The following is a 286,450-nucleotide window of genomic DNA, read 5'->3' as shown; positions in this document are numbered from 1 at the left end:
GTGAGGAGACTCCACAGCCTCTCTGGACAATCTGTTCAGTGCTTGGTCACTGCACAGAAAAATTCTCCCTCATTTCCAGGTGGAACTTGCTGGGATCAGTCCCTGCCCGTTCCTCTGGTGCCATTGCTGGGCCCTGGAGCAGAGCCTGGGCCCTGCTCTGAGCCTCCCTGCACACAGGGACACCCAGGGCTGAGGGCCCCTCTCAGCTGTGCCTCCTCTCCAGGCTGAACAGCCCCAGCTCCCTCAGCCTTTCCTCATCAGGGAGATGCTCCCGTCATCATATTTCCATCACACCGGTGTCACTGTCATATTTTCTGAAAAATCCCTTTGCCACGATCTCTTCTCCTGGGAAGCTGAGAAGCTTCAGAGAAAAAGGAAAAAAAAATATTATCTCATTTTTCTCTCCTGTGTTTTGCTGCTGTGGAATGTGGTCTGGAGATTGTTTATCCAACAGGTGGCTGTTTGATCTGTTTCATGTGAATTGTTTTTATTTAATGACCAATCACCATCCAGCTGTGTCAGGACTCTGAGGAGTCAATCGTGAGTTTTTCATTAGTATCTTGTTAAGCCTTTTGTAAGTATCATTCTCTATTCTTTAGTAGAGTTTTAGTATAGCTATAATATATAATATAATATAATATAATATAATATAATATAATATAATATAATATAATATAATATAAGCCTTCTAAGAACATAGAGTCAGATTCTCAATTCCTCCTTCATCCCGGGGACCCAGCAAATACCACACACCAGTGCAATTGTCTCTCCTAGGCTGTACCACCAGCTCCTTGACTGCCCAGACATCAGAGAGGGAAGTAGTACCCAAATGATCTTTTTGTTACTAAAAATAACCTCTACATTTCAAATTTCCATCCAAAGATGCTGCCTTCACATCCTTCCGGTGGCTGTTCTACATGAACAGCTGCTAAAACTCACTCTCCCTTGCTTAGACTCTGCTTTTTAGTGCTCCTGCTCTTACTGAGGTCACAGTGGCTGGGCAGGACCTGTTAGGTTTTACACTGCTTCCTAAAAGTTCAATAAAAGGAGGTATTTCCCCCTTTGCCATCAAGGTCAGTGCCTCATGTGGATGGCCAAGCCCTAAACACCTTCAGCCCAGCAGAATGAGCCACCTGGTTGATCTTAGGGCTGAAACCACCACTTGCTCAGCCAAGAGGTTTTTTTGTTGTGACAGGGACTGTGAGAATCATCGTGTTTGTGCTCTCTGCACAGCTGAGTTGTGGCACCGTGCCCCAAAACTGGAGATCCACCCTCCTATCAGCACCCACACTCACAGCTGCTCATCGAACTCCTGGGCAGCATTTATCGTATCACAGGACAGAGCCTGCTGGCTGATTGTGTGCAGGACATGGGCGGAGCTGTTCTCAGAAGAAAACTCATCCTACCAATGCTTTTTTTAAAGTAGGAGGCCATGAAGAGAATAAAGTTGGTGTAGCTGCATGTCCACAGCAAGGAGCCCCCTGGGGTGAGGCTGACACCCAGATTCTTCTGGACTCCACAAGGGAAAACATAAATAGCCTTAGAAAGGGAAAATTCTCTTGATATCAGGTATATTGAACTGGAGTAGGATAGTATTTCCCTCCATTGGATACATCTCTTTTTATGCTGCTTGACAACTCTCTAGAGGACAAGAGTGCTGGAAAGAGCACATTCTTCTTGAATGAAGAGAAGCTGAATGTCTGCTGGGTTATGAACCCACATTCAGCATTTTTTGGATCTCAAACACAGCAATGTGCCCTGTGAGGTGACAAATGCAGTCCTACATTTTACCATGTCCTTCAGAGCTATTTCTGCTCAGGTTTTGGAGCTGCACTTCTTGCTTGCAAATTCTACCTTTTCATTTTTCCTTTCTGGGGAATTATTCTTCATTTGAAATCCCTGCAGCTCCAACTGGCAGCCTGATAGGAAAGCTGTGACTTCCCCATCCCTGGAAGTGTCCAAGGCTGGGCTGGATGGGGCTTGGAGCAACCTAGGGTAGTGGAAGGTGTCCCTGCCCATGGCAGGGGGTTGGAACTGGATGGGCTTTAATGTCCCTTCCATCCCAAGACTGTATGGAGGCAGGAAGGACAAAGTTGCAAATTTCCCAGCAAAGAATCCTTTTAAAGAGGGGCCTTACTTGGTCCAAACTGCAGAAATCCAGAAACATGTTCTGGTTTGGTGGAGTCCAGGCACTGCCCAATTTCTTAAATATCCAGTAAAGCTGCATGGAGCAGGAAGTTCTTAAGGGAGTTCTTAATGAGCAGCCAGGAGGGATTAGAGGGCCTGGAGCAGTTTGTGCAAAGTATTTGGAGTTAAATCTGACCCCACGTCACACTTTCTAAATCTCCAAGCAACATCCTGGTGTGATGGGGTTTTGCAGCCTTGGAAGCAGGGCTGGATATGGGAATCCCACTCCTAAATCAAGGATAGGACCATAGAATTTTGGGATTATTAGAGTTGGAAGGGACCTTGAGGGCCATGCAGATTCTCCTGCTGTTTCTGGCTGAGGGAGTGGGTGACTTCTGACAGCACAGGGGAGGCTTGGGCGTCTCTGCCCTTCTCAGGAGAGCCCTGGAGGCTGTGGGGCAGTGGGATGTCCTCTGAAGGACAAAGTGACAAACTGCTGGCAAGCAGAATTCCATGTTTGATGGATCAGTGATTCGATCTCTCCGTTTGACCCAGCATCTCTTCAGACAGAAGCTGATCAAATCCTCCTTTCCCTGAGCTGATCCTGACAAGTCTTCTCATTCCCAGCAGCACTTGTACAAAGATCTTCCAGATCCTTCTCCTCTGGATTCCTTCTGCTGAGCTGTACCTCCAGCAAACAACATTATTACTTTTTACCCCCCCTTATTCCAAACGCATCTATATTTCATAACCACAAACATTAACTCCCTGAGCAATCTTGAAGAACAAAGGCTTTGAGATAAGATTATCTTGCCACAGAGGTGTTTATAAGCCTTTTTCCCTCCCCTCATTCCCTCCTGCTTATGAATTCCACCCCTTGGCAGGCTGGTTGGGATTGTTATGTAACAGCTTAGCTACATGTAATTAGAGGGCACAAAATTATAGATGGAGCGGGATATTATCCAGTGTGGATGGCACAAGCTTACCTGAGTTTCTAAAGAACATGGGTGAGTTTGTGGAGGAGAAAAACATTAATGATGAGTGACTGTAAATCCCTTGGATGTGCAGCAACAGTGCCTGGTTCAGAAAGTCCTTCAGCTGTAGATCCCAGAGTCTGTGAGAGCACTGTGGGGAAAAAGCTGCTGCTGGAAACAAAGGAGCAGGATTAGGAGGATCTTGCCTTGATTTGCTGGGGTTGCTTTTATGTTCTGAGTTGGGTTCCCTGAGTGATGAGCAATTCCTGCCTCAGCACAGCAAGGAGCAGAGGAGCTCAGCAAACCAACCACTCTATAAAAATGCTGTTTTTCAAGGCCATTTATTATGAGCAGGGCATTGAGCCATGAGGGAGCCAAGTGCAGTAATTATATTTGTGAAGCACAGGTCATTTCTGTTTGCTGGACCCACTTGATATTCACACAAAGGAGTAATTTTTATGTGGTGTTCAGCTTATCAGCCTCTATTTTAAAGACTACTTGTGCTAGAATCATGTTTACCCTCCCTCTGAGCAGTACTTTGTATTTGAAGGTGCTGCTGAAAGTAAACCAACCTCCTCCTTTGACGTGGAGCTCTCATTTAAACATATTTTTTTGAAACACTGCCTATCTTTTCTGAAGTCTGTTGAATTTCACAGTGTTCTGGAGATAATGATATTTCCATCTTGCCTAATTTCTGCCCATAAACAGGTCTTTAACTCTTCACATTGGGGAAGACAGGAGCTAAACACCTTTCAGCTTTTGCTTTTTCCTCTGTGTAAAAAGGCAAATATCCAATACTTTATTTATTCCTGAAGGGATATCTTCCCTGTCTCTGTCTGCAGGGAGGGCTCAGAGCAGGGATCAGGCTCTGCTCTGGGTGGGGCAGCAATAGGATAAAAGGAATGGGCAGGAACTGATGCCTAGGAAGTTCCACCTGGACATGAGGAAGAACTTTTTCCCTGTGCAGTGGCCAAGCCCTGAACAGATGGTCCAGAAAGGGAGTGGAATCTCCTCACTGGAGATATTCCAGAATGATCTGGACACAACCCTTTGCTCTGGGATGGCCCTGCTGGAGCAGGGATGTAGCACCAGATGACCTCCAGATGTCTTTTCCAACCTGACCCAACTTGGGATTCTGGGATGAGCTGCAGTCCTGACCAGAAACAAGGATGCTGCACAACAGCTCTTGAGCACATGGACTGAACCAGACACGGGAAGCAGAGTGAACAGCTGGAGGTTTCCTGCAGGAACTGCTTCCAGATCACACAGAAAAAGTGGAAGCAGGTAATTCCTGGACCAGATCCCCCACTTGGGTGAACCTAGAGAGCCCCACTGAGCTGGGGCCACTTGAGAAGGGCAGGGATCCACCACAGTTCTTAGAATCATGGAATGGTTTAGGTGGGAAGGGACAGTAAAGCTCATCTTGTTCCACCCCTTCCACAGGCTGGGACACCTTCCACTATCCCAGGTTGCTCCAAGCCCTGCCAACCTGGCCTTGGACACTGCCAGGGATCCAGGGGCAGCCACAGCTTCTCTGGGCACCCTGTGCCAGGGCCTCACCACCCTCACAGGGAACAATTCTGTCCATGTATCTCACCTAAATTTCTCCCCCATTACTCCTTGTCTTATCACTACAGTTCCTGAAGGAGAACCCCTTCTCCAGCTTCCCCATTGCAAGGGTGGCCTATAAATCTATACCAGGTCTTTTTTCCTATGGTTTTTCCACAAGCTTTTGCTGCTGCCCAGAGATAGATTAGTAATGAAATGGTATTTTGCCTGGATTTTGTGTGGCTCTCTGTCCCTCAGACCCAAGCAAAGTTTCAGTTCCTGAAAGGATCTCCTGCCGTGTCCCACACGTGCCACAGCAGCCACAAAGAGACACCAGGGAGGGACACTGAGCTGGGCCATGGTGACAGCTCAGCCACACAGGATGTGAAAAGAAGGAACATCTTCTCCCTGTGGTGCTGAACTGCTTTGACCCTGACACTTGTCATGCCCAGCAGATGTGACACGGGCTGTGCCCAGGCACAGGGAGGTGTCACATCGTGTTGGCAGCCCAGGACAACCTCACACTGATCACAGTCAGGGCTCATCTTCCCTCTGTGAGTGAAAGCATCGCTTTTGCACCCAAACATGTGTCACACTGCATTGCTGCCTGCTTGGAGAAGGAAAAAAGGGAAGATTTTATTTAGAAGTCATTCTCTTTAATTAAAAGAACACACTTGATGATCTTTGTTTCAATTAGATTTGCCTTGTCTTTTTTTTTTTTTTTTTTAATGAGGGGTGAAAGCACTGTGTGAGCCACAGATGCCTTGTTTTTCAACACATTCTCCTGGCCTCATTCCCCTCCCTGGGAGCTCCTGCAAAGGGAAAACACAGGTGTTCCCCCTCCAGGTAGGCTGGGAAGGAGGGAAATCTTTGCTTGTGGCATCTTCCACCTGGGCTGTTCCGCACTGGGTGTGAGATCCCTGCCTGAAAGGAGCCTCTCAGCAGGGTTAACTCCTACTGGGTGCTCACAGCCTGGGGACAGCAGTGGCTGCAGCCACATTTCCCTGTGCAAAGGGACCTCATGGCATCTTGCACCATAATGGACCAGGATCAAACCCTCAGTGCCCCCCAGATACTTCTGTGCTGCCGCTTTCTTAAAATTAACATTTTTTTCTGTGACCATGGGGCAGCAATCCTGCAAGGTTCTTCCCTCAGAGACCCCAGTAGTGCTCATGGACTGATGGCAGATAAAGGATCTGGTTTCCTTTATGTCCACAGTTTTAATTTCCACCCTCATGGTGATTGGTTTTACACTCACAGAATGATTAAGTTTGGAAAAGACCTTCAAGATCACTGAGTCCAACCTGTGACCAATCCTCACCTTGTCAATGAAACCAGGGCACATCCAGGTGTTAAAGACAGATGAAGCACAATTAAGGATAGCCCACAGCAACAAGAGTTATTAAAAAAAAAAAAAAAAAAAAAGGGAAAAGGGGAAGAAAACAGACCTGTGAAGAGTAGAAGCAGCTGAGAGGGACCAGGGGCCAATCTTACAGCACAAAGCACCATCACCACAACAAGAAAAACCTCCAAATAAATCAATCCTGAAGGCAGGTGCTCCAACAGTAGCCAGATTAGTCCATAGGAAAACCTTTAGCTCTAGGAAGGCCTGGAAAAAAACCCTTGGGGAGGGAGAAGTTTGTGTTGCTGAGAGATTTAAGAGCAGGTTAGGCAGGAACCATCAGCAGAGATGTGTGTTCAGTGGATCCTGTCTGAGGACAGAGAGAGGGGCTCACAAACCCCCCCCTCTTCAGAGTCAGCACCTGAATCTCTTCCCCTTTGCTTGCTGCCTCTCCAGTAAGGACATAAAATAATGAGTGGTGTATCCTAGGAATGAACTAAAAAGTCAGGGGTACAAGTTCTGAGGTTACAAAATTCTCAAGAAGCCCCAGCCTGCAGTGCCACCAGCCAGGAGGAGTTCCTAGAGCCCACACAGAGACATTGTTATTTTGGGGAAGGAAAGAGCTCCCTTTGTTCCCTGTAGGCTTTCCTGTGTTACCTGTTCATCCACTGCCTTGCAGCCTCCCATGTCAGCAAACAGAAAGGATGAAGGGTGCATCACAAATATAACAGTGATTTGAGATCAGTGACTGAAAGGAGGGATTTTTGAGGAATAAAATCAGGCCTTGGGTCTTACCCCTCATGAACACCTGCCTGCAGAGAGGCCCTGATGCTGCTAAAGAGAGCACAGCAGTTGTCACTTGCCCTTAAGTAGGAATTTCATAGCTCAGAGTGGATACAGGGAGCTCACAAGGGGCAGTTCTAGAATTTAAAATGACTTTCAGTTCTCTTTTGCTGGCAAGGCCAGCTTGGATAGGGCTCTGTCCAACCTGGAAGGTGCCCCTGCCATGGAACTGGATGAGCTTTAAGGTCTTTCCAACCCAAACCAGTCTGTGATTTCCCAGTTTTCCAGCATTGCTCCTGTAGCACATTGGCAAAACCACATGGAAGTCTCTGAGCAGAAACAACCCAAGGAATCTTTCTACCCTTCACAGCTTGGTCATAAAAAGCCAAAACCTTTCACCCTGAAACAAACATGAGTAACCACAGGCAGAAACAAAGCAGAAGGAAATGTTCTAAACCCTCAGCAGCTGCTGCTGTAGAGCTGGATTCACTAATGGAGTATGGACTGTAATCAGAATCCATTTTTCCTCCTTCCTTACTGGCCCCAACAGCACAAGTTTCCACACAGGGATTCATTTCAAGAAGGCTGTGGAAAGAAGATGCATAATTAGTGCAGCTAATGACGAGGATGAATTACCAGACTAAGTAGGAGCAGCACATCAAACACTCTCAGGCCAGGAGGAGAGAGTTTGCTCACTGTAAGCCTTCCCTGCCCTGTAAATCATGGCCTGCTTTCCCAAAGGTCTGTGTGCTTCTGAACAACACAAACCCCTGTGGAAACAAGCTCATTCAGGGCTCTGAGGTGAGCAGATGTTGCAAAATAAGGGTTAAGGAATGTACTCTGTGAAAACCAAGCTGTTTAAAAATCCAGACAAAGCCTCACACCAAATTTATCTCACACCACAAAGAACAGTGGAAGATCACCGCCCTCCTTTGGAATTGGGCTTCAGGGATCCTTGTGGGATATTCTGTGATTCACCCCCATCTGTCCAAGAGGTGGAAACCCATAGAACACCAGGAATCAGCCTTGAAACACTGAATACTCATAAAAGAGTTCACTGGGAAATGGAGCTGATTATCATCAGGGTCATTTTGTGCCCAGAACAAGACGGAGAAGAAAAGCCCTGTAACCAGTGAAAAACCCCTTTCCAAATTCTCTTTACTGAGCACATTTGTTAATGAGACTTTGGAGAATAAATAGTTTATGAAGAGGACTCAGGTTTCATCTGATAATGTTGCATAAAGCATCCCTGTCAGGGGCTCAGTCCCTATGAAATGTAGGAATAGAGACACAACTCCTCAGTGGGAAATCACAGAATTATTGGGGTTTGGAAAGACCTTAAAACTCATCCAGTTCCACCCCCTTCCACTATCCCAGGTTGCTCCAAGCCTCATTAAACCTGGCCTTGAATATTTCCAGGGATGGGGCAGCCACAGCCTCTCTGAGAAACCTGTGCCAGGGCCTCACAGCCAAGATAGTTTCTCTCAATATCTCATCTAAGTCTCCCTTCTTTCATTTTAAGGCCATTCCCCCTCGTCCTATCACTCCATGCCCTTGTGAAAATCCCTCTCCAGCCTCTTGGAACCCCCTTCAGGTACTGGAAATCTGTAATTCCTAATGATCCAGAGAAACACCGGATTTCATTGGGCTTGAAGAATGTAATGACACAACCTGAGAAAAGCTTGCTAAAAACATATCCATGAAATCTGCAAGGTCTCACAGACCTAAACCTCTCATCCCTGAAGTACTTTTTTCAATTAACCTCAAAAAACCACTCTAAAATAAAGCAGAAGCCCTCAGGGGGAGACTTTGGGGCAGAGAAGTTGAGATGCATTTAAAATTAAATCTAAACTGTCCACCTCTGCAAAACAGAGCCGCTACCACAGCTGTGAAGTCATTTATCAAGTGCTGGGAGCATTCTGGATGCCTCCAGGAGCAGGCAGCACCTTTCCCACAGCCTCCCCAGCCTCTCACAGCTGTGCAGGAGCACAGCAGCCACAGCAGGACTGAAAAATCAGCTTCAGAATTCCTTGCCTTTGCTGGAGGGAATATGGCATCGTGTTACGAGCCAGGGAGAGAAAAAGGCTTTGGAGAATTCCATTTCCCACCTGGTGTTATTAGATAATCACTGTAATTTAGTGTGGTGAGGCTACAGACTTTGTTCTTGAAGTTTAAGAGTTGCCTGTTTGAAATAAAGGCAGGTTGTTTCTCCTTCTCACACGACATTTCTCAGGCAGTGGGTGCTGCAGGTCAACTTTTCTGGATCTTTCTTCGTTTCATAGAATCATTAAGGTTGGAAAAGGCCTCTGAGACCACTGAGCTCAACCTGTGACCAATAATCCCACTTTGTCACCAGCCCAGAGCACTGAGGGCCACCTCCAGTCATTCCTTGGGCACCTGCAGGGACGGGGACTCCAAACTTCCCTGGGCAGCCCCTTCCAATGCCTGACCACCTTTTCCATGAAAAAATTCTTCCCGAATTTACAGGGAAGTGCCCTGTAGGACAGGTGAGAGAGCTGGAATTGTATTTTATTAAATTTTGCTGTCACATTCCTGCAGACTGAACTGTAATTGACAATTTTTCACCCACTCACCCGCCACTGGCAACATGAGGACTGTTGGAATGGGGAAGGGAAATGCCTCCTGCCTTCAGCTCCCAGTTTATTCACAGTTTTGGTTGGAGCAGGATATAAACATACATCAGCATCTGCTTTAGCTGAAAACCAGAGCTTGCCAACACACACGGGCTGGGAATTTTCCATCTGCAAAAAGAGCAAGCTCAGCAGAGAAAAAATTGTCCTTGGGGACAAAAAGGGGGTTTTGCTTAAATAATTCTGTCTTAAATCAAAATCATAAATCACTGGAGTCTGGGAAACCCCTGGAATCCTGGAATGGTTTGGCTTGGGAAGGACCATAAAGTTCATCTCATTCCACCCCATGGGCTGGGACGCCTCTCACCAGACCAGGCTGCTCTGGTCCCATTCCAGACATTTTCTTCTTTAACATCCACGGATTATGGGTGGTGGAGACCAAGCATGCAGGTGTTGGTGCCTTTGCCTGGTCCTCCTTACACGCCTGCATGGAGCCAGCTCAGCTCAGTGTCCCCAGGAAGCTCTTGAGAAGGAGCCCAGAGCATGAAAATGTGACATGTAAAGTATCCCAGGCCCCTGTGAGCACACAGCTCAGTGAGCTGGAACCTTTAGCTCAGCAACCCAAAAAAGGAAGCCTGAAATATTAAAATGCTTTTGTTAAAGGCGCAGGAAACACTCAGAGGAGCTTAACTAAATCAAGGGGATAAAAAAAAAAGTCATATAAAAAAATAGATGTATTTAGGTCATCATTTTCATTCAGGACAAAGATGAACATTAAAGCAATTTCCTGAGTGGGGAAAACCTTTCCCAGAGCTCTGCTAAGCAAAATCCAACTCTGCTGTGCACACACAGAGACATCCCCAGCCCCGAGATCAGAGGCAGAGCCAACCACATCTGACAGGGATTAATCCCATCCCTCCTGCCTGGCTGGGCACGAGCAGACCCTACAAAAACCCCTGTGCCCTGAGATGCACCTCCACAAAGGGGAAACACACTCAGGTTTCACAGTTTCAAATGCAGGAATGGTTTCATTGTCAAGTCTAAAAAAAACCCCACCAAAAAAACCAAAAAAAAAACCAAAACCCAAACACCACCAAAACAAACAAACAAACAAAAAAACCACCAAAAAACCCCAAAAAACCAAAACAAAAAACCCAAAAAACCCCTCAAAAAACAAAAAAAAACCAACCAACCAACCAACCAACCAAAAAACACCAAAAAGAGCCCCCAAAAGAGAGAAATCCCTGGTATTTGTTATGGATCTAAGATTCCAGTCAGTTCAGGGTTGGGGCAGACAGAGACTGATTATTTCTTTTTTTTAGTTTTATTTTTCTCCCTCTTAAAAACTGCTGAATGAAATTGTTCAGGGAGCAAACAGAGCAGGAAAGGCTCCTATTTCCAAACATTCCAGACACTAAAAAATGGCCAGTTATTAAAAAAATCTTGGAAAAGCATGGTCTTACAGGAGCTGCAGAGGGGAAAACCCTTTGCTGGCTGGGGAAGCTGAGCACTCCCAGCTCCCAGCTCTCGAGTGCCTAATTGAGTTTGAAAGGCCTGTAAGTACCATTGACCAGAGCAGATGTCTCTCTTGAAAACAGGGAAAGCTTCAGGAGGAAAAGAAACACAAAGAACCCTCTTGTTCCACTGCAGAGCCTGGAAAAAAAAAAAAAAAAGGCATTTAAAGTCCCTGGGGAGGCCAAGATGTGGGAGCGTCAGCAGAATTTATCCACCTGCTACAGACTGAGTAGGAGCTGCCAAAAAAAGGTCAAATTAAAGGGTCAATGAATCCTATGGGGTGTCTCAAAGCCACCAGCAGCCAGGTTGGACTGCATGGAATCATGGAATGGTTTGGGTTGGAAGGGAGCTTGAAGATCTCATTCCACCTCCTGCCATGGGCAGGGACACCTTCCACCATCCCAGGCTGCTCCAAGCCCTGTCCAACCTGGCCTTGGACACTTCCAGGGATCCAGGAGCAGCCACAGCTTCCCTGGGCACCCTGTGCCAGGGCCTCCCCACCCTCACAGGGAAGAATTTCTCACACTGAAATGATTTCTGTGATCCTTTCACACCTTACCCATCCTGTGATTCCATGCCAGGGTACCTTAGACCTGAATCATAGCGTGGCCTCAGCAATCCCTGCTCCAGTCTGAGGATTCTGCACCAAATGGAAGGAAATTCTGAGCCTCCAGCAGGGCTCCATGGCTGTTGTCACAAGGGCACTGTGGATCCAGCCTTGCAGGGAGGGCAGAGAGAGCTCACCTGGAATTCTGCAGAGGGAATGAGAGAGCTCTGCTGTTCCCAGAGTCCTGACATGGATGAGCTGTTGAGCAAAAGGGATTTTTCTGCTCAGGAAGGGGACTGCATGGAGCACTGGTGGTTTCACTGTATCTGATCACTTGACTCAATGTAAATCACAGATTTATTAAGGCTGGAAAAGACATCCAGGATCACCAAGTCCAACCTCCGGCCCATGCCCACCTTTCACCAGCCCAGAGCACTGAGTGCCACATCCAGTCATTCCTTGGACACCCCCAGGGATGGGGACTCCAAACCTCTCTGAGCAGCCCTTCCAATGCCTGACCACCCTTTCCATGAAGAAATTCCTCCTGGTGTCCAACCTGACCCTCCCCTGGCACAGCTTGAGGCTGTTCCCTCTCCTCCTGTCCCTGTTCCCTGGGAGCAGAGCCCAACCCCCCTGGCTGTCCCCTCCTGTCAGGGAGTTGTGCAGAGCCACAAGGGCCCCCCTGAGCCTCCTTTTCTGCAGGCTGAGCCCCTTTCCCAGCTCCCTCAGCCCCTCCTGGTGCTCCAGCCCCTTCCCCAGCTCTGTTCCCTTCCCTGGACACAAAGTAAAGCTTCTCTCAGATCACTCCAGGATGGCAGAGCCCCCAGACTGACAGGGAATCAGGAGTGATTCCATAAACCAGTTCCCTCCTCCAGCACTGAGCCAAGCACTAAACTGACACAAAATCAGCAAAATTATGGATTATTTTAAAAAATCAGCAAAAAAATGGAGTGTCCAGCAAAGTTAGCCCTGAACTGCCTGATCCTCCAGGTTCAGCTGCAGCCCAAGGCCTCCCAGATAGAGCCCAGCTGGAAAACCCTCCTCCCTGAGCCTGGGAGGCTGCCAGCTTGTGAGAAAGAGCACAGAGCCCTTGAGATAAGGGAGGTAAAACCGAGGTCAGAGGCTGGATTGCCAGGATGTGATAGGCAGCAGCTCAAGGGGACAAGAGGAAAAACATCAGCATGGGAAGGCAGAAAATCCAAAAGGGGAGAAAACGCCACCCCAGTGGGACGATGGCATCTCAGCAGTGTGGAGGGTCCTTTCCAGCAACAGCTGAGGCCAATACTCCCACCTGATGAAATCCCCCTGTGGGCAGCAAAGACCCCTTGGGTGTCTTTGTCTGTGGGCAGCACAGACTTGCAGCTCACTAGGCCAGGTTGGACAGGGCTTGGAGTAACCTGGGGTAGAGGGAGGTGTTCCTGTCCATGGCAGGGGGTGGAATCAGATGAGCTTCATTGTCCCTTCCTGCCCAAGCCATTCTGTGGTTCTGTGACAGTCCTCACCTGTGTGTGTTCTCAGATTATTCAAATTGGAAAAGCTCTTTAAGATCATCAAGTCCAACCGTTCCCCAGCACTGCCAAATCCACCACTAAACCATGTCCCCAAGTGTCACATCCACACACCTCTGGGATGCTTCCAAGGGGAATAATTCCACTGCTTCCTTGGGCAGCCTGTCCCAGTCCTGCTGACGGAATCTCCATGTGTGTCAACAGATGCCCCCAAAAGTGCTCCAGGGAGAGAGGGAGGGTCACAGGCTACTGAGAAGTTTCTATCTTCTATATTTTTCATGTTATCTGGATTTTAAGGTTTTGTGGGATGGTTTATTGCCTGATTTTGGGTATTTTGCCTGATCTGGGGTATTTTTTAAAATATAAATCCACGTCCAAATGACTGCAAACACAAAAAGCCAGCCTGAGGTTCAGAAACAGGCTAATGGGGGAACATTGGAAACACAAATCAAGGGGAAGAAGGCAGGAGACATTCCAACATCCTTTCTCTCAGGGGCAGCATGGAGCCATCACTCCAGGGCCTCCATGAGTGTTCTTGTCATCCTCCCCACTCTCCACCATGGCCTTCTTTCTCTCCCTGGCCATGGATCCACATCCAGACGTGGTGCTCCTTCAAAGCTTTCTGCAGCAGCCTCTCCCAGAGCCTGGGGCTTGATCTCCCTGCCACCCCCTCCCACACAGGGGTTTTGTGGTCTGTGCTCTGCCCTCTGCCCTGCTGAACCTGCAAACCCTCCCCACCCACGGTGCTTGGAGAGCTCAGGGCAAGGAGCTGAGGACACGTGGGGACACATCAGGGATGTGCTGTCCCTTTGGTTCCCCGCTCTGCAGGGGACAAGGCTCTGCCCACAGCTGCCTTGAGTCCCTCTGACAATCCCAGAGGTGCTCAGTGCAGGGTTCCTGGAAAGTGGTGCTGGAAAAAGGATCAAGGTGTGTCTGCTCTCCTCTTCTGCTTTTAGCTCACAGCTTCTCTTGGCACCCTGTGCCAGGGCATCCCCACCCTCACAGCCAACAATTCCTTCCCAGATTCCCAAAAGGATCCCCAAATATTTGTGTTCACCCCATCCCCATCCCTCTGGAGTGGGAATCTCACCAGTGCTGCTGCACCCAGAGCTCAAACTGAGTGAACTGGTGGAGCTCCAAAGCTCCATTGAGGTTGTTATTCAGATTCTCCCCCTGAATTGAAATATCTCCCCTGCAAGTGTTCCTTGAGGGAGTTTCACAGAGCTATGGAATGGTTTGGGTTGAAAATGACCTTAAATCTCCTCCAGTGCCACCCCTGCCACGGGCAGGGACAACTTCCACCATCCCAGGGTGCTCCAAGCCCCATCCAGCCTGGCCTTGGACACTTCCAGGGATCCAGGGGCAGCCACAGCTTCTCTGGACAACCTGTGTAAGGGAGAATTCCTTCCCAATATCCCATCCATCCCTGCCCTCTGGCAGTGGGAAGCCATTCCCTGTGTCCTGTCCCTCCATCCCTTGTCCCCAGTCCCTCTCCAGCTCTCCTGGAGCCCCATTAGGCCCTGGATGGGGCTCTGAGCTCTCCCTGGATCCTTCCCTTCTCCAGGTGAGCATCCCCAGCTCTCCCAGTCTGGCTCCAGCCCTTGGAGCATCTCCATGGCCTCCTCTGGACTCATTCCAGCCTCTCCATGTGGATTTTCACTTTACAAACCCTCCCTGTGACTTCATTTACTCCAAGCATCGATGCCACGTTTAACACCCCAGCTGCTGACTCAGCCTGCAGGGCTCTTCCCTCCTGGCTGTGCCACTTTTCCATGCATTTCTCCAATCCCATGTGCCACGTGGAATCACAAACAGCTGGACCAGCACAAGTGAGGGGGAGGGCAGAAGAGAATTTTAATTCAGAATTGCCACAGCCTTCCCCATTGTGAAACAACAGCATTGCCAACTGCTGGCAGCACAGCCGGGACACTCCGTGTGCTTCATGTTGCACAAGTGTCCTGTAGGGATCTCTGGAAGGAAATCTTTTTCTCAGAAAGGCAAAGGTTTGTGGGTTTTTTGTTTTTATTCCCTGAGGGAAGTGTAGAATCCAGAGCCCTGTATTTACCCCAGTGAAGTAAAAATTCCTGCTTTGTCCCCAAAACAACTGATGGATGTGTCTGCCCCATCCCTGGAAATGCTCAAGTTGGACCCCAAAAAATGGAGCATAGTACTAAGAAATGAAGTAGTTCTCTGTTTAAAAAACACAACAAAACAAAAAACGAACCAACCTGAACTCTGGAACAACTTTTATTCCTGCCATAAAGGTTTTATTTTGTTCCACCAAGTACCTACAAGCCAAACCCAGAAAATTCCCTGTAGAAATGCTGCACTTACCTTGCTGGGACATCCCAGCAAATGTTTTCCATGTCAGGAAAGAACAGGAGGAAGCAGATTTCCTTTATCTCTTGTACCTTTGAATGAGCTCCTTGTCAAAAGAGCCTTTTTCCTTCACACAGTGACCTCAGGCTCCACCTTTCAAACCTGAAATCACCCCCCAGACAGAACCAGTACCAGCTGGGATGTGCAAACTGGTCATGTAAATGGTTACAACCACTGCCCAAGCTATAAAAAACATTCTTTTAGTGACTACACTGTGGTTTTTAGTGGTGTAACTACATCTGTGCAGTGCCCAGGCTATCTGCCAGTATTTTAATATCCTGAGGGAGCAGATGTGGAGCTTTAAGAGCAAACCCTCCATGAGCTGACCTGCAGCATCAGAAAAAGCATCCAAAACCATCAGCAACACCCTCCCAAGAGAACATCAGAGGATCATCAGCTCAGCTCTGAAAGATAAATGCCAGGGGCTTGTGGTGACATTTCCAGAGCAGGAGGAGCTGTGAGCAGCCCAGCCCAGCCCAGCATCCCAAACTCCATCCAGTGCAATGGGAATTCCTCTTTGTTGTTTCCCCTCTCACTGCTTGGGGGAAAATGGGCAGCATGGAAGAGACTCCTACAATGGCACTGGGCAAAAACACTTGGGATTTCCAAGAGAAAAATCCACCAGACTCAAGAAAAAATTCAACCCTTGTTCAGATGGATTCTCCATCCCTGGAAGTATCCAAGGTCAGACTGGATAGGATTGGAGCAGCCTGGGATATTGGAAGGGGTCCTGCCCATGGCAGGGGGTGGAACTGGATGAGCTTTAAGGTCCCTTCCAACCTAAACCATTCTGGGATTCTTTAGTTATTTTCTTCCCCCACCCACCAAAAATCAAGTTTAACCCAAATCAGACTGCCTGATCACTACTGAAAGTATTTTAGAACAGACCTACTCTGTTTCAGCTTTTGGCATAAATAGCGGCTGAATGTCAATCTTTTCACATCAAAACCTTCAGCACCCATCCCTGTGTTATCTTGTGGGCTGCACAGGCTGCAGGGCAGCACAAAGACCCCCAGCCTCCATCTGCTGCAAGCCCAAAACCCACAGAAGCTCATCATCTTGCCCAGGAGCTGCAGAGACCACAGTGATGTCACAGGGAAACAGAGAGCCCAGCAGTTCCCAGCCTCCTGACTCACCAGCAGCAGAGAGCCAGGAGTTCCCACAGTTCCCAGCCTCCACTGCCCAGGAGCTGTTTGTCCTTTTTGTGTTCCCCTGCCTTCAAACCAGCAGGAAAACTGTGACCCCAGTCTCTGATGGACTCCAGAGTCACAGGATGGGTTGGAAGGGATCTTGAAGATCATCCCATTCCACCTCCTGCCAAGGGCAGGGACACCTTCCACTATCCCAGGCTGCTCCAAGCCATGTCCAGCCTGGCCTTGGACATTTCCAGGGATCCAGGGGCAACCACAGCTTCTCTGGGAAACCTGTAGCAGGGCCTCCCCACCCTCACAGGAAAGAATTTATTCTTAATATCTCATCTACATCAGTCCTGGTTTTGTTTAAACCACTCCCCCTTGTCCATCCACCTTCTTGCAAGGTTTTGCTTTACTCCAAACTCCTCTCCCTGTGAGCACCCCTGCCCTTCTTCCCTTGGAGAGATCAATCCCAGGATAAAAGGATCAATACCAGTATAAAACCTTGGCTAATCAAACTGTTTATCCATCCCATGCAGAGCTGCTGTCCAAGGCCCAAAGCCATTGGAGCAGAGCTCTGCAAGCCCCTCACAGCCTCAGGGTCTCACTCTTCTCCTCTCATCCCCCTTCTACCACCACAGGGCCTGTTCAGCTGTAAAGTAAAACATAACCCACCTGAAAAGAGCTAAAATTTCAAGCAAAAGCTTGATCCAAGTCACACCCACCCACATCCCTCCTGTGGGAAGCAAAGGACACAGTAATAAAGAAGATTCAGAAGTGTAATTAAAGAACTTTTTTAGTCTTCAGGGATTTAATTTAAACAGACACATCTACTATGCTCTCAACATATCTACAGCAAAGTTTACAGCCACTTTGTATCTGTTTGGTTCTCCCCAAATGGCTGAACCTCGAGCCATCATCTTCTTTTTCCTCAGATTTGTTACTTTGTCGTTGTTGCAGTAAATTCCACGCTGCAGCAGCTGGGATTCTGTACACAGACAGCAAATACCTAACACCAGCACAAAACTCCCAGCCCTGGCATTTCAAATTGTACAGGAAAAAAAAAAATCAAGACTGATGCAGCAGCTATGTCCAAATAGCAGTTCCAGATGCTGGGCCAGCAGTGCACTCATCACTTGAACAGGCAGTAGTGAACAGACACAGCTCACACAGTCACACAGTGCAGCTGTGACAAAACACAGGCAGTGCTGGGAGAAAACCTCACCCCCTCCCACAACCACAGCATTGCCCAAGGCTTCAGCAAAGCACACATGAGACACCAAAAATGCTGTACAGTGCAATTTTAAATGAGATCCTATGCAACAGGGACAATAGTGCACATCAAAACCAGCGCCACATTCAAGACTTAATCGATACAATCAAAATATTGAAGGTACATATTTCATATTTCCCTTATGAAAACTGTGCAAGTTAGTTCCTTTTCCCTTCTTTTTTTTTTTTTTTTTTGGTGAATGGCAGAGTGTCCTCCCCAAATTTTGTGGACTGACCCCCAAAATTTGGAGATGGGGCTTTCCGTGTCCAGCTTGTTACACAAAGTGTGTGTGCAAAAGAGCAGGAGCGCGGTGGCAGCGAGGGCGTAAGGCAGTGGCACAGGGAGGAGCCAGAGCTGGGCACTGCCCCCAGCTCAGGAATTCACAGGGAATCTGCAAACTGGGGCAGGAATCCCCCTCTGAGGGAGCAAACCCATCCCTGGTATTAAATATGTGATTTGATAGGGGAGGCAAGCAGCAAAGCAGAGAATGGGAGAGAGCTGCTGTGAATCTGGAGCCTGGGAGGCACTGGAATGGAAAAGTTCCAAGGGAATGTGGCAGCAGCGTGGCAGGACAGCTCTGGGAAGTGTCCTGTCCCTGGAGAACCCACACCACCACACATCTTGGCCCCACTGCATCTCCTGCCAGCCCTCCCAGGCCTGTGCCACAGAGCTTGGGCAGGGACACGGTGCTGCAGGGCCCAGAAATGTGGAACAACCTGCAGGGGCTGCTCAGAAGGACACCAGCACTGCCCCAAGGATTCATTTCCAGGATCCACGCTCCCAAGGCACACACACAGTGCTTGGGTGTGCATTCAACACAAGTGGAGGCTGAAATTGATGCCAGCTCAGAGGGAATGTGCTGCCTTTTGTTGGCTGTCACAGCTGGTTTCCCAATTTCCTCAGAAGCCTGCAGTTTGCAGGAGAGGCTGGAGCAGCCAGGCAATTAGATCCAAAAAAAACCTCTCTGCTTCTCTATTATTTAGCTCAATCTATAATTACTGTGTTAGGGAATTGCATAACCTTTAGGAGTGTTTTATGTATAGTCTATTACAGGGAAAATAGTGCCTTCTGAATCCTTCCCATCTGGCTGGGGATAATGGATTTCAGATGGAGAAATTCTGAATGGGGTCGGGAAACACCACCCAGGCAGGTGCAGATCCCAAAGACATCATTTCAAGGGGTGTACAATCATTTTAAGGGACTGTATGAGCAACATACCCAGAGGAATCACCAGGTTTGGAGGAGGGAACAGCCCAATTCTGCCTCCCCTGTGATGCAGAACAGATCCCCAGCCACCCTGAGCAGCATTCCCTGTGTCAGACTGGATCCAGGGAACAAAGCTCCAAACCTAAAAAGAAATTGGCATTGCAAGCAGGGAGAATCACTCTTCTGCCTTAAGTGAGGAGTGTTTTAAAAGGGATCTTATTTTTTAAGCCAGAGGACTTCAGGGCTAAGTTGAGCTCAAGCAAGAAGGAAATAATTAAGGAAATAAGGACTGAACAAAAGGCATTAAGGTAGCACTTGATCATTATCACATAATTTTATATCATTTCCTTGGTTATAGAATTTTCTTAGACTGTATTTAGTGGCTACATGATTTTTGCAGGTTCCTGCCCAGCTACTTCTACAACTAAAGATCCTGCATTTTCACACATATCTATGTGAAGTGGCTTTTAGATAAAGGCAGCTTCATTCCATAAACTTGGAAGCTCAGCAGTTTCCAGAGGCATCCCACCACTGACCTACTGCAGCTCTGTTCATTCCAGCAGAACCAGGCTAACAGGAAGCTCTTTTCTGGATAATCCCAGCCACATGTACTGCTGTTAATTCAACTTTTCTCAGTCCTGTGGAGCTACCCAGGAAATCAAGCTGAAAAAATGCCTCAGGGAGTATTTCAGACCTACCCCTACCTGTCTTTTTAAAGGAGGAAAAAAAAATCACAAGAGAGAATTCTGATTTTATAAAAAAGCAGATTGAAGCCGCAGAAATGGAAAGAGCAGCTACAAAATACAAAGTTAAATGGTAAAAAGCTTATCCCTAAAGTCTTTAAGCAGTTTTAGCAGCTACAAATCATCTAAACTCTTAGTATTTTTTTTGTAGTGTGATGGCCCCTTCATCTGCAGCAGATCTGTGAGGTCACCTGAACTTCCAGCTTCTGCTTTTGAGGTTTCACAAGATGGGCATAAGAGCACAAGAAGGAAAAGCACATCAGGTGCAACAGAAGTGTTTTGTTGAGTTGTAAATAAAGTGTTGCTCTTGCACCCTGGCAATGCTGTGAACCTGGCCAGGTGTCCAAACCCAGCCAGGGCGGTTGGAATTTCCAAGAAGGCAGCTTGGCTCTGGTTTAAAGGACAGCTCTGAGCCCTGTTCTGCAAGTGGACACCCCCACCAACTACTAAACCTTTTTGTTCTCCAGGTAGAATAAAAAAAAAGTTTGTTCCTCCTTAGGAGATCATTGTCCATAAGGGACAATTCCACCTGAAGGTCATGGCTTAAACATTAGCAGCAGAATCCCTCCTTCAATTCTGTATTGCACTGAAATGTCTTGCTCTGGTTTGGTATTCAACTCCCTGCTCCCGAGCCAATGCTGAACACAAAAACCCAAGTGTGAGATGTGAAGGCTACTGAGAGTATTGTGTAGACTGGCAGAACCTGTAATTTGATTTTAACCATTTCTAGATTTCCTAGGAAATTAAAGAACTAAGCTGCCTTACTTACTCTTGGAGAGAAAAGGTGCTTCCAGACAAAATGCCTTTACCTATCTATATAGAAGTCTGTATTTCAATCCTGTGAGTGTTCAACAAAACCAGAAAAAGTCTAAAATAAAGTGGAGACATCCTGTCTCTTGGCCCATCCTGGTCATCCACACAGTTGGAGGTAAAGAGTTCCAGCTTCTGCTGACACTGTACCCAATTCTGAGACAGAACAGCTGCCAAGAGGGGACATTGTGCCCAGCTGTGTCTTCTGTAAACAAAACAAAAACCCCTCCCCAAAAAGCAGGGAGGTTCATGGAGTGAGGGGTTCAGCAGTGGGAGGGTCAGCTGTACCCAAGGGCTCAGCAGAACATGCACTTTCCATGGTTCTTGAAAGCAAAGGGCTGAGGCAAAGCCCAGCTCAGGGCTCCTCCTCCTCCTCCTGCACCTCCCCATCCGTCTCCATCTCTGCCAGCTGCCGCCTCAGCACGTTCACCTTGGCCTGCAGCTCCTTGTTGTACTTGATAATGTTGATCCTTTCTTCCTCAGCTTCCTCCAGGAATCTGGAAGGTCTGTTCCAGCGTAGGAAGATACCTGGAAGCCCAGAGACACCCAGGTCACAAGGGATCCTTGAAACAAGGGGGAGTTCAGGAAGGTTGTTCACATTCCAGCAGCTCTCAAGTCACATTTTCTTCCCTTTCTCTCCCCCTCTAAATGGCTTCCCCCCCTCCTCTCCAAGCTCACCATCCTGTTACACAAGGTTAATAAAAGCAAAATGAAAAATGGGGGGGTTCATTCCTTATTTTCCTCAGACCACTCCATTTTCAGTCTCCACCCTGCCATGACAGCCTGCTTGTATCATGAACTCTTCAGCACCCATGGCATGGGGAAAGTTTCTGCATCAGGGAACCCGCTGCACGTGGATCCTCCAGAATGGTCAGCAATAAAGTCTGACCAAAAAAAAAAAAAGTCACAAAAGAGATATTGCCTGTAACAGGGAAAGCAAACTTGGCTCACCTTCCCAGAGCTGCAGGCTCTGTGGGGCCACAGAGGGCCAGATGACAAGGCTGTTGGCCTCATAAATAGGGTTCTGGAACCTGCTCAGCTCTTCAGGCCTGTTCACCCAGGACCAGAGGGACATGGTCTTCTGAGGCAGCTTCAGTTTAGCCCTAAGAAACCCACAGGAACAAATCAGTTTTATACACTTGGATCTGTAAGGCTCTTGTTGGAGCCACATAGACAAGGCCACAAGTTTTTCCATGTGCTACTCCCCCAGATAATTCAAGTTAATCCCTTCATCATCATGGCACAGGGTGTAAACATAAAGCAATTTACTCAGCCTGGCTGATTACAAATAGTTCAGAATAAAAGATGGGGAAATAACACTTGTAAGATGGCTGCCTGCTGCCCAGGTGAAGAATCAGTCACCTCCCCACTGTGGTTTGAGTGCCAGGTTTGGAAAGGATTCAGGCTCCTGTGTTAAGGTGGAGCTGAAAGGCGGGGCAGGGCTGCATCAGGGAAGGATGGAAATGGAAATCTTGAGCACATAAAAGCAGTTTCACTGCTGGAATGGGCACGTCTGACAGGTCCCTCTGGTGGCAGGAAGGAACTGAGCACACAGAGCAAGCAGTGCTGTCTTCCTGGGCAATCCCACCTCCAGCAGTTACAGGGATCCCTGTGCCTCAGATTCCAGCAAATCTCATTCTGCCTGCACTGGCAAATTGCACTGCCAGCCAGGCAGGACATTCAGCACTCCTGTGAATGCTTCAGACAGCACAAGCTTAACATCAGACTTAACCCCTGTCTGTGCTCCCAGGCTGATGTGCTCAGATGTGACAGGCAGGTTATTACACATAACATCCAATATTCCTCCAAATTTCAGCTCATTGGCTTCAAGTCTAACTTGGTTTTGCAGATGACTGGTTCAGCAGCCCTGCAGAAGGCAGCAGAGTCTCTTCTAAGCCCAGATTACTTTGAGGACAGAGAGGTTTACAGGAAGCTTAAAATTGCCTTCCTTCTCTGGAGGATCATTTCTTTTTCCCTTCCTGTCTAATCCAGCAGGAGACCCTCAGCCATGGCCTTACTGAAGCCAGGAGTCCTGAGGGCAGAATTGCCAAGCTCCAAAAAGGAATCTAAACCTCCTTGGCAGCTGTGGCCAGCTCCAGTCCTTCATCCTGTTTCTACTCCCAGGGGTGTTTCAGGACCACCAGGCTACAGAGTGACATTCCTCCCTCACAGTTCACATTTTCTTCCTGGTGAGGGACAGAATTGTCAGCTGTGGCCTTTGCCTGCCTCAGCCTCCTCCTCCAGGCCTGCATGGACAAGTCTGCTTCCCACAGCTGTGACTCACACCAAACTGCAGCTGGTTATTCTCTCATGGAAGAGTTTCTGGGTGAGAAATTAAATAAACTGGTGATGGGTGGAGATTTTTGGCCAGGTTGGACAGGGTTTGGAGCAGCCTGGCATAGTGGAAGTTATGGCAAGTGGAAGCCTATGGCGAGGGGCTGGAACAAGACGATCTTTAAGGTTTCTTCCAACCCAAACCATTCCATGATTCTTGGACCTTCTTTTAGTCAAATTCAGCCCAAGATTTAAAGGATTCAAGTCAAGCATCCTTACCAACCTTTCACTTTCATTGTTGCCCAGGAAGGTCCCAAACTGGGAAGCGTAGGCGTGCTCGAAGAGCAGGATGAGGAAATGCTCATTGAACTCAAAGGAGCAGGGGAACTGCCGGTGGATCTGCCACACACATTCCAGAAAGAGCAGGAACACAGGGGCCTCCCACTTCTGTTTGCTGTTGGAATAGGCTGACTGGGCACAGCGCTGCTGGAAAGGGTGGCCAGCCTGCAGGGAATCAGGGACAGCATCACACACCAAGCAATGGGATGGGAGGACACGTGGAAAAAACACTTTGGAGTGAGTTCTGTCCATGCAACTGCTCAGGACCAAGCTGTTAGAAAGCATTATCCCTCTGCTGCTGGGGCACTTCCAATCTTAGACTCAGTTTTGGGCTCCTCCTGACAAGAAAGACATCAAGGGGCTGGAGAGTGTCCAGAGAAGGGAACAGAGCTGGGGAAGGGGCTGGAGCACCAGGAGGGGCTGAGGGAGCTGGGAAAGGGGCTCAGCCTGCAGAAAAGGAGGCTCAGGGGGGACCTTGTGGCTCTGCACAACTCCCTGACAGGAGGGGACAGCCAGGGGGGTTGGGCTCTGCTCCCAGGGAACAGGGACGGGATAAGAGGGAATTGCCTCAAGCTGTGCCAGGGAAAGTTTAGATGGATATTAGGGAAAATTTCTTCATGGAAAGGGTTGTTCAGCCATGGCACAGCTGCCCAGGGCAATCCTGGAGTCCCCATCCCTGGAGGGATTAAAAAGCCATGTGGATGTGGCACTTGGGGACCTGGATGAGTGGTGGCCTTGGCAGTGCTGGGGGACAGTTGGACTTGACAGTCTTAAAGGTATTTTCCAGCCTAAATAGTTCTGTGATTCTATGACTGATTTCCCTGCCTTTCTCAGGCTGTGTTTGATCAGAGAACGTGAGCAGGAACAAGCTGAGGTGGGTGCACTGGAGGACCAGACTGCCAAGGTACAAAGAGCACAGGTCAGGTTTTGTGGTTTGGTCTGAACAATTTTCTCTAATGAGATGGAAGAGGTGCAGCCTGGTCCAGTGGAAGGTGTCCCTGCCCATGGCAGGAGGTTGGAATGAGAGGAGCTTTAAGGTCCCTTCCAACCCAAAACATTCTTGATAAGAGATGTTCACCCTGAGCACAGAGAACAGGCAGTTCCCAAAATCAAAAACCTGCCATGAGAGGCAGAGGCCCCAGCAGTGCCAGAGGACAAATGACTCAGGTAATGATGCTGCTCTTTAGGACAAAGGACACTCACACTCAGCAGGGCTGCAACAAGGCCCAACCTGCTGGCTGCCTCCCAGGCTATTTCCCAACTCCAGTGTGTCTGGAAGTGGTTGCTGCTCTGTCCAGGCCACTGTTGTTCTGTTGTTCCTTACCTGCAGCCACTCCCTCACTACAAGAGCCTCGAAGCCACGGATGGTCCTGCACCTTGGATCCAGGATGATCTGTGCCAGGGAAGTGACCTGGAGTGTAGAATCAGTTCCTTCACTGCCATGGACTAACACTGAAGCACCTTCCCTGGGAAAGGAAAAGGTGGGAAGGGATAAGAGTATGAATGAGCAGAACCTATCCCAATGGGTTCCATTACATCCCATGGGCACCAGTGCTGAGGATTTTCTGGCTCTTTACCACCACTGGATCCCACAGCCCCATCCCACCTGGATCTCACCTGGATCCCACATGGATCCTCATCCACAGTGACCTGAGCTCTGCATCACTAAAGGCTCCATGTCTTGCTGAGCAGTCTGGAACTCCAGATCCTTTCCCACATTGACAGAAGTGCACAGTGAGAGCTCCCTTGTGGTTCTCACTCTTTGGGATTAGCATCCCTTTGAGTTACAGCTTGAAAGTGCAACTCATCCCATTCTACCCCTGCCATGGGCAGGGACAACTTCCACTATCCCAGGTTGCTCCAAGCCTTGGACACTTCCATGGGTCCAGGGGCAGCCACAGCTCCTCTGAGCACCCTCTGCCAGGGCCTCACCACTGCTACAATACAGACTTTCTCCCTAATATTTAATCTAAACCTTCCTTCCCTACCTCATCTTCATCTATCTCTACACAAATTTTCTAACACTATTTTCCCCTTTTATCTTTCAGGCCTTTAAGATGTTGGAAGGTCTGTCCCAGCCATTCCCCCCCCGCCGGAAACTAAAACAGAACTCTCCTTGTCAGCCCAGCTCTGACCTCCAGGCTCTGAGTGAGACAGGTCAGGCACCTGGAACTGACTTACCATGGCTCCACATGGTAAACAGAAAAAGCAAAGCTGAGGTTAAAAATTATGAAATCAGCCACTGTCCCAACAAGCCCGAAGGGTTTCACCACTGATCTTTGCCATTACATGCTTGCAGGAAAGAAGTTCAGATAAAACTATTGATCCAGAGCAATCCTTTCCTGGCACAGCCAGTAATGAAACCAGCACTGTCAGAGCTTTTAAAAAGCACAGAGCTCCCACTTGAATGCAGCAGTGCTGTTTCACCACTGAGCCTGCATTTCAGCTGCTTGTGTGCCTGCAGAACACACTCCCAAGCTCCTATGAAAAGCCAGGTTTCCCCTAAATTTTGGGATGGGCTTTTCCCACCCAGAGTCACAGATAAAACCAATTTAGATTCCTGAATCTGGCCTTACAAACTTGGCAGCTGACAGCAAGCATTGGCTCTACAGCCAGAGGTGTGAGCATGAGTCAGCTGAGTCAGCAGCATTTGTGAAAGAAATATCAGGTTAAAAGAGGTCACAAGCACTTAGAAGGGATGAGCAGGATTGCCTGGATAGGGCTGTGGGGATAAAAATAAAGAGGGGAAAAGCACTGGACCAATTCCTGGGGAAAACAAGGAGATGACATTGTTTTAACCTCTGGAAATGAGGTGTGGGATTGGAAATTTGCAGCTGAAAAGAAAAAAAGATTTGCTAAAAAAAGAAAAAGACATCTCTGTGTCCCCTTTTCCATGGACCCATTTTAACCCAAAACTTCAATAAAACTCTCTAAATTAGCTTGGCTGCAACAGACACAGGAATATACCTTAAAACATGATCCAAAACCTTTTCTTAGCCCAGATTTCCTCCCTCCTCCTGATTTACTGGAGGAACATTCCTCCACCATGAGGAGACAGAATCCTCCATGGGTACAAGTGAGCCAAACCACGGTGGGCAGTTATTGATACTGCCAGAGGTATTTAGTGAGCAATCTGTAACCAGTGAATGAGCAACCCAAGATCTTCTGCAGGAGATGTACCTGTCAATGCACTGAGCAGCCAGACAAGCTGCAGTCAGCAGCTCCTTGATGTGAGTGAGCCAGTTGGAAGCTTCCAGTTTACTGAGCCAGCGGTCCATGTTGTGTGACTGGTCATTGCAAGCCTCCACCAGCTTGATGAAGCTCTCCTGCAGGATATGAAACCTTTGGGAAAAGGAGAACATTGTTGAAAGCACAAGCAGTAACACAGGAATGAGGACATGGATTATTTAGTGTTTGTATATTGTGTTTATTCATCCCCCTCTCTCTCTGATGCTGTAAATAATCAGCAACAAATGTAAGTTCACAAAAAATCTTTAGAAGCAAAACCAAACACTTCAGGTATTTGCCAGGAAATTCCTTATTTAACTGCTCAAGAGCTGGCCTACAGCTCCAGCAACATTACTTCATGTCTGTGTAAAAGGATTCCCATAAATTCAGGCTTTAAGAGAAGTTGAACACCACCAGACTAAAAGTTTGTTTATTTAGCAACTTGTCTCCAAATGACTGAACAATATTAGATGTCCAGAGAAAAGCACTGGATCACAGACTCATGGAATGGTTTGGGTTGGAAGGGAGCTTAAAGCTCATCACATTCCAACTCCCCACCATGGGCAGGAACACCTTCCACTATCCCAGGTTGCTCCAAGCCCCGTCCAACCTGGCCTTGGACACTTCCAGGGATCCAGGGGCAGCTACAGCTTCTCTGGACAAATCCTCTGGATAAGAGGAATGTGACAGTCACAGAACAAATCCTTCCCTGCAGAAGATTTCTGGCAAGGTACCTGCTCCTTCCTGTGCCAAGGGGAACACAGGAAGGCTGGAGTGTGGCTGAAGAGGGCCAGGAAAAGAAACAGCACAGGGAGATGCCTGATGGCTGAAACCTGCTGCAGGTTGCTCAGAACAAGGAACCAAACCAAAAATCCCCTTATCATGCACATATCCTGGTTTTGCCAGAGGGGGAACATGGCCCTGTTGCCAGGAACCACGATACACAACTCTTCCTACAGGAGCAAATCCTTTGTGGAGGTATCACTGCTCTGATGACCTCATGCAGCCAAGCTCAGGGGAAAGCCTGATTTCACCCACTGTTTTCGTGATACTTTTTGAAAAATCCCTTCACCAGGATTTCTTCTCCTGGCAAGATGAGAAGCCTCAGCTTCTCCCTGTTTTGTTGCTTTGGAATGTGATTTAGAGAATTGTTTACCTAGCATGTAAATTGTTTTTAATTAATGGCCAATCACAGCCAGTTGTGTCAGACTCTCTGAGTCTATCACAGGTTATCATGATTCTTTTCTAGCCTCCTGATGTATCTTTTCTCTATTCTTTTAAGTATAATTTTAGTATAACATTTTTAATATAATATAAAACATACAATATAACATAATGTAACATAACATAATGTAACATAACATATCATGTCATGTCATATAATATCATGTCAAATCATATCAAATATCATGTCATGCCATGTCAAATATCATGTCATGTCATATAATATCATGTCATATCATATCATGTCATGTCATATCATGTCATATCAAATATAATCTCATGTCATGTCATATATAATGTCAAATATGTCATGTCATGTCATATAATACCATGTCAAGTCATGTCAAATATCATGTCATGCCATGTCAAATATCATGTCATGCCATGTCATATATCATGTCATGCCATGTCATATAATATAATGTCATGTCATGTAAGTATCATGTCATGTCATATAATATAATGCCATATAAAATATCTCATGTAATATGTCATATATCATGTCAAATATGTCAAGTCATATCAAATATCATGTCATGCCATGTCAAATGTCATGTCATATAATATCATGTCATATCAAATATCATCTCATGTCATATGTCATCTATCATGTCAAATATGTCAAGTCATATCAAATATCATGTCATGCCATGTCAAATATCATGTAATGCCATGTCAAATATCATGCAATGCCATATAAAATACCATGTCATGTCAAATATCATGTAATGCCATGTCAAATATCATGTAATGCCATATAAAATATCATGTCATGTCAAATATCATGTCATGCCATGTCAAATATCATGTCATGTCATGTCATATATCATCATGTCAAATCAAATATGTCATGTCAAATATCAAATATCATATCATGTCAAATGTCATGTCATGTCATATAATATCATGTCATATAATATGTAATATCAAATATGTCATGTCATATCAAATATCATGTCATGTAATGTCATATAACATCATGTCATGTCAAGTCAAATATCCTGCCATGTCATATAATATCATATAATATAATGTCATATAAAATATGTAATGTCATATAATATCATGTCATATAAAATATCATGTCATGTCATATATCAAATGTCACATATTAAATGTCATATATCAAAAGTCATATATCATATCATAAAATAATAAATCAGCCTTCTGAGAACTTGGGGTCAATTCTCATCTCTCACCTCATCCTAAAACCCCTCAGCACCACAACAACCCACCTCTCGATGTATTTGTGGATCCTCCTCCACTGGGGGTAGTGCACTTCCTGCTCAAAGCCCCCTCCCTTGGCCCTGGCCTGCTGGGCCACGTTCAGAGGCCGGGTGTCGATGACGAAGCCGCGGCGGCCGGAGCGCAGCGTGGCGTTGATCAGCTTCTCGTCCTCCTTGCAGCGCCGCCCGTTGGTGCCTGTCAGGGGCTGGCTGCTCCTCAGCATCGCCTGGGGAGACACAAACCCATGCGTGAGGCACTGTGGAGAGAGTTCTGACTGAAAGGCACCAATGAGCTCCAAGCCTTGGCCTGAATCCTTCAGTTGTTTCAAGTTCTGTCACAGACACATTTCATGAAAAATCCTTTCGTTAGGATTTTTTATCCTGAGAAACTGAGAGGCCTCAGGAACAAAATGTAAACAATGGTTATCTGCTGCTGTGGAATGCAACAGGTGCATCTTTGATTGGTCTCACGTGGTTGTTTCTAATTAATGGCCAATCACAGTCCAGCTGGCTCAGACTCTCTGGTCAGTCACAAGATTTTATTATCATTCCTTTTCTTTTTCCTTTCCTTGCTAGCCTTCTGATGAAATCCTTTCTTCTAATCTTTTAGTATAGTTTTAATATATCATTTTTTTTCAATATAATATATATATATATCATAAAATAATAAATCAAGCCTTCTGAAACATGGGAGTCAACATTCTCATCTCTTCCCTCATCCTGGGACCCCTGTGAATCCACTACAAAGTTCTATCGCTCTCAAGGATTTAAAACTGAATTAGAAATTCTTGAATCCAACACCCATTTGGCTAGACAAGTTTTAAATGCCAGGCATCATCTTAGAGGCTGTATTCCTTCAGTTATGCCTCAAGTACAATCTTTGTGAACTACTGAGCTGCCTTCCTGCTGATGGCTCCTTCACAAACCCTGGCAGTGTTATAAATCCCTGGAATCGTTCACAGCCAGGCTGGATGAGGCCCTGAGCAGCCTGACCTGCTGAGAGGCATCCCTGCCCATGGCAGGGGGTTGGAACTAGATGGCCCCTAAGGATCCTTCTGACCAAAACCATTCTGTGATTCTATGAAAGCAACTTTTCCAGGATTTTCACTTTCAAGGCCAGTTCCCAACTCTGTTCTTAAAACACTCAAATTTCTCAAGTGTTAAAGGTGACATTCTTACCCCATGGATGGACTGATAAACCTCAAGTCCACAGACTGCTGAGCTGAGATTTCTCTTTAGCAAATGCCTTTCAATTCAGAAGCACCACAGCAGCTCAAATCATAATGAAAATGTCAGGGCAGCCTGTCAGCAACCCCAGCAACAGCTGAGAACTCAGAGCCAGGAGGGCAAAGAGAGTGACAGCATTACTGTCACAACTGCAACACTCTGAGCCAAATACTGTTGTACTCCTCACATGAAACATGCACAATGTTGAGAGATAACTGAGCAAAAATCTTCCTTCAATGGTTTTCAGCTGAGCTGAGAAAAAGCAAAAAGCACAACTCATGTGGAGTAGGTGGCTGGCTGCTTTTAAAGCAAAGAAAATCCCAAGGTACTCCTGAGTCAGACTAGACAGCTTCGAATTGAAGGTTTACAAATCTTGGCCTCAGGAGGTGAGAAGACATTAGAGCATTTGAGGAGACTGTATCAAGTTTAAAAACTGCAAGTTGGACATCCCAGCACCCTCAGAACTGGTTACATCAGCAAGAGACACAATTACCCAACACTTTCATAGAGTGCATTTCTTAATTACAATGTGTCAGTCACTGCATTAGATTCTGGCTTGTTAAAGTCTGCCGAGTTACCCTGCCAGGCTCAGAGAACAGATTGTTCTGATCCTCCTTGCAGTCACACAGCAGAAGCAGCCTTGGCTCTGCTGTCACCACGGCTGTGATGAGGGCCCAGCACTCACAGACAGGACAATGTGGCTCCTGCCATCCTTTCCATGAAAACTCTTGGCAGACACAGCCAGCCAGGGTGCCAGCAGTGGCTTTACAAGGCTCATCTTGTTCTTACTGCTGTAAGCAAACTGCTGCCATGCACATTCCCAACCAAGCAGATTAATGGCTATTTCCAGCATGGAGATCACTCATTCCATCATCCAGAACCAGGATCCAGGGGCAGCCACAGCTTCTCTGGGCACCCTGTGCCAAGGCCTCCTCACCCTCACAGGGAACAATTCCTTCCCAATATTCCATCTATCCCTGCCCTCTGGCAGTGGGAAGCCATTCCCTGTGTCCTGTCCCTCCACCCCTTGTCTCCAGTCCCTCTCCATCTCTTCTGGAGTTCCTTTAGGCCCTGGAAGGGGCTCTGAGGTCTTCCTGGAGCCCTCTCCAGGTGAGCAACCCCAGCTCTCCCAGCCTGGCTCCAGAGCAGAGGGGCTCCAGCCCTTGGAGCATCTCTGTGGTCTCCTCTGGACTCTCTCCAGGAGCTCCATGTCCTTATGTTGGGGACCCCAGGCAGGACATCACAAGGGCAAATTGCCGTCCCTTGACCTGTTGGTCCCTCTTTCATTCTCATGGATTTGTCACATCTGTGTTCTGCTTGTCCCACAGAAAATATTTATGTTTGAATTATTAATTCCAGGGAAGCACCCACCTCCACACAGCCTTTCTGATTCCAGGTGGCCAAAGGAAACAATTTCCACAAAAATATTTTGGTCAAATATGTGCCCTCAGAAGATCTGGACTACAGAAACTGGGGCAGCACTGGTTTAACCTGAACCCTGAAGGCACCTGTGAGCCCAGATGTTGTATTTTCATTGTCATACCAGCAAGAAACCAGGGAAAAAAAACCCCAACATTGCTGTAGCTTCCCCAAGGAAGCCAGAAAATAATCCAGCAGCTCTGTTACTTCCAGAGCATGAAATCAACAGATTCCCACACTTCCTTCAGGCAGAAGCACCCCTCAAAGCCAGCTCACCATCCCATTTTTCTTGTGGTAGTAGCTCAGCACTGGGAAGCGGCCGCCGTAGCGGAACAGGGCGACTTTGCGGAGCGCTTCATCGTCGATGGATTTGGGGACAATGACAACTGGAGGGTAGGAGGGACACACAGAGAAGTCCTTGTTCACGCAGCTCAGACGCCATTCATTGGTCTGAAAAACACCAGAACACAGCTTTGGGTCAGAAAAGACATTATATGGGAGGGGTAACAGGGAAGAAAGATTTCCATGCACAGGATGAAGCACACAGACAGAGTCGTGTTTGTGATCTGTTCCATTTGCACCACAAATTGTCCTTTAAGTAACCATTTACAGGGCTGTTGATTTTTCCAGCACATCCCTTGGTGCTCCTGCAATCATCTCCTTGCAGCAGCTCCCAGAAGCTCATTGCCCAGAGTGCAGATAAAGCTTGGAAGCAATGGAAGAATGAGCAGATGCCTCTGGATCTTGAGTAACAGTTCCCCCTTTGATTTATCACATCCTCAAACAGCACAAAATAAGCCCACGTGGGCAGATATGGGTGATACATGGGCAGATATGGGTGATACATGGGCAGATATGGGTGATTATGGCTTTAAATTGTTTCACAGGCACAGAAGACAGCAAGGGGAGACCCCCACAGTGAAATCTATTCCCACAACAAGAGGGGAAATAAGTTCATTTAGATACAGGCAATATGGGCCCAACCCTCCATCTGCGCTGAAAGAAAAGCTCACAAGACAAAGGTGGCCAAGAAAGGCAAAGAACTTCTACCCACTCCAGATGCTGAAGGTTAAAAATTCAATTTAAACATCTCCAGCTTTTCTGTGGTTTCAGCTACAGTTTTTTCTCTAAAGCACCTTCTGGAAGGGGCCCAGCAGCCAAGCACTGAGTGCACATTGCACATCAGGAGTTCTGTGATGTAACTGCTCCAGCTCCCAGCAGCCAAACCCTGGGAAAGAAGTGCTGAGTGTGGCACCTCACAGGCACTTGGCATGAGAATTCCAGCTACCTGATACCCAGGGTCACCCAGAGGCCTTGGCTCCAGCTCAGGGGAAAAAAGGTCAATGAGGAGCTTCTGCAGCAGGGAGAGACCTCAGAGATCCATCAAACCTCTGCTCATCTGAGTTCAAGGAAAGTTTGAGGCAGACAAAAAGGCAGAGGGATAAGGCAGCAGGACAAAGTGGGAGAAGAGCAAAACAGCTAAATTAGGCTGTGACAAAATACACAAAATCCACATCAATTCAGGTCTGCTGACTTAACGTGAATTAACTGGACATCTCTGATCAGAATTCCTCTCTTCCAGATCCTTACTACCCCTTGCCACACAGCTCCTGATTGCTACCTGCTTATAAAAATGCACCTGACTGGCTCACTGGTCCAGTGGAAAACTGGGATCAATTCAGGAATATCTTCTGGCAATGAGGCCTTTCCATCAGATGATCTGTCTCACTATTTCAGCAGAAGCAGCTCCAAGGCATGGGATGTGTGGCTTAGGAGACAGGGAAAATTGTCCTTTTTGGTGGCAGCCTAAAAAATATGCTGAAAAAAAATAAATATCAGCATCAAGAGGAGTAATTGCTGCCTGTTTGCAGCAGCCCAGCTGGACAGTTTTGCATCATCCATGCTATAACCTTATTTCATTATTCATTAGCCTCAAAACAGCTCCTCTGAACAGCTCCATTTTATAAAAAGCAGAGCTTCTCCCAGATGCAAAGTCAAATTGTCTTTGGCCATCGTGTTATGAGCAGAGATGAAAACTTCTGGGACACAAAAGGATGTGGCTGGTCACAGCTCCAGCTTTTAATGCACCAGCAATGGGATTTTTAACAGGGTTTTTAGGGTATCTGTTGGGTGTGCAGTTTGATTATAATGAAAAAGATATGGATGGATCTGGAATATCAATTTGATATTCCAGACATAGGATGTGGAAAAGGCAAAATCAGAACTCTGGGGAACTTGTGGGAGACTGGCTGTCCCTGGCATCACCAGTATGGAAGGGAATGGAGGAGCAGCACCTGGTTTATTCCCCACTCTGGTAATTTAACCCTGCTCTCCTCCCCATTTACAGCAGGCACAGAGATCCTGTTATGTCATCCCGGTGTAATTTCCACGACAAGGAGGAGGAGCCTGGCAGCACTTGGCACCATTTGTCTTCCCTCCAACAGCTCCTGCTGCAGAGATCCCATTAACCTCTGCACTGCCAGCTCCAGACTGCCCAAATCAACTCCTTCAGCTTTGGCCTGGCTGCAATTTGGAAGAAAAAAGGGTTATCAGTAACTGGAAGAGAGAGGCAGCAGCAGAGGACGCAGAAGGACTGCAGGGAAAGGGATGAAGGGAGACCTCACTTCCAACCAGGTAATTGTGCTGTGTGAAACTCAGGGAGTGCAAAGTGAACCCTTAATTTTCCCAGAAAGACATCTGAGCTTTTAGGAATCAAGAAAAGTTAAGGATAAAAGCAGCAAAGGGATGAGGGCTGAACAGAAAGGAGGGAGAATTCCAGAGGAAAAAAAAAAAAGAAAACAGCAATTTTTAAACCCAATGCAGGATCAACTCTTGGATTTCTACTTTTCTTGTCCTAATACTTGTTTATAGAGACATTGATTCCCAAAAGTCACATTGATTCCCAAAAGTCCAAGCTACTATTCCTCCTAAAACTGGAAATTGCCAGGAGAGGTCGTTTTCCACAAAATATTGGGAAACAAGTCAAGCTCTACCAAAAGGCCTTAAAAAAAAAGTCAAGAACCCAGCATGGATCTTGGGAGATGCTGCAAACCAGCAAAGCCAGAGGCCATTCCCAAGGAACAAGCCCTGCTGGGATCAGATTGTGCATGGACAAGGAGCAGAACAGATGTAAGGATTGATGCTTGTCTGAAAAGAGAAAAATATGGTTCACAATTACCATTTGACCTGAGCCCAAACTCAGAAAATTCTGATTTCTAAAAGGAGCTCTGACACGAAGATGAAGCACAACTGAGTTGTTCAGAACTGTGAGATCTTTCCTGCTAAAAAGGGAAAGAAAATAGAGAAAAAAAGGGAAGTGAAAGAAAAGAAAAGAAAAGAAAAGAAAAGAAAAGAAAAGAAAAGAAAAGAAAAGAAAAGAAAAGAAAAGAAAAGAAAGAGAAAAATTGGGGAAAAAAAAAAGAGAAAAAGGGGGGAAAGTAAAAAAAGTAAAAAAAAAGAGAAAAAGGGGGGAAAGTAAAAAAAGTAAAAAAAAGTAAAAAAAAGAGAAAAAGGGGAAAGAAAATAGAAAAAAGGGGGAAAAGAAAAAAGAGAGTAGAGGTAATGAAAAAGAACAAAGGAGGAAAAGAAAAGAGGAAAAAATAAAAGGAGAAAAAGGGGTAAAGAAAAGGAGAATTAAGTAAGTTATTTTCTTGGCAATAAAATATCTTTATGTTAATTATACTGGCAGTGTACAGACTTCTCAGGCCTCTTCACTTCATTTCAGGAAACTAAATTTGGAAGAAAAATTTTTGAATTTCCAGAGTTAGTTTCGGCATCCTGCAGTTCTGGAATTTGGCAGAAGAGAAACCTTTTGGCTCTCCTCTGACTGCTCAGAAAGAATATGACCCCCTGCACATACTCTGAATTCCACTCACCCCTCACTGTGCAGTGAAGAACACAAATTACAAACTATATTATCTAAATATTTAATATTTACCTAACTTTAAAAAAAAGTATTAACTTTTACACTGCACTTCGCTATTAGAGTGTTGGAAACAATTCTCCTGTAGCAGATAAATGTGGAATTAATAAATTACTAGAGCTGTAGGGTGGGTGAAATAGTTTTTGACTTGTTATCCTACTGGGGAAGGTACAGATCCAGATGGATGATTGAGCAGAGGCAGGAGGAACCTTTGGAATTCTGCTCATTTGACTTCTGGGAGAAAGATTTAAATCAGCCACGTCCTTGTTCCAGCCTGTCACATAGAGCAGTGTCTTTCCAGAACAAGAATTATTTGGTCAGTGAGACATTTATCTGTTTTTCAGGAGATATAAATCATTGGAAGGTGGCTTTTGACACCATTCTGTTCAAAATGTGAAGTTTTGGGTTAAAAGCCAAGAATTAATTAATCAACAGCTGTCAGACATGGAGATTTTAAAGGAACGAATGATTGCCCTGGAAATGTGGTGCTAAAAAGTAATGAGGTTTTTAAATGTAATTCTTACACAGAGAATATGTTCAGAAAGGCAAGAGTTTGACAAATGAAGATTTAAATCCCTAAAAAAACAAGGGAAAAAAAGCACATCAATGGATCCATGTGCTGGATATGATAACAGTTGGTCTGTCTTTGGATGGCAGAGGAAGATAAGACACATGAGAGTGCTTTAATTATGAGACAAAAATAGCAAGGCCTCTGAACCCCTGTAATGTTCTTCAATTTTCTGGTGATTTCATCAACTGAATTTGGTCAAGCTGATCACATTATTCAGTTGTTACTCATAGCCAGGAAATGATACAGGCTGCAGACAAGCTGGGCTGCAGAGAGGAAAAAAAAATAAATAAAATAAAATCAATGTTCTGGGATGCTGCACTAATGGATGTGGGCTCAGAAACCTGAGCTGTTGGAGCAAGAGCACAGACTGGATGTGAACAAAGACCTGGAACACAGAGATGCAAACCCAAGGAATCATTAAAACAGGTTTCTGCACCCAAGATAGTTCCCACTCTAGCAAATACAGCATCCTAAAAGGAAATTTGAGTAAGAGAAACAACAGGCAATGCCACAAGAACAATTCCTACCCAAAATAAAATCAGTGTGCTCAGCAGCACCTGGAAAAAGAGAACTGGAAAGTTTCCTGCTTTTTGAACCTCAAGAATATTTCCCCAGCATCAATTAAAGGAAAAAATGTTTCAAACTGGGCATCTTCATTGTCATCCTCCTAAAGAGTAATTTTTTTAAACCAGTGTGATTTCAATTAAGGGTTTGACAAAGATTCATCTCATTCTACTCCAGATCAAAGTTAAGAACAACAAAGCCAGGACAAAGGACTTCAATTTGTTCTTCCAATTAGAGAACCATCCCCAAAGGCCAAAAACATTTCCTACCTTTGTGATTTCCTGGAAAGGGCCTCAAACCTTCACTTGTACAAGGAGAAGGAGCAAACAAATGTCTGATGTCACAGAGGGAATATTTCAACAACACTCACTTCTCACCCAGGCACCAAATGGATTTTTAACCATCTGGGATTTCCAGTCCAGCCACTACTGGGTGAAACAGTTCACAGAACATCCAAGTGCCTGGGAAATCCCTCAAATCCCACTCACCACTGAGCTGAGGTGCTCAAACTCCTGTTCCAGCAGAAAGGAGGACCATCCATCCTCTAGGACCTCGAACATGGGCCGGTAGAAGAAGGGATACATGAGGGTGACTGAATCCAGGGTGGAAAGTGCCTGTGTGGACAAGAGAAATCATGGAATCACAGGTGGGGGCTGGAAGGAACCTTAAAGCTCATCCCATTCCACTCCTGTCATGGGCAGGGACACCTTCCTCTACCCTAGGCTGCTCCAAGCCCCGTCCAGCCTGGCTTTGAACACTTCCAGGGATGGGGAGTCCAAAACCTCTGGGAAATACCCACAACCCCATGTGAAATATTCCAGATTCTACTTTGCCTTTCAAAACATGAAAACATAACTGGAAAAAAAATAAGGCTGAGGGGAGCTCAAGACCTGCAGGTTTTCTGGCTGATGGCAACTACTCACCTCAATGGAGCTGGCAATGTTCAGACACTCCTCCATCCCTGGGATGTCCAGCTGGATAATCCTCAGGTCTTTGCATTTTATGACAATGGTGCCCAAGGAGCCCACGAACCTACAGCAAGACAGGAAAAAAGAGTCCCATAAAACACAGGATCCTCTAAGGCAGGAGAAGTGGCACAGCTCTTCCCATGAGGCAAATCTCCATGAGTGGCAATTTGTCTGCAGGGGAACCTTTCAAAAAAATAAAGAAACAAACACAACCCATTATTTTCTATTTGCAAGGTTGGTTTTATTTGCACCAAATATTTATTTGTGGCAGCGAGTGGAGGTGTTACATGACAAATATTACACTGCTGGGAGGGTGGGGAGGCCCTGGCACAGGGTGCCCAGAGAAGCTGGGGCTGCCCCAGGACCCCTGCAAGTGGCCAAGACCAGGTTGAAGATTGAGCATGGGAAGAAATTCCCTGAGTTTTCCACCCCTCTGCTCCTTTCCTCTCTCAGAAACACACAGGGAAATCAGGAGTAAATTTAATCAGCAACAAACTTCATCAGCACCCAGCAACTCCCCCATCATCCCAGGCTCTGTGCTTTTTTTAATCACTGCTGCCTGATTTCTCTAGTCTTGCTGGCAGAAAGGAACTCTGTTCTACCAGATTTCCTTAAAAGCCTTTACAAACAGGGAAAGGGTTTTGTAATTAATATAAAAATGAAGTATTATCATTTTTAGGACCAAGGTGAGGGAGCAGAAGACAATGACCAGGTGAGATGGGGCAAACACTCAGTGAGGGGCAATGGTGCAGGTAAAGCAGAAATGAGGGGGAAAGAGAAATTTCTAAACTGTCTGTACTAAAAGAGGAAGGGCACGAAAAAATATGGAGCTCTGCAGCTACAGCTGAGCTGTAGCACAAAAAGCACATTGCTAAAGGGTTATTGATTCCCATAATCAGCTGGGAAAGTGAGGGATAATGCTACTGAGCAGCAGGAGAAGATTTGGGGCTGAGCAAGTCCAGAGCCCAATTCTGCCACCAGTTTTGGAGGGTGACACAAAGGAAAGCCCTCCAGCAGTGCTCTGACATCCCTCTCTGTGCACAGTGCAGCATTTATAAAGTGCTTCAAGGGTGGATGAATCCACTGAGCAATGAACACAGAGCAAAAAGGGTTAAACACAAAAATTCTGACTCTCTACAGGACCAAAAAAACTTTCCTTGAGATGCAACATCAAACATGAATGTCCAAACAGAACACAGGAACCCTGCCCTGGGCCCTGAGAGGATCACTGAGGCTGGAAAAGGATCACTGAGTCTATGGGGATTTTTGGAAGGGATCTTGAATGAGTTAGAGATGGGACCTCTGGTTTGTTTTTGGTGATGTGATTTATTGTTATCTTCTACAAAGGGTGAGCTCAGCTCACATCTTTACTGCATGGTTCAGAACAAGAACCTTAGTTACAAGACCTTTTAAAGATTTATTGACCAATAAAACACTGCCAAAAAGGATATTTATGGTTTTGACCCAATCCTTAAATATTTCATCTTATGGACTCATGCTACAGTGGAAGCTTTCTTAGCCAATCATGTTCTGACACACAAACCTATAGTGCTGCATTTTAAACTCCTTGTTTAGCTCAGTAACTACTTTTATTTTCCTATATTTTAAACTCTAAACTTTCTTCTCCTTAGCTTGTCTCTGCTTTAAACTGTAAATCCACATTCTTTCTTCCAGCACCTCAGTTTGGGAGCCTTTCCCAAGGTCTCAGATCAAATCTTGGGTTTAATTCTAAGCTTTGGCTTACAGGCCCAAAGTTCTGAGAATTCCCAGCATTTTGGATTCCAGCAGAGTCCAACCTTGTCACCAGCCCAGAGCACCGAGAGCCACATTCAGCCCTTCCTGGGAGACCTTCAGGGATGGAGACTCCAAACCTCCCTGGGTATTTCAAGGGTTTAAATCTTCCTTTCTGTGGAGAAATTCCTTGTGATGCCCAACCTGAACCTCCCCTGGCACAGCTTAAGGCAAAGTCTGTGCCCAGAGCATCCTCCCTGCTCTCCACACCAGGATTTGGGACAGCTGAGGTGTCAGCCAGCCCTTCCCAACCACGAGGGGTGGGAGAAGGGACATCCCCAGCCAGAGGCTGTGTACAAATCACAAATGGGATGGGACTGATGTGGAACGTGCCTTGAGCTGTTTTGTTTTCCAGCATCAGTCTCATTCCATGGTTATGACAATGGGAAGATGATGTCAGCAGCTCACATCCCAGGCAGCATTTTATGCTGAAGAAGAACTTAATGTTACAACTCATTTATAAGTTTTTTGACCAATCACACAAAGCCAAAGCACACTGACAGTAGTTCTATCCATTGTTTTACCTTTGGTTAAAAAATGCTTGCTTATTTCAAACACAACACCTGCTTGTAAGCCTTAAAACACAATGCACAGAGCTCCATTATTAAGCTTCAAACTTCCTAATATCTTGCTAGATAAACTTTCCTGCAGCTTAGGGAGTTATTCTAGCCAAGCATTAATACAGAGACCATTGTTCTATTTGTTTTAGTTTTCTACATTTTAAATAATTTTTCTGCTGACCAATCTCATAGCTACTGCTCAGCTCTGATCACAGTTCTGGTGTCTCAGAGCTGCCTTTTGCAGCTTTCCCAAAACTCTCTGATTTTATGGATTCCCACACTTGGAGCTGTTTTATTTTCCAGCATCAGTCTCATTCCATGGTTATGACAATGGGAAGATGATGCCAGCAGCTCACATCCCAGGCAGCAGACCAAGAACTTAATGTTACAACTCACTTTATAAGTTTTTTACAATCACACAAAGCAAAAACATATTGACAGTAGTTCTATCCAACCACTATTAGTGCAGGTATCTTTGTTAAAACAATGAATTATTTTGCTTATTTTGAGTACAATACCTGCTTGTAAGCCTTAAAACACAATGAACAGAGCTCCATCATTAAGCTTAGAACTTCCTAGATAAACTTTTCTGTAGGTAAAGGAGTTACTCTAGACAATTGTTAATACACAGACGATTGTTCTATTTGTTTTAGTTTTCTACATTTTAAATAATTTTTCTGCTGACCAATCTCATGGCTACTGCTTAGCTCTGATCACAGTTCTGCTGTCTCTGAGCTGCCTTCTGCAGCTTTTCCCAAACTGATTTCATGGATTCCCCCAAGGCATTCCCTGACCTTTTCTCGATGGAGTCGATGTTGGAGTGCAGCAGCCACAGCTCCTCGGCGTTGTCGCGCCGCCGCGACGAGAAGATGAGGTGGTGGCCGGTCAGGCACAGCGTGCCCTCCACGGCCGGGTGGAACGGGCGGTGCAGCACCACGTTATCCGCCCGGGGCGTCTTGATCAGCTCGGCGAACTCCATGCTGGGCGGGGACGGCGGGGGAAACTCAACTCACCGGGAAAATTCACCGGGGAAACGGGGGGAGGGGGGGGGAGCCTCGGCAACACCGGCAGGAGGCCGGGAAAGCCGGGGAGGGCGTGCGCGGTGCCACCCGGGCAGGCGGGGGCATCACCCGCGGTGGCGGCGGCGGCTCCCCGGGCACCGGGAGGGAACCGCACAAGGCCCGCCGTTCTCCCGCAGGGCCGGACCGGGGCTGTCGGGAGGGCGGTACGGAGGGGAGCGGCGCGGGCAGAGGCTCGGTGCCGGTTCGGGGAAGGCCAGGGAGCCGCGGGAGGCGCGGGCCCCCCGAGATCCCCGGGATTCCCGGGAGCCGCCGGCGGAGCGGGATGGGCCGGAAGCGCCGGCCGGGAGCCTCCCGCGTCACGTGACGCGCACCGGGACCAATCCGCGCTCGGGATCCTCACGGAGACGGCGTGCGCGGAAAGGGTCCGGGCGCGCGGCGCAGCCCCGGCACAAGGGTTCCGCGGGAATTACGGGGATGGGCGGGGAGAGGGCGGGGCCGGGGGAGGGGCCAATGGGAGGGGGCGGGAATGGGAAAGGGAACGGGAACGGGCAGGGATTGGGAATGGAGCGGGAACGGGAATGGAGCAGGAATGGGAACGGGCGCAGGCAGGGATTGGGAATGGAGTGGGAATGGGAACGGAAGCAGGCAGGGATTGGGAATGGAGTCGGAATGGAGTGGGAATGGGAGCGGCTGGGATTGGGAATGGAGTCAGAATGGGAACAGGCAGGGATTGGGAATGGAGTGGGAATGGGAACGGGAGCAGGCAGGGATTGGGAATAGAGTGGGAATGGGAACGGGAGCAGGCAGAGATTGGGAATGGAGCAGAAATGGGAACAGGCAGGGATTGGGAATGGAGAAGGAATAGAAAAGGAACAGGCAGGGATTGGGAATGGAGTGGGAATGGGAACAGGAATGGGAGCGGCCGGGATTGGGAATGGAGGAGGCAGAGAGAAGGAATGAGAATAGGGAGGGAATGGATCGGTTAGGGAATGGCAATAGAGAGAGAATAGAGCCGGCAGAGAGAGGTAATGGAGCAGGAAGGGTTGGGAATGGGAATAGAGAGGGAATGGAGCAGGCAGGGAGAGAGTGGAGCGGGCCAGGATTGGGAAGGGAACGAGCAGGGATTGGGAATGGAGGGGCAATGAAGCTGGCAGGGATTGGGAATACAGCGAGAAGGGAACAGGCAGGAATCGGGAATGGAGGGGGATTGGGAATGGAGCAGGAAGGGAACAGACAGGGATAGGGAATGGAGCAGGAGCAGGAGGATGCCAGAGCCGGGGGCAGGGCTCGATCGGTCCCTTCCGAGGCCATGGCAGCCGCGGTTTGGGTACAAACCCGCGGGAATTGGGCACACACGGCCAGGTCCCCGCTGACCCCGGCCCAGAGCCATCCCACTCCTGCAAAAAATGGGGAAAAGGCCAAAAACTCAGCCTGGCCACACCACACGTGGTGTTTTCTGAAACGCCCTTCAGGCTCTTCTCCAAAGCCACCCAGCTGTGGCTGCAGAGCCCCTCCTGCACTGGGTTTGTGTTTCCACCATGGAATCATGGAATGGTTTGGGTGGGAAGGGATCTCAAGGATCATCCGGTGCCACCCCCTGGCATGGCAGAGACACCTTCCACTATCCCGGGTTGCTCCAAGCCCCATCCAGCCTGGCCTTGGGCACTGCCAGGGATCCAGGGGCAGCCACAGTTCCTCTGGACACCCTGTGCCAGGGCCTGCCCACCCTCACAGGGAAGAATTCCTTCCCAATATCCCATCCATCCTTGCCCTCTGGCAGTGGGAAGCCATTCCCTGTGTGTAGCCATGATATTTTCTGGAAAATCCCTTTGCTAGGATTTTTCTCCTGAGAAACTGAGAGGCCTCAGGAACAAAATGTAAACAATGATTCTCTGCTGCTGTGGAATGCAACAGGTGCATCTTTGGTCCATGTTGGTTGTTTCTAATTAATGGCCAATCACAGTCAGATGGCTCAGACTCTCTGAGAGTCAGGAGCTTTGGTTATCATTCCATTCTCTCTGCTTTCCTTGCCAGCCTTCTGATGAAATCCTTTCTTCTATTCTTTTAGTATAGTTTTAATATAATATATATAATAAAATAATAAATTAGCCTTCTAAACATGGAGTCAACATTCTCGTCTCTTCCCTCTGCCTGAGACCCCTGTGAACACCACCACACCTGTGTCCTGTCCTTGCATTCCTTGTCCCAAGTCCTTCTCCAGCTCTGCTGGAGCCCCTTTAGGCCCTGGAAGCTCTGGTGAGGCTGCAGGGTCAGGGGTGCATAAGCTCGAGTGCTTTTCCATGGTTTATCCCTGTAAAGTTCAGCCCTGTCAGGAAAGCTGGGGCAAAGCTAAAACCCAGACCTTAGCACTAAATTTATTAGCAGAGGTGTGAGCAGGAATGTGGATCCCTGGAAGTGTCCAAGGGCAGGTTGGATGGGGCTTGGAGAAGCCTGGGATAGTGGGAGGTGTCCCTGCCCATGGCAAGGGGTGGAATGGGATGAGCTTTAAGGTCCCTTCCAACCCAAATTATCCTGTGATTCCAAACCAAATTCAAGGCTGGTGATGCTGAAATCCATCATTTACCCCAAAAATATCTGTGAGAGTGAGAAGGGCTGGCCACAAAACAGGAAAAGTGAAGTTCTACGAGTGGGAAAAAGATGAAAGACCCTCCAGATCTTCAGGACAAAAAAAAAATCCAGATTTTTTTTGAAGATGGGCTCTGCGTCTGTATTGGCCATTGGGGTTGCTGGAAGGTAGGGAGGATCTAGGATGTGATCCAGAGCTGCAGATCCCACAAATTTCACTCACCCAGACAGGGCCCATCTCCTCAGCCTCCACCTGCTTTATCTCTGTCAAAGAGCAAAGCCAAAGCGAGGAAATCGAGCATTCAGCCGCTGCTGGGGCTCCCTCTGGAGGGGACGGGCGGCTCCTGGATCCTCAGCTCCGAGGCTGCTCAGCCCCTGCCCGGTGGGATCAGCCTGGCTGGATGGATGCCAGTGGGTGACAGCCTGTTCTGGGCAGCTGTCCCTGGGAAGGATTGCAGAGGTGTTTGGATTTGGTGACCTGGATTTTTGTCCTGGTGCTGAGCTCAGCCCGAGTTTGTCCATGTGTCCCATTAATGCTGGCAGTTCTGGTGATTCCAGCGACTGGGAATGATCTGAAAGTCTAATTAATGGCATTTTAATATCGTAAATTAATTTTAATAAAATAAATTTTAATCTCGATAGATGCAAAGATTCATAACAAGGGCGATTAATTCTCCTCTTGTAGGGGTTTGCATTGATCCACATCATCAGAGAGAAGAGGGGTCTCTGGGTGTATCTTGATAATTTGAATTGGAAGAGGCCTTAAAATTCATCCCATTCCAGCCCTGCCATGGCAGGGACACCTTCCACTATCCCAGGCTGCTCCAAGCCCTGTCCAACCTGGCCTTGGACACCAGGGATGGGGAAGCCACAGCTGGAATGGCTGCAAAGGAAAACTGAGGATTTCAGTGCTGTTTCAATGGGGAAACAGCTCTGCTGCCTCTGTGAAGGAGGGAAAAGGCGAATTTGGGCAGTGGAGGGGCTGATTGTTACCCCAGTGTTGGTCCTGACAGCTCTGCCATCCCCAGGGGATGTGTGGGAAGGGATCATCACCAAGCTCAGAGAAAAACCCATCACAAACAGCCCTCAAGTCAGGTATATATCAGATATTACACAGAGAAAAAGGAGTTAGAGGTGCACTAGGAACGTGCCTGAGAAGAGGAGTGGCTGGCACTGAGATGGTATTCACTGCCTGCCTTTTTCTGTCCTGCTTTGTGCTGTAAGGAAAATGAGGTTTGTACTCATTTGTACATGTACATGTGCTGCAGTAAGGTAGAAAAATCATAAAGAAAGGCCTCATAAAATCAGACCTGCTCTGTTATTTCTTTTAAGGGAAGCTAGCACTTTGCAAATTCATCTTGGTGTGGGCAGTTTGTTAACATAACCATCTATTCCTGGGTGAAAAACAACCAGCACCTGTATAAACTGGTTTTATACCATTGTATCTATTTAACTGTTTCTATCTGTTAGATAGAAAAATGAAAATTATCTCTCACAAACAACTTTTCCTGCACATACACACCAGGGGTTTGAGTGAGCAATCAATACAGAATAGCAACTTGTTAATAACCAATAAAGTAATTGGCAAGAAAGTTACTGACCAACTGGAGTCAGACACAGGTCTGTAAAACTGTATAAAAGGGAGTTATGTGAATAAAGAATGGGCTTTTTCCACCATGAAGAAAAGGGAGGTTTGTGTGATTTATTCCAGTATCTGGGTGTGGGTGCTGGGTTCAGAGAAGATTTCTTAATAATATAAAAACCAGGGAATTGTGGAGACCCTGGGGGACATTCCCTGGTTTAGGGAGACACAAGAAGCTTCCCTCAAAAAGCTGTTAGACCCCATTGGCTCCTTCCCCTGTTCCTGTGCCTGTTCCTATGTCCCTGAGCCTCTCTTCCCTATTCCCTGACTAGATCTCACCTTTGTACAGCCCAGAGACCAGGATCACCCCCTGGCCCTTGGCAGACCCAAACTCAGCCCCTCTGTGTGAGGGTGCTGGCACCTGAACATCTGAATAAGACATCTGTGGATATTATGCAAAGATTCTTTTTGCTTCCTTATCCTGGACTATACCAGCAGCAATTCAGCTGCTACACCAATATGCATGTACTCATCATGTACTCAAGAATTCGAGTTTGGACCTCACCTTTCCCAGAGGAACCCCTGAGCACTGCAGGGAGACCCATCCTGCCTTGGTTTCAGTCCTGTAAAATCAACATTTGGGGTTGTGGCACTGCCTGGCAGAGCTCTGCACTGATATCAGTCAGCAAACATAGTCCCAATCTCAGGAGCAATGGGGATGTAGGGGACACCAGGAGGGAACAGCACAGCCCAGCCCAGCACATCTCTTGTGCAATAAACCACTGGCCAGCCTTATCTCTGGGTGCTGCCTTATCTCTGGGTGCTGCCTTATCTCTGAGTGCTGAACGTGTCATCCTGTCCTGCATTGCCCCTAGATGGGAGAGGTCCCAGCCCATGGAAGGGCTTGACAGCTGGCCTGCAAGCAAAGCTGAGAGAATAGAAGAAATAATTGATGATTTGATGAAGAAATAATTGATGAAAATAGAAGAAATAATTGATGATTTTCAAGTGTATCCATAGCAAGGAAGAAGACAAGGCCATCAGCAGGGAAACATATAAGAAAACATACATGAAAATTTTTGTCAGCTAGGCTATGTGCATATATACATATGTGCCTTATCAAATTTCTGTAAAACTTTTGCCAATTATATTGATGCTAATTGCTCTGCACCAATTATTATAATAAGCTATTATTATAGTTATTATATATATTATTATATTATTTAGTGATGTAGTTAATGACTTAAGATCACACTTTGTTAAGAGTATATAAGCTGGAGAAGGTGCAGAATAAAAAACCTTTTTTCTTGGATTCTGATCACGTGTGTGTATGTCACATCTGACCTAATGGTGACACCAACCCACGGGCTGGGCTGTGAATGCCAACAATTTTAGGATAATCTCAAGGCTGGGGTACACAGGCTCACCCTGAATGAGGCAAGGGACTCTGGAGCACGACTGGGATGATGAGGAGGGGCTGAGGGAGCTGGGGAAGGGGCTCAGCCTGCAGAAAAGGAGGCTCAGGGGGGCCCTTGTGGCTCTGCACAACTCCCTGACAGGAGGGGGTGGCTGGGTGGGGCTTGGTCTCGTCTCCCAAGTGAAAATGATGAGGGGAAACAGCCTCAAGTTGTTCCAGGGGAGGTTTGAGTTGGATATCAGGGACAATTTCTCTATGGAAAGGGTTGTCCAGCCCTGGGACAGGGCAGTGGTGGAGTCCCCAGCCCTGGAGGGGTTTAAAGGCCATGTGGGTGTGGCACCTGGGGACATGGGGACATTGGCAGTGCTGGGGGAACCATTGGACTCATTCCTCAGAATCTCTGCTGGTCACAGTGACCCCGGGATGCGTTAGAAAGTCTCTTTTCCCAGCCCAGCAGTCAAAGAAGGAGTCAGAGCTCTTCAGTTCTCAGTCTCAAGGTTGTTTATTGTATCTTATTTATAACATTCTTTCTGTGGCCTGCTGAGGTCTGTTCAGCAGGCCAGATAGAGGCACTCTGCCTGCCCCTGGGGCAGTGTTATCTTTTTATACTAAAAACTACCTGTACAATATTTACCATAACTTCCCAATACCTATCACCTATGTTAGACAGTGAGCTTCTACCTTAAACCAGTCCAAAAGTGCCAGCATCACCCAGAACATGGAGGCCAGGAAAAAGACAGAAGAAGGACAGGGTACACCCAAATTCTTCCATCTTGGGACCCCAAACCCCCATTCTAAAGCCCCAAAAATCTATTTTTCACCCCGTGACAAACTATTATTCTACTTAAACTCTCTTGGCTTGTAATTCTTCATATAAAGTTGGTAATTTGCTCCATGGGTCAAAATCAAAGTCACAGGTGCCTTGGGCTCTGTGCCAAGGTCTCTGAGCCCCCTGGCAGGGTCTCAAATCCTCCAGGGCAGCCAAAGGAATTTCCTGGGTTCCAACACTCATTGATCTCAGAGGCCTTTCCCAACCTAAATATTCTGTGGTCTGTGGGCTGTACAGGTATTTCTAAGGATGGTTTAGGGTCATAATAACTGATAATGGGTCAAGGAGGCCCCTCCAGCTGCTGGGAGCAGGTGGCTCCAGGCACCAGCTGCTTTTCCTTGCTCTCAGAAAGCCTCCTAAGAAACCCCACGAGCGGGAGAAGCACAAACAGAAACTGTCCAAGCAGAAGGAAATGCAGCTAAATCAGTGCCCTCTGCCAAAGGCCCAGAGATTCCTCCTGCCAGAGCCCTAAATGCCCAGCCATCTGCTTCCCTCTGCCCCGGAATGTGGGCTGGAGAGCTCTGCCAAAAGCTTGTCTGGCCTCAGCAGGAGCCAGGGCTCTTCCCATGTCCTCCTCTCCTGCCTGGAGAGCAGGATCATGAACTGTCTGGGCCTGTTCCTGAAAAGCCCCAGGGTGTGGGGCAGACCCTGGGGAGCAGATGTTCCTCTGGAGTCACCCTTGAGGCCACGTGTCCCAAATCTGGAGTGATTCCCATGGTTTTGGGCTTTCCAGAGGGTGAGTTCTCCTCCACCACGTGTGCACTGACACCAGCAGGGGTTTGCCTGTGGAATCCAAGGAGTAAATGGCTGCAGGATGGCAGAGGATCACTCTCCATATGCTGCAGACCATTTGCCTCTTGGACGAGCACTGGTGTTTTTTAGGGCTCTAAAAAAAGTGCTTTCTTGTGCTTGTTTCCATTCCTGAAACAGACTGTGATCCCATTATCCCAGCTCCCAGCCACTTCAGCCTCTGATGTTTTCCCAGGAGGAGCAGCAAGCACAGGGCAGGGGAGGTTTGTGGCTGCTGAGAATCATCTGTGAGTGCAGTGCCCACATCCACAGGGATAAATCCAAGGCCAGCTGGAAGGGCCAAGCCACAGACAGGACACTGAGATCTCCTGCCTGCCCCAAAAAGGGATCCACAGTGAGTAGCTGGCTGGGGATTGGTGTCTGTGCTGACTCCTGAGCCAAAATCTGCCAGGGGCTGGGGGAAATTTTATGTCTGAGCCTGGTCCTGGCATTGCTTCACTCACTGGTGTGGATCCAGCCAAGGGGCTGCAGGAGAAAGAGGCAGAGAGAAAAACTCTTCCATGGAGAAGCAGAGAAATCATCCTGTTTGTAGGAAATTTGCTAAAATAGCAGGAAACCCAGCTGGAGCTGGTTTAGGTGTTGTTTTCCACATTACATCCACCGGGATGTCTGAGCTCACAGCGTGTCCTGGGAGCTGCCATCCACAATTCCTCACCCAACCCCACCAGCAGGGCCCACCCTCCTGGCAGCTGGGAGGAGGGAGCTGCAGCTGTGGGAGAGCTTCCCAGCCAGAATCCCCAACTCCACAGCAAAGCCACACTGAGGATTTGGCAAGCAGAGAGTGAGTGGGCAGCTCTGAAGTGAGGCTGCAGGGGGAAGGAGGCTGGCAGGATGAGGCAGACAGACAGATGGACCCCACACCTCGTGCACGAGTGTTCCTTGGGGCTGAGATTCCATCATTAATTATTTTTAGCTGATTTTCTTTTTTTTAGTTTTTTTCTTTTTTTTTTTTTTTCCCCTCTGGGGAATAACGAATTTCTGGAGAGACTTTTCCATTTTGTCATCAGAAATCAGGGGACACCATGTAATTCTCCTGAGGAAAAGGGATTGGGGTGCTGGTGGGTGAGAGCTGGACACCTGGAGAGGAGAAGGATCCAGAGAGAGCTCAGAGCCCCTTCCAGGGGTTAAAGGGACTCCAGGAGAGCTGGAGAGGGACTGGGGACAAAGCATGGAGGGACAGGACACAGGGAATGGCTTCCCACTGCCAGAGGGCAGGGATGGATGGGATATTGGGAAGGAATTCTTGGCTGTGAGGGTGGGGAGGCCCTGGCACAGGGTACCCAGAGAAGCTGTGGCTGCTCCTGAATCCCTGGGAGTGCCCAAGGCCAGGCTGGATGGGGCTTGGAACACTCTGGAATAGTGGAAGGTGTCCCTGCCCATGGCAGGGGGTGGGAACGGGATGAGCTTTAATGTCCCTTTCCACCCAAACCATTCTGGGATTCTAAATTTAACATTTTCCATTAAACTTTTTGTCTTTTTTCTTCTTTTTTTTTTTTTTTTTTTTCCCTCCTCACTTTATGAAAATCTTCTCTTGCCATGGAAATCTCCAGGCACTCCCCAGGGACAAAGCTCCAGGTCTCTGTGCTCCTGGAGCACACAGAGTACACAGCCTGGTGCCAGAGCTGCTTGGAATTACTCTGAGTGAGTGAGAACAATTGCCCAGGTACAAACAGTCCCCAAAACCTTCCCTTTATCAGGACCTGGCTATGAAGGGTGGCATATCTGATATATCAGATCTATATTATCAGATCTATGTATCTACCTCTGTACTTGGCTTGTTCAAATTTTCAAGGGGAAAATTCCAACCTTTTCATGAATTCAAAACCCATTGAATTCTGAGGAAACCACTCAGGCCACTGCACAGGGGTCTGATACATATTTAATGTGTTGTTGTGCCATGATCTGATTTTTTAGGTGAGTGGCTTTGAGAGTTTTGCTTTGGATATGATTTGACTTTGGGGGCTCAGAGACCCCTGGAGGGAGAAAAATAGAAAAAAAGATAATTTAGTGACAGAGGAGGGAAACCTCTGTGTTACAAGAGCTTTCCATTGGACAGGAGTGTGAAATAAGGGGCATTAATGAAATCATCTTCACCTGCACTTGGGTTTAAGTTGAAAGATAATGAAACAGATATTTATACAGCGACTGCTTGCAATAGAGACAACTGTGATTTCTTTGTTGATATCATTGTCACTGCTAGAAATGAAGGGATGGGACTATTTTCAAGCTAAGAATGATTTATTGTTCAGATAAACATCATTTTCAGAGGCCATGAGATTTTAAAGGAGCAAGCAGTCGGCCAAAACTCAAGAGTGGTCACAAGTTTCTTTGTTGCAAGGCAATATATAATGTTCTAAACTAATAGAGAGCTGCCACAGAATTTATTCTGCTTTTTTAACTTATCACCTTTACTTACTTCTACTGTACTGGGGATACTTTTATCTAATGGGTTTCTAACTCATGTACACACAGATGCTTCTATTATAACTTCTAAACTCTCAGCTTATTCCATACAACCTCAACCCTACATTTTAAACCCTTCCCATCTTATCAGTGCAGTTTCTCACTTACTTAAGTGAGAAACTGTACTGATAGAACAGTAAAAATATAAGTTTATGATTTTTTGAAGTTTTCTATTTAACTATAGAAATATAAGTTTAGGATTTTTCTGCTTAATATCTGTGTATTGTATTTTTACATCCATCTAAGCTTCTTCTTAAGCTGCAGATGAAACTCTTCAGTGTCTGTGGAAGTTTCTGTTTTTCCAATTCTCACAGTTAAAAAGGCTTTCCATTGGACAGGGGTGGGAAATAAGGGGCATTAATGAAATTATCTTCACCTGCACTTGGTTTTAAGTTGAAAGATAATGAAAAAGATATTTATACAGTGACTACAGGTTGCAATAGAAACAACTGTGATTTCTTTGGAGGCCACAAAGAAGCATTATTACAATTTCCCCATGGCAAGGGGGTTGGAACTGGATGATCTTTCCAACCCAAGCCATTCCATGTTTCTCTGATTCTGTCATTCAAGAACAGGATTGTTCTACAACCTGTTTCTGAAAGGGAAATGGGAATATTGTGAGGTGACAAATTGTTTATGAACTGATGTTTTTTTACTGCTGTTTAGAAGCTGTAGTGCTTTGAAAATATCATTTGGGCTGCTATAATTCCATGAGATTTGGCTCAGGTTCTCTCTGTCCTGGGAGCTGCAGATGTTGGGGTAACTCCTCACAATTCCAAAACTGGGTTCTTGGGGTCTGACCCAATTCAGGAAATTGCCAGATCATTCCTGAGAAAGCTGAATGCTGAATTGCCTCTTCAAGAGCATAAATCAATACATCTTCAAAACCAAACCCTCCCCAGCCTGATGGAGCTTAGAAAATTTTGTTTTAGGAGGGCAGGGAGACTTGAACTTCACAGAATCACAGAATGGCTTGGGTTGGAAAGAACCTTAAGCTCATCTTGTTTCACCCCTCTGCCATGGGCAGGGACACCTTCCACTATTCCAGGTTGCTCCCAGCCCTGTCCAGCCTGGGCTCACAACCTGGAAAAATGGTTTTAAATGGATCTGGAGTCACCCTCTGGTGTTTTCAGTTCAGCAGTGACTGCTGAGGTTGTGCTGAGTATTTAAGATCAAATATGAGCAGGCTGAGTTAGGATTTGTTAGGCTGAGTCTCCTGAGTAGCTTGAAGTATGAACCATTGTTATTGAGGGGAAAAAAGGATTCTCAGTGTGGGAGTAAATGTCCTCTCTGTTGGATGCAGAGAACTGAAAATCTTCTCTTCCAGAATCCAATTAATCATCCCAGTTAATAAAGAACAATTGGCCAAAGTACCAGTGACAAAGAGATGAGAGCCAGGGCAGCCCAGCAGAGTCAGAGATGCTCCCACCAGCTGAAATGCCTTTTGTTCCACTCCCTGTTTCAGGCAGTGGGATAAATTTAGAGCTGTGACTTGTCATTCCAGAAATCAAACAGGACACGGAGACAGCGAGCGCTGGAAAATCCTCCAGCTGTGCTGGAGCTCAGCAGCAGGGCTGGGAAGTCTCTTTACCTGTAAGATCAGACACAAAGCAGAGCTGCTGCTGCAGTCCTGTGGCTTTTTTTTTTTTTTAATGGAATCACAGAATTATTAAGGTTAAAAAAGCCCTTTAAGATCATTGAGTCCAAGCATTGACCCAGCCCCACGTGTCCACCACCAAACCCAGCACCTGGGTGCCCTCCCAGGGTCTGAAGGGAGCCTACAGGGAACATGGAAAGGGGCAATTTACAGGAGCCTGGAGTGACAGGACAAGATGGTTTAAATTGAAAGAAAGCAGCTTTGGATTGGAAATTAGGAAAAATTGCTCCCTGTGAGCCTGGAGAGGCCCTGGCTCAGTTTTCCCAGAGCAGCTGTTGCTGCCCCTGGATCTCTGGAAGTGTCCAAGGCCAGGCTGGATGGGGCTTGGAACAACCTGGGATAATGGAAGTTGTCCCTGCCCTAGCTGTCTATAAGGTCCCTTCTAACCCAAACCATTCTATGAGTCTATTCTATAATTCTATAGAGAAACTTTAATTATTAAAAATGAGATTCAAAATTAATAGAAGTGGTGATGACTTCAGTGCCTGGAGATTTTCAGCTCATGACTGGATATTCCTCACCAGGGAAAATTTTCACCACAAATGCAGCTCCACAACTTCTGAACTCCAGGAGCTCTGATTCCTTTTCTTCCTCTTTTTTCCTGTAACCCTGGGAGCTGCTGTGATCTGGAGCCGCCCTAGGGAGTGCCCACACTCCAGTTTAAGCCGTGCCGTGTTCCCAAAGGGTCAGCACAGCCCCAGGAGCTGCTGTGCCCCAGGACAACCAGCAGGTTCACCAGATCCAAGTGCAAGTTCTGGACTGGCCACAGACCAAAGACCACATGCAGTATTTGGGTAAAAAGCCACTGTTTTTGGAAGCTGGGAGCGGTTTAATCCCATGGGGATGGCCAAAGCAGGCCGTGCTTGAGCCATCTTCCTGCTGCACAGCACAGAGCTCACCTGAGAGACATGCCAAGGACTTGACTTCAAATTTTTAACTGGGAAGAGCCAGAGGAGAGTGAAGAGATCCCAGTTCCTTTGCTGTTTCCCTGCCTGAGACATTCACCCCTTCGTCTTTCCCTTTTCTGCATTGAACGAACCAAGAGCAGTGGGAAAGGGAGGTCCCCAGGGCGCCACAATTGCAAGGTGACAAATGAGGGAAAATATTCCCAGATTTACATCAGCAGGATGTAAATCTTGACATTTTTTGCTGCCACATTTGAGAATATTTCATTTACTGGTGCAGGGTTCAGCTCCTGTCAATGACACAAGGACCACAGAGGTCACTGAGTGTGCCAGGGAAAGAAATGAGCCCGATGAAAACATCTGTGCAAAGCCACAGATCTGCCTGGGGGAAAATGCTTCTGGAATTTCTGGGATTAAAAAAAACCCCAAATTACATCAAGGCTAAATCATATCCCATTCAAAAATACAGTAATTTTTTTTTTTTTTTTTTTTTTATTTTTTTTTTTTTTTTGTGAAGGAACACAGAATATCCTTCCTCTCCTGTCCTGTGCTGGATTTTCTCCAGCTCTGCTCTTCCTCCTGTGGTGCAAAGGGCTTCAGCATCTCCCAGCAGTGGTGATTTTTTGGGGTGTTTCTCAGCTGATTCAGACTCATCCTTCCTGCTCCTTGGGCCTTAACTCAGAGGAGATTTTAGCTATTGGTTTTGCATCCAGAAAGGATGAATCTAAAAAAGAATAAACGACACAAGCAACAATTGTTGCTGTTTGTTTGAATTTGGACATGAAGAACTAGACTGAGGGATTCTCTGCTGAACATTTGTACAACACATTCAATATCTACAAAATAAACTCTGCATCTTAAAAAAAACCCACCCAGCTTCTTGTCAAGAAGAAAAAAAAAACACTGCTCAATAGCAGTGTAATGATCAGTGCAATGATTTATTTTCCTTCAGAATCCCAGTAAATGGAATTATTCCTTCTAAAAGGTTATAAATGGTCAACAGCAGAAATTAGCAGGGTTATTTCCATGCAGTGGTCATGGAAAACAAAAAAATATGAAGTGGAAAGAAAAAGGAAAAAGGAAAGAATGAAGAAGGAAGACGAGAGGGTATGGACATGTAGTTACAATAATTGGATATGGATAATAGCTGGATGGAGGCATAAAAAAGAGAGAAGGAATAGAGAAATCCAGAAAAGGGGTAAAGGAGTGACAGGGGTGAGGTGGGAAGAGACTTTCTCCAGGTTCCTGGAGAGTTTCTGGCCAGTGGAGTTTGTTTTCAAGGATGTGTCACTGCAGGGTGTCCCAGTAAGGTGACTCTGGAGGTGACAATTCCTAATTTTGTCCTTCCAAGTCTCTCCATCCTCTCCAGCTGCTGTGTTACCTGGGTAGGCATGGAGAAAAATGAGAGAGAAGCAGAACAGTGTAGAAAACAGAACCACGGAATCACTGAGGATGGAAAATCCCTCTGAGGCCATCGAGCCCAACCATTCCCCAGCACTGCTGAGGCCACCACTGACCCATGCACCACATTTAGATGGTTTTATTGAAGCCTTCCAGGGATGGTGATTCCCCCACTGCCTTGGGCAGCCCATTCCAGTGCCATTCACCCTTCCAGTGAAGGAATTTTCCCCAATATCCAACCTAATGGCTGCAAGGCCAGGGGAGCTCTTGCTGTGCCAGCAGCACGGAACGACGCTGATGAAACAACAAAAACCAGAAACTTTTGTGCCTGGAGACGACTCCATCCATCTGCAGAGGGCTGTTGTTTGCTCTGCAGGCTGTGCAGTGTCACCCTGCCCCACTGGGCCCTCTCACAAAGGCTCCTGGCAGCCAGGCTGTGCTCCATGGGCACGTGGGGCTGGTCCTGCTCTCCAGATCCGGCTCTCGGGCTCCAGCGGTGCCAGCCGGGGCTGCCCACGGCACAGCTGCTCCCAGGGCAGCTGGGATTCAGCCTGGGATGGCTCCTGATAAGCTCTGGGCTCTGTCTGCAAGGCACAGACACAATGGACACAATGGGGTGTCAGATCCATGATGGGGAATGGTTTTGTGGAGCATCCAACCCTGACCAGTGCTCTGGCACTGAGGACCCTCAAGGGCCTCTCCCAAACGTGATTCTCTTCATCACATTCATTTTTTTGGGTGTTTTGTCTCAATTTTGAGTTTGGTTGTTTTTTTGTTGTTTTTTTTTTTGTTTGTTTGTTTTGTTTTGGTTTGGTTTTTTTCCCAGTATTGATCACAGCCCAAAGGAAATGAAGGAAAAAATGGTTTATGAGCAGGAGTTAATAAATTTGCAGTTGCTATGGTGATGGTAGGACATCTCACAAGGCTGTTCTAAGTCCTGAACTATCCAAGGTCTCCATTAAAAAACTCCATAATGGGATAAAGCTCCTTTCTGAATTTGCAAATAAGCTGAAAGGAGCTGCTCTGTTCTGGAGGGTGCTGGGGATTTGCTTTTCTTTTTTGGAAAATACAGAAACAGTTGGTGAAGAACGTGGAATAAGCAATATCTGGCAATTCAGGGATTCTGCAGGAAAGATGTGGGGCTGCAGTGGGCACCAAGGTGCACACACTGGGAGAACATCATCCTGTTCCCTTCTGGAAAAGGCAGGAATTGATTATTCTTTCTATAAAAATAACCACCAGGTTTATCACATGTCAGGCACGTCAGTTAATTCATTTATTATTCTGAATTAGAATTCCAGGTGGTGCTGTTTGCTGCCAAGAGGACCAGGCTTCAAGGGGAGGTGGAATAGCTGGAGAGAGCTGAGGGCTGAGATGGTCACAGGACCAAGAAAATGATCAATTACAAAAATCTGTAAGAATTGAGATTGTGATCACTGAATCACAGAATGCTTTGGGTTGGAAGGACCTTAAAGCTCATCCTGTTCCTACCCCCTGCCATGGGACACCTTCCACCATCCCAGGCTGCTCCAAGCTCTGTCCAGCCTGTCCTTGGACACTTCCAGGGATCCAGGGGCAGCCACAGCTTCTCTGGGCACCCTGTGCCAGGGCCTCACCACCCTCACAGCCAGGAATTCCTTCCTAATCTCTAATCTAAACCTACTCTCTTTCAGTTTAAGTCATTCCCTGTGTCCTGTCTCTCCATCCCTTGTCCCCAGTCCCTCTCCAGCTCTCCTGGAGCCCCTTTAGGCCCTGGCAGGGGCTCTGAGCCCTCTTTGGATCCTTCTCATCTCCAGATGAACACCCCCAGCTCTCCCAGCCTGGCTCCAGAGCAGAGGGGCTCCAGCCCTTGGAGCACCTTTGTGGCATTGCTTGGACACTGTGGTTCCATGCATTTTTGGTAACACACACTATTTCCATGGTTGCAGCAGTTCCATGCCCCACTCCCTGGCCCTGATGTCAGCGGTCACACCCTGCTGACATCCACAATATAAAATCTCTTCCCCTCCAAGCAGGATGGCCAGGTCCCAGTCCCATTGGAAATCAGGTCTGTCTCATGGAGACACAGGAGGTGCAGTGGGAATTGTGTTTGCAAATGTGTAAAGCAGCCTTGGGAAAAAAACCTGGCCAGGGTTGTGATAAAAATTTATCAACAGGGAGAGGCAGCTCCTGTGCCAGGACAGTTGATTTGTTAAGAAACTGTAACAGAAGGGTACAAACCATGCCATGGATTCACAGAATCATAGAATCATCTAGGTTTGGAAAAGATCTCTAACTAAGATCAAGTCCAAGCATCTCCCAGCACTGCCAAGGCCACCATGGATCCATGTCCCCAAGTGCCACATCCACATGGATTTTAACTTCCTCTGGGTATGGGGACTCCTCCACTGCCCTGGGCAGCTGTGCCAGGGCTGAACAACCCTTTCCATGAAGGAATTGGTCCCAATGTCCAACAGAAACCTCTCCTGAAGCAGCTTGAGACCATTTCCCCTTGTCCTGTCCCTGTTCCCTGGGAGCAGAGCCCGACCCCCCCTGGCTGTCCCCTCCTGTCAGGGAGTTGTGCAGAGCCACAAGGGCCCCCCTGAGCCTCCTTTTCTGCAGGCTGAGCCCCTTTCCCAGCTCCCTCAGCCCCTCCTGGTGCTCCAGCCCCTTCCCCAGCTCTGTTGCTGTCTGTGTAGCAGGTCCCCGTCCAGCCAGGTGTCCTCAGTGTGACAGTGACAAAGAACTGAAGGTGCACAGCCACAGAGAGCAGCATTACACTGGAAACCCCACCCAGTTCCAGCAGTCTGATCTCTGGGTTGGATGAATATTATTGTGCTGAATGCCCCTCAGGGAATTTCATGGATTTCATGGAAGCACAGAGGAGCACAGAGTGGGAGGGAGCTCTGGAGATCACCTGGTCCAGCCTGCCCAGCTGCTCAGAGTCAGATTGGCTGCCCAGTCACCTTCTGAAGACATTTACAGCTCCCTGTTCCACAATATCCATGGCAGCCATGGAATCATTGAGGTTGGAAAAGCCCTCTGAGGTCTTTGAGTCCAACCATTCCCCAGCACTGCCAAGGCCACCACTGACCCATGTCCCCAAGTGACACATGCACACAACTTTTCAATCCCTGCAGGGATAGGGACTCCATCACTGCCCTGGGCACCATTTTAGTGAACAAATCTTTCTCAATACCCAATCTAAAACCTCCCCTGGTGCAGCTTGAGGCTGTTTCCTCTCATGCTGTCAGTTGCACACTGAGTTGCACCACTGTGGGCAGTGGGAAAGAACAATTCCTTTGTTCAGTGCATCAAATTCCTGTGTGTCACCTGCTTCCCTGGCTATGGGAAGGGAAAAACAGAGTTCTCTCTTTTTCAGGACACTTTTTTGACAGTGCTGTCACACATTCCCACATACTCCTCTCCCTCTACAGTGGAAGTTCCCACTCTAATTACTGTCTTGGGAATAAGTCTCCAGCTCTCACCATCCTCCCTGCCATCCTTTGTACCTCTTTGTACCTCTTTTTTTGTACCTCTTTTTTTGTACCTCTTTTTTTGTTCTACATGTGCAGAGAGAGGGACACCAGCACAGTTTGCAGCATGAAGCACCCTCAAAACTATCACAAAACCACCCCAATTTCTATCAGCACCCATTCCAGCAAACCCAAGCACTCTTGGCACTGTTTCTTGTTGTTTTTTTGGGTTTTTTTTCTGAGTGCTCTTTGGGAATGTCTCATTCCTGGAAGGTGAAAATCAGTTTGCCATCACTGAGCCAGTCTCGTTTGCCATCTGCTGAAGCTGCCACTCAGTGCTGAGACCCTTCTGCCTCCAGACTCCTTGCAGTCAGTTCTCATTTCCCTGCTCTGAATAATCTTCTGTTGGCATCAGAGCACCCCTGACAGCCTGGATCAGGCCATGTCCACCCCAAAACTGAACACACTTCAGCCCCCAGAGCTGTCTGGAGGGTTTGTGAGGGAGAGGGGCTGATCCAAGTGCCTGTAAGTGGTCAAATCTTCCTGGGAAAAGGCTCTCAGCTCCAGGACCCCTGCCCTTCAGAGGGGTGAGAGGGGCTAACAGGTCAGGCTGTAGGGAATGAGGTGTTTGCTGAATTTACCAGAGGGCTGTGCAAGAGGGTGACACACGGACACCGGCTCCTCTCAGCGTGTGGGGACAGCTCCAGACAGCAGAGGCAGAGCTCTCAGTGCATCCTGGCCACATCCCAGCCCTGCTGCATCCCTGCCAAAGGTTGGGAAAGGCCTGTGATACTGATCTTGTTCCCTGAGAGGTCCCTCTGCCCCAGGACATCTGTTCCATCTGCTCCCTGGCCGCTCCTGTCACACTCCGCGGTTTTCCCTTTGAATCGGGGGCTGATCCCAGCTCTGGGGACAGCAGGGCTTTGCCAGCAGGGTGGAGGGGCTGCTGGCCATGCCATGAGCAGCAGGACCTCCCCCAGACCCTCCTCTCTGCCCTATAAAGGAGAGGATGCTCAGCAGTGGCACTCACAGCGCCCAGCTCCTGCTCCAGCCTCGCTGAGATCCAGCTCCTCTCCAGCCATGAGGTTCCTCTGCCTCGTCCTTGCCGCCTTCCTCCTGCTCTCCCTGGCTGCCCCAGGTAAGAGGGGGAATTGTGAGCTGGATAAAGGGGAAAAGTGGGATGAGGAGGGTCAGCCTGGGCTGCAGCAGCTGGAGAAAACTCGGGCCCATGTTGGCTTTACAGCTGAGGCTTTGACGCTCCCATAAATGTCCCAAATCCTTTGGGTGCGCATCTGTGTCTCCAACCAACCCAAGGATGGCCCCACCAACCCCATCTGATGGCTCTGTGATTTCATGATTCTGTGATTTCATCATTCTGTGATTTCATCATTCTATTATTTCATGATTTCATGATTCTGTGATTTCATGACTATGATTTTGTGATTCTATGATTTCAGGGTTCTGTGGTTCTGTGACATGATTTGGCTACCCCAGCTTGTCTTATGTGGGGATCTATTTTTATACAAATAGATTTGTATAAAAATCTTAAAAAATTTCAGATTTTATTATTAAAAATTATTATCATTAAAATTATTATTAAAACTATTACTAAATTAATTATTAAAAGTGAATTATTAAAACTATTATTAATAATTAATTATTAAAATTAATTAATAATTAATTATTAAAATTATTAAAACTATTATTAAAATCTAATTAAAAATTAGATTTGTATAAAAATCTAAAGTTTTACCAAAAAAAGAAAAAAAAATCTCTTTAAAGTACTCTAAGAGGCACATTTGGGATGTTTTGGATGTTTTTGACACCTTAGTTAAGGTGAGCTGGGCCCTGGTGTAATTGTTTTAACCATGAAGCACCAAGTGAGTGCTGGATGTCCTTTTCAGAGACTCCAGCCTTCTGGAACTTTCCTCTGCTTGATGCCACCTTTTGTGCCAGGCCACTTCTGGCAATACCTTCAGGGTCAAGCTCCTGACATTTCTGCTGTGCAGTGCTCACACATCCCTTCTGCTCTGGTCCTCACCTCCCCCTTCACTGACTGAAAGGCAGATTTGGGGCTCAGGAAGGTTCCCATTCCAATATTCCTTCACTTTGGACATCATTTCCCAGCTATTTCAGGCCAGCAGCTTCTCACCCTGGTGCCTGGCACTTGGTGAAGCCTTGCCCTGAGGAACATCTTCATGAGTTTTGGTTTTGGGGTGTTTTGGGATGCTCTCCCCTCTGTCACAAAGTGCACCAGGGTCATCCAGTGGCCACCAGAAGGGAGGGAGGTGCACAAGGAGCTGCTCTGGGCCCTGCAAGGTCCCTTCCAGCTTTGGGGTTGGGCTTGGAATGTTGGACATGTGGGGGATGGAGCAGGACTTCCCTATGGACAGGGTCTGATCCTGCTGCCCACTGTGACTGGGAGGGGGTGGGAGGGCATGGAAACGGGGAACAGGGATGGGAAAATGAGGAACAGAGATGGGAAAATGGGGAAATGGGAAAACAGGAACATGGGGAATACAGATGTGGAAATGGGGAACAGAAATGAGGAAATTGGGAAATGGGGAAATGGTGAACAGAGATGGGAAAATGGGGAAATTGGGAGCAGAGATGGGAAAAGGGGGAACAGAGATGGGGAAATGGGAAAATGTGGAAATGGGGAACAAAGATGGGGAGATGGAGAAATGGGGAAATAGGAAAATGGGGAACAGAGATGGGGAAATGACGAAATGAGAAAACAGGAAAATGGGGAATACTGATGGGGAAATGGGGAACAGAAATGAGGAAATTGGGAAATGGGGAAATGGGGAACAGAGATGGGAAAATGGGGAAATTGGGGGCAGAGATGGGAAAAGGGGGAAGAGAGGTGGGGAAATGGGAAAATGCAGAAATGGGGAATACAGGTAGGGAAATGGGGAAATGGGGAGATGGGGAAATGGGGAACAGAAATGAGGATACTCTCCCTCTCCCCTTCCAGGCTATGGGAAGTTCAGGAAGACCTGTGCTCCTGCGGGGTACTGCTCCCCAAAGTGTCGTGCCGTGGATTTGAAATACACCTCTGCTGACTGCAAGTACTCCTGCTGCATCCCAACCAGCTGGAAGGGGAAATAGGAGCTGAAGAGGGAGCACCTGGGGAAGAGGAGGAACCACAATGGCTCTGGGAGCAGATTGCCAGCTGTCTGACCCCATTGCCATCCCCTCCTCTTAATAAATAAAACAAAGAAAAAAATGAGGTATAATCTGTTGTGTGCTCATGATCCCATTTAAAGCATTAGGACAAATTCCCCAAGCCACAAAGACTTGTTGGCATCATGTCCTGCTGTTCTTTTCCCCAAATTTCACAGTGGAAGTATTAAAGAGTTGGAGTCTCCCCCTCTGTTTCCCACAGGGAATTCAGGCAGTGCTGGGTGACAAAGGCGTGGTTGGAGCAGCACCCCCCTGGCTGTCCCTGTCCCCACTGAGCCTCACAGCAAATCCCCTGGGCCACTCAAAAAATCAGTGTTCATTGGAGATCCTGGCAGGAGTGTTGTGGCCATGGCTGGGGAATGAGAGGGAAGGATGGGGACAAAGTCTCAAACTCTCTCCAGCATCTTCCTCATTTAGAAGGGGGAAAAAGGGCCACAGGTTGGAGAAACCCAAGAATTGTGAGGAAACATGATGAAATAAAGTGGGGATTGGTGAAAGGGGAAAATGGAATTGAGGGACCTTAAAAGGAGCATGGAGAGACTACCCAGGGATGACCAGAAGGTGCTCAGGAAGCTCCTGAAAAGGGGATTAACCCTCACTGGCCACAGGGCAGATCCCATCTCCCTGTCCTCCAGCAAATACATGGAGCAAAGCCAATTTCCAGAGTAAAGCCAATTTCCAGGCACCTCTGCTGGTCTTGGATGGGGAATGGATACTGGGAAAGCTGAAGAGAAACACAGAGCCAAGATCTCTACAGCAAGTGAGGAAAGGGGCCAAAAACTCACAGTTTGGGTTTCCCACTTGGTTGTTCCTAAAAAAACCCACAATTTGTGGAATGCAGCACATCTCTGGCAGTAGCTCTGACCTTCCAGTGGTTCTGGTGTTGCCAGAATTCCTTCTCACCAACTCTGGAGGAATTTCAGAATTGTAGAATTAGGACATTGTTAACAATCCCTTTCAGGATGTTCTGTGCCACTGGTCCAGGGCTGGGTTTGGTGTGTTTGAGCCCATGTATTTGAATGATTTTTTGTGTCTTTGCAATGTGAAGTCCCTGCAGAAATTTCAGCAGAGGGATCCTCCTCAGTCATCACTTGGATTTCCCTCCTAGTACATTTTCTTTGACCACTGAATTCAGCAAGTTTAAAAAAAAGTGGTAAAACATAAAATTAAAATAAAAAAATCTTAAGACTTGGGATTCACAAGGGTCCAAATAAATCTGGAAAAGAAACCATAATTTCCAATGAGAAAGCAGAGATACCCTCATGTTTATTGACATCAATAGAATCACAGAATTGTTTAGGTTGGAAAAGCTCTCTGAGATCATCCAGTCCAACCATCCCCAGCACTGCCAAGGCCACCACTGACCCATGTCCCCAAATGCCATATCCACAGGGCTTTTAAATCCCTGCAGGGATGGGGACTCCACCACTGCCCTGGGCAGCTGTGCCAGGGCTGGACAACCCTTTAAGTGAAGAAATTGTCCCAATATCCAACCTAAACCTCCCCTGGAGCAGCCTGAGGCTGTTCCCTCTCCTCCTGTCCCTGTTCCCTGGGAGCAGAGCCCGACCCCCCCTGGTTGTCCCCTCCTGTCAGGGAGTTGAGCAGAGCAGGGGAACAAGTGCAGAAGTAAAATAATGAAGTGATCCTGAATTGCTGTGGAGTTTCAGATAAAACTGCACCACTTTAAAGCAGTCATTTACTCACTCCTCTCACTGCTCTCATGGTGTTCTACATCTGGAAAGAACAGGTATTTGGAAAAAAAACAAAACAAAACAAAACCAAAACTTCTTTGTCTTTCCTATTTGATATAAACAGAGTAACTTGAGAAATGTGCATAAAATCACAGGTTATCCTGAGCTGGAAGGGACCCACAAGTATCACCCAGTCCAACCCTGCACAGACATCCCCAAAAATCCCATCAGGTGCCTGAGATGTGATGAATATCAATTAAAGCAGCCCCAGAAATTGCAGCTCCATAAGAAAGGGTGTTTTGCTGAGTCCTGCTTCTGGAAGCTGCAGGCCCTGGCACAGGGTGGCCAGAGGAGCTGTGGCTGCCCCTGGATCCCTGGAAGTGTCCAAGGCCAGGCTGGACAGAGCTTGGAGCAACCTGGGATTGTGGAAGGTGTCCCTGCCCATGGCAGGAATGGGAATGGGATGAATTTTAAGATCCTTCCAACCAAAACCATTCCAGGAGTTCATGACAATTGATTGGATCCTGGTTGTAAGATTCTTTTCCCCCCTCTGTTTTCCTCTAGATCTTATTATCAGTGAAATAAGACTTCAACAGAAACATTTTTAAAGGAAAAGCCACACGAAGTAGCAAAAACAAAACAAAACCAAACAAAAAAACCCCCTGCTTTCCCTACAAATCTGGAGTTCCCATATTGCCTGGTGCTATACATTTTAAAGATGTGTCTTTCCTTGTGGTGACAGTCAGTGCATCTGCCCTGGGAGAGAGAGAGGAACGGGAATGTCTGGCCCAGTGATTCCTGCTAACGTGCCCATCTGCTTCCCTGTCACTGCCACCCCACACAGGCACAGACAGGGAGCAGGGCAGAGCCTGCACTGCCTCTTTTTAAACATTGGGACCTTCCTGATCTGTGCACTTTGTGTAAACAGAAAAAAAAAACCCAAAAAAAAAAATATCCAGCAGGGTTTTTTTAGGTGGTCCTTCCTTGGTGAGACGGAGGCTGAAGGCTCAGCACACCCAGGTTTCACTCCCTGAGTGGTCACAAGGTGCCTCCAGCTCTTCCTTCTCCTTTCACAGGGATAGTCCCTGTCTTGGGAGCAGCAAATGTATGGGAAAATAAAAAAAAAAATAAAATAAAAGGGAGAGCAAGTAAAGAGTCCCAAAATGTCTGGCTGGGATTCCCAAGGTTTAGCAAAGAGCTCAGTGTGATGCTGCTGGTGCTCCCTGTTCTCTCCTGCTCCTGCATTCCCAGTCTCTACAATCAAATAACCCACACGGAGCCATGAACTCCACATGGAAAAGGACTTGGATTTTTCCTCACAACTTGGATTTTTCTGTCACAGACAGATTTTATGAAAAATCCTTTCCTTAGGATTTTTCCTCCTGAGAAGCTGAGAGGCCTCAGAAATGAAATGTAAACATTGATTATCTGCTGCTGTGGAATGCAACAGGTGCATCTGGGATTGGTCTCATGTGGTTGTTTTTAATTAATGGCCAATCAGAGTCCATCAAATTTCTCCTCCTCCATAAAAGAATGCAAAACAATGAGTTATTTACAGAAAGTGTGTGAGAAAGTGTGTGAGAAAGAATGTAAACATCAGAAGGCTCAGAAAATCTTAAAAAATCAGGGTGACATTTTTCCTCACAAGATCCACCTGGATTTCACCAGCCAGGAGAGGAATCACACACCCAAGCCATGTCCTTTTTCAGCCATCACTTTTATTACCCTCAACAAGGCATCTCTCCATTCCCTCCCATCCCTTTTCCAGATTTTTTTATGATCAAATTTCCTGCTGATTCCCCCCACAAATCTCCTCTTAACCCCCTCTCCTGCAGCTCAGCCCCAAAGTGCTGGGCCCTGTCCTTTGGTTTTAGGACAGGATTTTCCTGATTTCCTGTGCTGGGCCCTGTCCTTGGGTTTTAGGACAGGATTTTCCTGATTTCCCGTTTCCCCCCCTTGTTATTGAATTTAAACTGGTGAAATCCTGGTTTGCAATCCCATAGGACACTTAAGGATTTTGTTTCCTTATCAAACTACCATGTCCCATCTTTGCACAGCAAAAGCTTCTTGAGGAACATTTCACTGAATCATGGAATGGTTTGGGTGGGAAGGGACATTAAAGATCACCCAGTGCCACTCCCTGCCATGGGCAGGGACAACTTCCACTGTCCCAGGTTGATCCAAGCCCTGTCCAACCTGGCCTTGGACAATTCCAGGGATCCAGGGGCAGCCACAGCTTCTCTGGACACCCTGTGCCAGGGCCTCCCCACCCTCAAAGGGAACAATTCCTTCCCAATATCCCATCTATCCCTGCCCTCTGGCAGTTTAAAGCCATTCCCTGTGTCCTGTCCCTCCATCCCTTGTCCCCAGTCCCTCTCCAGCTCTCCTGGAGCCCCTTTAGGCCCTGGCAGGGGCTCTGAGCTCTCCCTGGATCCTTCTCTTCTCCAGGCTGCAGAGATCACACACTGCAGTCAGAAGTGGCTGTTTCATTCTTGAATTCCCTTCAGACTTTCTTTTTTTCTTTTCTTTTTCTTTTTTCTTTTTGTTTTGAGGGGAAAGATCAGGGTGCTGGTGATTTGTTGCTGCTTTTTCTTCTCTTCCACTGCTTTCACATTTAAGACAAGCCCTTTGATGAGTCCCCACCAAGGAGGGTTCAGCATCAAGGCCTCTCTTCTTTCTGGCCAGGTGAGAACCACTGTAAACATTTCATTCAGCTCCTGTGGAGTGGCCTGAGCTTTAATTAACTTTATTTCCCTGACCACGCTCTTTGTCAGGCCGCACATTCACTATGTGTTTGGAAAAAGAAAAAAAAAAGTCTGATTTGAAGAGGTTTCTTCACGTTTTTCAACTCTTCCTGCAATTCTCTGCTGAGCTGCCTTGTTGTGTTTTATACTTTGTCAGGCCCAGTTTATTATCTTTTCTATTTTCCGTGTTTGGCCACAATTTCAGCTTTTCCTTTCTTACCACCTCCCTCATCCCACTGTTCTGCTGTGACCTTTTCCTTTTTGCTCTTTCTCAGGCCTTTTTTTTTTTTAATACCTGTCATAGATTTTCCTTGAGTCTCCTTTTTAGTGGCCTTAAACACCTCCCCAGGTGCTTGCAAAGAATCTATTTGCAAGCATTTAACTCTTTTAGCTGCACCTTTTACCTTCTTTTTGACAATTCCTCCATTTTTATATCACCTCTTTATTGAAATTGAGTGCAGAAGCAGTGGCCTTTCCATCCCCTGCTGCCCTGAAAAGAAAAAAAAGTGGTAAAACATAAAATGGAGTTTGAGTTCTGTGGGATCTGAGTTAGAGGGGCTCTCCCAGGGGATAACTTTGAACCAAGCCCAGTAACTGATGTTTTCTCCTTGTAAATATGAGTAACCCTTGTAATTCATGGGTATAATAAATAGACATTCAACTAATTTCTCCTATAAAAGTTTATTTCCAGGATATGAATCTGTTTCTTGGCATAGTTAGAATTTATAATATCATGGAATCACAGAATAGTTTGGGTTGTAAGCGGCATTTTTAGGTTGTTTCATCCCACCCCTGCCATGGGCAGGGACAGCTCCCATTATCCCAGGGTGCTCCAAACCCCATTTTGGAGTTCATTCACTTTCTTTTCACTCTCCTCTCACAATTCCCAGGAAAAAAAAAAAAAAAAAGAAAGAAAAAGAAAAGGAGTTTTAAATTTTTTTAATGTTTCCTTCTGGAATTTTTATCCTTTAATCAAACTTTCAGCCTTGTGTGTCTGTGAAGTGTCACCAGCTCAGGGGTGGTTTAGGTGAATTTTCCATCTTTTGTGTCTTCTTTTCTGGGCTCGGGTGAATCTTGTCAAAATCTGTGACTCTTGCAGGGCCATTCTGTATCAAATGGGATTTTTACCAAACCATTTTTTATCAAATGGGGTTTTTACCTGCTGCCAGCCCTCAGACTCTGTAATCTGGACCTTACCCCCCTCACACCCAGCATCTCACCCAGTCACTCAGTCCTCTTGTCCATACCCTAAGAAATCCCCCAGTTTTACCAGGTTTCCTGTATCCCTGGTCAGTCTTTCAGCTGATAAAGTGTTTCAGGTTATCAGTTTACCCTAAGGATGAAAATTTTATCCTAAAGATAAATAAAGAAGCATAAGCTTGGTCCCCTTTTTTCCTGTTACTCTTTTTTTTTTTCCTACCTGTCTGCCCCAAAATTTCCAGGGACACTCATTCAGACCAGGGTGGTCACTAAACACTTGGAGCACCTCATGTTGCATGTTCACACACACCAGCAGGCCCCATGTGTCCTGCAAAATGGGAATTTTGGGCAAACATATAAATTATTCTGAGGAAGAAATCACTTTTACCTCCAGCTCCATGTGCCAAGATCTCTGCTGGTCACAAAGGATGCTGCTGAGAAGAGGAGACACAGCCCTTCCTCCTGCAGGAATTGGGAGTCATCCCACAAGAGGGAGAGGTCTGAATCCCTCTCTTCTCTTGCAACACTTTTCAGTCCCACAAATACCCATGCAAAGCCTTTTTCTGTGTTTGCAAGGCCCCAGAGGCTGGAAAGTTCCTTTATTTCCTGCAGGGTTTCAGAGAAACAGAGCTGATCTCTGCCCTGGGGCTCTTTAGGACACAAACATCCCAGCCTCCAGGGTTGCTGGAGTGTTTGTGGGGTGTTCTGAGCCACCCCACAGTGGATCAGTCCATGTCCCCTTGCAGAATACCTGGAGTGATTGGGTTATCCCACAGGGGATGGGGCAGGCAAGGGGACACTGAGGAAACCCTCAGCTGTTCTCCTGTTCTTGGTGACCCCCATGGAATAATCTGGAATGATCCCCATGGAATTATCTGGTGACAGACTCTGCTGAGAAGGCACTTGGTGAGGGTGTCCAGAACAACCCCAAAGCCTCAGTGGCTGCATTGGTTGCTCTGTGGGCACCCCAGGAATGGGATTTTGGGGGGCAAGGGGAAGGTGGTGCTGTTTGTGTCTCCCATTCCCATCTCTCCAAGGGACTGAGAACCCCAGAGCAGAGGGTTCTGATGGGGAATGGGAATGGTGGAGCTGTTGTTCCCCCTCCAAATAAACTGGGATTCAGCTCGTGGAGGAGGGAGCCACTGGATTAAACACTGGATTAAGCAATGAGCCCTCTCCCAGCCTTTGTCACCAAATCTTCTTTGAAAACCCCAACACCTTTGCTTTTCCTGGCTGGCATTTTGGTGTAAGGGGTTTGGGGCTGCCAGGGTTGTGTCTGTGACCACTTTCCAGGGATCTCTGGCTGCCAACCTCTCCCGGCCATCCCCTCCCTCACAGCACACAGAAATCATCACAGAAATCAGTTTATCGCAGCACACAGAAACCATCTTATCTGCCCATCTTTACTTCAAAGCACTGAGCACCGCCTCGGCCACGGCCTGGGCACATCCCCGGGAGCTGCGGGGCTGGATTCCTGCAGGGTCATTTGCCCTTTTTGGGAGAGGGGATGCAGCAGTGCAGCTCCTCGCAGTAGGGGCTGAAGGACCATTCCTCGGTCTCGCCGCAGGCGTGGGCGCAGTACCCGTCACAAAAGCCCTTGGGCTGCCCCTGCCCTGCCGTGGGAAGAGACAGAGAAGGGGGGGTTACGGAGGAAATCGTGGATACTGTGAAAAATGCGCGTATTTTATGATTGGCGTTTCGCAAATATTCAAATGAATATTATACGTGTTGTGTTAGAAAGTAATGCTGGATTAATTCTCTTAAGTAGTGTGGTAAATAGAGTTTTAGGTTATAAAAGATGTTAAAATAGAAACTATGCCATGGAGGATCCTTTTTTTTTAAGAAAGGACTCGCAGTGAGATAGCAGCCACAGGACACCTGAATCTTTCAGAGAAAGAGAATTTATTGCTCTCTTATCAGAAGAAACGAACTTCTTCCCACCTCGAAGGCACTGTTAGGATTCAGAGGAAGAAGTTGAGGATGGCCAGACAGAATCCTGTATTTGAATGGAATTTATGCATCATGTATGAGGTGTATGAATATGCAACAGGCTGTTGTTTTTAAGGGTTAATCCTCTGTTAATTTTCGGGCTTGTGCTGCCCAGAAAAAGGTACCTGGACCATCCATAACTCTTAGTTTCTATTGTCTCACATTGTCCTAATTCAAATTGTCCAAATTATTATTACTCTAATCGTATTACTATTTTTATAACCATTTTATTACTATTGAACTTTTAAAATTTTAAAAACAAGTGATTGGCGTTTTTCACAGGTATGTAGGAGGGCAGAGCACCTGGAGTTGTCTTCTTGCTGCTTCCAGAGTGGTACTGATGCTCTGGGTACCCCGCCCAGGACTGGATGAATTTCATGTCCCCACTGAGCTGGAGGATAACTGGGCACTTACAAACCATCCCTCTACTCATGCTGGATCCCTCTGCATGAGGGTGGGAGATGGGATTTGCAATGTGGCATCACCCCATCCCAGCTCCAGGCTGAATAAATCACCAGGGCCCTGATCCCCACCACCCCAGCAATGAACCCCCTCCCTCCCCCTGAGGCACAGAGGCTGCAGAGGACACAGCCCACCCCAATTTCTCCACCTCCACACCTCCCTGTCTTACCTGGGGTGGCCAGGGAGAAAAGCATGAGCACAGCAAAGACCAGGCAGAGCACCCTCATGGCTGGAGGCCAGGGGGGACCTTGGCACACAAGATCTGAGGTGCCTGAGGTGTCTGAGGGCAGAGGTTTTATAGAGGGACTCTGGCCACCAGCAGCACGGCCAGAGGAGAACCTTCGGCAAAGCCATCTGCAGAGGGCTGTTGTTTGCTCTGCAGGCTGTGCAGTGTCACCCTGCCCCACTGGGCCCTCTCACAAAGGCTCCTGGCAGCCAGGCTGTGCTCCATGGGCACGTGGGGCTGGTCCTGCTCTCCAGATCCGGCTCTCGGGCTCCAGCGGTGCCAGCCGGGGCTGCCCACGGCACAGCTGCTCCCAGGGCAGCTGGGATTCAGCCTGGGATGGCTCCTGATAAGCTCTGGGCTCTGCCTGCAAGGCACAGACACAATGGACACAATGGGGTGTCAGATCCATGATGGGGAATAGTTTTGTGGAGCATCCAACCCTGACCAGTGCTCTGGCACTGAGGATTGAAGAGTCACAGAACAGAATCCCAGAACAGTTTGGGTGGGAAGGGATCTTAAAGCTCATCCAGTCCCACCCCCTGCCATGGGCAGGGACACCTTCCACTATCCCAGGTTGCTCCAAGCCCTGTCCAACCTGGCCTTGGACACTTCCTGGGATCCAGGGGCAGACACAGCTTCTCTGGGCACCCTGTGCCAGGGCCTCACCACCCTCACAGCCAACAATTCCTTCCCAGTATCCCATATAAATCTTCCCTCCTTCAGCTTTAGGACATTGCCCCTTGTCCTGTCCCTCCATCCCTTGCCCCCAGTCCCTCTCCAGCTCTCCTGGAGCCCCTTTAGGCTCTGGAAGGGGCTCTGAGCTCTCCCTGGGTCCTTCTCCAGGTGAGCACCCCCAGCTCTCCCAGCCTGGCTCCAGAGCAGAGGGGCTCCAGTTCTGTGATCAATTCCGTGGCTCTCCTCTAGATTCAGTCCAAGAGCTCCACATCCTTCTTACTGAATCAAAGAGTCCTGAAGGTGGGGAAATCCCTCTGAGATCCCTGCGTGCAGTGAAGCTGGCACCACTATGTTCACCTCTAAACCAAGTCCCCACATGCCATATCCACCTCCCTTTGGGACACTTCCAGGGATGGGGACACCACCACAGCCCTGGGCAGTCTGTGCCAGTGCCTGATCACCTTTTCAGTGAAGAAACTTCCCCTAATATCCCATCTAAACCTTCCCTAGCGCAACTTGAGGCTGTTCCCTCTCCTGTCCCTGTTCCCTGGGAGCAGAGCCCGACCCCCCTGGCTGTCCCCTCCTGTCAGGGAGTTGTGCAGAGCCACAAGGGCCCCCCTGAGCCTCCTTTTCTGCAGGCTGAGCCCCTTTCCCAGCTCCCTCAGCCCCTCCTGGTGCTCCAGGCCCTTCCCCAGCTCCGTTCCCTTCCCTGGGGGATCAGCCCAGGGCATGGGGAGTTCAGGGCTGGGTCAGGGCTGGTCCAGCTCTCACCCCCAGCACCCCCAAGTCCTTCTCCCAGGGCTGCTCCACCCCTTCATCCCCAGCCTGCGTTGGTCCTGGGGGCTGCCCCAGGCCGTGGGCAGGACCCTGCACTTGGCCTGAATTTCATCACTTTGATTTGGCCCAAGCCTTTTTATTTGTTTTTGTTTTTGTTTTTTTTTCTGAAGTCTTTCCAAAAGGACCATGATGCTGATTAAAAGGGATGTAGGCAAATATATAAATGAAACTAAGGCAATGAATTGCCACACCACATCTGATCAGAAATCTCGTGTGATTCCAGTGCTATTCTGCCTAATAATTTCTGTGATTTTCTGGAAAAATGCTTCAAAAATTCACAAATAAGAGGTTGGAAAGGACTGCAAAGCATTCGAGGACAGCATTAGAAACCCAGTGGATCTTCTCTTGCCAAAACCATAATGTTAAAAAACCATTAAGTAATAGTGGAAGTTCCCTTGCCTATACAGACAAAGATAATGAGCTGGAGAACACAGAACAAGGAGTTTCTGGCTCCTTGTTCTGCAGGGATCATTTGTGTGGCAGTAGATCACAGGCAGGCACCAAAGAGCCGAGTCAGGGTGTTGGGAAAGCAGCACCAATTGTCCTGCAAGTGCAAACAAGAGCTGGGTCTGGAAAACACAGGCTGTACCCATGGCATGGCCCTTGGGAAGGGCATCCATCCCATTGTGTGCTCCAGGGAAACAGAGAAGGGGCTCAGGAGGGCTCAGAAAATGGCTCAGGGTCACCAAGAAGAACCAGGGTAGTGCCCGTCCCCTGTGCTGGCGCTGCTGGGGCACCTTCAGTGTTGGGACAGCTCTGGGACCCTCACAAGAGGGACATTGAGGGGCTGGAGCATGTCCAGGGATGGGAACAGAGCTGGGGAAGGGGCTGGAGCACCAGGAGGGGCTGAGGGAGCTGGGAAAGGGGCTCAGCCTGCAGAAAAGGAGGCTCAGGGGGGCCCTTGTGGCTCTGCACAACTCCCTGACAGGAGGGGACAGCCAGGGGGGTCGGGCTCTGCTCCCAGGGAACAGGGACACGAGGAGAGGGAATGGCCTCAAGGTGCCCCAGGGAGATTTATATTGGATATTGGGGAAAATTTATTCACCCAAAGTGTGGTCAGGCATTGAATTTGGCTGTCCAGGGTGGTGGTGGAGTCCCCATCCCGTTAGGAGCACTGGATGTGGCACTTGGGGACATGGATGAGTGGTGGCCTTGGCAGTGCGGGGGGATGGCTGGACTGGATCTCAGAGGGGCTTTTCCGACCTAAATGATTCTGGGATTCTGTGGTTAAGATGTGTCCTGCCAGAAAAAAAACAAAAGCATCAAGTGGAATGGTCATGATCAGGAAAGAGAAGACATGGAAAACATGGCAGCACTCAGGTCCAGCAAAGGGGATCTGTTGGTGGCCAGGAGGATAAGTCAGTGACATGAACTTGGGCAAATGCCCCAAGGAGATTTTGCACCTTATTTTTAAATTTGCACCTGCTACATTAATTTATAAATTGCTTTTCCAACACATTTGTCCTCTCGGTGCATTTTAACTTGTTGCATTTCTTGTTCAAGTTCCTCATTTCAGCTATCCTCAGTGTGAAAGAGGATTTCTTTTTTTTACTTTTAGAATAAATACATAATTTACCTTCATATCCCACCTATTTCTTGGGCTAGGAAAATTGCAGAACTGTAGTTCTGTCCTGCTTAGGCCTCTAAAATGTTTGCAGCTTGTGATTCACCTTCACTAAGTTTCTACCCTGAGCCGATAAGTTCCAGCACATTTAATTTTGTGAAAACAAGTCCCCAGCTCTGCCACCTTTCTTTAACCTCTCCTTTCCCCATCAGGGATGGGGAGATGACCAGTGACATCCCACAGGGGGATGCAGGATGCCCAAACCTCCTTCTCAATTGGCTTTAGGTAATTCAGACCCCCCATCTGTACAGAGATTATAGATTTTCCCAAATGCTCACTGATTCAACATTTGCATTTCACTGCCCTGTTGTGTTGTAAGATTCACCTGCTGCACTCTGAGGGTTCAGGTTTGATGATATTGAGTAATTCTGAAGCAGCTTCTTGTCCCTTCAGCCTCTTTCTCTCCCTGGCTGTTTATCAAATTATTAAACAGCCCAGTGAGCTGGGGCTGGAAAAGTTCCCTCGCAGAGTTCGGCTCTTGTTTGAAAGCCCAGGACTGTCTGAGGGGTCTCTGGGGTCGAGGTGATGATCAAAGTGTCTCCTCCAGGCTCCCTGGAGCTGCCAGCCCCAGAGCTGCCACCCACCCATCCCTCAGAAGGGACAGCCAAGGGCACCTCCCTGAGCATTGGCTGAATTTATCAGGGAGATTTTGCAGACACGGGGAGAGCAGGGATCCTTTCCAGGTCATCAGTCCCACATGGTGCTCAGCCTGGACAATGCAGGCAGAGTTATCAGTGCATGGTGGCCCTGTTGCATCCCTCTGCATCCCTGCCAGAGGTTGGGAAAGGCCTGGAGTTGTGTGATACTGATCCTGATACTGATCTTGTTCTCCCCTCCCCGCTGCACCCACAGATCTCCATCAGGTCCCTCTGACCCACAGCCCCATCCCAAGGACCCAGATATCAACATCCCCTATTCCTTTGTGTTCCCATCAGGGCTGGGATCCTATCTGATGTTGGGCAACCCCATCTGGGGCAGACAGGAGGTGCCTGCCAGCACAATTGGGGAATTCTTGTGCCATCCCTGCACGATTTGGATGAATTCCCGTGTGTCCCCAGCATCCTCTGCTCCTCAGGGAGATTCCCTATAAAACCCAGCAGCTCCAGCCTGCCTGTACATCACCTCCTCCCTCTGAGGTCTCTGGCTCTCCTCTCTCCAGCCTTGCTGAGATCCCAGCTCAACTCCAGCCATGAAGTTCCTCTACCTTGTCTTCACTCTTTTCCTCCTCTTCTCCCTGGCCACTCCAGGTAAGATGGGAAATGGGGTGGGATGAGCTTTATGCTGGTTGGGATTCTTTTGAAATAACTTTAGCTCAGTTCTTACCCTCCAAGGTGGCTGCTATAACCTGGGCAGGTACTTAAATGACTTCTTTCAAGGGACAATAAAATGAGAACTACCTTGGAGAGATTTGTATGGGAATAATTGAGGTTAAAACATCAGTGTCCAGTTTAGGAGTGAGCCAAGGACAGACAATTCCAAACAAGAGTCTGGATGTGGCCACTTCTCCCAGGGATTTGGAAAATTTCATAGTGCTGTGGGTGTTTTTCAAGCAGCTCAGTGCCTGTCAATGCTCAGTCCTGTGTGTGTTTAATGGTTTAAGCTGAGAAAGATTTAGTTCGGATATGAGGAAGAAATTCTTCCCTGTTAGGGTGGGGAGGTCCTGGCACAGGGTGCCCAGAGAAGCTGTGGCTGCCCCTGGATCCCTGGAAATGCCCAAAGTCAGGTTGGATGGAGCTTGGAGCAACCTGGGATGGTGGAAGGTGTCCCTGCCCATGGCAGGGGGCTGGAACAATGAGATCTTTAAGGTCTTTTCTAATCCAAACCATTCCATGATTCCATGTTTGGTTTATTGCTGTGACACAACTGTTACTGCTATTCCCCTTGCTCTCTGGTCCCTCTCCAGAAATCAAGAGGGGATTTGGGGCTGAGATCTCCCAAAAGGGTGTTAGAACCCCCCCTCAGGTGTCGATTATCAACCACCTGGGGCAAGCCTTTCCCTTGGCCCACTTTTAACCTTTTAATAGTGAATATTTGGTGCCAGGCTGCTGTGGGACCAATTTTCAGACCTTTGCAGCATCCTTGATGCGGTTTTTGCTGCTTTGCCCTGAGAACACTGATCCTCTCTGGAGAGGCACAAGGGAAGGAAACATCTCTGGGCACAGGGGAACATCTTTAGGAACTTGGCTTTTGGGGCATCTCTCAGGAGGGAAATGGATGTGCTTCCCTTGGGAGCATCTTTTCTAAAAATGAGGGGAGGGAGGTGCACAAGGAGCTGTTCAGACTTGTGACCTTCCAGTCCTGAGCTGGGTTTGGACAGGAATGTTGGACATGTGAGGGGATGGAGCAGGACATCCCTATGGACAGGGTCTGATCCTGCTGCCCACTGTGACTGGGAGGGGGTGGAAGGTCATGGAAATGGGGAACAGGGATGGGAAAATGGGGAAATGGGGAACAGAGATGGGAAAATGGGGAACATGAGATGGGGAAATGGGGGAGTGGGGAACAGGGATGGGAAAATGGGGAACAGGGATGGGGAAATGGGGAAATGGGGAACAGGGATGGGAAAATGGGGAAATGGGGAACAGAGGTGGGAAAATGGGGAACAGAGATGGGGGAATGGGGAAATGGGGAACAGAGGTGGGAAAATGGGGAACAGGGATGGGGAAATGGGGAAATAATGGGGAAATGGGGAACAGGGATGGGGAAATGGGGAAATGGGGAACACAGATGGGGAAATGGGGAAATAATGGGGAAATGGGAAACAGGAATTGGGAACAGGGATGGGGAAATGGGGAAATGGGGAACAGAAATGAGGAACAACTCTCCCTCTCCCCTTCCAGGCTATGGGAAGTTCAGGAAGACCTGTGCTCCTGCGGGGTACTGCTCCCCAAAGTGTCGTGCGGTGGATTTGAAATACACCTCTGCTGACTGCAAGTACTCCTGCTGCATCCCAACCAGCTGGAAGGGGAAATAGGAGCTGAAGAGGGAGCACCTGGGGAAGAGGAGGAACCACAATGGCTCTGGGAGCAGATTGCCAGCTGTCTGACCCCATTGCTATCCCCTCCTCTTAATAAATAAAACAAAGGAAAAAAAGGAGATGGAACTGTGGCGTGTGTGGTGCGGTTACTGGTGTCCCCATGGTCCCTGCATTAAAACAGGCTCCCCAAGTCCAGCCCAAAGGCTCAGCAGCACCAAAAAGAGCCTGAACATCCACTGTCAAAGAGCTGCAGGTCTGCCAGGGGTCTGAGAGGTGGGGATTTGGGAATGAGGTGCTATTTTTCCTCTTGACTTCTCCACGGCCCTTAACACAGCCCTCTGGAGACAGGAGAGATTCTTTCAGCTCCTTGCTGCTTTTCAGGTTATCTGCAGATGTTAAAATTGCTTGTGGCTCAGCAATGTCACTTCCCAAGCAGAAGACAGCCCTCTTTCCATGAAAATTTCAGCAAGTGGGAAACAGAGAAACAACAAGGTCCTCACAGGTCCCATGCGATGGGTTGGGCAGGGGGAGATCCCTCAGCAACCATGGGCAAAACAGACTCCACTTGGGAAATTGGACATAATTTATTGAAAATGAAAGTCAGGGGAGGGAAATGAGGAAGGAAAAAAAAAACCAAACTTAAAATTCTGCCCTCCTTGCCTGCTATTTCTTCCCATTCTGGGTGTCCTGAATCCTCTCCCTCCCCCTCTCAGCAGGGAATGGGGGTTGTGGTCAGTTGTCTCTGCTGCTCCTTTTTCCTCAGGGTCTGGGCTCCTCACACACTTCCCCTGCTCCAGTGTGGGTCCTTTCCATGGCTCAGTCCTTCAGGAACAGGCTGCTCCACGTGGGTCCCCCATGGAGTCACAAGTCCTGTCAGGACCCTGCTCCAGCCTGGATTTCCCCCGGGTTCCTTCAGGCATCCCCTGCTCCAGTGTGGGGTCTCCAGGTGGATTTCTGCTCTCCCCTGGGCTCCCAAGGGCTGCAGGGGCACAGCTGCCTCTCCCTGGGCTGGGTATCTCAGCTCTGGTGCCTGGAGCAGCTCCTGCTCCTCCTGCTGCTCTGCCCTTGGAGCAGGGGCTGTTCTCACATGGTCTCACTCCTCTCTCCAGGTGCTTTTTCACCTTTTCCCCCTCTTTTCTTACCTCTGTTATCCCAGAGGTGCTGCCACTGTCTCTGATGGGCTCAGCCTTACCCAGTGACACATCCATCCTGAAGCAAACTGGAATTTGTGAAGGAGTCAGGGACCAAAAGAGGGGCTGAGGGATCATTTCCCATCTGGAGAAAGGACATCTAGAGGGGTGCATTAGGAACATTTGGGACAGTTTAACTCTCTCTTTATCTTCTCTACTTCTCTCCTGCTTTTACCTTGCAATGCAATGGATGCATTCAGAGCAGAGAGAGAGCAGCAGCAAATCCACAGGGCTTGGGGATCCATTCAGCACCTTAGAGCTGTGACATCCAGCTGGATGTGGAAGGGAGCCCCTTGTTCCCAGTCCCTTCATGTGGCCACACTGGGAGCAAGAGCTTTTCCAGCTTTTGTTCCCCAGGGCAGGCAGCCCCAGGCTGCTGTCAGGCCATTCCAGAGGGAGCAGCATTGTGCAGTGCCAACGTTGTTCAGGCTCAAACATCCATTCTTTGCCAGGAACACAAGCTGCAGAGTCTCTGTTTGGGTTCAGCCTCTCCTTGGACTGGAGGTGCTGAAGGAATTTGTTTTGTTTCTCCACAAGGGAGAGGGAAATGTGGAAAGGAACACATCAATCACAATCTGATAGAAGTGTAAATGCCAGGACTTCTGGTTCTTCTGCAGTAACCTGCTCTAGTGAAAAGTGTCCCTGTCCCTGTCTTGGGGTTTGGAAATAGATGACCTTTAAGGTCCCATCCAACCCAAACCATTCTGTGATTCTCTGACTCTTCCCAGTTTGTGGTGAAGGACACTTTGGGAGGGCAGCAGAGGCCTGAGCCACTGTGGCCATCTCTGCCATTGGCATTTTGCTACGTTCTGTTAATTTATGTGTACAATTTACCTTCAGGCAGCCAGAGGGTTCTTCTGATAGGAAAGACATTTCAACTTGATAACAACTTGCTTGTCCATTTCCACAGGATTTGGGGCTCTGGTAGAGGTCTGGATCTTGACAGGCAGCTGGGAATGCCCAGGGTGGGATTGGCCAGGGTAGTACCAATCCTCTCAGGCCTCTGCTTTAGAAAGGGAGAAAAAAGGCTCTCAAACTCATTGCTTTAGCACTGATCACCCCAGCCATTCCTACAAGCCAGCACCAAGTCCCCTCAACAGGGGGACAGTCACAATTGTCTGTGCTAAAAGTCTTGGCAGCCAGACCAAGAAAAAAAGGCTGCTGTGGGACCAATTTTTGTGAGGGACATTGGCACAGGGCACACAGGAGCCCTTCAAAGAGCCAGATGGGCACAGAGTAGAGGTCTCATTGTCAGATGGCCACTGGGTTGGAGTGACATAAGTTCCCATTAAGCAGCAAACAATGTGTCCTTGGACACCAGCAAAGTCACACTACTCTTAACTCTGTCCTGTCTGTCAGAAAGTGTCTATAAATATCAGGGTCTCCAGGCTTTTTCTGAGCCAGATCTCCCTGCAAGGCTGCATTCCAGAGCTGCTGTGGTCCTGGTGGTTATCCAGCCATGAGGGTCATCTATGTTGTCTTTGCTGTTTTCCTAATGGCCCTGATGGCCACCCCAGGTAAGGTGGAAAATTGTGTGGAGCAGAATTAGAGACAAGAACCATAAAGGAATTAAGGTGAAAGTGTTCCAGGAAATGTCCAAGGCCAGGCTGGACGGGGCTTGGAGCAACCTGGGATGGTGGGAGGTGTCCCTGACCATGGCAGGGGGTTGGAACTGGACCAAGGTCCCTTCCAACCCAAACCACTCTGGGATTTTGTGTAAAAAAAGTTTTCCAGGAAAGTAGGTGTGGGTGGGACTTGCGAGGAGAATTATGTTGGCTTTGGTTCCAAAGACTTTTGGAGTGGAGTTCAGCTCCAGAATCACCCCATCCTAAATTTAGCCATCCAACATCTGTGGGTCTCCATGGGAACTGGGCCTGGCCGTGGTCACTGGACCATGCTGGTGACCATGAGGAGTCAGTCAGTGTGGATGCAGATCTTTCCTTCTTTCCACAGCCAAGAGCCAGCCAAAAAGGAGCTGCAGAGGACATTGCTCCAGGACCTGTGGCAAAGGAGAGAGGGAGGAGCGCACTGAGGACTGCGGGAGGATGCACTGCTGCCTGACACACAGGAAAAGGAAATAGAGAGGAGGATGGAAAGTGATGCTTGCTGTGGTTTCTTCTTGTTTGGAAAAAAACTTTGTTTTTTCTTTCTTTTCTTCTTTCTTCATTTTTTTTTTCCTTGATGGAAAAATATTTTGCTCCTTTCAATTTAAAATACCCTGAAATTTGCTGTGTGGTTTCTTGTGTTCTAAAAAGTTGGGTGCAGAGGTGTTGCAGACATCTTTTTTGAAAAATCCTTTACTTAGGATTTTTCCTCCTGAGAAGCTGAGAGGCCTCAAGAAAAAAATGTAAACATTGATTATCTGCTGCTGTGGGAATGCAACAGGTGGATCTGTGATTGACCCATGTTGGTTGCTTCTAATTAATGGCCAATCACAGCCCAGCTGGCTCGGACAGAGGGTCCAAGACAGAAGCCTTTGTTATCATTCCTTCTTATTCTATTCTATTCTTAGCTAGCCTTCTAAAGAAATCCTTTCTTCTATTCTTTTAGTATAGTTTTAATGTAATATATATCATAAAATAATAAATTGAGCCTTCTGAAACATGGAGTCAAATCCTCGTCTCTTTCCTCAACCTGAGACCCCTGTGAACACGGTCACACAGAGGACCAGGAAAAATCCAGTCAGTCTTACCAGAGAGGTCCTTGTTCATGGACATGATGTGGCCAAAAGCAAATACTGCCAGTTTAACCCATTCCCTGTGTCCTGTTCCCTTCATCCCTTGTCCTCAGTCCCTCTCCAGCTCTCCTGGAGCCCCTTTAGGCACTGGAAGGGGCTCTGAGGTCTCCCTGGGTCCTTCTCTTTTCCAGGTGAACACTCCCAGCTCTCCCAGCCTGGCCCCAGAGCAGAGGGGCTCCAACCCTTACCCCTGCACTGCCAATAATTTGGAAATGACCATGGCTGTGTAAGCAGCTCTGTTGGTAGCACAGGAACATTGGAAGGTGCAGGATCCTTGGGATTGAGCTGCTGGAGAGTGAAGCAGGAGGCCAGAGGCACAATCCCTGCTGTGGATTAACAACAGACTGGATCCAGCCAGGGCTAGTGCAGCCTAAAAACTGCACTGTGCCTTCTGGATCTGAAAATTGCCACCAATAATTAAGTTTTGTCCCCAGAAAGACTTTAGTTTTGTCCTTTTATGTGTCATTGAGCCCTGTTTTGGAGTTGGCCTGATGGGGTAAGCAGCCCATAGCATTCCTGGAGACTCTTCCCAAAGACACAGCATGGGGAATGTGCCCTCCAGTTGCTCCTTCTTAGCTGAGGCTGCATCTCTGGGCATCTCTGGGGACACCTGAAGGAGAAAAATCTGATGAACGTGGAAGTGATCCCTGACCCAGCAGAGCTGCAGCTGGCACAGGGTGCCCAGAGCAGCTGTGGCTGCCCCTGGATCCCTGGAAGTGTCCAGGGCCAGGCTGGATGGGGCTTGGAGCAACCTGGGATAGTGGAAAGTGTCCTTGCCCATGGCAGGGGATTGGATCAAGATGATCCTTAAGGTCCCTTCCAACCTCAAAAATTCTTTGATTCCATGATCTAGGGCTCTTCTTTGCTCACCATTTCCTTGGGAAACAAGGCACAGACAAACTCAAATCAGCTTCATGCCTTGCTGATCCTAGTTCCCATTTGTCACTGTGATTTTCCTCCTGATGTCTCCAGGAGGAGCAGCTGAAAGCCCCTGCTGCAGGGGCTGTGCTGCCACCACACCTTGCTCCTGGGGGAGACTGGGTGGGTTTCCTGGAGAAGAGCTCACCATGGCTCAGGGAATTGTCTTCTGCAGATTTTTAAGGCTGGTTTTTCTTTCAATTCCCATCAATTTTCCTTCCATTCCCGTCAATGTCCTCAGCTGTGGACTCCAGTGTCACCCCCAATGGCACCTCCAAGTTATCCTAAGCCCAGAGGAAAGGGCACCCCTGTCTCTCTTTGAGAGGAAGGAAATCATATTTTGCTCAGTTTTAATGCACAGCAAAGGGAAAGGATTTAAAAACTCAAATTAAAAAAAATGGATCACTGCAGTTTTATCTGAGAAAAACAGAGAATGCACCGTGGATAGTGACAATTTCATATTTTAGGGAGGTTGGGATCAACAGGGATGAACAGAGCCTATTGAAGGTCTAACTTGTGTCAGTCCAAGTGCCAGGTGGGGACAACGGCAAAGGTGTTCACCAGTAAGGATCAGGGATGGGGGCTGCTCACACACCAGTGATAGTCTGGACATGGCCAGGTAATGCCAGCTGGCCTCAGGCCCAGCAAACAGGCCCTGGCACTGTTTAATGGACTGGAATAGACACCTCCAGAGTGTCCAAGGCCACGGGAACAGAGCCAGGAATAGGCTGTGTTGCTTCTTTCTCTAGGACTGTCTGGCTCAGGGAAACATTGGTGGGGGGACAGAGCTGAGGGCGTTGGTTTGTATTTGTACTTTGGTTTCTGTAGTTTTCCACAGGCTGCAAATATAATGTGGAGAGAAGGGCAAACTGATAAAAGGGATGCTTGGAAAAGAATGGGGTTTGTATTTGTGTTTTCATCTTCTACTTTCAAGATCTGGAGAACAGAGATGCACGAGATGGGAGCATAAAAAAATCATTTTCTATCCCAATGAGCTCCTGCAATGAACACTGAGGCAGAGTAAAATCTCTGGGGAGGAAGATGGGAATATTGTGAGGATAGGGAGGCCCCTGGCACAGGGTGCCCAGAGAAGCTGTGGCTGTCCCTGGATCCCTGGAATGTTCAAAGACAGGCTGGACAGGGCTTGGAGCAGCCTGGGACAGTGGAAGGTGTCCCTGCCCATGGCAGGGGGTGACTGAGAAGGTTTTTAAAGCCTTTTCCAACCCAACCTCTCTGTGAGTCTGTGATTTCTTGAGGGGAAACGTTGGAATTTTGTGGGTGGGTGACCACAAAGCCGCACAGGAAAGGCACCAGCAGGTAGAGCTCATCCCACCATCTCATTGTGTCCTTCTGCAGGGAAGAAGAGTTTGGGAATAGAGATCACAGGGAGCTGAGAGCCCAGGCCAGTGTGTTCCTGGCTCTTACACCTCCCCCTGGAGTTCCCAACCCAAACCCCCCCTTCAACAGAAGCTGCTCCAGGCACCATGGATGGTGAGGAACAACCACAGGAACAGCCCGGGATGCTAAAAAGGCAACTTTGGGTGATGTACAACCAAGAGAAAACCCAGATCCCTTCTCCACCATCACTGCTGCAGGCAGGAACCAGGAAAATCCCGGCAGCACGGCTGGAAAGGCGGCTTTTAGCAGCTTGAGACCTCAGGGGCTGCGCCAGCCGCCGTGTCGGGCTCAAGGTGAAAGCCGTGCCCGTGGTCAGAGCCCGGAGAAGATTTAGGGAAGGCTGCCATCTCTTGGATAGCTGCAAAACGACGGCAGCTGCCTGGGAAACGCTGCTCGGGCAGCCCAGGGATGGCAGCTCCAGCCTTGCTCTCGGAGAAGGGCATCCCCTGAAGTTATTCCTGCCGATCCAGGGCTTTATTTAGGGCAAACCGGGATCAGATGTGGGAATGAGCTGATTTTCTGTCTGGCTTTCCGTGCTTTTCGGCCGTGGCTGCCTCTGTGGGGCTGCAAATCTGGAGAGTTTTATTTGAACCACCTCCCACCTGGCTGCCTCAGGTAACACACAGGTGGGAGAGACCTGGGACAGCCTTTTTGGGGCCTCTTTGCCCATCCCTGCTGCACTCAGGTGATTTCAAGGCCTCCTTTCACCTTTCCATAGGAAGTATTTTGGCATTTGCAGTGGTCACACCTGTCCTGAGGTGCAAACCCTGCCCTCCTCTGGTTCCCTGTCCCCAGGGTCCCCTGCACTGCCCTCTCTTCCCAGACCCAGCTGCTCCATGGCTCAAAAAGCATCCCAGCACCTGCCTGCCTGGTGGCCCACTTTCCTGCAGATTAAACATTTGTCTAATGGCCATAAGCTGCTTAAACATGTCTTGGGCAAAGCCCCTTTGTGAGTATCCCGAGAATAAATGGCTTCCTGCTGGGACCACTGCTATGCCCCCACTCCAAAGCATTCCTTATGGCTGCCTCCATTATGTTTTCCTTCCTTTTTGTGCCTCCAGTCTGTAGTGGTGTTTGCAAGGGTTTCAGGATGAGGGAAGAGATGAGAATTTTGATTCTATGTTTCAGAAGGTTGATTTATTATTTTATGATGTATATTATATTTAAAGAAAACAATATATTAAAGCTTTACTAAAAGAATAGAAGAAAGGATTTCATCAGAAGGTGAGCAAAGAATGGAATGGAACGGAATGGAATGGAATGGAATGGAATGGAATGGAATGGAATGGAATGGAATGATAATAAAATCTTGTGACTGACTCACAGCTTCGACACAGGTGGCTGTCATTGGCTATCAAGTAAAAACGATTTCACATGCTAAGTAAACAATTCTATAAATCACATTCTAAAACAACAAAACATAGAGAGGCTGAAACTTCCCAGCTTCTCAAGAGAAAATTTCTTAATGAAAAGATTTTTCATAACATATGTCCATGACACCAGTCTGCTCATGCCTTTCCAAGAATGAGGAATTTACCCCATAATGGACAAAGGGAAATGGTTTGTGCTGCACAGCCAAAGAAAATCCCCAATCCCGCCTCATTGTTCCACCCTGCTCCATCTCTCCAGGATATCCCAAAGAGCTCCTCTCCCTCCAATCCCATACGTGTTTACCCAGCCAGCCAACACCACAATGTTTAGGATCTGCCAATGCATGAGTGTGCAGCACTTTCTAATTAGCCTGACAAAACCCAAATAAAATCAGAGCCAACATATCCAGCGCTTCCAGGATTTTCCAGCCCCACATGCCTGTCAGCTCTACATCTCCATTGTTTGTCCTCCCTGCCACCTCTGATCAAGCTGTGACCTTTAACCTAGACCCAAAAAAAGCATCAAATTGAAATAAAGTGACTGTCCTAAAGCTGTTTTCATTTTTGGCAGGCATAGGAGGAGGATCAAGCTGACCAATACTGGGAATATTTGGTCCAGACTGTAAGAATTGTGATTGTCTTTTTTTAAGGGAGCTTTTTACCATGATGACTTTAACTTGTCACTCAGTTTTTGCCTCCTGAGGATGTATGATATAGACCCCTCTGCTGCACCCATTTTCTTTTCTAAAAACAAATACTGACTCTAAAATCCCAATAACAACACATCTTCCTATGCTCTGAATATCCAACACAGAAATAACAGAAAAGACCCCAGCATGTGGAACAAGGCAAGGAATTCCAGTAACACCCTGTGCCCTAATTCATCCAGGGCTTATGCTATTAGAGGAGGTGATGCTAAGCTGGGGCTCCTAAGCTGTGGCTCCTTGGATATTAGAGAAGGAAAGAGTGTGGGGGAGGTGGCTGGGATGCAGAAATAGGCAATGGCTGAGCAATGCCAGGTTTTAGAGGATCATGGAGGCTGATGGCTGTGATTCCCCTCAGGAAAGAGTGCTCTGGTAGGAGGGAAGGACTTGTGGGCTGCATGGAGAGCTGAAAAACAGGCAAAGTGATGCTATTGCCCCAAAAACTGTTCTGCTTTTCAGCTGGAATGTGGGGTATCCCCCTGGTGTTGGGAATCCCAAGGTTTTGGAGGCCAGATATTCAGCTCTCATGGTGCTGTGAGGGCTGGGAGAGAGCAGGAAAGGTCCTTGGGAAGCAGCATGAGGCATTAAGGGAGGTGTGGAAGAGGGAAGGGAAGCGGGATGGCCACAAGGGCAGGAGGGTTGTGGGTAGGGGGAGTTCCAGGAGCAGAACATGAGCAGAGACCAGGAAGGGAATTGTCACATTGAGCAAGGTCATGTGGTGGCTTCATCAGCATCCCAGGATCTGACACAGGAAAGGGATGGTGAGGTGCTGGAAATGTGGCTTGAAGAGGGGGAAAAATGGATGGAGGAATGATGTCAGGGCATAAAGGCAATGGGTGCAGTGCCTGGATGACCAAGAGGATTTAGGGATAATCCAGGGACAGTCTGGCCTGGGAAGGGAAGAGTCACACCCCACAGGTCTTGGGACAACAGCCAGCCCAACCTGTGGCCAAACAGCCCTTCCAGAATCCTTGGGAAGGCTCTTTCAGCATTTTTGCCTTGCCAGCTTGACTTGGATCACCCAGCAGTCAACACCCAGCTCCTGCTATTCCTCTGGACAGGGGATTCAGGCCTTCAGCCCCTAAATGTAACTAATGACCCTAGTCATAATTACTGTGTAGCACCAGAGCACCTCAGAGCACCTAGATTCTCTCCAGAAATTTATAAATCTCTTAAGAGATTCACAATTTAAACATGGTCTCGTGCATGCCCCAAAGCCAAGACAGAGTGGCCAGTTGGGCTGGATCTGCTATTAAACTTTCTCAGTCTTCAAAACAGGATGATCCTTCCAGATGGTCCATTGGGAATGGTCCCTTATCCATGTTGACTCCTGAGCTTCCTGGGTCATTCCAGCCAATGTCCCACCTGAGCTGAAACAAGCAGTTCAGCAACAGGGGTGACTCTCTGTGCCCCAAATAGTTTCATTCCAGTTGTAGCCACAGCCTCAGGGATTTTAATTCAATTAGGGTGGAGTAGGACAGGGGCCATGTGGCCACAAGGACCAGGAGTGGAGCAAACCAGAAACAAAGACCTTCAACTGTCACCATGATATTTTCTGAAAAATCCCTTCACCAGGATTTTTCTCCTGAGAAGCTGAGAAGCCTCGGAAAAGAAATGTAAACAATAATTACAAATAAATAAATAATTACACATTCCAAGCAAAGTGGTCTGGAGATTGCTTACCAACAGGCGCATCTTTGATTGGTTCCATGTGAATTGTTTTAACTTAATGACGGAGCCCAGTTGGGACTTTGGTCAGTCATGAGTCTTTATTATCATTGCTTTTCTAGCCCTCTGATGTCTCCTCTCTCTTTCTTTAGTATGGTTTTAGTATATAATTTTAATATAGTATAACATAACATAACACATAACATAACATAATAATAAATCAGCCTTCTGAGAACTTGGAGTCAATTCTCATCTCTCACCTCATCCTGGAGACCCTCACAACACCACAACATTCACCAGCAGTGTCAGCTCATAAAACACGAGGCAAAATTGTAACTCATGCAAAGATAAGAAGCCTCTTTTTCTCTTTAAAAGTGAAAATGCTGGAACTGAGTAATTACTCCAAGCCTGGCTATCCAGTCAGAAAGCATCAGGCATTTCTGAGCAGCGCTGGGTGAGGGACCGACGGGGCTGGCTGGCATTTCATCCCAGCTTCCTTTCACTTGAGCAATCCGTGCTGGAGACTCTTGCTTTAGTCACTTTTACGGCTCCTTGCACTCAAGGCTGCAGCAGCATGTGCTGGAAGAGATGCTAAATGTTATTTTGTGCCATTGTTTCCCCTAAAAGTAATATTTTTTCCTTCTCCCTGAATAGCTGTTTCCCCTGTTTCTTGTGATACCCGATGCGTTTTCACTGAGAAATGCGAGCTCTGGCCAAATTGTACTTGGGATCCCTGAGTTGCTTCTTGTCTTTCAATTTGCCCTGAAATGCAAAGGGGTGAGCTCATCATCTGCCCTCTCCTGCTGGGTCTCAGAAGGTGTCAGCCCTTGAAATGGCCTTCCTTGCATTTTCCCATCTGGAGGGACCAGGACAGGCTGGAGAGGTGGGAACCTCATCAAGATCATCCATGTGAACCTCATCAAGATCAATAAGGTCAACTGCGAGGTCCTGCACTTTGGTCTGGGCAATCCCAGACACAAGAAGAGGCTGGGAGGAGAATGGGACTTGTCCTAGGGAGAAAGATTTGGAGATGCTGGTGGATGAGAGCTGGATGTGACACAGCCATGGTCATGTCCTGGGCTGATCCTCCAGCATGGGCAGCAGGGAAGGGGGGGATTCTGCCCCTCTCAGGTGAGACCCCACCTGCAGAGCAGCCCCAGCCCTGGGCTCCAGCAGCAGATGTGGAGCTGCTGGAGAGAGTCCAGAGGAGGCCACAGAGATGCTCCAAGGGCTGGGGCCCCTCTGCTCTGGAGCCAGGCTGGGAGAGCTGGGGGTGCTCACCTGGAGATGAGAAGGATTCAGGGAGAGCTCAGAGCCCCTTCCAGAACCTAAAGGAGAGGGATTTGGGACAGGGGATGGAGGGACAGGCCACAGGGAATGGCTTCCCACTGCCAAAGGGCAGGGATGGATGGGATATTGGGAAGGAATTTTTGGCTGTGAGGGTGGGGAGGCCCTGGCACAGGTTGCCCAGAGAAGCTGTGGCTGTCCCTGGATCCCTGGCAGTGTCCAAGGCCAGGCTGGATGGGGCTTGGAGCAGCCTGGGATAGTGGAAGGTGTCCTTGCCCATGGCAGGGGGTGGAACTGGATGAGCTTTAATGTCCCTTCCAGCCAAACCATTGTGGTATTCCACAATTATTTGTGTATTTTCCTAAACATACATGAGAATTTTTCCCTGAGAAGCCAAAGGATGTGTTGGACGTTTCATGGGTGATCTTCACCTGTGCTCCAGGGTGCCAGAACACCCTGAAGAGCTGCACAAGTTTATCTTGATTCAGGAAAGAAAACAGTCAAAAATCCAAAAGTGTTTTGTAAAGACAACAGAAGAGTTTGAGGATTTTCAAATAAAAAAAGAGAAGGAAACCACAGGCACGAAACCCTGTTTCCCTTTTTCCCTGCCCTGTATAATACAAGTCACTGGATGTCACTTGGTGAAGATGAAGTTCAATGGAGGAGGAGGAGAAATTCAGAGGTCCCTCCATTGTGTAAAGCCAATTTATGGACTTCACTGCTAAAGAAGGTCACTGAGTCAACTGCTGTGACTGGATAATTGCATGACCATGAACATTTGCAGCTCTGCATGCGAAGATCCTGTAATAAAGGTAATCAAATCTCATGCTCCAGCGCATAAGTGGATCTTGGGCAGCAGCCGGGGGAGAGCTTTTCCACCCAACACCCAGAACTGTGCAGACACTTTGGAGTGTGATGGAGGCAACCTCAGGAGCCTCCAGTTTTGGTCATTGCCAGAGGCAAGAAAAGGGGTTTGATGAGCTGGTGGTCTAAGTGGGAATGGCAATTCCTGTGCAGGAGCTGGGGAGATCACGGAAGGGGCTGGGTGTGATTAGTGTGCTACAGTGAGTCACCGTGCACGGGGAAATCCGTGGCTCCAGAGATCGCTCCAGCAGCAAACCCTGGCCTGGAATGTCGGCAGAGCACCACAGGGCATTTATGAAATGGAGTCTGAAATATCCTGGGAGACTGCAGGTGACACTTTGCCCAGTTCAGGAGTGAAGAGTGATGAAGGAGCCCTCATAGATGCCCAGAGATGGTGTGGACTCCCCACTCCTGGAGGTGTTCCAGGTCAGGTTGGACAGGGCTTGGAGAAATTTGGTCTGTGGAAAGTGTCCCTGCTTATGGCAGGAGGGGTGGAATGAGATGGTTTCTCAGGTCCTTCCAACCCAAACCATTCTGCGATTTTGTAATTCCACCCTCAGCAAATACTGGAACGCTGACCTTCCTCCCATGACAAGCCATTGGTTTCCATGTCAATGAAAAGCTCAGCCATGGTGCTATCACTGCATGGGGTGTCCTGTACAGGGACAGGAGTTGGATTTAATGGTCCTAGTGGGTCCCTTCCAGCTCAGGATATTCTATGGTTCTACTGCAAATCAGAGAGGAAACATAACACCCTGATGGGTGCATTGATGGGGGTTGAGGATTGGGATCTACATGTATTTATATGGATAAATCAGAGAAATCAGAACCTGTGTAGACCCACCCTAACTATTTTCTCCAATATATGCAAGAGAAAAAAAAACCCAAACAGGCACTGCAGAGCTCTTAAAATCCCATCTAGAGTAGGTTGGGTTGGAAGGGACCTAAAAATCCACCCCATTGCAACCCCCTGCCATGGGCAAGGACACCTTCCACTATCCCAGGTTGCTCCAAGCCCCATCCAGCCTGGCCTTGGACACATCCAGGGATGAGGAAGCCACAGCTCCACTGGCACCCTGTGCCAGGGCCTCACCACCCTCTCAGAGAACAATTTATTTTTTTGGAATATTTGGAGGAAAGAAGAGGGCACAGACAAGCAGCATCTTGGAGAAAAGTGCATCCAGCTATAATGTGAAAACTGCTCAGACAAAAATGCCCACTGTGGGGGGTACAGGGGACCCCAAATCAGTGCCCTTCAAATCTAAACACCCAAGGGGCTGCACCTTTGATTACAGGGCCCAAGCTCTGCATCAGGAGGCTGTGAAAGCTGTGATTTGTGCAGGTCAGCACAGACTGGAGCAGAAATGGATGCTCCCCAGCAAGCAGAGAGCTGTGAAATATCCTATTGAAAGCCAGCGCCAGGGATCCGCTCCCATCTGATCCACAGTAATTTCACACAGTGGTGGAGGTTTTCACACGTAGCAATAAAGAGTGATTTTGGGGAGGCAAATAGCTGAAAGAGCAGAAGCACCTGGAAATGCAGGTATCACCTCTGGCCATGATTGCAGCTCCCTGACATCAGGGGCCAGCACCAGGCAGGCACAGGATTTCCCAGCAGAGCCCAGCTGCCAGACTGTTACTCTGCCTTCACACTGTCAAATGCACCCGGATCCACAATTCCCCCAGCTCTGGGGGAAAGTACAGAGGGAACCATGGAAAACAGGCTTTGTTGCAGTGCTGGGAGGGCCATCTATCATCTCTGTCCACAAAACCCACACAGCCCACTCGGGGAGAGTGTTTTGGGGCCATTTCCAGGCTCTTCTGAAGAAAAAAGGAGAGGTCCTGGGAAGGCGGTGCAGAGGAGGCCACAAAGATGATCTGAGGGCTGGAGCACCTCTCCCAGGAAAAATGCTGAAAAAGCAAGAGTTGTTCAGTCTGGAAAGGGAGAACCCATTGTGACCCCTTCCAGTAATTAAAAGCAGCTTATAAAAAAGAGGGAGAGAGACTTTGGAGTGATAGGACAAGTGGAGAGGCTTCAAACTGACAGAGGGAAGAGTTAGGAAGAAACTGCTCAGAGGGTGGTGAGGCCCTGGAACAGGGTGCCCTGAGAAGCTGTGGCTGCCCCTGGATCCCTGGAAGTGTCCAAGCCCAGCTGGATGGGGCTTGGGGCACCCTGGGATAGTGGAAAGTGGAAGGTGTCCCTGCCCATGGCAGGGTGTTGTAATGAGATGATGTCTAAGGTCCCTTCTGTCCCAAACCATTCCATGATTCCATGGTTCTGTTTCCCAGCAGTGATGACTCCAAAAGGGGATTTGTGGCACAACTCACCTGTTGAGACATGAGCTGTGGTTCAAGTGTTTTAGATGGGAAACTCAGAAGTAAATAAATACATCCCCATCTGGCAGGAAAAATCCAAAAACTGGATTGACTGAGGCCCATGCACAGCCTGGATAGATGGATGAATGAACAACAGGGATAGAAAATACTTGAAAACACTGAGATCCCTCCTAAAGCTGGATGGTTGTCATGGCTTCAACTCTCAGGTGGCTCCAGCTCCCAAGTCACCCTCTATCAACACCCCCATTAAGTAATTCAAGGTAGACTTGCAGGCTCAGGAGGAAGCTGTGAGGTCCTTCCATGCACATTTTCTCCTGCAAAAACAATGTTAGCTTGTGTCTCCTGCAGTGACAGGGATGTCTCCTTGCACTGCCCTCTCTTTACCCAGGAAGCTGTCCTTTGCAGGGGAAGATCCTGATGCAGCAAAATATTACACCTAAAATTAACCTGAAGCCCATCTGTGCTCCTTGAAACAAGTGGCACTGGGAGCTGGTTTAAATATTCTGCCACACAGACACGTTTCAGGATCGAGACATGATAAGGGATCAGGATTTAAATGTTTTGTTTAATCAAGAAGTGATAAAAGAGCTGCTGACAAGGAGATGGAAGCTGTGCTGTACATGATATCCTGAAAGCACACATGAGCAATCCAAGGTTGTTGGACTCCCTGTGAGAAACTTGGAGCAAAGGAACAGGGTGTGTGCTTGCCCCTGAAGTGTCCCCGGTCCTGAAAACAGGAGTTTGCTGCCTCTCACCCTGCTGGCCTGACCACCTTGCACCAAATCCTCCTGGCAGCTGGGAGCTGCAGCCACACCGAGGAGGGGAACTTGCTCACGGGAGTGGAACCGGCAGTGGCGGCTCCTCCCTGGAATGTTAACGAATGAACAGCCAGCTCCAGGAGTGCTGCAGCCTCACAGCACCTTGAGCAGCGGTGATTTGAAAGAGTAATGAGTGCCATTCTCATCTGGAAATTTCTTGGGGGCATTTCTGACCAGTCCTAAGCAGAATCAGCAGGATCATAGAATCACAGAATGGCACGGCTTGGAATGGAATCCAAAGCTTATCTAGTCTGAGCCCTGACATGGGCAGAAACACCTTCCATTATCCCAGGTTGCTCCAAGCCCTGTCCAGCCTGGCCTTGGACACTTCCAGGGATCCAGAGGCAGCCACAGCTTCTCTGGGAAACCTATGCCAGGGCCTCCCCACCCTCTCCAGGAACAATTCCTTCCTGATCTTTAAACTGAACCTCTCCTAGTTTAAAACCATTCCCTCTGCCATTCCCAGGACTATTCTTCTTGTTCAGGTCTATGAATGAAGTCTCTCTTTACTGAATCACAGAATCATGGAATGTTTTCTGTTGGGAGGAACCTTAAAGAACATCCAGCTCCAGCCCTTTGCCATGGGCAGAGACACCTTCCACTAAATCAGAGCACTGAGATCCTTACCCAGCCTGGTATGGAACTTCTCCAGGATAGGGAGTCCACAGCAACAAGATGGGAATGTTTCAGAGGAAACATTCCCATAGGATGGGAATGTTTCAGAGGAATGGGAATTCTTTCCTCTCTTAATATGAAATATTACAGGTGCTGCAGAGTGATTAGTCAAGCCTGCACAATCTCTGCTGGCGGTGGAAGGACAATTAAGAACTTTTTGGGTCAAGGTGGGTCTCATTCAACAGGCCCAGTTTTGCAGTCTTAATCTGGACAGTTGCCCCACTGCGAGTACAGTGATCTGTAAGATTTAGATCAAGAGTTATTGTTTGCTGCTGTTTCAGCTTCTTTTTTTTCTTTTTTTTTTTTTTTTAAGATCTTCTTTCCCTTCTGCCCTAAAAATGCCAGAGCTTGTTATCCTCTCTGAGACTCAACCTGAGCATTTGTGCCGCAGACTCCCTCGTGCCCCTTCTGATCAGCCTAACCAGCAGAGAACTGAGCTCCTCACACTTCTCTTTGAGGAGTCCTTGCTGTCCTCCAGCTTTGCTTCACCTCCATGGGATTCCCTCTGTCCTGCACTGCCCATCTCCTGAGCAGAGCAGGAGGTGGGTTTCTCTGGTTCTGGCTGGGTTCCCCGTGGGAGATGCCACAAGGAACAGTTTGTGACACTTCCCAAAGACCAAACTCACCATTCCTGGCTCTCTGGCAACCTGAGAAGCAAGACTCAAAGTGTCACCTAATCAAAGGATCTATCTCTCAACAAGGTTCTTCTCATTCTGTCTGGTCTGGGTTGCCCTTGCCTAATTTCACCCCTCTAAAAGTTAAATTTCTGTGCAGTCAGCAAGAAAAAAAAAAAAAAAATGGGCACTTCCAGAGCATGGTTCCTCCTATCCCAAAATATGTGCCTAAAACAGGGAGGGGAATTGCTTCCAGTTGTGCTGGCATCCTCTCCAAATCCTCCAGAGAAACTCTGAAGGATCAGCTTGGACAAGGAAGATGTCCAACTTCTAGATGGCTAAAACAAGACGAGATGAATTCCCACGCCTGGCTTCGTGTCTAGGAACCTCACAGGGAAGAACAATTCTTCCACTGCTTTATTAAGCAATCTTCAAGCTTATTTATCTCTTCCTTCCAGTCTCTTTAAATGCCACTGAAGTTGCTGTCATCACAAATCAGAGTCACCAGAACTGCCTTTCAAAGCAAAACTCCAAACTGAGAAGAAAAGACGTCGCTGGGCCACAAACCCTGACGGGCTGTGTATTGCAGGGACAGGAGCACAGGGGCTGCTCCAGCCTCTCCTCACCCTGGGCCATCCTGGTCCTGTGCATCCTCAAGGGCACCAGGGTGCCCCAGGAGTGTCCCAGAAGCTGGATTGCTTCAAATTTTTGTACTTTCCTTACAAAATAGGTTGTTTAAAATTGGGACAGGCTGCCCAGCGAATGGCAGAATCACCATCCCTGGAGGTGTTCAAGGAACAGCTGGAAGTGACACTGAATGCTCTGGTTTAGTTGACAAAGTGGTCCAAGTTTGGACTTGATGCCCTTTGAACACTTTTCCAACCTGTATGGTCCTGTGAAATCGAGGATTCACCTCTCATTTTCTCCTCACTGTTTGCTGTTAGCAAGGTCCTATAAGAAAACTGAGATCAAGGAAAACACTTATTTGTCTTTAATAATTCTACTTTCCACACATTTCCACCCCAGAGGACTCCTTGAACTTGTTGCTGTTTGCCTCAAATGGGCTTTTCTTTTTAGTTCACATTCTGGAACAGCGCAGCAGTTGTTTCCTATTCCCAGTCCTCGAGTCCTGCAGGGTTTTTCAGGCTGTTCAGATGTCCTGAGTCCCTCTGGAGAGGTTTGTCACTGTCCAGCCTCGGCAGCCGCGTGTCCCAGAGGTCCTCACGCCCCAGCAGTTCTCATGCAGTGACTTCTTCCCAAGCTCTGGCATGAGTGGGGATCAGCTGGTGCTCCCCAGTGGTGGCTGATCAGCTGGTAAATGGAGATTTGCTCCAGGAGAAATATGCACCTACCCCAAGGTGATGCTGCAGAATGTGTTTGAGTCCCAAGTGAGTCCAGGCTGGACAGTGAGATGTGAGAATGGTGATTTTATAAAAGAGCTGGAAGAAGTGAAGCAGAAAAGAGCTGAGGGAATAAAGGGTTTTTTTATGTTTTTCTAGTTTCTTGAGGAAACAGGGCTGGGGAGATCACATCCTCAGAGTGCCCATCTCTAATTTTCTGTGTCTTTTTTCACTCCTATCTGCTCCAACAACTCTTTCATCCATCCAAGAGTTTCTACTAGACCCCAAGGAGACAGAAGACATCCTATCAATGTCTTCTCCCAGGTGAAGCTGCAGATGACAGGCACAGCTCCCAAAGAAGGGAAATCTTAAAGCCACTCCTTGTTCAAAGACTGTTGGTTTCACTTCATTTGGGGATGGGCTTGGAGGATGGGGCTCTGAGAAAACTCATCTAGAAGAAGTGTCCCTGCTGATGGAGTGAGATGATCTTTAAGGTCCCTTCCAACCCAAATTCTGTGATTCTATAATTTGTTTGGATTCTTTTTTTTTTTTCCCCAATGAGTGATCTTGTTTCATTAGAAACAAACTGCATCCCCAATATGCATCTATACCTTTTAGTTATCACCATACAACATCGTTCTACTCATGAGTTATGTGCAATGAACTTCATGACATTCCCAAAGTACTTGCCATGTGCTGGTTAACTGCCACTCTTAACCAGGGAAAGAGGACTTGGGAAAGGGTTAGAGGATTCAAAGGACACGCTCATACCTGAAAAAGCTATTTGAAAACGTTTCTCAGGTTTTTGAGCAGAAAACCTGCTCTATAAATGCCACAGTTGAACACAATGACATTGAAATTCATTTTCAGCATCAAAGAAACATTACTATAAATCCTACTGTGAACTCAAAGGTAACAATGCCAGGTGTCTGGGTAGCAGGGATGCTCAGTTGGTTTTTCAGATGTCACCTATCAAGAACAATCCTGGGAGAAGGACTTGGGGGTGCTAGCAAGAGGCTGGACATGCCCTGGCCCTAAAACCCCCATGTCCTGGGCTGATCCCACAGCATGGACAGCAGGGGAGGGGGGGGATTCTGCCCATCTGCCCAGTCAAGTGAGACCCCACCCGGTGTCCCCAACACAGGAAGGACAGTGAGTCCAAAGATGACCAGAGGATGGGGCAGCTCTTCAGAGAGGAAAGGTTGAGGGAGTAGGGACTGTTCAGCCTGGAAGAGAAAAAGCTTTGGGGTGACATCATTGTGGCCTTCCAGTTGCTAAAAAGAGCCAACAGGAAAGTTGGAGAAACAGCATTTACAAGGGCCTGGAGAGACAGGACAAGGTTTCACACTGACAAAGGGCAGGGTTAGGTGGGATATTGGGAAGGAATTCTTCCCTGTGAGGGTTCTGAAGTGCTAGCACAGGGTGCCCAGAGAAGCTGTGGCTGCCCCTGGATCCCTGGCAGTGTCCAAGGCCAGGCTGGACAGGGCTTGGAGCACCCTGGGATAGTGGAAGGTGTCCCTGCCCATGGTAGGGGGCTGCAATGAGGTGGTTTTTTAAGTCTCTTCCAACCCAACCCATTCCATTACTCTATGACTCCACGAACTCATGTGGAATCATGAACAACCCATGAAATAACTTTTTTGTCCTTGGTAGGATGGTCCAGGCTTGGTCTTTTCTGCTTTAGCCTGGATTTGGAGTAGGGTTTTTTCTCTTAAGGTCAACAACAGGTGATTCTCTCCAGAGCATGAAACTAAGTCCAGTTTCTTTCCTGAAGCAGAATTTTCCTCTCCACAGGCACTCCAGGAGCAGCTCTATCGATACAGCAACCAGCTCTGCTTGGCAAAGGTAAATCTCCCTCACCAGTGCATTGCTGGTGTCTGAGGGTGGCCTGACAAATCCATTGACATGACATAAGGAAAGATTTAGGAGAGGTTTGGGAGCATAATAAATGAATCCCCCATCGAGTCGACTCTGCGTTCCTTGGATCTAGCAAGCAATCACAATAAGCCCTTTGGATTACTTGAGACAAATGCCTGTCTGCACAACAAATCACTGCAGATTGCTTATGACAGCCAAATGAGACGTCCTTTCAGAACATCACCAGCAACTCTCACAGCTCTGGAGCACATTATACAGCAGGAGTTAAGAAATCTTAAAAAAACACATTACCTCTTTTGGGTCTTCTTTCATGGGATAAAGACAAGTGACTTCTAACCTGCTCTTTCAGGGCTGTTTGGCCAAATTGTTTGCTGGAAGGCATTAGAGCTTTTGTGTTGTCTTTGACATTCCAGGTTACTAAAGGATTATATCCATAGACTGTGGTAATCCCTGAATATTTAGAAAATACACACACGGCTCTCCAAACACCAGACATCTGCCCCATGGTGCTGCACATCTGCCATTCCCATGGATTTCTGAACAATTTCCTTTGATGAGCAGGTTTATTCCAATGGAAATCGACAAATGAGAACAGCTCCCCTTCCTTCTCCATGGCTCTGCCGAGTCTGCAGTTTTGTAGCTTAACATTTTTATCCAAGACAAAACATGCACTCAGGCTCTTTGGACATCACACAAACACACAGAAATGTTGAAAGATAAATAGGTTGGATGCACACATGCACACACACACACACACACTCGCCGAAATCTCCTTTGCTGAAAAATCTGCTTCTGCAACAAATACATATTTTTTAAATTAACATTTTTTGGAGACACTAACTGCATCTTGAGAGCAGAGAACACATTATTTTGTAGGCGTTTTCAGCAGCACAATACCAACCCCTATTTTTAACTATTGACTAATTACCAGTAGATCTTAATTACATGGTGTGTGGAGGCACTAATAAGTTTACAAATCTGCCAACAACACTAAACACATATGTCTTTGCAAGCATTAGCCTCTCTCTCTTATTTTTTAAAACCTTTTCTCTCTTTTCCCCCTCCAATTTGGCAGCAGAAGATCCTGGGAAAGGCTATAATTGTGGCTGATTAGAAGGCGAGAATCTAAACACCCATCCTTGTGGAGAAAAGAATGGCTCAAAGCACAAGGAGGAATGAAAAGAGAAGCCAGCAGAGCCTGGGAAATTTGGATTTTCAGCAGGGTGAGAGAAGGGTTGCCTTTGGAGGTGTTAACTTTTGTCTTTCCTGCAAGACTCATGGATCCATGTGCGGGTTTATTGATTGACTTTGTTTAGGAAACAGTGGCTTGGAGCAACCTGGTCTGTGGAAGGTGTCCCTGCCCAAAGCAGGGGGTTGGAATGAGATGATCTTCAAGGTCCTTTCCAACCAAACCATTTTTGATTCTATGATACAGTCTCTGAGAAGAAAGATGGTACTATTTTATGCATTTAGGTTTAATATTCTCATGCAAAAAGTAACTCAGCAGGAACTGCCCCTGTGTGTTCTGCTGTGCTGGGTTGTGGCACAGTGAAGTCAAACCCACCCCAGGGAGATTTTCTGACAGGGTTTTCTCCTCTTGTTCAATAATTTTGACAAAGTTTTTGCATCCTCAGCTCCTCAGAGATGTTTTACACCACAGCTGGACCCTCACACCTCTACCAAAATACCTTTCAGACCCAGATCCCACAAAGCTGCCCACACTTGTGGGTTCTTCCAACAGCCCCAAGTGGGGCTGAGAAAAGTTTGAGTCCTGGGGATGTTCCTCTTGTGCAGGGTCTGTCACAGGGGTCAGGGAGCTGTAGGTCTGCAATGCTCCTGTTGAACACACATTTGGGTGAAGTTTGCTCAGTGCCACTGAGAGGATTCATGGAGATTCAGGAGGCAAAGAGGCCATTGCAGTCAACAGATCCTCTGGAAGTCACAAACTTTCATAATCTTCTTCAAATGTTGGTCAAGAGGGAATGGCTTCAAACTGCCAGAGGGCAGGGTTAGATGGGATATTGGGGAAAAATTCCCCCCTGTGAGGGTGAGGAGGCTCTGTCACAGGTTGCCCAGAGAAGCTGTGGCTGCCTCTGCATACCTGGAAGTGTCCAAGACCAGGCTGGACAGGGCTTGGAGAACCCTGGGATAGTGGAAGCTGTCCCTGCCCATGGCAGGGGGTAGAAGGGGATGATCTTTATGTTCCGCTCCAATCCAAACCATTCTGGGATTTTATGGTTGAACTCAAGTACTGTCAGCTACAGGACTGAACATCTGGAAGTCTGATGGCAAAGACTTCCATGTGCTCTTCCATCAGTTAAGTTTCTGACAAAAAGGAGCATCACCCTGAGATCATCCTCACCAGAAGCCTCTGCACACCCAACAGCACTTAGTCCAGGAGGTGATCACTTGTGGAAGGTTTGATGTTGCTTTAGAAGCTCTGTAGAGGCTATTAATAATATCAAAGAGCTATTAGAAAAAATAAATTATAGTGGAATTGTATGGGCTGGTTTTTAAAAGAAATAATTCCAATAATTTGACAACAAGGAAAATTTATCTTCTCTTTCCAAGTGCAAGTGTAACCAAAGGGTGAAGAATGTCCATATTCTTGGAATAAACACTGGGGACACTTTTAGTCTGTGTCCACACTGCTGCTAATCTCCTGAATGATTTGCCATGGAATCACTGGATAAACTTGAGTTTTATGACTCCATAAATGAGAGCAGGTGCCTCCTTTGCACATTCATATTTCTAAATGCAGGAGGGTATTTCTGTCTGGGATGATTCAGTGTTTATATTTACACGGTGGAGGAGAGGAGATTATTGTCATTTGCATTGATGAAGGAGGTAGTTGTCACCTTCCAGTTTTTCCATATTGAATCTTTGTTAGCAAATAACATGTCTTGAGTAAAATGAGAGCAAGAGATAATTTAAATGGGCGCCACACTTAGCCCCAGCAATGAAATTACAAAAGTGAATCAACATGAAAGCAGAATCATTTTTTTTTCTCTACAATTTAGGTAATTATGGACAAGGCAGGCATCAGTTTTCCCAGCAAAGAAACTGAACCAGTTACTCTGGTGTCTCAGGGCAAAACTTCAGTTCCTTAATTAACAGATTCAGAAATATTGTGTGCGCTGACAGATGGAAGAAATGATAAGAGCACTTGGCAAAGCTGGAAATGCTGGTGATTGCACATATCAGAAAGCACAGAGTGTGCCTGAACCAGGACTTCAGAATAGCCAGACTTAATTCTTAGATGTTGTTTGAAACAGCCACGTGATAATTTTTTGCCATAGAGATGAGAGACTCCCAGTGTCCATTTCAAGCTGGGCAAATCTCATCCATCCCCTGAGTTATTAAATGACTGAATTATTAATGAAATTAATGAAATTAATTATTGAAATTAATGAAAAGCATTTAAAAACACAGAAGAGGGATTCGTGATGCTTTTAATATGGTGGGAGAAAGAAAGAAAAAAGGAAGGAAGGAAGGAAGGAAGGAAGGAAGGAAGGAAGGAAGGAAGGAAGGAAGGAAGGAAGGAAGGAAGGAAGGAAGGAAGGAAGGAAGGAAGGAAGGAAGGAAGGAAGGAAGGAAGGAAGGAAGGAAGGAAGGAAGGAAGGAAGGAAGGAAGGAAGGAAGGAAGGAAGGAAGGAAGGAAGGAAGGAAGGAAGGAAGGAAGGAAGGAAGGAAGGAAGGAAGGAAGGAAGAAAGAAAGAAAGAAAAAGAAAGTGTTTGTTATCCTACAAAAGAGTTTTGCACCATTATGGAATAATAGTCTTTATGCCCCATTGCTTACACTTAATGCCAAGTGACAAAGGCAGGTGAATGGGTTTCCCCAAAACAGGTAAAAATTCTATGCTGTTGCCTAAAACTGGAGCCTGTTCCTGCCAAGAGAAGCAGATCTAGGAGAGGACAAAGTCATGGGATGGGAAAATCCCTGGCAAGGGACTGGAATTAGATGATTTTTAAGGTCTCTTCCAACCCAAACCATTCTTAGACTCTACATTCCTACTCAGGACCAAAGTGGGACAAATGGTGCTTGAAGTGGAGCCAAGGCATGGGGAAAAGATTTACTGAGTGCAAAATGACACAAAAATCACAATCCTGTGGTTGATAGGGAGAAGAGGACGGCTGCAAATGTGTCACCAACACAGAACTAAAGAACATCCAGAAATGGAAGGGACCCACAAGGTTCATCAAAATCCAACACCTGGCCCTGCACAGCACAACTCCAAGGTTCACACCATAAACAACTGGAATTAAATGGAAATGGAAATTCTGCCCTCAGGATGAAAAAGGAGAGAAAAGCAAGAAGACCTGGTGTGGACAGAACTTTAGGAAAATGGGCCATAGAGGATCTCAGAAGATCAGCAGGGAATCGGGGGAAGGTGATTTCTCTGCAGTACTTTGTCTAGAGGAGGGCCAAGAAGAGAAGAAGTAAAGACACCAAGGGGTAGCAGCCCACATTGGAAAGAAGCAATGGCTGGGCTGATGTTTCAGCCAGAGGGAGATGGAAGAAGCTGCAGTCACCAGTCACCTTTTCCTTGACTTTTTTCCAGGAGGAAACCCAGGTACATTCAGATTTGTGCACCATCCTGTCTAAATTTGGTTTGATATAAAAGGTCATGCATTTAATTAACAATTCTGTAGTGACAGTGTTAAACACCAGAAAAATATTCTGTTACATTCAGAGGTTCAGGGGAGGTTTACAGCCTCATGAGACCCCACTTGAGGTGCTGCTTCCAGCTCTGGGGCCTCCAACATAAGAAGGACATGGACCTGTTGGACTGAGCCCAGAGGATGCTATGGAGATGCTCTGAAGGTCCTTCCTGCTCTGGAGCCAGGCTGGGAGAGCTGGGGGTGTTCACCTGGAGATGAGAAGGATCCAGGGAGAGCTCAGAGCCCCTGCCAGGGCCCAAAGGGGCTCCAGGAGAGCTGGAGAGGGACTGGGGGCAAGGGATGGAGGGACAGGACACAGGGAATGGCTTCCCACTGCCAGAGGGCATGGTTGGGTGGGATATTGGGAAGGAATTCTTGGCTGTGAGGGTGGGGAGGCCCTGGCACAGGGTGCCCAGAGAAGCTGTGGCTGCCCCTGGATCCCTGGAAATGTCCAAGGCCAGGCTGGATGGGGCTTAGAGCAACTTGGAAAAGTGGAAAGTGTCCCTGCCCATGGCAGGGGGTGGAAGGGGATGAACTTTTAGGTTCCTTCCAACCCACACCATTCTGTGATTCAGTGATTATCAGTTATAAAAAAAACAAGCATCAGGGACTGTGGGAAGGAGAATCATTCTACAAGGAACATACCTTACCTTAGTTAAGGTGTGAAATCCAGCTCCACTTCCTCCCACAGTCCATGGCTCCACATTGGCTTTTCTAGTGACCCAGCAGAAAAGAAAAACTGTGCCTTGGATGTTACCCACATTTCCCATTGGCACAGGGGGCAAACTTCATCCAGCTTGGAAGGGGAAGCATTGCCTGATAATTTTATTTTTCACTGAGCTCTGAAGAGCAGTGTGGCACAGTGACAACAGCAGCCAGCTACTCTATGAGATACATCCCTGCCCTTCAGAGACAATTAAATCACTGGAATCCCATGGGGGGAAGTAGGAAATGCTGTGTAGTCACTTTTCCTAAATCCCAGCTTGGAAAAGCACCGAGCAAGTCCATCAAACTGGAGGCCTGAGCTGTTCATGCTTTTCCAAGGGGAGAAACACAGTTCCCTGCACTGCTCACCACCTTCCTTGGCTGATGAAGTCACGTTGCTCCTTCCTACTGGGTAACGAGTTCCTCGAGGAGCAGGACACTCCTCAAGGGCATTATCCCATGCTTGGTTTAATGGGAAAGATGCAAGAACTTCCAGAAAAAGGATGGAAATCCTGGAGTCACCCTCTCCTGGCCATCCACGCTCCCCAGGTGGCCCCAGGACCAGGCATCCAATGTCACTGGTACAGCTGATGGCATTGAAATGGCATCCCACAAAGGTATTTTGGGGGAAGCAGAGAGAGCAGACAGGTTCCTTTTGATGCACAGTAATAAATGAAAACAGCTGCAGCTCTCAGGAGATTAAAGGGAGCCTGAGGAGAGCTGAATAAACCCTGTCACTGCAGGTAAGATCTAGATAACAGGAACGATGAAGTTTGCTAACGCACACGTCTCAAGACCACACTATTTCTTAAATTTGTCAGGAGTTGTAAAGTGATTTAAATGTAACATTTTTGCCCAATAGAGAGAAGTTTGAGATTCATATAACTTCATATTTAGTGGGGAATTGGTATCCAGGTTTTATCATGTAACACCTGAGGACCTGAACACATTTCAGGGACTTGTAAGGAACTGGAAGTGAAGCACTTGGTCCAGATATGAGAACAAACCAGGTTCATTTGTTTAAAGTCCAGGCTGGATGAAGCTCTGAACAACCTGGTTTGGAGGGAGATTCCCAACCCATGGCAGGAAATAGATCAAGAAGGTCTTTAAGGTCCCTTCCTACCCAAAACATTCAGTGATTCCATGATTTTATGATCATGTAGGACTAACACTATTGGCAGTCACTGATATCACTTCCCAGTCAATTGCATTGCTAAAATGAAAACTCAGAGATGGCTCTCCTATAAAAGAGAAGGGCTGGAATTGGAAAGGTTCACCAAACACTCCTCACACTGTTTTAGAGGCAGTTCTTATGATGGCTGTGAACTGGCTTTTCCATAGAGAACATTTGTGACTTTCTGCACTTTTTGCTAGAGAGCCCAGTGTGACAAAGTGGTGGGTGAGAGCTGGACATGCCCTGGCCATGTGCTCTCACACCCCAGAAACTTCCCATGCCCAGGGCTGATCCCCCAGCATGGGCAGCAGGGGAGGGGGGGATTCTGCCCCTCTGTCCCACTCAGGTCAGACCCCACCTGCAGAGCTGCCTCCAGCCCTGGGGCCAACAGCAGAAGGACGTGGAGCTGCTGGAGAGAGACCAGAGGAATCCACAGAGATGCTCCAAGGGCTGGAGCCCCTCTGCTCTGGAGCCAGGCTGGGAGAGCTGGGGGTGCTCACCTGGAGAAGAGAAGGATCCAGGGAGAACTTATTGCAGCCTTTTAGTACTTGAAGAGGACCTGTAAGACAGATGGGGACAAAAGGATGTCAGATGGGGACAAAAGGATTGATGGTTTTAAACTGAAGGAGGGTTAGTTGAGATTAGATACAAGAAATGGGTTTTTTACAATGAGGGTGCTGAGGCCCTGGCACAGGTTACCCAGAGAAAATGTGGCTGCCCCATCCCTGGAAGTGTCCAAGGCAAGGTTGGGCAGGTCTTGGAGCCACCTGGGATAGTGGAAGGTGTCCTTGCCCATGGCAGGGGCTGGAACAGAATAAACTTTAAGAAATCACTTCCAACCCAAACCATTCCATGATTCTAGACAGCGCTGCCAGAGGGAGACAAGTGGCAGCAAAAGCAGCATCCTGTTGATCCTCCCCTGGTATATACATGTAGCATTCAAAGAGATTAATGGCAATTAACAAAGTTAATCAACAGAAGAACTGGCCTAAGTGAGTCTTCTAAGTCAAGCTCACACAATAACTACTAAGTTTACCAACACATCCAACTTTTGATCCTGTGGACACATGAACGCTGTGGCAACGGAAGCTGGAGGTTTTTCTGCCTCATGCATGAATAACAAAGCCACCTGCTATATTCCAGCAGTGAATGCTTTATTGTTAGTGATGATGCATGAGGCAGAAATAATGCAGTTTGATTTTTAGAGACAATACCAAGTTGAGCTTGCGAGGCTGTCAGCCCACACTCGTTTGACTTGGGAACTGAGCAAACAACATGGAAGTAATTGATGGAAACTAATGACACAATAAGATGTCATTTTTTTCTGACCTACTTTGCTTAAAGTAAACCCCCATTAATTGTAATTATCTGTACTCCATGTACACCAAACACTCAGCTGGATCCATCCCCCAGTTATTTAAATGAGGTAGCTCCAGATTTACACAACTCTGATTCTGGCTTACATACCTCTCTATATTTAGTGTTTGTTCCCCTGATCTGAATAAATGCCTGGAAGATGGAAGACCACACAGCTCAATTAGGGTATTGATCAGGATGAAAAAAGCCTTTAACCAAGCAGCACAAGGAGGTTGTGATCCCATGCTGGGGCGCTGCTGGAGCACCGAGCACGCCTCCCCTTCCCAGTGCCTTCCTGGTGCTCCTGGAGAACAGCAGGAACACAAAATGCAAGGCACAGACAGATCAACTCCCAGGGCTGTGAAGGAAAACCCCGGCTAAACATGTTTTATAAATACTTGCAGATCTTGGGGTCACCCAGAGTTTACCCAGAGCTCCGGACACAAGCGCATCCAGCGTGATGGAAGCGTGGGATGCTGCTGAGTGCCGAGAAAAGATTTCTCCTCTCAAAAATATGAGTTGAGAGATCTCATCATGGGTGTGATTGACACTCACAACTTCCAAAAAATCCCTAAAAATACAGAGTGTTGGCTAATAAAAGAAACAGGCTCTGAGCAATGACTTCTGGCTCTCTGGGAGGGCCAGGACTACAAAGGAACTGGAGATCTTGTGAACTAAAGGGGCAAAGCATCACCCCCATGTCCTCGGCCAAAGCAACCCCACAGCAGCAGCTGTGGGCAACAGGGAAATCAGGGGGTTCTGGGGAGACTGGGACATGGGTACATCTCTGCTGTGTGCTAAGTGAGGGAGCAGGAGCTGGAGAACATCATGGGATAATCAGGAATTAAGATGTAAGTGGTGGAGATATCACTTCTGGCCACCCACGGAGTCATGTAGCCATGACTCATCCCCTGGTGCAGGAAGGAACGTAGCGTACCGTGCATCAAAATGGACAGGATCTTTCCAAGGAGAGATGATCCGGCTTGGAAGACCTTTAAAGGGCTTCCATCCCAGCTGTTTGTCCCTCCACACTGGCATGCCTTTTTCTTGATAAAATCAGGAAGTGATGTGTTAAATGAGTTACTTTTTTATTTCAGTCTCTGATACTCCTACTGGAAAGATCTTCCGATTTCCAGGCTAAAAATATTCATGGCCAGTTCCTACTCATTTACTTTTCCACCGTTGCCCTTCAGTGTCCCAACGCCTTTCCCTCTGCTCGCATTTATTTTCCAGGATGTATTTATAGGCAGGAAAAAACATATTCCTTCTCCAGCCTCATTTTTTAGCTCAGCTAAACAAGCCAAATTCTTTCAGTCCACAGGAGAAAAGACAGATTGTCCTGAGCTCTGATCAACACCGAATTCACCCTTCCTGGGCTGGGCACAGGTGGCCACAGCTGCACCGAGGAGTTTGGGGGCAGTGCCAGCAGGGTATTGTCATTGTGTCATCCCTTGTCCAAGCAGCTGCTTCTCTTACTCCACGTGCCAACGCTGAAATCCTCAACTGCTGCCTTCTCCCACCAGAATGTCTCATCAAACAAGTTTGGGTTGGTTTTGTATCAAAACAGATGACTCGTCTGCCCCCTTACTGGTTCACCTACACTTCTATATAAGTAATAAGATGAAATAGTTTGTTTACTTCTCTGTTGTTTTGGGAGATTTTTTTAAAATCTTTTTAATCATATGTAGCAAATCTGCCACACAGAAAAGTTTGAAGGAATGAGGGATGCTTCCATTTATATCTCCTTATACAGCAAATCAGAAGTCGAAGCTTAATCTGGGTGCTTCTCACCCAAAAATATGGGTCCCAGAGTCCTTATTTCTTACTGCTGTGAGAATTAACAGCCATATTTAGGTTTGAAAGTATCTATCAGGAGAGGGAGTTGAAGTTATATATATATATTTATATTTATACTTGTCTTATGCACATGAAGTAATTTGGTCGAGGGCTGGTTTTGCTCTTATTTATTTCCATATTCTTGTAATAACTGAAGTTGCAGAAAATAAGAGAATATCTTCAACATTTGAATGCATTATGATGGGGATCTGTGGGATCCTGTTTTGTCTGATCCCACTAAATAATATTGTACATAATAGCAGTTTTCTCCCTTTGGGGAACTTTGTGCCAGAGTTTCACTCCAAGTGAAATTTGTCCACATCCAGGTGTGCATCAGGTGCATCCCTGTGGATCATGCCCAAAGCTTTGCTTTCTGCTCCCTTTCTTCTGTTTCTCTGCTACAGGAGGATCCGACCATTTCAAAACCAGCAGCATTTTTTTCAGATTTCACAAAACTTTTCAGCTCTTTTGACATCACCCAGAAACACCAAAAACACCCTTCCCAGATAGCCTGTTTAATCCATGAAAGTCCTCCCACTTTTTCTTTAAGATTAAATTAATTTTTCCTCCCTGAAAAAGCATTTTATCTGCACTTTATCACATTTTTTCTCCCTTCTTGGAGCTGTTTCTTTTTTTCTCCATGTTGCAATTTAGACTCTGCAAAGCAGCAACTTTTTCAGCCAGTTCTGGAGTCCTGACATTCTCAGCCCTGATATTTTGACACAATTTAAATGAAAAAAAAAAAGGGAGAAAGGGTAGAATTCAAACTCCCACAGAAAGAGGCAGAAGCAGCCACTGGAGAAGGAGCATCTGGAAGGAGTCTTCTTATTGAATGATGAGGGGAAAAAAAAAACACATGGAAAAGAGGAGAGATTGTAACCTACAGAGGACAGCACAAGACAGCTCAGAAAAGATGGATATGATGAAAGAACAGATGTGTGACATGGAACTGGGGGAAAGGAGCTGGAGTTTGGCTTTCCCAGAGTGACAGTGGGTCCTTTGGTAAAACAGCTGCCTGGGGTGCAGCTCAGCTCCAGGCAGATCCCAAAAACAGAGCCAGGAGCTGCTTCCTCAGCCTGCCAGAGGTTTCTCCAGCACAGAGCTGAGCCCCTGGAGAGTCTGTCTGACTCTACAGGGTGAGAAAAGCAGTGTCCCCCCAAAGTGGGTAAGGGAATGACAAAGAGCAGACAAGGGGATGGAGAATCCCTGTGTTAGAAGGACAGGAAGACACCAAGGTGGGGGATTTGAGAAGGCAACAAGGTGGTGTCAGGTCAGGGTGCCAAGGTGTGCTTGGAGAGAGCTGTTATCAACACAGAATGAATCCCAGAAAGGTTTGGATTGGGAGACACCTTAAAACTCATCCAGTGCCAGTACTGCCATGGGCAGGGGCACCTTGCACTATCCCAGGTTGTTCCAAGTCCCATCAAACCTGGCTTTGAACATTTCCAGGGATGGGGAAGCCACAGCTCCACCATCCTCTGGGTACAGGAGAGGGACCTGTGGGATGGGGTAGGACAGGAGCCCCCCTTCCCCAGCACAACCATGGGAAGGGAAAAGGCAAAAAGGAAACCCAGAGGAGGTCCCAGATCTGCCAGGGACCTGGGAGCTGCTGGAGGTGTGAAGGTGGAAAGCAGCCTGGCTGAGGATGAATTGAGTGGTGATCCTGGGATTTGAGGTTGAGCAGGGACAGGGCAGTTGACCCCGGACTGGGGAGATGATTTGGGAGCAGGATGGGGTCAGCACAAGGGGGTCCAGCCAAGGCTGGTCTGGGGAGTGGTGGTGTCAGCACTTGGGCCTTGGGGGAAGAAGCACAATGGAATTTTTAAGTGTCCAGAGGAGAGCCAGGAAGAGGGTGAAGGGTCTCAGGGACCATCTGAGGAGCAAATGATGTCACTGGGTTTGTTCAGCTGGAGGAGATGGAGGTCAGACCTCGCTGGGGGCTGCAGCTCCTCCAGGCAGCTCCAATCTCTGCTCCCAGTGACAGAGGCAGGACCCAGGGAACGGCTGGAGCTGTGTCAGGAAGATTTAGGTTGGATATCAGGGAGAAGTTCTTCCCCAGAGGGTGACAGGGCACTGAACAGCTCCCCAGGGAATGGGCATGGACCTCAGAGCTCCAGGAGTGTTTGGACAATGCTCTCAGGCACAGGATGGGATAGCTGGGGTGTCCTGTGCAAGGTCAGGGGTTGGACTTGTGTGTCCCTTCCAAATCAGAATATTCTATGATTCAGTGCAGATGTTGTGATTTCAAGATGACTAAAGAGATGGAACACCTATGAGAAAAGCCTGTGAGGACTGAGGTTGTTCAGCCTGGAGAAGACAGCCCTGGGGAGATCTTAGAGCCTAGGTCTTACATGGCTGGAGAGGAGGTTCAGGATGGACATTAGGAGGAATTTCTTCACAAAAAGGGTGATTAGACATTGGAACAGGCTGCCCATTGAGGTTGTAGAGTCACCATCCTGGAGCTGTTCAAGGAATGACTGGACATGGCACTCAGTTCTCTGCTGTGGTTGATAAGGTGGTGTTTGGTCATAGGTTGGACTTGATTTCAGATATGTTTTCCAAACTAAATGATTTTGTGATTCTGTGATTCTATGAAATGATCTCAAGTTGTATCAGGGGAGGTTTAGATTGGATATTTGGAAAAAAAATTCTTCATGGACAGAGTGGTCAGGCAACAGAATGCCCATCTGTGGAGGTTTCCAAAATGTGTAGATGTAGAACTTGGGGATACAATTTATGTGTGATCATGTCCATGGGTTAACAGCTTGACTTGGTTATTCCATAGGTCTTTTCCAACCTAACTCTGTAAGGGAGCTCTGAGAAAGCTGGAGAGGGACATTGGACAAGGGCATGGAGTGACAGGACAAGAGGGGATGGTTTTAAGCTGAAAAAGGGCAAGGTTAGAAAGGATTTTAGGAAGAAATTCTTCCCCGTGAGGGCGTTGAGACCTGTGAGGGCAGAGGTTGTCCAGAGAATCACAGAATAAACTGAGCTGGAAGGAACCCACAAGGATCATCCAGTCCAACTCCTGGCCGCACACAGGAGCATCCCCAACAATCCCACCCTGTGCCTGAGAGCGCTGTCCAGGGGTTCCTCGAGCTCTATCAGGTTTGGTGGTGTCACCATCCCCTGAGGAGCTGTTCCAGCGCCCAGTCACCCTCTGGGATCAGAACCTTTCCCCAGTATCCAGCCGAACCCTCCCCTGACACAACCCCAGCCTATTCCCTCGGCTCCTGTCCGGGTCAGCACCGAGCAGAGCGCAGCGCCTGCTCCTCCTCTCCCGCTCACGAGCAAGTTGAGCTCCCCGCTCATCCTCCCTTTCTCCAGGCCTCATCCCCCTGGGTTCCCGGGGCCAGGTGGGACGGGGCACGGAGCATCCCGCTGCGGCGGGCGCTGTCCGTACCCGGGCACGGCGTGTGGAGGTCGCCGCTCCCTCCCGTCCGCGCCGGCCCCGCCGCCGGTCGCTGTCGCCGCCAGGCGGCCCCGGCCCGTCCCGCGCGCCGCGGAAGCGCCGCCCCCGGAAGCGGCGGGCGGGGGGAGCGGGCACGGGGGGGGCAGAGCGAGCGAGCGCCCGGCGAACGGGCCGGGGACGCGGCGGCGGCGGCAGCAAGATGGCGGCCAAGTCGGATGGCGGCGGCGGCGGCGGCGGCGGCGGCGGCAGCGGCTTCGCCCAGCTGCACAACCTGGACGAGGCGGCGGCGGCCACGGGCGGCGGCGTCGGGGCAGCGGCGGCCGAGGTGGCGGAGGAGCCGGGCGCAAGCAGCTCCTTGCACATCTGCCACTGCTGCAACACGTCGTCTTGCTACTGGGGCTGCCGGAGCGCCTGCCTGCGGAACCTCTTCGGGCGGGCCGCCGCCACCGCCGCCGCCGAGCCGCTGGCCCCGCGCCCCCCCGCCGCCGCCGCCGAAGGGCCGCCGGAGGGCGGCGAGGCGGCCGAGCGGCCGTGGCTGGACTGCCTGTGGATCGTGCTGGCGCTGCTGGTGCTGCTGGGGGATGTGGGCACGGACCTGTGGCTGGCGCTGCACCACTACGGCCGGCGGGACTACTTGTGGTGCGGCCTCACCCTGGCCTTCGTGCTGCTGCCCTCGGTGCTGGTGCAGATCCTGAGCTTCCGCTGGTTCGTGCAGGACTACACGGGCGGCGGGCTGGGCGCCGTGCAGGGGCTCAGCAGCCGCGGGCCGCCCATGATGGGGGGGACCGCGGGCCGGCGTGGGGGACCCGCCGGCGGGGTAGGAGGAGCCGGCGGCACCGCCACCCCCGGGGCGCAGCGCCTCTGCAGGATCTCCGTCTGGGTCTGGCAGTCCGTCATCCACCTGCTGCAGATGGGGCAGGTCTGGAGGTAAGGGGCGGCCGGGGACTCCGCCGTGCCCCCGGCGGGGCGGGCGGCGCGCTGGGTCGGGGACGGCGGCGGCGGAGGGGCGGGAGCGAGGACTGCGAGCGCCCGGTGCGAGGGGGACGTGGGGCAGCGTCAGCCTCTGCTCCGGGGGGATGTGGGGCACTGTCACCTCCTGGTTTGAGACGGACGGGGACAGTGTCACCTCCTGGTTTGAGATGGACGGGGACAGTGTCACCTCGTGGTCCAAGGTGGACGTGGGTCAGTGTGCGCTGGCCGAGGAGGGGCTGCTGTAGGTGGTTGTCGGCACCTGGTTTGATGTGGATGTGGGTGACTGTCAGCTCGTGGTCCAAGATGGGCATGGGTCAGTGTCACCCTCTGGTTTAAAATGGGTCACTGTCCCCTGGATGAGGTGGGGAACTCTCAGCTCATGATCCAAGGTGGACGTGGGTCAGTGTCACCTCCTGGTTTGGGGTGGATCAGTGTCATCTCATGGTTTGGTGTGGGTTAGTGTCATCTCATGGTTTGATGTGGGTCAGTGTCCCCTAGACAAGGTGGGGCAGATGGGTGTCAGTGTCACCTCGATAGGCTGAGGTGGCTGTCCCCTAGCTGAGGTGGACCAGATGGCCATTGCTGTTACCTCATGGTTGGAGGCAGACGTGGGGCAGTGTCATCTCATGGCTTGAGGTGGATCGCTGTCCCCTGGCTGAGGTGGGACCGATGGGAGTCAGTGTCACATCATGATTTGAGGTGGACATGGGTCACTGTCCCCAGCTGAGGTAGGGCAGATGGGGGTTGTTGTCGAATTGTGGTGTGAGATGGACATGGCTCAGTGTCACCTCGTGGTCTGAGGTGGTGGTGGTCAGTGCAGTGCTCCCCACGTGGAGAAGGAGGGGAGATTTGGGGGTTACTCCAACTTTGAGTGAGGAGAGACCCAAAGACTCCAAAGGGAGGAGTGATTTCCACAAAATGAGCCTGGGGGACATGGGGGTCATTGTCACCTCATTGTCTGAGGTGGACCCTTGCCAGTGCTCCCCATGGTGGAGAAGGTGTCAAGGGCCCCCTTGTGCTGAGGGGACATTTGAGGGGAAGAGAAGTTCCCCCAAAATATGTCTGTGGGGCTGAGGTGGGAAGAGTGGCGTTGGTTGGTGCAAGCAGGACATGAGATGGTGCTCCCCACGTGGAGATTTGGGGTGACCCCTTCTTCACTGAGAAGACCCCCAAAGGGAGCACAGATGCAGCATGTGGGGCTGAGGAGAGGGAAATAGGGCTGCTGTCACCTCACAGCTTGGAGGGGACACAGTTCTGTGCCCCCCATGGTGTGGGATGGAAGGGATTCTGGCTCCGTGGGAATGAGATGGTGCTCCACAGGCATGGGGCAGGACTGGGAGGGGGTTCATGGAGCTGCTCTTCCCTCCAGGACAGGCCCAGGGCTGGGGTGACCCTGGCAGTGGCAGCACTGCAGAGGGAGGTCCTGTGTCCCTGGAGGGGACTCACCCCATCACCCCCCTCCTGGAGCCAGGGGGCAGCCAGGAAAAGCCCCCATGGAACACAGGGGCTGCTCCAGAGAGGGTCTGCGGGGGCATGGACCCGTGGCTGCCAAGCGCTGGGAACTGCTGGTTCCAGAGGGTTGACGTCCTCCTGGCACAGATCCCGTGGGGATGAGAGGGGTGAGGGTCTCATCCATGCCTGAGAGCCTCTCCCCAGCCCGTGGAGCGGGAGCTGCTGGCTCGCTGACTCCCCTTGAACCGAAGGAGCGGGTGGTGGGAGTGGAAAAACGCAGCGTGATGCCTCGGCTGTGGCTGTGGAGAAAGGAGAAGCCTCCTCGGTGGGGACGGCGGCGGTGGGGCTGCCGGTGCCAGCCTGAAGGTCAGGGATGAGGGACTCTACCCTGCCGGAGGGAGAGGTCCTGGGGTGGAGGAGACACTGGCCAGAGGACGAGTCTGGAAAGTGACCTCGGGCTCGGCAGGAATAAAAAAACATCCTCCAGTGCGAGCTGGAAATTACGTTATCCTCCCCAAAAAGAGAGGTGGGAGGAGGCAGGGAGGGATTCTCCAGGATGAAAGCCTGTGGATGCAAACACTGCCACAGAGATGTCGGGCTTACCGAAAGAGGTGGTGTAAGGACAGCTGTAAAAACCCGGCGTGGCCCAGCATCCTCTGAGCTGGGGCGCGGGTTGGTAACGTGGAAGGGGTGTGAGATTTGGGGTGGGGGTAGAGGGACAACTCTGCGTTGTGTCACAGGGTGGTGGCTGCACCCCCTCCACACCATGGATGGGTCAGGTTGTAGGGAAAAGGCTCTAGATGGGGGTCCCTCAGCGTTTGTAGCTTTTCAAATAATCCTTAGGGATCAAAGATTTTTATTTTCCCAATTTTTTTTGAAGAAGCCGCGGGGGTGGAGGGGAGGGGATCTGCGTGGGAAGGGTACGTGAGATGTGTACGTAGGAAATAAGCCCATGCAATCATGCAGTGCAACAGCAAATACATATTTCTTCTGCATCTTCAATGTCATTTGTGCAGCATTCAAAGCACATTTGTTCTCAACTTCTGCTTGGGGGTTTATTCTATTTTTATGGGTTTTTTACGGCCGGGATTTGGGCTGGGGGTGGCGGGAGGGGGATGTCTGCGGGTGGTGCGTGCGAGGATGATGAATTGGTCCACGACCCTTTCTGCTGCTTCCCCTGGTACTCCCAAGTGCTGATCCCATCAGCAAAAGCAGTTCTCAATGCAGATGCTCCTCTGGCAAGTTGGATTTTTCCTTTCTTGGAGTCAGGCAGAAGAAATGATTGTGTTTTAGCTGTGCACAAACACCCCATGCCGTGGCATGCTCGAGTGAGCATGTGGGGAGGGGGATGCCGAAGGGATGCCAGCAGGGACAGAGGGGATTCATATAGGGGGCTGATTTTTGGGTAATAGGAAGAAACAAAGCTCAAGTTGCCCAGACTTTTCCCTGCTATGCTAATGCAGAGGAAAAACATTTGCTTCTGAGATTGTGCAGGGCTGGGAATGCCAAAGGGAACTGATAAGGAATGCTGCAGCCCGGATCATGTTAGGTGAAATCAGGGATCTTTCTCTCCTGTTGATTTCTAATCCCACCAGCACCCAGCTCCCGCTCTTTAAGGCACGCTGGACAGCGTGGAGCCGACTCCCAATATCTGACCAGAGCCAGAATTAACTTCCTGGGATCTGTGGAGCAGCCTCCACGAGGGTGTCTTTTTGCATTCCCACTACAGCTATTGCCAACGCCATTAAAATTAATCTTGGATGCGGTGATGGGACTAATACTGGATCGCACTGGTTTGGCCGCCTTTGCCTGCAGCACAATCGCTGCCTGCTGGGGATGAAGTTTAGGCGTGGGGATGGAGGAGGAAAAGCTGGGACAGCGTAAGTTCAGTGCGTAATGCTCCGAGCCTGCTCTCCCGTGGGATCACGGATCCGTGCTGCCGCTGCACGGAGCGTAATTGGGATCGTACCTTACGTAGGGGATGTCGTGGGTGTTGCTCAGCAGCTGGGAGCCAAACCGTGGAGAATTGGAGGGGGGCAGGTTGGAGTAGTGCAGGAATTCTCATCCTGAATACGTTAGGTAAATGTGCGTTTGGATTTTGAGGGATGACACAATTCCTGTGGCGGCTTCTTCTCGTAAATACTGGGAAGACTCGCCAATAAGATGGTGAATAAATAGCATTTTATGGCAGAAATATAAATATACATCGGGATCTTATTTTAGCAAGGCTGTCTCTTCGTTTTGTCAGGGTTGTGGGAGAAGGAGCTTGTTTTGGAGCAGTCTGGATGAGGGCTTTGTCTGTTTGTGTTGTATTCAGAGGGTGGATCGTGACCAGGCAGGAGGGTTGAGGGGGCAGTGTGAGTGCTGAGGGGGCACTTAGTGATATTCCTGGAGTTTTTGTGGTTTTTTTTTAGTTCAGCTGGGATCTGAAGGATGTGTTAATACTGTCTGTCTGTAGTGGTTGTTGGAAAAATAGTAAAAACATATGTGTGTGTATATAGATACATTTATTTTGAATTCTTGCTGGAAGTAGTCTGATCTCAAATGGATGCCAGTAGTCTGATCTCCAATGCCATTCCCACCAATAAAGCTTAGCTCCTGGGCTTTTTACCTTCATAAACCTACAATATTCACCTTTCCTCTCAAATCTTAGATTGTCTTGAGGACTTGAACAATTCATCCAGACTATCCAAAAAGTAAAGGATGCCAGTTGAGGCACATTATGCTCATTATAGAGGTGCTGCAGTGCAAGCTGCCAAGGGCTGTTCCTTGAGGAGGGATGCTGTGGTTTTGCTGGAAACAGGGTGAAGACAAGGCTGTTGCTTTTGCTGGAGCTGTTCAGCCATATAAATTCAGGAGAAGTCTTGAGTAGTTGCACAGGTTGTATGAATGACAGGAGTGAACTTCCCTGTCTGATGTACCTTTCCTTAACCTCTGCTGGAAGTGGGTTACTGGGTCATGGATGCTGCCCTGGAATAGGGGGTTTAGAGTGGAAAGTCAGATCCCTTGCGTTGTGCCATGCTGTTAAAGCAAACATTATTGGATTCCATTGGATTAACGGGATGTGGAGCTGAGCTAAAATGAATGCTGACCAGCTGGAAATCTCTGTGTATGTGTTAAACTATCAGTGATGGTGAGTTTTGGGACATGAATGTGCTCTGTTTATGGGGTTTGTAATTAAAACAGATTTGAATACAGATCTAGGAGAAAAACATTCTGTACAAGAAACCCCAGAAAACCATAACAAACCTTGTCATTGTTGTGACATTAAAAATTGTCTTGTGTACGTACATGGTGAGAAATTCATAACATTTAGGCAGAGAGTTGGCATCTTTTTTATTAGTGGAAAGACCAAATCTGTGAGCTGTTCATCTTTGGAGGTGGAAGGATGAATCAATGGGTTTAAATGGAATATATGGCATTTAATGACTTTGTGTTTGAGTGGATTCAGGCTCTCCTAAAATACTTTGTCTGGGATGAGCTTTGTGAGTTGGAGACACATTATTTTGGATAGTTTAGAAATACAGGCAGCTACAACTCTGAAGTTCTCCGCCTGAATCCCTCAAAGTGGAAGCCATCTGCTTGTCAAACAGCAGATGAACCAGAAGCTGCTGACCTAATGCTGCCTTCTTGTCTTGGTTTGGGATGTTCAGCTCTGTAGAGACTTTCTGTAAATTTGCTGCCTTCCTTGGCATGTTGGAATATTTCTTTCAGCTTTTTCTGGTTAGCTCGTCTGGCAGCTGAGTTTTTCCTTTTAGCCAAGTTTTAACAGCTTGCTTTTATAGTATGGAGTTTTGTCAGTTTTTGACAAGTTGGCAGAGGGAAGACATTCTGGGATAGATGATAAATATGTTCTCCCTACAAAATCAGGTCTGGGGTATAACTTTTTATATTTTTTTCCAGTGAGGTTGTTCTCCCTTTCAAAAAACTTACCCATTCCACCCCCAATTTCTGCAGGATCTCCATAAGGAATTGCTGGGCTGTGGGTGTAGAGGTCCAACAACATCTACAGAGCATATAGGTTGTGAGAGAGTGGAAATAATAATAATAATCATAATAACGATGGAAAAAGGGCTTTATCCCTTGAGAGGGGTCTCCATGGGTGGCTGGTGGTGGTGATGCACCGTGTCTTGTTGAGTGGTTCCCACTAGAGGGGGTCCAACCACAGATGTTGGAGCGGATCTGCTGGGCCAGCCTTGGGAGGGCAGAGATTTCTCCAAACCTTTCCTTGGGAGAAATAATATCCTGCCCTGAGCTGCTGGCAACTCCCCTTCCCATGCAACCCGGTGTTTCTGCAGAGACAGCATGGCTTGGGCAGGTGGGGAGTGGGATTTGGAGGAGAAGCTGGAGTTTGGTTTGCTCTTGGATGCTGTTGAGGAAGAGCTACATGGTACCCTGTGGCTGGGCAGTGACAGCAGCTCATCACCCCTGGGTTCTGGGGAGGAGAAAAGGGGAGCAGAACTGCTTGGGTGACCTGACTTAGTTCTTACTGGAACCAGCATAAAATTTCCGTGGCTTTCAAGATGTAGACACCGCTGCAAGGTATTTTGGGGACAGCATCTCCAGGAGTCCAAAAACTGGAAGGGAACCCAACTGCTTTGAAGTTGTGTTGCAGGCTGCTTTCCTAAATGCTCCCACCCATGTGGTCCTTGACCACAACATCCCTTTTCAGCTGTTCAAGCTGAACTCCAGGAAAAACAGCTGTTTGTTTTTTTCCCACTCTCCCTATGGCTTTATCTCTAATGCCAGTGGCAGCCTGACAGTGTCTTTCCTGGTGGAGGGGAGGCAGGGTGCCAAGGGAAGGAGGGAAAGATGGCTCACCATTTTTTATGTGTTAAAATTCCAGGCTCTGTATTTTCCACCTTTCCAGACACTTCCATTTTGCTTTCAGCTGCACTGAGCCAGCTTTATTCCTTGCAGTGGTTCTTCTCTCTGAACAAATGTAGGTTATTCAGGGAGCATTTCTTTTAATGAAAAGGATGGAGGAAGAACTGATGGTGATAAAGCATCTCTTTGGAGGAGAGCTGCTTGCTCTGCCTTGAGACTGCAAGGAGCAGAAATGGGACATCAAATTTGTGATTTTCCTTGGGGAATGAAGGTGAGCCTGTGGAAAAGTCTGGATCCCTCACTCAACTCCACTCTCTACTCATTTTATTTCCCTTGAATCCTGACTTGATTTTTAGCACCTGACTGTAGTGAAAATCAGCAGTAGTACAAGGCAGTGTTTTAACACCTGGAAGCTTTTAAGCAGGAGGAATTGTGAGTCAGAGCAAAGCTTTGCTAGAGAGAAAATTAAATTGTAATTAAAGGCATAAGCAAAGAACATGTGCCAAATATTGTCACTTCATTGACCCACCTTCTTCTGATGTGCTGGGATTCAGAATGATGGCCAAGCCTATCATAATACTTTAGGGCACCAAGATGCTTTTCCAAACAGGATCCCAAGAAAATGGGCAAAGAGCTTTCCAGGGGAGGAGGATCTTTTAGAAAATCCTCCAACCTAGCAGCAGTCTGATGGAGGGAGGAATACCTGTATTTTTAACCCTGTGAAGTGCTTGATCTTTGCAGGCACATCCCATATCCTTTAGGCTTCAGCATCAAAGATGCTCCCAAAACCTTCTGGATTGTGGGACTGAGCATTTAGCTGTGTCCCAGGGGCAGCCCACTGCATCTCTCTATGGATGGATTTTTATGTTTGTATTTTTTATCACTCTCTCCATTTGGGATTTACATTTCCAACCACCCTGTATTCCAGTTTCATCCTGTGTTTGGTTATATGGAAATGCTGTAGCAGAGGAACCACATTCACAGTGCTGAGGAGGAGTCTCAGGAGTTGCTGTTTGTCCATCCCTGAACAAATTTCACTGATGGACTTTCATTATTTCAGTATAAATGGGTGGTTTATTCCTTACTTCCATATCTTGAACCAGGAAGAAATTCAAATCTTGGCCAAGAGACAAAGAAGTAGAGCAAAAGGCCATCTCAAATGTGTCCCCAAAACTATAATGGGACCTGAAGACTGTGCTGCTCCTCACGTCTCCTTTTTTTGGAAATCTGTGAGAGCTCAGGTTCACCTCTGAAATATTCACAGTCTGTCCTTAGGTGACTTCAGCTGCACAGAAGATTTTTGCAGAATTGGCAGCTTTGTTGAAACCTTCTGTGTTCAAGCCCAGAGCTTTTATCATGACCTCTTCTTCCTCTGCTCCACTCTGATTTGGTTTACCCGCAGCAGGATTTTGGCATCCCAAAGAAATATCCCTGTATTATCACGGAATAGAATCATGTCACAGAATGGTTTGGGTTGGAAGGGACCTTAAAGACCCATCCTGTTCCACCTCCTGCCATGGACAGGGACACCTTCCACCATCCCAGGTTGCTCAAAGCCCTGTCCAACCTAACCTTAAACACTTCCAGGGATCCAGGGGCAGCCACAGCTTCTCTGGGCAGTCTGGGCCAGGGTCTCCCCATCCTCACAGGAAAGCATTCCTTCCACATATCTGACCTAAATCTCTCCTCTTTTGGTTTAAAACCATTCCCAGTTGTCCAATCACTATCTGTCTATGTAAAAGCCACTCTTCTTTTTTATACACCCTGTTTAAGTACCCCCCTTTGTACAGGATGGGCTGAGGGAATAGGCATCTTCTCCCTGTCCCAAAACCCCGTGGGAAATAGGACTGAGACAGGAATCTCTCAGTGCCCTGTAGATGGTCACTGAATGGGCACTAGGAAAACCAAGCCTGTTGTGAACAGACACAAAAATGGACACTGCAGAGGTCTCAGCTCTTGCTGGAAAACTCCTGTCAGCTGCTGAGCTACATCAGCTTTTCTACTTCACAAGTCTGCTAGATGTGGGAGAAGTTTCCCATAAAACCCTCACCATTTTGGCAGAACTCTTATTAAAAACTCCTCAGGAGCTGAGATGCAAAAGCCTCTGGCAGCTGGAGCTGCCTTTATCACTTTGCTAATTAAACCTGTGGGAAAAACCCAACCCTGAGTGAGGGAGGATCATGTCCAGCTGCCAGAACCTCCCTCAGCTCATGGGGTTCTGTGGGGTTTTCTGTAGGGGCAGGGAGCAGGGTCATATTTTGCTTCTGTGATGGACACTAGACATCACAACTCTCCAAAAAAAAGTCCAGGAGAGATGAGGTCCCCCATCCTATCAGTGTGGTGGCTCAGGATCATCCCTTAAAGCAGGGACATGTCACATATCCCTATGAGTTTAAAAAGTTCCAGTCTCTGGGAAAATCACCATTCTCCCATTTTCTCCTGTAAAAAAAAGATCAGTTTAACTCCTCATGCTTGGATCCTCCACACAGGCAGCCCTGGATGACAGGATGGCAGAAATACATTGCCTGATCTACCAAACACAGAAGACAGCAGTGAAGCACCAGGAGTGCTTTTGAGTTTGGGATTGGAATTCATCCCAGTTATGTCTAAGCGAGGGAAAAAAGAGCAACGGAGGCCGATGTTGTTGAAGTAAAAATTGTAAAGAGTGGTATAAGCAGAAGGCATTTAAATAATGTAAACAGTCTGGCATGGGAGGAAGGATGGGAGGCATTCCAGAAACAAAGGGAAAATAGTTTTAAAACATGGCTAAAAATACAGCAACTCTTGAATTCCAGAGATTATCTCAATTAGCGCTTTTCAATATATCTTTACAACAGAATTGTAGGAGTTCACAAAAGATAATGGAGGCTATGAGATACGGAGAAGTGATATACATTTGTTTAATTAAAAGGATGAAGGGCTCCCTAAAATAAGATTCACTTATCTTCTGTAGCAGGGAAGAGCGAGGTTATATCCGGAAAACTGCAGCTCGTGGCACCGTAGTGTGGAGAAAGCATGGAGAGAGCCAAGGCTGGGAGGAAGAGCCCCTTCTTCAGCCTCAGCAATTCCTTGCTCAGTGACTTTCAACAGCAAATCCCTTCCCATGGGATTTATGTGCTATTAGAGCAAAATGGGATGATTTTACATTTCCAAGAGGATTTTGTTTGATCTTCAGAGAGCAGGAATTGGACATTTTCGTCCAACAGAAAATCAAATACTCAGACATCAGAGCTTTGAGGGGCAGGCAAACATGGTTTAAGCTGGGAATCTGTGTGTGTGGAGCTATGCATGGATGTGCTTGATGTCCTCTGGCTCCAGAGGTGTGTGGCACATGTCAGAATTTATGTCCAGCCTCAGCATTGCGTGTCCATCCCTTGGAATGGGGGGAGAAGCATGCATGGATATCCAGCTGGAAGTGTAGGGGGAGACCATAGGGGCCAGGGAGGAGAGAAGACCCTCATGCAGATCTAAATTAAATAAACCCCCCTGGATGTATATTAATATGTTAAGTAGCACTAAGCTCTGTATCCCAGCTTAGCAATATTTCGAGGCACTTTATTGCTTTAATGGAGGGATAAAATAGAACCTGCAATTATAGTAATTTTTTCTAATTGAATATTTTGCTTTATTCTTTCCCTTTCAAAGCATGACTGTAAGTACCAGCCTTCATAAAGCTTTGGAAATATTTATACTTTCCCTCTCTGGCAATGGGTGTAAATATGCTTTTTCTTGGGCAGACTGTTTGGGTCCCTCCTGGACGAGAAGCAGAACAGCTCTGGAGAGCAGTGGGCAATGGACCTTCCTCTGCTCTTTTTAATCATGGAATTCTGGGATGGTTTGGGTTCAAAGGGGCTCTAAGAATCTTCCAGTTCCAACCCCTTTCCATGGGCACGAACACCTTCCTCTATCCCAGGTTGCTCCAAACCCTGTCCAGCCTGGCCTTGGACACTTCCAGGGATGCAGGGGCAGCCACAGCTTCTCTGGGAAACCTGTGCCAGGACCTCCCCACCCTTACAGGGAAGAGTTTTTCCCAATATTCCATCTAACCCTACTGTCTTTCAGTTTAAACCTGGGAAACACTTGTTTCCCATCAGTGGAGAGGGGGGAATGTGATGTTACAGTCTCAGTGTTTTCTGTCACCCTGCATGGGCTTGATATGAATGTCAAGTGTATTTCTGATTTATTTCTTGTCCGTGCAGGGGAAGTGGACAATAACAGCTGTTATTCCCAGGCCATGTTCTATGCAAGCAGGTGAGATCCTTGTTTTCTGCCACCTAAACTGAGTTTGGGGAGGAGGACAGGTAAAGCTCCTTCAGGATCCTGCTGGAGCAAGATGTAGATGGTTGGTAAAGGCAAAAGCTGAAGGGCAGAGTCCTTGCCCAAAACCAGCCAGGTGAGGCAGCAGTGCTGACAACAGGGACAAAAGGGGATTAAACTTGACAGCTGATGGTATAATTGGGTGTCAGTTGAGTTTTTTGAAGTAGCCATTTTCAGTGGCAGCTCTTCAAACCAGAAGTTCCTCCCTCCAGCTCAAGCCTCAAGCAGGCAGCGAAATGCAGCTAAATTAACATAATAATTGCGTTGTGCATTCCGTGTGCTGAATCTTGGGTTTAAAGAGGGAGATTTGCTGATACTCCCTCCATGTGATGGGATGCTATCAGTTGGAGGCTGTTGCAGTAGCTGTCTCCTCGTCTAAAGGGGACTTTTGATCCAATAAACTGCTTATCTTGTGTAGTTGTCCTTTCATCTAGCGTGGGTGGCGTGTGACGGCTGATGGAAGGCGCAGTATTGTGACTCGTTTATGAATATTAATTAGAAATGGAAATAATTTGGAACAGTGTGCACCAACAGCTCTCCAAGCCCCACTGGCTGCAGAAATCCATCAGTTCCTCCCTCGTGGAACACTCACAAATGCAGGGAAGAGGCTCACGTTGGGGTGTGAAGTCACCACACGGAGTCTGTCGCGCCGACACGTCGGCGATGCAGCAGGAGCTTGTCTCAGGGCTTTATTTCCCAGTGTTTGTCGCGGCTGGGCTGGGCAAGGAATGATTTCCTTGGGAGAAAGAAGCTGCAGCAGTGCCTTGCCAAGTCATGTGCATCTGAGCCAGGGCTGGAGGTTGAGGCTGTGCCTGGGCACGTGGCTGTGCCGAAAGGCAGCGCGATAAGGCTCCGGCGCCCTTGTTTTAGTGAAGGACACGCTTGGCTCCTGAATGCTTAATCTTACCTTAGTCCTTGTCACTCCGGGCCCCTTGTCACACGCTGACGTAAATGCATTGTGCCACTGACGCCAGGAAAGGCTCCAGCCCCAAGTGTGATGATACCAGAGCCCTTCAGTGAATCTCACAGTGATTTGGGCTGGAAGGGACCTTAAAGATCATCTCATTCCAACCCCTTGCCATGGGCAGGGACACCTTTCCCCTTTTGTGGTTCCATTTCAAAGTCCAACCATGTGCACTGATCAAGGATAGAGCCCTTTTCATCTCTCTTGCCAGGAACTCATCCTCAGTGGCCACATCTCCTCTTGGCAGCTCGGTAGTGGCAGGATTTCCTCTCTGGCCCTGAGATGGGCTGGCACAGTGTGGCTGTTTCTGTCATGTTAAGCTTTCTTGGCTTTTGGGAGAGGGTGGCTGCCTCCAGGATGCCAGCTGGGAATGGTCCTGGTGGTGCTCCTTGAGGTGAGGGCTTGTAGGGATGATTATCATCCCAGGGATGATCCTGTGCTGGTTGAGCCTTGAAGGCAGCACTATCCCTGCATAGTAGACAAGGAGGAACCCAGAAGCATGCAACACATCCTTGCAACACAAGGAAAATGTTCCCGTTACTTAGGGTTAATTTTTATTTTCTTATGAGACCATGGGCTTGTTTTTCCAAGCTGATGAGGGTGTATCCAGCCTGTCAGAGTCTTCAGCAAAATCTGCTTCTAGCTTTTGGACACGGCCATCAGATTTACCTGTTTGGGACTAAATTTATTTTATTACTCCTGTGTGTGCACCAGTAGTGGAGGCCAGATCCCTTCATTGGAATAGGTTGTCACTGTCATCTTTGGGAGAGTTATATTCAGTGAGCCACTTTGGAATTGATGCTTAGGGGTGAATCCCAGATGAGGAGAGCGGAGAAATGCCTGGACATGTCATAAATCATGGAATGACAGAGTGGTTTGGGTTGGCAGGGACCTTAAAGCTCACCCAGTTCCAGTCTCCTCCAATGGGCAGGGACACCTTCTACTGTCCCAGGTTTCTCCAAGCCCCATCCAGCCTGGTCTTGAACACTTCCAGGGAATTTAGCTGAGACCCAAACACTCATGTCCCTGTGGACTCATCCCACTTGGATGCTGGTGGAGGAGGATGTGGTTTGTTGCTTCCGCAGTTTTCTGGAGTGCTTTGCTCCTCAGGGAAGACCCTCTGGGGTTAAACTGGGATCATCCCTGGGAGCTCAGGACATGCAGCGAGCCAAAAATGCACACTTCTGGGGTCACCCATCATCACCCAGGCTCTAATTTGTGGGTTAATTTATTTTTAAAGCGAGCCAAGTAATTAACTGCTTTCCTTTAAAACTCCTCGGAGCCCTTCAAACCAGTGCTTTAAAAATGGGTTGATTATTCCGCTTTCTTCAAAGCGCGGGGTATTAGGAAAAGTCGGCTCCTGCAGGCACGATCCTCTGGCAGCCCAAGGCACTCCAGGGGTGCTGTGCCGTGTCACACCCGCTCAGTGTCACAAATCACTCGCCTGTGAGTGCCACTTGCTCTAAGTGGGGCATGACGGCTGTCACAGGGCGGCTCTGCCATCCGCACCTTCCCTTTGGAATTTGTTCCCTTCCCCCGGCGTGGCCGGGGTTGGGTTCTTTGAACCAGCTCAAGCTTTGCTTTTCAATCCTGAGCCTTAGATCTGGGATAATAAAACATCAAAGTAAACCAGATTGTTGTGGATACAGAAAAAAAAAAAAAAAAAGGAAAAAAAAATCAGGACACTCAGTAGGACTTCGGGGAGTAATAAATTTGTTCTATATTTAATCTCGTATTTATCGCAGTGTCAGTATGAGACCACTTCATTTTACTACTTTAACTGTAGCTAAGAATAACTGAATCCTTGAAATATTGAGAAAGTGGCTAATACCTGGTGGTAGCTGATGGGATCCAGCTTTAATAGTTATTGATTGGCTTCAAAAAGCTCCCAGTAATATCACATTTGAGCTACTGTATGTTGGGAGTTCAAATCCTATCAGTTATTTAAGATTAGAAGTAATTGTAGATTTGCAGCTTAATCATCCCTCAGTAGGTGAAGCCAGCCAGGACTTCAGGTGTCATTTATAATTTTGCAAAAAATTATGGTTGATCTCCCCCGGTTTTATTGTGGGAAAATCTTGGCATCCCTAAATTCAAACATTCTCCAGCATTTCCTCAGCTTGCTCTAAGATTGGTGTGGCTCCTCCGATGGGGATGCAAAGCCCAGTTTGAAATCTGTTTGTCAGGCAGTGAACAAAGGGGACAAATGACCCCTGTAGGGCTGGTCCTTTCTCATAGTACCCCATGTCTCAGAAGGGGCTGAAAAAATCCACATATCCTCATAGGAAAATCAAAATTATCCCTCAGTAAGAGGAATATCTTCCATTCAGAAATTCAGGAGAGCAAAAAATCAGATTAAACATTGCTTTTGAGTAAAAACTCTGCCTGGGCAACCTGACATTTACCTGTGCTTCAGCAGAGCTTCAAAACAGCACCTATAATGATGCTTTATTACCATTTGTGGTTTTAGTCTTTGTTTTACTGCTCTGGAGTTTCATAATCCCATTTATCAAAACATTTGGGGTTTTGTTGTTTCTTTTCTCCCTGGTATGGCTTATTGCACAATTAGAGCTTCGTTAAAGGCTCTCATTATTTTTTTTGGTTGTGATCAAGCTCTGCTTGCAACGAACCACTGAATTTTCTGTTTGAACACACAGATCTCCCTGTAATTCCATGCTGCTCCTTTCACTGGGAATCAGATCTTTGACATTCCTGGGAAATGACCAATTTTTTTATCAGTGAGGGCAAATCATTTCTACCTGTTTTATTTTTTTTTTTGTTGATATTTAAGTGTATTCTGAGAGCAAAAAAAGACAATTTTTCCGATTTCCTGCAATTGTCGGGAGCCGCGTAACTTCAGAGGGGAGTTTGAATTCAGGGGTTTAAGTTGCATTTCTGGTGGCTTTGCCAACTTCTTTGCCTGGGAATGGATTATTTCCCCCTTTTTTCAGGGGATTAGGGGATTTATTTGTGAAGCAGCACTCCTAACAAAGGTGTCTGAGGCACTGGGTTTACACCTCCTCCATTTACTTTGAATGAGTTGCTTTTGGCATCCTGAAACTGATTTTTGGGGGGAAGAGTGAGGAATTCATGCTTTTAATTTTGAATATTTATTTTGGAATAATTCTGCTGAGGAATTTTAAGTAGGAATTGATCAGTGAGGATATACTAATTGAAAAATTATTGTTTAGAGCCAATTCCCACATGGAATAAGGGTCTCACTGGAGCAGAAAGCTGTTTAAGGATCCTGACTGCTGGAGGAACCAGGCTGGGAATTGTACCTGGTTGGGATCTGGTGCTGAGTCCTTGTGTGCTGCTGTGAGGCTCATAAAAGACCACAGCCCTAATTAAGAATGAAAATGCACATATTTATGATCTTTAAGTTCCCTTCCAACCCAAACCATTCCATAATTCCATAATATTCAGGATGGATATTCTGCCTAGCACTGCTCCTTATGGTCGGCAAAAGGGTCCTTGCCTTGCTGCCACTTTCCACTGGATATAGGATTAATTGGTTGTGTGAATTAACTGAGGACTAAACTTCATTAGGCTGCCATTATCAGTGCATTTGTATTTTTTCTGTCCTAAATCCTCCATGAAAACATCTGTTAGGCACTCAGAATAGGAGTCTGCATTCTTAGGAACAATTTCACCATCATAAAACTGGACATTTTTACTGATCAGACTCCTTTAAATATACTCACTTCTCTTCCAGTTCTTTTTCCAAGAGGAAGCCTTTCAGTAGGACACTAAATCTGTGTTAACTCTGAGGGCAAGTTTGTGTTCTTGCCTGTGAGGCAGGTGGGACTCTGTGACACTGTAAAGAGCTCTGAGATGAGGTGTGTTCCATCCTCCTCCCTTGGCATTGCCCCTCATCTGTTTTCTGCTCTTTACCCTTTTCCTTCTGTGGGAGTGTGTTCAACTTTTCACAGAATTATTGAAGTATAGAATCATTAAAGTTGGAAAAGACCTCCAAGACCATCGACTCCAACCTGTGACTGATCCCCACCTTGTCACTGAGTGCCACATCCAGTCATTCCTTGGACACCTCCAGGGATGGGGACTCCAGACCTCCCTGGGCAGCCCCTTCCAATGCCTGGTTAACCCTTCAGGGAAGAAATTCTTCCTGATGTCCAGCCTGAACCTTCCCTGGTGTAACTTGAGGCTGTTCCCTCTCCTCCTGTCCCTGTTCCCTGGGAGCAGAGCCCGACCCCCCTGGCTGTCCCCTCCTGTCAGGAGTTGTGCAGAGCCACAAGGGCCCCCCTGAGCCTCCTTTTCTCCAGGCTGAGTCCCTTTCCCAGCTCCTTCAGCCCCTCCTGGTGCTCCAGCCCCTTCCCCAGCTCCCTCAGCCATTCCTCATCTGACTAGAGCTCCAGCCCCTTCCCCACCTTGGAAGGTGTTGTTTTCCTCAGTATTGTTGAAGTTGGTTGAAGTGTTTTATTTGGACTCTTTTTTTTTCCCCCCAAACCCAGGGTTTCTGTGCAATCAGTGCCTGGAGTTGCTGTGGTCATTGTTGCTTTTAAACTGAGTGTCTCCAGGGCTGGGCTGCTCACTGCTTTTATGGAACTGAGTGGCAGAAACCCAGGAACTGCAACATTTTATTAACCACAGGATCAGAGAATTGCTAAGCTTGGAAAAGCTCTTTAAGATCATAGAGTCCAACAGTTCCTGCAGCACTGCCAGGGCCACCCCTGACCCATGTCCCCAAATGCCACATCCACACAACTTTTAAGTAGCACCAGGGACAGTAACTCCTACTGTCCTGGGCAGCCCCTTCCAAAGCTTGAGCACCCTTTTGGTGAAGAAATAGTTCCTCATTTCTAGTCTAAACCTCCCCTGGCACAACTTGAGGCCATTTCCTCTCACCCTCTCACTTGTTATTTGGGAGAAGAGACAAACGCCCACCTGTGCACAACCTCCTGTCAGATAGTTCAGGCTTCAGTTTCCTTTGATCCACATTAATTTTCTTGGATCACCTAAGAAATGGGATACCTGTCCAAGGCTGGCTCTCCCTGCCCTTCAAGCATCATCTGCTGGGGTTACCTCAGAAAATTTTAGGTTTTTGGAGCTTGGGTACCTTTGGTTTTTTAATAAAAGACAAGATTCCTAACAGAAATGCAACTTAAAGGCCTAACAAACCAAAGTTTGTTTTACTGAAAGTGGTGTTATTGGATTTCAGAGAAACCTCTTCACAGGAGCAGGGAATGACCATGAAAATTCACCATCCCAGACATAAAATTTGCTGCCACATCCTTTTGCCCATGATTCTCATGATAACACTGAAATTATTTGCCTATTAAAGGGTATCTATTACTTGTCCTAATCATAGGAATAGAATTAGAAAAAGGAATTCCTGCTTTAAATGAGGCTGTTTACCCAGTTCTATAACCATTGGCATAACCATTATTTTCCTTTATGCACTTTCCCATTCAGCCACAGCAGTGAAGTGTCAGACACATCTGAAACCTCTGGATTCAGTCAGCAGAGTCAGCTTTTGTCAGTTTATGATCTCACACTCTTTTTTTCCCCCCACAGGAGTTCTGTTACCTGATAAAGTTGTATCTCTTTGGGTCAAACCAGTGGGATTATCTAAATGAGGCTGTCTGCTCCACTGTCCTTCCCGACCTGGCTCTGCTCTGCCTTTGATGGGGGCCCTTCCTGGGGTGTCCTGCACTTGTTCCACCGTGCCTTTGGTGAATTAAAGAAGTAACTGCATGTCCTGAATGGTTCAGAGCTCAGGGTGACAGGGATAACCAGCTTTTGTGCACAGCTCCCTGTGATGTGTAATAACTGCTGGAATTAAAGGAAGGAACCACAGAGCAGCAGCAATGTTTGGTGTTTTTAAAGTAGTTCTGATTTAAGTGTAAAATACCGGCTTTTTTTGGTTTTTTTTTTGAACTTTATCAGTTACTGAAAACAGTTCACAATGCTTGAAAGAGCCTTTCTGGCAGTATAGGAAAGTACCTTCAGAGATCTCAGGCCAAAGCACCGTGCAGCTCATTATCTGCTTTCTGATGGTGAGCAGAAAAGAGCACAGCTGGCCCAGGAAAAGGGGTTGGATCTGGGCAGGTACATCCTGATTTTCCTCCGGGTTCGTGTGCCATCATCTGGCATTTGTGGTTTTAAAAGTTTCTGAGCAGGAGGTGGTGTGTGTTTAATAGCCCACAGTGAATGCTTTAGTCCTTTGAGGGGTTTTGGAGCTTGGCAAAATTTTCTTTGTTTTATTTTTATTTTTTTTTTAATTTTGCTTTGCTTGGTGTCTTCTTGCTCTTTTCATCAGGAAGATTCCCAAATAGGGATCTTCTAGTGGGAGGTTCCCTGCTTATGGCAGGGTGTTGGATCTGAAGGATTTTCAAGGTCCCTTTCAACCCAAACCATTCTGATTGATGATTTTGTGAATTCTGAGGGCTTGAAACTGCTTTCCTGCAAATATTGAGAGTGGGACAATGACAGTTGTTTTATTTGGGGCTTTTTGGGGGGAGTTTGGTTTGTTTTCATACAGATTCCTCTGTGGAATAGGGATTATTTGAGCTTTACAAATAGTAAGTTATCCTGAGGAACTGAAAAAACAGTGGGGTGAGTTTCTGCCCCATGCAGAGAGAGAAAATACTCGTGCAACAAAAACCTTTCCATAGATTAATTGTGGACACTCTTTATTTTTTAGTGAAGCAAGGTACTGAATATTCCAAAGTCAGTTTTCCAGCTTCAGTGTGGTGTCAGTGTTGATGGTTGGATTCAATATTTTTATTGGGTAATTATGTTTTGTGTGTATTGGACTTTGGGAATATGTATAGAGAAAATACTCTTGTGCTGTCAGAATTTTTAGTGTGAATGTGTTATTTACTCTGCAGTCAAAGGGTGTTTTAGTGAGAAGGATTTTATTGAATCATAGAATCCTGGGATGGTTTGGGTTGGAAGGAGCCTTAAAGCTCCTCTAGTTCCAGCCCCCTGCCATGGGCAGGGACACCTTTCTAGAAGGTAAAATTGCTTTTTAAAAATGCCTGTGCTCTCTACACAGAGAGCTGAGCTGTGAAGAGGAGGGAGACCCAAGGAAAACAGGACCCCCTTCAGATCAAATCCTGCCTCCCACATGGGATGCTCATGCTGATGAACAGAGGTGATTTCACACCAGGAACAGCTTCAGCAGCAAAGCTGCTCTCTGAGATGAGTCATTAGTTGTAGTTTCTCTCCTTTTTCTCATCTTTTACCACTTGGAGTAACTCCCTGCAGGCTCTGGGGAGAATTGGTCCCTGCAGATTTCTCTGCAGCAGATTGTGATCCTGGTTCTGAGATGTACAGCAGGATTTGAGGAAAAATCCTGGAAGGGGGCAAGCACTGAGAAGGGAGAGTGGGAATTGCAAGGAGATAGCTTGGCTAAATATTTCCTGGGAGGGTACCATGGTGTGCAATAATGACTGATCTCAGAGGGGATGGTTTGAAAAGAACAGCTCATGTCTGATTTCAGCCTCTGGATAATGTGGTTTGGCTCATGCCTTGGAGCAGCTTGGTGGATGAATGGAGGAATATCACTGCTTCAACAAGAGGCAGTGTGAGGTCTTGTGTGAAGTTCTGAGTTTGTAAGGGCAGGAGATGAAAAGAAAAAGCAGTTGAACTCAGGATCATGAGAGTTTTCTGTGATTCTGCTTTGTAGGAAGGAAAATTCCAAGCAGCTGCAGCCTTTTAATTATTAGTTATTAGTATTTTATTACCAGTTATTAGTATTTTCCCATAAAATTAGTTTATTTTTCCAAATCACAAATGGATCACAGAGGTTACTCAGTGCATAAAACTTGGATGTCTCTTCATAAAACTATGGAATGGTTTGGGTTGGAAGGGACCTCAAAGATCGTCTCATTCCAGCCCCTGCCATGGGCAGGGACACCTTCCACTGTCCCAGGTTGCTCCAATGTGGCCTTGGACATTCCCAGGGATTCAGGGGCAGCCACAGCTTCTCTGGGCACCCTGTGCCAGGGTCTCCCCACCCTCATAGGGAAGACTTTTTTCCTATCATCTAACTTAAATCTCCTCTCTTTTAGTTTAAACCCATTCTTGTATCTCAGCTGAAACGTGAGACCACGAGCTGCAGGTGCCTTCCCAGCCCTTTGGAGCACACAAACCCCAGCCCTGTGCTGCTAATCCACCTGCTCTGAGCAGATCCCAGGGAGACTTTTCATCTCCAGCAGGATTGCAGGCCACAGACCTTGTGTTCTCCAGGATATGAGCAGAGTGTAATATTGATTGGAATGCTTACTGTAGTTATTTATTGCCTTCATTAGCAGGGAAGAGATGAGAGACTATCACAGTGTATTAAGTTGTCCCAGAGACACCTGGATAGTAAATTATAAATAAACAGTCAACAGTGGAGTAGAACTGGTGGAAAGCTGGGATGGTCAATGTAAGGATCTACCAGCCAGGCTTTTTAAATCACTAATGTGCAGATTCAGTGGGGTTATTGCTTCCTGTGGCTGGTAATGCTGTTTTAAGGGACTTAAGTGACTGGAGAAGTGGTTTGACTAAGCTAATTGAGGTCCATCTTCTCTTTTGCACAGCACTGAGAATTTGGATAGGTGTTTTCATAGGATTTCATCAGAGATAAACCCCCCAAAACTGCTATTTTGCTGTAAACATACCCTTCCAAGGAAGGGAAAGATTGAGCTAAAATGATTGATGATTGGCTGGAAAAGGGAAGTAAAAATCTGGGTAGAATTAAGAGTAATTCCTTGTCCATTTCTTTCCAGTTTACCACCAAATAAACCTTTGTTATCCTGAGGGAGATGACTGTGTGTGTGCTGGTATGGGATTGTAGCATTTTGAACTTTACTGGTTATCATGGCTATCATGGTTAACTGTTGGAATCAATGATCTTACAGATCTTTTCCAACCTAATGGTTCTATGATTCACCCAGCACTCGACTTTTACTGGAGCCTTTTGAACCCAGAAGCTGCCCAGAGCCCAGTACTACAGCTGTGGGCCTTATTTTATAAGAAAAATAAAACTTACATGGCCAAAGGGACCTCAGAAAAAGCTCAGTGACAGAAGGACCAGTTGAAGACAGCGGAATTGAAAATGGCCAAACTTTTTTAGTTGTTTTTATTTGTATTAACTGTAAAAAAACCCAACAAACCTACAGTTCTGCTTTACTTGAAGCTGCTGTGACTCGTAAATAAACCACTGAGCACTGTGCTCACAGCCTAAACCACTGGAGATGTATTTAAAGCCATAAACCCTGTTGCTGCACTTGTATTTTTGTTTTAAATCCTGTTTGTGCAAGGCTGTTAATTTACACAGGGCTTTACAAACACAGATAAGACACTTTCCCTGCCCACATAACTCATTCTTAGAGGTCTGGGCTTCCTAAATTAATGCTTTCTCCAGGTATTAGGGCATCCCTTCCTTTCCTTGTGTATCCCTGTGAGCAATCCTTGAGCCAGAGCCTTTTTGTGGACAGACATGCTTTCACTCTTGGGAGTTCTCATTCCCAGCTGGGCACTGGGCTCTTTCTTGGGAGTAATTTTGGGGTGGAAAGTTCAACAGCCAAGGTTGTAAGAGCAAACCCAGGCTTTTATTAATCCCCAACTCATTTATATTCATGCGTAAATAATACCTGAGTGTGACAAACACTGGTTAAGACATTGTGCCTTTAATAATGACATTTCTTGGCATTTCCTCCTCGATTTGGGAAGGATCCTCTTTATGTTGGAGGCACAGGGAATTCAGAGCATGGTGGATTTCATCTCCATCCCACTGCATGAGGGATGGAGCTGAGGATTTCCCCTTGCTGGAGATTGCTGGTGGTGTGAAGCACTTCAGGCAGCTTGAAAAGCCTGAGTGTTTCCTGCAGGAGAGTGTTGTGTTCTCCTGGTGCCAAATGGGTCAAAATCTCTGCCGTGGTGGTGGCAAACTGTGGAGCTGGCAAGGGAAGGAATAAATCAGGGAACGTTCTGGGGAGATGATCGTTAACCAGCATTCATGTGTAAAACGGCGTCTAGACATTCAAACACTGCTAATAGCATTTGATTAACCATTTTTGTTTTGTTCTTGCTCAGTGTGTTAATCACTGTGATTAAAATGCTTAGCCACCATGGAGCTAGGCGTTGGATAAATTAGGAAGTAAGCAAATCCAAACAGATGGGGCAGGGAAAATTAGTGTCTCTGGCAGGGCCAGCATTAGACAAGGCAGGGCCAAGGAAGATTTAGGGGGAGACCCTAAATAATCTAAGAAAAGCAAATTTACATTTGCAGTGGGCCTGCCAGATCTCCCCACCCTGCTGCTCCTGTAAAGCTTTGCCTCCTCAAGCCTTTTTTTCTCTGCCTCTGGAACTCACCTGGCCTGTCAGGACCCAGGATGCTACAGCCAGGTTTGGAATCTGCTCTCTCCTTTGCACAAGGACATCCCAGCATCCTTGTGGGGTGGGTCCTGTGTCCCCTGCTGCAAATCCTTGCAGGCAGTACTTGGGAGAAGGATCAGCCACTCAATTCTGGCTCAAGACAGGCCCAATTTCTACTTATTTTTTCCTTTTTTTTATGGCAGTAGCAAAAGACTGTTGGTCATGTTTAACCCCTCCACCACCAAATCTGTGGGCACCATCCTTCAGTGACACAGTGACTACTTTAAACTGCTGGGATTAGGGCTAAATCCTTGTCTGCTGCTGATTTTCAAGGAAGAATGAGGGCTGGAAAGGGTGGGAAGGGCACCTTGCGCTACTTGTAAGATCAGGAGCATTGTTAGATATAGAGATGCATCAAAATTAGCCCCCAGTCATGTCATCTCTAAAGAGAAATCACAGATAAAATAGGTGAGCACAGGGGGTTTCTCTGTAGTAGTTTGGACAAAGCTGGAATTACCTGAAGGAGGGATCATCCGTGGAGGTGATGGGGAGACCACACTCACAGCCCTCTCTGTTCTTCCTTCCCCTTAATCTTGTTTTCTGTGTAACTCATTTTCTGGTAGAGCTGTGGGGGAAAAAAAAATTAAATGGGTAGTTTTGGTGACAGCAGGTTTTGGCCTATTATGTGCTAGGATCTGTAGCTAGGATTTCCAATTTCCCCTCTAATCAAAAGGCTTCCTAAACCTTTCAGAAGTGCTCTCCTGGGATGACTGCACTCACAGAAAGGCAAGTGCTTTGTTTCTGCTGGTGTCAGTCTCTTCAAAGGTACCTGAAGCACAGCAAAGCCACCAGCCCAGTCCTGCTCCTCTCAGAGCATCACAGAGCTGGGGATATCCAGTGCACAGGGCTGGGGATATCCAGTGCACAGCCCCTCCTTTTCCAGATGCTCCTGAAATGAACACTCCAGCCCTGAGTAAGTGATGATCCTGGAATATTACAGTGTGAAAAGCTGGGAAGTCTTGGAGTTTCAAGAAATGCTGAATTTAATCTGAACTGGTGTTCAGTCATTGCCTCTGTGGGACTTTTCAAGTTAAGTTGAATTTTGTTCTTGTATTTTTGTTGTGCCAGATGGATTTTTACTCATAATCACAAAATCATGAAATGGACAGAGTCCCCAGCAGAGATCACGTGTTTAATGATCTCTGAGGGTAAATTCCTTGCTCCTGGTAGTCTTAAAAGACCCCCAGGCAATACTAAAACTCCTTAAAAGTTAGTTCCCTGTTTGTTTGGATTTTTTGCTTACTTCTTTCTTTTTTTTTTTTTAATTTTCCCATCCCCTCAATTTAGTGCTTTTTCTCTTGTTCTGACATGATCATCCAGGGGAGGTTTAGGTTGGATATTAGGAAGAGCTTCTTCCCCCAGAAGGTGGTTGGGCATGGAACACCATGGCACGGAACCATGGGCTCCCCAGGGAATGGTCACAGCTCAAGAAGTGTTTGGACAGTGCTCTCAAGCTCAGGATGGGATTTTTGGGGTGTCTGTGCAGGGCCAGGAGTTGGACTCCATGATCCTAATGGGTCCCTTCCAACTCAGCATATTTTATTATTCTACCTCTTATTTCATATTTCTGATTTCCTTCATGACTAAGCACAGCGGTTTTCAAGCCTCATAAAAAACTTCTCTTCCTGCACCTCCTTCCTTACTCTGGCCTTACTTTCTTGCTTTCATCTCCTTTTTTTTCCCCCTCAGGTCATATTCCTATATGCAGGAAATTATAGATAGGGCTAAGTAAAAATGCCTTTTATACCTGAAATATATAAGAAGCCCTTAGACACAACACTGTGTCTAAATATACCTGAAAAAGTTGGGCTTATTCAGCTCTCCTCTAAGGCGATTGAGACATGTGAGTCTCCAGCTGAGTGTGTTAAGCTCTGCAGTGACCACACTTCCAAATATTTTATTTGCAGTGTGTTAAGGGTTTTTTTTTTTTTTTCAGCAAGTGCTCTATTGTTATTGCCAGGAAAATGCTGACATATATTTTATGTAGCACATCAGATGTGATCCAGACTCGCTTTGCAGAGCTGAGTAGCATTGCTACGGCCAATTGTTCGACACAGCATTTTGCTGCGTTTCCTGACATGCTTAATAAAGATATTTTCATGATTCTGGAGGCAGCCTGAATGCCATTAACTGCTGGCTTTCTGAGGAAGCACAAAACACAGCTCCTAATGCCAGGCTCTGCAGGTTTGGCTCAGCAGCCATCAGGTACCACTCCAGAGCATGGGAAAATTGAAATAAAAAACACCTTGGCTGGTTGGCATCACCTGAGCTGCTGCTTTCTGTCCTGCAGATTGATCTGGTCCATGGATTAGGGTAAGGCAGAGCTGGGGGTGTTTTCTCAGGGATGGGGATGGAGGTGCTTGAATATTCTGGCACACAGGAGGCCTGGCAGAGGATCTAAGGAAAAGGTCTCTGTCAGCCTGTGTCAGGGTCCCTGTGATATCCATGTGTTGTCTTGGCAGAGTCCAGAGCCTGTGGATGTGCTGACCTTGCAGCCAGAGCAGGAATTTGTTATTCCAGTAGATCTGGGCCTTGTCATCACTGGTTTATCTTGGACTTAGTATTTTTTCACTTATAATCCACAGTGGATCCGTGGGGTGAGAGGAAAGCAGGAAAACTGCAGAGGAGTTGTACCTGGAGGTAAATCCTAGAGGAAAGGCTGAAAGAATTGGGATTGTTCATCCTGGAGAAGAGAAGGCTCTGGGGTGACTTTATTGACCCCTCAAGAGGGGACCCCTTGATAAAGATGGAGAGAGACTATTTAGCATGACCTGGAGGGACAGGACAAGGGGGAATGGTTTCAAAATAAAAGAGAGTAGGTTTAAAATGGATATTAGGAAAAACATCTTCCCTGTGAGGGTGGGGAGGCCCTGGCACAGGTTACTCAGAGAAGCTGTGGCTGCCCCTGGATTCCTGGAAGTGTCCAAGGCCAGGTTGGATGGAGCTTGGAACAACCTGGGGTAATGGAAGGTGTCCTTGCCCATGGCAGGAGGTGGGATGAGAGGATCTGTAAAGGTCCTTTCCAATCCAAACCCTTCTGTAATTCCATGATTGATTCTCTGGTACCTGGTTTTGATGTGCTGGGAGAAAATAGCCTGGTGGTTGTATTTTAAGGGATGGTGTTGATTGACACAGGTGACTCAGGATGTCTCTGATCAGTTAGGAAAGTGCTGAACATCCCTGTGGGAAGAGAACAGGCTCACAGCACATCCCTTCCCACAGAGGCAGTATCTGTTCCTCAGGAACAACCAGTTTTTTCCAACTTTGGTGTTTTTCTGCTCTGAATGTAAAGCCAGGGAATTCTCACTAGAAGAGAAACAAAAATGTTCGTGTTTCGCTTTTGCCACCCTGAAGACTGCAGGAGAGGAAAGAAAACTCTTCTCTCAAGAGAGAGGTGTCCTTTTTGGCAGTGTGAGCTTTAAAGAAAGCCAGAAGTTCAGGAGGAGGATGGAGGCCAAGAGGAGGAGGTGGGATCTTCCATGCTCCCTTCACAGATCCCTTCACAGGATGCCCCAGTTTGGTGGAGAAACTGAAGCAGGGGCTGGCAGAGAGTTGATTTGCTGCTCTCCATGGATCTGAACAGCTTCTGAGCAGCTTAAAATAAGCACTTGGAAGGTATCATGTTCCTGAGGAGGTAAATGGTGAAGGACTCACAAGTTGGAGCATGGGGAAGGATACGTGACAGAGCTGAGCCCAAGATTTGGGGCAGAGAGGGAGCTGGAATGGGGAAGTCCTGAAAGTGTCTGTACTGTGGTGGAGAAGTCACTAGAAGAGGGTGTTGTGGTCAAAGTGAAATAAAAAGGTGTCTAAAGTGTGCCACTTCTACTGAGTTTTCCTCAAAAGGGTGGTTAAGAAGAAATAGGGGTTGTATTTATGTTGCTTTCTAAAAAAAAAAAAAATGTTTTCTCTTTGGAGAAAACATGGTGAGTGTTTTCCATAGTGATCTTTAGCTTCTTTTCCTGACGTCCTGAATTATGAAATCAGAGCTTCTGAATCATGAAAAAGCACAGCATAAAGCACTGCATAATTAGGCTCTTTTGAATCTTTTAGATTTAGATTGAATATTAGGAAGGAATTCTTGCCTTTGAGGTGGGGAAACACTGGCAAAGGTTGCCCAGAGAAGCTGTGGCTGTCCCTGGATCCCTGGAAGTGTCCAAGGCCAGGTTGGACAGGGCTTGGAGCAGCCTGGGATAGTGGAACCCATGGCAGGGACTGGAATGGGCTTTAAGGTCCCTTCCAACCCGAACCCTTCTGTGGTTTGTGAAGTTCTTTGATCCTTATTGTGGTGTTTTCCAGCTGTGCAGGAGACACAGAGCCTGTATAGTAGTGATAGCTTCTGAATTTGACCCATTTCAACCAGAAGTTTTCAGTGCAGATTTTTCAGATCATAAATGGTTGCTGGGTCCCTGAAAACAGAGGGGAGAGAAAAACCTATCACAGGTCCAATGGAGTAAAAGCTGCCACGTTTGTGAGTTTACAGGACACACCAATTATTCCAGTTAACAACGTGGGGATCAGTCACAGGTTGGACTCAATGATCTCAGAGTTCTTTTCCAACCTAAATGATTCTGTGATTATTTTTCTCCGAGTTCATCACTCCTCTGCTCTTATCTCTGTCAATCTCCAAGGTCTTTCCTCTTTTGCAGGTAAATCTTTGGGAGAAGTGATGCCATAATCTGATCCCAGGGCTCTGTTTTTCCTCCTGCAGCTGCCGATCCCAGCTCAGGCTCCCGGCACTTCGGGGTGTGCCAGATCTCCACGTGTTCCCCGCATCCATGGGAGCTCCGTGTGTTGGCCTGGTTACAGAGATTTTGTTCGATTGTGTTGGTTTAACTCAGTGGGAGGTTATTTGAGAAGGAAATGAAAGGCTCAGTGAACAGTGAATGCTTGAAGAGGTGTTAAGAGGAAATTCCAGGCGTCTAAGCTTTAGGTTCTTTTGTTTTAGGGATTTTTTTTTTTTGGCTTTTCAGCCAGCCGGGTTTTGAGCAGTGCAGGAGCAGGTCTGCAAGCACAGAGGAAGGAGTAGGAATGAGAAAATCCCAGAGTGTGCAGAGAGGACCTGGCAGTCCCAACAGTTATGGATAGGAGAGCAGATAAAGGAGACATTTTTTATGAGGGTGGTGAAACACCAACACCATGGGTGCCCCATCCCTGCAAAAATTCAAGGTCAGATCAGCTGGATCCCTGAGCAAGTTTATATCCCTGCCCATGGCAGGAGGGTTTGACACAGAGATCTTTAAAATTCCCTTCCAACCCAACCCATTCCATGATTCTGTGGAGGTTTTTTACCTGCCTCGGATGCTGCAGAGGATGATTTATGTCAGAACTGTTTGGTAGCAGGACAGGACTTTACAACAAGCAGCCTTGTTCTTTGCACTGGCAGAAGTTATTCTATAAATCAGTTTTGTCACCAAGAAGGGTTTCTGGGGGCAGAATTCAGCAGGACAGGTCACAGCCTGGGCTGTCACATCCCTGACCTGTGCTGGAGAGGGGAGAGCTGGAGGCAGGTAGGGACAGCCAGGTGAGAATGAGAGCCTTCAGAGGGGCACATCGTGCTCTGTGTCACCATGCTGGGGACAAGCTCTTACCTGGACAGAAATAATTAGGAAGCCTGGTCATCTTAAATGAAAAAGGAAGAGGTTTCATCCCTTTAGAAACTCTTTTTGTTTTTCACTCAGCTTGTATTCTTAATTAGGTGGACATTGGAACTATTTTGAATGTATTTTTCTAGAAGGGAGTATGGAAAAAAATCTGATTGTATAAATGAATGAGTGTAAATACTACAGAACAAAAGGACAAGTTTGGCTGTTCTGAAATCCAGGCTTTCCTGTTGAAAGTGATCATGTCAATTATATCAAAATCCTGATAGCAGTGAAGTAATGAGAGGGAGATTTGCTGAAACAAATGTAATTTTTACAGCATTGAGATGTGGCCAAAACTTCCATTCTGAGTCAGTGAATTACATTCTTATTAGGCAACTGTGTTCTTCCCCATTTTGCTACAGACACACAGACTTGTTACTATGTAGGCCAAGTAGGGGCAACAATATCTCACCTACTTCTCACTGATGTGTAATTTCTGTCCAAATTACAGCAATGCAGCTGCTTCCAAAACACATAATAATTATGGCTGCTGATTTTTGCATGCTTGGGATCAATATACTGGAAGTAGTGTAAGACTGGAGAGCTGCACTCTGCTTTAAAAGATTTGAGAACTGATGTACACAGCGTGGCAGAGGCTGAAAGTGGAAGGCTTTGTTGGAGGCGGTGTTAAAACAAAGTGTTGACATCCTTCTCCACATTTCATGCAGTTCACCTCTCAAAAACAGTCCCTTCTTAATTATCCCTTGGATTTATTCATCTTTCCCAAAGTTTTTTTCACATGATTAGTGAAAGGTGGTTGCATGTGCCTATCTTCTGTTCTCAGCAGGATGCTGGATTGCCCTTGTACTGAGCATCCTTCTGTATCCCTCATATAATTCTCCAGTTCTTGAGCATTCCCTGTTTAACATTTCTGCCTGGTTATGTGGGGGTTTTACAATTAATATCACAGCTGAAGTATACTGGGAGATCAGATGATTTATAAAAAGGAGTATAAAAGTCTCATTTCATAAAAATAAATCTTGTGAAACCACGTCTGTAACCTTTAAAGTGAGCAGGAGTACCTCTGGAGAGATGGATTCTGTGAAATTACACTGTTAAGAGACAGAGGGGAGTCTCTCTGTTGGCTCCAGGGCACCAAAACTCAGCCCCTGGTCTTGCTATCATCTAACAGAGAACCTGATGGGTCAAGAGCCAGCACATAATTCCAAGCCCCTGGTATGACAGAGTTGAGCTGGATTTAGTACAGGATTGTTTTGCCAGGGACTGATTTGATGCACACAGATGGACCCTGAGGGTGGACATTGCTCCAGCATCTCATGAGAGCCCTGAAGTGGTGATTTAGAACCCAAATGAAGCAGCCAGACCATCTTCAGAGTGGTTTTGGCAGTGGAGCAGCATCACCTGAGACCAGCCTTCCTTTATTCAGTGTTGGTGTGTCCCCTCTGTGCCAGCTGCTGCCTCAGGTCCTGCCCCCAAAGTTCCCAATCCGGGGCAAGCAGCAGTGAAGGAGGCCGGGGTACAACGGTGCTGCTTTGTCAGCAGAGCAGATTTGGGTGAGCTTCAGCCACAGCAGCTGTTCCAAGGCAGAGCAGGTGGGAAATACCCAACCTTGCATTGCTTGAGGAGAGATGTTCTCACTCTGCTCACCCAGGAGCTTCTCAGGAGGAATCACAGAATGTCCTGAGATGAAAGGGACTCACCAGTGTCGCTGTAGGACACAAAATAACACATCGTGGACACACAGCTTTCCCAAGGTAAAAAAGAGAACTTTTAATTTCTGACTCTAACATTTATAGATTTCTAAAAGTGACAGTGGATTGGAGGGTGACAGTGACACCTCTCCAATGACACTGGACAAACTAACAGTCTATCAAATTTCTCCTCCTCCATAAAAGAATGCAAAACAATAAGTTATTTACATAAAGTGTGTGAAAAAGTTCATTACCAAAATGTAAACATCAAAAGGCTTAGAAAAACTTAAGAAAAACAAAGTGACACACCAGGAGTCCAACCCCTGGCCCTGCACAGACACCCTAACAATCCCACCCAGTGCTTGAGAGCATTGTCCAAACACTCCTTGAGCTCTGGCAGCCTTGAGGCTCTTTGAAGTTGCAGAGGAGAAGTCTTGGAGTGATTTTATGATTCCAAATGGGTTAAAAAGGCTTTGTGCTTTAGCAAGGGAGCAAGTCAGGAACAAATTCCTCCAGCTCCTCTTCCAGGCTGCAGGGCAGTTTCTGGTAGTTGTCCTCCACAGAGGGAAGTGGAAGCAGTGGGTTGGTCCTTTTGCCATGTCCTGAAGGGTTTTTGTCCCTTAGAAAGGCAGCACATCATCTAAGGTGGGTGACTGGTCTGATGTTGTAGGATCACAGGCTGGGACACATCCCACTATCCCAGATTGCTCCAAGCCCCACCCAGCCTGGCCTTGGACACTTCCAGGGATCCAGGAGCAGCCACAGCTTCTCTGGGCAACCTGTGCCAGGCCCTCACCATCCTCACAGGAGGAATATTTTCCTAAAATACCTAATCTAAACCTCCCCCCTTTGTTTATCTGATGGATTAATGCCCCAAGGTAATGCATCAAATATATGGAAGAATGTTCCAATGTCACCTTGTCCCTGATGTTATTTAGGTGAAGAGTTGATGGTAGCAATAATGGGAGGAGCTTTTAGGCCAAAGTGTTGAAAAGCATTGTTGGTACTGAGATCAGGGAAAAAAATTGCAGGAATTTAAGTAAATAGTTCCATGAAGAAAAAGAACAACCAGTAGAGCTTTCTAGTCTTGTGTGTTGGTATATTTTCCATTATTCCAGTAAAGTTCCCAGCTCAACCTGACTCACCAGCTGGTGTCCAGGTTCTCCTGTTACTCTTGGATAGGAGAATTCACAGCTGCATTTCTCCTCAGGAGACAAAAAGCAAAGCAAGGCAGCTCTGTGCTGGTGACAGCATGAACATGCTCATTGAAAGCTTCATTTAATGTTTATAAACATCAGGGATGACAGAAATGTTGTAACTTCAGCATTTAGCGATTTTTTATTTTTAACCAAAAAAAAAAAAAATGCAGTTAAGGCACTTTGAGGCTGCTGAAACAGCGAAGCAAACATTTGTAAGTTTGTAGGAAATCTGTGTCACGCTTCTCAAGTCTATAGCTATGGGTAGGAGGAGAAGTGTCAACTTATCTCCAGGAACTAAAACATCCTGATTGTATCACATAGAATCAACCTCTCAAATTCATTCCTGCGCCGAGAAACCCAGTCACATAAAATCGGCCAGTTTTGAAGAAGGACTTTGAAGCTTTGTGACCACTGGCATTTGTGTCAAGCCAGGGTTATTTACAGGCTGCTGTGAAGGGGTTTAACTAATCACTGGCAGCATTATCCAGTTTTTCATGCTTGGAGAGAAGAGCTATCAAAGCCCTGAGTTTTGAGTGGGGCTGAAGAGGTTTTTCACTTTGAGGCATCGTGCTGTGACCTGTGCTAGAGGCACAAGGCAGTGGGTTCATTTGGCATTCAACATGCAAAAAAAGCAATATTCAGGAGGTAGAAGCAGAGTCTGGCTACAAGAGTGGAGGTTTAAACATTGTCCAGGAGTGTTAGGTTTGTGTCAGGAAGGGCAGAACTCACCTACAGTTGATGCTTGCAAAGGGATGTCAGGAAGAGCAAGATGTTTTTAAAGGTTGTGTGCATGTGGCACTTGGGGACATGATTTAGTGGTGGGCTTGGCAGTGCTGGGGGAATGGTTGGACTTGATAATCTTGGAAGGCTTTTCCAGCCTAAATGATTCCATGATCCCCTACTTGTGTTCCTTGGCCTCTGCCATGAGCAAAGAGCAGAGGGGTTTGAGCCAAAGAGGAGCATCAGCAGTGGCTAACAGTGGGGTGAGGGATCACCTGCAGATCCATGAGACCTGCTGGGTTCCACTGGGTGCTGAGAGGTGGCTGTGTCAAAGTGGCTGTGCCACTCTGAAAATCCATGGAGATGATGGGAAAATGGTAAATATTGCCCCTGTCTTCCTAAGGCTACAAATCTAAGGAGCTACAGGGCAGTCAGCTCCATTTTGACCCCTGAAGAAATTGTAGGATGAACAATTTGAACAAATTTCTAAGTGTGTGCAGGCAAAGAAGGAGTTCCCAGGAGCAGAGCCTGACCCCCCCGGCTGCTCCCTCCTGTCAGGGAGTTGTGCAGAGCCACAAGGGCCCCCCTGAGCCTCCTTTTCTCCAGGCTGAGCCCCTTTCCCAGCTCCCTCAGCCCCTCCCGGTGCTCCAGCCTCTTCCCCAGCTCTGTTCCCTTCCTAGAAAAGGGAACACACCAGCAGCATCTCAGGCTGTTTAAACAGGAGCCCAACCACAAGAGAGAAGTGGCTTGTCCGCCTTTGCTGGTCATACACAAAATCCCACATCCAGTTTTGTGCCTCATAAGAAGAACTCTGAACCAGAGGGGATTCACCATCAGACCAACAGCATGGGGTGTTTGGACAGAAAAAAGCATTTATATCTGCTGTAATATATTTCTATTTTCAATAAGGTCTTCATTGCTGTGATGAAAAATGAGGTAGATAAGGTGTCTCAGTGTATCATGATGTTGTTATGATTAGTGCACTTGAGGGGTGCAAAGCCAGAGTGAACCTATAGATGACTCTCCCTTCCCAGTTGATCCAAGGGGATTTTTCACTGCAAAGTTCAGGCTGAGAGCAAGAAGCATGTGTTCTCCTCCAGCAGAGCTGGCTCTGTTGGCAAAACTGCTACCAAACATCTCACAAAACTATGGAGTGGGTTGAACTTCCCAGGTTTTACATTTATAAGGAAAAGCAGTCAAGTATCTTTCTTTTTTTTCCTCACCAGCAACAGATTGCACCGAATCCGAATTAGGTGGCTGCCATCTGCTTTCACACAGGCTTGGAAAACAGGCCTGCCCTCCTCAGCATGGGTGAGGAGGGTGCTGGGGAGTGTTTACAACTCTGTGTTTACAGGATTTGGGATTAATGTGCTGTTTTCTTTTTCTGAGACAGAGTAAAATTGAATTAGGCTTTGAGCAAAACACTGAGTCCCGCTCGCTTTCAGCACCGCAGTGTAATTTAGAAAAATGACCTGCTCAAATCATTCCCTACCAAAATACTCTGACCTCACCCAATTCAGTTTGGTAGTATCAGCCTGGGATGTGTATTTTGACAATTTTGCTGCTTTCAGTGCACTATAACAGACTCAGGTGATAGATTCTGAAGTCTTAAGTGGTGAAGCAGAACCCTCAGAATTTTGGGAGAAAAAGGAGAATAAGGTTTTATTAGGACTGTAGGTCCCAGTAAGGTTAATAAGGACTGTAAGGTTGGATAACTCTGTGGTTTTCAGAGTAGGATGTCCATGTCATCATCCCTAGAAGCTTTCTAAAAGTGTGTGGATGTGTCAGTTGAGGACATGGTTTAGTGGTTAATATGGTGGTGGTGCTGTGTTGGTGGCTGGACATGGTGATCTCAGAGGTCTTTTCCAGCCAGGCTCTGTGATTCTGTGATTTTATAATTCTGTAACTCAGACATCCCAGAGTCAATAAATCAAAGGGTTACTTGACCTTGTCCCCCTGTCAGGGCAGGTTGTGTCTGAGCCACTAAGGTACATCGTCCAATTTTAGTCATATTTGTTTAAAAAAGTGACAGCATGGAAAAATGATATTAACACTGAAGTCAGGGTCAGCCAGGTCCTGGAACAAACACCTTTGGGAACACACCAGGGCTTGTGCCAGGCTTCTCCCCTGCCCTGGTGTCCTACATCCCTGGCAGCCCCTCATTGCTGGGCTTCTGGGGGTGATGACACTGAGCTAGAGGGGTGGATTTTTGGGTGGTGACCCCCATCAGCTGAAGGTATCACTCTGTGTGCAGAGAGCTTTGGGAAGCCAAGGGAAAAACAGGCCTGAATTCCAGCAGTGTGACCCACAATGGATAAGGATACTCCAGTAAGAAGCAGTTCCCTGCCTGGTTATTCCACTTGACTTGGCTGATTTAACTGATTTCCCCTGATTTCACACACAGGGGCTTGGCTTAAACTTTTCTCAGCTGTGGGGATGAATCAATGAGCTCCATGGCAGCAGGTGGGCTGGAGAGAGATTTTGATACCAGCGAAGGTGCAGAAACAGTAAAAGAAATTTTTGGATGGTTCATTTACTGGGCATTTCTGTGCCTGGTTTTAGTGTCTGACACGACACTACAGTTCCCAGGTGCTGTTCAGAGGAGAGCTGAGCAGCTCCAGCACACACTGAAAGCAGCATTTGCACAAGGCACGAGAACACAAAACATCTGTACTTGGATTTGCTTTAGTTTTTAACTTGAAATCTTCAGCTGGATCAGCCTTTCCACTACAGCTCATTTACGCTGCTGCTGGAGGAGTATAATTTATTCTCATGTTTGCACTGCCAGGGTGGTTTTAAGTGGGAAGTGAGATTCAGACCTTCAATTTTCTGGTGGTTTCTTTGTGTTTTGATGACAGATGAACAGCTGGGTGCAGTAGCCTTTAACCAAGCCCCAGAGCATCCCTTCATTGCTGTTAATTCTCAGCAGAGCCTGCGAGACCTGTTGCAAATAAGTCATGGGAGGATAAAGCAAAGCAAAGCTCGTTGTGTCTCAGAGCTGCTTTGTTCCTTATTTTGATAATTATCAGTTTGGTTTTAATTATTTAAGCTGTTGTATTCTGCATTGTGTCACCCTGCGTCTGTGCACTGCTGTGGATGGGACAGCTCAGGAGCAGAGGGATTCCTGCTTAGAGCACAGTCAGATTTACTCCTGTGACCTTTGGACACGGAGCAGGCTTGATAAATCTCTGCTGACAAGCAGAGAGGCATCACCACTTGGAATTTGCAAATGTAGAACAGCAGCAATTAGGGAGGAGTGAGTTTGTATTGCCAGAGCTGTGAATTTATTTAAGGCAAGATGGATTCGGTGTGAGGTGTTGATGAAGAACGTTTTGTTTTTGCCCAGTTCCTGAAAAGCGCTTTTTAATAAATTGCTGATCTTTGGAGACCTGTAAGAAATACCACGGATTGCCTTTATCAGCCTATAATGTGCTTTCATCACTCCAGAGAAGGATGTGAGAGTGATACTAAGTTGGTCCCTGGAGAAAGGCAGGAGACACCACTGACTGCTCTGGAGTCTGCCTTGAAATGGAGCTTAAATTTCCTCGTTAGCACAAATATCTCTCTAACCTTATCACCAAAGTGCTGCTGCTCGCTTCTCACACACAGAATTACTCTTCTGTAATGCTACAAGTAATTTACCTCAGTAATACTGAGTCAAAAACAACTCCTGTCTGAGCTGTTATGATTTATTGCTTCTTGAGGCTCTTTAGATTGAAATGGCTTTTCCAGCCTTGAAACTCTGAAATGCCTAAATATTATACTCTTCATTTACTACGAGGCAAAATCTGTGTGGATTTGATAGCATTGAGATAATCAAGATGAGATGCTGGATGGCCATTTTGCAAACATTTTCTGAGAATAACATCAAAAAGTAACCAGTGTTAAAAGTATTGTAACCCTGCTGTATTTCTTGGAATCGCAGAATGGTTTGGGTTGGAAGGGACCTTAAAACTTATTTTGTTCCAACCTCCTTCCATTGGCAGTGACACCTTCCACTATCCCAGGTTGTTCCACCCTCTGCTTTGCCCACCCTGTGACCTGCCAGCTCAGAGGTTCACCACTATGCACACATATTTTATTTTAACATTTTAGTTGCTATGGCTGAATGGAGCTGAATTGGAGTTTGCCTTTGGGGCCAGTTTGTTCCCCTCCTCCTTCCAGTGCACAGCTTAGTGGGGTTTAAAAACTGCTGAGGTTGTTTTAAGGGCTGATTTATAAGCACAGCAGGGGGTGGAAATTGTTGGAAAGCAGGGGAACAGAAGAGTTGCTGTGGTTCCAGGCTGGAGGGAAGGGTGCTCCACTGCTGGAGAATAATCATCTCACTTTGAGGTGCTTCTCCTTCCCCTCCTGCAAAGGCACTCCAGCCCACTCCAGCAGTGCTCCAGCTGTCAGGATGAGGGATATTTTGGGAGAAAAACTGGAGGAGCTTTGTAACAGGGCTGGGGGCAAAAGTTATAGAATCAGAGAATGGTTTGGGTTGGAAGGGACCTTAGAGAGCATCACATTCCAACCCCCTGTGATCAGCAGGGTCACCTTCCACTATCCCAGCTTGCTCTAAGCTCTGTCCAGTCTGGCCTTGGGCACTTCCACTTCCAGGATTTTCACACACCCTGTGTGTGAAAAATGCGTATTTTATGATTGGCTTTTCGCAAATATTAAAATGAATATTATATGTGTTATGTTGGAAAGCTATGCTGTATTAATTTTTTAAGTAGTGCGTTAAATATAGTTTAGGTTATAACATAATGTTAAAATAGAAACTATGTATGTGAGATATTTTTTTAAGAAAGGGTTGAGGTACTCGCACCAGATAGCAGCCACAGGACACCTAAATCTTTCAGAGAAAGAGAATTTATTGCTCCTTTATCAGAAGAAACGAACTTCTTCCTGCCTCACTCAGCTATGAAGATGCTATGAGGATTAAGAGGAAGAAGCTGACACTGACCAGACAGAATCCTGTGTTTGAATGGAATTTATGCATCATGTATGAGGTGTATGAATATGCAACAGGCTGTTGTTTTTAAGGGTTAACCCTTTGTTAACGTGTGTCCTTGTTCGGGCTCATGCTGCCCAGAAGAAGGTACCTGGACTGTCTGTAACTCTTTGTTTTTATTGTGTCATATTGTCCTAATTCAAATTGTCCAAATTATTATTACTCTAATTCTATTACTATTTTTATAACCATTTTATTACTATTAAACTTTTAAAATTTTAAAACCAAGTGCTTGGCATTTTTCACACTGTGCCAGGGCCTCCCCATCCTCGCAGCCAATAATTCCTTCCCAATATCTAACTCTGCCCTCTTTCAGCTTAAAACAATTCCCCCCTTGTTCTGTCCCTCCATCCCTTGTCCCCAGTCCCTCTCCAGCTCTCCTGGAGCCCCTTTAGGCTCTGGAAGGGGCTCTGAGCTCTCCCTGGATCCTTCCCTTCTCCAGGTGAGCACCCCCAGCTCTCCCAGCCTGGCTCTGGCACAGAGGAGCTCCAGCCCTCTGAAGTGACTTGCTTAAATGGTCACTGAAACACCCAGGATGCTGGGGGAGAAGACGAATGGCAGGACATTTTGGGAAATTGCAGGGAGACCACAGAGGACCTTATTCCCATGTGGACTCACCGCAGCAGGGATTTGTTTTTTCCACCTTGGTGTAAAAGCAGGAGGTGTGTGAGCACTGATCACTTAGGTGAGTGCATTACAAACACTCCCCTAATGCAGCACATGCTAAACTAGCCCCAGGTTAAATACATGGTATTGCTGAGAGTCTTTAAGTTTGAGCACACTGCAAAAGCAGTGGGTTCTCTTGTTGAAGAGCCTGAACAAAGGAGGGCAGTTCAAAAAGAGTCGCTCCAAGCAGCGAACAAATATACCTTGGAGTAGCAGTGAATGGCGTGCCTGGGAAAAGGAGGGCAAGTGCTCTGCCTTTGTGGTCTGGAGCTCTGTCCTCACCAGGTCGAGGTCGTGTCAGGCAAGAGCTGCTGGCGCAGGAAGGCACCTGAGGTAGAGCTTTTAGAAGGGCACAAAGTGAAAAACCAGCGAGGAGAATGATTCACCCAGCTCTGCCTGGCACGCAGGACCAGGGCCCTCAGTGTGAGGACAGAGGCAGCTTTGGGTTTGATTTTGGCAACCACAAAAAGGTAAAACAACATCTGGTTTGTGGCTCTGGAGGTCAAAGCCAGCGTGCCTGAGTGTGAGCTCACTCCTCATCCCACAGCACACAGGCTCTGCTTGTGTTCTCATGAGGGATTTCCCTGCATCCCACACAGAACTTGAATATTCCGAGACCCTGGACTGCTTCCATCCCTTGGCATCGTAACGTTGCAACAAGCACCAATTTTCTTGTTTTTCTCCCATGCAATTGAAGAGTCGAAATCTGTGATGAATATATTAACATTCATTGAATTATAGAACAGATATTTAGCATTTTTCCTGAAGGATCCTAAAATGCTTTGCAGACACTTTCATGTATCACTACACAAATGCAGCTGCTTTTGCTTCATGCTTAGATTTAATTTGAGATGAAGGGAGAGAATTTGCTCTGTTATATCACAGAATCACAAAATGGTTTGGGTTGGAAGGGACCTTAAAGCTCATCTCATTCCAACCCCTGCCATGGCCAGGGAACTTTCTACAATCCCAGGTTGCTCCAAGCCTTGTGCAGCCTGGCCTTGGACACTTCCAGGGATCCTGGCTCAGCCACAGCTTTTCTGGGAAACCTATACCAAGGCCTCACCACCCTCACAAGGCAGTATTTTTTCCTAATATCCCATCTAAACCTACACTCTGCACAGTGTTTTTTATAGGAGGACACGTAATGAGTTAGAGCAGAGAATTTTGTTGCATAAACCCAGGTTGCAAGCGCCCCAGAGCCCCTCTTACACTTCTGGTGGCCTCAGGCTGAGAGGTGACATCTCGTGAGCTTTGCAGTGTCCTCAGTCTGGCTGCACCGTAGGAATTTGGAGGTGCAAGACTGGGTCCAGGTATCTTTTTGAGCCAGCTGGGTGCCCCACCATGCATTGCTGTGGGTTTGCAGCCTCCTTTTCTCCTGAAATGAACAACCCTCCAAATATTCAGGGTGAAAGGTTATAAAATACTGATCTATTCTGAGTTAAGGCAGGAAAATTGGGTGTGAGTGCTGCCTCCTCTCTCACAGCTCTGTCTCACTCCTGAGCCAAGATTCATTTCCATGGGAAGAGCCCTGAGCTCTTCCCTCATGGGTAATGGGGGTGTGAAGAGTCCCTGTAGCTCAGTTCTCCTGGAAAGCAGCTCCTGCCTTCCTTCACCTGTTCCCAGGGGTGGCTTTGCCCACTGCTGCTCCTGTTGCCCCAGCCCTGAGCAGGGATTGTTAATCAAGGCCATAATCAGCCTCTTTGCAGGTCTTTTGTTTTCCAGACTGGTGCTCCCTCATTTCCTGTGATTTTTTTCCTGTCTCTAGCAAAGCTGCATCCATTTGAAAGCGTCCTGTTCCATCTTCCCCTTTCTTTAAGATGTATTTGTGCATTTTTTTTTTCTCTTTTGTAATCAAAACAATCTCCAAGCCCTGCCAGGATCAGGATTTCTCTGGGTGATTTCAAAAGCACTGTGAGAAAGATCTGAACCTGAAGAGACCTAACTTTAAAATACACTCAGTGGAAACCCTTCAAATTCAAAAGCTGCTTACAGTGTCCATATTGGATGTTAAAGAGGCTGGATTCCAGGCTGGAAAGGGTCAAACACCACTTTTAGAGGGTTGGAGTGGTTGAAATTGCTCTCAGTTCACAGACGTCTGGAGGGTGGAAGCATCTGGAGAGCCTGGCATGGATTGCCCAGAGAAGCTGTGGCTGCCCCTGGATCCCTGGAAGTGTCCAAGGCCAGGTTGGACAGGGCTTGGGACAACCTGGGACAGTGGAAGGTGTCCCTGCCCATGGCTGGAGGTGGCACTGGATGATCTTTAAGGTCCCTTCCAACCCAAGCTATTCTGTATTCCATGACTGGTGGCAGAGTGAGCTCCTGGCTGCAGTTAAAGGTGGCTGAGACTTCAAAATAACCTGAGGCAGAAGGGGAAAATTGAAGTTTGTGATACCCTAGGAGTTTTGGGAAAACCCTTTATTTTCCTGATTGATGCCATGTCTCCTGCAGCTCCTAGGGAATGGTAACAGAGGTGTCCAGGGAGAAGAAGGAGCTGCTCCACCTCTAGGCAAATAATTCACTAATTTTTAGCTTCAAATGCCACTTACTTTGCAGCCTGCAGCACTTCATGAAAGCTGCCATTGAGCAATCCCAGTTTTCTTCACAGCTCCCAAATTTTGTAAACACTGTCACTACAAGAGGCAAAGCTACTGGGAAGGTTTCTTCCCAAAGCCACTGGGGGAGGAAGGATTTGAGTTCACTTCATCTGGGCTGATTTTGTCCATGTGTGAAATGGGGGACAGATCCTGATGGGGTGATCCTGATGTGTCCCTTGAGAGCAGAAATGCTGCTTCAGTGTCCTGTGCCTGGGTTATGGTGACTTTCAAGAGGGGTTTAAGCGTTCACAGCCCTCACTGAGATTTTTTGGGAACAGTTTGGACACTTTCATGTCACCATTTCATTGAAGAGCATTGTAATTGTTAAGGTCCAGTTCAGACACCTAAAGGAAGCATTGCTTTGAAGCTGGAATTTGTGTATTGGAGACAGATGGGTGAACTGCTGAAGATAATCAGAGGTCAGCTGGTTAAGCCTTATTTTTTGAATAGCCTTGTTGGGGTTAGGGAGTGCTTTCTTAAAGAGTATTTACTGCATAATCTGTGCAGATGAGTGTAAGAGAGCCTTTGAAGGAATTAGTGAAATTCAGCTGAGGCTGCTTTGCATTCAGGCAGTAGAGAGCTGCTGAAAAACCCAAATGGCTGAGGGATCCTCCTCTGGTGACCCTAAAAACACATTTAAACCTTCTTTTCCACCTGCCAGCCTGATCTGTGACCTCACCATGGCCTGACAAAGTGGAGTTCTCGTGAAATGTGCTCCAGCTTTTAAGAGGGTGTAGTTAAGATCACTTTTGCTCCAGAAGAATGATAGGAAAATGCTGACACTCCTCATTTTTGAAGGAAAAATCCATATGCCACAGCCTTTATGAACAAATGTGGTGTCTGGGCCGGATGGACAGAGTTAGCTGGGCAGTGATGAGTCTGCTCACAGGAAGAATCTGCATCAAAATGTGAAGTGATGGAAGCTGGAACAATCAGGCTGGAAAAATAGCTATTTATTGGGAGTGTTCCCACAGCTAATGCTGGGATCATGATCCTCTTAATGTGCCAGTGCCGTGGCATGCAGAGTCCCAGCAGGGGCAGCACTTACAGTCTGTCTGTCTGTCTGTCTGTCTGTCTGGAAAATCCTGTGGCATCTGTGACAGAGCCACAGAGGTGCTGATTTACTCCTTTCCTCTGCTGGGTAGGAGCAAATGGCAAATTAACTGGGGCTTGATGCAGTGTAGCTGATGCTGCACTGAGAAAAATCTTCCTTCAGGAAAAGGTTTCAGGTTTTTAGGTGTCAGGACAGGCTTGGAAGGAGCAATTTCAGCAGCTGCTGGTGCTCTCTGAGGTGATGGGGGAGAAGGTTTTGTTTGGATTTTTTTCCATTCTTCTCCCTTGGAATAATCATAAAACTTAGAAAATAATTTAATCCATCCTGATGCACTTTGGGACAGCTGTGTGGATCTGTGCAAGGGGTTGAATCATGTCCTGAAGAAAGCAAATGGACAGGAAGGATTTCACTTGGCTTTCCTCTAAGAGTGGTGCTGCCAGAGGTGCCCAGGAGTGGCAGATGCAGCAGGATGTGGTGGAAGCAGGCAGACCTGCACAGCAGCTGTCCCATGGCTCAGGGTGAGGCTGCACACTCGTCCCCATTGCTGATTTCACAGCAAATCTGACAGTCCTGCTGCTGTAATAGAAAAACATAAAATATCCCATGTAGACAGGCTGGGAGCACTTGGGGGTGTTCAGCCTGGAAAGAGAAGGATCCAAGGAGACCTCAGAGCCCCTTCCAGTGCTCAAAGGAGCTTCAACAGAGCTGGAGAGGGACTTGGGACAAAGGATGGAGGGACAGGACAAGGGGAAATGGCTTAAACTGAAAGAAAATAGGTTTGGATTAGAGATTTTTGGAGGAAATTCTTCCTGTGAGGGTGGGGAGGCCCTGGCACAGGGTGCCCAGAGAAGCTGTGGCTGCCCCTGGATCCCTGGCAGTGCCCAAGGCCAGGTTGGACAGGGCTTGGAGCAACCTGGGATAGTGGAAGGCGTCTCTGTCCATGTCAGAGGTTTGGAACTGGGTGGTCTTTAAGGCCCCTTCCTATCCAAACCATTCTGTGACTCCAGATGTGATAGGAGTGCTGTGGGCACCACTTCATTAACGTTCACATCTGGTTTGACTTCCAAGAGTGCTGAGCACTCCCAGAAAGCTTCTGGGAGCAGAAGCAGAGACTTTGTGCTCAGCCAGAGGAGGATGGAGCACTCTGCACCCATCACCTCTGTACTTGCCTCAGGGTTTCTGGGCTGTTTGTGGCCCTGGTTGTTTTTCCCTGCTGCCAGATTTAAACCCCCAGCCTATGGAGCAGTGATAATCCAGCCTGTGCATGGAGATACAAGGTCAGGAAGAAACCAGAGCTGACAGCAGGACTTGAGCAGATTTTAGCCATGGATCCGCCAGCCTCAGAGCATTGTCCTGTTGCTGGAGGTGTGTTCCTCTTTTCCCTGACATCCTCCACTGCTGGCTCCAGGGACACTTTTGCAGGGCATTCCTGTTCTGTTTGGGCATCCTGAGGAGCTGTGTGTCCCTCAATGTTCTCAGGACAAATTTCCTTATTTTGAATCATCATAAGATGAGTGACCAAAAAAACAACACAAACCCTAAGTGCTGGTTTGTATTTACTGTTTATTATCCTGAAATTCCTGGCTGGGATACTGCTGCTGGATCCTGCTCTGAAAAATGCTCTAATACCAACAGTGAGCAGCTGATTTTGTCCTTTGTAAATTTAATTTAGACTTTCAAAGGGCTCTCCCTTGACCTCACAAGTTTAGGGGAAGCTCTGTAGTTGAGTGTTAGCCTATTTTCACTGTCATTGTTCCCAACTCAGGTTTATCAGCAATCTTTCCCAGATTTTCATTAAAAGCACCAATGCCCTAGTGTATAATACTCAGGTTAAATCCAGCTGTATGAATGTCTTATCCGATTTCTCATGCACAAGTTTGGTACCTAGAAGAGAACAGGAGGATGACCTCCCTCTAAAAGGAGTGTTCCTGCCATGGGAAGAAGCAGGAGTACAGATTACACTTAAAATTTTACTTCTGAATTACCAATCTGTGTTCATGGAACTGGTCTGTTACTGCTCCCCAAGGCACACTGTGAACTTGTAATGGAGCCACTGGACATAAATAAATGCTTTAAGCAGTTTAGCTGGAAGTGTGAATCCTCACCTTTCCCCTTTTCCCTCCTCTGTCTCCATTCCTGCCTCCTGCCTGGCACTGCAGTGATTTGAAGGGGTTTGTATCTTATTTCCACGTGGCTGCCTTGGAGATCTTTTCAACCAACTTCCCTCTGGACTCTCTACAAACATTAAAAGATGTTTGAAATTACTCAACCTCAACGGTGCTTGAAATTGAGCCATGTTCTGTTGTGTCAACAAAGTGCTGCAAGTGCTGATTGTAGAGGCCAGAATAAAGGTTTCCAGCTCTGGTGCTGCTGCCCACAAAATTCCCTTATTAAGTGATGTTTCCCCACTTGGGAGCTCAGATGTGCTTCTCTGCTTGCTTATTTGTCCATCTTCCTTTATTTTATTTAGATTCTATAATCAATGAACAGGTTGGAACAGTTCTGCTGCAAGGCTTCCACCCCCTGCCATGGGCAGGGACACCTTCCACTGTCCCAGGTTGCTCCAAGCCCTGTCCAGCCTGGCCTTGGTCACTTCCAGGGATCCAGGGGCAGCCACAGCTGCTCTGGGCACCCTGTGCCAGGGCCTGCCCACCCTCACAGGGCAGAATTTCCTTTTGATGTCCCATCTAAATCTCTCCTCCTTTTCCCCTTTGTCCCATCCCTTATCAGCCCATGTAAAAAGTCACTCTCTCATTCCTTCCCTGCTTGTTTTCCTTTGTGTGCTTGGATCTACTCAGAAATTATTTGGGGAAGAATTAAGGGCTTTGTGGGTTATTGCAAATTTGTGATATTACTTGGAATCTGAATAATTACACAATGCTCTAATTGGCAGTGCTGTGGTTTTTATTAGAGCCGCATGTTTCAGAGGTGGAAGAGGATTTCCTCTTCTTCACACTTGTGTTCCCCATGAAGTACATGGAAAAGGAGCAGTGAAGTGTAATTTGTGCAGTTTTGGTCTCAGATGTTGTCTTCCCTGAGCAGCCTCTGCTCTGGAGCCAGGCTGGGAGAGCTGGGAATGTCCAGCTTGGAGAAGAGAAGGATCCAGGAGACCTCAGAGCCCCTTCCAGAGCCTAAAGGGGCTCCAGGAGAGCTGGAGAGGGACTTGGGACAGGGGGTGGAGGGAACAGGACACAGGGAATGGCTTCCCAGTGCCAGAGGGCAGGGATAGGGGGGATATTGGGAAGGAAATCTTCCCTGTGAGAGTGGGGAGGCCCTGGCACAGGGTGCCCAGAGAAGCTGTGGCTGCCCCTGGATCCCTGGAATTGTCCAAGGCCAGGCTGGATGAGGCTTGGAGCTGCAGTGTCTGTTGAGGGGTTTCCCTTCCCTTGGCAGGGGTTTGGAGATGATATCCAAGTTCCCTTCCATCCCAGACCATTCTGTGTTCCTGGTGTCAAGTGGAAACCCTTTATTTTGGGAACACTACTTTTCAGTAGGTACAGCACAGCATCTGTATCTTTTCTAGCTCTGGGTTTCCTCATTCCTGCAGCAGCTTTTATATCTTGCAGTAAATTCCTGGTCACAGTCCACTGTCAGCTGGTGTCTGAGGGCATCCTTTAAGCAGAGGTGAGGATTGAGTTTATTTTTCAGTTCAGGGAGTGTCTCTGCACTTGGTGAGCAATGAGCTCTGCTGGTGCTGGATCAGACATTGGAAAAATTCTTTCTCTGATGGTCCCACCTGACAGTGAAAGCAGCAGATTTCCCTCAGTGTCTGAGGACAAAATAAGCAAAATATTTTGAGGGCCTCTGATTCCACAGTCAAGTCCTGTGATAGCATTGGAGCTGCAGATTCCATAGGGGGAGGGATTTTGTTGTCTTCCAGTTGGGATATCCCAGGAGCAGTGCTGTGAGTGCCAGACCTAACAAAGCCTGATGTCCTGGGGTTTCTGTCTCACAGTCAGCTGCTCTGTGGTCCAGGGGGAATCTCAGAGAATTGGTGGAAGGTTTTGTGCCATTTAAAGGGCTCTCTCTTCTCTGCAGATCCTTTGGTGCCTGAGGAGTGACAGGTTCACACTTTCTTTTTTCCCCAAGGATGAGCATAGAGGAGGATCCACCACCCCCATTCATCATCAGGGTGATCTTTTGGGGGATTTGGGGCCCTTTTGTTCCACAGGAATTTGGGGTCTAAAGAGGAAATCCTATGAGGAGCAGCTGAAGGAACTTGGGGGCTCAGCCTGGAGAAGAGGAGGCTTAGGGGCATCTTCTTGCAGATGGAGGAAGCCCCCCAAAGGTTTCTGTTTCTCCTAACACTTTGTTGAGAGAGGAGATAGACTGGAAATCCCAGAGGATGTGTGGGAATGGGAAGCTGAATGAAAGGGATGCCTGAGGAGGACTGAAAAAATGTGGGTTTCAAGTGAGAACGTGGGAAGGAATGCTGGCTTGGCTTTGTGAGGAGGTTGTAAGACTTAAATATTTGAGTTCCCTGAAGATGTTTGAGGCTAAAATAAGAAGGGAAAAGAACAGCATGGCAAGTACCTGATACCTCTGGCTTCTGAGCACATGGCCAGTGTCCCAGGGGAGATGATTCCTGCTGAAAGGGGGGGAAGTTTGCAAAAACTTGGGAAACGGTAAAAAAAATCCATTGAAATGTTTGTCAAAGGACAGCAAGACTCACTCCTCCAACAGTTTCAGGGGTTCAGGAGGAACTTCAGATTTCAGGAACTTCAAATGCAGATTTGAAGAGTCACCAGAAGTATTTAGAAAAGCAGGTCACAGACCCATGGAGGTTTGGATCTATAAAGTGTTGTCTGTGCTCCAGCCTCAGAGATCCCTACAGGGGTGTGTGTGCATCCCTGCCTATCTTGAAAATTATCTGCATTTTTGATGTGACTGTCACTGTCTAAAAACAGGATGTAAGGAGCTTGAGGAGCTTAGGAACCTTCTGCCATGTGACAGTGAGTTTGTGAGGATCATGGAATCACAGAATATCCTGAGTTCAGAGGGATCCATCAGGATCATTGATCCAGCCCCTGGCCCTGTACAGACACCCCAGCAATCCCACCCTCTGCATCCCTGAGAGCGTTGTCCAAACTCTCCTGGAGCTCTGGCAGCCTTGGGGCTCTGCCCATTCCCTGGGAGCTGCTCCAGTGTCCAGCCTCCCTCTGGGGGGAGAAGGGAAGCTCAGTTTTACCCACAGCTGTAAGTTTGTGGCTTCCAAATAGCTTTGAACACTCCCAGCAGCTGAGTTCCCTCCCCTCCCTGTGCCATCCCCGCTTGGAACGTGGCATTCATCTGAAGTATTCATTAAGATGGGGAATTATTTGCATATTATTAGCATTATTACATGGAAATAAAGCTGCTGCTGGTTCTTCCCTCCCTCTATGTATCTTTCATCACCCGCCTTTATAAGGCTCTGAATCCTGTTTGTTGTGTGACAAACTGGGCTGATAAATCTCGTTACTCACTTCAATGGCTGGGAGACTCACTGCACATTACTGAATTTGGTGAATTATGTAATAAATGCATAATTAAAATTAAACCCAGAGCCTCTCGTGGAACCTCAGAAAATGCCGTTCATCATGAATTATAGAGAAACCTACATGGGTATTAAAATTTAAGCCTAATTATTTGGATTTATTTTCAATCAATATTTAATATGTTACCTATAAGTTCTTGCAGACCCACAGCAAATCTGTTGTTGTGGCTTAGCTGGAAAGCACAGAAAGTGTCTGTGTGTGTGTCTAGAGTGAGGTGTTTGTTTTCATGGGGCTTCAGAGCTTAATATTTGATTACAGAAAGGAAAACTCCCCTGAGCATGATGTGCTCAAAATTTTTTTCAGCCACAGGAAGCGTCTGTGAGGAATTGGGTTTTGCCCAATTCTTTCCCCACTTGATCACCTTTGAATATTGCCCAGAGAAGCTGTGGCTGCTCTGCATCCCTGGAAGTGTCCAAGGCCACATTGGATGGGATTTGGAGCAACCTGGGATTATGGAATGTGTCCCTGCCCATGGCAGGGAGTTGGAACAAAATGACCTTTAAGATCCCTTCCAACCCAAACCATTCTGTGATTGTGGTTTACCGGAGGAGAATCACAATAAGAGGAAATAATTCACTCAAATAAAGCACTGCTTGGTTGCTCACTCATCAAATTGGTATTAAAATAAACTGAAAATATTTCCCCCGATGAATTTCTGCCCTCCTGGTTCTTACTTCAAGGCGGCTGCTGTCAGGTTTAAACTTGAGATTTGCTAAAAACTTCTTCCCTCTGTGCTTAAAACGGGTTTTAGAGATACTTTCCTTGGAAAGAGAAGAAATGTTTTTCAGGCAAACAGCCTGCAAGTTTAATTTTGAAAGGTTTGTCTCTTAAGTAGCAAATTGAATAGAAGGGATTTGATTCCCTTAAATCCCTGATTCTAGAGAAAGCAGCTTGAGATCTCAGTAAGAGAATTAACACATGGGTTAAACTTACAATAAGAAGCAGGACTTGGAAAATGCCTATTCAGATGCCGTTAAGGAAATAATAGGATTAGTTCTTGTCGTGTCAGTGTGGATTCCTCAAACTGGGGGCTGTGCTGACACACAGCCGGGATGTGTCGCTGGTCTGGCCGTGAAATTGGGGACAATGACAATAAAGATGACTTTTCTTGGAGGCAAATTCCTTTGAATGTTTAAGCCTCTGCTTGTGTACACACGGAGGGCAGGTAATTCGGGATGACAAAGGAGCCCCTAATAATCCCCCTCCCTCCCCAGATGTGCTGTTTGTGGCTGAGGTGATGGTAATTGCAGCTGGGTAAGTGGTGAAAAAAGTCAGGATTACACCGTGGCAGCGTGTTTTCAGTCTCTGTAAACAGATTTCTGTTCATTTCTATCATCTGTTGCAAGCACAATGTGGTTTCTTACCTGTTATTTTCATCCTTTTGTTCCAATGTATATATATTTAATATATATATATATTATACCCATTGTTTAAGATAAAGCATTTTTGCTCTTTGTTTATATTTATTTATTTGTTTTCACCATTCATGACAATTCAGAATCCTGCAAAAAAACCATTATTTTCATTTTCTTTCATTCATTCCATAATCATCCATGTGTGTCTTTGTTTTTAGCTTAAACCAAAGAGAACGAAGCACTAAGGCAGAATTGGGGTTATTTTGACATCACCTGATTCCATCATAGAAGGAGCTGTAGGAGACCAGCGCTCTGGAAAACTTCCAACAAAATGGTAATGAGACCAAGAAAGGCTTCTGTTGTGCTGTCACTCTTCTGTTCTTGTCTTCAGCCACAACTGCTGCTTTGCAAAGCTTCTCTTTCCTTGTCCATGAGGTTTCCTCTTGCAAATAGTCCTGGGTGTCCCATAATTGCCTCCAAAAGTGCTTTGGGAGCTAGAGGGGGGTTTAGGCAGCATTGTTCGATGCCAAAAATTGCATGAGAAGTTGTGGCTGCCCCTGGAAGTGTCCAAAGCCAGGTTGGACAGAGCTTGGAGCAGCCAGGGATAGTGGAAGGTGTTCCTGCCCATGGCAGGGGTGGAACTGGATGGTCTTTAAGATCCCTTCCCATCCAAACCATTCCCTGATTCTGTGATTTTGTGATTCTATAATTCTGTAACTAAGAATGAAATAAACTTTTGTGTTGACAGGTAATTGGCCAATGTACCAAATTTCTCAGTAAATTGCCACCAGAAAATTTATATATAATAATATCATAATATCATAATCCCACCAGTGGAGGAAACAAGATGGACACATACTCAGGCTATTTCCTTTCCCTTGTCAGAGCATTCCCAAGCACTCCTCAAGCTGGAACTTAAGGAAGCAAAAAACCCAAGCCAAGCAGCTTTACAGCTTGGTCTCTGACAGAGAGTATTTGCTGTGTTTTGGCACAGGATTTATTTAGGGGGTGTGTATGAAGCTTGGAGAGAGCTCTCTGCACATTTTGCAGTGGCAGCTGCTGACGTTGCCTCGAGTTGCAGCCAAAGCTGGGCTGGTTTCAGCTCTGTGTGTGTTTTAGCTCAGTGTTACTCCATTCTGGAAAGCTGAATGATCTCACAGATCTGGAGATCAGCAATATATTATCTTATTTAGCTTGCAATTCAAGAGTTTAAGGAATTATGCAGAAAAGCTGCACTGAATGCACATGTTTACATGCATATAATTGTATCAGGTTACTGTACCTATATTTTTCTTATCCTTGGACTGTTCTTGCTTGAAATCCTTCTGCTCTCCTCTGAGCTGTTCCTTTCTTACTCACTAACAGGAGTTGCTCTCCTTTAACAAAAAGTGCTTATCCCTATTATATGTCTTTTAAAATGTGTCCATTTAAATTAATATTTAACAGAGCAGAGACATGTCTGTGGTATAATGTATCCACTTATGGCTAATCGTTATTTGAGGTGATTGAGCCTCTTTGTACTTAATTTTTTGTGCTTTTTATCCAGCAGAATCATTTGTAGATTGCAGTGTAAGAGCTGATTTACACCTCAAAGTAGACTATTTCTCCTGGAGCTCTGGGTTCATCAGTTACCAACATCCTTTTAGCAGCATAAAGGGAGCACTGAGTGTGGAAGGATCTCATCCCAAACCAGAAATCCCAATTCCTGTCCCAGTTGAAGGTGTAGTTACCAATCAATTGGCACTCACCTGTAAAATTATTTTCTTAAAGGCTTTGGAATGGTTAATTTACACTGCTGGGATTTTTTATTCCAGTGGACTTCATTTATCTGTTTCTTCACTGAAGGGGTGCTCAGGCACTGGAAGAGGCTGCCCATGGTGGAATCACCATCCCTGCAGGGATTTCAAAGCCATGTGGATGTGGCACTTGGGGACATGGGCCAGTGGTGGGCCTGGCAGTGCTGGGGGAACTCGATGACCTTAAAGACTTTTCCAACCTTAAAGATTCAGTGATTCCAAGTGAGGTGCCCAGGCAGAGCTGCTGGTCTTGGCTCTCTCAGTCACTGGCACTGCCATGTGTCCTCTCCTAGAAATCCTGACCTTTTGGCTCCAGTTTTAGCTGGGTCTGCACCTCAGACACTGAACCTTTGGTGGGATGAGCTCTGCCACCCCATCAGGAATTCCTGAACATCTTCTTTTTATTTCACCATTTAAGCTTTAATTTATCCATAATGATTTAGTTAAGATATGAGCATTATTATTTATTTAATTTTATTCTTTTCTTTTTTTTTTTTTTGTTTTTTAGGTATGAAAGGTTTTTATGGGTGGTGAGATGTTCCAGTGCTTGGATCAGTCTGTTCATTTAATGTCGGAAGGAGTGGATTTTTAATTTTTTTTTTTTCCCTGTTGTTTGGTTGTGTTACTTTAAGTTTCTGGAATTTTACATCAGCAGAGTTGAGCTAGGTATAGAGACAGAGAATCATGAAATCAGAATGGTTTAGGTTGGAGAGGACCTTAAAACTCATCTTGTTCCACCCCTCTGCCATGGGCAGGGACACCTTCCACTATCCCAGGTTGCTTCAAGCCCTGTCTAACCTGGCCTTGGACATTTCCAGGGAGGAATTTTAAGAGATGAGATGATTTTTAAGGTCCCTTCCAACCTAGTCCATCCTGTGATTCCCTGATTTTCTAAAAGCTCATCAGAAACAACCCCACTCCCCAGGATTTTTAACGTGCTCTGTTCTCCCTCAGCCCCTGCTGAACCCTCTGACAGAGCAGGGCTTTAACTCCCTGCCTGCTGTGTCTCCCCAGTTCAGACATCACCACAGAAGATTAAGCAAGATAGGGAAATTAGCTTTGATCCCTTTCTGCCAGCATAGGATTATTCCACATCACACTGGGTTTGAAGTTCACACCTAATCCCGTTTTACACGGCCTGGGGGGACCGGGCTCCTCCCGGCTCTGTCTGCTGATTTAGTGGCACTTCCTTGATATTGAGATTCAATTTGCATTCCCATTACTGCATCCCATTCCATCCTGTGCCATCCCATAACGCTGCTGCTGCTTTTGGGATCAGCCTTCCCAAGGCAGATGGGATTGTTACCCTCCCTGTTACCCTCCCCGAGCTGTTTTGGGTGCTCACTGCATTAATATACATTGATGTATATATAAACTACAAACAGCTCTGGTGTCCTGTGTGGAGGTTTTCAAGTTGTAGGAACAGATTTACATACAAAAAGGGTTTGGAATGTCCAGCCTGGATCTTTGTGCCCTGAAACAACCGGTGTGAAATGAGATTCCAAGAGCCACCTGTGCAGAACTGATGGTGATCGTGGCAAAGTGGAGGGTCCTGTCCCCATTTTCCCGAGATTTACTGCTCAGTCCTGAGGGTATTTTTATTACACTACATTTTATTTATGATATTTGTAACCTCATAAGTTTTCTTCCTAATAAATGTGTATTTTCAGGCCAAAAAAAAATCCTTGTCTGTGATCCTTTGAAATGCTTTTTTACAGGCATTCAGCATCCTGAACATTTTCTCCTCACACACACACCGGTATGGGGGTAGCAGAGCATTCCAGCCAGGAGCTGTTTGAAGTCCCCAAAAGGTGCATTTAAAAGTGACAGCATGTTTTGCTGGACTGACAAAAGCTTGGTTTAGCATTTGCATTACTCCCAGGGATCTTTCAGGAAGTGCCTCCTGGAGCAGAAAGCACTGGATAGGTCAGAAACCTGGTTTATACACCAAAAATGGGGTTTAGAGGTAACAATTTCGTAACAATTTCAAGTTTCTAAGGGTGGCTGTATTTTAGTGGGAAGCCCAGGAGATCCCAGAATAGAGTTCTGCTCTCTGTTTCTGCCCTGTGCCTTCCTTTCATACTCACCTTGTAACAATATTTCATTTTTCTTCAAGAATGCAGCATTCATAGAAGGAGAGAGTTTATAACACTCTTGTAGCATGGTTGGCAGAGACTATCCCTGTTTTTCCATGCTGAGTTGCTTGGATAGCCCCTGCTCCTGTTTTTCCTTCACTGGCAACAGCTCCTTCAGAACCTAAATCCATCCCAGTGATATTTAATCACGGAGTCACAGAATGGTTTGGGTTGGAAGGGACCTTAAAAATCATCTCATTCCAACCCTCTGCCATGGACAGGGAACCATCCTCCTCCCCCAAAGCTGTCCTTGGCAGAAAAACACCATTAATCCTGGTGGGAAGCAGCAATTCCAGGCATTTCACAGCACCCCTGCAGCAAAGGTGTTTTGGAATTGTCCTCCCCCATCCTAACAAGGCTTTGACCATACCAGGAGCACCCTCTACAAAAAAAAAGATTTTTTTTTTAAACACATCAGCTCTGGAAGGTCACAAAGCTGTCAGAGTGACTTATCTGCTCTCCTCTGGAAATGGCATTTCTGGGAGGCTGTGGCAGATGCAGCTCCGCAGTCTGGGCTGGATCCTGTGGAAAGGCTTCAGGAGATCCATCAGATGCCCTACTTTATTTCAAATGTTTGGAGTTTCTTTATTTTTTTTTTAAATTTTTGTTTTGTTCTCTTCACTGTAGTAAAATTATTTTTACGACCCTTTGGGTATTACCTGCTTTTATAAATCTTTCTATAATTAAATTTACAAATCCGCCTGTGAGCTGGTGATGTGTAAAAACTTACAAACGGGACCCTTTGTGTGTTAACCTATATTTATGTTACTTTTATTCCTTCTGGCAGTAATTATCCTGGCTCTAGGCCTAGGATTAATCTATAAGATGCTGAACATGCTTGAATTTTTTTCCCCCCTTCTCTGTGGCAAGCTCATCTTATGCAGAGATAGGTCATTTTTAAAACTGCTTCCTATGAAGTGGTTTCACTGTTCCCCCTCTTAAGTGATTCACAGGAGGAGCCATGGCAGAGGTTCATTGATCCTGGGCCGTGGGTATGGAAGGAGAAATGATTCAGCCTCTGTCACTTTGGTGCTGGGCTGTTTCTGAGCCTGATGACACAGCTCAGGCTGCCTGGCCAAGGGACTGTCACCATCACTGCTCTGCAGGACTGGGGGCACAGGCTGGAACAGCACTGGGGGTGTTTTAAAAGCTGGACAAAGGCTCCAACTCTGGTTTGGTGGGGCTGGAACTTCCATGCCATGGATAACGGGCAGCTGAACAAGAGCCAGGTGTGCCTGGGTGGCCAAAAAGGCCAATGGTCCATGGGCTGTTCCAGGAAATGTGTGTCCACCAGAACCAGGGCAGTGCCTGTCCCCTGTGCTGGAGCTGCTGGGGCACCTCCAGTGCTGGAGACAGCTCTGAGACCCTCCTGACAAGGGAGACCCTGAGGGGCTGGAGCGTGTCCAGGGCAGGGAATGGAGCTGGGGAAGGGGCTGGAGCACCAGGAGGGGCTGAGGGAGCTGGGACAGGGGCTCAGCCTGCAGAAAAGGAGGCTCAGGGGGGACCTTGTGGCTCTGCACAACTCCCTGACAGGAGGGGACAGCCAGGGGGGATGTTTTGCTCCCAGGGAACAGGGACAGGAGGAGAGGAAATGGCCTCAAGATCCCCAGGAGAGATTAAGGTTAGATATCAGGAGTAATTTCTTCACCAAAAGGGCTGCTGAGCCCCGACACAGCTGCCCAAGGCAGTGGTGGAATCCCCATCTCTGGAGGGATTTAAAAGCCACATGGATGTGGCACTTGGGGACATGGATCAGTGGTGGCCTTGGGAGTGCTGGGAAATGGTTGATCTTCCATGATTGTGTTATTTTGCCATGGTCTTGAGGCCAAGGTGCTGCAAGATCCTTAAAGAAGTCATGGAGGGTTTGCATCCATCTTACAATACCTCTGTGGAACATTTATTCATCCTCTTACTGAGTAAGAGTTCAGGGACATCAAAGAGAGGCACCAACACTTTCTGGAGACAAGAAAATGGTGTTTTATGTGTGTCATGTGAAACAGCCCTGAGTATGGGCAATCCACAGATTTCCCACAGCTGGGGAAGGAAGTTCTGGTTCCTCCATCCCTAAAAACATTCAGGATCAAGTTGGGTGGATCTCTGAGCAGCCTCATCTGGTTGAAGTTGTCACCACTCACTGCAGGGTGTTGGAAGGCCTTTAAAAGCCTTTTCCAACCCAAAATATTCCCTGTCACATGTCCTCTCCTCCTCCTCCTCCTCCTCCTGAGCTGGCAGGTGCTGACCAGACCTGCTCCATCCCTTTCTCCGTCCCATCCTCATCCTCAGTGTGTGGATGAGGGAGGAGCTTGTAGAGACTCGTGCATCATCCTCTGGGGGTGTCCTCATGGCTGAGCTGTCCTTGGGGACTGTCCCCTTGGACACAGGAGCCATGTCCCAACAGTGGTGACCTCAACAAGTTCACAACTGGAAGTTTCAGCCTTCCTGGATTCCCAGATCGATGCAGCCCCGGGCTCTTTGCTGCTGTGTCAGGAGAGCTGCCATGGGCTGGAGCAAACTTTGCCCACTGGGAATTTTTTCCTTAGAAAACCTTTCTGGAGTCATTGATTTGCAGTGTGTCTGAGCCAAATTTAAGCATGGAGCCACAGAGATCTGAATTTAGCTGTGCTGGCTGTTTTCCCTGGGAGGAGGGATCACAGGGATGGATTTGATTGCCTGGGAAAATTAGTGTTGATTTCAGTGAAGAATATTTTATTACAGTGTTTGCATTGGCATTGTCTTCATAGGATAATGGCTGAGAGTTTCCTGTGTTTCCTGTGCTTGTGTGTATTTAATAATTTAAGCTATTCCTTCTAAATACTGGCTTGGACTAGAAAAGAAAAAAAGAAAGCTGCCTACTCTTAATATCCCATCATAAAATAAAATCACTAATCCCAAAGGTGGAGTTGCAATTAAAAAGGTAGAAAACCAGCGTTGAGAAGTATTGAAACTGAATAATATGGTCTAAAATAGACACTGCCTGTGGTGTTTGCTTCAGATACTGAAGATGCTGAGGTTGTAGTGCCTTGAAAAACTGGGATGCTGTTCCAGGATCCCAGAATGATTTGGATGGGTGGGGAGAGACCTTAAAACTCCTCTCATTCCAACCCCTGCCATGAGCAGGGACACCTTCCAGTGTCCCAGGTTGCCCCAAGCTCCTTGGGGAGCCTGCTCAGTGCCCAAACACCCTCTGGGGAAGACCCTTTTCCCAATATCCAGCCTAACCTTCCCCTGACACAACTTCAGCCATTCCTGGGTCCTGTCCCTGCTCACAGAGAGCAGAAATCAGAAGTGGAGGATCCAGTGTGTAGAATCCTTTCCCTCTTCTGTTTTGCAAATATCAAATCACAAGTTGACCAAGATATTGGCCTTTAAACCTTGTTTTTCCCTGCATGGTCTGTTAAAACTCCCCCTCAAACTCCTTCCAATCCCCCCAGGCACCGTCTCCACACCAGGAAGGTTCCCCTGCCCTGAGGATCCAAACATTTGCTGCTCGTGTGGGGCACAGGAGAGCCAGGGAGGCTCTTCAACACCATCAGGCAGCTCAGTCCACCTCAGTTTGGGATCTGGTTTGCAAAGATCAGGGCAGGTGAGAGTTGTTGCTGAAGGTTGTTTGTCTGGGAGTCTCCCAAATTCCCTCTGGCTGCTTCTGGTGGAGGTGGGGAGCTCCAGGACAGGGCAGGAGTGCTCCGAGCTCCCCAGCTGGGTGCTTTGACCTGCCTGGCAGTTTTCCCTTCTCTCCCTTCCAGGGTATCACTCCAGGCCACAGGAAGTTTTGGATCAAGAGGAATTACCTTCAGACAGTAATGAAAGAGGCTGTGCTCAGGCTTGCTCATAAATGCAGCACTGGACCTGTTAAATCAGGCTGTGTCTGGCACTGGGGGATGAGTGCAATCTAATAAAGGTATTACAAGCACTCAGGTTTGGGCAATTAAAATGATAATGATATGCTGGAGCTAACGAGGCTGAGGTGAGGCTTTATGGGGACCAGCGAGTGCATCCAGGTCTGCCCTGGCACAGAGAAGCTGTGGCTGCCCCTGGATCCCTGGAAGTGTCCAAGGGCAGCTTGGACAGGGCTTGGAGCAGCCTGGGATAGTGGGAGGTGTCCCTGCTCATGGCAGGGGGTGGAATGAGATGAGCTTTAAGGTCCTTTTCAACCCAAACCATTCTGGGATTCTGTTTGCAGGGCTTCTGGTCTGCAGGAGAGAAATGAAGGGGCTGAGAGGAGGGGAGGATTAACCATCACTTAAAGGTTATTGCACATTTTATGTGCAGACCTGAGCCTCAATTCATAGAACCACAGGGTGCTCTGAGTGGGAAGGAGCCCTAAAGACCATCCAGTCCAACCCCCTGCATGGGCAGGGACACCTTCCAGTCTCCCAGGTTGCTCCAGGGGGGAATCCTTCCTTTACAGCAGCATTTTCCTGGATCAGGAGTGGCAGCCAGGCTGTGCTCCCTCTGAGCAGCTTCCCTTTATGAGAGGAGAGAGCAGGAGCAGAGTGACCCACCACTGTCATTTGCTGCCTTCAGAGCTCTCCGTGGCAGCACAAGGGCTCCTTTATGGCATTGTGTTTACCAAAGCTGCCTGGAGGAGGTTATTTAAACTGCAATGGTTTTGAACCATGCTCTTGACATAATTTTTCTCCATCTGTAGCTTAAATATCAGCCATTTCTCTGAACTGAATGACTCTCATGGTTACTCAGATGCTTTCAAGGTGCAGTGGTTCCCTTTGTGAGCACCTGTGACATTTTGGAGCTGCCCAGTCTGATTGCTACAGAAATCCAGGCTCTGTGTGGGAATCACAGCAGTTACAGGAGCACATGGAGACACTGAGGTCAAGCTGGATCTTCTGTATTAAACAATTTAAATTAGATATTAAGAACAATTTCTTCCCTGTGAGGGTGGTGAGGCCCTGGCACAAGTTGTCCACAAAAGCTCTGGCTGCCTCTGGATCCCTGGGTGTTTCCAAGGACAGGTTGGATGGGGCTTGGAGCAGCCTGGGATAGTGGAAGGTGTCCCTGCCCATGGCAGGGGGTGGAATGCAATACTCCTTAATGTCCCTTCCAACCAATACTTCCAAGAAGTTGCTTTGCAAACTCCAAATGTGATTATTAAATGGATCTTCATTTGATGCAGGAACACTCCCATTGTGTGGTTCTGTGGCCACAAAAAAAAAAAAGTGCTTTTTATGTTCAAAATGAAAAACCCAAACCTGGGGAGAAATCCCCAGGAGCAGCAGCTTTCAGCCTGCAGCTCTATTTCTTTGTGTGTGGGCAGGAAGATTTCTGTCCACTCAAAAATGCCAGTTTTTTTCAAATAAATAAATAAAACCCACCAATTCCTGGGGTAAAATTCTCAAAGACTTCTAAGAGAACCAGCACTACTGGCCAGGGTGGCAGGAGGGAGAATTTCTTGGTTTCACCTTGTGCAGCCACTTTGAGAGAATTGTGAATCCACCACTTCCCAGGCAATTTGTTCCAATGTTTCACAACCCTTTTGGTGATTAAATTTTTCCCAATATCCAATCTAAACCTCTCCTGGCCTAACTTGAGGCCATGCCCTCTTGTCCTATCTTGCCCTGAGTGTTTTTGTTTATCTCTTCTCAAGATAAACAAATAATTTTCAAGTTCTTTAACACAGATGCTCACGTTACAAAATATTATGGTTTCATTTCATCAAATATGAACCAACTGTAGAGAAAATTTTTCCTTGTATTTGCAGTTCCACACAATGAGCTTGTAAGCCTTCCCAGGTTTTGTGTCTTTGTGTACTGTCTTTGCAGAAAGCAGCAACCAGCATTTGCCATTTAATCTGTAGGTGCCACAAAGCTTACTCTTTGTTCATGAAGAAAAAAAAGAGACTATTAAAGTGAGAGACCAGAATTTCCTGGTGTCACCTTGTGCAGCCACTGTGAATCCCAGCTGCAGAGCTCCAGCCAAGCAGATAAAGACATGAGGCTGTGTGGGAGCTGGGATTGGTGAGGAGAACCAGAGTGGGCTCTCATGCTGAGAGCAGAGTTGGGATGCTCAACCTCTTGGAGGAGAGCTCCAAAGTGCTCCTGACAGCTTGGAAACACCTCAGGTTCCTTCATTAGAGCACAGAGGCGGAGAATTGCTAAGGTTGGGAAAGTCCTGCAAGATCATCCAGTCCAACCATTCCTCCAGCAGAGAATTGCTAAGGTTGGAAAAGTCCTACGAGATCATCCAGTCCAACCATTCCTCCAGCAGAGAATTGCTATGGTTGGGAAAGTCCTATGAGATCATCCAGTCCAACCATTCCTCCAGCAGAGAATTGCTAAAGTTGGGAAAGTCCTACGAGATCATCCAGTCCAACCATTCCTCCAGCACTGCCAAGGCCACCACTGGCCCATGTCCCCAAGGGACGCATCCACAGGGCTCTTTAATCCCAGCAGGGATGGGGACTCCATCACTGCCCTGGGCAGCCTGTTCCAGTCCCTAACTACCCTTTTCCATGAAGAATTTTTTCCCTAATATTCTAATATCCAACCAAAACTTCCCCTGGCACAAACTTGAGGCTGTTTCCCCTTTTCCTGTCCCTGTTCCCTGGGAGCAGAGCCTGACATCCCCTGGCTGTCCCCTCCTCTCAGGGAGTTGTGCAGAGCCACAAGGTCCCTCCTGAGCCTCCTTTTCTCCCTCCTGAGCCCCTTTCCCAGCAGTGCTGGCTGAGGTGTTGGATAATGTTTGGGTTCAGCAGCCTCCAGCTGAGTTTGCAGGAGTTCCCAGGCTGTGCCCCAGAGCTAGTGCAGCTGTCAGCGAGCTGCCAGGTGGATTTTGGTCCCTGTGGTGCCTTCACTTCCAGCATTTCCTCACTCTGAGGCCTCTGGGGACAATCTCACTCGCTAATGCAATTTGAGAGCCATCACTCAGAGAAGCTCTGTGGGAGCCCTGCTCCCACCTTTGCTGATCTCACTGCTTTTGCTGCAAGAAGAGCTGCTGTGCTCAGGTGTTTGTCCCCACCTCTGCCCTGCACAAAAATGTTTGTTTTCCGTGAGGAAATCCCATCGCGCACGAAGAGCCCCCAGCTGCCCTCAGCACCAGCACGCCATCCATGGCTCTGTCCTCCTGTGATCCCAGCAAGTGCTACAGTCCCAAAAGAGGCATCTCCACAGCACAGACAGGACAGGCAGGCCAGGGAGCAGCTGAGGAGAGCTCCCAGAGCAGGAGCTGTGTGTGAATTGAGGGGTCGAGTAAGGATAGGGAAGAGGCTCCGCAGGGCTGGGATTGTGTTCAGCTCCTCCTACAGCCACACGTGGGAGGCAGCTCCTGGGGAAAACCACTGCAGCCTCCTCTGGCTGCTGGAGATTTCACCAGGAGCTGCAGTGGGAGCCTGGAGAGGAGGCTTGGATGTGGATACCTGCCTTTTGGTGGGCTGGGAATTACATCTGGGATGCAGCCACATCCACAAAGCATCATCCATGCCCTGAGGAGCTGTGGCTGCCCCATTCCATGGAAGTGTCCCAGGCCAGGTTGGACAGGCCTTGGAGCAACCTGGGATAGTGCAGTGTCCCTGCCCATGGCAGGGGGTTGAAACTAAATGATTTATAAAGTCCTTTCCAACTCCAACAATTCCATGGTTCCGTGATGGGTATAAATGGCAGAGCAATGAAGTTTCCAGTGCAAAGGCAGGAACATCCCATGGAAACCATGCACATCCCATTACCTGTGCAGGCTCTCCAGGGTTTTGGGAGCCTCCCAGAGAGGGAGAGACGTGGGGGAGGTGAGTCCCAGGTGGGAGTGTGTTTTTGTACCAACACTGAATTCAAAAGGAGCTGTGAGTGCAGAGACAGCTGAGCGACGGCGCAGCCTCCACTTTCTTTTCACACCAGGAATTGTTTCCACTCCAAGGGCTGCTTTGCATTTGTATTTAATATGAATTTCCCTTTTAACAGTGTCACTCGTGACTCTTGGGTACAGCCTGTGATTCTTCACATCTGAGTACAAAAAGCCAGGCTGGGCATTGTGCTTTCCTGAGTTGGAAATTCCTGCCCTCTTGTTTTGTGGGCAGGAATAGCTTTTCCCGCAATGCTGGGAGAATCAGCGTTGAAGAGAGGATAAAATACTTCCCTGGGTCCTGGGACATATGGATCTAGAATTGAGCTACCCACTAACCTCCTGCTAAGCTTTTTGGGGACAAGATCTGTTGCCTGCCAGATGTTTGTGCTCTGTCTGGCACAGCAGGGCAGTCTGGGTGCTATTTTTGTAGCTGTGTTAAATAACTCTGTCTACAGGGTTTTGGAGGTAGCAGGGGAAGGTCTATCAGGGCCCTTTAAAGTGTGACTCTCTGGTTTATTCATGTTCAGGCTCATGTAACACAGGAGATGTTGGGATTCCAGGGCCTCATGTGTGGCTGCATCCACCCCCAGAGCTGCCTCTCTCCTGTGTCTGGTATTGGGCAGGGCTCAGCCAGGCTGGGAGAGCTGGGGGTGCTCACCTGGAGAAGAGAAGGATCCAGGGAGAGCTCAGAGCCCCTTCCAGAGCCTAAAGGGGCTCCAGGAGAGCTGGAGAGGAACTCGGGACAAGGGATGGAGGGACAGGACACAGGGAATGGCTTCCCACTGCCAGAGGGCAGGGATGGATGGGATAGTGGGAAGGAATTCCTGGCTGTGAGGGTGGGGAAGCCCTGGCACAGGGTGCCCAGAGAAGCTGTGGCTGCCCCTGGATCCCTGGAAGTGTCCAAGGCCAGGCTGGACAGGGCTTGGAGCAACCTGGGGTAGTGGAAGTTGTCTCTGTCCATGGCAGGGAGTGGGACTGGATGATCTTTAAGGTCCCTTCCACCCAAACCATTTTAAGATTCTATGATTATTCTTAAATAAACTGTTTGTCATTGCAGGGGTATGCTGGCCTTCTCTTAAATGTAAGATTTATTTTAAATGGATGTAATACATGAATCCTGTGCTCCATCTCAGCATCACTTCTACATTTTAGGTGGAAATTTCAAAACATTGAGGAACTCCTGTTTGTTGACCCTGGCTGTGTTTTGGGCCGCCTGTTCCCTCCAACCCTTCTCCATTTCCCTGTTTGTGGAGAGGGATGTTGGTCAACCACTGCCCTGCAGCCTGGAGTACCTTATTTTCCTTAAAACCCACAGGTTCCATTGAGCAGAGTCCTAAAAGAAAACTTCATTAGGTGAAGCCTTCATTAGGTGATGCCTCTGCTGGTGAACACACCTTTAGCAGGGAAAGGGAGTGGCAGAAATTCCCTCCTCCCTTCCTGAAGCAGGTGTCCCACACCACTTCCAGCCACGACCTTCCTGCTGCCCTGTCCCACTTCACAGCTGGCCTCCAAATGGGAATAACAAAGCCTGTGGTGGCTCAGGGCCTGTCACTGTCCCCAGCCTCTGCAGCATTGGAGGGTGGATGTCCAAAAGCTCTTGAAGCACCAGCTTTGTACCAGCTGCTGTTCCCTCTCTGCTGGGAGCTGCCTTGTCACACAGGCTGGGGAAACAAAGCCAGGGCAGCCAGGTGGTGCAGGGGCTTAAAAGCCTCTTTTGTTTGCTTCTTGCCCTTGAAAAGGCAAAATGATGTCATGGAGGAGAGGTGGAGGCACGAGAAAGCTCCTTGTGACATTGGAGAGTGGGGAGTTCACTGCATAACCCCAAATCCTGTGCTGTGGTGGTGTAGTGACCAAAAGGAGGGTGTGAAGAGTCCAGAGCATCCTTCAGAGGTTTTCCAGCTCTGCTTGATGCTTGTGCATCACCTCTGTTGTGTGGTGTCCAGCACAGAACCCACAGCGCTTGTGCAAATTAATTATAATATCTTGAAAAATAAGACATGTACAATGAGTTTTGGGGCAAGATAGCTTCAAAAACGGGTTGGATTGGGCTTGGAGCAACCTGGGATAGTGGAAGGTGTTTCTGCCATGGCAGGGGGTGGAACTGGATGATCCTTAGGGTCTCTTCCAACCCAAACCCTTCAGTGATTTTCTTCTTGAGGTAACGTTGGCAAGGATTGGCTTAATCAATGAGAAAATTCCAATAAGGGGTTGAATTTCTTGTCTGCTGATTGCATTGGGGATGAGGCCCCAAATGAAGAAATGGTGTTTTAGGAACTGGATGATCTTTAGGGTCCCTTCCAACCCAAACCCTTCAGTGATTCTATTCTTGAGGTAAAATTGGCAAGGATTGGCTCAGTCAAAGAGAAAATTCCAACGAGGTGTTGAATTTCCTGGCTGCTTATTGCAATGGGGATGAGGCCCCAAATGAAGAAATGGTGTTTTAAACCCCCCCATACAAGGATTTCTGCAGGGAGGATAATAATGGCACAAGCTCAACCAAGTACAAGGTACTCTGAGGCAAATGAACTCCCACGGATAGCAGAGAACAAGGAAAGAAAAGGAAAGGGGGGAAAAAATCCCAGCTGGGTTGGAGCAGAACTGACTCCTGGAAATACTCCAGGCTTTGGAAGTTGGTAGGCTTCTGGTCCTTGATGGATCCCTCATGGAGCTTAACAAAGACTGGAATATAAAGATATGTTTATACCTTTTCTTTGGGAGTCATTTTGCCTCTGTTGTGGTCTACAGGGCTGTGCCCTCAAGCCTAAAAATAGGGATAATTGATGTAATCCTAAACCAAGGGAACACACCAGCTGAGTGCACAGACTATCAACCTGTCCCCTCAGCACCTGCAGGCTGGGGAGGGACATGCAAAGAAGATTTTTTTGGTTTTGAATGCTGCCCCCTGATCATCACAAGTGATGAAACAGCAGTGGGTGATGTGAATGGGGGTAGGAAGGAATGATTTGGGAACACAGAGATGCTTTGGGGATGGATTTCAGGAAGCTGATACCTTCTCTGGAGGCCACCCCACAGGTCTGGGCTGCTGTGGAAGATCCACAAGTGATGGAGGTGACTTCACTGTCTGAATTTAAGGTGTTTTAAACCTGCTAGTGCTGTTTTATTGTTAGAAGTACAGCCAGTGCAGGCTCAGGCTGAAATTCCCTCTGAGTCAGCAAATGAGAGACTGGGATCACATCCTTTCCAAGAGGTGCCCAGCTCTCAGGAGCATCCCCACATCATTCTGTGTCCTCATAGCCTCAGTCTGCACCAGGGGAGGTTCAGGTCGGACATCAGGAGGAATTTCTCCATGGAAAGGGTGGTCAGGCATTGGAGGGCACTGCTCAGGGAAGTCATGGAGTCCCCATCCCTGGAGGTGTCCAGGGCAGGATGGGACAATGCACTCAGTGCTCTGCGCTGGGTGACAAAGATTGGTCACAGGAGGTCTGGGAGGTCTTTTCCAACCTAAATAATTCTGGCTTCTGTGAAAGAGGCCATCTCCACCAATACCCTCAGAGTAGTGGTGTCTTTTGTTGCCTCTGAGAGCTGTTGGGTTGGACTCAAATCCTTTGTTCAAGCTTTTACTGAAGACAGGACTATTTTTTCTCTTTCATCAGTGCAAAGATCAGAACAAGGATGTTGTGGTGTAGAAACTGCTTGCAAAGAGCCTTCATTGAGGAAGAGGAGCTCTGCAGGGTCCTGCTGGTCACCGGGGCCTGGTTTCAACGGGGATCTTGTGGAGGATGTGCAGAGAGGTGTCATGGATGAGAGGGAATGGCTTCCAACTGAAAGGAGATTTAGATGGGATATTGGGAAGAAACTCTTCCCTGTGAGGGTGGGGAGGCCCTGAGGTTGCCCAGAGAAGCTGTGGCTGCCCCTGGATCCCTGGAAGTGTCCAAAGACAGGTTGGATGGGGCTTGGAGCAACCTGGGATGGTGGAAGGTGTCCTGGGAATACAAAATGAGCATCAGGAGCTCTCCTGGCTGCAAAGGGGTCACTTCTCTATGCCTGGCTCATGCTCTGGCTGGGATGCAGAGCAGCACTGACCCTTCCAGCCACAAGGCTGGAGATTTTAAAGCTCTTCTGGGGAGACTCCTCATGCCCAGAGTAACTGTGCCTTCATTATGTCTTGTAGATGCTGCTGAAAAATTAATAATGCACTTACAGGCCTTAGTTAAGGAGCCTGCTCTGGGCAGGGAGGGAACGTCCCCACTGATGGGGCCTGGAAACCTGGAGAGCCAAGTGGTGCCTGCTATTTATTCCCTTTTATTTAGCATCCATATTTAATGCTTTGTCTCCTGCAATGGCTCTGCAAAGAGGAAGGAATTAATTGGGGAGTTACTGCAGTGCACATAACGAGGCACTGCTAATTGGTCAGGGTGGGGTGTTGATGGAGCTCTGTTCAGCAAGTGCTCCTGTTCATCCCCTCCTTCCAGTCTAAGTTCTGGTTTCAGCTGCACTTCACTGATTGGAAAAATCCAAAATTCAGCCAAAATGCCTTCTGAGGGGTTTTTCTCAAGAAGGAAAAGCAAAACATCTGTGTTCTAGGAAGAGGAGTTACACTGGCGTGTTTAATTTATGGATTTAACTAATTTTAAACTCATTTTTCCTTTTTTCTTTCCTTTTTTTTCTTTTTTTTTTTTTTTAGCCTTATTCTCTGGATAGTATTAAAAACATACCTGGCTGGGAATGTATCTCTAATTAATTGCTTTGCAGCAAATGAGACCATTTCAGCAAATCCTCCATGTACATTTTAGATCTTAATCCTGTGGTTACATATTGGATAGTGCATCACAGTGAGCAAGGTAACTCCACCCCTGTTGGAAAAATGCTTATTTCACAGAAGAGATTATTGAATTTGGAGTTTCTGGTGTCTGTTACTGCAGTTACTGTGAGGTGTATTTCTGCTTTGCATCCTTGCCCAAGGGACAGTGTCCCAAGAGTTTTCCCCTATTGGGTCACTTCTCATTTCTCCACCCTATCCATCCTAAATCTCCCTTTAATATTAGTGGCAACATGGTGGAGCAGGAAATGAATGCAGGAGGAAATCAGGTTGCTTTTGCTCCATTTTCCTGAGTTTCTGGCCAATAACTGCCTCCAGCCATACAAAAAAATTCACCCAAATCCTAGGAATTGTCAGAGGTGGGGGCTGAGTTGCCAAGATGGAAGAGAATTTGCCCAGGAAGGTCTGTGGAGTGTCTATTTTTCATTCCCTTTGGGAAGAACTGAAAAGCACTGGAACAGGCTGCCCAGAGAGGCTGTGGAGTCTCCAGATATTCCAGAACCATCTGGACCCAATCCTGTGCCCTGTGCCCTGGGATGACCCTGCTGGAGCAGGGAGCTGAGACCAGATGACCCTACTGGTGCTCCCTTCCAACCTTTACCATCCTGTATCCCCTGGCTTTGCTCTTTCCTAGCTGGAGGGGCCATTTCCCATGATTTTTCTGTATAGCCACCTAACATGGAGGGTGTCCATGCCCCAAATCCCAGCTGTGGCCTCTGAACCCACAACAAACAAATCTCTGGTCCCATCTTTCTCTTTTTTGCTTCATCTCCCCCCCCTGCCATGCCAGCAGCAGGAATTCCTGTCTGACTCTGCCCTTTCTGCCCTGAAGACACCACCAACCTCCTTGCTGGGTGTTTTCCCACTGAGCACCTCCACTGACCCCTGGGATGCTCCTTTCCCAGTCTCATCCCAGCCCTTCCATCCCCTCTGGGGTGCTGCCTCATTTTGCTGCCTGCAGGGTGCTGCTGAGGCTCTCTATCCTCCTGGGAATGCCGTGGGGTTGGATTCATCCTGGGCTCCAGGAGGTTTCCACACAGCCCCTCTGGAGGCTGGGGGATGCTCTGCTGGAATGTGGGGAGGTGCTGTCCTGGAATCTGGGAACATCATGTCCTGGAAGCTGGGGAGATGCTCTGCTGGAATTTGGGGAGATGTTTTGCTGGAATTTGGGAAGATGCTGTCCTGGAATCTGGGAAAATCATGTCCTGGAAGCTGGGGAGATGCTCTGCTGGAATTTGGGGAGATGCTCTGCTGGAATCTGGGGAGATGATGTCCTGGAATCTGGGGAGATACTCTGTTAGAATCTGTGGAGATGCTGTTAAGAAATCTGGGAAGATCATGTCCTGGAAGCTGGGGAGATGCTCTACTGGAATTTGGGGAGATGTTTTGCTGGAATTTGGGAAGATGCTGTCCTGGAATCTGGAAAGATGATGTCCTGGAGGCTGGGAAGATGCTCTGTTGGAATCTGGGGAGATGCTCTGCTGGAATCTGGGGAAATGCTGTCCTGGATGCTGGGGAGATCTCTGCTGGAATCTGGGAAGATGTTTTGCTGGAATCTGGGAAGATCATGTCCTGGAATCTGGGGAGATGCTCTACTGGAATCTGGAAAGATGATGTCCTGGAGGCTGGGAAGATGCTCTGTTGGAAACTGAGGAGATGCTCTGCTGGAATCTGGGGAGATGTTTTGCTGGAATTTGGGGAAATGTTTTGCTGGAATTTGGGAAGATCATGTCCTGGAGGTTGGGAAGATGTTCTGTTGGAATCTGGGAAGATGCTGTTCTGGAATCTGGGAAGATGTTTAGTGGAAATTTGGGAAGACACTGTCCTGGAATCTGGGGATATGCTGTTCTGGAGGCTGGGGAGATGCTGTTCTGGAATCTGGGAAGATGCTCTGCTGGAGGCTGAGAAGATCATGTCCTGGAATCTGGGGAGATGCTCTGCTGGAATTTGGGGAGATGTTTTGCTGGAATCTGGGAAGATCATGTCTGGAATCTGGGGAGATGCTCTGCTGGAATCTGGGGAGATGTTTTGCTGGAATCTGGGAAGATCATGTCTGGAATCTGGGGAGATGCTCTGCTGGAGGCAAACGTGGCCAGCACACATCAGCTGCTCCACGGCTGCCGCTTCATTCCGGCACCGGGCTCGGATAATCCCCTGTGCCTTTAAACGTGCCGCACATCAAAGCCAAGCAGAGCAGAGGAATTCCCTCTTCCCGCCTCCCAGCCCGCGCTCCCTCCTTTTTCGTTTAAATTTTCGGGACTGGAGAGCGGACTGCAGCTGACACAGATTTGTACCCGTCTCCATGACGACAGAGACGGGCAAGTTGTATGTGGAGCGTGTTCATTGTTAAGTTTCTAATTTCAGTGAGGTCGTTGGACGGTTTTTCTCCTATTTTTTTTTTCCCCGCAGCTCTAAGATACCCCGGAGAAGGAGGAGGAGAGCTGTCGGTGCTCCACGGAGCAAAAGCACTGGGAACCAGCCCCCAGTTTTCAAAGCTTTCCTGTTTTAACCCCTTCTGCCCATCCCTCTGGGTATTCAGCTCAGGTGCACCTCAGCAGTTCCCACTCTCCCTGAGTTCCCTCGGGATCTCTGCTGCCTCCTTCTCTTGCTTTCAGCACTGCTGCACATCCAGTGGGATGCTGAAGGTACATGGTGTTGATGACCACTCACATGAACACCATAAAAGCCACCAAATCCTGTCCAAGGATGCAGAATTATCCATGTCTTGGCTGGAGAAGTGGGGCACAACCAGTGGTTTGACAGAGTTGGTGGCATCAGTGGTGTTTCAAAAGGTTTGGATCTTCCAATTTGGCTTGCTCCATTAGGGGAGATTTAGATCGGATATTAGGAATAATTTCTTCACAGAAGGGGTTGTCAAGTACTGGAACAGGCAGCTCAGGGAAGTGGTGGAGTCACCATCCTTGAAAATGTTCAAAAAATGTGTGGATGTGGCACTTGAGGACACGGTGGTGGTGTGGGGTTGATGGTTGGACTTGTTGATCTTAAAGGTCTTTTCCAACCTTAACAATTCCATGATTCTCTGATTCCTTTCTCACCTCAAGAAGAAAAATACACCTACATAAAGACTTGGGGATTTAAAAAAAACTTGGTTTAGAATACAGTGGAATTTGGTATTCCAGGTTAGGATCAACATTGCTGCCCCACTGAAGTCCTCCTCTGATAGGATGGGGGAGAGAGAAAATGTCCCTTGTGCAGATGCTCTGGTGTTCAAGTGACTTTGATTGTGGAGTGCAAGGTCTCCCTCCCTCTTCCCAGAAGAAATGCTGGAATTCACACAGTCAAGAGGAAAACAGGATTCCTGATGGCAGAGCAGCTTGGGAAGAGGAGGCTCTGGGGAGACCTCAATTCAGTACTTAGAGGAGGCTTGTAAAAAAGAGAGAGAGACTTTTTACATGGGCAGAGAGTGACAGGACAAGGGGGAATTGTTTTAAACTGACAGAGGGGAGAATTCAGTGAGACTTCAGTAAGAAATTCCCCCCTCTGAGGGTGGTGAGACCCTGGCACAGGGTGCCCAGAGAAGCTGTGGCTGCCCCTGGATCCCTGGAAGTATCCAAGGCCAGGCTGGACAGGGCTTGGAGCAGCCTGAGATAGTGGAAGGTGTCCTTGCCCATGGCAGGGAGAGGAATGAGATGATCTTTAAAGTCCCTTCCAACCCAAACCATGCCAGGATTTTGGGATATCAAGTTGCTGGTCACAATTTCCCCAATTTGGCCAAACTTCATGAACAATATCAGATCCTATCAAGAAGTGGATGTGCTCAGGCTTTTCTCAGTGCCCTGCCTTTAACTGCAATAAAACCCCAAACCCTTGGGATTATTTTCAAACAAACCCCACCTTCATGGTGTCACCAATGTCCCTTTTTCTTGGCTGCAGATGGAAAGCAGGGGAAGATGGGACATTTGAACTGCAGTGCCCTATGCTGCTTCCAATGCCTGCTGCCAGCAGGTCAGTTTGAGCCTGGCTGGAAGCCCCTGGGTGTGTTAATTGAATTAATCTCCTTCCTATAAAGCACTGAGCTCTTAAGGTCAATGTGCAGTGGAACACAGAGCCGTAATTGAGGTGCTCGCTCACTCGTGCGCACGCTGGAAGAAAGACTGCTCTGATTGATTCCTCCAGGAAGGATCTGCCTGACATTTCAGGCCCAGATGGTTTGCTTGGGATGGTCTTCATGCTTCCTCACTCAGTTTCTGTCATCTGACTCATTCCCTCTCCTTGTAGCCCCATTGAAAATGTGGATTTGAAAATGAAGATTCCCAGCAGCTCCTCACTTCAGCTCTGCATGCAGGGATGGGTTTTGTGCAGACAAGCCTGCTCTGATCTACCCAAGGAAGCAAATTATCCTCCTTTTTCAGTATTTGGCCATTTTCCTTTGCTTCTGCACCTTCCAAACAGACAGAGAGTTGTTCCCAGCTTTTCTTAGTGGCGATGAAGAAGCAGTTGACCAGAAGAGATAAAAATCCCATCAGGGGAATGAGGAATAAAACTTCCGTTTTGTTCTGTGGTGTTCTGGCAGGGACTTTGCAGAATTCGAAAGACTTTGGGTAGATTAACCTGAACAGCAGCACTTGGATCTTCCAGCATATCATGATTCCTTGTGGTTTTGGAGAAAAAACATTGGTTTTGGACTGGATGGGTGTGATTTCAGGAGAGGGAATGATGTCACAAGAAGAGCAGGAAGGCTGTTGGCATCTCTAGGAAAACTGGCAGTGGGAAAGGGCTCTACCTGCTCCAAAGAGTGAGGGGGGATTGCCCAACCATTGCAGGAAAGACAAAAACAAAAAAAATCCCATCAGGGGAATGAGGAATAAAACTTCTGTTTTGTTCTGTGATGTTCTGGCAGGGACTTTGCAGGATTTGAAAGATTTTGGGTAGATTAACCTGAACAGCAGCACTTGGATCTTCCAGCATATCATGATTCCTTGTGGTTTTGGAGAAAAAACATTTGTTTTGGATAGGATGGGTGTGATTTTGGGAGAGGGAATGATGTCACAGGAAGACTGTTGGCATCTGTGGGAAAACTGGCAGTGGGAAAAGGCTCCAAAGAATGAGGGGGGAATTGTTCAACCATTGCAGGAAAAACAAAACCACATTGTGGACGTGGTTTCCAGGAGCTCTGGAAATGGCAGATCCCAAGGGATAACAGAGATCTCCACACTCCTGTTCTCTGGAGTGGCTCAGAGCTGAGGGTGGATAAAACCTGGCTTTGCACCAGCAGAAAGCCACAGGTCTCATCAGTTTTCTACCAGTTTGTCCTTTTGTCACTACTTGTAGGCTACAAATAGGTCATTTTATAAGGACAAATCCAGTCCCCAGCCTTAGAGAAGGGCTGTTATTACTCAGAAAACAATAAAATCAAATAATGCCAGACTTTGCAGGAGTCCCTCTGTACAGAGAACTCGAGAGGATTTGCTGTCTCCCTGGGAAAGAAATTACAGGCTGAGGGTTAACCCTTCTGCTTGAGTCATTTTTCAGAGTTGATTTTGGCTTTGCTGTGGAATATCTCGTCAGATTTTTTTGTTTGCCTGCCGACATTTTAATAAAAAATATTTTATTTCGCATCTACAGTACTTAAAAAATAATTGGGAGGGAAGGCAAAGGGAAAGCTTTTCACCAAGTATCTCATTTTCCTAAGGATCTTTGCTTGTGAAGTGTATTTTTTTCTGAGAAATTCCATGTGCTCCAGGAGCTCAGAATGAGCAGAGCTTCAGCAGGAGAGAGAAGTGGAAATGCAAAAGATTTGCACAAGTTCTGAGTCACTCAGAACAAAGATCAGGAGGTTCCAGCCCTGCTCCACAGAGGAATCACCAGCACATGCCCCATCCCAGGAGAAATCAGGTGCATTCCCAGAAGCTGCTGCTGCTCTTTTTGCTCTTCTTACAGGAGCTGGTGCATGCTGTGCTGCAAAAAGCATTTGTATTACAAATTAAATTGGAATTACTGGTTAGAAATGGCAAGTCTTGCACAAAGACCTGATTTATTGGGAATTCACATTATTGGCATTGTTTCTGCTGCCCCCACAAAACTTAGGCCTCCAGACCTGGCTTTGGGGCTGCCATGCCCTGCATGTAGAGAGGGGAGCAGGGAGATGTCAGATGAGCCTGGCTGGGCTTTGAGGAGCGAGGTGTGGAGCAGGTGGAGATGGGCACATGGGCTTGGCACTCACTGTGCCAAGGTGGAGGGGCTTGGCTTAGAAACAGCAGGAAACACAAAGGAAAACCCAGTGTGGACTGATCACAAGGTGGAAAATGTAGCCTGGAAGTTGAGCAAGGAGGGGGGATCAGGAGTGTCTCTGGGCCAGCTTGAGCCCATCTGGTCTTGGAGCCCTGGCTGGAGCTTGGCCCCCATTTCTGGTGCTCCTGGCACACTCAGGGTGGGTCCAGAACTGGGAAGAGTTCAGAGGCAAGTCCAGAGGAGAGGGTTGGTTTGACTTCTAAAGTTCCCTTCCCACCCAAATTTTTCCGTGATCTATTTCCAAATCATCCCAAACTGATCAGCTGGGGTGATAACAGAAGGAATTTGGGACAGCAGCTGGAAGCATCCTGTGTCTTGGAGCCACTAGCAAGGAGACTTCTGTGCCTTGACCTTGGGGTAGAGGTGTCCCTGTGTTGGATCATGGCAAGGAAACTGGCACAGGTTGATCCCAAGGGTTGAACTTGGTGAACTCAGGGGTCAAATGGTTTTTTTAAATCACACCCTGGGATGGCCAAAGCCCCACCAGGACAGCTGCCACCTCCTTGGCAGTGCTGGGTTAACAGCTGGACTCAATCTTGGAGGATTTTTCCACACTAAACAATTTTATAATTCTATACCAACCCATACAATAATTTCCTTTTTGGGTTCTCCTCCCAAGGCAGATCCCCCACTTGTTGCCAACAGAACCATTCCCTATTCCCTGTCCCCCAAGCACCACATCCACACTTCTTTTAAATCTCCCCAGGGGTGCTGATTCTACCACTGCCCTGGTCAGCTGTTCCAGTGTTGACAACCCTTTCTGTGAAGAAATTATTCCAAATATCCAACATACACCTCCCCTGGCTCAACCTGAGGCTGTTTCCTCTTGTTCTGTCACTTGGGAGAAAGGGCCAACACCCAAAATGAAACATCAAAAAAGTGATCTCTTCCAGTTCCTTGGCTTATAACCCTCTCCCTGTCACAGCTGGATTGGAGGAAAACACAGGAATTTTCAGCAGGTTTTGAGGGAGCTTGGATGGAGCTGATGCGTCCCATCACTTAGGAGTCCGTGGGGTTTGCTATGGTCACAGGGCAATGCCCTCTGCTTTAGAAACACCTCCATGCCCGACTTCCTGGCTGTCTCTGGGGACACTTCTCACCTCCTTTTGCACTTCCAACACTTCAGGGTTGACAGCACTTCCCTGCCAGGGAAGGATTGCGTGCAGAAAGCGCCCGGTGCCTTCCTGCATGGGCTGTTTGTTAGTCTGTCCCTGAGCTCCTTGCCGCAGCTGCTCTTGCAAGTTTGGATTCCTAACATTTTTCTAGGGTGCACTGGAGCTTTTCTAGCCCCTCCACTCAGAATTAGGGGAATTTGTTTGTGCAATTTCCATTTGTGTGTGTTCGCCTAACACAGGGCAGGCACGTGCTCCCAGCTCTTGGAAACATCCCCTGAAACCACAGCCTGTGAGGGGCTGGTGCTGGAGGCTGAAATTTGATTTGGGAGGAGGAGGTGCTGTCTGGCTTCTGCACAAGGAAATCCAACCCTTTCCAACCTGAGGATCAGCTCAAACACTTGCCAGTCCACTAAATGCACTAAGTGCTAATTTGGTGGTTTTTTTCATCTGCTTCATGCACCTAAAAGTGGATCCCTCCTCTGGCTATCCTTGGGAAGCCTTCAAGGAGGTTAAAAATCCAAATGTGAAAGCAGTCAGGATGAATGTCCCCTCAGGATTGACTCAGAGCCTTTCAGATCTGTTGAGGAGGAGCTCAGGAGCAAAGCTGGAACACTCACAGGGGAAGCTCTCATTGAGAGCCACAGTGGATGTGAATGAGAAATGTGATGAAGGACACAGAGAAATCATGGAATTATAGAATGGTTTGGGTTGGAAGGCACCTTAAAGCTCATCTCATTCCACCCCCTGCCATGGATTCTTCTTGGAGCCTTATAGAACAAGCAGTGGATGATCCGTGCACAGCGTTATTTGTTGGGAAGGAACACAACAAACTCAAAGCACATAAAGTTGAACCAGTCCAGCTTGAAGAGTTCCCTGACATCCTCAGGGGATTGATCCAAAGATTGGTGATTAGGGAAAAAAAAAATCTTCACTGAAAGGGTGCTCAGGCACTGGGACAGGCTGGCCAGGGAAGTGATGGAGTAACCATCTCTTGAATTGTTCAAAAACAAATGCATGTGGCACTTGGGGACAAGGTTTGGTGGTGAATACGGTGGTGCTGAAGGAATGGTTGGACTCTATGGTCTTGGAGGTCTTTTTCAACTTAAACTATTCTGTGATTCTGTGATTCTGGGATCAGCTGGTTCTGAGGTTTTGAGTCAAAAATTGCCACTTTAGGTACCCTCATCCAAGCCCAAAGAGGGGATTTCAGAAGGAAATCCACCTTCATTTAAACACAGCAGGAAACAAGGCTTTTTCCATGTTCCTGGGTAAATTGTGCCAGTGGCTAATTCTTCTCTGTGTAGGAAATATGCATCCTTGCAATTTTTATGAGTTGAGGAAGTTTTTGATTTCTGGGCAGTTGTTGCTCCTCCTGGATGTACTCAGAGCCCTCTGCTCACCCTCCTCTTCCAGGCAGGCTGGCATGGATTCAGACTCCCAGGAAAACATGATGTGATCCTTGGGGTTGTTCTGTGAAGGGCCAGGAGTGGGACTTGATGATCCTTGAGCATCCCTTCCATGGCATGATTTTATTCTATAAGACCAAATCCTCGCTAAACCTCTGAATCTCTTGGCATTAAGGACATTAACATCATTATTTTGGAAAGACCCCAAGCAAAGTGGGTCGTTCTGCAGATAAATTAACTTTTTCTCCCCTTCACATTTCTATGGGATTTAATAATTTAATTCCTGCAGGAATATGTTTGTGGTGCAAGTTGAAGTTGGGTTTAGTGTAAAGGTTCCTACTGTTAAAACTGTTGAAAGAAAAATCTATTTTACAGCATTGTAGGCCATAAACAGCTGGGTGGTCAAGGCTGAGACTCAAGCCTGGTTTTAACTGGGTTTGGCAAGAGAAGAAAGAGGAATGTTCCAGGTAACAAGTGATAGAGATAGAGCAAGAGGAAATGCCCTCAAGTTGTGCTATGAGAGATTCAAGCCGGATTTTAGGAACAATTTTTTCACCACAAGGACAGTCAGGCATTGGAACAGACTGCCCAGGGCAGTGCTGGAGTCACCACCTCTGGAAGAGTTTAAAATGTGTGGATGTGGGCCCTGGGGACATGGTTCAGTGGTGAGCAGGGTGGTGCTGGTTGATGGTTGGACTCAATGATCTCAGAGGTCTTTTGCAACCTTAATGATTCCACAATCTGCTCAAATGGAAAGCCACATTTCAGCTCTCTGCCCTCTTCCTGAGATAAATAGGGTTTGCAATGGAGAGGCAGAGACTTGGAGAGGCAGCTGCCTGCTCCAGGAGCAGCCTAACAGAGCCAGGGTTTCAGATCTGCCACGGATCCAGGCCTGGGGCCTGCAAGATGGGGACAAACATTTTATTAGGGCCTGTAGTGACAGGACAAGGGGTGGTGGTTTTAAACTACTAGAGAGACAATTTATATTAAATATAAAGATTTTTTTTTTTTATCATGAGGGTGATAAAACAATGGCAGAGGTTGCCCAGAGAATCTGTGGATGTTCCATCCCTGGAAACATTCAAGGCCAGGTTGGACAGGGCTTGGAGCAGCCAGGGATAGTGGAAGGTGTCCCTGCACAGGTCATAGGGATGGAATGAAATGATCTTTAAGGTCCCTTCCAACCCAAACCATTTTAGGATTTTCTGAGTCCTCCTGTTTTAAAATACTTGTGTCTTCCATTTCTCTGGGGATTGGGATGACTCAAGGTGGGAGCAAACCGTGCCCACATGTGGCACTTTCCCCTTCAGCACCTTGCAGGATGCAGGAGTGCCTGTTCAGCTGATTTTTCCTGGGAAAAATGGGCAGGGAGGTGGGCAGAGGGAGGATGTATCCAGGTGGGGAGGGTCTGTCTGTACCAGCAAATTTAACCCCAGGCTTGGACTCTGGAGAAGAGTTATCCACAATGCCACATTTTAGGGTCCTGCACTGTTTGCCCAGGTGCTGGGTCCTGGCAGGTACAATCTGTGTGTGAAAGCCCAGAGCTCCCCAGGACCACACCAAACAAACCAAGCAGGGCAAGGGCAGGAGGCTGAATCCACCTCTGGGATCATCCCTGGCGCTAAATCCACGCCACGATCCCAAACACGGGCTGGGCCCAGACCAACCACCCCTCTCCCAGACAATATCTGGGTGTGCCTGAGGGTTTAGCAGGGATGTTTTCCAGCAGGCTCTGTGCCAGCCTGCTTTGGAGGACGGGAGAGTTTGTCCATATGGATGTGAGCTGTGCCATGCTGCTTTGCCCTCAGAGAACTGGCCCTGACCCATTTTATTTCCTAGCAGAGATTTGGGATGCGTGGCCTGGAGGCTCTGGATTCATCAAGCTCTGCAAGCAGAGCTGCCCTTTGCCAGGTGTCTGGAAGTTTTAGGGGCTGTTAATGGGAGAATTAAACCCCACTGGCTGCCTTCCTTTCCTGGGAAACTCGTGATGTAATCCAGCATTCAGTGTTTTCTGTGCATCCGAGGAGAAAACAGCCCCAGATCCAGAGCATTTGCAATCAAAACACAGGAGAAACTGAGGCACGGGACTTGTTTGAGCTACTAGGACCCCACAGGATGCAGATGCTGGATCCATACTCTGGAAATCATCACCAGAGAGGTGCTGTTTGGATGTGGGTGAGTGGTTTGGGCAGTGCAAATCAAGGCAAAAGCACTGTCAGGAACCTGGGTGCTGCAAAAATGTGCTGGGGCTCAGAAGGACTTGTCCAGTCCAAGATCATCTCAGTCTCAGGCACAGGATGGGATTGTTGGGGTGTCCTGTGCAGGACCAGGAGTGGGGCATGATGATCCTTGTGGGTTTCTTCCAGTTCAGGATATTCTATGGTTCTATGATCCAGTTCTTCATGGAACTCATTGCTGAAAGAGAGAAGTAGACTCTGGAGGTTTATGTAACTGAAAAACTCATTAGATTAAGGGAAATTTGGGGAAAAAAAAAAGCCAAACTATCCATGTGTGTAGGTGGAATCATAGAATTATTTAGGTTGGAAATAATCTTTAAGATCATTGAGTCCAACCATCCCCCAGTACTGCCAAGGCCACCACTTGTGGCCCAAGTGCCACATCCACAGGGCTTTTAAATCCCTTCAGGAATGGAGACTCCACCACAGCCCTGGGCAGCTGTTCTAGGGTGTGACAACCCTTTCCATGAAGAAATTTTCCCTAATATCCAATTTAAACCTCCCCTGATCCAATTTGAGGCCATTTCCTCTCCTCCTGTCCCTGTTCCCTGGGAGCAGAGCCCGACCCCCCTGGCTGTCCCCTCCTGTCAGGGAGTTGTGCAGAGCCACAAGGGCCCCCCTGAGCCTCCTTTTCTCCAGGCTGAGCCCCTTTCCCAGCTCCCTCAGCCCCTCCTGGTGCTCCAGCCTCTTCCCCAGCTCCATTCCCTTCTCTGGTAGTACCAAATGTGGAGAGTGCTGGAGACTGGGAGAGGTGTGGGAAGTTCTCCTCTTACCCAGTTCTCATCCTTTCCTTGGGAATCTGCTTTTGATGATTTTTGGAGCCACAAAATTTGGAGTCTGACCCAGCAGAGCAGTTTGTGAGATCTTACAGGAATTGATCCAACTTTGATTCAAGGGAATTTGGGTTTGTGACCCCACTTGGGACATCTCATGGATATTTAAATTATGGGATAGCTCAGTAACTTCTAGTGCACGGCACATAAAAGGCTGGGCAGGGCCTTGGGAGGAGAAGTGTTTGGGCTCCAAGGGACTTAAAAATCCCAGAGACAACATCTCGGCTGCTGTGTGACTTCAGAGCCATGCTGGAAACCCCACCTGGCCACCAAGGTGATGTGTTCCATCCCTCAGTACTCATCCATAGAGAGGCAGCCTTCACCAAAAAAAAAAAAAAATTAAAAAATTAAAAATAAAATAACCCCTTTCTCCAGACTTTGCAGCTTTCTGTGTTAACCAGAATGTCTCTTTGAAGTGGGGGATGGATTCCCTGGATGCTCCCAGGATGTATTTGGTGCTCATCTGCATGAGGGGGATGAGCAGCCCTGCTGAATGAATAAAGAGCAGAGCTTTGCTGCTCCAAGTGACGTTGATTTTAATGCAGAATGGCACAAAGTGGAGCAGGAGGAGTTCACCAGCTTTCTAGAAAAGCTTCACCTGGTGGGAGCAGAGGCAGGAACTGACCTTGAAGGAAACTCAGCTCAGATTTGGGACATCTATGAGCCGCTGGAAAGGCTGCTTGGCATAATGGGAATGGTTTGCAGCAGGGTGTGCACCTGGAAGCACAACTGGATGGGGCTGGTTCAGAGGCTGAACAACGCTCTGAGAGGCAGCTGCTGCTGAGCAAAATGAGTCCCTGGACTAACATTTCCACTGATTTCCTCCTGCAGGGAGAGAGGCTGTGGAGCTTCACTCCAGCAGGAGGCACTGGGTTTTTTTGTGCATATCCCTGCGAGGAGACAAAGCACAGGATCCTCTGTCCCCTCTGCGTGGAAGCTGCTGTCATTTTTATGAGCTTTTGTTCCTACAGTCATGCTCTCCTGCCCTGCACCAGCCTCACAGCTGCCCAAATGATCTGAACCCTCCCTGTGAGTGCCACATGACAGGGATAAACCAGCACAGGGATGTTTTCTTCCTCTCTCCATCAATCCAGGAGCGTGGCTCCCTCCACCCATCAAAGAGGAATTTTTATTCCCTTGCTCCACGTCACTCCTGAACTGCTCCCAGCCAGAAACTCTCTGCTTGAAGCACTGTTTGATTTAACCAGAGGCAACTTAACACTGTAGTCATCAGTCAGTTCCTGACACTATCAAGGCCTGGAAGATAAAGGAGTGAATTAAAAGGGAAGGGAATTAAAAAAAAAAAAAAGAAGAAGAGAGAGAGAATAAAAATAATAATAGTAATAAAAAAAATCCTCTAAGATCTGATTTTGTGTTAAATGTTTTCATCTTTGGAGTGAGCATTAACAGCTGATCAGCAGTGTCTGCTCCATTGACTCGCTGGTAACGTGCAGTTGTTCAGAGGGACAGGGAGCACCAGCTCCTGCAGGAGATGAAGGGCTGGCAGCTGCCTGGATCTGCCTCTCATGCAGCCTTGCCAGCTGACCACAGGCTGCAGGAGAGGCCTGGCTGCCTCTCTGGTGTGGCTGCATCTTAAAAATTGCTGTGCCTGCATGGGGGACTTCTTCTTTGGGCTTCTCAGTAAGAGAAAACTACTGGAGAGGGCAGCATAAGGGAGGAAAGGCTGGCAGGGCTTTCCTCAAGAGGTGTGCTGGGCTTCTGGTGGGACTGTTTGTCAGGAAGAGGATCTCTGGCACCTGGCTGGGATTTTACATGGCCTGGAATGGTCAGTGGGTGCAGAGAGGTCAGCCAGGACTCCTGAGGAGTTTGCCAGGGCTTTCTGCAGGCAGGAGTTGGGATGGAGCTGTGCCATCTGCCTTAACATTTCTGTGTCCCCACTGTGACGGCGTTCACAGGGGTCTCGGGTTGAGGGAAGAGACGAGGATCTGACTCCATGTTTCAGAAGGCTTGATTTAATATTTTATGATATGTATTACATTAAAACTATACTAAAAGAATAGAAGAAAGGATTTCATCAGAAGGCTGGCTAAGAATAGAATAAGAAGGAATGATAACAAAGGCTTCTGTCTCGGACTCTCTGTCTGAGCTAGCTGGGCTGTGATTGGCCATTAATTAGAAACAACCAACATGGCCAATCACAGATGCATCTGTTGCATTCCACAGGAGCAGATAATCAATGGTTACATTTTGTTCCTGAGGCCTCTCAGCTTCTCAGGAGGAAAAATCCTAAGGAAAGGATTTTTCATAAAAGATGTCTGCGACATCCCCACCACTGTTTTTATAGTCCCACTTGGACACCTGCTCGTGCCTGAGCTTTCCATGGATGTAAAGAAATGCAAATTGAATGACCTTGGTGGGGCAGCTTTGATGTACAACAGTTGTGGCTGCCTTGGGCACCAACATCAGGGCCACTCGTTGATCCACAATTGTGGAAATGCTCAGATTGTAGAGGAAACGACCTCAAGTTGTGCCAGGGGAGGTTTAGATGGGATTTTGGGGAAAAATTCTTCACTTAAAGGGGGGTCAGGCACTGGTACAGCTGCTCAGGGCAGTGATGGAGTCCCTGCCCTTGGAGGGATTTAAAAGCTGTGTGGATGTGGCACTTGGGGAGTTGGGTTAGGGGTGGATTTGGCAGTGCTGGGTTAATGGGTGGACTCAGTGTTCTCAGAAGTCTTTTCCAACTTTGCTCATCCTGTGATTCCATGATCTCATTCCCATGTGTGCCCAGCAGTTGGAAGCAGTCAGGGGAATCCCTTTAAAAGTTCCTTGACTGATGTCTGGCATCTAAAACTCCCCTCTCCTGGGACTCTTTGACTATGCTGGATGAGTTTCCAACACAGCAAACACCTGGCTTCTGATTTTATAGAATCCCAGGAACTGGATTTGGGAGAGTTGAGTGCAGTTAAGTCTTAAGGCAACTCTACCTGGATGATTCCCTGTTTCTTAAGTCCTATCTCATTAATTCCACAATCAGAGAAAGCTGTTCCTCCCAGCTGGCTTCAGGACATCATTGCCGGGTTATCCAAAAGTTCCTGTTGCACTCAAATCTTTTTAGGGTGGAATGGGATGGTGAGGTGGCCCCTGGAGACCCAGCTCAGGTTCTCTGAAGGGCATCACCTCAGAGGTGGCTGTGTCAGAAACTCAGGGCCCCTGGTTTCTGGAACAGAGGCAGCCTCAGCTGTGTGTACAGATTCCCAAAATGCAGCTGGATCCTCCTGCACCTGCTTTCCCAAGGATGGTGGGAATGGAAGCAGGGATCAGTTAGCAATGTATCTTTAAAGCTTCGTTTGCATCATTAGGCACTTACGAGCAATGACCTGACATCTGAGGGGTCAGGATGCTTCATTATCCCTGCTGGGATTAAATACACCTCTGGAAAAGTGTTTGGCAGCTTTTTGTTTAATATTTCTGTGTAAGATGGATGTGAAATGCCAAGCAATGCTGTCTGATGGGCAGGTTCTTCTGGAGGGAGGATATAGCACTGCCCAAAGTGGAAAGAAGGGAAAAGGAGTTGGTCTCACCTGGAATTGAGAAAAAGGGAAAAGGAGTTGGTCTCACTTCATCTTAAGGGTGACTTATAAAAAAAGATGAAGAGGGACTTTTTGTACAGGCAGATTGTGACAGGACAGCAGGGATCTGTTTTAAACTAAAAAATAATAGATTTAGATTAGATCTTAGGAGGAAATTCTTCCCTGTGAGGGTGGTGAGGCCCTGGCACAGGGTGCCCTGAGAAGCTGTGGCTGTCCCTGGATCCCTGGAAGTGTCCAAGGCCAGGTTGGATGAGGCTTGGAGCAAGTGGAAGCATTGGGATAGTGGAAGGTGTTGACAGGGGGTGGAATGAGATGGTCCCTTCCAATCCCAAATATTATGTGATTCCATGATTCTATGACATTTTCCTTGGCAAACAATGAAGCCAAAGCTGGAGCTGAATGTTTGTGAGGCTTTTTTTGAGATAAACCTCATATTCAGGAAATCTTGAAATCCCTCTAAGAATGGCAGCTGGCTCAGGGGTGAGCCCACTTTACAGCTCCTTGCAGGCACTGGTTTTTCCTGCCTTGTGCCTCTCAGTATTTCCTTGTTGGGAACAGATTTTGGGTTCATTCCTCTCCCACTGCACATTTTCACCCAGACCCAGCCTGCTCCCTAATAAACCCAGCGTGCTGGCAGCCAATCATCTGATCCTGCTGAAGAAGTGCCTCTGTTTCTCCTGACACGGGCAACTTGATTTGTAAACAGACACTTAAGTGGGTGTTTTTAGTGGTATAGCAGATGGTCAATACAGCTGCCTCCTCTCCCTACTCTGCATTCCCTCCCCTCCTCTACAATTACACTTTCTTGCCATTTTTCTCCATAATGTGGATTTGGTTTTAAAAAGAAAAAATTTAAAAAAAAGATTGCAAGAGGGAGAAAATTGTTCCGTGAATTTCAAGAGGGGGGAAAAAAAAAAAATGGACGGCAACCTCCAACATTACCTTAAAAGCACTGTGAGAGCTTCCCACACATCCTCACTTTGCTTGACTTCTCCCTGCTTGAGTAGCTCTGGATCTCAATGGGACTGCTCGTGTGGGAAGAGCACAAGGCTGGGATCCACTTCCCTCACGCACAGGAGCCCGTGACTAATGCTACAACTAAAATGTTCATTTTCCTCCCTGCTTGCTGGAGTCACTGCTTGCTTCCCTGAATTCTGCAGCAAGGCTCAGATGTGATTTCAGAATGGGGGATGGCGTGGATCTGTCACCCTGATTTTTTAAAGATTTTCTGAGCCATCTGATGTTTACATTCTTGTAACGAACTTTCTCTCACGCTTTCTGTAAATAACTTATCGTTTTGCATTCTTTTATGGAGGAGGAGGAATTTGATGGGCTGTTGGTTTGTCCAGTGTCATTGGAGAGGTGGCACTTTCACCCTCCAATCCACTGGCACTTTTGGAAATCTATAAATGTTGGAGTCAGAAAATAAACTTCCCTTTTTTCACCCTGACAACAGCAGTGTGTGTGCTCATGTTGTTTCATGTCCTACAGTGACATGGATCCCTCTCCAAGGGTTTCTTGGCTGTGGCCCAGGAGCAGGGTTGGGGTCTCTGCAGATGTTTTGGCCTTGCTGCTGTACTTTTGCCTTGTGTTACACTCGTGTTTTCCAAATTCACCTTGCTGCCTTGTGTGGGAATAATGATCAGCCCCACGTTGGGAGTGGGATTGAGCCTCTTCCCTCCCAGGCACTGACCCCCAGGCCAACATCTCTCATCAGAAGGCTCTTCTTAACCCCCCTAAATTTTCCCTTTGCTTGCTTTCAAGCTGTTCTTTCTGCTTCCCCTCCCAGCATGGCCCCATGGCGTGGCTGACACCTCCAGGAGTGAGCTCTTAGCCTTTACAGGCACATTAAAGCACTGGAGTGAGACTAATCCAGCACCAGGCTGGGGGCTGCACTGCCTCCAGCCACTGAAAGCAAACCAGCCATCCCCTCTCCCTTACAAGAGGCTTGGCTGGGGATCAAGGTCCAGGTGGGGTCATATTGAAGACTCTTTTTGTCTTTGACAGGTTGTCCCTCCCTGCAGTTCATCCCTAAGACCTGGAGATGCAATCAGTGGAAACAGGAGGGAAGTGTCCAGCCTGTCCTAGCCTGGCTCCTCCATGTGCCTTCTGAGGGAGGGCTGTGGCTTAAAATATTATTTTAAAAATAATTAAAATTATTTACTTATTTAATTTATTTATAATTATTATTTTAAAATAATTAAAGATATTATTATCCCCATGGCTTAAAATATTCTGGGGGTGGCTGTCAGGTCTCCTGGCCTGTCACTTGAAACCCATTGAGGGTTTCCTGCCTCTTCAGCAGCCCTTTCAAAGCAGATTGCACCAAGCCACAACTCATTCCCTGCCCAGGGCAGTGGTGGATTCCCCATCCCTGGAGGGATTTAAAAGCCCTCTGGATGTGGCACTTGGGGACATGGATCAGTGGTGGGCTTGGCAGTGCTGGGGGCACAGTTGGACTTGATGATCCTTAAGGGCTTTTCCAACCTTAATGACTTGATGAGTCCATGAATCTCCTGAGAAAGCTGTCTAGGAATTTCTCAAGGCAAACTTTCATTTCCCTGCTGGAAAATACCAGTTCAGCCAAAAAAAATTCCTTTTCTAGGAAGGTGCTTATTCCAGTAATGTCTCCAGCAGGAATGATCCCTCTGAAATAATACTTTGGTGATCAGGGAATTATTTAGGGGTTACTATTTGCAGGTTTTTCCCCTGTTATTCGTGTCCCTGTGGGTGTGGTATGCTCCAGTACCCCACCAAATAACTGCATGGTTTGGGTTGGGACCTTAAAGACCACCCAGTTTCAAATCCCTGGATGCCTTTTCATCTCCAGAATCAATTAGAAAAAGGCTGTGAGAAACATAAGTAATTTCCAACACTGGAATCATCTGTGGGCACACAAAAAGATGTGGATGCACGAGGGAGTGCATGAGCAATATTTGCATCCCACAACACCCAGTGAATGCCCCTTCCTTGTCCTCACCCGTCCTGCTGAGGTTTAAGGTCTTGCTGGTGTTTAAGACTGGAGTTTGGCTCTAGATCCAGCTGGGAAAACCACACTGCTCAGGTCAATGGTGCCGCCGGAGGGATTTGTCCAGAAGGACACGACCTTTCCTAGGAACAGAGCTTTCCTGAAGGGTCTGCTGCTCCTCCCTCCCCCAAGGTGAGTTTCTGGCCCAGGACTCTGCTGCCTTGCTGTTTCCTGGCTGGAGCCTCCTTGTGCAGGGCTGGCTGTGGTTCCTTCCCCTGGCCCTGGCCTCCATCCATGGCTATAGGAGGACTCTGTGCAATGGCCAGATCCTCCTGTGCTTCTGTTCCCTGGACCCGAGCCCAGCCCATTTCCCTCCCTGTCCCTCTTTTCCATGAATGAAGTGGAGGGATTTGGCCAAGAGCCAGAACCCTCCAGGGCTTTTATCAATGGGTTTAAGGGTTTGTCAGATCCTGAGGATGAGTCACTGCAGGATCCCCTGACTGCTGGTTAATGCCTCGAGTGGTACAGGTCAAGCTGCAAGTCAGGAATCTACCTGGAAAGGGTTTGCTTGGACCCTCTGGAACACTTCCATGGATGCAGGAGTGACAGGACAAGGGGAAATGGCTTCAGACTGACAGAGAGAAGGGATAGATGGGATATTGGGAAGGAATTGTTCCCTGTAAGGCTGGGGAGGCCTTGGCACAGGGTGTCCAGAGAAGCTGTGGCTATCCTTGGATCTCTGGAAGTGTCCAAGGCCAGGCTGGATGGGGCTTGAATCAACCTGGGGTAGTGAAAATTGTCCCTGCCATGTCAGGGGGTGGAATGGGATGAGCTTTACCTTCCCTTCCAACCCAAACCCCTCTGTGATTCTGTCGGGACCCAGAACATTCCTCTGGCTGCCCTGGGTGGCTCAAGACCCTGGCAGGGGGCTCAGAGACCTTGGCACGGAGTTAAAGACACCTGTGCCTTTGATTTTAGCCCATGGAAACAATTACCAACTTTGTGTGAGGAGTTACAAGCCACAAGATTTTGAGTAGAATGATAGTTAATTTATCATGGGGTGAAAAAGTAGAATTTTGGGGTTTTTAGAATGGGAGTTCAAGAGGCAAGATGGAGGAATCTGGGTGCATCCTGACATTCTTCTCCTTCTTGTCTTCCATCTTCTGGGTTGGCACTTTTGGATTGGTTTAGAGTAGAGACAGACTGTCTAACACAGGTGATAGGTATTGGAAAATTATTGTGAATAAAGTACACGTAGTTTTTAGTATAAAAAGTTAACACCACCCCAAGGGCAGGGACTGTGCCACAACCTGTCCTGCTGGACAGATCTCAGCAGGTCAGAGAATGAATGTAATAGATAAGAAAAAATAAACAAAAACATCAGTTCTTGAAAAGCAGAACTGATGAATCTCGACTTCTTCAGTTGTGGGGTTGGGAAAAAAAGACTTTCTAACACCTCAAAAGTCATCTCAACCACAGAAACCTGAGATGATTCCATGGTGACACACATGCCTGCTGGGACAAGGTGCCATCCTGCACCTCTCCCCAGGGGCAGCCATGCAGGAATGTGGTCCCTTCTTGGAGGAGGGCACAAGGGGGTGACTCACGCAGGGAAGGTCCGAAAAGAGGATTCAGCTCAGCTCTGTGTGATGCCACAGCTTTTCCATGGTTGTCTCAGAGACTGGCTGGGGTGATGGGCACAGCAGGGAGGGGACATGGTCACCAGCACCAGGACATGGTTGCTGAGCCATCAGAAAGGGTTCCTGTCCCTTCGGTATCTCAGATCACTGGTGTGATAAAACATGTCCTTTTCCCCATGTCCTGAAATTCACTGGCTCCAGCTAAGGCATTGCCAATGCTCTCCAAGATGCACACCAAGCCCTCAGAAAGTAACAAAAATTATGATCAGAAAGGTCTTTTCCAACCCAAATGATTCTGTCTTTCCATGGTTTAAAATACAGGCAAGCAGAGAAGAACTCATCAGCATTCCATTTCTTCATCATTATTTTTTTCCCCTCAGGTGTTAGAGCCTGGAGGAAAATGTTGAAGTCAAATCTCACCTCAGAGACATTTTAAATGCTTCTCTTTGCCTGGGAGGTGCAAAATTCTGTGTTCAAAGTTTCCCTGTTTGGTTTTGGGCAGATTTTCACCACAGCTTTACCTTTATTTACTAAAGAAACCAGACCTACACAGGGACAGAGAGTCAAAACTTTTAATACTCATTTTTCAGAGGATAAATCCTTCAACTTTCACAAAACCAGGCATGTTGAAAGAAAATAGGAAGCCCAGTACCCTCAGTGAAGGAAAAAACACCCCTGAACCATATTCCCTCCTTAATTCCAGCCAAACCACCCATCAGAGAAATTTGATGAGTGTCACAGACTTGGGTAAATCTTTCCTTTGAGTTTGTTCTTTACTGGATGCTGGAGAATCCACCATCCCTTGGAAACCAACCTTGCTTTGCTCTTTTACTCACAGAAGATTTGTTTTCTTAGCTGTAGTGTGGGGAGAGATCTGGATGTGATTTCATGTTGGAGCACATAAAGGAAAACTTTGGGAGGCAAATGGGAAAAGCAAGGTTTTTTTAACCCTGGGATACTGCAAGAATGGGGATTTGAGCCTCAGTCTTCTGCATCTTCAACCACCAGGCTCATCCTGAGCTTCCTCCTAATTTAATACCTGAGGAGGCTGATTTCCATGAGCCCATCTCCCCTTTGCCCCAGGCACATTTACACAGAGCTGAAAAACCTTTTCTTCCTTTAAATCCAGGAATTCCCATCACCCCTCAAACAGCCTCCATCGATCTGCACCCACCCCTGCCCCACACCCCATGTGGGACCACAGCAGGAGCTGGGATGGTGGCAGTCCTGAGTGTCCACCTTGTCCCTCCAAATGTCCCCTGAGCTCTTGGGAACGACCCTGCCCAGTGATTGCACTTCCAGCTCCCACTCCAGAGCATCTGTTTCCCTTCCCCTGGGTGCAGTGGGATTGCTGGAGCTTCCCACAGCCCTTTCAGACAGCACCAGCCTCCCCTCCTTGCCAGACCCTCTGTCTTCCACCCCCAGAGGCTGCCTAGACCCATTAAGTTTTTAATCTGGCTAGTGTTTACAATCTCCCCTTATATTCTTATTTTCTTCTGTTCAATTCCTGCTCCCCACTGGTGATTCAGCAGCAGGAAGGCAAAGAGTTGCTCTGGCCTCCAGGGTTTTGCCTTTAGAGGGTTTTATTAAGCATTTCCTGAAATGTTCTCCCTAGCTGAGGTCTCATTTGCTGCCTGTGGGGCTGGACCAATGTCCCCACAGCAGGAGTGGGTTGATGGGTGGTGCAGGAAGGCTTTCCTGGGAAGGTCTCACCCCACTTGTCTCACTGGCATCTTCTCCTGGGTGAGCATCCACGGCAGGAGCGTGGTTGGAGTTCCCAGGGGTTGAGGTTTCAATCTCCTGCCAACCAGGCAGCTCAGAGGTCTCGTTTTGGCCAGGTCTGAGAGGGTTGGGAAGAGGCAGGAGGACACCATGACCCCATGTCCATAGGGGTGCAGGAGGCAGAGGGTCTTTGAGGTGTAAGTCCTTGCTGGATCAGGAGCTGGAAGAGCATTTGCAGTTCGGGCAAGACCTCAGGGTCTTGGAGAAGAGGCTCTGGATATTTCACATATACAGATGTTGCTTTTTCCTAGTTTTTCCCCTGGTGCCAAAAGCCACCTGAGATGCCCTCAGGCTGTGCCACTCCAGGAGGTCAAAGGTGCTCAGTTCAGGGTTGAACCAAATAAAACTCTGCCCAAGTTTTCATTTCAGTGAGTAAAACCTCTTCCACCCAACCCAAATTTCTTTGCTTTCCCCCAGCACCATTTCAGCAGCGGCACTGGAATGCTGTGTGTCCCACACAGACCAAAGGACTCCTCATTCCTGGCTCATCCATCAGGAAACTGAGTCACAGGCGGGTGACAGCAGAGACCAGCACACAACAGGGCTGTTTTCTGGATTAAAACTGTCCAAGGGACTGTGCCAACAGGTGACACCAGGAGTGGTGCAATCCCTGCCCCTGCTTCCTTAACTGGCACAGACAAAGCTTTTCTGTCCCATCCCTACCTCTGCTGCATCCTCTGCATTTCAGGCATCTTTCTCTCCAACTCCCAGCCCTGCCCAGGCATTTACCCAGCAGAAATATGACTTTTAATTACTATTTTTTATGACTTCCTTTTCATAATTGCACTGGAGGCTCTCTGCTGTTCTGCTTTAATCTGCATCCTGAGAAATCACTTTCTCAGGCACGATCCACTGGATGGGAAAGGGAAATAAGGATTTCAAAGTGCAGCCATGGGCTTGTTGGCAGCAAAGAAATGTGGAATCCACTGTAGTTTTATCACAGAATTATTTGTGTGGGCAGGGACCTTAAAATCATCCCATCCCACCTCCTGCCATGGGCAGGGACACCTTCCACTGTCCCAGGCTGCTCCAAACTCTGTCCAGCCTGGCCTTGGACACTTCCAGGCATCCAGGGGAAGCCACAGCTTCTCTGGGAACCCTGTGCCAGGGCCTCCCCACCCTCACAGGGAAGAATTCCTTCCCAAATTCTAATCTAAATCTATCCTTTTTTAGTTTAAAAACCATTCTCCCATGCCCTTTCCCTATCTGCCTGAGTATCTACTCCCAAAATCTTTGAGGGAGTGGGCAAAGTCCTGCAGACCCCCCTCACCTGACTATTCCCCACCCAGCTGCTGATGTTTCAGTATATTATTTTAAATATTATATATTATATATATAATATTGTATTATTAATTATATCTATAATCTATAATCTATAATATAGAATATAGAATATATAATAATACAATTAATTAATATTGTATTATTAATTAATATTGTATATTACTTAATATTATTAATATTCAGTACTTTGGTGCACATGATGCCTTGGAGTGGCTGCCTGAAGCAGAAGCTAGACAAAAGTAAGAGAACAGAAGTGGATGTTCACTGAAGGTCTTCAGTAGGTACACCTTGGGGAAAATGGTCACCAATCTTTCATGCAGTTTTAACTTTGGTCTATTTACATATTAGGGATTAATCCTCCAATTACAGCTTCAGGTGATGAAGTCATAAACTCCCAGTTTGCTTCTCCCCACAACTTACTTTTGTTTAAACTTTCTGGTACCTGAGACAGTGAGGATTCCTTGAGTCCTGGGCCTAGACAGGAACTGTTTTGTCTGAATAAAATGGGAGGACAGCAGCTGACAGGCTACTTTAGAGTTATACACCAAAGAATTTGCAGGACTACAAATATATGAAAAATATAAAAGCTAAAATACTAAGACACCACACACAGAGGCATTAACTGGATTGAAGTATCAGTGTTAAGACTTAAACACCCTTTAACATCCCCTCCCTCCACCCCATCACTTCTTAGTGTCCCTGTCATTGTCATCTGTCAGGATCTGGGGTTGTTCACTGCCTGCCATCTTTGGGGGAGAGGGATCATTTTGCAGGAAAGCCTTCAGACAATGCCAACATTTGTTCCTCAACATGAAGAAATGGAAGTGGATTTTTCATAGGGCAAAGGCTGCTCAAGGTGGGGATGAGGAGCAACTTAAGAATGGAAGGGTTTGTGGGTTTGGTGTCTAAAAGCTCCTCAGGCCCGGTGCACTGGGGGAAAGAGGAGATTTGGGTGCTGTAGACACTGGAGGGGTGGCTGCCACTGCTGCCCCAGGGAAATGGGACAGGACAAGTTCATGGACACCCCAGCTCTGGGATGTGAGTGAGGTTCTGGTGCTCTGACCAAAGTATCTGAAAGAGGACACTGAGGCCACCAAAGAACCTTCTGTCAGCAGTGGGGACACCTCCAGTTGTCCCACCCATGAGAGGTGTCCAAGACATTCAGGGACAGCCGCATTTGGAGGCACCCAGGGCTGTAGGTGATGCCTCAGGTGACCAAGTGAGTGGCCTAAGCAGCTCCTGGCATGGTGACATTATCCAGATAGCAAAGCCAGCTCTTTCAAAAAGCCACAAGATCCAATCCTCAATCCCTGTCCTGTCCTGGGCATCCCACAGAGGTTTCCCAGAGAAGCTGTGGCTGCCTCATCCCTGGGAATGTTAAAAGCTGAGTTGGACAGGGCTTGGAGCAACCTGGGATAGTGGGAAGTGTGACTGGAACCCTTCCAACCCAAACCATTCTGTGCTTCTGTGACAACCCAGCATGACCTGCATGGAACTGGGACAAACAGCCAGCCAGGAGTGGATATTCCCACCATGAGGACACAGGGCTGGGAGAGTGGGAATTGTGTGGTGAATCACAAAGCTCCACCACACCACCAGCTCCAGAGCCTGCAAGAGAGGCTCCTTCTCACAGCAGAACCCCCAAGCCATCAGATTTCTTTTATACTAAAGCAGTGTGTAATATATAATTGATAATGGTTATTCCTGGTGCACTCCTTGTAATGAAATTTTAATGCTGGGGACAGCTCAGCGTGTGCGTGCGTGTGTGTGTAATGTAGAGCTGGGTCCTCGTGCTGTTAAACACAGCTCCTCAGCCTTTGTTCTGGCAGCTGGAATCTCAGCTGGCTTCTCAATGTCAGAGAGGACAACCCCACATTCAGCTGGTGCCAGAATTCCCACCAAAACCAGGAGTCCAGAGCCTGGAGTGGGCGCTGTTCCCAGGAGTTAGAACATGATTCCACCTGATACTCAAGAGTTGCCCCTGCCAGTCCCTTCCTGGGAATTTGGCTGCCTGTAAATGACATTTCCATCACCTTTGGGTCCTGTTAAGGAAGAACTTCAGCTGGAAGCAGGAGGATCTCACCCCATGGAAGCTGCTTTTTAATGAGCAGAGCTGTCCTTCTCTTGTCATTGATAAAAGTGTCTGGCAAAAAAAAAAAAAATACAGCAGTGACTGTGCTGTGTCTTTTCCTTTCTTTCCAGGGGGGGTAATTAGCTCCCTCTCCCACAGTCTGAGGTTCACCCTGGGCTATATTTTATTTCCATGGTTTATTTCCATGGGCCAGGGCAAGCAGCAGTGTATGGAACTCCCTCCTTGCTCATGGCCACCCCTAAGTCCTGGAAAACAGAGGGATCCTGCCTTCAGATCAGGTTTGCCCAGATTTATGGAAATGAGGAAAATAAGTCATCATACCCTTCTCTTTTGTACCCCTTGTCATTTTTGTGAGAGTGTAAGATCAGAACCAAAGGGGACAGCCTGTCAGCTAGACAACCTGACCTAGCTGGAGATGTCCCTGCTCATTCCAAGGGTTTGGACTAGATGACCTTTAAAAGTCCCTTCCAACCCAGAGTGCTCCATGATTCTCTGGTCAGTGTTCGCTCTGTGGAGCAACGGGTCCTGGATCCTTTTTGGGATTTACATGGTGGGACAATTTGGAACAGCTTTCATTAGTCTGTGCCAAGGCTGTGCCAAGGAAACAAAGTCCTCCCCATACCCTGCCAAGCACTGGGATGTGGAGAAAACCTGCAAGAGTTTGGATGTTTCGTTTGATTGTTTGCCTGTGCTCCAGGTTAAAGAGATAACAGATTTACCAACCATTATCAACACAACTAAACCAATTGTGCTTGTTTCAGGGATTGGGTTGGATATCAGGGAAAGGTTCTTCCCCCAGAAGGTTGTGGGGCACTGAAAAGGCTTCTCAGGGAATGGGCACAGCCCCAAGGCTGCCAGAGCTCCAGGAGCATTTGGACAACACTCAGGGATGCACAGGGTGGGATTTTGGAGTGTCTGTGCACAGGAGTTGGACTGGATGATCCTGGTGGGTCCTTTCCAGCTCAGGACAGTCTGTGATTTTATGATTCTAAATGGTTCCTGCCCTTTATTCCCACTCTGTGGCTCTTTCCTGGGCACAGCCCTTGCTCTCTGCCAACACTTCCAGCACTGTCTGGGTCTCTACAAGGTGGCTTCATGTCCTTGGTGACTGTTCAGCCAAAATAACCAGAGTTTGAGTCTGTCCCCTGGGGCAGGGGACAATCACCTGAGAGGGTCCAGTCCTTGGTGGAAGTCACTGCTGCTGCTCTGGGCACTTGCTGTGACATCCCTGGGGCACAGATGGATTGAGAGCTCTGCCAGCAGATGGACTCAGGTTTGCCCAGGCCCTGCCAGGGCTGGGTGATTGATTTTTGTGAGTGGTAAATGGAACAGAGTCAGAACACAAGGGCTGGGGTTGAACCTTCACCTTTCTGTTTTCTCTGCCATCCCCAGAGCCTTTCAGCCCTGGCCAGCTCAGATTTAGCCAAACCACCCCTGTCTCAGCTCAGGAGGTGGCACAGGCCAGGGATCATCCCCAGCACGTGGTTGGGGTGCAGGCACTGCCTTTAGGAGGGTGGGAAGGGTTAATGGTGTGAACATGGCCAGGACTCAGGGATGGAGATCAGGCTCCAGCATAGATTTATTGTGGAGGTGTAACCTCAGCATCAGGCTGGGTGGGAGAGCTGGAGGTGCTCACCTGGAGAAGAGAAGGATGCAGGGAGAGCTCAGAGCCCCATCCAGATCCTAAAGGGGCTCCAGGAATGCTGGAGAGGGACTGGGGACAAGGGATGGAGGGACAGGACACAGGGAATGGCTTCCCACTGCCAGAGGGCAGGGATAGATGGGATATTGGGAAGGAATTCTTGGCTGTGAGGGTGGGGAAGCCCTGGCACAGGGTGCCCACAGAAGCTGTGGCTGCCCCTGGATCCCTGGAAGTGTCCAAGGCCAGGCTGGACAGGGCTTGGATCAACCTGGGACAGTGGAAGTTGTCCCTGCCCATGGCAGGGGTTGGAACAAGTTGAGCTTTAAGGTCCCTTCCAAAACAAACCATTCAGGGACTCTTTGATTCCATGATCGGCTCTGGCCTCAGCACTGTGAGGGTTTTCCCTCTTTGCATCCCAACCTCTCTCATCACCCACCTCTTGCAACAACCATTGCTGGGAGCTGGATCAAAGAGACACTCCCCAACCTGGCAGCCTTCTCCTGTAAGAATCTGTGTTTGGAGCTTCCTCCAAGCACCCAACCCGAGGTTGTTGCTTGCTGCTGAACCCTCTGAACCCCACGTGGGCTGCACAGGCACCAGGAGCTGTGTGCGGTGCTGGGCTCTGCAATGGAGAGGCTCCTGTGAGCCAAGCGTTGTCACGGAAACCGGAGAGTTGGGGAGGAGGCGGAGAGGGGATGCCGAGAGTGCGGAGGATTCGGGGAGGCGGAGGGGCTCTCCCATCATCCCTCCATGCAGAGATTCCCCCAAGGAAGACACGTCTCCCTGCTGCTTTCGGGAGCTTGCCTGCCCGGCTCCTCCTCGCTGGAGTTGATGGATTTGTCTGCACTGTTCAGAGTCAAAGCCTTCCTCCCTGTGCCACCAAAAAAAGAGAGGAAGAATAAAAAGGAGTTGGAAAATGAGGAAAGAGAGAAAGAGAGAAAAAGAGAAAGAGAGAAAGAGAGAAAGAGAGAAAGAGAGAGAGAGAGAGAGAGAAAGAAAGAAAGAAAGAAAGAAAGAAAGAAAGAAAGAAAGAAAGAAAGAAAGAGAGAAAGAGAGAAAGAGAGAAAGAAAGAAAGAAAGAAAGAAAGAAAGAAAGAAAGAAAGAAAGAAAGAAAGAAAGAAAGAAAGAAAGAAAGAAAGAAAGAAAGAAAGAAAGAAAGAAAGAAAGAAAGAAAGAAAGAAAGAAAGAAAGAAAGGAAGGAAAATTGGGAAAAAAGAAAGAAAAAGAAGAATTAAAAGGAGAAGGAAAGTGAGGAAAGAAAAAAAGAGAAGAATTAAAAGGAAAGTGAGGAAAGAAAGAGGATCCAGAGGTGTACAGAGGGGTAGCTTCGAATCCCCACTGTGCCCATCCCTGTGATTCCTCTGTGCAGGGTGGCACTGGAAGGCAGCAATGATGGAGCATCATCCATCATCCCCTGAGTGCTCTGAGGCAATCACAGCCACCCCTCCCTCTGCCTTCCCCACAGAACCAGCCTGGTCCCCTCCTTGTTCCTCCTCAGGGAGTTCTGAGAGGTGGGACACTATGGAGGTGACACAGGACCGTGGCCATGGTGGGCAGGGCACAGTCTTGGTGTTGGTGTGGGGGCCTCTGTCCCTTTTCCATCCTTCCCTGAGACTCTGCTGACCATTGGGATGTTTGGTTTCCCCCAAGGAGACCCTGGGGAAGTCACCAAAGGCCATGTCTGGCTGTGGTTCAGGGGTGGCAGTGGCACGGAGCAGAGGTTCGCATGTGGACATCAGGAGGGAATTCCACATTGCATCCATGGTGTGACCCTGGGAACAGCACTCTGGGGCATCCTCAGGGCTCTGCTCACCCCCAGGGTCAGACATGGCTGGGTCTGGGCTGCTGTGAGCTGTGCCAGGGGCTGTTTCAGCAGGTTGGGTTGGGGATGGTCAGATCCTACAGGCATGGCAGTAACTCAGGAATGGCTCTTGCCACATGGCTGAGGTGGAGGATGAGAGTCCTCAGCAAGATCCCCCTCATGGCCCAGCTTCTCCAGACCTTCCCTCACCTACATTGCCTTGCTGAGGATGTTCCCATCACTTTCCATGCTATTCTGGGGGCAGGGCACTGAAATCTGCAGGTGGGTCTGTGAGTAGCAGAAGGTGAAGTGAAGGAATTTCATTTCCTAGGAGAGTGGATGGGACCACCATGAGGAAATGAAGTTCTCTGATCTTATTCCTTAACTGTGAGGTTGAAAGTCCTCACAGAAGGGGCGAGGTGACAAGAATATGCCTGAGCAGAGGGACATTTAGTGCAGAAAAAGCAGCACAATGTCTTATTTGTGGGTTCAACTCAAAATCTTGGCCATCTTGAGGAATAAACCCCTATCCAGGTTTGGGATGAGTGTTCCCACACCAAGGGTGATGAGGCCATGGCACAAGTTATCCAGAGAAGATGTGGGTGCCCTATCCCTGGAAGTGTCCAAGGCCAGCTTGGAGCAACCTGGGATAGTGGAAGGTGTCCCTGCCCATGGCAGGGGCTGGAACCAGCTGATCTTTGAGGTCCTTTCCCACCCAAACCATTCTGGGATTTCAGGGGGTCAGGAGTCAAAAGTGCAGCCAAGAGAGAGCCACAGCATTCCCAGCTTGGAGAATGCATCCATGGCTGAAAACACCCCTCCACTGGGACTTCCAATCAGCCTCTAAACACGGTGGAAATCACAGGCATATTTATTCACTTGAAGTTCTTAATCCTGCACTGAACCTGATGGTGGTAATGGATATTAGGGCTGATTGGACATGGCTGATTATTATTATTACTATTATTATTATTTTGCCAGCTGCAGGGTGTGTGACTGGCTCTTGCAGCACTCTGCCTCTTCTCTGCTGACTCCTGGGAACCTGCTGCAATTTAGTCCAGGAGACCTGGAATTATACCTTAGCAGGATCCTATTGTTATTTTTGTTAGAGGACTGGGCTTGTTCTGCCTTTTTTCTTCTTTTCTTTTTTTTTTTTCCTTACTTTTTTACAGTCAGGGAAAAATCCTTACAAATTCTGGGTTTGGGTATTTATGGATATCTATGTTTTTAGAGATATAATTTATATATTTGTGTATCTCCCACACTGGTGCAGCCCCATGCAAATGGCCATATTTTTATCATCCCATCCCATCCTCTCCTCCTCCTCCTCCTCAGCTTCCCTCACCCAAACTTACCCATTGAACATATAAAGAAATAAATATTTATTTATCAGTGTATTTAAAGTGTATTGCCCTGCTAAATGCTGTGCTGAGCTGGAGACAGAAGGGGTGGGAAGGGGAAAAAAATGCAAACTGGGGAAATGGGAGTGAGGAAATCAAAGTAAAGACTAAATCTGAGTCATCTGCAGACTGCAAATCTCTTGGTGATGGAGCTTGATTAATGCCCCTATTTGAGCTGGTTTGTGGTTTAGGGAAGAATTATGAGGTCACATTTTTAAACTTCAGGTCTCTTGTGATTGTTTTTGGTTGGTTTTGTTGGATGGTATTATTTTTTAGAAAATTCTCAAAAAAACTCAAACCTCAAAACATGTTCTCCCTCCTCCAAAAACTCCAACCATCCTGCCCCAAGCATTTTCTCAGTTTTGACATTTGATTTGCAGTAGATTTTTTTATCAGAAACAAGTCTTGGACATTTCCTAAACTTCAGTGTCACCTGGTCAGTGTGGGGACTGTTTCTAAATTGAGGAAACTGAGGCACAGAGGGAGGCACCTCTTTTAGCTCAGGGCTTTTGAGAACTCTAATGAAAAAAAAAATAATTCAAATCCAAGTCTGTGAGCAAAAAGTACCAAAATCAGGCAATTTTCAGGCTTTACAATGCAGTGTATTTTTATTGCAATGGCCATTATTTAGGAATTGCCTGGATAGGGAAAAAACCACCAAAATCCCAGGGAAAATTTCCTCCCAAAGCATAACTGGAGGTTAACTTGTGTCTAGGAGGGTCCTTATGTAAGTGCTTGTGTAAATATATATATATATTTAAACTCCAGATCCTGTTGTGCTCTGTATAAACATAATTTTTTTCTGGAAGTCAGCTGAGCTTTTAATCTTTTTGGGCTTCTGAAGAGATGTTCTATTTAGGGAACAGCACCAAAACCCCAAGCTCCTGACCACTTGTTAGCGCTCAGCAGAGGGAAACCTCGCGCCTCGGGGGCTCTGGGGACTCGGTGCTTTTGAAGGTGAAATCCGCAGGGAAATCCTTACAGCAGGAAGTGCAGCTCCTGCCTCATCACACCGATAAAAAAAGGAAAAAAAAAAAAAAGAGGGAGGTGATCCTGTGGTCTGGATGCCCTGGGTGCGGGGAGGATGCGGGGATGGGATGCAGGGATGGGATGCAGGGATGGGATGCAGGGATGGGATGCGAGTATGGGATGCACGGATGGGATGCAGTGGTCCTGGAGGGGGTGAAGGAGCTTTTGTGCGGTGTCTCCGTGCCCAGCACATCCCTTTTGGATGCGGAGGGGACGGGGCAGCCACGGAGGACAGGTCGGGGTGTCCCCGAGCAGGGATGCGGGTGCACAACTCGGGTGAAGGATGCTGGCAGCTCCTCGGCTGCCCGTGCCCAGCCTCTGCTGCAGTGGGGACGGGAATTCTGGAATTCTGTAATTCTGTGCGTGCAAAGCCCCGCCACCCCAGCGGCGACAGCTCCTGAAATGACCCCAGCGCCGCAGGACCGATCCCTTTATCCGCGGTGCGCCAGAGGAGGGGATGGAGCGAGGAGAACCACGGAGGGGGGAGGAGGAGGAGGAGGAGGAGAGGGAGGATGGGAACTGATTACGTGGGAGGCATTTTGTCCAGCAGCAGCAGCAGCAGCAGCGAGGATGCAGATGAAAGGATGGAGAGGATGGTCCGGAGTGCCCAGGGATGGGCTGGCAGGGATGAGCCCAGCTCCAAACCCCCCTCGGCCCCGGTGGGGCTGCGCGGCTGCCGGGGCCGGGATTAAGATGGATGGATTGGTGGGAAGCGTTCGGTGTGACCGGAATAGAAAGCACGGTGGCTTCGTGCTGACTTGAGGGCACGGATCCAGAAAATAGCATTGCTGGGGAGATGATTACTTTACTATTGGAGCTTGTCCTTAAAATAGCAAGCTGGCTCCTGCCTGCCCCTCCTTCCCCTGTGCCCATGCACGGTCCTAGTGGTGGCTCTGAGATTTCTTTCCCTCCCCAGTTTATTCCTTATTTATTTCCTCATTATCCATGTCACATCATACTTGGTAAAAAATGTCCTTGAAGGCCTCTTGGTCTGTGCAAAGCTCACAGAGGGGGCAGGCTCAGCTCTGACCATTGCATTTGGAGCAGGGGAAGGATTTGGGGGGAGAATCAATCAGGGTGGCCATGGGGTGACAAACACAGCATGGGTGACCCCATACCTGAGGTGGTGCTGGGATGTCACCCAGGGAATTTCAGAGCCCTTCCCTGGCTGTCTCCTCCTGACTGGGGCAAGGTCCTGCAAGGCCATGCTGAAGGTCTTGGTTGCAGGAAAACTCCCACATTGTCCCTGGAGTTTTGTTTCATGCTGGGGAGCAGCAAGGAGGAGAAGAAAGCCAAAACCAGAGCAGGGAGCAAGCCAGGGCATCTGGGGTGATGCTGAGATGTCACCCAGGGAATATCAGAGCCCTTCCCTGGCTGTCTCCTCCTGCCTGGGTGCTGCTGTGACTCTGGGGCAGCGTCCTGCAAGGCCCTGCAAGGCAGGAACACTCCCACCTTGTCCCTGGGGTTTTATTTCAAGTGGGGAGCAGCAATGAGGAGAACAAAGCCAAAACCAGAGCAGGGAGCAACCCAGGGCACCTGGGGTGATGCTGGGATGTCACCCAGGGAATTTCAGAGCCCTTCCCTGGCTGGGTGCTGCTGTGACTCTGGGGCAGGGCCTGCAAGGCCCTGCAAGGCAGGACAACTCCCAGGTTTTCCCTGGGGTTTTATTTCAAGTGGGGAGCAGCAAGGAGGAGAACAAAGCCAAAACCAGAGCAGGGAGCAGCCCAGGGCAGCCGCTGAGCCCTTGGAGCCTTCAGCACAGGAAGAGCCTGGTGCTGTCACCACGGGGGTGACGTGTCCCTGCCACGTCCCACGGGTGCATTTGCGTCTTCTCAGCTGGCGCAGGCCGAGCCACCCGTGGCAAAGGATCATCGGTGCCAAGGGATGGAAGGGGAAGCAGCAAAGCTTCCCCAGCCAGGGGAGCACGAGTCAGAGACCTCAGCCAGGGGTCTGAGCTCATTTCAGGGCTAAACTTAGTCCAGAGAGTCCCAGCAGCCAGGTTGGGAATGCTGCCACGTTGGGATGGATGCCCTGGAGCAGCGTTTTGTAGGCCAGGCCACCCGGATATTATTGTTAATGTTAAAAATATTCTCTGCTGAGTGATAGAGGCTTATGCTCCTCTCAGGCTGTCTCAGTGTGGATGTATCCTGTCTTCCTGTTCTTACATAAAGCACTGAGTCCTTGGGAAGGGAAGGGGAATGAGATTTATGGAACTGAGGATGTCCCAAACTGGGGTCACAGGCAGAGAGGGGGAGAGCAGTGGGGCACCCAGGGTAAAGCAGGGAGAGCCACAGCAAGTCTGAACCAGCAAGTGCAGCAGTGCTGGGACCCTGACGTGGGGTCTGCATTCCACTGCCTGCACTGCTCCGTGTCCAAGGCCAACCAGCCCTGACCCACACAGTGCCCAGGAGTGGGGCAGGGACTGTGACTGCTCCCACAAAGTGTCTGGGTACAGCCACCCCCTTCAGAGGAGGCCATGGAGATGCTCCAAGGGCTGGAGACTCTGCTCTGGAACCAGGTTGGGAGAGCTGGGGGTGTTCACCTGGAGAAGGATCCAGGGAGAGCTCAGAGCCCCTTCTGGGGCCTAAAGGGGCTCCAGGAAAGCTGGAGAGGGACTGGGGACAAGGACATGGAATGACAAGGGGAAATGGCTTTAAACTGACAGTATCAACCACATCATCTCCCTACAAAAGAACTTATCTGACCAGAATTACCTGATGCTTCCTGATCCTCTGCCACATCTGAGAATGATTTGGGTTGAAAGAGGCCTTGAAGATTGTCTCATTCCAACCACCTGCCATGGGCAGGGACACCTTCCACTAGCCTAGGTTGTTCCATGGCCCATCCAAACTTGCCTTGGACGCTTCCAGGGATCCAGGGGCAGCCACTCTGGGAAACCTGTGCCAGGGTCTCACCACCCTCACAGGGAAGAATTTCTTCCTAATATCTAATCTAAATATCCTCTCTTTTAGTTTAAAACCATTCCCCCTTGTCCCATCAGCAACTGCCTGTGTAAAAAGTTCCTTTCCCTCTTTTTCATAAGTCCCCTTAGGCTTATGGGGGTCTCTCTGGAGCCTTCTCTTGTCCAGGTGAGCATCCCCAGCTCTCCCATCCTGGCTCCAGAGCAGAGGAGCATCTCCATGGCCTCCTCTGCAACCCACTTAAACATATATATTAAAAAATAAATAAAGAGAAATGAATTTCTATGGAATTGGTGTAGTTTTTATATTTATATGTTTGCTTATTTAACATGATGCCAACAGCTGCATGGACATGCTCACGTGGGCTTCAGCTGCCCTTTCTTCTGCTTAATTAATGGTGACGACTCTTGCAGCGTGCTTGGCATTCCCTTATAAAAAAAGTGTTGTGAAGGACATGGTTATTTCTTCTTAATAATAATGGATAAAGCAATTTTGAAATATAAATACAGACTTGAAGGAGCCCTTTGGACACCAGGGTAAGGTCTCCTGCAGAAAGCTGTGGCAAAGGTTTATGTTTGGTTTGAAAGGTGAAAAATTTGTGGACAAGCCCACAAGGGAGCATCTCTGTTTTCACCATGAATGATAAAAACAACACCCCCAAAACCCCCAGAAAAAATAATCTCTCTGTGCTTAGTGTTTTATCTCATCTTCTGGCAGGGACACACACACAGAGGGGACAGGACAGGTGTGGGGAGGGGGCACAGAGTCCATGCCACAGACCCCAAGGTGTTAGGGAGTGTTTGGAGAATGAGGGACAGAGGAATGACCTTTTCCAGCCATGTGGGGATGTCCAGGGAAAAGAGAGGAGAGAGGAACATAGAGGAGAAACAATGAGGTAAAGACAGTCCAGAACCGACATCGAACTAATCGCCTTAAGAGAGATTTCTGGGGCCATTCTGGTAATTTGGGGATTTATGGTTTTTTATGACTGCCCGTTCTGGGATTAGCTCTCAGGAGAGCAAGGACTGGAAATATTTTTCAAGCTATTTGTGACTCAGCAGCTGCGAAGCGCTGATTACTGGCAGCAGCTGACGTCCGAAAAGCATCTAAGTCTTTATTACATTATCCAAAAAGGGCACAGGCTTTTTTTTTTTATCATCCCAGCTTCAGAACAGCGAGTTCCCAAACCTTCAAGGAGGACCAGGGACACAGGGCAGAAGGTGGTGCTGAAAGAAAATTTTTATCTCTTTCCCAAAAGCTCTTCAAATTTTCCATTTTTTTTGGTGCTTCCAACCACTTGTGTTGCCTTGGGATGTTCCCTTTGGATTTAGGCAAGATAAGTGATGCCAAACCAGCCAGTCTGGTGTCCAGCTGCAGCTGGCAGATGAAGTTTGTGGTGTTTCTAGGAAGCAGGACTTCTGTGTTTCCATTGGGAGCGTGCTGTGTTTTCCCACATGTCCCTGGAAGGCTGATTTCCTTCAGAGAATCATCATGGAGCTCCTGGAGAGGGTGCAGTGGAGGACTACAGAGATGGTGAAGGGACTGGAGCATCTTCCTGATGAGGAAAGGGTGAGAGAACACACAGCTGAGAGGGTCCTCATCCCTGGGTGTCCCTGTGTGTAGGGAGGGTCAGAGCAGGGCCCAGGCTCTGCTCCAGGGCCCAGCAATGGCACCAGAGGAACGGGCAGGGACTGATCCCAGCAAGTTCCACCTGGACAGGAGGCAAAACTTCTTTCCTGTGCAGTGACCAAGCACTGAACAGATTGTCCAGAGAGGGAGTGGAGTCTCCTCACTGGGGATATTCCAGACCTGTCTGGATACATCCCTGAGTAACCTGGTCTAGGGAATCCTGCTTGAGCAGGGTGTTGGTCTAGAGGACCTGCAGTGGTCACAATCATCCTGTGATTCTGTGATCAAACTGGTCACTGCTCTGTGCCTCAGTTTCCCAGAGCTCACAGACCCAGCAGCACATGAGTGCACAGCTCTGATACAGCTCCACAGATTAGACATTAATTAGTGGCTATTTATCAAAGTCCATCAGGCTGCTCTGGTCTTGGCAAGACCTTTTTTAATGTCATTTCAAGTCCAGCTCTGAAATGCACGGCCAGGTATGGTGAGTTGGTGATCACAGCAGCGTGTTTGGTGATCATAGCACCATGTTTGGTGCTGCTGGATCAGCTCAGGGACGAGGAGAGAGATCTTCATCCCCTTCTCCTGGCTGTCTCCCGTGCCTCAAAGCAGGCCAGGCCACTCTCGTGACTGCTCACCCCCTTCCCCTCAGCCTTTCCAGCTCCTGTTCGTCATCCCGAGACAAACTCCCCCGCAGCTTTCCCCTCTGTTGCAATTACACACTCTTCCTCTGTCAGTCTCCCAACTCAGCATGCCCAGCCAAGCCCACGGCCAGGAAGTTCCCGGGATGCTGCCAGTCCAAGCAGCCGATCCCTGTCAGCAAACGAGGGCGGGATGGGGCCAGGGGCCCCGCTCCGGATGAGCGGAGGCAGCAGCACGTCAGCAATTTGTACCCAAATCTCGTACCCTGATCTCCATATGGATGGGCAGCATTCCTGTGAGCTCCATCACGGCCACCGAGCCTCCTGCTGCCTGCTGGACAGAGGGTGCTGCCAAAGCTGGGGAGGGGGGAAGAGCATCCATTGGAATATTTACCAAGGGCTTGTCTGGCCCTTGCTGCTGAACCAAATAGCAGCAACTGTGGTGTTTCACCCCAGAGACACTTTTGGCTAGCTGGGAGCTTGGTGGCACATCCAGGCTTGCAGGAGCTCTGGTGGCTGCAGGATGGAGCTTTCCCCATAACAGGATCTGCTCCTCAGTTTTACCTCTGGTGGAGAAGCTTTAAGGTGGTAGTGAAGGAAAGAAGTCGGTTCTGATGGAGAGTTTCCATCCAGAGCTTCATTCTTGGCCCACAGGCCTCTGAATGCAGCAACTGCTCCATGAAAAATGCCAATCACTTGTTTTTAAAATTTTAAAAGTTTAATAGTAATAAAATGATTATAAAAATAGTAATACAATTTGAGTAATAATAATTTGGACGATTTGAAATAGAACAATATGAGACAATAGAAACTAAGAGTTATGGACGGTCCAGGTACCTTTTTCTGGGCAGCACAAGCCTGAAAAAAGACCCACGTTAACAAAAGGTTAACCCTTAAAAGCAATAACCTGTTGCATATTCATACTCCTCATACATGATGCATAAATTCCATTCAAATACAGGATTCTGTCTGGTCAGTGTCAGCTTCTTCCTCTTAATCCTGATGGCGTCATCCTGCCCCAGTGAGGTGGGAAGAAGTTCATTTCTTCTGATAATGGAGCAATAAATTCTCTTTCTCTGAAAGATTTAGGTGTCCTGTGGCTGCTATCTCACTGCGAGTCCTTTCTTTAGGGAAAAAAGTATCCTACATAGCATAGTTTCTATTTTAACATTTTGTTATAACCTAAAACTATATTTACCACACTACTTAAGAGAATTAATACAGCATAACTTTCTAACACGACACATGTAATATTCATTTGAATATTTGCAAAAAGCCAATCTTTTCACATGCTCCAACAGAGCTCCCTGACCATGTGGTTGCTGCTCCTTTTAACCCCGGGGAGAGGGGCAGGGAAGGGGGGTAGGAATTTCACCAACCACATACAGGAGAGGAGGTCTTAAGGGACAAAGGACACCCGGATGGCCCAATGCCCCCCCAGGGGTAGAGGGCATCCTTTGAATCTGACAATCACTCGACAACGCCCTTCTGGAATGCCAGACAGTGCTGGGAAGGATCAGAGAGGGAAAGGAGAGGTGAGTGACACACCTGGGAGGGAATGATCATGGGAAGGACCCGAGGTTCTGAGGTAAACCCTAAAATCACACTGCAACAAGCTTCCCTGCCATCAAGGGGATAATAAGGATAAGGAGTTTGAGGATAGGATAAGGAGTTTGGGATAATGGCTCTGGAGCCCCTTCACTCCTTGCTGGTTGTGGCTGGCGATGAACAGGAGTGGGGATAAAATGGGATGAGTGGAGGGGAGGAGGTTTCAGAAACCAGGAGGGCACTTTGTGCTGGAAATGAGCAGCACCAGGGTGGTCCATTTTGGCTGAAATTGTGTGATGCTGAGCACAGCTGGGTGGAGAATGTGGATAAATCACTAAAAATGAGAAATCCTTGGTAAAGAATCATAGAATCCTAGAATGGGAAGAGACCTTAAAGGTCAGCCAGTTCCACCCCCTGCCATGGGCAGGGACACCTTCCACTATCCCAGGTTATTCCAAGCCCTGTCCAACCTTGCTTTGGACACTTGCAGGGATGGGGCAGCCACAGTTTCTCTGGACAACCTGTTCCATGTTCCTGCTGGTGAATCTGTGGGAAGATCCTGACATGCATTGGCACCATCCCATTTCTTTGTGGGGCCTCTGCTCTGATTTTTGTGTGGTGATGATGACTAAGAAAAGGCAGTGCCAACCCTCTGGAACCTGCAGTGATTCCCCTCTGTGATTTGTTCCCCAGCCCCATCACCTGAGAGCAGCCAACAGGTCCTGTGGCATTTCTTTGTCATCTCTCATGGAGTGGCCTTTACAAAGGCAGGGACAGCATTCCAGCAAACATTTCCTGGTATTTTTACATCCAGTGTGTGGGAGTGGGATGAGTGATCCTGTCTAGAAGGCTGGTGAGATGCCTGGGAGAAGAATTCCCTGTGCAAGCCAGAGCCAAGGCTCATTCCCCTCTCTGCACTCATTGTTTTTATGATTCCTCTTCTCTTTCTTCCGTCATGAGCACAGGAAGTTGTTTTAGGATAAATCCCAGCCCATTCATACACATATGCCACCCATGAGGATGAGTTATGCTCTCTTTCCTCCCCCTGCTCTGCCTTCAGCCCTGCCCCTGCCTCTCACTTTGCTTCCCTCTGGGCAAAGAGCTTCTCTGAAATCTGTAATTACCAAAGGTGTGGGGAGGAATTGGAATATCCACTCTTTGTGTTCATCCCAAATGGATGTAAGAAGTTGACCTTTAGGATACGTGTGTGGAATTGGATTTCTGGAATAGTTTCCTTCAGAAAAGATACCAGCAAAATTTAGACATTAAATATATATTTGTGTGTCTGTGTGTGTATGCACAGCTGTGTGGATATGCATACAAATCCACATACTGGTATGGATTTTTTTGACTGGAAAACTGCCCAGTAGTGGTGCTGGTGGTGCTGGTCAACAATGCCTGAATGTGAACCCAGGTGGGCAAAGGCCAAAGGCACCTGGGCTGTGCCAGCTCTGGGGTGGCAGCAGGACCAGGGCAGTGCCTGTCCCCTGTGCTGGCACTGCTGGGGCACCTCCAGTGCTGGGGACAGCTCTGGGAATGACATTGAGGGGCTGGAGAGTGTCCAGGGATGGGAACAGAGCTGGGGAAGGGGCTGGAGCACCAGGAGGGGCTGAGGGAGCTGGGAAAGGGGCTCAGCCTGGAGCAAAGGAGGCTCAGGGGGGCCCTTGTGGCTCTGCACAACTCCCTGACAGGAGGGGACAGCCAGGGGGGTCGGGCTCTGCTCCCAGGGAACAGGGACAGGATGAGAGGACAGAACCTCAAACTGCACCAGGTTGGGCATCAGGAGGAATTTCTTCCTGATAAGGGTTGCCAAGCATTGGAAAGGGCTGCCCAGGGAGGTGCTGGAGTCACCATCCTTGGAGGTGTTCATGTCTGCGTTGGTGACAAGGTGGGGATTGGTCACAGGTTGGACCGGGTGGTCTCAGAGGTCTTTTCCAACCTAAATGATCCTTTGAGTCTGTGTACAGAGACATGGAGGTTTGCAGAGCTCCCCACCCCTCATTGCATCAACAGTTTTTCAGAGAATTGCTCAAAAAAATCAATCAAGCAACAAAATATTGAAATGAAATGAAAAATAAATCTGTTTCATAGGAAATCACAACATAATAAATTATTTCCTTTTCCTCCACATTCTTTTTCTTTTTTCCTTCTTGTCTTTCTTTCTTTCTCTTAAAATCACAAACACTGGTGATGTTGTTTGAGAGGGAGCGTTTCCAAAGCTGTGCAAATTGGCAGGAATTCATTAAGCCCCACTGAATTTATTGAAAGTTATAAAGTTTTTAAACCTGCAAATGTCTGACATCTTTAAAGACGTATTAATTAATGCAAACCATTAAATACTGTTAAAACTCGTGTCGTGTTTATGGAGCGTTTGAGCTCCATTAAATATGCAGATCAGGTAATTCATCTTTTTAAGCTCCATCAGTTTTTTGTTCCCAAAAGAAGACAGGGTTAACACAAAGGAGGAAAATCCAAAGTTTGGAGAGTTCTTCGGGTGGGAGAATTCACAGACAAATTCAGGATTCCTCTGTTTCCAGGAATTTTCAGCTAAGAGTGATGAATTTTTGCTGTCCCCAGCTTTGTGGAATTGCCTGGTGGGGTTGATTAAGGTCACAGCCACATCCTGGGTCGTTGTCCTTCAACCACTGGGGGCTGAGGTGGGATGGCGAGAGGAGGTTGAGAAAAGCAAGTTTGTGCATTCATGGCAGCCACCTGCAGGTGTGAAGTTTCTCAAGGAGAGCAAGGAGGATTTTGGAGAACCTGAGTGGAAAATTCCTTTCAGGTCAGTGGTTGATCTGAGAAGAGACTGAAGGGGTTGGAAAAGACTTCTGGAAATCTGCTGGAAATGCAGCACATGGGGGTCCCAGGGTAAAAGGGTAGTTTCTGTCAGCCAACACACCCACAATCCAAGGTTTTGATGAGAAGAAAGATTTTTGGATTTAAATTTGACCTCCTTAAGCTGCTGCACAGGAGATGCTGTAATTTGCACCCAGAGCTAAGCAAAGTTTTAAATGGGACAAGAGAGGAATGACTTCCCACTGCCAGAGGGCAGAATAGATGGGATATTTGGAAGGAATTCTTCCCTGTGAGGATGTGAGGTCCTGGCACAGATAAGCTGTGGCTGCCCATGGATCTCTGGAAATGTCCAAGGCCAGGTTGGACAGGGCTTGGAGCAATCTGGTTAGTGGAAGGTGTTGGGGTTGCAATGAGGGGATGTTTCAGGTCTCTTCCAACCCAAATCATTCTGGAATTCTATGATCTGTATTTGGCTGAACTCTGATAAGGTGGGGACTGTGATCTGAATAAGCTTTTAGACAAATAATCCCAGTGACTTCCAGGCCGAGATCAAGCCCTAAGTGTAGGAAGGACTTTACACACTGAGCACCCCATTCAGAGAGCTGATCTTGAGTGATCAGGGGTTGGAATGAGGTGAGGACAAAATAATAATGTGTGACCATTCCATAGCCAAAAAAACACAGGACGGTTTGGGTTGGAAGGGACCTTAAAGATTCTGCAGTTCCAATCCCCCTGGCATGGGCAGGGAACCTATTTCCTGATAGGCAGATCAAGAGACAGACAAGGAAAAAACATCATTTGCTTTTGAGAAAAATTAAAGATTATGGCCTTAAGCTTCATCTATCCAAGGACTTATTCTGGACTGTGCACCTGACATTAGTGGTTCATAATTAATTCCCTGTGTTGATGCTCCTATTCCAGAATCAGACACGCCTTAGTCCAAATTAGTTCAATCCACCTGGGACCCTGCCACAAAACCAGGTTAAGAAATTAGCACAAAGCAGCTGAGCTTTGGTAACCTACGAAAGGATAGGCAGGAGAATCCATGGAAAATGCAAAGGAATTCAGCTTCATTTTCCATCCCAGAGAGGAGGAAAAATCCATGTAAAAATACCTGCCTTGGACTGAAAAACACACATGTGAGCAATACCCAAGCCTCAGCAGATGTGCAGTTGTATTTTAAATTGCAGTAATGTGATTTAGTGTAAGAGCCCCCAGCACCACTGGGAAATAGCAATTCTACTCTAAACTCTATTCCTGCTGTAACCAGAGTGATTTTTTCCTCCTGAAAATAAATCTGCACAGAAGATTTCATAGATGAGTAGCCTGGAATTTGGAGAGCATTGTTCTGGGCACAGTGCTGATAGTTAATCCATTTTTTTACCACTTGGTGTATGATTTCAACTAATCACTAATTTAGTGTTCTTTTATTTTTACTTTTTTTTTTTTTCCTAAAGCTGAAGAACTTTTAAACTTGAAACAAACAAGAAACTTCATCTGAGGTACCATGAACACAAAGAACAAACAAAACTGAAAAATGCAAAACCAAACAAGCAAAAAACCCCCAAACAACCCAAACAACAAAAAGCAAAAAACACACACAATAAAGGAGCCTCTTTAGTAATGATGTTGGATGATTGGTACAGTCAGAGATTCAATGGTTTGGGTTGGAAGGGACCTTAAAGATCATCCAGTCCCACCCCCTGCCATGGGCAGAGACACCTTCCACTATCCCAGGTTGCTCCAAGCCCCATCCAGCCTGGCCTTGGACACTTCCAGGGCTCCAGGGGAAGCCACAGCTTCTCTGGGAAACCTGTGTCACAGCCTCCCCACCCTCACAGGGAACAATTCCTTCCCAATATTCCATCTATCCCTGCCCTCTGGCAGTGGGAAGCCATTCCCTGTGTCCTGTCCCTCCATGCCTGTCCCCAGTCCCTCTCCAGCTCTCCTGGAGCCCCTTTAGGCCCTGGAAGGGGCTCTGAGGTCTCCCTGGATCCTTCTCTTGTCCAGGTGAGCACCCCCAGCTCTCCCAGCCTGGCTCCAGAGCAGAGGGGCTCCAGCCCTTGGAGCATCTCTGGATTAATTCCAACATTTCCATGCATTTTCCTGGTGGAAGCTGCTTTAGCCAAGGACTCTGGAATGTCTGAGCTCTGATGGGGATGGTGAATATCTGGGGATTTGTTTAGGTCAGTGATAATTCACCTCTTGTGTGTGGGCATCATTTCAGAGACCAAAGTGTGGAGCACACAGGTTGGGTATCCAAGGGATAACTGGATATTTTCTGTGGAATATTTAACTTACAGAACCCAAAATGTCGGTGCTGAACCCCTTTTTTCTCTGATGCTGCATCAGGTATGCTGGTGAGGGAGGTGACAGCTTGGACCTGGGCAGAGAGACTCTCCATCTTGTACTCTGCATCATCTGGAGTCTCCGACACCCTCGTGGGAAGGGGGTCTTCCCTTTCTTGTTCCTTTCTTCAGCTTGATGGGATTGGGATATTGTTTTTTGGAAATTCCCCACTGGCATGAATTAAACAGAATTCTTGCCTGAGTGCAGGAAGGGGCTTTTAGGACATTCCCAGAGTAGATGGAAAGCAGAGTCTTGATTTATTCATGGAGAAAGGAGAGGTCCCATCAGTGACTAATCTGGAGTGCTGGAGCACAGAACCCCCTGCTCTACTCCAGAGGTTTCCAGCTCTGGAGCAGCATAAAGAAAATCACTCTGCTTTTAAGGGTAACAAAAAGGTGAAAGAAAAGAGAGAGGAAAGTCTTAAAAGTGCCTGAAAGTGGCTTGAGTTATCAGCTGTTCAAGCATTTCCATGAGCCACCTGCAGACTCCAGCTGTATGGATGGATTAGGCAGTGCCAGGGTGTGATTTTGGGCCAGTAGCATTGGCTCAGGTGGTTCCCAGGAGCACTTTTGGAATTAGCACGGGGCAGGGATAATGATGGAGTGGGTGGGACACTCATGAGGAAAATGCTTCTTCATGGTTTGAAGCCAAGTCCAGGTTTTGCTCTAAGAAATTTCAGGAGCTCTGGAGCAGCACCAGGATTAGGGAATACAAAATAAATGAAGTTAGGGAGGGGAGCTCTCTGTAAATGATCTGTCTGCTGCCCCTGTGATGTGACCAAGTGAGACAGCTCGGGTCCCCAGGGAGGCTGGCACCAACGTGGCCTGGGGTGAGCTCCTGGAGTGCAGCAGGGTCAGACCTTCTGCACAGCCACCCTTGGGCTGTGGGACTGAGTCCCCCCGAGATCAGGCTGACCAGGGATCATTGTCACTTCTGGAACAGATGATGGTGAGGCCCTTCCCTTCACATTAACTTCTTCTTGATGTGCTCCCAGGGGGAATGATTGTGGTGATGATGTTAATGCGTCGACACTGGCCAGGCTTTCTCAGCCAGGTCTGCAGTGAGGAGAGGGGCCCTGCTCTTTGGGGGAGGAGGTGTTGGTGGATGGAGCATCCTGAGGTGGTGGCAAGGCCACAGCTCTTCCCCCAGGAACTGCAAATTTACCTCGCTGTGCTGGGATCCCACCTCTCAGGGATGCTCTTCCTTGAGGGTCTCTGGGCACCTCACAGCACAAGGTGATTGTGGTGATGCCTCAGGTTTGAGCTCTTGTATTTTTCAGATTCTGCACTGCTTTACTGTGTAATTCTGAGCTTCATATTAGGGGATGGTGAGCTCTCTTCACAGGGTAGGGAGACAAAACAATTCCTTCTCTAGCTGGGGACCAAGGACAAATGATCCAAATCTCAGGCCCAAGAACATAAACAACGTAGGCTGAAGAGAGAAAAACAAGGAGCATGTGACTTCATGGGCTAAAGCTGTAATTGGACGATTAACTGCAATATGCAAATAGACCAGAACTCATAAAACTTATAAAAGTGAGAGACCCCATGATCTGCCATGCATTTTGTGATCATTTTGGTTCATCTTGGGTGTTGCCCTCGCTGGGCCCTTGTGCTGCCCAAGGTGTATCCATTGAGGCCTTCTAATAAATCCCTACTTTATTGTTCATCTCTGTCCAGCCTCTGTTCTAGCTCAGCCTTCACAAGGCATCAGAGGACAGGAGGAATGATCTGACTGTGATCCTGCTCCCAGTGCCACCCACTGGTTTCCCCTTGTGTTTTTCAGTGGAGTCTCTTTCCCTGGAGATTATTAAAATCCATCTGGACACAATCCTGAGCAGCAGGGCCCCTCTCCCAGCACGGGTTCTGAAGGGCAGCACAGATGACCTTGTCAAAAGGCCTTGTCTTAGTGGACAATAAGTTGACAAAACTTGAATGGCATCTCCATTTTGACCCATCCCAAGGCAGAGCAGCTTCCAGAGGAAGTGGGAGGTGTGCAGTGTGTTCAGCTACTTCTGTCCAGGGAAAAATCAACAGCAGGGAACCACAGAATCACAGGATGCTTTGGGTTGGAAGGGAACTTAAAGGACTTATGCCAACCACAACACCTTTGGTGCCTTGTGAAGGATGACCTAGAACAGAGACTAGAACAAGTTAAAGAATAAAGTAGGGATTTATTAAAAGGCCTCAATGGATACACCTTGGGCAGCACAAGAGCCCAGCCTGGGCTACACCCAGGATGAACCCAAAATGGTCACAAAAATGGACAAATGGTCACAGGGTCTCACACTTTTATGAGTTCTGGTCCATTTGCATATTGCAGTTAATTGTCCAATTACAGCTTTAGCCCATGCAGTCCCATCCTTGTTGTTTTTGTCTCTTCAGTCCACGTTGTTTATGCTCTTGTGCCTGAGATTTGGATCAGTTATCCTTGGTCCCCAGCTAGAGAAGGAGTTGTTCTGTCTCCCTACTCTGTGATGAGAGCTCACCATCCCCTAATGTGAAGCTCAGAATTTCACACTAAAGCAGCACAGAATCTGAAAAATACAAAAGCTAAAACCTGAGGCATCACCTTTACTATCCCAGGTTTCTCCAAGCCCTGTCCAACCTGGCCTTGGCCTTCCAGGGGCAGCCAGAGCTTCTTCTCTGTGCCAGGGCCTCCCCACCTTCACAAGGAACAATTTATTCCTCACATCTAACCTAAATATCTCTTTTTTTAGTTCAAAATAATTGCCCTTTATCCTATCACTATCTTCCCATGTAAAAAGTCCCTCTCCCTCTTTTCCTAAGTGCCCTTTAGGTACTGGGAATGTCCTTAAGCTCTTCCTGGAGCCTTCTCCAGGCTGGACATCCCCAGCTCCCCCAGCCTGTTCCTCAGGGAATCAATATGACAGCCACTCTTCACCCATGGGAGAGGGAAAATGTCATTACCTGCCTGTCTAATTGTGGGGTTTGCTCCTTGTGTCTCCCATCTCCAGCAGCAGCTTCCTCCAACATGGAAGGTGGGAAAGGGGGTGGACAGGGCTTATTAAATGAGAGCACATCATAGCTGGAAATAAAGGGCCTTAAATGAAATCTGTCACAGCTCTGAGGCCACAGCTGCAGGTAAAGGACCAAGAAATATCTCTGAGAGCTCAGTAAAACAGGCAGTAGGTTCTTTATGAGTGTGTCACAAGGTGCAGTGAAAATGTCTTTGGTTTTGTAGGGGCTGTGCCAAAAACCTGTGATAATGTGTGTGGTAATAGTTTTTTATAAAAATATTTTTTAAAATAAGGATTAATATATTGTATATAATATAATACTATACTATACAATATACAATATACAATACACAATACACAATACACAATACAATATACAATACACAATACAATATACAATACACAATACACAATACAATATACAATATACAATATACAATATACAATATACAATATACAATATACAATATATAATACAATACAATACTTTCAGGGCTGGGCTATCTTGGCCCCCCTGTAGTCAACAAGGGTTCCACCTCCAAAATCAGTGAAGGAGCAGAGTTGCTCATTCTGAGAGCATTGGAAATGCTCATCCCTCACATATTTTTGGCTAAGCAGGTACATAAATAAATATCTTCAGGGAAAAAAAAAAGAAAAATGAAAGAAAAAAGAAAAAAAAAAAAAGAGCCATATCCCCAAAAGCCCAGTTCTCCCATCCTTCCGCATGGGGAAGAGAGGAGAGAGGAGAGAATGATTTCCAAAATCCTGCCCTCAGCCTGGAGGGACATAAATGATACCAATGGGTTTATATCTCTCATCAAGGAGAGCACCTGGATCCCTGTTTCTCTGGAATGCAATGTCAAGGGATGCTCCTCCACCACATTTCCCCCTCCCACAGCAAAACCTTGGGAGGAAAACAATCCAGCTTCTGCTTTCTGTTCCTACTGCATCTCTCAAAATGCTTTTGCAGCCCTCCCAGCCCCAGGTGAGCCAAGGGGACAAGTGGGGGACAGGAGGGGAGGGAAGAGGGGAGTAACAAAATCCTTTCAGACAGCTCCAACAGGCAGAGCAGGAGCCTCAGAGCGTGGAGATGCCTTGGCTGGAGCAAAAAGAGGCTTTCAGGGCAGGACACAAGTAGGTCATCCTGCCTCCCACTCCTTGCGTGGTGGCAGGAGCAGAGGGGAGAGGGAAGGAGCCTCACCCACTTTCCGCTGCCCGCAGGGGTTGTGGAGATGCCGCTTCCACCTGGCCCTGGGAGCATGAACAGAGCCAGGGCCAGTGCCTGCTCTGCCCTGAGCACCAGCACAGCAAAATGCTCCTAAAATGGAACAGTTTCAGCCCTAAACTCATCCTCTGCAGGGCAGCCAGGGTGAGCACAGCTCTGCCGCCTCGGGCAGGAAAACAGCCTTAGGATACTTTGTGCGTCTGCAGCTTGGCTTCCTCTGCTCCATGTGGGCTATTACACCTCTCCTTTTCATAGTTTTTTTTGGTATTTTTATCTTCCCATTTGGATATTTTTCCTGGCTTGGAGGGGCCAAAGTTGTTAATGCCAATCTGGCTGGTTTGGCTGTCTCTTCCTTGCTCCTGGGGACTGTCCATGCTCTGTGGCCACATTGCAAGGGACCAACCTCCAGGGGAAAGAGAGTCTTGTTTCTCCGCCTTCCTCCTGAGCTGGTGCCCAATTCCCTGTGGAAAGCAAATTTGTGGAATTTCTCTGCATTTTGTCCTTGCTATCAAACTTTTGACACTCTTTCCAAGCAGGGCTGCCTGCTTTTTTCTTTGCAAAGGGTTCCTGGAGCCCACATTCCCATCTGGATTTGGACTGCATAGCTTTGAGCAGACACAGCCTTCTCCACTGCAGGCATTTCCCAGAGTTTCACAGGGTAGGGAGGCAAAACAATTCCTTCTCTAACTGGGAGCCAAGGATTTCGGTTTGGAAAGGCCCTCAGCAGATTGTTCAGTCAACTCCCCCATTCTTAATTTCAGTCTCAAAGTCACCAAATAGGTGTGGCTTAGCAATTGCCATTGGCACCACTCCTAGTCAGGTCCTGTGTGACTTTGTCCCCAACAATGCAGGGATGAAAATATGTGTGTTTTCCTTGCATATGGCCCAGTGTTAGGTTCCCTGCTCATGGCAAGGGGGTTGGAATGAGATGATTTTTCAGGTCCCTTCCAACTGTAACCACTCTGTGACTCTGTGATCATTACCATCCATGTTCATCTCTGCAGTTGGCCTCAGTTCTTCTTCCCATGCCTGTATGGATTGATTCCCTGGCAGTCTCCTGGCTGCCTTAATCTCTCCATGCTGCCTCTTCAGATTCCCTTCCTGGCTGCTGGGTTGTTTCCCTGTTAATTAGGCATTTCCATGCTGCCTCCTGCCACCATGTTCCATGTAATACCTGCTGGAATGCAGCAGGGAGGAGCTCCAGAACCAAAGGATCTATTCATTAAATGAACTATTTAGAGAAATGCTGAAGCCTGGGAGGCAGCACCAAGGCCTGAGAAGGCACATAACCTCTGTGTCCTGTTTTACCACAATGTGGTAATTCCCCTTCTCTCTGGTCATCCTGCAGCTGAAAGCATCACCTCTTGTATTTTGGTAACATCTGAGCACTTTGCATACCTAATATAATAACATACACAGATTATTATGTTATTTATATTATTATTATTATTATTTATATTAATAAATTCATCTTCCTGGCACTCAGGATCTTAGTGAAGGTGGACAATATTGCTGGTCCTTCATTCTCACCCAAGGAGCCCTTGGAGACAAATGGCCACAACACCATCATTTTCAAGCCAGTTAATTTTGTTAAGTTAATTTTGCTTAATTCAGCCACATGGGAAGTTTGGCAGGACATAATCTTTTGTGGTGATTTAGCCCTTTCTTTCCCCACCAACCCCTTGCTTGTGTTTTTCTCCCTCTGGTCACACCTTGCCTGTCACCAAAGGGAATCCCAAGGCAAACAGGGACAGTGAAATTCCCCATTTGTGTACAACAGTGTGGATTGATTTAGTCTGGCTCACTAAATAAACACCAGGGACATCCCCTGCCCTAAAAGGCTGCTTAATTTATCAAGTTCAATCACAACAAGATCCCAGCTGCTGAATTGGCAAAATTCAGCCTGGAAGTCAATGCAGGACCAGGAACTTGCAAGCAACACGGGGACACAAACAGGATCAGTCATTCCTCTGCTGAAGAAACAAGGTATTTTTCAGTCTGCCTCTAAAGGCAGCTGGGAGTTTGGTCCCGGAGGGTATAACTTGGTCAGCAAGGGGTGTAGGTGGTCTGAAACTCCTAGCTTGCCAGAGTGCCCAGCAAGGCTGATTTCAGGCTCCTTTTTAGGGGATGGAAGAGATTTTTCTTAAATAAGAACTGCCATGGGCTGGATTAAACTTCATTTCCTAGTTGGTCTCAGTGAATACAGCATATATTTTTGTTATCAATCAATTTTGTTATCATACATGTTGATTATCAATCAACCATTGGCCAATTTCACTGACCAGTGTCCTTTCCAAATCCACTCTTTTAAGTAATGTATTAAATCTTTAGGAGACTGTCCAGACAACCCAAATGAGCTTTATTAGCTACCTGCCAATAATCCTGTGCTTTCCACAGAAACAGGAAATCCAGGCAGGACTTTCCTGGAAATCACACACAGAATCACAAAATATCCTGAGTTGGAAGGGACCCACAAAGATCAAGTCCGGCTCCTCCTGTTCTCATTGATTTCCTTAGATCAGTGTTCCCTGGGTCACATTGTGTGACCTGACCTGAAAATGTCATTCCCATTGGATGCTTCCAGATTTCTTCCAACGTTTATTTTCCACTGAGAGAGCTAGCTACCCCAGAGGATGAACCACCTCCTCCACACAGCTGCCTCAAAGACTTGGGAATCCAGCTTAGGATCTCTTGGCAGACATTTCCAATTCCATACTGGACTGTATTTCTGTGAAGTCGTATTCCAAAAGCCAGACATGACCTCATTAATACCCACTATCACCACCCACTAATTACTATGAGCAGATTTAAAACTGCCAGCTGTGGTCAGTGGTGACTTCTGGGGACTCACCCCTGCTCTGTGTCCAGCCAACTCTCCCAGGCACTGCTGTGGCTTCTCTTATGATCCCACTGGATTTTCCCAAACACCCCTTGCAGTAATCAGTTATTGGCTGCCTCCTGAGGCCGGACTTGAGTTATTTGGGATGCCCAATTGCTGTGCCCATCAGTCCCAGCGCATGCACGGGCGGCTGCCACCGCTCCACTCCTGCTCCCTGAGAGCCTCTGCTTTGCAGCCCCATTAATGACCATAATTATTTCCCTGAGCATAAATTGTTCCTAATGACTGCAGTCATTTCTAGCGTGAGAGCACAGCAAATGATGCATCCATGGCACAGGATGAGGCCAAGGAACAGACCTTTCAAACCCTGTGGAATGTCAGGCACCCATTTATTTACAGGGGTTGGGTTGCTCCCCTTGCTGGTTTGGAGGTTCAAAAAGTTTTTCACTTCTCCTTGGCCCTTCTTGGTTGTGATCACTGGTGGTCCTGGTCTGTCTTTCACTGCCCCATTTCTCAAAATTAGATATTATGCTCCAGTGGGAGAGACTCAATAAGTCTCTTTCAACTGCTGGTCACTGAGTGGTTTGTAAAATTATCAGATATTTCAAGAGAATCTGCCAAATCAAATTTGTCTCAAATAATTCAGTGCTCCAAGCTGCAGGTTATAGGTAGCCTCCTTCTTTGAAACCTACAAAGCTTGTTTTTTTCATGCCCATCACTCCATTTAATCACCACTCTTTTAGTCTCTGCTTTGGGGCTCTGTCAGAAGTATCTGCCCCTCCAGCAGAATGAAAGTCTTGGGTGTAATTTTCTTAGAAGACTTCATCACACATGATTAACTCATTTGTAGTCTTAATTAGACTGTGATCCTGGATGACTATTGAAAGATCTATAAGTTGATATTAGATTATTGGAGTAGTTAATCGTGCCCTGGGCACAGGCACCAAGGATTGACTCTGCAAAGCACTGAAGGCAGAAACACCCACGGTACTGCTACAGCATCCAGGTTAGGGACAGGGCTGAGTGACAGCCAGAGACTTCTGCTCCTGGGATGCCATCACCACTCAGGATTTGTGGTTTTTTCCTCAAGCTCCAGCATCCTGAAATCATGTTTTTATTGGAGAGTCTCTGCTTCCATTAAAGAGGTGTTTCTCTCCATCACACTTAAGAAAAGCAGTTCAAGAAGTGCCTGTGAGCTCAAAACTTAAATAAAAAAAATATCCATGCCATTATTCCCAATGCCATCCATTGGCAGAGGGAAAGGTTTCCCAGGAGCTGGGGTGACCTGCACTTTCTGTGCAGGACTGGAAGTCCCAGGGAAGCAGGAGGTTGTGTCTCAGAGGAGCTTTCTGGGTCTGAGTGACTTGCAGACAGCACAGCCCCGAGGCTCCTGATGCTGTCACAAGAGGTCTCAGCTGTCACTTGTGGGGGCAGGTGCCCTTCCAGCCCTGCTGCTGACTGGGAGTGTTGTGGCTGTGGTGACTGAGCTGGGGCTGGCCTGGGACAGGTGTCCATGTGTGTGTCCGTGTGATGCCTTGTGAAGGCTGAGCTAGAACAGAGGCTGGGCAGAGTTAAAGAATAAAGTAGGGGTTTATTAAAAGGCCTCAATGGATACACCTTGGGTAGTACAAGAGCCCAGCCAGGGCTACACTCAAGATGAACCCAAAATAGTCACAAAAATGGACAAATGGTCATGAGGTCTCACACTTTTATGAGTTCTGGTCCATTTGCATACTGGAGTTAATTGTCCAATTACAGCTTTAGCCCATGCAGTCCCATCCTTCTTGTTTTTTTCTCTTCAGTCCACGTTGTTTATGCTCTTGTGCCTGAGATTTGGATCAGTTGTCCTTGGTCCCCAGCTAGAGAAGGAATTGTTTTGTCTCTCTACTTTGTGAAGAGAGCTCACCATCCCCTAATATGAAGTTCAGAATTTCACACTAAAGCAGCACAGAATCTGAAAAATACAAAAGCTAAAACCTGAGGCATCACATGTGTAGGTGCCTGCACCAACCTGGGACAGGGTTTGCCAAGTGCTTGTGCACCTTCAGAACAGATTCCCAGATGTGTTTCCTGGCTCTGAGGCCAATTGCTGCAATCTGGCCATGCCCTGACTGCCACGTTTCCCATCCCTCATGTCCTTGCATCCTTCCCAAAACAGCATTCCCATCCACTCTGCCAACTGGGAACTGTCCCCCTTCCAGGCATCCTCCCAAACCAACCTCAGGATTCATTTCTGGGTTTTGCTCCTTGTTGGGGGCCAAAACACTGCTAGGAACAGCAGCTGTGGCTGCCCCTGGATCCCTGGAAGTGTCCAAGGCCAGGTTGGACAGGGCTTGGAGCAACCTGGGATAGTGGAAGGTGTCCCTGCCCATGGTAGAAGGTGAGATGATCTTTAATATCCCTTCCAATCCAAACCATTAAATGATGCCACAGACATTTTAATGAGCCAGATCACCAAACTGCAATGACAATTTCCTTGGAATTATTCCAGGGAGATCCAAACCATTCCATGATTCCACAGACATTTTAATGAGCCAGATCACCAAACAGCAGTGCCAATTTCCTTGGAACTATTGTGGGGAGATCTTTACTGGCTCTGAAGCCTGACCTACCCTGCTGAGTGATGGACAGGCTGGAGAAGAGGGTTCCATCCATCAGGATGGCTAGGAGGGACTTAGGAAAGGCAGAGACCACACAAAGGAGGACAACAGGCTGCTGACACAACTCCTACTCCTTCCCAACACAACTTTCCAGGAATTGGGGTTGAAAGGCTGATTTAGGGCCACGTTCAGGTCTTGCCCTTGGGCTCAGCTGACAGCACAGGAACATCCTGTGCAGAGACCTTCATAACCTAAAGCTGTAATTGGACAATTAACTCCAATTATATGCAAATGGACCAGAACTTATAAAAGTGTGAGACCCCATGACTGGTTACCCATTTTGTGACCATTTTGGGTTCATCTTGGGTGCAGCCCTGGCTGGGCTCTTGTGCTGCCCAAGGGTGTGGGGAGTGCAGAGGCTCTCCTGAGGATCCTAAACTGCATCACCCTGCTCACCTTGTTTTACCCAGGAATACCCCTGTCCCTTGGGATGTGACATCCCTGCCCGGAGGGAGCTCCAGCTCCTCGGGATACAGCTGGACAGGGAGGCAGCTGCTCCATCTGCCTCTGGAGTATATTGGAATAATTATCAATACTGTGGACAGGACATGTCTGAGCTTGTTTGGCCCTTGCTGCTGAACCAAATAGTGGCAACTGTGGTGTTTCACCCCAGAGACACTTTTGGCTAGCTGGATGCTGCAGCTGGGTGCGTGGAGGCAAGTCCAGGCTTGCAGGAGCTCCAGTGGCTGCACTATGGAGCTTTCCCTATAACAGGGTCTGCTCCTCGGGTTTACCTCTGGCAGAGAAGCTTTAAGGTGTTCTCGGGACTTTAGCTGGTCAGAGTGACCCCAGGATGAGTTAGAAAGTCTCTTTTCCCAGCCTGGCAATTGAAGAAGGAGTCAGAGCTCTTCAGTTCTTGGTCTCAATGTTGTTTATTGTTTCTTATCTATAAAATTCTTTCTCCTGTCCAGCCGAGGTCTGCTCAGCAAGACAGTCAGAGGCACTCTGCCTGCCCCCAGGGTAGTGTTATGTGTTTATATTAAAAACTACCTGTACAATATTTATAATTATTTCCCAATACCTATCACCTATGTTAGACAGTGAGCTTCTACTCTAAACCAATCTAAAAGTGCCACCATCACAGCAGAAGATGGAGGATGAGAAGAAGAAGAAGGAGAAAGGCTGGACACACCCAGATTCCTCCATCTTGCCCCCTGAACCCCATTCTAAAAACCCCAAAAATCTATTTTTCACCCCATGATAAATTCACTATCATTCTACTTAAACTGTTGTGACATGCAGATCTTCATCTAAGGTTGGTAATTTGCTCCATGGGTCATAATCAAAACCACAGGTGTCTTGGGTTCTGTGCCAGGGTCTCTGAGCCCCCTGGCAGGGGTCTTGGCAGTCCAGGACAGCCAGAGGGATGTCTTGAATTTCGACAGGCGATGGTGAAGGAAAGGAGTCAGTTCTGATGGAGGGTTTCGATCCAGAGCTTTATTCTGGCCCACAGGCCTCTGAATCCAGCAACAGCTCCAGCAGAACTCCCTGACCATGTGGTTGCTGCTCCTTTTAACGCAGGGAGAGGGGCAGGGAAGGGACAGGAAGCCACCAACCAGGTAGAGGAGAGGAGGTCTCAAGGGACAAAGGACAGCTGGATGGCCCAATGGCCCCCCAGGGGTAGAGGGCATCCTTTGAATCTGCCAATCACTCGACAATGCCCTTCTGGAATGTCAGGATTGACAGACAGTGCTGGGAGGGGTCAGGGAGGGAAAGGAGAGGTGAGTGACACACCTGGGAGGGAATTATCATGGGAGGGACCCGAGGTTCTGAAGTAAACCCTGAAATCACACTGCAACAAGCATCCCTGCCATCAAGGGGGTAATAAGGATAAGGAGTTTGAGGATAGGATAAGGAGTTTGGGATAATGGCTCTGGAGCCCCTTCACTCCTTGCTGGTTGTGGCTGGCAATGAACAGGAGTGGGGATAACATGGGATGAGTGGAGGGGAGGAGGTTTGTGCTGGAAATGAGCAGCACCAGGGTGGTTCATTTTGGCTGAAATTGTGTGATGCTGGGCACAGCTGGGTGGAGAATGTGGATAAATCACTAAAAATGAGAAATCTTTGATAAAGATTCATAGAATCCTAGAATGGGAAGAGACCTTAAAGGTCAGCCAGTTCCACCCCCTGCCATGGGCAGGGACACCTTCCACTATCCCAGGTTATTCCAAGCCCTGTCCAACCTGGCTTTGGACACTTGCAGGGATGGGGCAGCCACAGCTTCTCTGGACAACCTGGACACATCACAACAGGAGCGGGGCTGGTTCCCTGCATGGATCCACTGCAGGCAGGGCTGAACCCCAGTGTCAGGCAGGAGGTGGGAATGATCCCCTGGATTTCCTCAGCTCCACAGCGTCAATTTGATCCACGCTGCTGTGGCAGGGGGAAAACATGGGGGCGGTGCGGCTGAGCATTGAGATTCTGAAAAGGGTGATGGAGAATTTAATGGATCTTGGCGGCTTAATGCTCCATTTTTCTTGTGATTCCCCTCGTTTCTTATCTCTCGTATTTACATAAATTATGTGGACTCCAGGGAAGCTGCAAGGCATAGAAATTTAATCAACCTGAGTCTCAGGAGCCTGGTCAGTGTGCAGCAAGAGGAGGAAAAGATGGGTGGAAAATGAAAAAAAACTAAAATAAAAAATTTTTAAAAATTAAATAAAATATAAAATAAAATAAAAATAAAATTAAATTAAAAATAAAATATAAAATAAAAATTAAAATAAAATATAAAAATAAAATAAAGAAAATAGAAATAAAGAAAATAAAACAAAACAAAAAAAAGAAAAATAAAATATAAAATAAAATGAAAAATAAAATATAAAATAAAATGAAAAATAAAATATAAAAATAAAATAAAATAGAAATAAAGACAATAAAACAAAATAAAATAAAAATAAAAAATAAAATAAAATTTAAAATAAAATATAAAATATAATATAAAATAAATAGAAATAAAATAAGTAAAATAAATTAAATGGAAATAAAATAAAATAAAATAAAATAAAATAAAATAAAATAAATAGAGAGAAAGAAAGAAATAATCAGAGCACAGGATGTGTCAAAGAGACTGTTAATAACACCAGCCCTGAGCCACATTCAGCCAGGAGTTGGATTTCAGGAGCGGGGAAGGGATGACATCACCTTTTGCTGCACACAGATTTTCTTGCAAGCAGGAGGGAACTGGCAGGTGAACAACAGCCAGGGAGGCACTTCCACCCCTCTCAACCCGGCACCGCAGCTCTTCCCCCTCTGGGATGCTGATCGGGACATCCTGGAGTGGGATCTCCTTTTCTCATACCCATCCCCCGGGGCCAGGCTCCTTTTTTTCCCCCCCCCCCCCAGTTTTCAGCAATGCTGCTGGAGGAGGGATTGGATGAAAGGGTTTGGAAAGAAGTCGTTGCAGGATTGCCCAGCTCCTCCTCGCAGGATGACATAATGCCTGCTGTGGTCTCTGAACTCCTGGTTTGCTGCTGGGCTGCAGCGTGGAGAGAGGCAAACCCACATCTTGCTCAAGGCTGAATTCAGGCACGGATGGAAATCCAGGAGTAAACCTGGAGGAAGAGGGATCCATCCCTGATTTTACTACATTTAGCTTTAGCATTTTGCTTATTTTAAGTGCTCCTGATCTCTCCATGTTCAGCAGGCAGACCCTCCCCTCCCCAGTGCAGCTCACTCTCTGCTTTAGGATATTAAAAAAAAAAAAAAGTTCCTTTGTTTCAGGGGGATTTTTTCCATTTTCTTTTGAGCTAACTGCTGACATGGGAGATTGAAACACTTGATTTGTGAAATGTCAGTCTAAAATTCTTGCACTTCTCTGCTCTTTCTTTGATGCCATTTTATTTCTAATGCAAAACTGATACAAAAATTCACACTTTGCTTCCCTTTTTCCATTCAGCCATTTTTTCAGTCAAGAATTGTGGGATACTAAAAAGAGGAGAGATTTAGATGAGATATTGGGAAGGAATTCTTGGCTATGAGGGTGGTGAGGCCCTGGCACAGGGTGCCCAGAGCAGCTGTGGCTGCCCTGGATCCCTGGCAGTGTCCAAGGCCAGCTTGGACAGGGCTTGGAGCAACCTGGGACAGTGGAAGGTGTCCCTGCCCATGGCAGGGGGTGGAACTGGATGAGCTTTAAAGTCCCTTCCAACCCAAACCCAAATCCCAAACCATTCTGGGATTCCATGACTGCTTCTCCAAGAGGTTGGGATGTTCAGGTGGAACAACAGGAAAGGCTTTTTCACAGGAGATTGTGCAGCACTGGAAGAGGCACTCAGGGAATTTGGGAATCTCCATTTTTGTGCAGGCTCTGGAATCATGGATGTTGCCAAGCCCTGGCTGACCTGATCAGGTGATGGCCACAGATGGTCAGACAGAGACCTCCAGATTTCTCAATATTTCTCTGATTCTCTGCAACCCCAACCAGACAGGATGTCTGCTTTTCCACCTGAATACTGCACAAAGCCAAGTGGGTGACAGAAAACCTTTGCAGTCCCCTTATCCACCAAAGCTGGTGTGTGAGCCAAGGAAAATGTGAGGATTCAGCTGTGGGGATTTAGGGCTGCCATCAATGCTGCACCCCGTTACTGATCCTGCCCCTCCCCTGCCTGCCTCACCCCTCTGCCAGCAGGATCAGCCCAAGGAATTCTTTGGAAAAGTCCCATTACATTCCTTCCTTTTCCTTTGCTCCTGACAGGGTGGGAAATCACCCTGGCTCTCAGTGTTGAGGACAGCTTTTATGGGATGCTGGGCTTATCACAGCTCACCCTACACATGGTGACAAGCTGCAGGGGCTGCATGACCCATCTGAGAGCCAGACAGCCCTGCACAAGGGGGACAAGGCCAGGATATGAGCCATTAAATCCAGGTATATTCCTGGCCAGAGTGTGGAAGGGGGGCATCCCTTCCTGCCTTGCCCATGAGCTGCACTGGCTGCTGCCAAACTGCTCAGGGAATTGGGCCTGGAGAGACCAAAATGCTGCTCCAAAGTCCATGGAAGCAGGAGCAGAGCTTCACTGGAACCAGTGGAGGGATATTTTGACAGTTCATTGTGCTAAATGAGCCAGCTGAGGAGGGTTTGAGGAAGCCTTATCTAGAGTGGAGGGATTTTTTCCCCCTCCTGTTCCTTTTTCTCCTGAAAAAAAAAATCCTTCTTTAAGGCTGGTATAACTCTGCATCCCATTGATTTGTGGGGATAGAGTTGGTCCATCACTGAGAGCAGAGTAGAGGCAGAAGCTCCACTGTAGTGGGAGGGGTCAGGCATTGGATCAGCTGCCCAGGGAAGTGGTGGAATCCCCACTGGAATCCCTGGAAGTGTCCAGAAGGTGTCACAAAGGGGACGTGGCTTGGTGGTGAACACAGCAGCGCTGGGTTAATGGTTGGACTCAAGGAAAAACAAGAGTCACCTTAGCAGAAGAAAATCTCCAAAATGGAGACACATTTCTGAGCGTTCCCTTGAGTCCATTCACATTTAATGGAGGGACACCTGTGCCTAAAGGAGCACAAATGGATTTATCCCAGCTGGAAGGATCTGGAGCAAACATCTCAGAACCAGGCACACATTTTACTCACCTAAAGTTCAGCTCAGCTCAGCTCATTGCATTATTCATTTCTTGCTGCTTTTTCAGCTTTAGCATTTTGCTTATTTGAAGGTGCCTTGCAATAAAGGGAATCTTTAAATCTCATCCAGTTCCACCCCCTGCCATGGGCAGGGACACCTTCCACCAGACCAAGTTGTTCCAAGCCCCATCCAGCTTGGCCAAGATGTGTCCAGCATCACATTCCCTTGGTCCCTTAGCCTGATAAGCAGAGACAACCAAGTTCATTTAGTGGCCCCTTCAACCAGGAGCCAAACTTGGACCCCAGATCATTCCTGATGTGTGATTTCACTTGCACAATGCACCAAAGCCTGGGCTTTTCCAAATGTTTGCACTGATTTATCTCCTGCAATATAAAGAACAGCTTTGTACTGTAGTTTTCTTCAAAAGTTTAATTAAAAAGTTCTCTTCCTTTCTTTCTTTCTTTTTTGTGCGCTGGAAAACATACAAGGAGAAAGGAGGTGGATAAAAATAAAATAGAGGCGAAGTTTTAAGCATGCAAATGTTGATTAAAAAATATCAACCCACTCTCCTGTGAAATGCTAACAATGGTTCCCATGGCTCCTGTCTCCCGAGTCAGAACAGCCCAGTGGGTGAACTTTGATTTCTGAAAGCACAGTCACTCCTGCCATGGGCACCACTGGTTACTCACCCTCAGCAAGGCAATCTCTGCTCTGTGCAGGAGATAAAATCACCCAGTGAGCTCCAGTGTTTGGAGTGGGATGTCAGTCAAATTCCAGCTTGGAACAAGCTCCACATCTTCCAACAGCGTGGGAAGGCAGTAATGGGAACAAATCACCAGCAGGGACCCTGGGTATTTTTTCCTCCATTATTTGTGTGGATAAATCAAACTTGGATAGCTCTGGAAGCCAAATCCAGGGGCCTGATGGCATTTCTCAAGAGAAATTCCCCATCCCAGGTGCTAAGGGAAATCACACCAAAGCTCATTCCTGACCTGTTACATCACCTCCCACTCCATGCATCCTCGAAGAAACAAATAAACCCTTAAATATAAAACAAACCCTTGTTAAGTATCTAATTGGCACTCTCACTTTGCCCACTTCACAGCAATATTTATCACCTCCACCAACCTGTGGGATTTTCACAGTGTTTATTTTGGCTGGATTGAAGAGCAGGAGCAGCCTCTGTGTTTCTCCAGAGCTTGCTCCTTCACCCCCTCTCTTCCCAACAGCTCAACAGATTTCCACTCAGAGTTCACATGAACACTAGAATGGCATTCACTCCCCATAAAGGTTCCCCAATCCTTTTGGAAATCATCACTGCAAGGCACAGAGCAAGGTCAGGACAGTGGGAAGAGCTGTAGGTTGTTCATAAGGTTTTGGAGCAGCTGCACCACTCCTTGATGAAGAGATCACAGCAGGTGGCCCCAAAACACATCAGGCCTGTGATGCCCTTTGCAAGCAGGATGTGGGATGGGGACAAATCATCCCACACAGTTTCATTCTCACCAATTCTATGGCCAAAACTGCTTCAGCTGGGGCAGATTTTGATGTTGCCTTGGGAAAGCCATCCCTGTTCAGGATTTCAGGGTACTGGGTAATTCCCTGCAGTCACAAGCATCAGGCTCAGCACAGGCTGCCCTGCAGATGTCAACTCAACTTTTGAGTGGAATTTGCTGAGAAACTTGAAATGGGCCATGTTTGGGACTTGAAAAAAAACAACAGTTTTGTTGGGCCAGGTTTAAAGTCCACCAGGAGCAGGTTGAGTAACAGGTGGGTTCAAGAACAAGGCAAGCACACAAGGATGCATCCCAGGATGCTTCTGAGATGGATGTGCTGCAGTTGATTTAATAATGGAATGTTCCTTGTGGTTGAGTTTCTCTGTTATTCATTTTTCCTAAATCCTTGGCATTACGAGAAGGAGTTGTCCAGTTCAGCTGTGCTTTATAGAAAAAAGGAACCTTCCTTTTGCTGGGTTTGATCTGTCACCCAACCATCCCATACAGAGGGAAATCCTTCATTGCAGGGCACTCTGCATTTTACAGCTCTTTGTCTTGAATGACATCAGCTCCCCCTTTTCTGGGCTGAAGAATCTTGGTCTCTGTGACACATTTGTCTGGAGTCTTCAGCATAAGAAGGGTGTAGAGCTGCTGGAATGAATCCAGAGGATGCCATGGGGATGCTCTGAGTGCTGGAGCCAGGCTGGGAGAGCTGGGGGTGCTCATCTGGAGATAAGAAGGATCCAGGGAGAGCTCAGAGCCCCTTCCAGAGCCTAAAGGGGCTCCAGGAGAGCTGGTGAGGGACTGGGGACAAGGCATGGAGGGACAGGACAGGGAGGAATGGCCTTAAACTGCCAGAGGACAGGGTTAGATGGGATATTGGGAAGGAATTCTTGGCTATGAGGGTGGGGAGGCCCTGGCACAAGTTTCCAAAGCAGCTGTGGCTACCCCTGAATCTCTGTAAGTGTCCAAGGCCAGGCTGGACAAGGTTTGGAGCAGCCTGGGATAGTGGGAGGTATCCTTGCCCATGGCAGGAATATTTCCGTGGTGGAATGAGATTATCTTAAAGGTCCTTTCCAACCCAAACCATTCCCTGAATGTGCAGAAACTGTTCCATCCCCCTCATCTCTTTCACCATCCTTCTCTGAGTATTATTTTCTTGCTCTGCATCTCCACTGGGAGATGAGTGAAGGCCACAAGCACACTGCAGGCAGCATCCTGCACAGTGCAGCAGCAGCAGCAGCGACTCCCTGTTCACCCCCTCCCCTCCCCAGCCCTCCCTTTTATCCCATTTTGCTCCTCCTGACCCAATCCCAGCTGCAGAGGCCGCGGTGGCTGCAGGGCTGGCAGCAGCACATTGCAGCCGTCTGGCTGCAGAGGATGTGGAGCACTGAGAAGGTTCCCAGCCCTCCCTGCACTGCTTTTCCCCCCTTTCCTCCCTGCCTGGCTGTGATTGCTCTGCCTCCTCTGGCACAGATGGCTGGAGGTTTTCCTGAAGCTCAAATCCCAGTGTAAGGACTCCCCCCTGTTCCTGTGTGAGGCTCAGGGAGTTGTTGGCCCACCATGGTCATCCAGCAGCATCAGCGCCTCATCCTCCAATCTTCCCGTTGACCAAGAGTGGGTTTTGTTACAAACAGGTTGATGGATTTAATTAGGAGCAGCAAAACATTTTGATTTATGCTTCCTACCCGCCTTACCTCCTCCCCTGCCTCTCTGCCTCTCCAGCTTCACGCTTGTCAGAGCAGATATTTTTAATATATATATATTTATCACAAGCCGCTCCTTCAGCGCTACAGGCAAAGCTTTTAGCAGGGGAGAAGATGCCCAGCTTACAAGTAGCTCTCCAATTACTATTGCTTGCTTTAGTGATTTTCTAGGAGAGGCAAAGGGCTGGATCCTGGCTCTTTCCCTTTCCTCCACAGCAGGATATTCACTGTTTCCCGTGGTATCATCCCCCCAGCTCTCCTGGGTGGCACAGCCACATCTCCGTGGTGGAGAACATTTCCTCTTTGCCCTGATTTGCACTTGGTGATTTCTGGCTGCTTTCCCCCTTCCCCAAACACCAAGGCATTACTAAAATCCCCGCCCTGGCCTTTTTGTCTTGAGATTATCAAAATCTGAACTAAATCCCAGGGCTGGGGTGGCAGGAGGGGAACCTCTCCTCACCCACAGTTTGTCAGATCCGCGTCAGAGCTTGGATTCATGGATTGATGTGAACGAGATTCCTTCCTCTCAGCCCAGGATCCACGTGTGGGTCTGTCTATAATCCAGTGAGTCACTTCAATGCTCTTTTTAGGTCAAATTTAAAGCTACACCTCCTCCCAGAGCCAAGGCTGGGGGACGGGAGTTGGTGGAGAAGGGGATGCAGGGATGGGATGTGGGGATGGAGTGGCTGGGCACTGATCCCATCTCACATCCAGGGCAGGAGAGTCTCCTCCATCCCTCCCTCCCTCCCTCCCTCCCTCCCTCCCTCCCTTCCAGCATCCAGGAGCAGAGATAAGATCTCTGCTGCCCTGGCTCCGGGGAGACTCTGCCCAGACCCGCCGTCTGCAGCTCGGGAGGGAAACCAGAGAAAGGCAGGGGGGAATGGGAGCACGGAGGGAGATGCCAGAATCTGAGCGAAGTTCAGCTCGTGTAACATCTCCGGGAATGTCGGGACAGGGAAAGGACAGTGAGAGCTTGGCCATGGTCTCCTGATGCCTCCATGTGGAGCAGCAACCTGATAGAGCAAATTTCTCCTTATCTTCAGCTGCTTCCTTGCATCATCTGTGAGCAAACCCTTTGCCTTTCCAATGACAATAATGCCACCTGTATGGAGCTACATTCATTTTATTTTACTTTAATTTAATTTTATTTTACTTTATTTTATTTTATTTTACTTTTATTTTATTTTATTTTATTTTATTTTATTTTATTTTATTTTATTTTATTTTACTTTTATTTTATTTTAATTTTATTTTATTTTATTTTATTTTATTTTATGATTTATTACGATATATTATGATTTATTATTACCGTGATAGTATGTCAGACCCATAGCAATGGGTCACTTCAAATGGCAGGCACTGAATGTGAAGTTTAAAAAAAGGAGATACAACCAGGAAGAACAATTTTGCCAAGAAGTGACATTCCCTACATTTCTGAAAAGGGCTTTTCCGAATAGTTCCAGCGGTTTTTTTACACAAAACCATCAAAATACTTATTTATTTACTCCAGTTTGACCTCAAAACTGAATTCCCATCTTTACATCAGACAGCAGTGCCTGGTTTCAACTCTGCCAGCAGGAGATTGTCCATATAGATGTAGAAATGAATAAATAAACCCTGTATATGGTCATATATATGATATATATAAACATACATGGTTTACTTATATAAATATATAGCTCGTAAATCAGATATGTTTCTCTTATTTATATATGCCATACACCTCTCTATATACAGGTATGTGTACCTCAAATGAATAAATAAGCCATAGATTCATATAGGTTTGCACATGAATATGCACCTCTATCTATGTTTAAGGTATGAATTTATATACGTGGTGTGTTTGTTCACTATGCATTTTTCCTTGGAATGCATTGTCCAGCGTGGCTGTCATAAATGTAAAAAAAAAAAATATCAAAACTGTTTAAAAATTCAATCCAGATTCATTAAGTAGAAAGGTTTGTGGGCAAAGTCCTGGGAAAGATGAAAGTGGTGTAAGGGTCTGGTGTGGGAAAGAGGAATTGGGTGAATATGGAGGGTATTTAATAAACGGAAGAATTGCTGGACCAGAAGTGTGGGGTTCACCCCACTTGGTACTTTGGCAATGGAGAGATTTCCCAATGAGGTATTTAATATAAAATAATTCATAATTTATCTCAGCTTGAGGCAGGGGTCTGAGAGCTGGACAGGACCCATCCCAACCTCCCCATGTCCTGGGCTGATCCCCCAGCATGGGCAGCAGGGAAGGGGGGATTCTGCCCCCTCTGCCCCTCTCAGTGAGACCCCACCTGCAGAGCTGCCTCCAGATCTGAGATCCAACATCAGAGGAATGTGGAGCTGGTGGAGAGAGTCCAGAGGAGGCACCAGGATGAGTAGAGGGATGGAGCAGCTCTGCTGTGAGGAAAGGCTGAGGGGAAGGGCTGAGAGAATTGGGATTGTTCAGCCTGGAGAAGGCTTTGGGATGAGCTGATTGTGGCCTTCCAGTTCCTGAAGGAGCCTACAAGAAAGATGGGGAGAGACCATTTACAAGGGATGGAGGGACAGGACACACGGAATGGCTTCCCACTGCCACAGGGCAGGGATAGATGGGATAATGGAAGGAATTGTTCCCTGGGAGGGTGGGGAGGCCCTGGCACAGGTTATCCAAAGAAGCTGTGGCTGCCCCTGGATCCTTGGAATTGTCCAAGACCAGGCTGGATGGGGCTTGGAGCAATCTGGGATAGAGGAAGATGTCCGACCTCATCCTCCTTCTCCCCATCCCAGAGAGCAATTCCTCCACAGGATTACATCGTGGGAGGCTGGCTGTGACATGAGTCACCCTCTGTACCTGCCCCTTGCTCTCCCTGGGCTGCAGAGAATTCCCATCTGACATCAGACATCTGGTGTTGGAGTCAGGAATTACCTGGAGCTGTGAGCATCCACTCCCCAGAAACCCCGAGGTGCAGCCAATATCTGCAGTCCTCAAACCATGACAAAAACATGGACCAGGAGGACAAGCCAAGGGCATCTTCCCATCCCACCAGGTGTGGCCACCATCCACCCATCAAAAGTGTTCCACACAGACCTTCCCATCCCTGGCTCCTCACCCAGCCTGTCCTCCTGCTCCTGTGGCCCAGCCCTCACCTTCAGGGGTGGTTTCACCATCCTGGAGCTCTGTCAGGCTCTGGGAAGCAGGGCTGAAGCCACACCACCTGCAGGTGGCACTCCCAGCATGTCTGCAAAGGGGGTCCTTCCCACGAAATTGGTCAGGAAATCTTCCCATTGCTGAATGATGAGCCTAAAAGTCTTTGACAGCATCCCTTGAAGGCACTGTCAGCTGTGATTGTCTTGGATGTGGCACCCCAGGCACTGGCAGCCTCTCACTGATTTGGGATGAGAGAGGATGGGGCAAGGAAGGTTTAATTTATTTCTGCTTTTCCTTCTCCACCTGCCTGTCCATCCAACTCCACAGGGGTGTGGAATGGCACGAGCGATCCCACAGGACTTGCTGTGCACCAGGAAGTCTGGGAGACATCCTGCCAGCTCCCAGGAGGCTCTGCAGAGCTCTCAGAGCATCACTGTGTTCTCCCCCACGGGGTGGGGGGGTCTCTGCACATCTGCAAAATGCTCATTAACACAAGGGAGGCATTTTCCAGTGACTCTGTTTGCTGTCCCCCAAAGGGAGATGCCCATTTGTCAAAAGGAAATGCTTTAAGTGGGAAAACACCAGTGTCAGGAAAGGCAATCAGGAGTTGTCAGCATGGATTCACTGAAGGGAAATCATGTTTGACCAACCCAATTGCCTTCTACAATGAGACAACCACCTGGATGGACGAGGGGAGAGCAGTGGGTTTTGCGTACCTGGGCTTCAGCAGGGCTTGTGACACTGTCTCCCATCCTTTCTGTTGGATAAACTCAGGAAATGTGGACTGGAAGAGTGGATGAGCTGGACTGAGAACTGTGCCACAGATGTGGTGCTTAGGGACATGGTTTAGCACTGGACCTGGATGTCTTAACTTTCTAGTTGTATTTGGATCTTGAAGGTCTTTTCCAACTGTCTTGGTTTCAAAAGACAGGTGTCTTCTAAGGAAGGCAGGAGCCTCCCCTGAAATGGAAAATGTGAACCCCCTCCCTCTGAATTGCTATAAATTTTAAATTAAGAGGCTCTCAGGCAAAAAAAATATGGGAGTGGGAAATAACAGTTCTTTAATAGGGAAGAAAATAAAAGGATAAAACAAACAATGCAGTAAACTAAAAAAACACTGCCAGAGTCAGAACCCAACTTGACACCCTGTTGGTCAGGGTGTTGGCAGCAGTCCAATTGGAAATGTGGCTGCAGCCCTCCTGGAGTGTCAGGTGTGGTTCTGCTGGAGCAGGGATCCTGTAGAACAGGGTGTAGGCTTCCTCTGAAGATCCAGTGGAAGAGGCAGCTGCTGTTCCTCTGGGGAATCCAGTGGAGAAACTGTGCTGGCATTCCAGAATCTCCAGATTATATCCGGGTAGGAATGCTTGGCTCCTCCCTCTGGGTGAGGAGTGCAGTGCAGTGACCAAGCAGTGAACAGATTGTCCAGAGAGGCTGTGGAGTCTCCTCACTGAGGATATTCCAGACCTGTCTGGGCACAATCCTGTGCCCTGTGCTCTGGGATGGCCCTGCTGGAGCAGGAAGGTTGGACCACATGACTCTCTGTGGTCCCTTCCAACCTGGCCCCTTCTGTGATTCTGGGATTCATGGGAAGTGTTTTATTTTGGGACCAAGATGGTCTTCTGTCTCCATACTCCATCTTCTGACGTCAAAGCCTGGGGATGTTCACCAGGGATGAGGTGTGTGTCCCATACCATGATGGCATGTCCAGAGAAGAGGAAGGCCAAGAGCTGGAAGGCAGATTTGCCTGTGTAGGTGTAGCCTTTCTGTCCCAATTTTACCTTCTAGCCCTTGTTTTATAAGGAGTCCCAAGCTGAGAAAGAAAAACCAGACCCTTTATCCCATCCAGGATCTCCAGACCTTTGAGGAGGTTCTTGTTAAGCCCACACTCAACATCCACCCTGGCTCGTCCATTTGTTGTTTGCGCCCTACACCCTTGGTGTTAATCCCAAAGATATTTTACACTTAAAATTCACACATCCACCCCAAAATGCCTCAGAGGAAAAGAGGGGAGACACATGGAGAGATCAGAGGGGCTTTCTGCAGCCGGTCTCTGCAGGAGCCATCCATTATCCATCCCCATCCATCCTCCACCTCCATCCTCTGGATCCTCCTGCGCGCGCCAGTTTTGACGAGGATTTTTGGAGCCTGGGAGGGGAGCGTTTTTCCTGTGAAAGCCACAGAACTGCGAGCTCCAGCTCCTGAGCAGGCTCTCAAACACAGAGCCAAACCAGCCCCAGCTCTCCCTGCGCTCATTAACGTGCAACTGGGAGAGAGGCAGGAACTTCCAAATGACTCGTGAGCGGTGCCGGCGCTTTTGTTATTCCTCCTGTCGGAGCTGGTTCCACCTTTGATTCTGCTGGTGCTGGGAGGGGACTGCTGACAGCAAGGGCTGAAAGCAGGAATCATCAGGAGAGGAGATGAAGGCCCAGCCTAACACATTTTTTTCTTGTCCTGTGCATTTAAAGAGCTGGGTTAGATAATCTGGGGGTTTGGATGGCAGGAATCACCTGCTTTTGAATGGCTGTAACAATTTAAATGGGGAACTCAGAGACAGTTGTGGGGTTTTTTTTTTCTTCATAATCTCTTTTGCATGGTTTTTATTGAAGTAGTCATGGGAAGAGCTGGAGTTAGCTGGTATATTCTGTAATTCCTGCTCACTGCTGGGAAAACAGGCAGGAAACCATCAGAAAATAAGCCCCATAACTCCAAGAGCAATGGAGCAGTTTATTTGCCATGGGAGATACAGCTCTGCTTTCACAACAGCATCACCAGGGGGGTTGAGCATCATTTCCCAAAAACAGGAGGGTGAACAGGATCCTCTGCTGTACCTTGTAATGAGATGGTGAAGCCAGTTGAGACAGCAAGAAGACCTGGGTTCAGATATTCACCAAAACGATTTTCTGGGCCACAGGCTGGAGCGAGCTTTATTTATCACCTTCATATTCCTTCCCAGCACTGCCTATGGGGCTGGTGACCACCCTGCACCCACAGGGGTGATGCTTTCACCATGCTGGCTCCTCCAAAGGGTAGATCCAAAGGGTACAGCCCATCCTGCAGCTGCCCAATGCCAAGCTGGACAGAGCCCTGAGCAACCTGGGTTGAAGATGTCACTGTCCACATCAGGAACATGGGACTGGATGGCCTTTAAAGATCCCTTCCAACCCAAACTATTCTCTGATTCTACCAAAACACATATTTAATTATCACATCATTATATTATTATATCCATTGGGATTTTTTTTTTGCATTGCAATCCAACCAAACCTCACAGGCACTACCATTTATTGCACTCTGTTGTTTTTGCAGGCAATAGGTGATTTACTAAAGTGTTAATTTCCTATAGCAAAAGTTATAATGGGAAACCAAAGTAAAATTGATTTTAAATTACCATGGCAAGCTTGCAGAAACACTCCCATTATTCAGAGGAGTGGCTGAAGGCACTGCAGTTTTCAGTGCTGGGAAGGAAAATACTTTATTTAAGATCAGGGGCTCTCAAGTGGCGTTGCCAGGCTTTGGTGACACCATCCTGGTGGAATCCTGTTATTAGGGAATGTTTCCTTGGTTGAGAACAACCTGATCCATGAAGAAAAGCTGTGTTAGTGTTGGTTATTTATTGGTTTTTTCTTTAAATTAGTCTGGTGGGGATGGTGCTGTGGCAATCACCAAGAAGCCTCCTGACTTGGATCAGGGTAATAGCAGGAATTTCAGGCATGACTTTGCCTCCTGGGGACTTGTCCTTGATATTCCTAAAAGCAAGGATTGCCCCTTCCTGCATGGACAGCTGCCCTCAGTTGGTGCTTCCCAAAAAACACCATTTTTCACTCAAAGGCTGCTGTCCTAAATTAACTTTCACCAAGGGAGGCCAGGGGAAAGGGAGGGGGCAGATTGCAAAGCCCAGACACAAAAAATCTGCTTCAGCCAAGGCGATGTTTTTTAGTGCTAGGATGAATCAGAAGCAAAACACAAAATAATCAGCCTAATTGTGATGAAAACTAGACCCAAGGACCTCTTGAAGCTGCAGTAATGAGTTGTGGGGTCACATCCTGAAGGCTTTACCCTTCTCCAGGGACTGTCCAGGGATGTGCAGGCTCTCAGTGCCCTGGGACAGGATCCTGTGCAGGACTAAGGCTTTGTAGAGGCAGCAGCTCTCTCAGACTGCCTGAAGCTCATGGCACCAGAGGTGCTTTCCCATGGATCACTGACAATATGAAATGTTTACAATAAATCAACACAAGGCATTATTACATCCTGTCCTCCCTGTTTGATGAGAGCAGAGCTGTGGAGGAGCTGCCCTGCTGTCCATACACACCCTGCTCATCCCATTCCCTGCAGGATCTGCATGTGCCCACCTGGTTTTGAAGGCTTGGAGTGTTCTGGAGCATGGATGTGGCCAGATTCTTCCTGTTGGCCTCAGGGCCACACACTGACCCTGAAATTCTCAGTTAATTACTTTATATGAGGTCCCAGAGACTGGAACAAACCTCGACGCTACAAACAATTCCTTTTCCTCGCCAAGTAAATGACATGAGCCCTAAAACTGCTCATTCCTCACCTGATGCTTCTGTTCCATAAATATCCTGTAAGGAAAGGGCCTGTTTGCACTTGGAAGCACATGGGAACTCCAGGATTTTACTCCACAAGTAATCCATGGGAATGTTTGCTCCTGCAAGGAGAAGGATGAGATCAGACAGAACATTTGAATTCTCTGTTGCCGTGGCTGCATCCAAGGGTTCACACGCAGATGCTGTGAGCACCCACAGCAGGAAAGCTGTGATTTATTGATATCAAAACCATTCCTAATCCAGCTTGGTTTCTTGGGAAAGGGAGAAAAGGAGGCAGTTACACAAGAAGATGACTCTGTGACCAAGGTAGGGTGACCTCAGACATATGGGTTTTGCTGGTTTTGCTGTGCAAGACCCTGGGCAATTTACCCTGATTTCCTAAATCTTGTTTGTTTTGTGTGTCTGAGGAGTGGAGTCCTGATGGATACAGCTTCAGAACAGAAACCAGTGTCATGACATGTCCAGGGAAGGGAATGGAGCTGGGGAAGAGGCTGGGGAAGGGGCTGGAGCACCAGGATGGGCTGAAGGAGCTGGGAAAGGGGCTCAGCCTGGAGAAAAGGAGGCTCAGGGGGGCCCTTGTGGCTCTGCACAACTCCCTGACAGGAGGGGACAGCCAGGGGGGTTTGGGATCTGCTCCCAGGGAACAGGGACAGGAGGAGAGGGAACGGCCTCAAGCTGCACCATGGGAGCTTTAGATTGGATATTAGGAAAAAAATTCTTCCCTGAAAGGGTTGTCAGGCCTTGGTACAGGCTGCCCAGGGGATTTTTGGAGTCTCCATCCCTGGAGGGATTTAAAAGCTGTGTAGATGTGGCACTTGGGGACATGGGTCAGTGGTGAACATGTGGTGCTGGGTGGACAGTTGGATTGGCTGATCTTTGGGGTATTTTCCAATCTAAATGATTCTGTGACTCCATGACAACCAAATATCTGGAATGGACCAGGGATGGAAAACAAGCACCTAAATGAGACCCATCTGGATGTGGTGAGTCAAGAACCTAAATTTTCTGCATGTTTTCAACTGAAATCAAACCCTGCCATACCCAGTCCTAAACTCTTCAGATCTGGGGGTTCCACTGAATGGTAGAAGATTCCTTTGTGTCACTGCTATGGTTCAAATCCATCCCTGAGAGTTAAGGAGCTTTGGTAGGCTAGGTAATGGTACAGGAAATGATGTCAGAACAAAATCTCAAAGATCATGGAATCACAGCATCATTCAGGTTGGAAAAAACCTCCAAGACTATGGAATCCAACCTGTGACTGATCCCCACCTTGTCACCCAGACCAGAGCATTGAGTGCCATGGCCAGGAATTCCATGGACATCTCCAGGGATGGGGACTCCAAATCTCCCTGGGCAGTTCCAATGTCTGACCTCCCTTTCCATGAGGAAATTTTTCCCGATGTTCAACCCGAACCTCCCCTGGCACAGCTTGAGGCCATGACAAATGTAGTAGGAGCCTCTGTACAAGTGGACAGAGGTAATTTATTTTTCCTCACGTGCTTTCTCTCGGGTGTGTGGACATGGAATGCTGCAGGGCAGGTGTGTACAGACGGGTGGGACAATCTCATTGTGCTTTGAAATGCCCTGACAAAACCCTGAAATTACCAACAAGTCTCCGTCCAGTTTTATGCCCAACAGAGCAAACTTTCTGTGAGTCACTCTTTTACACAGGTGTCCCCTGAAGCCCACTCTTTTTGGCAAATTTCCTCTAAGGAAAAGGGATTTCAGTTTCCCCTTCCTAGATTAGATATTAAGAAAAATTTCTTGAGAGAAAGGGTTGTAAAGCATTGGAAGAGGCTTCCTAAGGAAGTGATGGAATCAGCATCCCTGGAAGTGTTCAGAAATTGCGTGGATGTGGCACTTGAGGACATGGTTTAGAGGTGAACATGGGCTGGGCCAACAGTTAGACTTGACAGCCTTAAAGGTCTTTTCCAACCTTAGTGCTTCCATGATTCTGGGATTCCTGCCAGTCTGTAAAAGTACCTGGAGTGGGTTATCAGCCTCAGCCCTGAGCCCTGTACAGGGTTTGGAGGGGACCTGTCTGAGTGAACAAAACCAGTTGGGATGATGATGACACTGGGGGTGGTGGTGTCAGAAGGGGCTTTTCTCCTCCTTCCCAGCCATACATAAAAAAAGCTGGCAAGATGCCTTTGTGAGGGGCTGTGCTTTTTGGCAGGGTTCCTGACCTCACCTGACCCACCAGCAGAATTCCCAACTCACTCAGATTCCCAGTGTGCTCCTTCCCTGATGGCTGAGACAAGGCAGCGTCGGTGGGAAACCAAGGGTCAGGTTTTGGCTCCTCCACAAGCTGCCCATGTGACTGCAGGCAATTTATGGCATTTCTCAGTGCCTGGGCCCCCTGCTGTTAATAACACATCCTTTCCTTTGCTGTGGTTCTGTCCTTGTCAGTTTAGATTGTGAATCCTTTAGGGCAGGAGCTGTCTCTTACTCCGTGTGTGCTCCGGACTTGGCACAATCCAACTCTGATCTCAGCTGAAGCCTTTTAACATTGCTATCATACAAATATCAGTGACACCTGGGAACCAGGGCTCCTGGGTTCTCTGCCTGGGTCTCTCAACCCTGCACTGAAACCAGGGATGAGTTTATTTGACCTGTTTCTAAAATAAAGACTGTCTGAAATAGTGGTCAGAAGGTTGAGGAGTACAGGATCTGTTTATGAATGACTTTAATGTGGGGTTGATGGGGTGCAAGAGTTGAAAAACCAGTTGGGAATAAATAATATGAATTAGATTTGGCTTTCTGATAAAAAGGAAAAAATGGAAGGGGTTGCACTTACAGAACTGCTCCAACAGCAGAGCAAAGGATTTGTGGGAAGTGTCTTGGCTCCACTCTGTGTTACCCTGCTCCTTCACACTCCCCAGTCTTCTCCATTTGCTCCCATAACAAGCAAAGCTGTCCAGGGAGATTTACTCTGTCCATATTCTTCTCTTTGCTGCTACAAACCCACCAAGGGGAGCTCCCAAACCCCCTTTGGGTGCTGTCCCCTCCTCTAAGAACTGAGCAGTGACATCTTTGAGCTGGGGACAGGGGGACCAGCAGCCCTGGAGGCTGCAAGGACAGAAGGCCCCAGTAGCTGTGGCTTGCAGGGACATGCAGACTGTGCTGTCAGCCTCACAGCAAGGGATTCTTCCAGCTGGTTTGGGCAGCAGGGGCAAGATTCCCATGGGAAACCTGTGGATGGAGCAATGAATAGAGTGAGGAAGAGGAGGAAATGGTGCAGTTGTCCTGCCTGGCTCCATGGCCTGTTGCTGTAGAGATTCTCCTTCTGGACTGAGACCCAGGAGCTCCATTCCCTTGTCCAAACTGTTCAAGATGCTCAGGCAGCTCTGTGCACCCTCAGGTGTGGGTCTAGAAAGGCAGAGGTCTTCTTCATGCCCTGTATCCCACCTGCCAGCAGTCCATGGATATCTTTGATATCCTCTGAAGCAGGGCCAGGTGCCTGTTAGTCCTGTCTCTGGTCTCCAGCTTCTTCAGGGATGGCTTGGAGAAGCCAGCAGAAGATGCTTGAGCTTTTCCAAAGTATGGAAACAGGGCTGGGGAAGGGTCTGGAGCACTGAACTCTGATGAAGAATGGCTGAGGGAGCTGGGAAAGGGGCTCAGCCTGGAGCAAAGGAGGCTCAGGAAAGGGGACCTTGTGGCTCTGCACAACTCCCTGACAGGAGGGGACAGCCGGGGGGGGATCAGGTTCTGCTCCCAAGGAACAGGGACAGGACAAGGGGAAACAGCCTCAATTTGAGGCATAGAAGGACTAGTTGGATATTTGGAACAATTTATTCACTGAAAGGGCTGCCCAGCCCTGACACAGCTGACCAGGTGTGGGGTGGACTCCCCATCCCTGGATGGATTTAGAAAATGTGTGGATGTGGCACTTGGGGACATGGGGCAGTGGCGGATTTGAACCTTCTGGGTCAACAGTTGGACTTGATGACTTTAAGAACTTTTCCAAGCTCAGAAATTCCATGATTCTACGATAATGGACGGGATTGATCTCCACAGGGATTCCTTTGAAAGGGAGTACCACTCCTCTGGGTGGGGAAGAACATAAAAATGATGGGATAAAGTCTGTTCTAGACAAGAACTACTCATGGCATGTGTCACCTACCCACAGCTGTGCATTTGCTCCACAAGGGGAAACAATAGGCCAAATTAAGAGATGATGGGAACAAAAAAAATCCCAGCCAGCTCTGGGAGCTCCCATTCCAGCTGTCAGATGGGAATGCATTCCATTTTAGCATGGACTTTGCTTCCCACAGGAAAATTCCTTTCCTACCTGTTGGCATGGCACTACCACAGCCTCCATGTCCCCCAGATCTTTTCCATGGGGGAAGTACAAGTGATTCCTTAAAATGACTTCTCAAAATGACAGCAAGGAGGTGAGAGGCATCTGATAGGGAAATGATGCCAAGGAGATGGGAGACATCTGGTATCAGCCATCAGCTCTCAGTCAGTTGTCTGGACCCTTCTGTAGTCAAGGGAAGGAGACAGGAAATCCGTGGGAGGTGTTGCAGACACTTATCTGGAGATGGGATGAGTGGTTTTCTGGAAATCTCTCTCCTTCACTCTGTTGATAAAAGAGGGAACGGAGATGATGAGTTTGGATCAGCTTTCCCATTTTTGAACAGCTGAAGAATGGAAATCTCATCTGAGGGGACTTGGGTCAGCTGTGGTGGCTCCAGGAAGATTTCCAATCATGGGAGCTTGAGGTTCACAAAAAAGCTGTGAACAACTGGATCATCCAGAGCCACTCCAGGGGCTTGGGGTAGCAGAGGGGGGAACATATGACACAAAGTATTCCATACATGCAGTGAGAAAGGCTGCACCAGGATAGCACAGGGAAAGGGACTCAATCCCAAAGCTACTTTAAAACGCGCAGGCTCCGTGTCCTGCTTTTGGCTCTGTCACCTCAAGTGGCAGGACACGCAGGCAGGGGGGTGGGAGGTGGAGACTTTAATTCCCTCCAGAGCCTGGAGATGACTCAAGCCTGCAGCATCCTCTTTCCAGCAGAGTGTCCTCATGAGACCAGGGTGGAAACCCGGCCCGCTGGCTCCCGGCCGAGGGAGCGTTTCCAACAGCAGGGAATCGAGCCCCAGCAAAATCCTCCCCGGGCTGTCGGAACTCAGTGCATCCCTCTGGGTGTCCAGAGTTGCTGAGGACCCCACCAGGGGGCTCGGAGACCCTGGCATGCTGCCCAGAACACCTGGGGATTTGATTTTGACCCCTGGAGGAAGTTGCCAGCTTTGTATGAGGACGTGAAAGTCACACAGGTTTGAATGGTGTAATAACAAAATGATCACAGGGTGAAAATGTAGATTTTAGGATTTTTGGTATGGGGGTTATGGGGACAAGATGAAGGAATCTGGGTGTGTCCAGCCTTTCTTCTTCTTCTTCTTGTTCTCCGTTTTCTGCAGTGATGTTGGCACTTTGGGATTGGCCTAGAGTAGAAGCGCATTGTCTAACATAGGTGATAGGTATTGGGAATTAAGTGTAAATATGTTTCATAGTTTGTAGTATGAAAGGACAACACCGCCTCGGGGGTGGTCAGAGTGCCTGTGGCTGCCCTGCAGAGCAGGTCTCCGCTGGGCAGAAAGAAAATTTTATAGATAAGAATTAATAAACAACCTCAAGACCGAAAAGTGAAGAGTCCAGACTCGTTCTTCAGTTGTGCGGGCTGAAGCAGAGACATCCTGTGCATCTCGGGGCAGCAATTATCAACAGCAACCCGAGACCGCGCCACCCTTGGAGCCAGCAGAGAAGAGCCTTCCTGACACGCTGCTGTGTCCCAGGGGGTGTTCCAGTGTTGGATATCCTGCCCAGCAGCCCCAACACAGGAACCTGAGAGCTTTGTCTCCTCGGCCGGCTCGGGGGGGGGTTGATGGGTTTGTCTGGGATGTTCGATGGCCAAGGTCAAGCTCTTGCCTTCACGTGTAGCAAAGAAGGGCTTGGAGCTCACAGAGAAGGGTTTGAATGAAAATGAAGGGGTTTGAACCCACAAAAAGGGATTTGTACCAATAAAAAGGGATTTGAACACACAAGGAGGGATTTGCACCTACAGGAAGGATTTGAACACACAGAATTTTTAACTTACAAGAAAGGATTTGAGCCTACAGGAAGGAATTTGAACACACAGGAAGGGATTTGTACCAATAAAAAGGGATTTGAACACAACAGGAGGGATTTGAACCTACAAGAAGGGGTATGAACCCACAAAAAAGGATTTGAACCCATGAGAAAGAGTTTTAATCTACAAGGAAGGATTTGAACCTACAGGAAGGGGTTTCAAACTATAAGAAGGGATTTGAACCCTCAAGAAGGGATTTGGGCCTACAGGAAGGGATTTGAACCCTCAAGAAGTGATTTGGGCCTACAGGAAGGGGTTTGAACCCACAAGAAGGAATTTGAACCTGTACCAAGGCATTTGTACCAATAAAAAGGGATTTGAACACAGCAGGAGGGATTTGAACCTACAAGAAGGGGTATGAACCCACAAAAAAGGATTTGAACCCACAAGAAAGAGTTTCAATCTACAAGAAAGAATTTGAACCTACAGGAAGGGGTTTCAAACTATAAGAAGGGATTTGAACCCTCAAGAAGGGATTTGGGCCTACAGGAAGGGGTTTGAACCCACAAGAAGGAATTTGAACCTGTACCAAGGCATTTGTACCAATAAAAGGGATTTGAACACACAAGGAGGGATTTGTACCTACACGGAAGGATTTGAACCCACAAGAAAGGGTTTGAACCTAAAAGAAGATACTTGAACCTTCAGGAAGGAGTTTGAAACTACAAGAAGGGATTTGAACCCTCAGGAAGGGATTTGAACCCACAAGAAAGGGTTTTAATCTACAAGAAAGGATTTGAATCTACAGGAAGCAGATTTGAAATCACAAGAAGGGATTTGAACACAGAGGGAGCAGATTTGAACCCACAAGAATGGATTTGAACATACAGGAAGGGGTTTGAACCCACAGGAAGGGATTTGAGACAATAAAAAAGGGATTTGAACACACAAGGAGGGATCTAAACCCACAAAAAAGGGTTTTAACCTACAATAGGGTTTGAATCCACAAGAAGAAGTTTGAACCCATAGGAAGAAGTTTGAACCCATAGGAAGGAGTTTGACCCTAAAAAAATTTTTAAAGGGCTCTGAAGGCATCCAGACACTCTCCTGAGTACAGGAGAGAGCACCCAGACACTGTTCCTAGCTGGGTGTTGAGGTCTGGCCCAACATGGTGGATGGTCTGTTGGAGGCAGGGAAGGATGGAAAATGAAACAATGAATCTTTTAGTGGTTTAGGACAGTCATTGGCGTTGGCCAGGCCTTCCTGTGCCTGCCTGCCACGGCTTACCTGCTAAAGGAGCTCAAAAACTTGCAGTTTTAGGGCTCAAATACCTGAAGTTCTAGGGCTCAAATACCTGAAGGTCTAGGGCTCAAATACCTGAGGTTTTAGGGCTCAAATACCTGAAGTTTTAGATCAGGATTGGCAGGATTTGTGTCCTGGGCTGACATGCTCAGAGTCAGCTGCAAATTTTTAACTGGTGAGGCCCTGGCTGTGGAGGCAAAGGGCAACCTGAGCCAGACTGGGAGTTTGTAATGCAGAAGTTATGTCAAATCCCAGCTCCCCATGGCTGCTCTGCAATTCCAGGTTTATGGGCAGCACACCTCTTGGACCTCATTCTAGCTGGGTCTCTTGGTCTTTCCAAATCTCTGCAAACGTAGGAGGTGACAAATGCCACATCCTGTGATATTTGAGGTTCTGACTCCTGTGGAGGGCCAGGCAGGATTTGTAGGGCCAGGAGGGCTGACAGGCAGTGCCAGGCTCCTTGGAACCTGTGCACAGGGAGCTGGCATGTCCCTCCCCTGCAGAGCTGTCCCCTGAGCCGTGGCCAAGAGCCACCAGCAGCAGGGTGCAGGACACGTCACTTGGAGGTGAAGGGGCAAGAAGAGAAGGGTCCCAAAAGCAGGAGATGGGTTGTGGCACTTCAGATGAGCTACAGGGACCTGGCTGGGGAGAAGTGGGTGGTGAGAGGGGGATATCCATGGAGGAGCTGAAGGAAGCAGGGTCTGGGTGTTTTGGGCTAGGGGTGAGACCCTTGTTGAATCCCAGAGTGGTTTGGGGTGGAAGGGACCTTAAAGATCATCCAGGTCCAACCCCTGCCATTGCAGGGACACCTTCTACTGTCCCAGATTGCTCCAAACTCCGTCCATCCTGGTTCTGAGCACTTCCAGGGATGGGGAATCCACAACTCCTCTGGGCAACTTCTCGGCCAATCCCAGTGACACCAGAGTTTTTCTTCAATCCACAACTGCAACCTCCCCAGCTGCAATTCCTTAACAACTAAAACATCTTCTGCGCTCCTGTTTAAGATCCCTGGAGTGTGGGAATCTCCTCCAGGTCCATCCCAACAGGCATCTCCACCACCTTTCCCAGCCAGTTCTGCAACCTCCAACTCACAGCCGGAGCTTTCCCAACCACTCTGGCCACACACCTTCCTTCTGGAGAGGAAAACTTTCCTGTTCTCCTTGCCTGGCATCCTTGCCTCACTGCACTGCTTTAAATCATCCCTCCTGGTGGGAAGATCAGAGGAGATCAGGAGAAAACAGTGAAAGCTTTGGAGGAATCACGCAATTCCAGCAGGGAAAGGCTGCATGTTTGCACTTCGGAGTGGCATTTGGGCAGTAAATGACAGAGGCACTGAATTATTCCGTGGGAGAAGGAGGAGGTGCGAGCGCAGGAGGGGAAAATCCATCCATTCATTACAGAAATCAATAACCCCCACGTGTCATTGAAGGAGGCCTGCCCCTGGAGAAATGCAAGATGGAAGAGTCCTCCACTGCTTTGCTGAGGGGAGCAGAAACTCTGCCCAGACTCAGCCAGGGGAAGGTGCAGAGGGAGATTATCCAGTGGTGGCTCCTGAGTCACGTCTGGATCAATGCACTCAGCAATTTATTGGTGCTTCTGGGATAGATCTCATCCAAGCAGCTGCAACAGTCAATGTTAATGCAAACATTCTCCATGCAGGGCAGGGCAGCTGCCTGGGCTGGAGCAGGTGTGTGAGAGGCATCCAAATGGGCTGGGGAGGCATTTGGAGCAGCAGGAGGTTGAAAGAACGTGTGTGAAAATGAAAGGCTTTCTTTCCTTTGGATTAAGCACTTCCAAAAGGAGCCCATCCAGCAGGGAGAGAGAGAAAAGGGCCTCCCCAACTGGAAGCTGGACTTGATGGTCATTACAGAGTCCTTACAACTAAAATTATTCTATTCTATTCTATTCTATTCTATTCTATTCTATTCTATTCTATTCTATTCTATTCTATTCTATTCTATTCTATTCTATTCTATTCTATTCTATTCTATCCCATTCTAAATTAAACCCCACCAACCACCACTTGCCCAGGGGAAGTCACTTAACCTCTCCGCCTCCATTTCTGCACCTAACTGGGCATGAACATCCCTCCCTTGGGCTGAGCTGCAGGATTCCATACCTCACCTCCCAGATGCTGCTCGCCGGCAGAAAGCTCCTGTGACCTCATTTTTGTCACTTGGATGAGCTGGCTGCTGGCACGAGAGGACTCAGCTGCACCCAGAGGGTGGTGGAGCAAGGACATGGTCAGGTGGCTTCACTTTTATTAAGCTTCAAGCAGAAAGCACATTTTAAATTAGTAGGAGAACGTATAAAAGGTAAAAATGCTGTGGTACTGGGTAGTGCAGTGCCTGGGCTGGTTCTTCTCCTGAACATGACCACTAGAAGATGGTCCTCCTTGCAATATTGTTTAGAACCAGTCTTAACTCAGAGCTGCCTGTTAAATGGAACAACTGCAAGTGCTCCTGCACAGCCTGACTTGCTGAGTTTTATGATATATATCCTTACTTAGAGCTCCCAGAATCTGGGAGAAATCCTGCAAGCAGGCAAAGGGGCTGGCAGATCCATGGTTAATCACAGGGCTGGGAGGAGACTTGGAAAAGAACAACGAGTGAAGCAGGGAAGGATGCTCAGGTGAACTTCCTGAGGGATGCTCCTGCAGGGATCAGCAGGATACACCCATGGAAGGGTTCCTGTACCTCCCAAAAAGGCTGTGTCTCATCTCCTGGAGACATCCTAAGACATCCTGGTGGCCTTTGGAAAGCCAGCTATGATGGGATGGTGAGACTTGTCTGAGTGTCCCCCTTCCAAAGCCATGGGAGGCTGCACTGGCCCAGCAGTGAGTGAGAGTTTAGAGGTGCTGCTGTACTCACAGCCCCCTCGAGGAACAGGGAACGTGCACGCTCCAGAACCCGCCAGTGCCTTTCCTCTGGCCAGGAATAGCTGATGAGTAATACAAAGCAGCAGAGGTAATAAATATTAAAGAGCTGGAAAAATGTGAAAGTGCACGGGCAGCGGAGCTGACAGGCGCTGTGGGTGTGAAGTGCAGGGATCAGGCTTTGCTCCTCATCCCTCCAAGAAAAAAGTGGAGGAATAAGCATTGCAATTATTTTTTGTTAATTGTGCGCTGAAAGGCATCACAGTTCCAGCGGGCTGGTGAGCTCATCCCTGGCCTCATTTCCTTTCTGTGTCCCAGCCACGGTTTTCCTAGTGTGATGTGTCTGGAGCAGCGGAGACACAGCCAGTGGGAGGAAGGAGACGCGACACCAAGGATCTGAGGGGCCTGTGTGGTGATGAGGTTTGGTTTCCTGGGAGGTTGTGTGGCTAAAATATTGGGGATTTGGATTAAGTAGCCCATGGTGCTTAATTTCCCCATCCCTGGAATGTCCAAGGCCAGGTTGGACAGGGCTTGGAGCAAGCTGGGATGTTTGACTGTGTCTCTGCCAGTGGCAGGGGGTGGAACAAAATGAGGCTTAAATTCCCTTAAATTCACTTCCAACCCAAACCATTCTGTGATTCTGTAATGCCGTGGTGGGTGAATTGAAGGCAACATGTGGCAGCTCATGAATGTCACCTGTCCTGGCTACCATGAGAGGTCACCAGAGTTGAGGAATCAACTCTCAGGTTCTGCAAACTCTGAGCTGCTCCCTGCCCCTCTCAGCCCTGTCTGTTCCTCAGACAGGGCGGATGGTGGTGGCAGTCAGATCCCATTTCTGTGCTGGAATTTTCTTCCAAACCCTGCTCCTCCCACCACACATGATGGCCCATGGGCCAAAGACCCTCTTCCTTTACTTTGCAAGAGCCAAAATGCCCAGGAAAACCTTTCTCCCCCTTGTTCTGCTCCCCATCATGACCCACGCTGGGGTGCAGCTGTCTGGGGCTGACTGTGGTGGGACAACAAGGGTTAAACTCTTTCCTGGCAGGCTGGGAGGACACCGTGTGATTTCTCCAGCCCGGAGAGGAAGGCAGGCCCTCACTAATGTATGCAGCAGCTTCTGTGGAACTAAAAATAGCCACGATCTGAGGCTGTTCTTCCAGGATTTCACAGGCGCTCACCCAATTTTTAGCTCCTTCTCCTCAAAGGGATGGCAAAGCCGAGGCGACAGCCGCAGCCCCCGTGCAAAGGAGCTTTGCTCCAGGGATGCCTCTGACCCCTGCGGCATAGGAGAGCCGGGGATGTGCTGCTGAACGCACAGTCCTGGCTCTCTGAAGGGCTCAGGAGTGCCTGGTAGCTGCTGAACAGCATCCTGAGGATTTTCTGGGAGTCCTGGTGCTCTGGATGCAAGCGGCGGGCAGAGCGCGCTGCAGCTGGCAGTGAGCCACAGCTCTGACCCTGGCAGCTCTGCAGCAGCTTCTTTGCAGCTGCACCAGCTCCTCAAGAACCAGCTCTCCTTTTCCTGAGCAGGAAAAGGAGAGCCTTTCTCCCTAAACCCTTCCTGGCTGCTGTTTTTCTGGCACGCTGTTTGAAAATCCTGGAGCGTCCACCTTCTCATCTCTACGAAGGGGGGTTAGGAGAGGCTTTGCTGTATGGAAAAGTCTAGTCTGGTGATTTCAGGTCCTGCTGAAGCATCAGTCACCCTGATGGCTGGGGAGAGAGTAAACACTGTAAATTCAGGGAATGATCTCCTAGAATCCATATCTGATCTCCCAGACACAGAGGTGACCCCCTCGTCTTTTCCAGCAGCCAGAGTGTGGGAATGGAAATGTCTCCCTCCGAGTGAGGGAACAAACTCCCAGTTTTATTACTGTGATCCTGGGGTCCACATTGGCTATTGAGGGTTCAGACCACAGGCAATCTGCAGTGTCTGTTCAGATCTCTGCACCCACTACCCCAAACTGTTAAACCCCTCAGGAAGTGAGAAAACCTTAGATGGGAAAACTGCAAGTGTCTCCATCTCCAAGGGACTCACTGATAGCAAAAATCATCTCTTTCCCTTCTCCTGCTCTGCATTCCCCACCAAGGGATCTCAGTGAGGAGATGAAGATGTGTCCCTGTCACTGACTGGTGTCCCAGAGCAATGCCAGCTTCTCCTCTGCTGAGATACCCCGTGGCTCTGGTGGTGCCAAATCTCTTCTCAAGACCATCTGGGTTACAACACTGTAACGTGACCCATCCTGTTCAAAGGGTGAGGTGACTGTTCCCATGTGCCTCTGAGATCACATTTTGGGTGTCCTCAGGCACTTGCTTGGGATTTTCTTTGGCATTTCAGGGAATTTCCCTTGCTTGGAGCCAAGACAAGTCAATCAGAACACCCCTGCTTCCTTTCAAGGCTTTCAGGGCTGGCTGGACTGGGACCATCTTCATTTCCACGAGGAGAGCCCACTAAACCTTATTTTTTACAAACACACTTGAAGCAAAAGCTCAGTGTGAGTCCAACTTCCTGGTCCCTGTGTAAAGCTGTTTAACAGCTTTGATTTAAAACAGAAGGCTTTGCCAGAGGCGACAGCATCAAGTGTTGGAGTATCCTTAAAGCAAATAAGCATGTGCAAAATAGGGAAAGGACTGGGGTTTAAGAATTCATCACTAACTTAGGAGGGGAATCTATGATAAAAGAGAGCATTTGGCTCAGTGCTAGGACCATCCCACGTGTGATAGATGCTGTGACATGTCTCTGTAGCACCCATCACTTGGATACCCTCTCCAGCAGCCCCCGCTGCTCTGCCTCCTTCATGCAGCATGGAGATGGTTTCCACATTGAAATTTAAAAAAAGGGCATTCATGCCATGGTGATGGAGAGGTCTTGGGGTTTGTATTCCTGCTTTAGAGCTCTACATCTCAGAAAATAATTAACAAATGAAAACACAAACATGATTTCTAGGAGTCTGGGTTGAAACAATGGCAGCTGCTGCTACAAAGCTATTCTCTGATTCTGTATTGATTTACTGAGCAGAGACCTGGAAATGGGGATTTTGCAGCCTGGATATCCAGGGGAACCCCTCAGCCATGGGGATGCAGCAAGGAGAGGCTGCTTCCAAAACTGGGGTTGTGGTGAATATGTCAATAACACATTCATGGCTATCTTTGTGAATAAACAAACACTGGACAGGCTCTGGCTAAGCAAGGATAGTTCAGTAACAGCCAGGCTGGGGAAGGATTGATAAATCAGTAACAAAAAGTGGGGCTGTTTAGGGCTAGCACTTCCTTATGATTTGTTTCTCTTCTTCTGGTTGTGATCTTTCAGCCTGTGAGTCAGAGAAAATTACTCTGCAGCTGAGGAAGGAGAGCAGTCACAGAAACAAATCCCAGAAACATCTCCCAGACAGAGCAACACGAGCAGCTCCTGCACCTTTGGCCTCTGGAGTTTTATCTGCAGTGATGCCCTTGCCCCACTTTCCTGCCCTGTGCAGCTGCTGGAGGTTGTGACCCCAGTGTTTGTCAGCAGGATGAAATCACACCTGCAGCCCTGCCTGTGCTCTCACAGTCCCAAATACCCACTTGAGCCATCAGTAAAAAGGGATTTGAACCAAGACCAAGAGTGCTGCCCCAGAGGAGGGGGTGTAGGTTTATGTCCCTTTCACCCGGCACTGCCACCAAAGCAATAATTTCAGAGGAGCTGGGGACTTTGCTCAGGAATGATCAATCACAGAGCCCTGTTCTGTGTATCAGAACCCCCAGATTATCAGCCATGAGTTAAATCAGCCTGCAAATACCAAAGCTGTTTGAACCAGATCCTAAAAATGCTACAGTGTCATGCTTTTATTTTATATATATTTTTTAATTCCATCTAAAGGGTGGAATTTACTCTTTCCAAGGAAGGGCTGATTTGTAAACATCCTTCAAGTAGTAGAAGTGATCTTGGGCTGGAAATCATTTCACCATCCCCAGGAATGTTCAAGAAACATGTGGATGTGGCACTTGACGACATGGTTTGGTCATGCCCATAATGCTGGGTTGATGGTTGAACTCAAAAGGTCTTTTCCAAGCTGAATGATTCTGCAGGGATTGGGGTTAAATGTTGGATCAGGTCGTCCAGAGGGGCTGTGGAATCTCCATCTTTGGAGATTTTCAAAACTCAACTGCACCAGGCCATGACCAACATTCCCTAACTTCCGAGTTATCCCCACTTGGATGGGAGCCTTGATCCACAGACCTGTAAAATCTCCTTCCAACCTAAATTCTTCTGTGATTCCACAATATGATCCTTCCCAACATAAGTTTTATAAATCAGTTGCATCTTTTGAGGCTGGTGTGTAGTAAAGCCATCTGTGCTTTAAAACAGCTTCAGACTGGCTTAGAGTATGAAATTGTAACAGTTTCTCCTGTGCAGCAGAAGTCTGGGACAATCATTCCTTCAAACACAAATTTCAGTTGCACATTTGGCAGAAAGTGAGAGTATGTAATACAAATTATTAATTCTTTAATGGGAACTGATAGAAACAAGTAGATAAGACTTAGATCAGAAGCTGCAAGGCAGAAGGGCTAAACCCCTTGATGAGCACACTTATTGTTGCATTTTATTGATTTTTAAGGTGTAAATGGTATAAGGAAATCCCCCAAAGTTGCCAGAAAGCACCAAGAACCCCAGTTCTGAAGATCAGGGCCCTGATGAAGGTCATCAAAATGATTATTTAGGTGTGTGTGGTCAGGATGACCTCTGAGGAGGCTGGATTAGAGTTTCTGCAGAAACAAGGATCCCTTTCTTGATTTTGAAGAGAAAAGTGATCTTTCCCAGTTTAGCATTTGGTTTTGGCCCAACACAACCCACAGTGGTGAAAATAAATCCTTCACACCCTTCAAGGCTCAGACCAGGAACAACTCCCTAGAGACAGTTTGGATGCAACCCCTTGATCAGGAGGAGTTTGATGCCCTGGGAGCAGCCAGAAAAAGCTGTGGAATATCAGCACCTGGATGGGACCCTGCAATTCCCATTTTGATACTCAAACTAGGAACAATAACCATCCATTTATGAATCCTTATCACTGGCATGTGACATTACAACAAAGAAAACACCTAACAAATGTTGACATTGAGCAAGTTAATGGTGATGGCGACTCCAAGTTTGACTCTGATTTTTTTAATAGACAGCATTTCACTTTCCTACTCCCCTGTTGCTCCAGCACTGCATCTCCTATTCCTTTTACTTCAGTGAGAATGAAAATAATTCATTAAAATTAAAAAAGCGGGCCAAAGCCGCAGCTGGTGTAAATTGCCAGAGCCCTGTGGATGCCAGCTCGCTCCAGCTGAGATCTGCCCTCACGTAACCTCATTGTAAGGGGATGTTCAGGCGGCCTCTGCTCCCAGCAGTTACTCATGGCCTGGTTTCCTCCCATCCAAGGAGAGGGATTTTAATCTGGGAACACCCTCCAGTGCATAGAAGACGAGGTGGCAGGAGGGTGAACCCTCAGCTGAAGGACACCCCCCATTTCCATCCTCTTCCTCCAGGAGGAAGCACCAGGGAGGAGCTTGGTGCCATGGGATGGTGCCCAACCATATGATGTGTGTTGCTGCCATGTCACCAAGGTCACAACCACACTCCTGAAGTGCCAGAGGACATTTCTGAACAGCAGTGTGACAGGTGGCCTAGAAGTCCAAAAGGTTCCTGGCTGGAATATCCAGGAACTGTGTGGCCAGCAGGGCCAGGACAGTGACTGTGCTGGCACTGCAGGGACACCTCCAGTGTGTGGGAAATGGATTTGTAGAGATTGTGATAGCATGAATTATAACATCTGTGTTGTCTCACCCTTCACATGAGGCTGAAAAAGGAATAAAAGTTTTTGAAACACCTCTCAGTTGCCCAATCTCTGGGGCTTAATCCAACACCAGTGCTGGGGACAGCCCTGGGACCCTCATGACAAGAGGAACATTGAGAAGCTGGAGAGTGTCCAGTGATGGGAACAGAGCTGGGGAAGGGGCTGGAGCACCAGGAGGGGCTGAGGGAGCTGGGGAAGGGGCTCAGCCTGGAGAAAAGGAGGCTCAGGGGGGCCCTTGTGGCTCTGCACAACTCCTGACAGGAGAGGACAGCCAGGGGGGTCAGGCTCTGCTCCCAGGGAACAGGGACAGGATGAGAGGGAACGGCCTCAAGCTGTGCCACATTGTGGCATCACCATCACATTGTGGAAGCACCATCCCTGGAAGTGTTCAGAGCGTGGATATGGCATTTGTGGACTTGGGTCAGTGGTGAACATGATGGGGCTGGCTTGCTGGGTGGACTTGATCTTAGAGATGTTTTCCAGCCTCAGAGATTGTGTGATTCGCTGGCTGGGTCTGGCTGAGATGGAGTTTGTTTTCCCCACAACAGCCCCCACACTGCTGTGCTTTGCATTTGGAGCTGGGAAGGTGTTGGTAACACCCCAATGTTTTGGCTACCACAGCATCAGAGCTGTCTCTCCAGCATTCCACCCCAACAGAGGGCTGGGCACAAGCAAAATCCGTTTTCCATGTACCTGCACTGATAAACCAGGTCATTTCAAGACCTGTTCATGGGCACTGCAATTTCACCACACCCTGTACAGGGCCAGGGGTTGGACTCAATGATCCTTGTGGGTCCTTCTCAACTCAGGATATTCTGTGATTCCATGCCAAAATCTGAATATAATCAATAGAATGGTCCAGGCATATTTGGACTCTCCCAAGTCATCACAACCTGTGCAGGTTTCAGCAATCTACAAGGGCCAGGATTCATTCCCAGTGCTGAATATGGAGGAATTTTCCTGGTTTTGGAGGATGAGAGAGTTCATTTCTTGTATCTTGGCCTGTTGGCCTCAGGAAAGGTGATCAGGCTGTTACAGCCTGAGATTCCTGCCCTTGGTCAGCTTGTGGCTGTGTGGGACAGGCCACCAGGACTCTCCTGCCCCCAAAGCACAGCCCAGGGCCTGTCCTGATGTGCCTTTCTGGGCTCCCAAAAGGGCTCTGACCCTTTTGCACATCCTCACCTCTCAGAATCTTTTTATACTAAAAACTACCTGTACATTATTAACAATAACTTCCCAATACCTATCACCTGTGTTAGACAGTGAGCTTCTACTCTAAACCAATCCAAAAGTGCCACCATCACAGCAGAAGATGGAGGCTAGGAAGAAGAAGGAAAAATACTGGACATGCCCAGATCCTCCATCTTGCCTCCTGAACCCCCATTCTAAAAACCCCAAAAAATCTATTTTTCACCCTGTGATAAATTCACTATCATTCTACTTAAACTTTTGTGGCTTGTAAATCCTCATATAAGGTTGGTAATTTTTTTCCATGGGTCAAGATCAAAGGCACAGGGGTCTTGGGTTCTGTGCCAAGGTCTCTGAGCCCCTGGACAGGAATTTCCTGGGAATTTTCCCCCCAGAGGAATTTCCTGGATTCTGACACTCATCCTCCTCCCCTCAGCCAGCCCATTGCCAGAGGCATCCTCCTACATTTCCTGGTGACACTGGGAGCCACCTCAGCAAACCCAACCTTGCCAAGGTCCAGGCATGACCCTGCAATAGTTCACCCTGCAAAATTATCAACACAGCCACTGGAAATTTTGGCCAGGACCAGCTAGATGGATGTAGCCACGCAGAGTTGAGCCTTGCCAGCTGGCCAGGGGCTGCTTCATTTCATGATACAAAACCAGAGCCTCCAGAATCCATCCCCTGTCATCCCCATGGAGCAGCTTTTTCCACAGAGATCAGGGTGGGTTGTGTTTTTACAACAGGAACATCTCCTCTTCTCCCTCCTGGTGGGCTCCTGCAGCTCTTTCCAAAGGTTATTTGACCACATTTGGTGGATTTGGCTCCTTAAAAAGGCACTTTGGAGCAGGGACAGCAGTGACTTTGACCCCAGCAGTTCATGTGCTGCTGTGACATGTGTAGTAAATAAGAGTGAGGGTAATTATACCAACAGGAATTCTGGGAGCCCTGCCAGGAGGGAGGGGACAGCCAATCCTTTGTGCACTAAAAAAAAAATTTAAAAATTCAAAAACATTACCCCAATCCCCCTCCCAACCCCAAATTAGTTCTATCTCTTGAAGCTGTGATGAGACTTAGAACTAAAAATACACACAAATACACACGCTCTTATATAAAAATAGCCAGCATTCAAAAAAGGAAAAAAAAAAAAAGCCCAAAGTTGGGCTCCTGTATCCAAAATTAAGCTCTTAAATAAATAAATTAGCCTGATTTTCAAAAGCACGGAGCAGTGAATGGTTTTCACTGACATAAGAGGAAGCATCATGTTGCTGAAGATTGAAGATCAGGCCTGAATATGGATTTTAAAGTCTAATTATAGAAGCCTGTTTGCCACCAGCTTGACCGGGAACAATGAATTTCAGGTGAAATGACATTGATTTTTTTTTTTCCTTAATTCTTCTTAAGTTGTCTACACTTAACCAATGTTAGGAAAGGTTTGAAAGACCCTCAAAAAGTAAATAAAATAAAAAAGGGAAACAGAGGAACTGGAATAAAACAGTTTACACCAGTTCTGTACACTGGTGTTTGGAAATAGGGTTAAGAATTATCAATGTTGGAGCTGGGTGAAATTTTATGTTGATTAATTAAGTAGAAATTAAGTAGGTATTTATTACATGCTGAAAGCCCACAAGCTGGAAGTATGACTTTATTACTTTTATCACAATCCACTGGCATCAAGAAGGAATGGGATCTCAGTCATTCCTTTCCTCTCTTTGCCAGATTTGGGTCTGAAGGATGCTGAAGACAGAGCACCATATTTTTTTCATGGATAGAAGAGAAAGAAAAATGAAGTTAATTTAACCTTTAGCTGCAAATGGTCCTCAGACCTGCTTTGCTCACACTGCCCAACATTTGCCAAGGGGTTCCTGAGGTCACAGTCCCAGGGGATAGGGACAGATTTGTCCTTTGGGGTCAGGTTTGGCAGGGCTGGGATTTATGCTGTGAAGGAATTATGTCCACTCTGGATGGAGGAGCCTCAGCTGGTAGGGCTCTGCTCCTCTCATGTGGTGTTTAGAGGCAGGGGACAGCACTAAAAGATCTGAGGTTTGATGCCAAAAAAACTTTGAGAGCATCTTTTTGGTGCTCTCTGGCTCAGTTTCCCCATCCTTGGAAGAGGCGCAATGCAGGTGACCTTTGCCAAAGGCTGTGGGCTCAGCACTCAGGGAGAACTTGGTGTTTGTGCCACTGCCACTGATGGAGACAGGATCAGCACACTGTGTCAATCCCATGAATTTGAATATTTTTCCATGCATTCTGCCTCCATGGGTTGGTGTCATGTCCTCTTTCTGTGGCCAGTAAGAAAAATCTGTGCTTAAACTGGGCATGGTGGTGAATCCCTAGAGATTCACCCTAACCCCAGAGATCCAGGAGAAATCATTGCAGGACATTGTGTCCCTTCTGATAATTTCCTCCTAATCTTTTTGAGTGGCCCAGTGTCATTGTTGCACCTTGGTTCAGCCAGCCTGGAGGGCTGGGAAAAGGAAAGGTGGTCTTAAAAATAACCCAAAATTTGAGCTGTTGGGAACAGCAGTGTGGAAGAGTAGAGGTGTAGGAAATAGGAACTGTGGGAAGGCACTGAAATATTTTTTTTCTGGAGAAAAGGAGGTTCAGGGGGGACCTTCTGGCCCTCTTGACAGGAGGGGGCAGCTGGGGGGGTCAGGCTCTGCTCCCAGGGAATAATGGACAGGATGAGAGGAAACAGCCTCAAGTTGCACCAGGGAAGGTTCAGGTTGGACATCAGGAAGAATTCCTTCAGGGAAAGGGTTATCAAGCATTGGAAGTGGCTGGTCAGGGAGAGTCCTTAGCTCTGGAGGGACTTAAAAGCCATGTGGATGTGGCACTTGGGGACACAGGTTAGCGGTGGCCTTGGCAGTACTAGGGAAATGATTGAACTCTATGATCTTATGGGTATTTTCAAACCTTAATAATGCTATGATTCTATGGAACTGTGATTTTTTTTTTTTTAATCTGGAGAAATGAAAGGTTTACATGGCAACTATGTGCAAACAGGTAAAAGACTGCTGCAGGGTGAAAACCAACAAATTCTTCTTGTCTGTGGCTGAGGTGATGAGAAATGAGTGGTTTTAACCTTCTGAAAAGGAGTTTAGGTTTTGTGTACCAGCAGGAATGGGAGCTTCTGGGGAGGGGGAGACCATCCAGGACTACAGGACAGGTTCGGTGGAATTTGGCAGAGGTGATGGTGCCTTTGCCAATGGGCAGAACCTTAAGGGCACCACCACTTGGGTTTTGCTGTCCCTGTGTCACTGAGAGTACAAAAACCATTGCATTCTCCTTTTCTCTGCTTTCTCCTTGAGCCACTACACTCTCCCTGACTTTGCCTTTCCAGCTAAACTGCATTTGTTTAATTCCTGGCTGAAGGGAAGGCAGGATGCCTGTGTCATGCTGCAGCTCCTGGGGTTGGGGTCTTTCCGTGGAAATACCAAGTGCAGGTGGTGAATTTGGACAGGTTGGCAGAGCAGGTGCCCCACGGCCATCTCTGTCCCCTCGGGGTCTGCTGTGGATGTCACACCAGTGTCACCAGTGTCGTGTGACTGGCGCAGCATTTTCTCGAGTGTTGAGCCCCATCTGGTGGCTTTCCTGCGTCATTTTTTTGGTGTCCTTGCAGTCCCTCTTTTCGGGATTATTTTCGCCTCCCGCGCCGGTCAGGAAGGACAAGATGCTGGATGAAGGACAGGGTTCGCAGAGCTGCCTCTGTTTCTCTCCCAGCTCCCTGTTCCTGGGTGTGATTCGGAGATCCGGAGGCTCTCCAGGCTCACGTCCTTTCCTCCTGCTCTCCCTGGCTGTGCAGTCTCGCCCGAGTGGCAGGGGATGATCTAATCGTTTTGGCCAAGCCCCAAAGCTTGTGCCGGGAGCCCCTCCCAGAGCCTCCAGAAGGCGTTTCATCCCTCTGCCGTGCTGGCAGCCGAGCTGGGACAGATGAACAGTCCCGGGAGGGGACATTTCCGACGACTGACTGGCTCAGATGAGCGGCTTTAGGGTCGGCATTAGGTGAGATGGTTCCCATCCCAAGCGAGGTTACAGCCACTGCTCTGGATGAGAAGGAAGAAGACACAATGTTGGATTGTCAATCCCTAGAAGTGTCCAAGGCTGGGCTGGACAGGGCTTGGAGCAATTTAGGATAGTGGAAGGTGTCCCTTCCCATGGCAGGGGGTTGGAACAAGATGATTTTTAAGGTCCCTTCCAACCCAAACCATTCTGTGATTCTGTGATATCAACAGGTATTAGAAAGGACTCTGTTAAGGGTTTTTTCTTAAATGCCATGAGTCCTGAGACAGAGGCAGTGGTAGAGCTGTGCCTGTCCATGCATGAGACACCTCCTTGTACTCCAAAATTGCCCAAAGTCTCAAAGCTGACCAGTGACAAACTGTGGCCTTTCACATCTGTGGGTCACACACATATGAAGGTGGTGTTTCATTGCTCCACCTATGATGAGACAGGGTCAAATCACAGAATCACAGAATATCCTGAGCTGGAAGAGACCCACAAGGATTCTCAGATTCCAATTCCTGGACAACTTCAAGAATCCCACAATGAGCCTGAGAGCGTGGTGCAAACACTTCTTGAGCTCTGGGGTCTGTGAGAGAAGCTCCTTACCAGAGTGCTGAGGGGGTTTCGATGGTCTGTCAAGCCACTTCCAAGTATTAGGACCAGTATTTTTCATGTAGGTTTTCTTCTTGTGATGAAAATCAGGTGAGGGGGTTGTTTTCTTGCATTTCAAAAGTATTTCCTACTCCCAGGCTTCACATTCGGGTAGTACCAGATAAAGTTTTCCCACCTTTGCAACTCAAAATGCACTTCATTTTATGGTCTTGTTCTCAGGGTGGCATCCAGTTTAAGGCTGGGCTTGATGATCTTGGATCTGTAACATTAATGATTAGTCAAATTCTAAAAGTTCTCCTCAGATCTGACAGGAGGGAGCGTGTGGTATTTGCTGGGTCCCCAGGATGAAGGAGGAATTGATAAATCTGACTCCATGTTCTTACAAGGCTGATTTATTGTTTTATGGTATTATGTTATATTATATTTAAAAATACTGTACTAAAACTATAATAAAGTATAGAGAAAGGATACAGACAGAAGGCTTAACAAAATACTAATGAAAACTCGCGACTGCTTCCAGAGTCCCAACACAGTTGGACAGTGATTGGTCATTAAGTAAAAACAATTCACATATCGGATAAACAATCTCCAAACCACATTCAAGCACAGGAGAAGCAAATGAGATAATATTATTTTTCTTTTCCTCTGAGGCTTCTCAGCTTCCCTGGAGAAAATCCTGGGCAAGGGGATTTTTCAGAAAATATGGCAGTGACAGGAGCGGAAGAACTGTGCAAACCCCAATATCTCCCCAGAACCCCACAAACAGATTCTGCTGCAACTCCAGCATCTCACCCCCACCTTTTCCCTCCTGTTCCCTGCAGGTATATCCGAACAATGTACCTGGGGATCCAGAGCCAGAGGAGGAAGGAACACCAGCGGCGTTTCTACTGGGCTATGATGTACGAATATGCAGACGTGAACATGCTGCGCCTCCTGGAAACGTTCCTCGAGAGCGCCCCTCAACTGGTGCTACAGCTCTGCATAATGATCCAAAAGAACCGTGCAGAAACATTACCATGTAAGTGGCCCCCCTCTTCCCCACCTTTCCAGCCTCTGCCCTCTGCTCCCAGAGCCTAGCAGCTGATGGATGTGCTGCTCACTTCCCGCCCTGGCTGGGGGCTGCCGCTTTGGGACAAATCTCTGCTGAGTTCGCTGGGTAAAATTTCTGCTCGTTCCTCTGAGGAGAAAAAAAAAAAAAAGTCAGTGTCAAGGAAAAGATGGGATTCAGCTCTTCCACGGCCAGTCCAGGCGGAAGGAATGATGGTGGTGTCAGGAGGAGGCAAGCAGGCTCTGCTGCTGTGGCACCACTCGTTTGTCACTTGGCACTAGGCAAATGCAACCATTCCCTGCCTCAGTTTCCCTCCTTATATAAGCAGGGTGATAAAACTGGCCAGATTTGAGTTTGTGTTGTGAGGATAAATGGTTCAATGCCTATGCAATGCTCTGATGGTGTTAAGTGTAAAAAAAGGGGGGTTTCAACAGCTAAATGCTGTAGGGCCTTTTCTGATGAGTGCCCAGGAGTTAAGGTCTTATCATTGGTACCATGGTTCTCACCAAGCCCAGGAAAAGAGAAGGGGAAGGCAGTGGAGGGGATTGTGTAGGGACAAGGATGTTGTGAAGGTTTAGTTGGAAAGGCAATTAAATGATGAGATGAGGCTTGGAAGCCTCCATAGGGAATATTTTGCCAATTCTGGTTCCTGCCACAGTGTCCACCACTGTGATGAGCTGAGCATGGGGCATCTGTCCCAGCTGAGAGGGACATGGCTCTGTCCCAGCCCTGGCATGAGTGGCTCTCCCAGCCCTTGGCCATGCTGGCAGCTTGGGGGTGACCAGCCTGAGTACAACCATCCTTTCCAAGGACCAACAGTGGAGCTGCTTGCTTATTCAGCCCCTGTTCAGTTCGTGCACCACGGGTGACACTCAGCTTCCCAAAGACAGCCTGGTTGGGGCCTGTCATTTCTGGGGAGATTTTGGAGCTGAGGTGGGAACTGAACTTGGAATTTCCTTTGGGGTTAAATTTTGCTGGTTTTGCCAAGGTCACCACTATCTACAGCATCAAGGAAGGCCAGCCACTCTCCCTTTCCCCTGTATTGCCAGCATGTCCATCACAGTTGTTTATAGAAGCTTCCCTCCTCCTATTTATGCAGTCTTTTCTTGAAACCTCTCATCGCGAGCTCTCCAGGCCTCCAAAGTGCTGACATGATGAATATGCCTTTCTACAACTCCTGCTAGAATGCCTCACATTTGCCAGCCCCCTTTTTCCTGCTGCTTCCAATGTTATTAACCCGACTGAAAATGCAGAAATCACAGCCCAGGAGGTTTGCCAGGGCGTTCTGCAGATTGCTGGGCTGGCCGCAGAAAGCGCCGGGTGAAGTTTGTTGGCCTCTGTTGTGCCGCGAGTCAGACAACGTGGGAGAATAATCCCTCCAGGCTTTCAAATCCGCGGCTCTTCCACTTTGCCACTTCCAGGCACGGCTGCCTAATCCACTGAACGAGCTGCATCATTTTTTTTTTTTCCAGCATCCCCCTCCCCTCCCTTCCTGGGCTTTGCAGTTCCTCCGCTCCTCCAGCGCGCCGAGCCGGCTGCGCTCTCTCTTCCAAGGCAGTGCTCTCTTCCAAGGCAGCGCACGTCCCCGCCTGCCTCCCCGAGCCCTGGAGGGCTCTTTGCTCGCCACGCTCCAGCAGCCGAGCTCACCAGGTCCCCAGTGCATCCTCTCCCTGCCTCCCTCCCCGCCCGTGCCAGGGATGCGGGCGCTGATGGATGAGAGCAGCGGAGCTTGCTCAGCGCTCCTTGACTCCTCCGGTGCAAGGTTTCCTAGAGCTCCTCCATGCCCGCTCAGTGCTTCTCTCTTCCACCTCCTCCTCCTCCTTCTCCTTCTTATTCTCCTTCTCCTCCTCGTGGCTGGTCCATAATTATATAAAAGCAAATTAAATGCTGAGAGGAACCGTTGTGAAAGGGAGCATCAAAGACTTTCACTTCCAGCAGGCGAAAAGCAAAGGGAGACGGATGCTGTTAGGAAGGCAGTGTGTTTAAAAATCAAATCGAGTCTCTCCTGGCTCATCGAGTCTGTGGGAGCGTGGCTCGTCACAGGAAGGGACCAGTTCTGCCTTTAAACAGGGACAGCATCAGCTGCATCCCTGAGGAATGGAAAAACAGCCCAGGGAAGGGCTTAAAAGCCCAGGTACAGCCCCTGCTGATGTGTCCAGACTCCAGCTGCTTCCATACATCCCCCACAGACTCCTATGGATTCATCTAGTGCCAGACAAGGTCAGTTCACCATTTGCTGTGGCATACATCCCTCTTCCAAGCCCCAGCCCTCCCTGCTCTTTGGATTGTAATGCCAAACCCAGGCTTCACTTCTCCCCAGACAACTTCTATTTAAGGAGCTTTAGAAAGGGAGTCATTGGAATGGCTGTCAGCAGGTTTTGTTGTTGTCTTCTAAGTCCTGGGTGAAGAGAGCTGTTGAGGAAAGAAGACTGAACACATTGGGGGTCTTTACTCACATCCAGAGCATCTCCTCCAAAGCATTTCTGCCACACAGCATGGTGGTAGAAAGGGCTGATCTTGGAAGGATGAGTAGGAAGTGATACAACCAGGATAATGCTTAATTTCCTGGGTTTCAATCTGTTGGGTGGGTGAAAGAAAGAAAGAAAACCTCATCATGCCTTGCAAGAACTATTTGCCCATGAGAGGTACCTGTGTGAGAGGGTTGGGTGGGACCTGTGTCTGTTGTTCCTTCAGCACTCAAAGAATGGAGAAGCTTCACCCAAAAGTGAGAATGTCCAGCAGCAGCAGTGTTGGAGCTGGAATTTGAGGTCAAGACCCAGCCTCACTAAAGCTTGGGACAAGACTCAAGCTGGGATTTCATGAGAGTCAGGATTCATTCCTTCATCATATCCCCAGCACGAGGCAGAGCAGATCCCAGCTTAGCTGCCCTTGTCTGAGGAACAACAGAAATGAGCACAGAGAGAAAAGAGGTGAGAACTCTGTGAGCTCCATCAGGTGAGCAGTGGAAGGTGAATGTTGAGAGCCTGAGCTGGAATTCTTTGGTTGATGGAGCAAATGGAACATCAGCTGCTGAATATCCATGCGGAAGGAGCTGGTGTTGGTAGGCAGCCTCTGTGGAAGATTTATCTGCTACTACCACAGCTGGGTGGGCCCAAAACAGAGTCAAGAGAAGGTGAGGGAATAAGGATGGATCCAACACGGGAACAGCTCATGCCCAAAGCAGCTGAAGGAGGTGGGATGAGATGCTCAACCAGCAGCAGCCCCTTTCTCCAGGGAATCTGATGCATTTATACCTATCACTGGGGTCAGGCTGAAGGAGGGGAAGGGGATGCTGGAGATGATGCAGCATTGTCCCTCAGTCACCCTAACTGTGTCTGAGGTTTAGGAGAAGGTAAAAGGGTGTCCATCTCTCAGACTCCTGGGGAAAAATGGCCAGAGGACTTCCCATGATTTAAATCACCTATTTGCAGGGAAAAACGTAGCATTAACAACAGAAAAAGCTCAGCAACCCAGATCCTCATTCCATAATCACTCCCAGCAGATAATCCACCTCACTCCTTGCAGAACAAACCATCCTTAACCCCTTCACCCCACACAGGTGCTGCTTCCTCCGTGCCAAGTGGGAAGGAGCAGATCAAACCAGCTTAAAGGAGACACCCAACCTCTAGGCAGACAGGGAGGTGAGAGGGATTCCAGGTTTTCTGGCATAAATCTCCTCTTAAAGAGGTTTGCTTCCACTTAATTTTTTTTTATTATTTTTTTACGTGGCTTCTTTAAAGCTTAATGAGATTTAGCTGAAGCACCAACGTCCTTCCACTCATGTCACGAGTTCTTTACACAAAGATTTCTGCCTGTATGAGGCTGCAGTTTTCAGCACAGGGTCTTTCCCTCCAAAAAAAGCCACATCTCTCCACAGATGCTGGGTCCATCTCCTCTATAACCCTACAGTTCATCTGGGAGAGATTAGCATCATAAGCCTTCCTTCTGCAAAGTCCTGCTGGAGTCTCTGGGATTTTGGGAGGTGTTTGCACTCTCCACAGCCCTCAAAAGTAGGCTGAAGCTGCTCATGTATTTAAGAGAAAGCAACATTAACTTAGGGGTTTGGGAGGACATTTTATTTAAGCAGAGTCATACAAATTAGGCATTAAAATGGATTTCAGACATCTCAGTTACAGATGTGTGCTGGCTGCAGAGCTGTCTTGGTGGAGTTTGCAAATCATCTGGTTCCTCCCAAAGTGAAGTCCTATTTTTTTTTATTCATGTTCTCCCTCATCTGTGCCATGTCTGGGGACTGTCTATAATCATTTATGATTCCTTTTTGCAGGAGCAAACTAAAGATAATTTTCCCTGTCACTTAGTTTAGAAGACTCATCTGGTCAACTGAGTTAGAAAGGGACCTTCAGCCTGTAGGTGTTCAAAAATGTGAGTTTCAAGTGACATCCACACTGGCCTGAATATAACTGAGGAGACTAAAATCCACAGGGCTCCAGTGAAAGTGAAAAAAAAGCTCATGAGATTTGAAATTTCATCCTTTTCACCACTTGAAGGAGCACTCAAAGTTAGTGTAAGACCCTTCATGCTGGCCTGGGCCAAACAGGTGTGTCCAACAATGTTCAAACAGGAATCAAACCCCCAAACCCAATCTCTGTGACCTCACAACACAAAATTGTCCCCATTTATGAAGAGCCCCATAACCTCATAAATAAACCAGGGTTTGTTCTACACAGGCACCAGATCCTGTGGGGATCAGTGCAAAATTCAACATGGCATCTGCAGATTCTGTGGGGGAAATTCCTGTTTCTGCAAAGCAAAAATCTTCTTCCTGACTGGTGCATTTTTCCTGAGATACACCAAGAGAACTTCACTGTATAACTAAAGAAGTCTTTGCCTTATAAAGTCCTCAGTAACAGGAGATGGAGTGGGGACAAGATCTACCAGAGCCACAAGCTGAGTTTTGGCTCAGGTTCTGGGACAGATCATGAGGAAAAAGATGCTACAACTTTGCCCAAAGGCAGATTTTCTTTTTTCCTTTTTTCTCATGTCATTCCTTGGGGATTAAAAAAAGGGGGAGATGTCTCCATCACCCAGGCCTGGTTTCCTGTGACAGAAGAAGCACAAGGACAAAAGCAGTTGCTCATTGCCATGTGGGAAAGGGATGTGCTTTCTGGGCCTGGAGGATCTGGGATGATCTGCCCTGAAAATTTGTCCTGACTCCACCACAGTTTCCCTTTAAATGTTCACCAGCAGCCCAAGGAGGCCCAGATAGCTCTGAACTCATAAGCAGCTCGCCTGGGAGGCCACTCATATGACTCCAGTGCTCTGCCAGACTGGGGCATATGGCTCTGTTCCTGCCTTCCCCTCCTTCCCACCAAAGCCGGATGACAGGGAGCAATTTGGTGCCCTGCTGGAAAGGAGCCTCTGGTGCCTGGCCAATTCCCAGCAGCATCAAAAAGCCATCTCCACAGTTGGCAGTGGCACTGAGGACGCCTTGCTCTGGCATGCTGAGAGCAGGCCAAGCCTGAGGCACACTGGCATGGGACAGCTTGTCCCATCATCAGCCGTATTGTCCCGGTGCGGTGGGATCCAGGAGCCTTCAGAGCCAGGGACAGCTATTTTTTCTTTTTCCAAGGGGATTTGGAGCCAGCCCAAAGAGAGATGTCATCCCTTCACCCATCCCCACCTGCAGCTTCTCTGTCCACCACCTTGCCATGTCTCTGGCTCTTATTTTTGGAGTGCTGATAAAACCCCGTCTGTTCCGTACCACGTGTCGCCGTCACACACAGGACACGGCACAGCCAGGAAAGATGAGTCACCATTCACGGGACAGAGCTGGCAGGGGGCCAGTGCTGCCAATTTTAGGCTTTGTCAGACTGTGGTAATCACTGGGAAGGGGTTACATCATCAGAGCACTACAACAGCATTAGCTCATGCTGTTCCCAGGAGCTGGGGGCCAGCCAGGAAACCAAGGCATGGAGAGAAGTTTGGGTTCTTGTCAAGCAGATTCCAGGCAGGAAATTCAGACTTTTTTGGGTGACTCCATGCTGCAGGCTTTCTGGGAGGTTTGGGATAAGAGCATAGAAAAAACGGCTGTTGGTAAGTGAAATACAATACTTTTTAGCTTCAGGTTGCTCTAGTGCGGGATTCTTGTCAGGCATCTAGGAGAGCATGGATGAACAGGGAGCACATAGGCTCTGGGATGTGCAGGAAAACGTGGAAAAGATGCCACACAGGTTCTGGGATGTGCAAAAAAACATGAGAAAGATGCCCTGGTGGGCAGGGACTACTCTGTGCTTCTACCCCTGATGGAGGTGGAGCAGTTCAGGTTGATGCAACTCAAAATCGTTAAGTTTTGAAGGAAAGAATTGTCTCACTTCAGAAACTATTAATTGTTTTTTAATTATTAGCTTGGGGTGACAGTTCTGAGTCTGGGAAAAATTACTGAGTCAGTAGAAATCTCCTGAAATTCCTTTTGTCCCAACTGGCATTTGACCAACCTCATGCTCTCAATGCCCTCAGAACATCCACGTCTTCACAGAGACGGTCACTGAGGGGGGACAGCCACCAGGCACAGGAGCCCCTGTCTGATGTACATCAAGGTCCCAAAAATGTTTGCAAAAGACAAAAAGACCCAGGAGATAAGCCAGGATGAGCATGACTTAATGTGTGAAGGACACGGGCACAGACAGCTCCCACCATCCCAGGCTGCTCCAAGCCCCATCCAGCCTGGCCTTGGACACTTCCAGGGATCCAGGGGCATCTAAAATTCTCTGGACCACCTGTGCCAGGGCCTCCCGGCCCTCACAATAAGGATTCCTTCCCAATATCCAACCCAAACCTTCTCTCTCTCCATCTGAAGCCATTCCCCCTTGTCCTGTCACTCCAGGCCCTTGGAGAACTTGGACACAACACGTTTGTGACCTGCTACCTGTCACATAGGTCTTTGCAGAGTGTAAAAACTGTGGGAGGCAGAGGGAGAAAGAGTTTCCTGCTGTTATCCTTGGAAATCAGTGTCCCTGGTGCCTTCAGTACCCCACTGTGAGACAGCACCAGCTGCACCACACCCGTTTTTGCCACTTTGTCACTCCCCCTCACAGGAACGCCCTGCCAGACTTGCCTCATGGATGTCAGCCCTGTGTACCCTCCAGGAATGCTGAGAGGCTCCTTCTTTTCCAGAGACCAGTCCCCTCAGCTGGGATTATGCTGAGGCATTTCCACCAAAGGCCCGCTACACAACATCAGAGGTTTATAAACCACAAGGTTACAAAGTGTGCACTGCTGACACATCTCTGGGTAGATCCCTCTTTCTTTGGCCACTGAGTGTGATCCAAATTGGGTCCCTTCCTCTTTTCCATCAGGCCAAAATCATTCCCAGAGCTGGGATGAAGTTATTTCCCTAATTGCCTGCAGGTATGCTGCATCCAGGCCCAGCCACCTACCAGAGGAGGTTTGCAGGGTCCCTGTTTGGTGTTGTCACAGACCCTTGGGAGCATTGCCTTGATGTTGTCTCATCTCCAAGGAACAGCCTGTGGGAACTGTTTTCAGCAGGAAGTTCCCTCACGAAACCCTGGCAGGAGATGTTGCTTTCCCAGTCCTGGGACAAGTCTGTTGGGTTTCATCCCTGCTGATAAACCAAAACACATCAGAACATGAGCACAGCCACCAGATCTTGTTCATCCTCTGCTTCAATTATCAGCCCTTGGCACATTTTTAGCTCCTGGCAGCCAACACCAACCCAAACAATTCCCATGCTTGGCTCAGGTGATGGCAAGAACAATTCCCACCAAGCACTCTGGGCTGCCCTGTTTTGAAGGCTGGGACAGAACTTAGCAGTCAACAGAATTAGGCTTGGCTTAGTTGCTGATTTCTGGGTGCAGGGTCCAAAGCTGCCCCAGATCTGTGCTAAGGAAAAAGGGATCCTCGTGGTCGCTCTCCAAAGCAGACAGTGGAACTCCTTGGGCTTTCCTATCCAGCACTGAGGTGCTGCTCCCCTCTTTTTCAGACTATTTTAGCCCCCACTTGTAGGATTACAGCATCCTTTCAACTTGTGGTAGGCAGTTTTTCATCTTTCCCAATGTCTGCAGTCCTCATCTGAATTAAAACAGAAATAAAAAAAAAAAGGAGTGACAGGCTAGGGGTGCTGTAACAGATGTCAGATTGCAATGTTGAAATGCACATATATTGTACATGTTTGTGGAGTCCTGCTGTTTCATGCCAACCATCCCTACTCATAGAAATGGTTCGGAAAAGATTTTATGCTAAATGGAGCCATGTGTTGTTTTTTTTAGCAAAACAGTTTGTTTGGGGTTTTTTTTCACCATTTCAGCGCATGCCAGTGGTTCCTTTAGGTGTGTTTCCCTTCTGAAGGGTTCCTAACAGTAGAGTTCAAATATAATTAGGTCTGAAAAATCTCAGTGTAGGAGGCTCCTTCTGATATTTTTGAGGATTCAGACTGAAAGCAGCTCTGCTGGATTTGGTACACTCGAAAAATCTTAACAAACAATTGGCCACTAGAAGTTGTAACTAAAGTGCCCTTCACAAACAAGCAGCTGTTGAATGTGAAATGTGATTTTTTCCTCTAAGAATAACCCCTTTTGGATTTTGCCATCTTATTCTTTCCAGTTGAAGTACCCATGTTAGTGGTGGGGTTTTTGTACCTGTTGCTCTAGAAAGACAATTTTAATTAGCAAAGGGACAAAAACTATGTTCTCAACAAGAAATAGCATCGGAAGTTTCTAGAGATGGTTGTGCTCCTGTCAGGTTGAGCCAGGTTTGTGTGATTCCCCTGCCTTCTAACACTCCCTACAAAGAGGGATTTTGCTCTGTTTGCACAGAGTTAAATCCTGTCCTTGCTGGAGGTGTTGTCAGAGCATCCTGGTGGGGCATTTCCAATGAAACCTCTTGGGGTCTCTCGAGGAGCTTCACATCCTCTCGTCTGCGGCTGTTCACTTTTAGGGGCTCAGGTGGGGTTCTTCTTCAGTGTCATTCTGAGACAGCACTTAAAGGCTTCAGATTAACATGGATTTAACTCAAAAGTCTTTATAATTACAGTGATGGCTGTGCAGAGGGCACCTCGGCCTGAAAAGAGTGGCAATCCATGCAGCTTTTGACAAAAATAGACACGAAGAGCAGTTCTCATGCTCTATTTCCAAACAAGCTAATCTGCGCCCGGGAAATCCTGGCTGCTGCTTTCCCAGCACATTTCTAATGCAGAATTAACCCAGGTGATTGGTGCCTGGAGGGATTTAGACCAAGCTCAGGGCAGACCATCTCTCCTTTGTGTCTGTGGCTCATTAGAAGACAGGGATGCACGTGGTTGTTGGTTCTGAGTGTCTCTATCAGCTGCAGTGCCATCCCTGCCCACCTGAGATTCAGGGATCTGTGGGATTCATGATCTCTGGAGGATGCACTGGGAACTTGGGCATGGTGGGAAGATCCCTGAGAGATTTTGGCATTTGGGTCCTTGCTGCAATGTGCGTTACTGGTCCTCATCAACACAAATTTATGTGACAGCAGCAGCTCTTCTAATTGGAAACGCCATCCATGCAGCCCCACACTGACACTGAGAACACCATCAGCAGGATTAATAAGAATTCTGATTCCAAAAATCACAAAGGAAAGAACTGTTCTTCATTAACACCCTCAAAGGAGCATCTGATGATGTGGGGGTTCTTTCAGTGAGAAAAAAAAAATCTGCTTTTGCTGAAAGGAAAACAGTAAATCGTTTCCATTTCATTTTCTTAACATTTAGGGGAAGGTTCAAAGTGGAATAACCATTTTGAACTAAACAGTGTTGTATTATAAATACTTTTATATCATTTATGCCACACCAACAGGAACTCCAAAAGTAAGACTGTGTGTGTCTCTCTGTCCCCTGATTGCCTCCAGCTTCTTTAGGACTGAGCCAAATCACCAAACTCACTCCCAAATTCCTGAATGGATTTCTTAGACATATGCCATGTATTTTTCCCCTTAAAAAGTGAGTTTGTGTGTTGTCATTTCTTTGAATTCTACCATTAGAGTCCCATCAGAGTCTCTGGTGGCTGTGTGGAGCTGTTGCAGAAGAGGCTGGATTTGTCTCTAGCATTGGACTCACACTGACATTTTCCTCGGGCATAATTTTGGGAGCATAGCTGACACCAGATTCCTGGAAAGATTACCCTGTCCAGCTAAAATAACATTTTTCTGGAAGAAAGCTGTCCCCACATCTGTATTACACTTTACCTAAGCTCTACCTGCCATGCCTGGGCTCCCCAGAGCTGTCCAGACACAGCAGCCACCTGGACTAATTTACTCTGCCCAGCCTGGAAAATCTGATAATATGAGAAACTTTATCTCCAGGCATTGAGGAGCTGAGCCAAAGGTCTTCCACGTTATTTTTAACATGATGAAAAGGATTATATGACCATGGTTGTGATAAACAGAGGACTGTGATCAGATTTTCTCTATACCTGTAACACAAACAGTGTTGGAGCCCAAGCACTGGCGCTCAGGTGTTTGTGCTAAATTGGTCTCTGGTAGAGTTTTGCCTGCCAGCCCTTTCCCAAAGCTTTCCCAGGCATGAGAAAACAAATTCACATAGTCCAGGAACCATTCCCATTGGGCAGATTGGACACAGCTCCTGAGGGATTTTAACAAGATGGGCATGGCAGATTCTGCCAGCTGGGCTCAGGGTCTACAAATAATCCTGTTTCTCATTCGGGGTTCAGATACCACCACCAGGTTCTCTTCCCATGGGTCCTTCTCCTCTCTGCTGGTTTTTATGTGTGAAAATTTACCACACAGGATCAAAGGCCCCCGTTAGCCAAGTGAGTTGAGGCTTGTTTGTGGACCTCTGCTTATACAGGGACTGAGATTTGCCCCAGTTGCTGCCAGAAATGTTCCAGATCTGGAACAGGTGTCAGCAGCTTCTTTCCCTACATAAATAGGCTAAACCTGGGATACTTGCAATCAGCAGCCTGGGAAAGGGGCAGGGCTGTCATGGAAAGCAAAAAGTGAATTTTCATGCTGATGAGGGCTGTGTACACCAGGCCTGTTGGAGACCAGCCTTCTTCTCAGTAATGTAACAGAAGGATGTTGTCTTTCTCCTGCCCCTTGAGGATGTTGGTAACTCTGTCTGGCTGTTCTAGGATGTGCTCTGGCTGACCATCGCACCTTTCTCACATCAGGAAGGTGTTGGGGGTTTGTTTTTCCTGCTTGGTCTTCAGTGGTGTAAATTCATTGTGTTGTGTCACTTGAATATGCCCAGATCATGTTGGGTCTGTCAGCTTCTGCTCTGCAGGAGCCACTGTGGGCTGTTCTGCTCATTCTGGAGCCAGGAACAGGTTTCAGCAATCCTCCTTTCTCCTTTCTTCCCCTCACTGAGACTCAGTGTTCCCCCATAAGCTCTTGTGGGGAGCTGCTGGATGTCAAACCTCTGTAGCCTACTATTCATCTTACCATGTCCCTCTTTGGTTATTTCAGTTTGACCCCCATCCCTGGGAGTGTTCAGGGCCAGGTTGAGCCACCTGGGAGAGTGAAAGGTGTCTGTACCCATGGCAGGGGGTTGGAATGAGATGAGCTTTAAGGACCCTTCCCTCTCAAACCATTCCATGATTCACCAGGAAGAGTCAATGGAGAGACAGAGGCATTTCCAGACAGCTCATCCCAGGTCTCAGACAGCAGTCCTGGGGTGAAATAAACACTGAGGCACGTGATGGACAGGGCATCTTCATCCAGAGGGTTTTAGAACAGTGGGGAAGCTTTGCCAATCCTGATGTGGTGGGCCATCATTTTGAACAGGAGACTGACACTTCACTGAGGTTATTCAAGGACAATCCCAAACAGAGGGTGGATTATCCCATCTCTGCTTGGCCTGGGGTGCTCGTGCCTCCCACAGCAGGATCAGTCTCTGGCTTGCATCCAGGAGAAGATCCAAGACTCGATGGCTGCAGGGTTGGAGCTGCTTTGGAGTGCCCGAGTTCACAGAGAACACGAATAGGAGGAGACATGACAGAAGCAGCTGAGATAATGAGAGCCCAGATCAGATGAGTGTGGCTGGTCACCCCTTCCTGCAGCAGGGAAAAGGGGCACTGGGGACAGCTGAGAGGCAGCAGGATGAAAGGGCAGGAAAGCAAGGCCTTTGGAAACACAATCCCTGGTGACCCCGTGGACGCTTCCTCAAGGCAGTGCTGAGGCGTGGGCTGGGGGAGGAACTAAGGAGGGATTCAGCTTTTCTGGGGTCACCAAGGACATCTTAATTTAGCAAAAGGAAAAGGGTTTAGGAAGCAGAATTTCAGGACATGAGCCAGACTTTAACTGTTGAGGGGCAGGAGGGCAATTCTCCATGTGAGTGAGCTTTTGTGGAGTTGCCTTGGCATGGATTTTCTCACGGAGAAAGGTTTGGGAATGTGGATGTGCCTCTGGTGTAATGTGGAAGAGTTCTCCTTGTACCAGCTTGGACATGGGCTATCCTGTACAGAAACTCAGCACAAGCCTTGTGAGGGATTCCAGTGGGATTTGGTGGTAGGAGACTTTCTTGTTATCCAGACCTACTTGGAAATCTGTCCCTGAAAGGAGTTACCTTTGTTTCCTGCCCTTGCCAGTCATCAGCAGTTTTCTGTTTCTCATGGAAAGGTGATGCTGTGTCCAGGTGAGCTGGATGCTGGAGAATGGGATGTGATACTCCTTGGAGGAAGGCCCCAGAGGATCTCCCTAGGAAGGGAGCAGGTTCCTAGGATGTGAAACTCACCCCTCACCTGATGAAACCAAAATATTTTCTGTGAGAAAAGAGCAAAGGGCAGGACACTGGTGTGATATCTCTTCCCAGTCTCCCCAGTGTAAAGATCTGGATTTTCATCCCTGGTAATTCCAGCTCTTAGTAGAGCACAGAGGTGTCACATAAATGGGAGGAGGCCATTCCTGGGTCAGACTTTTGCATCATGCTCACGATAGGTGGAATAGTTCCCATCTGCCATACTGGACTGGTGGCACACTGGAGGAACTCTTTAAGGAAGTGTCCTGAAATCCAGTGAGGAAAATGAAAGGCAAAATGGTCTGTGCAGACCTTTATTATTTATATACTAACAATGTTCCATATTTTTTCCATGTTTAAAGAGACAAATAAAGAGGGAAAATAAAGGGGAAAAGAAAAAAGTCATTCCCTCCTCGGATGGGAAAGAATTAAGAAAGATCAAGCATCAAAATCCATCAGGAAACAATGAAAATCAGACCTGGGGTCTGATTCTGACCCCTTTTACTCTGACACAAACAAATTAAATCAGATTAAAAAATGAGGGAGAGTGACTTTCAGGCCCTGTTGTTACAAAAGCAGGATCTGCCTTGATCTCTTTTGTGTATAAATGCATTTTCACTCTGTGCGCATCAAAATGAAAGCCTGCTCCTCGTCTCCTACAGAGCTTCAGGGAGGAACGTGCCACCCAAAGGGGAAAACAGGATAACAGGGTTCACAGCACAGGGGCCTGAGCAGCCAGGGAGGGATTGGGATGAACTGAAATGTGGCACTTGGCATTAAGCAAGAGCTGCCTCTGCACAGGGGCTGAGGGAAGGTTTCGTGTCATGCTCAATATTTGCCATCCCGCTCACCCGGGAGAAATGTTGGTATCTTCCCATTTTGTTTTAGTGGAGTCTTAAGGAGAATTAATGTCAAAAAAGAAATAGAGCACTGTTCAGGCATCATTTTCAACGTTAAAGGGGCAGGCACCACAGGAAATACTCAGGGAATGTGCTACAGCAGCTGCATCCAAATTATGGGCAGCCAACGACCTGCAGCTGGATTTGTGATGAAAACTGTACCTACCCCTAGTGAAAATCCTCTCTCCTCAGCTGGACAGCACTGAGTAAGGCCAAAATAGGTGTATTGTTCATTTTAAATATTCATTTGTGTGTGTGTGTGTGTGTGATTTTTTTCCATTAGAGTGGTTGTAAAACCCTGCATAGCAGGAATATGCCAGATAGGCAGGGATGGTTTTCCCTGCACTGTTTTTGTTCCCAGGCTTTAAAAGCAGCAATGGCAATTTCAGGGGAATCATTGCTTTGATTCTTTCATGTGGATGGGTTTTTTTTCCCAAAGAGCCTTTTTACAAATCTGAGATGACCTTTTCTTTTTCTGGACTATGAGTAGGAACCAGAGGAGGAAAACTAAACCAGGATGAAATTCAGGGAGTTCCTGTGAGCTTCTGCAGTGTCCCTTGAACTCAGAGTGGTTCAGGCTCTTCTCCTCTGGTATCAGATCAGTGTCTACATTGTACTCAAGTCCACTCAGGTTTTCATGATCCAAAGCAACAGCTCTTGTTTCTCAGAGAATCTATTACTTGGCCTGACATTCTCAGAAATTTAACTTTTATACACCTGCCTTATTTCCCACTGCTTTCTCATCTCTCTGCACCATTTCCTGTTGCACAGCCTCTGTGCCACATGTGTTTATCATTGAAGAGGGATCGTGAGCCCCTCTGAGAAAGGCAGAATTTTTTTGAGTCTCAGTTGGTGTCATTTGAAATGGCCTGAGTGCCTTCCTTCACCCCAGCTCCCAGTTCAGAAATGTTCTTGTCCTCTGCATGCAAGTTTGTCACATCTGCCAGCTCCACATGGTGGTCTGGAATATCCTAAAGCATCTCAAACGTTGCTGGATTCCCACCTGTGATGGTTGCACTAAGCTTTGATCCTCTTTGAGCAAACAGACATCATTTAACCAAGGACACCCTGGGGTGAGTCTCTACAGCAGGAGCTGAATCCTGTCTGAAATGTCTTGTCAAGCTCACTGTGATGTGAAGGAGAACTGCTCCCTGCTTTAGCTTGGATTTTATATGAGATCTTGGGTAAATCCTTCAAATCTTGGTGCTTCATCTGTCAAATGGGACATTCTAGAGCTCTGCCTCCTCATGCTGAATGTAGGTGAGCAGACGTCTCACTGCCAGGACTTCAGGGATCATCCCTAAAGGAATCTGGGGGATTATTTCTTGTGCTGTGTCATTCAAGACACAGGGACTTGACTCCTTGATGGTGCTGACTTTGGCCTGTGTGTCACTCATGGCTTCCTAGGGCAGAGAGGTTTGAAGAGAATCCCAGTCTGTGCCAGTCTGACTCGTTGTTGGCAGGTGGAATACAGATCCCAGAGCTGCAGCCCCAAGGTTTCCAGCCCCACAGGAGCTCGAGAATGCCTGCAGAGATGTGGTTGTGCATGGTGGGGATGTTCCACTCCCAAGGCTGGGAACAGAGTGGGAAGAGTGGGAGTGAGCTTTTTTCAAAGTGATTTCAGTGTTTACCCAACCTCATCCCTTTGATAAACAAACATTGAAAGGGAGTTGAAACCTACTCATGCTCCACCAAGGTGCATCAGTTACCACGTGCAAGAGTCAGAATCAAAATAAAGAATGACTGCTCATGTGATCCAACTTTTCAGGACTGTTTGTTTTAGTTATAATTGAAGAGATCTCTAAAGTTGTTTAGAAATAAGGTCTGGAGAAGTTGAGAGGAAAAACAGGGACAGTTCATCCCACAGTCTGTGAGAATTGTAAATTGTGTGAAAATGTCACAGGCTAGAAGTCACAGGGAAAATTGGGAATGGGAAGCTTGTGGTCAAGATGAGAAAAGTGCTGTGTCATTTAGGTCTGTGTGAAAGAGCTAGGGAATAGTTTCTGTGGCAGTAAGTACAAGTGATGTAAAAGTCCTTACATTACTCGATAGTTCCTGCTGACGTCCACCTACAGATCTCCCCCCTCACACGCAGGTCCAGATCCTGCTCATCACCAGGGTGCCAAAATTCACATTCAACACAAGGCTTGTGAACTTTTAAACAACAGCAAAAATATGTCAGACTGCCCAAAGATCCTTCATTGCCTCCCTCAGATCTCGGTGCAGATGAAGAGACAATGAGCTGTTCTGTACGGGGGGGAGCTCATCCCGCCTGACTGCTGGTGCTCGCACGTCCCCTGGCAAGGGATGGAGTCAGACACCTTGGGAGCATGAGTCAACCCCTCCCTGTCCCACACACGGATGTCAGGACAGGCTGAATCACTTTCTGGGGGTGTCTGCCTCTCTCTGCTGGCTGGAGGAGACGTTCAGATGACTGTCAGCAGCCCTGGTACCATGCGAGTGACTCAACGCACGCACTCTGAGCAATTTACAGCAAGGGCTGTGATTAGTGGAGGGTTCTGCCCTGAAAATATTAGGTAAAGCCTTTATGTGCAAACTGGGGGATTGTTTTGGGTGTATTTTATTCCTCTCTCTTTTCTGGAATAAATGAGCCCAATAGAAACATTTTTAATCCAGGCTGACACATCTGTCTCCTGTGAGTTGGTGTTGCTTGAGTTTCCCTGTACAGGTACAGCTAATGCTGTACAAGTTTCTAGTAAAACAGCACTAAAATAAGGCAATAAGTGACATATTTTTTTCTCTGCTTATCATGGAAAGTTTTTAAACTGAATAGACAAGAAGTAATGCAACAAACAGTACTTATAACAAAACTTTGTGGCATGACTCATCCTTCCAAAACTGTTAATAAAGTCTACCAATAATGTAACTCATCTTGTAGGTGAAAAATGAATCTAATCTACGTCTGCTTGAGTATGAGGCTGTTCATATTTAGGAGTTTTCATCCATTATGGGGAGAGACTAAGGGAGCTGGGCCTGTTCAGTCTGGAGAAGACTGAGAGAGGATCTCAATAATCCATATAAATACCTCCAAGGGGTGTCAGAGGATGGTGCCAGACTCTTTGCAGAGGTGCCCAGTGACAGGATGAGGAGCAGTGGCCATAAAATAACCCACAAGTTCCACCTCAACATGAGAAAGAACTTCTTTATGCTGAGGGTGGCAGAGCACTGAACAGCTGCCCAGGGAGAGCATGGAGTTCCCTCTCTGGAGACATTCCAAACCCACCTGGATGTGTTCCTGTGCCACCTGCTCCAGGTGATCCTACCTTGGCAGAGTGATTGGATGACCTCCAGGGCTTCCTTCCAACTTCAACTATTCTGTGAGTCTGTGGCTGGAATCCCCAAGTCCTATGTGCAAGTGTTTCTTAGTGAGGACTTTAGAACTCGGGGGAAATAGTGATTTTCTTAAAGCTCCCCTCTTGGAAAAGGCCACTGCTCTCAATGATTTGCTGTTTGCTGTTTTTTAAAGTTCAGTCTGAAATTCAAATGTCCATTTGACCCCAAAGACAAGGGATTGAGAGGGAAACCTGAGAGCTGATAAAAAGGTGTCGTTTTGGTGGAATTTGCAGGCTGTGAGAATTCCAACGAGGGAAGAGTTGGAGTCTGCCATCCTTCCTGGCCTTCTTCTCCATCATTTCTCCTCCAGACACAAATAGATTGGAAGGAGAGAAATCTAACCCTGCTACATGGTGGGGTGGGCTCCTCAAAACCAAGATAAATTCTACAGAGTGAGGATTGAGGAGTCAGTGGACCTTATTTGCATTCCCATGGAAGCCAAGCCCCTGTGAGCAGAGAGAAAAGGAAACAGGAGATGAAGAAATTTAGGTTTTTCAGGCATTTTACCTTTTTAACTCTGGGCAGCTGCAACAAGATGTTCCTTGGATTTTCTTAAAGAAGTAAAAGCCAAGTAAGATCTGGATCTATCACCCAGTTACACATCAGAGATGAAGGGGCATTTCTCATTGGTTTGCTTGGAACCATTAGCAGTTTTTCCTTTGGACTTTAAAGGTTATGCTCCCAGATAAATCTTTGGCTAAGGCCCCATCCAACCATAGCTACCAAATTACTGAGCTTCCCAAATATGGATTTTGGTCCATCATCTGCTTCCTCACCTGCAGAACAGTTGTCCAGTGAGCAGCAGTGTGGGCAAAGGAATAAGACGCCAGCAGCTCTTTCTTTTCCCAGGAATCTCTCAGTTAATTTTTATTGTGATGCTTTGCTCCACGAGTTATTCAATCTACCCTTGTGATAATCAATGGAATTATATTTTTAAAAGCCTCTCAAGTGTGGTGGGGCCACTATTTTATCTTCTGGAGGAAATAAATTGTGTAAGTGTTGGGATGGAGAATAAGACCAGGTCCCTTTGGAATATCATGGGGTGTTTTGCCCCATGTCAGGGTGCAGCAGGATGTGTTGGGAGCTGAAGGTGACCCCAGTGCAGGCTGTGCCCTCCCTGACATGACTGTGACTTGGATTTGTTCTCCAGAAAGGAGACCAGACTGGAGAAGAGCTACATCCAGCAGAGGTCTTGGGTCCATCCCAGAAACAAGGCAGGGATTTGCTGGAGAGATCAGATCCTTTGTTCTGGGACTCTTTCAAGGGTATTGATGAGTCTTGATGCTCCCTGGATTTATCTGCATGGGACAAAAACCTCATTTTTCTGAAAGGCAAATGCAAATGGGGATTCCTGAGTAAGGCAGAATCAATGGGATTGTTGCTTAAATTAAACTATTTTAGAATAAAAAACAATCCAAGCAGTTGCAGGGAATACAGGTGTCCTGCTCTTGCCGTGGTGCATTCCAAGAGAGATTCTGCTCTCCAAGAAAGTAACTTTCACACTTGGCCTTCAGCATTTAGATGGGATCTGGATTTCAAACTCTCAAATGTGGATCCAGTCAGGATGAGCACAGAGGCTGTTCCCTGCTGGAACTGCCAGAGTGGGGTGCCCAATCCAGTGGCTCAGGAAGATAAGGACAAGGAGTCAGAGAACTCCTGAATACCATTTCCAATTCCCACACTGATATCTCTGTATTTCTCTCCTCCAGACTGTAAGGACAACCTGACGTGAGTTGAACCTTCAGGCTCCAGAGCCTGCCCCAGATGCAATAATTTAGTGAGCAGATGATGTTTTCCACCAAAGCTCCTGTCTAACTCAGTGGATCTGTGTGTCTTCCGGCAGGTGTGTCCTCTGTGGCCTCCCTGATGTCCCTGGCTTGGGTGCTAGCCTCCTATCACAAGCTTCTTCGGGACTCTAGGGACGACAAGAAGAGTATGAGCTACAGAGGGGCCCTCATCCATCTCTTCTGGCGCCTCTTCACCATCTCATCCCGAGTTATTTCTTTTGCTCTCTTTGCTTCCATCTTCCAGCTCTACTTTGGGATCTTTGTAGTGGTCCATTGGTGTGCCATGGCTTTCTGGATCATCCATGGTGGGACAGATTTCTGCATGTCTAAGTGGGAGGAGATCCTCTTCAACATGGTGGTAGGGATTGTGTACATTTTCTGCTGGTTTAATGTCAAGGAAGGGCGGACTCGATACCGAATGTTTGCGTATTACACGGTGGTCCTGACGGAGAACGCTGCCTTGACGCTCCTTTGGTATTTTTACAGAGATCCTGACACCACTGACTCCTATGCCGTGCCAGCACTGTGTTGTGTCTTTCTTAGCTTTGCTGCTGGGATAGCTTTGATGCTGTTATATTATGGTGTGCTGCATCCCATGGGGCCAAGAGCTAAGATCTTTGCCAGCTCCTGTTGCGCCGAGCTGCTCTGGGGCATTCCTTTGCCCCCCGATGTTGAGCCCATGGCGCCCCAAACCCCTGGGTACCGGGGGGCCCAGGCTACGCCCACCAGAGCGGTCACGGAGCAACAGGAGGAACTCACAGCTGACACTTGCTTGCCCGTTTTCCAGGTGAGAGCAATGGTACCATCTACTCCATCTGGGCGACCCTACCCCCCCGAGGGGCCTCTCATTAAGATTGACATCCCAAGAAAAAGATATCCTGCCTGGGATGCTCATTTTGTAGACAGGAGGTTAAGAAGAACTATCAACATCCTCCAATATGTCACCCCCACAGCTGTAGGTATTAGGTATAGAGATGGACCTCTCTTATATGAGTTGCTACAATATGAATCTTCACTTTAAAGCTCCTTAAAGCAAAAGTAAAAGAGGGGACCTTATTTTTGTTTACGGTAAACACAGATCATGAAACAAACACAAACCTTCAGATAAGCTTTCTTTCTGGTTGCTGTATGTATAAAAAAAAAAAGATATTCTCTATGTTTTGTAAGTAAAAACAAAAAGAAAAACTTTTCTTTTGTTTTTTACACACAAGAAACAGTATTTCAACTTCCACACCTAGGATTCACAGGTGGAGAAGGAGGCATCTCCACATCAGTTTTATACCGTACACCAAGTGTAGAACATTATTTATGGGATTGGTGCTGATTGAAAAATAAAAAAAAAAAACAAACAAACAAACCTACAACTGCCTTATGCCCTTAGGTGCTGAGTTTCATTAAGTACTGTCACCTTTCTCATGCAAAACTCTTTGATGATTATATGCCAGGAAAAAAAAAAAAAAACAAAAGAAAAACCAACCATCCAACTGAAATGCAAACCTTAAAATTAAAAAAAAAAAAAAAATTAACAACAACAAAAAGAGAGAAATGTATGGAAAAAAAAAAAAGTCCTGTTGCTCATATTGGATTTAGCAGAAAAAAACCCTCCAAATGTCTAAAGATAAGAAAGAAAAGATAAGAAAGCAAAGCCAAAACAACCCCAATGGAGTTTGATTTTTCCAACAGCTGAAAGACAAAATCAGGTCTGTAAGATAATTTGGGAAGGAATTTATAACACCATTGGGCCAAGCCTTGACCGAGTCGTGTTATAAAGGTGACCCCATCCTGGGACCGTTTTCCTTGTGGAAATGGACCCTGTACAAAGGTGGGATTGTACCAGATCAGAGTGAAAATACAGGATCTGATCTTGTTCCCAACAACTGCTCGTGCTAAAGCCCCACTGTCTCCAGTGGAGCAAATACCAACAGTCTGAGCCCAGAATAAGGCCTGCCACCTTGATTTCTGGAAAATGTGAAATAATCAAAATTATAAACCAAAAAACATGATCTGAAAGTACATTCCCGCATATCTAATAATTATTTCAGTAATAATAAAACTCAGCATGGTAGCAAAAAGCGAGTCAATTTAAAGGCACAATACTTGATCAGTGACTGGCAAAATAATTTGACCTACTGTATCATTTTAAGGCTGTGAAAGGCATACATGTATTATTTGTAATCTCGTGTAAGACCTGTCATGTCTCATTCAGTGCGAGCCTTAAAGTGATTGTAAAGCATCCTTTGTTCCATTTTGGGGATTTTTGGGTTTTGATTTTCTGTTTTGTTTCTGTTTTGTTTTTAAGGAAAACAAAACATGAAAAGTCGGGATTAAAAAAAAACACAAAAAAAACATAAAAAACAAACAACAACAAAACAACCAACAAAACTTCTTCAAACGGTAATAACCTGTAAAACTGACTCACG

General features: G+C 47.7%; 2 protein-coding genes and 1 long non-coding RNA gene across 3 annotated transcripts; 2 read left to right on the top strand and 1 right to left on the bottom strand.

Annotated features, from left to right (window-relative positions):
* Window positions 1-17,225: 17,225 nt before the first annotated feature.
* Window positions 17,226-41,206, bottom strand: MTMR9 (myotubularin related protein 9). Its single transcript, XM_054630643.2, has 10 exons — window positions 40,587-41,206; window positions 37,397-37,505; window positions 36,962-37,087; window positions 31,693-31,866; window positions 28,780-28,997; window positions 26,273-26,434; window positions 24,417-24,558; window positions 23,037-23,257; window positions 21,431-21,582; window positions 17,226-21,007 (listed from the first exon to the last, which is right to left on the bottom strand). The coding sequence occupies exons 1-10, from the start codon at window positions 40,769-40,771 to the stop codon at window positions 20,835-20,837; spliced, it is 1,662 nt and encodes a 553-aa protein (XP_054486618.1). The 5' UTR covers window positions 40,772-41,206; the 3' UTR covers window positions 17,226-20,834.
* Window positions 41,207-78,131: 36,925 nt separating this feature from the next.
* Window positions 78,132-78,947, top strand: LOC143693672 (uncharacterized). The gene is made up of 2 exons (XR_013181608.1): window positions 78,132-78,237; window positions 78,674-78,947. It is a non-coding gene; the product is annotated as an uncharacterized LOC143693672 (long non-coding RNA).
* Window positions 78,948-108,640: 29,693 nt separating this feature from the next.
* Window positions 108,641-285,726, top strand: XKR6 (XK related 6). Its single transcript, XM_054630642.2, has 3 exons — window positions 108,641-109,400; window positions 265,073-265,269; window positions 284,087-285,726. Exons 1-3 carry the CDS (start codon window positions 108,673-108,675, stop codon window positions 285,049-285,051), a joined length of 1,890 nt encoding a protein of 629 aa, XP_054486617.1. The 5' UTR covers window positions 108,641-108,672; the 3' UTR covers window positions 285,052-285,726.
* The last annotated feature ends 724 nt before the right edge of the window (window positions 285,727-286,450 follow it).

The sequence above is a fragment of the Agelaius phoeniceus genome, chromosome 3 (assembly GCF_051311805.1).
Source record: "Agelaius phoeniceus isolate bAgePho1 chromosome 3, bAgePho1.hap1, whole genome shotgun sequence".
Lineage (NCBI taxonomy): Eukaryota > Metazoa > Chordata > Aves > Passeriformes > Icteridae > Agelaius > Agelaius phoeniceus.
Note: the sequence above shows the minus strand (reverse complement) of the source record. Positions and strands in the feature narration are given on the sequence as shown.

Bases quoted from the DNA above. Each gene is read 5' to 3' on its own strand.
- MTMR9 (XM_054630643.2), bottom strand. From the start codon at position 40,771: ATGGAGTTCGCCGAGCTGATCAAGACGCCCCGGGCGGATAACGTGGTG. The intron at 37,506-40,586 runs GTCAGGGAATGC...GTCTTGCTGTAG, and splicing joins ATCGACTCCATCGAGAAAAG to GTTCGTGGGCTCCTTGGGCA. The intron at 24,559-26,272 runs GTACATCTCCTG...TTCCTTTCCCAG, and splicing joins GCTGCTCAGTGCATTGACAG to GGAAGGTGCTTCAGTGTTAG.
- XKR6 (XM_054630642.2), top strand. From the start codon at position 108,673: ATGGCGGCCAAGTCGGATGGCGGCGGCGGCGGCGGCGGCGGCGGCGGC. The intron at 109,401-265,072 runs GTAAGGGGCGGC...TGTTCCCTGCAG, and splicing joins CAGATGGGGCAGGTCTGGAG to GTATATCCGAACAATGTACC. The intron at 265,270-284,086 runs GTAAGTGGCCCC...GTCTTCCGGCAG, and splicing joins CCGTGCAGAAACATTACCAT to GTGTGTCCTCTGTGGCCTCC.